Source organism: Cajanus cajan, chromosome 2, assembly GCF_000230855.2.
Source record: "Cajanus cajan strain Asha chromosome 2, NIPB_CcT2T_4, whole genome shotgun sequence".
NCBI classification, from domain to species: domain Eukaryota; kingdom Viridiplantae; phylum Streptophyta; class Magnoliopsida; order Fabales; family Fabaceae; genus Cajanus; species Cajanus cajan.
In genome coordinates this window covers 68,585,164-68,851,981 of record NC_138518.1, presented here as the reverse complement: position 1 = coordinate 68,851,981, position 266,818 = coordinate 68,585,164, and the positions used below count along the sequence as shown (strand labels likewise).

At 31.4% G+C, this 266,818-nt stretch overlaps 22 protein-coding genes and 1 long non-coding RNA gene across 38 annotated transcripts; 12 read left to right on the top strand and 11 right to left on the bottom strand.

Annotated features, from left to right (window-relative positions):
- Positions 1-5,793: 5,793 nt before the first annotated feature.
- On the bottom strand, positions 5,794-6,504 carry LOC109810723 (large ribosomal subunit protein eL38z/eL38y). The gene is made up of 3 exons (XM_020374266.3): positions 6,365-6,504; positions 6,087-6,270; positions 5,794-5,982 (listed from the first exon to the last, which is right to left on the bottom strand). The coding sequence occupies exons 1-3, from the start codon at positions 6,365-6,367 to the stop codon at positions 5,960-5,962; spliced, it is 210 nt and encodes a 69-aa protein (XP_020229855.1). The 5' UTR covers positions 6,368-6,504; the 3' UTR covers positions 5,794-5,959.
- Positions 6,505-14,829: 8,325 nt separating this feature from the next.
- Positions 14,830-22,101, bottom strand: LOC109810671 (auxin response factor 6). 2 transcript variants are annotated; one of them, XM_020374185.3, is made up of 14 exons: positions 21,023-22,101; positions 20,491-20,603; positions 19,957-20,055; positions 19,765-19,821; positions 19,522-19,677; positions 19,349-19,433; positions 19,086-19,176; positions 18,540-18,704; positions 18,334-18,456; positions 17,445-17,520; positions 17,147-17,294; positions 15,824-16,998; positions 15,532-15,722; positions 14,830-15,318 (listed from the first exon to the last, which is right to left on the bottom strand). In XM_020374185.3, exons 1-14 carry the CDS (start codon positions 21,063-21,065, stop codon positions 15,120-15,122), a joined length of 2,721 nt encoding a protein of 906 aa, XP_020229774.1. In that variant the 5' UTR covers positions 21,066-22,101; the 3' UTR covers positions 14,830-15,119. The 2 variants fall into 2 exon arrangements, with proteins under 2 accessions (XP_020229774.1, XP_020229775.1); XM_020374186.3 differs by having other exon boundaries at positions 15,824-16,995.
- A 24,221-nt stretch (positions 22,102-46,322) lies between these two features.
- On the top strand, positions 46,323-47,509 carry LOC109810713 (uncharacterized). Its single transcript, XM_020374255.3, has 2 exons — positions 46,323-46,459; positions 46,789-47,509. The coding sequence occupies exon 2, from the start codon at positions 46,810-46,812 to the stop codon at positions 47,194-47,196; it is 387 nt and encodes a 128-aa protein (XP_020229844.1). The 5' UTR covers positions 46,323-46,459; positions 46,789-46,809; the 3' UTR covers positions 47,197-47,509.
- Positions 47,510-50,220: 2,711 nt separating this feature from the next.
- Positions 50,221-55,926, top strand: LOC109810685 (hydroxyproline O-galactosyltransferase GALT2). The gene is made up of 7 exons (XM_020374219.3): positions 50,221-51,535; positions 51,890-52,122; positions 52,543-52,833; positions 53,880-54,008; positions 54,115-54,288; positions 54,865-54,972; positions 55,062-55,926. The coding sequence occupies exons 1-7, from the start codon at positions 50,629-50,631 to the stop codon at positions 55,269-55,271; spliced, it is 2,052 nt and encodes a 683-aa protein (XP_020229808.1). The 5' UTR covers positions 50,221-50,628; the 3' UTR covers positions 55,272-55,926.
- Positions 55,927-60,907: 4,981 nt separating this feature from the next.
- On the bottom strand, positions 60,908-64,791 carry LOC109810695 (putative mediator of RNA polymerase II transcription subunit 19b). 4 transcript variants are annotated; one of them, XM_020374233.3, is made up of 5 exons: positions 64,711-64,791; positions 64,114-64,221; positions 61,982-62,268; positions 61,669-61,872; positions 60,908-61,287 (listed from the first exon to the last, which is right to left on the bottom strand). In XM_020374233.3, the coding sequence occupies exons 2-5, from the start codon at positions 64,142-64,144 to the stop codon at positions 61,240-61,242; spliced, it is 570 nt and encodes a 189-aa protein (XP_020229822.1). In that variant the 5' UTR covers positions 64,145-64,221; positions 64,711-64,791; the 3' UTR covers positions 60,908-61,239. The 4 variants fall into 4 exon arrangements, with proteins under 4 accessions (XP_020229822.1, XP_020229820.1, XP_082924968.1 ...); XM_020374231.3 differs by having other exon boundaries at positions 64,114-64,229; positions 64,559-64,783; XM_083068842.1 differs by having other exon boundaries at positions 64,114-64,214; positions 64,559-64,783.
- A 6,058-nt stretch (positions 64,792-70,849) lies between these two features.
- Positions 70,850-73,246, bottom strand: LOC109810689 (E3 ubiquitin-protein ligase AIRP2). Its single transcript, XM_020374224.2, has 5 exons — positions 72,996-73,246; positions 72,459-72,621; positions 71,946-72,012; positions 71,565-71,805; positions 70,850-71,259 (listed from the first exon to the last, which is right to left on the bottom strand). Exons 1-5 carry the CDS (start codon positions 73,082-73,084, stop codon positions 71,049-71,051), a joined length of 771 nt encoding a protein of 256 aa, XP_020229813.1. The 5' UTR covers positions 73,085-73,246; the 3' UTR covers positions 70,850-71,048.
- A 9,847-nt stretch (positions 73,247-83,093) lies between these two features.
- On the bottom strand, positions 83,094-89,159 carry LOC109810663 (putative LRR receptor-like serine/threonine-protein kinase At1g67720). 2 transcript variants are annotated; one of them, XM_020374175.3, is made up of 15 exons: positions 89,001-89,159; positions 88,057-88,594; positions 87,399-87,910; positions 87,155-87,284; positions 86,813-86,884; positions 86,662-86,730; positions 86,433-86,504; positions 86,203-86,271; positions 85,856-86,022; positions 85,517-85,770; positions 85,076-85,202; positions 84,921-84,986; positions 84,335-84,521; positions 84,121-84,253; positions 83,094-83,660 (listed from the first exon to the last, which is right to left on the bottom strand). In XM_020374175.3, exons 1-15 carry the CDS (start codon positions 89,044-89,046, stop codon positions 83,319-83,321), a joined length of 2,784 nt encoding a protein of 927 aa, XP_020229764.1. In that variant the 5' UTR covers positions 89,047-89,159; the 3' UTR covers positions 83,094-83,318. The 2 variants fall into 2 exon arrangements, with proteins under 2 accessions (XP_020229764.1, XP_020229763.1); XM_020374174.3 differs by lacking the exon at positions 89,001-89,159 and adding an exon at positions 88,815-88,993.
- A 12,251-nt stretch (positions 89,160-101,410) lies between these two features.
- On the bottom strand, positions 101,411-103,363 carry LOC145955154 (protein FAR1-RELATED SEQUENCE 5-like). The gene has a single exon (XM_083069863.1). The coding sequence runs from the start codon at positions 103,361-103,363 to the stop codon at positions 101,411-101,413; it is 1,953 nt and encodes a 650-aa protein (XP_082925989.1).
- Positions 103,364-109,746: 6,383 nt separating this feature from the next.
- Positions 109,747-114,475, top strand: LOC109810709 (two-component response regulator ARR11). 4 transcript variants are annotated; one of them, XM_083068840.1, is made up of 7 exons: positions 109,827-109,962; positions 110,768-110,852; positions 111,472-111,549; positions 111,755-111,907; positions 112,026-112,409; positions 112,563-112,639; positions 113,196-114,475. In XM_083068840.1, exons 4-7 carry the CDS (start codon positions 111,841-111,843, stop codon positions 114,189-114,191), a joined length of 1,524 nt encoding a protein of 507 aa, XP_082924966.1. In that variant the 5' UTR covers positions 109,827-109,962; positions 110,768-110,852; positions 111,472-111,549; positions 111,755-111,840; the 3' UTR covers positions 114,192-114,475. The 4 variants fall into 4 exon arrangements, with proteins under 4 accessions (XP_020229839.1, XP_082924966.1, XP_082924967.1 ...); XM_083068841.1 differs by lacking the exon at positions 111,472-111,549; XM_029273847.2 differs by lacking the exon at positions 110,768-110,852 and having other exon boundaries at positions 109,834-109,962.
- Positions 114,476-122,288: 7,813 nt separating this feature from the next.
- LOC109810721 (epi-neemfruitin B synthase L1AT) lies at positions 122,289-123,907 on the bottom strand. The gene is made up of 2 exons (XM_020374264.3): positions 123,276-123,907; positions 122,289-123,154 (listed from the first exon to the last, which is right to left on the bottom strand). The coding sequence occupies exons 1-2, from the start codon at positions 123,905-123,907 to the stop codon at positions 122,503-122,505; spliced, it is 1,284 nt and encodes a 427-aa protein (XP_020229853.2). The 3' UTR covers positions 122,289-122,502.
- Positions 123,908-127,328: 3,421 nt separating this feature from the next.
- On the bottom strand, positions 127,329-131,755 carry LOC109810680 (serine/threonine protein phosphatase 2A 59 kDa regulatory subunit B' eta isoform). 4 transcript variants are annotated; one of them, XM_020374206.3, is made up of 3 exons: positions 131,415-131,742; positions 129,694-131,232; positions 127,329-128,075 (listed from the first exon to the last, which is right to left on the bottom strand). In XM_020374206.3, exons 2-3 carry the CDS (start codon positions 130,906-130,908, stop codon positions 127,740-127,742), a joined length of 1,551 nt encoding a protein of 516 aa, XP_020229795.1. In that variant the 5' UTR covers positions 130,909-131,232; positions 131,415-131,742; the 3' UTR covers positions 127,329-127,739. The 4 variants fall into 4 exon arrangements, 3 of the variants coding, with proteins under 3 accessions (XP_020229795.1, XP_020229796.1, XP_029129669.1); XM_020374207.3 differs by having other exon boundaries at positions 129,694-131,080; XR_014431740.1 differs by adding an exon at positions 128,209-129,585 and having other exon boundaries at positions 127,935-128,075; positions 129,694-131,755.
- Positions 131,756-137,069: 5,314 nt separating this feature from the next.
- On the top strand, positions 137,070-144,132 carry LOC109810673 (uncharacterized). Its single transcript, XM_020374188.3, has 6 exons — positions 137,070-137,320; positions 137,413-137,549; positions 138,438-138,790; positions 142,388-142,484; positions 142,582-142,863; positions 142,989-144,132. Exons 1-6 carry the CDS (start codon positions 137,191-137,193, stop codon positions 143,976-143,978), a joined length of 1,989 nt encoding a protein of 662 aa, XP_020229777.1. The 5' UTR covers positions 137,070-137,190; the 3' UTR covers positions 143,979-144,132.
- Positions 144,133-168,447: 24,315 nt separating this feature from the next.
- On the top strand, positions 168,448-172,429 carry LOC109810679 (Ribonuclease inhibitor). The gene is made up of 2 exons (XM_020374205.3): positions 168,448-170,039; positions 171,321-172,429. Exons 1-2 carry the CDS (start codon positions 169,218-169,220, stop codon positions 171,852-171,854), a joined length of 1,356 nt encoding a protein of 451 aa, XP_020229794.1. The 5' UTR covers positions 168,448-169,217; the 3' UTR covers positions 171,855-172,429.
- Positions 172,430-175,556: 3,127 nt separating this feature from the next.
- Positions 175,557-177,998, bottom strand: LOC109810688 (Restriction endonuclease, type II-like superfamily protein). Of its 3 annotated transcripts, XM_020374223.3 has the most exons (3): positions 177,861-177,926; positions 177,140-177,257; positions 175,557-176,759 (listed from the first exon to the last, which is right to left on the bottom strand). In XM_020374223.3, the coding sequence occupies exon 3, from the start codon at positions 176,729-176,731 to the stop codon at positions 175,775-175,777; it is 957 nt and encodes a 318-aa protein (XP_020229812.1). In that variant the 5' UTR covers positions 176,732-176,759; positions 177,140-177,257; positions 177,861-177,926; the 3' UTR covers positions 175,557-175,774. The 3 variants fall into 3 exon arrangements, with proteins under 3 accessions (XP_020229812.1, XP_020229811.1, XP_082924964.1); XM_020374222.3 differs by lacking the exon at positions 177,140-177,257 and having other exon boundaries at positions 177,861-177,998; XM_083068838.1 differs by lacking the exon at positions 177,140-177,257 and having other exon boundaries at positions 177,751-177,889.
- A 14,234-nt stretch (positions 177,999-192,232) lies between these two features.
- On the top strand, positions 192,233-198,309 carry LOC109810708 (putative ABC transporter C family member 15). The gene is made up of 10 exons (XM_020374249.3): positions 192,233-193,375; positions 193,497-194,926; positions 195,030-195,116; positions 195,198-195,791; positions 195,875-196,039; positions 196,240-196,534; positions 196,776-197,296; positions 197,372-197,435; positions 197,524-197,763; positions 197,941-198,309. The coding sequence occupies exons 1-10, from the start codon at positions 192,556-192,558 to the stop codon at positions 198,042-198,044; spliced, it is 4,320 nt and encodes a 1,439-aa protein (XP_020229838.1). The 5' UTR covers positions 192,233-192,555; the 3' UTR covers positions 198,045-198,309.
- Positions 198,310-203,928: 5,619 nt separating this feature from the next.
- LOC109810667 (uncharacterized) lies at positions 203,929-207,503 on the top strand. The gene is made up of 4 exons (XM_020374180.3): positions 203,929-204,105; positions 204,290-204,698; positions 204,902-205,381; positions 206,125-207,503. The coding sequence occupies exons 2-4, from the start codon at positions 204,468-204,470 to the stop codon at positions 207,415-207,417; spliced, it is 2,004 nt and encodes a 667-aa protein (XP_020229769.1). The 5' UTR covers positions 203,929-204,105; positions 204,290-204,467; the 3' UTR covers positions 207,418-207,503.
- Positions 207,504-209,665: 2,162 nt separating this feature from the next.
- Positions 209,666-212,516, top strand: LOC109810666 (zinc transporter-like protein). The gene has a single exon (XM_020374178.3). The coding sequence runs from the start codon at positions 209,781-209,783 to the stop codon at positions 212,193-212,195; it is 2,415 nt and encodes an 804-aa protein (XP_020229767.1). The 5' UTR covers positions 209,666-209,780; the 3' UTR covers positions 212,196-212,516.
- A 2,960-nt stretch (positions 212,517-215,476) lies between these two features.
- LOC109810737 (3-oxoacyl-[acyl-carrier-protein] reductase 4) lies at positions 215,477-218,406 on the bottom strand. Of its 2 annotated transcripts, none has more exons than XM_029273845.2 (10): positions 218,050-218,406; positions 217,864-217,917; positions 217,616-217,696; positions 217,459-217,504; positions 217,274-217,368; positions 217,129-217,161; positions 216,645-216,779; positions 216,465-216,564; positions 216,274-216,356; positions 215,477-215,773 (listed from the first exon to the last, which is right to left on the bottom strand). In XM_029273845.2, the coding sequence occupies exons 1-10, from the start codon at positions 218,272-218,274 to the stop codon at positions 215,741-215,743; spliced, it is 885 nt and encodes a 294-aa protein (XP_029129678.1). In that variant the 5' UTR covers positions 218,275-218,406; the 3' UTR covers positions 215,477-215,740. The 2 variants fall into 2 exon arrangements, with proteins under 2 accessions (XP_029129678.1, XP_020229871.1); XM_020374282.3 differs by having other exon boundaries at positions 216,471-216,564; positions 218,050-218,405.
- A 5,376-nt stretch (positions 218,407-223,782) lies between these two features.
- Positions 223,783-230,699, top strand: LOC109810672 (RUN/FYVE domain protein). Its single transcript, XM_020374187.3, has 7 exons — positions 223,783-224,114; positions 224,199-224,971; positions 225,082-225,190; positions 225,428-225,548; positions 225,680-226,429; positions 227,159-229,091; positions 229,968-230,699. Exons 2-7 carry the CDS (start codon positions 224,776-224,778, stop codon positions 230,399-230,401), a joined length of 3,543 nt encoding a protein of 1,180 aa, XP_020229776.1. The 5' UTR covers positions 223,783-224,114; positions 224,199-224,775; the 3' UTR covers positions 230,402-230,699.
- A 3,837-nt stretch (positions 230,700-234,536) lies between these two features.
- LOC109810738 (DEAD/DEAH box RNA helicase family protein) lies at positions 234,537-244,152 on the top strand. The gene is made up of 19 exons (XM_020374284.3): positions 234,537-235,599; positions 236,309-236,362; positions 236,535-236,647; positions 236,724-236,936; positions 237,036-237,114; positions 237,367-237,420; positions 237,517-237,591; positions 238,676-238,729; positions 239,532-239,576; positions 239,662-239,756; positions 239,828-239,957; positions 240,514-240,612; positions 240,808-240,863; positions 241,132-241,234; positions 241,992-242,120; positions 242,590-242,759; positions 242,969-242,993; positions 243,099-243,214; positions 243,575-244,152. The coding sequence occupies exons 1-19, from the start codon at positions 234,568-234,570 to the stop codon at positions 243,660-243,662; spliced, it is 2,730 nt and encodes a 909-aa protein (XP_020229873.1). The 5' UTR covers positions 234,537-234,567; the 3' UTR covers positions 243,663-244,152.
- Positions 239,006-243,215, bottom strand: LOC109810739 (uncharacterized). Its single transcript, XR_002240788.3, has 3 exons — positions 243,077-243,215; positions 241,460-241,553; positions 239,006-239,347 (listed from the first exon to the last, which is right to left on the bottom strand). It is a non-coding gene; the product is annotated as an uncharacterized LOC109810739 (long non-coding RNA).
- Positions 244,153-245,386: 1,234 nt separating the features above from the next.
- On the top strand, positions 245,387-247,810 carry LOC109810704 (uncharacterized). 2 transcript variants are annotated; one of them, XM_083068836.1, is made up of 5 exons: positions 245,393-245,676; positions 245,998-246,154; positions 246,585-246,635; positions 246,862-246,954; positions 247,482-247,810. In XM_083068836.1, the coding sequence occupies exons 1-5, from the start codon at positions 245,561-245,563 to the stop codon at positions 247,560-247,562; spliced, it is 498 nt and encodes a 165-aa protein (XP_082924962.1). In that variant the 5' UTR covers positions 245,393-245,560; the 3' UTR covers positions 247,563-247,810. The 2 variants fall into 2 exon arrangements, with proteins under 2 accessions (XP_020229830.1, XP_082924962.1); XM_020374241.3 differs by lacking the exon at positions 246,585-246,635 and having other exon boundaries at positions 245,387-245,676.
- Positions 247,811-257,115: 9,305 nt separating this feature from the next.
- LOC109810742 (Remorin family protein) lies at positions 257,116-260,462 on the top strand. Its single transcript, XM_020374287.3, has 4 exons — positions 257,116-257,397; positions 257,863-258,741; positions 259,047-259,128; positions 260,123-260,462. The coding sequence occupies exons 2-4, from the start codon at positions 257,957-257,959 to the stop codon at positions 260,336-260,338; spliced, it is 1,083 nt and encodes a 360-aa protein (XP_020229876.1). The 5' UTR covers positions 257,116-257,397; positions 257,863-257,956; the 3' UTR covers positions 260,339-260,462.
- Positions 260,463-266,818: the final 6,356 nt, after the last annotated feature.

The following is a 266,818-nucleotide window of genomic DNA, read 5'->3' as shown; positions in this document are numbered from 1 at the left end:
TTTTTAACTCAGATATGTTTGATCACTCATCATCATATGTAAGCTTAGGGGGAAAAATAAAAATGACACAATAAAAATAACAATATGAAAAACAAAATGTGAACTTATAAGCCAATAACACAAATTATAGAAACATAACGAACCAAAACAATTTAAGTCATTGATTGGTGAGGAGTGAATCCATTTAACCAAAAAGATAGATATGTCTTAAAGGAAAAAAAAAATTAGAATCTCTTCAAATTCCTTGAATTTGGTCTACTTAATTATGCTTTAGTAATAACTCATCGTCATTCATTATACATGTTTTCTATTTGTACAGTGAACAAATTGTTTGTTGTAAAGACCAATGATATGATTCTAGTATCCTTTAACATGCTATCAAATGTAGAATTTAATCTTCTAATTAATGAAAAAATGTCAATGATATATCTGTAATTTTTTGATAAGGCTTAAAAATAATATAAAGTCAAGGAAGTGTAACACTGCAACAAAAATAGGGGCTTACATATAAGCCAAAAAAGCATGTCTAAAAAGTAACAAACCTTGATAGCCTCTCCACCCACTATTGCTAGCCAAGATGGCCATCTAGTTGTAACCTTCTTCCTAATAGCATTGTGACTCATTTTAAAATACAACTAGATTTTTCTTAAATTTGTAATATAGGGACTAACCTAGGTCATTCTTCTTGGAGACAACAATCAATTGAATTAAAAATAATCACAGTTTTAAAAAGGGATTTAATTAGAATAAAATTGAATCACAAAATAAAATTAAGAACGCAACAATAAAAATCAAGAAATTTCAATCAGAAAAGGCACCAATTCAAGAATGTTTTTCCTTATGGTAAAATTCTCATGGTTCAACATAAAATAATAATTCAAGCATCTTCTTATCAACACCTATCTAAATTGAATGTACATCTAAATCTAGATCTAAGAATTAAAAAAAAATCACATACTAATTTTAAAAAATTCAAAAACAATGAACATATTTATTTATGCAATTAATTAATTACCTAATTTCCATTTATATTGAATTAATCAATTCTAATCTAATTCAAATATAGATCTAAAAATGGAATTCAAAATCACAAATCATGAAATTAGATCTAAGAAAGATGAGAAGAAGATGGAGAATTCGTATGAAAAAATTAAATTGGAAATCAAATTTTACCGTAATTCATGAAATCTTGAATTGATAAGCGGATTAACCAAGTATCTTCATCAAGATGCGGTAGCAAAATTAGCCAAGAAATATAAAAGAGAAATTTGTACAAGATAAAGAGGAAGAGAGAGAAAGAGAGGGAATTTAGAGAAACTTGTCAATAAAATAAGGATTACCTAATTCAAATCTAGATCTAAAAATGGAATTCACAATCACAAATCAAGAAAATAGATCTAAGAAAGATGAGAAAAAGATGGAGAATTCGTATGGAAAAATTAAATTGAAAATCAAATTTTACCGTAATTCATGAAATCTTGAATTGATAAACGGATTAACCAAGTATCTTCATCAAGATGTGATAGCAAAATTAGCCAAGAAATATAAAAAGAGAAATTTGTTCAAGATAAAGAGGAAGAGAGAGAAAGAGAGGGAATTTAGAGAAACTTGTCAAAAAATAAGGATTATCTAATTCAAATCTAGATCTAAAAATGGAATTCACAATCACAAATCATGAAATTAGATCTAAGAAAGATGAGAAGAAGATGGATAATTCGTATGGAAAAATTAAATTGGAAATCAAATTTTACCGTAATTCATGAAATCTTGAATTGATAAGCGGATTAACTAAGTATCTTCATCAAGATGCGATAGCAAAATTAGCCAAGAAATATAAAAGAGAAATTTGTACAAGATAAAGAGGAAGAGAGAGAAAGAGAGGGAATTTAGAGAAACTTGTCAAAAAATAAGGATTATCTAATTCAAATCTAGATCTAAAAATGGAATTCACAATCACAAATCATGAAAATAGATCTAAGAAAGATGAGAAGAAGATGGAGAATTCGTATGGAAAAATTAAATTGGAAATCAAATTTTACCGTAATTCATGAAATCTTGAATTGATAAGCAGATTAACCAAGTATCTTCATCAAGATGCGGTAGCAAAATTAGCCAAGAAATATAAAAGAGAAATTTGTACAAGATAAAGAGGAAGAAAGAGAAAGAGAGAGAATTTAGAGAAACTTGTCAAAAAAATAAGGATTATCCTATACAACACAAAATATTAACACTTATTTATAGATACATAGGATAGTGGGCCTAAATCCAATTAATTACAAGCCTGACCCACTAATTATATGTCTAAACTTTTAAATTTTGCTTTGAGAATTTTTGCTAAAGTGTAGAGGCAGAAACTTCCAATAAATACAACAAACTTTTGTGTATTCAAATGAATACAACAAACTTTAATTTTGTTTAATTGATCTTTGAACTTTATCATTTTTAAACATAAACACCTTAATTTAAAGATAAAATAATTTATGCATTGAAAAAAAAAATATTACTGAATGATTAACATTTATCATCATTATTTTTTAAACTTTAGTATTTTAATTTATTTTTTATTTTTAAACTCATTTTTTATTAATTTTAATGTATAAAAAATTAATTTTAACAAAAGAAGAAAATAGTATTAGTTAACGGTTAACAATTAAGATAATTTAACAATAACTTGATAGAAAAACGATTTGTAAAAAGGATAAATTTTATGAATAAATTAGAATTTAATTAAAGTTCAAGGCGTTTATTCGCAAAAAATAAGATTGAGGATAAATTGGAATAAAAATAAAATTCAAGATGTGTATTTGCAAATGAAAAAAAAAAAGAAAAGAAAAAGAAGGAACAATTAGGAGAAAATTAAATGTTAAGGTGTAAAAAGGGTAAATTTTAAAGGAGTTGAGTATTCTTTTTCCTTTAATTTACATTATTTTATCTTAATTTACTTTTACAATCCAATACTCTCTTTTTCAAGTTAACTTTTTATTGGAAATAAAATATTTTTTTGGTGTCAAATTATCCTTCAAAACACAATTATGAACTTTCTTTTTTAGATGTTAAAATTGAAAAACTGTATCTTGTTTTTCACAACAAAGTATTCTCAATACAAAAGATAGAAAATCAAACTCTTAACAACATGGCTAAAAATACTCATCCGTCCAATGATTGTGTTAAACTTTGTTGATAACAGTAAACAATTATGGATAATGTTTTTAAAATCGAAGGTATTTGTTTAAATAACATTCTAGTATATATTTTTAATTTTACACGCTTCTTTTATACGTTCCGGAAACTAAATATCAAAATCTATTATAGTATGTTTGGATATAAAATCTAAATGAAATATATTATTTATTTAAAAAAATTCAAATTTTTTAAAGTAAAATATTTTATTTAGATAGAGAATGTATAAAGAATATAAAATTTAAGCATTTTATAATTCTTTGAACGTTAAATTTCAAATTCTTTCATAAAAAAATAAGGATTTGAAAATTTTCATATTCTTTTTCTCATTTCACTTATATATTTTGTCTTATCTTTTATCTCTTCATATTTTTAATTATTTAATATTCAAAAATATTTTATAATTATTAAATATCATCAAATATTAATTTTAAAATTATTAAATATTTTAAAATTAGTTAATATTTATTTTTATAAAATCTAATTTAAAAATCTAAACATATAAATATATTTTTAAGATTAATTTTATTATAATGAAATCAAATTATTATATCCAACCTATCAATTTAAAATTTAAAAATTTAAATTAACTTATTTAAATAAAATATTTTAAGAATAATAACATTAAAATTAAAATATTCAAATATCAAGAATTTAAAAAAAAATTAATTTTTAAAAAATTTTCGTTAAAATTTGAACACTGTTGCCCAATATACTTACTTACATTGCGTGCGTCAGGAGCTTCAGACGCATAAAATCAGAATGCGTGGTTTGACGTGAATCTACACAAAAACGTGGATCCCTAAAACTCCAAACCTTCAAAATGCACTTGCCTGGGTTTACAACAATGAATTATCTAATGGATCAAAATTCTTCTACAGCATAGTAAAAGTTGAAACAACTATTGAATAATTAAGTATTCTCTTACGATTTTTGCAGGTTCATCGGCTTTTTATCCTCGTTATCCATTTGTTATTTCAGTTATATATTTTATCTTATATTTTCTCTTCATTATTATAATTAATAAACATTTAAAAATATTTTTAAGATAATAACTTATCTAATATTAATTTTTAAAATTAATAAATATTTTCAAACTAGTTAATATTTATTTTTATAAAATTAATTTAAAAATCTTCACACATAAATATATTTTTAAAATCAAATCTATCATGATAAAATCAAATTACTACAATCAAATTAAAATTTTAAAATTAACTTATCCAAATAAAATATTTTGAATAATAAAAATTAAAATTAAAATAATTTAAATACTAAAAACTTTAAATCCTTGAATTAATAAAATTTCTCATCCAACCACACTATTAGTATCATTGTTTTGTGGCCAATTTAGTGGTTCATCATCAGATAATCAATTTTATATACTTGAACGAACCAACCATGAGTGTAGTTCAAGGTTTGATCCACAACATTGACTATGGTCTCCATATAAAATTTTAGTCCATCAGAAATTATTTTACAGAAATGAATAAAATATATCAAAAGCCAATAAAATTTATTATTTCCTTAAAAAAAAAATAAAGCCAAATATGCACTTTTGTCTCCGATATAACGTAAATCACGAGAATTAACTCCTCTAGGTATACTTTAAAAAGTAAAAGTATAGAGTAAGAATTGTTATTAAAAAAACAATAGTTAAAATTTAGACAATTATATATGTTTATATACATGTGTTTTATCATAATATCAATCATTAATTTTCTATCAAACGTTGTCCCAACACTCCATTGCAGGAAATTTAAAAGTTTACTTTACTCTCTAACAACAGCCAGAAATTTATTTACCATATATTCACCTATTTTTTCAGCGTGACTAGCTTGATGAGAGAAAACGCGGGCTGGTTACAAACTAAGAAAATAAATAACCAAGGTGGGAGAAAATAGAGGTGGAGACAAGTTTCACATAACAAAATCAAGTTAAAATTAAAAAATGAGAGAACAAATTTCACATCCACTACGCAAAGCAATTTCGCGGTATTATTGTGATTCTTTCTCCTTGTGTTAAACTTCTATCGATGGAATATCACTAAGGGCTTAATTAAGACATGTAAAAGGAGATGTTTACAATTTGATCAACCCAAAACTGAGGGACATGATCGACCCAGAAAACCAAAGTGATAATGGGCAAATGAGATATTCCTATCAGTAATTAAACTTTGATTAAATTGAAACAAACATAAGATAGATTAAAATTAACGATGACAATGTTTAATACCATCCATAGAGTAAGCAACTTTTGTAAGACATTAATATGAGTCTACTACATGAGAATTTATGACATAGGGGACTGTTTGGTTCGAATGAAGGGAGGGATAGTATTAGAAATTCGGTTTGGTTAAATGAGAGGAATTTTAACGGAGAGAAAGAAGGTAACAGTGTTGTTTCGTGCACAATTGAGAGCAAATCTTAAGGTGTGTTGTAGACTCAAAATTATGTGCAAGTTAGCACTAAAAACAAAAATATGTGAGTCCAACCTAGTCTAAAAAGTAACTACTTACTTTAGCAAGTGAAATCAAATCGCTGGTATCATGGTTAGAATCATAAAGTTGTATGATTCAGAAGACTCTACAGTAGATAGCACACCATAGTACAATAAACAACAAATCTAGAGGCAATTCAATTAATTTGTGCTCAAAATCAAACTTTCACATTTCAAAGCAAATTAAAAACATGTCCTCATAACAATTATGAAAATATAAAACCAAGCCACAAAATCTAGAGCATAACATAACAAAAAGGGGAACAAATGGTACCACACTCTACAGGTCTTGAACACTCAAACCTGCAAACATAAAACGCCATTACTCAAATTCACATTCACATTCACATTGTAAAACCTATACACAACATTACAAGGCATAATAAATAATAAGATTAAGAAGTAACCTGGTGGAAGAGATTGCTTCAATTTATCGGCTTTCTCAGGGTCAAAGACACAAAGCGTGTACAAATACTTGGAGCATCGAACCTTAAACTTAACGACGTCCCTGCTCCTCTTGATTTTCACGGACCTCGCGTCCTTCCTCCGCGCCGTCAGAAGGAAATCCTTGATCTCGTGGATCTGCTTAGGCTACACACACAATCGCAGAAACAACGTAGAACATTGTTCATCAGATACCAACACGTGTAAACACCCAAGAACGAGAAAAGGGAATGTGAATTACCATTGTGGCTCGCGTGTTGTGAGTGGCGACGGCGAAAGAGTGAAATCGCTTGGGCGCCTCTTCGATATGTAGACGATGGTGTCGCAATTTCGATTACATAAACCCTACTCTTTCAGTTGGGTACCGAGTTTGGACTGGACCCCCAAGCCCAAAACCTGTTGTGGCCCTCTTCCAATGGCCCAAATATGCTAAACCAAACCCATTCGTGTATTTTTTTTTTTTACCTTAGTTTGGTTTCAATTTCAAGTCATCCAAAAATATTTCACTCGTTTGTTTCAAAATTTGAATTAATTTAACTCGGTTGATAATAGGTCAGGTGGGGTTCAAAATTTTTTAATTGTTTTTTATTTTTATAATTATAAATAACAAATAAGTAAAGAGATAAATAATAGTAAAAAAATAAAATATAATGTTAATGGGCCAATCAGTGTTTTAAAACCCGGACCGACCCGGCCGGTCAGACCGGTTGGACCGGGAACCGGTGGTCCAGCCGGTCCGAATCTGAAGTTGGATCGGTTATGCAGTCGACTCGTTTCAAACCGGATTGAACCGGTCAATTTTCCGGTTCAACCGGTGAACCGGTGGGTCAAACCGATTCAACCACTTTTTTTTTTTTTTTTAATTTTAAGGGACCATAAATCACAAAAATAATAATGAAAATTGAATCTCTTAATGAAAAAGCAAGGAGTCTTATTAAATATAACAATGACTACTTGTTCTAATATATTTGTTTGCAATATATACAACTTAAATAACTTTTATAGTATATTATTAATTTTAAATTATATATTTAATAATTCAATATCTATGTAAATATTACATATATTATTTTGTGATATTAATTGCAAGCATATTATATATGTACATATTATTTATATTTTTAATTTGTATTAATATACCGTTTAACATGTAATTTTTTTATGTATTTTTTTACAAAATAAAAATAAAAATAATTTTAAATAAGATAGAAAATTTTAAATTTAAAATAAGATATGAATTTATTAAAATTTATAAGTATAAATATATTTAATATGAATATTTTTTAATATAAATAAATAAAAATCGAGTCATGCGGTTCAACCAGTGACCCACCGGTTCAACCTTTGACTCACTGACCCAATACCTTAACTGGTTCGATGACCGGTCCAGTTTTTAAAACTATGGGGCCAATTATCATATTTGTGAGTTAAAAAACTAAATGTTGCATAAATCAAAGTTATCAGGCTTCAACGGGTCGGAACAAGTCATGAGAAATCTGAACACGTCAAAACCCAACTCCATGTTTTGGGTTTAGGGTTTGAGCGAAATCAAATATTAGTCAACAAATAATTGTTATATAAAAATACAAAAAGTAGTTTAGTAAAAATTAATCGTATACAATGATAATTAATAAAATTAACAATAATTATATATATTAGAGAGGTCGAGACATTTCGTGTTTCTAATAATTACGCATAAACATAAAATTAAAAGATTATAGATAGTTATTTAAATAGAATATATAAAAAAAAAAATATATCTTAAAGGTATAATGGTCCACTAAAAAGTGGAGACAAAAAATAGTTACATACTTCAATATCCTTTATTAATAGGTATAGATAATTACCAACCATATATTTTATTTTATGAAATCAACATAAATGTTGCAAAATTTTATTATTTGATTTTTTTAAAATTTGAATTCAAATATACATTACTATTATCAATTTGAATCAAAATATATATTTTTTAAATTTGAATCAAAATATATATTTTTTATACCAATTTAAATATTCAAATCATAAAACTGTACTAATCATATTTTTTTGAGTTGTAATATTATTAGTGGAAGATATTCATTTATTTTATCAATAATTAACTAGTATTTTAGTATGTGCAATGTACTAATTAAATATTTATTATATGTAATTAAAAATAAAATAAATTATATATATCATATTTAAGATTTGTATAATAGATATTTTAAATATCTAAATTTTAAAATTTTGATAAATAATTTATATTGTAGACAAAATTATTTTTTTATTAATAATTTATTTTTAAAAATTACAAATAATTATGATAAATAAAAATTAAATTAGATAAGAAGTTTAAAAAATCTCTAATAATTTTTTCATTAAAAAAAACTCTAAAAACACTTTCGTGTTTAATATATAAGGGTTGATTTTTGTTAAGATATCTAAATGAAGTCTTTCTTCTCAACTATGGGGTGGATATATAGACTCAAATACATGAATCTTACATTTAATAGACCTATTTTTTTATAAAATAATTGCATAATTATAAGAAAAATTGAGTCCAAGTCACAAAGTTCACGAACTTTGCTAACCCGCTTATTATAAGAGAATTGTTGTTTTTGCTAGCTTTCTACGAAGGCTTTTAAAATATAAGTGACTTTAGTACTATGTTGGTAAATAAGTATATGTAATAAATATTGAATTTTAGCTCGTTTGGAAGGACTTATAAACAACTCATTTTTGTATCTTATTTTATGAATGCTTATAAAAGTGTTTGAATAAACTTATAAAATATCTTATGAATAATTTATAAGATGTTTTAAACTTATTTTGATAAATTGTCTAATATAACTTATTACTTAACTTATGTTGAAACTTATGTGAGTTTGAATCTTGTTAATAACGTAAATAGTTTTATTTTTATTATTTTGCATTCTTTCACTAAAAGTCAGTTTTATAATATTTTTTTCATTATTCTCTCCAAATATTATCGTTTCTCCTTCTAAAAGTTCCTCCAATTTTTTTCCGACACAAATCAACAAAAGCACACCTTGCACTATGGTTAGACCATGCTTGGCGAAATTACTGTAGGGTACCCTTAGAGCTTCCATGCTTAGCATGGACCAACCCACACTCAGTGCGAATGATCCAAAGAGCAAACTTTGCTCTTGGTCATGATGACGCCCAATGAGCCTAGGTGTTGCCCAACATCGTATAAAAAATATGCACTTTGCATAAACACATGAGTTTCATACCACAAGTATCATTCATCAATTTTCAATTACAATTGGTAAAAATGTTCTAAAGGTCGTGTTGTTCTTCTTAGAGACTCAATTTACATATATATTCACATGCTAATACTAACTTCTCATACAATCACCTAATGCATTTGGAGAATCTAAGATTCACAAGATTAGTTTGATACACAAAATTAAACACACATACATGTTAACAATATCAATTAAAGCACTAAAGAATCACATGGAATACTGAAATACAAGGTAACACATAATTTGTGATTTTCCCCTTCATGCAACACATGTAACAAAGAAGAGATTATAGGTCAATCTCACTACCTAACACATACCTCATACTTAGAGTGAGACTACTCACTCTCTCCTTATCTCAGTGGATGCTAGACAAAGAATGTGGATCTTTGAGTGATCTCCCATGAGTTATAGTTCTCTGAATTCTTCAGAGTGTAATTGTACAAGAGTAAGAAAATTATGAGAATGTAAAGTGAAAATTAAAATTATGAGAATGTAAAGTGAAAATTGACTCAACTCCCCATCTTAAAACTTAACCCCTCACTTGATCCAAAAGTTAAGATAATTAACTCATATTACACTTTTCTTTCCTCAAATAATAAAATAAAATAATTAATTATAAAATCACACACACATATACACACAAAATCAGACTCGTTTAATTGTAGAATGAATAATTATCATTAATAGAAAAACTTGAAGTGTTATAGGGATGACCCATGTACTCATGTCAACTCTTAAGTTCCAACTATATTTTTTCATGCATGAGACTCAAATATGAAACATTCTTCAACACATTTGAGCTCAATTCTTCTCATACTAATGACATGTTGTATTTTATTTAATTATAATTATGCATATTTTTGAATTAAAAAATAATTGTTTGAATTTAAAAAAACATTTATATTTTATATTTATAATTAATAATATATATAGTGATATAAAATATTTTAATGAACCAATAATATTATATACATACACACATATATACAATTGAGAAATAAAAGTTGAAAAAAAAATTTAAAATACTTACATTAAAGAAATTATCTGAAAACACTTTTGTTAAAAATAATCTTTTAAAATTACTTTTGTTCAAGATAGTCATATTTCTGTGTGGAGATCAAATTACTTTGTTCGACAATTTAATATATATATATATATATATATATATATATATATATATAACAATCAAATTGTTAAATTTAAAAAAATATTAAATAAATTAAGAATATGCTTTAATAAACTTACTCAAAAGTACTTTTAAGAGAAAAAAATATAAAAATAAAATAAAACAAAACATTTTTTTAATAAGTTAAAATTAGTTTTTGCATAAACTAATATTTGAAAGTTCTCTCCTTGTAATTCTTTTAAAATATTTATGAATAAGACAATTTTAACTCATGAAAAAATTTATTTAGATATTTTCTTCTTATATTTTTTTGTCTTAAAAATATTATTGAAAAAGTTTACAAAAACATAACTTAGGTTTACAAATTTCTACAATATCTAAAACTCATTTAATATTACATTATATAAATGCAAATTAACATGTATACATAATGAAAATATTAATTTGGATTGGCCTGTATAACAAGAAATTTTGGATCCTTAAGCAAGTGAACAAAACTAAAATCAATAAAGAATATTCACTTATTTATCATCGTTAAACTTATGTAAAAGAGATTAACTGTGGTGATTAAAAAAGAAGGTAGTCGTATGGTGGATAATGGAGAAATATATATAGGGAATAGGGTGAAAAGTGAAAACAAGTAACGAGAGATGCATGGCAGTTTGATGCAACCTTTTGGATGATGTGGTGGGTGATAGAGATTAGAGAGATGGCAGAAAGAGAAGAGAAATAGATGAGAGAGAGATGGGAAAGTGAGATTAAGTTGTGTTCAACAATAAAGGCGAGCTAGGGTTGTTGGATTGCCAACCCTACCTTTTCTCATTGCTATTATTACGGGGGATAGTGCCTTACCTTGTCACCATTCCATACCCATAAGAAAAAAAATAATAAAAAGTCATAACAAATTAGGCAACCCCACAACATGCATCGATAAATTGCTGAATTGAACCCACACTCTATCCACCCAATCCCACTGGATCGACAGCTATAAAGGACACCTCCATTGCCCTTGTTCTTATGCAGGACAAAAACCCTAGATTTTTGCTTTTTTCACTGCCTATCTTCTTACTATCTCTATCACTCTTTTAGACTTACACTTTTTTGTTAACTTCAACATAATATAATCTTATAACTTAACTTTCGTTTTTCCTTTCTATTGTCTTTCACAATTTTAGGTTTAAATACTCTTTTAAATATTTATAATTTTATTTTTTAGTTTTTATAATTTAAAATAGATATTTTTATTTTTTACACATTTTTTTGCTAGGCTTTTTATACATATTATTTATAGTCCTTATAATTTAAGGCAATTTTTTTAATCTATACTTATGTTTGTTAAATCATTTTAGTTTTTATTGTTATTTTTTTTTTTTGTAACGTAGTCTATTTTGTGTTGACATCATAAGAGTCTTTAATTTTGTTAAGGTAAAAAATGATGTCTCAACATTGAATATTATAGATAATGGTAAAAAGAGACACGAATAATTAAAAAATTTATTTTAAAGTAATTTCAACAAAATAAATTCAATATCGCATGTATAAAATTGAATTAATATCTTTGTTCTGTCAACAAGAAAAGGATATAACGTTACAAAAAGATTAAATATTAAAAGGATTAAAAAAATTTAAATATAAATTAAAAAATTATCTTAAATTAAAAGAATTAAAAAAAATTGAAAGATAAATATATGAATTAAAAATGTTTATTTTAAACTATAAAGATTAAAAAAATAAAATAAGTGAAACTATAAAATTTTTGAAAATATTTTAATCACAATTTTAATATAATTAAATGAGATAATTATGAAGGATAAATTTTCTTATCCAGATATAAAATGAAACTGCATAGTCAAAATAGGAACTTGTGAAAACTTATTAAACTAAAGTTTGTCTAAAATATTATGATTTGCTTTATATGAATGATTACAGTTAAATACTCTACACTTTAAATTGATTAAATGAATTGTAAGATTTTTTTTTACATAAATGATTTGTAAGATTTACATATGCTTTACAATTTTTTAAACGTCAAATAACTGATAACGTATTTAATATTGTGTGTAGTTGGTGTTATTTTCATTTTTTTTTTCTTCATATACTACAAGTTTTAAAAATACTTCCTTAAAATAAAAAAACATAAATAAAAAAGTTTGAATTTTATTGAACTTTTGATGAAGCTATCATTAAAATCTTACTTTGATAGACATATATAAAAAGATTTCTTGATGTTAAAGGTGAAATTTCTAGTAAGCCTCTACTGACTTTTAGTTTAACAAGTATATTATTGAATTAAAATAAACACTATTAAATTTTAATTAACTACTAAGTGATGGTATTTGGTCAAAGAATTCCAATATGTCATCTCCTGTTTAGCATTTTATTACTTAATTTTTTTTATTTTATTGAACTAATTTTTTTTCCTACATTAAGATAGATCAGATCATATTATTAAAAATATTGGATTCAAGAAAGAAAAAAAAAAGATCATTGTTATAATTTTCTTATATAATTTAATAAATTAGCATTGTATTTACGTAATTATATGTGAATATTTATATTTTACTCCCACGAATTTTTATCCTTAGATGTAACCCCCTAGAAAAATTGCTAGCTCTGGTGATTATTATTGCAATGTGATCCAAGTTAGCAAATTATAATAATTAGTTCCTTCAATTCTAAGAGTGTGTTTGTTTTATAATTTAATAGAAAATTTCGGGGAAAAAAATGTAATCATAAAAATGATTTGTATTCTTCAGAAAGGACATTTTGAAAATGAGTTAAAAAGTTAACTTTGTTTAAATAATAATGTAGAATCACATTTGATTTTGAAGTGTGAATATGGTTATATTTTATTATGGGTCTCGCATCCAAAATCATTTTTTATTAATGAAAAAAATGAAACATTTTCACTTCTCTCTAAATTAATTATACTTGCCACAGAACTGATTTTGAAAATCAAAGAAGTTTTCCAAACAGGAGTGATTCTATGTGCCGCAATTGATATTTTCTTATTATTCAAATAAATAGAAGCATGCTTGCTTTATATGCCTCCTACCACAAACACAATTGGGAGAAAGGATAAAAAATGTGTCTTTTGTTTATTATATATTCTGCATGTATAACGTAATCTCAACCATTTACTTTGTTTGAAACCGTGTGTGCCACAATGAGCTCATTCTTTTTAACTCAAGAGTTCACTTTAAACAAATTAACCTTGCATTACTAGAAGAAACTTTTTGAAATCACCTTGTTATTATTAATTTTTACATAGTCTTGTACACAGTGATAAACCCAATGTGTAATTGGTTCAATTTATTTTAATAAAATAATCTTCTGTTTGTTAACTTCTTGAGAGAGTTCATAAAAAATAAGTAATTATTTCATTGAAAAACCTGTTCCAAAAAGGCTTTATACTATGTTTTACAAACAGTAGAAAGTTTATCTTAAGTTTGTCAAACGGTAATAAATTATAAGAATGACAAAATCTTATTTTATTTTTAAGGTGAATTATATATATTTCTTTTAGAACACATCATGAGTAAAAAATGGCAATGCAACTACTATCTAACACTAGATTCAATGGTAATTATTATGAATAATATTAATAGCATAAAACTATCTGAAAATGGTGTTAACACATGCTAATCTTCTTCCTCATTTGCCTCCTCCACACAGTTAAGCTATTATTTTGTAGAATTTGTACATGTAATATCTAAACCAAAATAAACTTTCTAGATGAAGATTTATTGAGTTCGCCCTAGCTCTTACAATTAGCACTGTTCCTGTCCCTCAACGTTAGGTAAGAGCCACGAGCCAACCACCGTCATTAAGGAACAAACTCTCTACCTTCCAAACAAAGGACACCTTAGTTGTGACACGGAATTCGGATGCTTTTAGGTTTGAGATTTCAAACACTTGGTACGTGAAGGAATAAACAAGATCGACATGGACAAATGCACAGCTTTCAACTTTGCCATTCCTGAAGCAAATCCATCACAACTAAAGTTAAAAGGGTGCATAGCCAAAACCAAGAAGAATACAAAACAGGCCACTTTCACATTAATGGAAGCACAAAGTGATCTGTTCACCGTCCTTTTATGTTAAGAGAGACACATCACATGGCTTTGGTGTCCTCTTCATGTTCTAAGTGTCACGTCAAACTTTCCCAAAATGTTCAGTTACCAAAAAGCTCAAGAAGTCCCAACATCATCTGCATTTTACTCTTCATGCATCAAAGGCTTTACCAAACAGTTACCCACGTTTATCAACAAGTTCAATATTACTACCTTCAATTGTCAAGTATGTTCTTGGTCAAATACATGCCACCAATGATTTAGCCAAGACAAGAGTAATATAAATTATATAAATAGATATGGAGAGAGTTTTCCTAACAGATTAAGTAATCAATATACTTGCAGCAAATTGACAAGATGCCATATAGGTACATTGTTTAGCTTATGAATGGTCCTAAGCAGCAAAAACAGGAAAACAAAAACAAAAGGCTTATAAGTAAAGCTATAAACTACAACTAGGCAGTACTTCCCACGATTGACAAAGGTTGGAGAAGTAGGAGTAATAATACAGGAGAGAGAAGAAATTCATAGTATTGATTGTCATATCATTCAGTAGTTTAAAGACCCCACAGCTGTTATCCCAGTGCTTAAATTTCTTGGGTCGTCACGGCCTGCATAGTCATCGCAGACGCCGTTAGAGAGCCTCTGGATAGGAACTGAGTTCAGAAGCTCAAGGCCATTGTTGCCCATTTGCTGCACTTCCTGAGGGGAAAGTATCTTGATGCACCATACACTATTTACAAATTCCCTGCCATATCAAAGATCATGCATTGATTGAAACATGTAAGAAAAGAAGCTTGTTTTCACAAAAACTTGATGAGAAATGAAATCTAGAATATACAAGCTATATCATCACTATAAGGATAAGGACACATGGCAAAACAATGAAGATTATGTAACCCAGTCATTCCCAAATGAGATGGGATTTCATTCAGAAAGAAAAGGAACCAAGAATACTTACGGCCAGGGGCCATCACCGAGGAGAAGAACGTCATTCTCTTGGTCAACGAATACAAGCTGCCAGCCTGATCTCACAGGGTCCTCCAACTCACCTTCAAGGCCAAACATACGAGCAAGCTCACCGCGTAGCTCGTGGTAGTTGGTGAATTTTGTGATGTCCAATGATCTTCCGAAGGACCCTGACTTATAAACCTGTAAAAAAGAATAAAAAATCACATGAACAAGTGAAATTTAATTGTGAATCAAATTAAGACGTTTAATTTGAAAAGAATATTCCAACGGTATATGCTCACCTTCACAAAGGTTTTGTTCGGTGGGTTTCCTTGCCCCCCATTTTCTGGAGTTTGCAGGAAGCCCGATTCACCGATATTTTGTGTCATTCCAGGATTCAATGAAGAATCAGTGCCTGTGGTGTTGAGGTAGTTAGTTGATTGAAAAGGTATAGTTGGTGAGTCACTGTTGCTGCTGACCCCCTTAAGACTTGACATCCCATTATGCAGTAGAAGTGACGAGGGCTCTATATTGACACCAAACAAAAGATGATTTTGAGGATCAGTGCTTCCTTCTATTGCACACTCCCTACCAGGAAAGGGTGGCAAACTAATGGCATTTTGTGACAAGGTACTCTGTGGCTGCCCTAACTGCTCCACTTGAGGCATAACACATTGAGATGCTCCTGAAGAAAGGAGAGGATCCACTGCAACACGCTTGGCGGGAGGCCACGCAGTTGAAGGTTGAACAGGAACCCAAGACGTAGTTCTAGGAAGGTTGAGAAGGTGAGATGTTTCATCCTGGGGAAATGAACCCAATATACTATGCAGGGGAGAAACAATAGCTGTTGTCACAGGGTTCCCATTTGAATCAGAAAAGTTTTGCTGATGACCCAGTGAAGAGATAGCTTGCATGGGTGGTGATTGAGATTGAGGCGCTGAAATGAACTGAGCTATTGTAGAGACAGCGCTTGAAATCTGCTGATGATCCATCACTTGTTGCTGTTGCTGTTGCACTTGCGGCTGTTGCTGCTGCAGAAGATGATGCTGATTCTGATTATTGAACGAGTGTTGTTGCTGTAGATGCTGCTGAAAATGCGTTTGAGTTTGAGCAGGTGATTGAGATGGATGGGGATTTTCTTGACTATTTGGAAAAGCCTGCTGAGGTTGAGACTGCTGCAACATTTGAGTCTGAATTAAGGGAGAAGTCCTGTTGGGGAAGTTCTGCGGTTGCTGAAATTGAATCAAGGATGGAGGATGCTGTTTGGAAGGATCTGATGTCCACATATCCTGAAGTGCAGCGGCAGCCATAGCTTGGTACATATCTGTTTGATAATTAACCATCGAAGGGTCAAGCCTTGGCTGCATCCAAGGATTAACACCAATTCCCTGAAAGTTAAGAGACTGAAGCCCTCTATCTGCGTCTCGAAGCCACATTAGTGAAGAATTCATACCGAAATCATCATCCTTCAAACCTGCTAGAGTCCATGGGGAGAGTCATTGACAATGAGTTTTCATTGATGTATAAATGAAATTAACTTTAAAATGCAACTGCTTTCTATGTTGAAAATAGATCAGGCTGTAAGAAAGTAACTATTTTCAGCTCAAATATGGTAATAAGCATACCATGGAATGAAGGCAATCCTGGAGGCCATGGTCTCTTAAGCCTAAGGGGGAATGGAGATGGATACATTGGAAATGTTGTCAATGGCTCAATTTCCCATAAAGACACTCGAGGTTGCCTCTCTCCTGCCGTGGATTCATCCCAGCCAACCTGCAACTCAAATCAAGTCCATTTTTAAAATCCTTGATGAGACAAAATGTTTCCCAGGAAATATGTTGTTAATCTAACTTCTGAAGATACAAGTAGCATTCAATATAATTGTATAACATCAATGAGATTTATAAATGTTTCCAAACAGACCTTGACTGAGCGCCAATGTGAATTTGGCCACCGGACAGAATCCAAGTCACTAATGCCAGTTATGGTGCCCATGTATCTGCAGGAGTATATATAAAAATTAGTACAAACATGTATCACCAACTCTACAAACTGGTCAGACATATTTAACCTGTCAACGAAAAAATTTAAACTTTATAGATGATATGCTACAGCAATATTGAGGATCAGAATAATCATTTGAATCCATGATTCTAGTTCATCTCATTGCAACAAAGGGTAGACTATCATTAAAACAAACTAGAGAAAAAAAAAAGAAAAAAAAAAAGCAAAGTTGTGCTCAGGCAATTGATTTTGACATGTATAGATAAATAAATTAAAAATGTATGTGTGTTGTATTGAATGTAAGTACTGATAAATAGTCATATTTTATGACTCCATGCACTGCACCTATATTTGATATGGCACGGGAAACAAGATATGAATATCAATTAATTTTTAGAATAAAATATTTTGTGTTACATCATTTAGTATAAAGTTGCACATTTGTTTAACAAAATACCAAACCATGCACAAAATGAAATTCATTAATCTAATATTTATGACACAACTTCATAATGACCAGATTAATGTTTTCCATAGCTCCTACCCTCCTAGAATACTTGGGTCCCAAATTATACCATGCACAATGGCATGAGAGATTAAAAGCACCTCACGAGAAAATCAAAGCCATCATTTAAAACAAGCTAAGAATTACTCTACAAATATAGGCTGTGGCAGAAAGCAATTTTGAAATTTAAAGCATGTGTGATTTCTAAAATATACTGCACACTGACTTTAATTTACCAAAATGTCAAACATAAAAGAAGGAAAGCATTTCCACCATCATTGTTAACGAGTTTCAAAAACCTACCGACGCACACTAGATTCCTCTGTTTCAAACAGCATTCTGAAGCGCATACCGACTGAAACTCGAGTATGATACACGGCCTTAACATACTTCGCTAAAGGTATGACAAATTCCGATGGGCTAGCACTGAATTGGGGAAAAAATGTTAATTTACATAATATATTATCTTAACTTGAAACAAAAAATGTATGACAATTGTACCGTACTACCGTGGGTTATAAAAGATGGTGAAACGACTATTAGTTGCAGCGGCATGAGCTGCAGCGGCAAGAAGCCCCAAATGCATGCTATCACTTGACAAAACTGATGAAGGCATCACAGGTTGAGGTCGATTAGCACGCCGAATGCCAAGAAGCAATTGATTCTTATCATTCCTGTTGAAGAAAATTCACTTTAATTAGACCAAATATTAGATAATTGATAAATAAGGAAACTAAATATGCTCAGCATAAGATTATTGAAGTCTAGATGAAAAAGAAACTAGCTAGGATAAGTAAGAAGCAACAACTCTCAAAGCCTGAACCTACTGGACAACACAATTAAAAGGAAGACCATACTTCAACAGCAACCCAAATAAGGATTCCTGGTTGAAAATATAAACTGAAAAAAATATTACAATACATGGAACTTGTCAATAAAAATATTTACCCATATTTTTCTGAACGGTCAAATGACATACAAACCACATAACCGCCAAAAGCCAATTTCAATAAACATGAGGAAAAAATTGGAAAGAGGAGCAGAAATTTACTTACCAGATAAACAGCACTGAATCCCCAGCAACAAGTCTTTTAGCACTCACAAAGACACTCCATCCCGTTGTAAGTAGATGCCTTTTGGGCTGGCCTGCAGAAGAAAGTACCAACTTCAAACATTATAAATGGAAAGTGAACTGACTTTCAGCACCCAGCAAGAAACATACAGATGTGAAAAAAAAAAAATATATATATATATATATATATATATATCCTACAATTGCAATTAAAAATAGGTAAAAGATCTCAGCTTTATAACTCACCACGGAAGATATGTCTGAATTTCCACTCATTACCATGCAAATCCCTTGCAACTAACTCTTGAGCAGGAGGCTGTTGTGAAAAGTCCTGTAGATCACAATTGCAAATTAAGAAATTCCGAGATTTAATGAGCAATTTAAAAGATTTAGAGCATGACTCTATAACAATATTTTACCAATGGAGGAAAAACTTTTTCAGCTGCCCTGCGAGGAACAGAGAATCCCCCATGAGTGCTAGTGTCACTGGCTGTCAAGATTTTGCAAAAGTAGTTCGTTGGCTGTTTACTTGGAGTGCCTAAATCTGCTGGAAGGTATGCCTCCTTTTGCTCTTCCTGAAAGCATGGTCATATTCAAAAGTTAATATTAGAGTATAAACATAAAACCCACAACTAGTTATCAGTTAAGAAAGGAAATCATACAGGACTCAGAGGTTGCAAGGTCATCTGAGCATATACTTCATCAGTCTCGGTATCTGCCTGAATCCAAAAGAATGAGCAAGTAGTTAAAGAAAAAGAGAGTGCAGAAGTCAGCATATGGGAGAATTTGAAACAAAAATAAACAAGCTTATTACTGTAAAAAGAATTAATAAAAAAAAAAAAAACACGCCTTACATGCATAGTCACATTATGAAGTTGACAAATAAGCTGAGGCGGTAAGCTTGGATAGTTGGGTATATGGCCATCCACTTCCCTGTTGGTAGACACAGCAACCTAAGCAGAAAAATAACATAAAAAGTTCATGAACTGGTTTAAGGGTGGTAGAAGGAGATATTACATTTCTAAGAGCTAATTCATTAAACTGCAAGTTTAAGAGTAAAGAATCGTGCTTAAAAGTGAGTTATGAATTAGTAACAAGGATCACCAATCACCATACTGAAAGAATAAGGCCAGTTTTGTTACAAAGAGTGTAGAAGTAACCCCACCCTTAGATTAGCAGCCCACAGCATCATGGAACAAAGAAACAAGACAAAAGAACCAATTCGTGTCACAAACACAATACAGAAAGCAAGTAACAAAAACAGCATCTTCATGTCCAGGAGCTGAAGATTCATTTTATTAATTTACACATACATAATTACATAGTAAAAGAAAAATCCAGAAATAGCAACCAGAATATTTGTCTCTGAGTGCAATAATCTACCTCACCTGTTCACTGTGACCTTGTGGAAAGTAGACCACGCGGCTTCCAACAGCTGGTAAAGAAACAAGAGGACCAGCACAAGCATGCCAAAGTTCTGAATCTAAAACTCGCTTTTCTCCTGCAAAATCCCATCCCAATGTCATGAATATGGAAAAGAAAGTTCATAACTGCCCCCCTAAATGCCTCAAAGGACAAAATGATTTTGACAGAGCCAAGATCTCAAAACAAAAAAAAAAAACTCCCAAAAGGAGGGTGCCCAGCAAATTAAACCAAATCCTTTTCCGATCTCTGAGATACAGCATAAAGAAGAGAAACTGTAGCCACAAGAGGTGAAATTCCCACTTCCCCATCAAAAACATGGGAGCACCACCACCATGTTAGACATAAAAATTTATGCCATAAGCGATCAGGAGCATCATAATCCCCTAGGACTGAGGATGAAAATTGAAATAACTAGTTCCAAAAATAGAAATGAAAAACAGAAAGAGAGAGGAAATGGTGGAAGAATATGCAAACAAGAGTATCCATAACACATACCTTCCTGGGGTGGAGGACTAAAACCAGCTGAAGAAAGTTTCATTTCAGTAAAGCTTCAGCAATTTCAAACCTTGAACCCAGCCCCAAAATCAATGATTCAAGCACACTCTTAAGTAGACCAATTTAGCAGCAACAAAATTCCCACAAGCTTCACCCCAAACCAAACAACAATCCCTTTCTTCTCTTCCTCCCTACTCCACAATACCATTCTTCTTTCACCTTCACCCCCCTTCACCAACCAAAAGTAAAACCCATTTGAAATCTAAACAAAACTCAAACACCCCAGACACCGAATTCCCTCAACCATCAATTCTAAAGCTCAGAAAATTCCCACCTTTCCACTCCTCAACCAACACCAGTCTCACTACAAAACACAATTGTTTCACTCCTGCCCTTCATTCGCTTCCAACCCCCACCACCCCAAGTTCCAATCTTCAACCCAACACCTCATCATTCAACGCTCCACGCACCAAGAGCAAGTTAACCCCACTCTAATAAAATCAGCAGCTACGCGAAAAACCAAGCACGACTCAGAAACCAAACACGCGAAGAAACTCCAAAAGTAAACAGATCTCAGCCAGAGCAGCTACGAATCCCAAAGGGTAACGGATCTCAAGCAAAGCCGGGAAAAAAGAGCAAAATGGACTCGGGAATCAGCGCAAGCACTCACTCCACAGCCAGAAAAAAAAAACTGAAGCAGCAAACGTTACAACTGAAAACGACCACGGTTACATACAAACGTAGGTACTTGTTCCTTTTACTCGGAGGGGACAGGAAAACAGTGTGTGCTACACACCTCCTTTAGAGATTTTTAAAAAAAAAAAAATAAACGGGTCGGGTTCACTTTTTCTAAGAACGGAAAATGGGCATCAAAGTTTCGGCGGCGACTTGGTCGTGGCACTATGCTACTACTACTATTGCTTTTACCATTTTTTGTTTCTCTTTCTATGCTGGAGCGAATGAAGACAGAACCGCCATTGTTTTTCGGTGTTTTTTAAGGAGGAGAAAGAGAAGAGCGCGTGTATCTGTGTCAGATTATTTTTCTTTTTTAGAGAGAGAATGAGAAACTGTTACTATTTCTGCCTCTCTTTTTTTCTTTTTTATATTCACTATTCACACAATGAAGAAAGAAAATTAATTAATGTGAAAATACGTCGGCTTCTGCGCTCACTGGAGCTGCCCTCGTGCAATTATTTTTCCTTTTTTTAATATGAAAATGACGGTTACGGATTTCTTGATTAATGTAACAAAAAATTATATTATCACTCTATCAGTAAATTACAACTGTTTCAGACTAATAAATAAAACTTCTATTCTGTTCTTGCTGATTTTTCTAAACGCTCTTTATCATAATATTTTTATTGATATGTAAAATTGAAATAAATGGGTTAAAAATTTTAAAGAAAAAATTAAAAGGTAAAGATTAAAAATGACCTTCGTTTACAATCTTAATCTCAAGAATGAACTAATGAAGGGATGGATTACTGTTACATGTCACGGTTGATAAAACAAAGTTGTCTCAATGAAATTAGTTTATGATGAGACGTCATTCTTAATTTTTTTATATTATCAAAATTTATCCATTTGAGATGGATAATCACGAAATGTGAGTTGGATTGTTAAATGAAATTGAACTCTAATAAATTTTGGTAAGAATGAACTCATGCGGAGATCGACATTTTAAGGATATTTGTTTCTTGAAAATTCTCTAACAAGATCTGAAAGCTGTGAAAAGGGGACATTTCAAGTTTAAATTTTAATTTTTCTTATTTAAAATTATTTTTATTTTTATTTTATAAAAAAATACGTAAAAAATTACATGTTAAACTGTATATTAATATAAATTAAAAATATAAATAATATGCACATAAATAATATGCTTGTAATTGATATTATAAAATAATATATGTAATATCTACATAGATATTATATTATTAAATATATAATTTAAAATTAGTAATATACTATAAAAGTTATTTAAATTGTATATATTATAAAAAAATACATTAGAATAAGTAGTTATCGTTATATTTAATAAGACTATTTACTTTTCCATTAAGAGATTCAATTTTCATTATTATTTTTTTAGCTTATGGTTCCTTAAAAAATTTATAAAAAAAATAAGAAAAAAAAGTGGTTGAACCAGTTTGACCCACTAGTTCACCAGTTGAACCGGAAAATTGACTGGTTCAATCCAATTTAAAACAGGTCGACTGCATAACCGATCAAACTTAAGATTCGAACCGGCTAAATCACTGATTCCGGTCCAACCGGTCCGACCGACCGATTTGATCCAAGTTTTAAATCACAAAGAGAAATAGAGATTTCTCCCTAATAATAATATATAGTAAATATTATGTATTATAAGAATTAGGATTACTCTAGTGAAAAACCGAGAAACATACTACAAACTTAAATTCGATTTAATTAAAGTCATTATAATATTTTTTATTAATAAAATAATTATTTATACACTACAATAACACTAGTTATATGTATAAAATTTAAATTAGACTTAATTTTCTAGCACAAAACCTAAAACTTCTCGAGAGTAATAATGTCCTATTATATTTTGGCAGCAAAATATTTCATCTGGACTCAAATAATAACAAAAAAAAATATTACGGTGAACTTAGAGATATACATAAATTTTAATTAATATTTGTACCTGTATGAAGGGCACACTAAGTCTTCTAGTAGTTCAAAGACCGAACAAAGGCTCCGATCCAATACGCTGGTGAAGGGGTTGGTACCTGCAAAAGGCACTCCAACGCTCAAGTCAGGACAAGCACGAATATCTAGGATAATTAATGAACAGTGAGGTTACCTTTTGTCCTGAGCTATTTATACTGACATTTATGGGTCCTGGACCCCATGGGCCTTGCAACATATTTACCGTATTAGGTAATACACCTTAATCGACTAATTAACTCCTAATCTTTGATTAAGAGTACCAAATGATGGTAGGCCGATCCTGGTGGCCGATTGGCATTCGGCTTCCTGGTTCTGCCATTCGGCGGTCGATGGGGTGGTGGCCAAACCCCCCTACTTGTACAATATTGTTATATCTTTTTTGATACATGAATAAGTTTATGTGAGTTAGATCTTAGATTCATTAAGATTAAAGCAGACCTCAAAGTTCTATAAGCGTTAATATCGATATTTACTAAAATATTTTCATTTACAGTTGGAATTTTATTTTTAATATCAGTTCCGATGAAGTGTAATATAGAGAAAAAAAATATTTTTAGTTGAAATTAAATTTTTTTAATGATGTTAAATAATTTTCTTAATTAATATGTAAGTTAGTTAATTTTGTTCATAATTAAATTTGAAAATATGTTACATGATTCATATATATCTAGTTGTTGAATTCAATCAAGCAATTATATTTTGAGTTTATCAAATATTTAGCACGAGTTGAATCAAATAAGTATCAAGCACACTTTGAAACAAAAAGAATAAGCAATAATATTATAATTTTTATGAGGGCATTAATATTAATTATGAAGGGAGGAGAAAAAGTGGGAAATGGGCACTAGGGGGGTTGATTTAACATGCATGGAAGGATAAGATAGTAGTATAGCATGTTGAAGATCTTGTAGCATCATTGCAAAGCAACTTGTTGGAGAAGCACTCATGCAAAGGTATAATTGGTCAGCTTGCAATGTAATTTTATTTTTGTCAATTCAACTATGTGCTCCAACTTGGGACTCAAACTGAACTCTCCATGCCCAATAGGCAACAGCCAACAAAAAGAGTCAAGCCGTTTGTGCTACATTAAGAATTGATTATGATCATTTCTCACCTATCATACAAATGATGGTAAAAAAGTGAAAAACATAGCACTTCAAATGGGGGAAAACTATGACATACAGAATTTATTATGTTACTATTTATATCTGTTATGTGGATCTAACCAGAAGAGCAATTTGTAGAGATGGGACAAACATGTATTATGTCAGTTTATTACAGATTAAAAATAAATAAATTCTGATGTAAAATAGTTTCATAATCATTTTTCTTAGATATTTTAATATCTTTTTCTCTCTCTTTCTCTCTATATATATATATTAATTTATATTTACTTAAAATTATAAAAATCTTCTTAAAATAGCTAATCTTTTAAGAAATAGTTTTAAATAAATTTTATTCAAATTTATATTTCTCCTGACTTGTGGTTATTTTGAAAAGCTTAAATAAATATATATAAAATTTTGAATAGTGGTTATTTATTTACTAGGTAACATCAATTATTTCATAGACTTGAACGGGTCAAGTCAAGACATGTAACGCTTGGACTCTTACAATTAAATAGAAAGAGTTACACCTTAATTATTGGATATAATTTTTGGTCTAGTAATAAAACTTTATCCAACAATCAATATCAAAGTTAAGGTTGTGTTTTCGATTCCTATGGAGAGATTGTTAACAGTAAATTAAAATTCAAGAGACCAAAAAAATTAGACAATTATGATACTTGAAGAATAAAATGTATATAAATCCAAAAATAATTACAAATAAAAAAATGCAAAACGTTATTTGCGTATTTTTTATTATTAGATAAAATCTCAATAAATAACTAATATTGAACTATTCATAATAGGTTGAAGTAAATGTAGGAGATCCAGACTCTGGTCGATCCAAAGATAAGGCCAATAAAACCTTTTGTTTTAGACTTTCTTAAGAAAATATTTTATATTAATACTTTTATAATTTTTTTTGAAAGTTCTATAATATAAAAGTTATTTTTTTCATTCTTAAAAAATTATTTTAAAAAATATATTTTTAAAAAATATATAAATATAATTATTTTTCAAGATTGACTCTAAAATATTTTAATTTTTTTATCAAAAATATTATTATTAATTTTAAATAAAAATCTCATTCTAAAATTTTATTTTAGATCTAGTAATATATTAGATCGATCCTACTTAAATTCATTCATCATTATTATCATTATAATATTTTATTGATAAATAAATAAATAAATTTTAACTTTTATAAAATGAGTGATTTTATTTTGATCATATAACAAAACGTGTTTTAATTTCCTGGTAGTAAATAATATTATGATCATGTATATAATAACTAATTAATATATGCAAATGTGGTTATTTTGTAGCTAATTTTTAATTCCTTTTGTTCCTTTAATACGTAACAATGACCTGGGTGTAACTATTTCCATACCCAATTCTAGTTACATTTTAAAACTATGTAGTTATTGAGTAGCCACTGTGCATAAGTAGAATAATGCATTCTGTAATTATTCCACAAAGAAATTTGTAGTCTTTCACAGTATCCCCAACTATTATTAACTATTTGGTCCTATTTAACGGCTATATCAACTTATTCAAAGCTATGTAATTCAGGAAAGGTATTTTTTTCCCTTTTTTTTCTATAATAAATCAAATTACGGATTTTGCTTTAAGTTCAATAGATGGAGTTTATATAAAGGTCATCGGTTATAATCTTTGTAAATTCATTTTTTTTATCATTTTGAAATAAATTATATTTTGTTCACGTCACTTTTTATTGTTAGTTTATATTAATATTAATATCATATCATTGTTAATTAACAATTAACTAGTATTCAATTGATAGAAACGACTAAAATTTCATGATTTTGAACATTAGAAAATTAAAATGATAGGTTAAATATTTTGGGAAAGTGCAATTTAATTTACTTATTTCAAAATATGGCTCTTCTAAAGCGGGCGAGTGAGTTTTAAAGGATAAAGTATATAACAATTCAACATGTTTTTATACTTTATAATTTAATAACTAACGGCAAAAAACATAAATATTGTAGTCTAAAATTATAATGTAAATAGTTCATCAATATACATACAAAACAGATATATATATATATATATATATATATATATATATATAATTAATTGTAAATATAACATAATTTGTTGATCAAACAACTGCTAAAGACGAATACTAAGGTAGCTCAAAGCAACAACATCATCCTTCAGCATGACTTCCAAAAACTAGTTTATCCTCTAGCTTAAACCTATTATACTTTCATAACAAATACAATCATCGCAATCCAATGAGAAGGAAACATGCAAGGGCAAACTTAGATTTGAGAGAAAAAAAGCATAATATAGAAGTAAATAAACTATCTATATGAAACAACTACATCAACAAAACTCAACAAATAACCTTAGCTAAATCTCAACAACACCAAACGCATTCATCACAACTCTTCTACCTAATAACTTTGAATATGTCAACTCAACATATATACAACACAACAAATAAACAACTTAGTCTTATAGCAACTTACAACATGACCCAACCTAACAACATACCAACATTTCAATTTACAACACAACAATACAACTTTTCAACATAACCACTTAGCATATGTACAAGACAACATACCAACACCGTAACATATGCACAATACAACAACTATATGGATTGTCATGCATTTCAACAAAGAGATCTCTTACAACATAGGTGACTAATCTAAGTGGTTTGACCCTGCTAAACCAACTTAACAATGCAATCTTTTTTGACTTATTAAATCAATAGCAAATTTAAATAAAACCCACAACATAATATGGTTTCTCGAATTATGTCGCTTAAACTATAAAAGTTTAGTATTTTTCTTAAGGTTGGGATAACTTAGGTGTGAGTCTACCACAGCCTTAATATACATAAGTAAGCTTATTATGGAATTATTGACCATCCTCCAAATATTGGACCCCTTTTAATACTTAGTTAAGGATTTTGGTCATCGACCTTGTACCTTACTTGATTTTGGTTATTTTATATATGTATGACTCAACCTTACCCTCATACAAATTTATATTTGGTTGCTTATAATCAGTATGATTCAACCTAACACTCATACTGTATCAATTAAGATTTTAAAGGAGACTCAACACTTTACTTCAAGAATCAACTTTTTAAGAATAATTTTTTAACAATTGGGCTTATAAAACTCCACAGTACCATATACTCACAAAGAGATATTCATATTTTAAAATAACACCACTCTTTTAGTTCTAAGTCAATCAACACAACTCAACTCCATGCTTTAAGCATTCTCAATATAGTTATTGTTCACACTACACAATATACAACTCTAACATCGTTCAACTCTCCTCAATTTACAACTTCAAGCAACTTAAATATCAACATACATCATTCAATATTAGCATATAATGAACTAAAATCATACAACACGTGAGTAACTCAATCTACAAGTCACCTGTTCAATATTTAGCCGAATAATCAACCATTTTTCATTCATTAACTCACATCCGACACCATTCTCCCAGCGCCTAACATCATTAAGGTAGAGAGTCTCCGACTCGTCCACACCTGGTGCCATTCCACCTGCACCCAACATGAATGAGGCTAAGCCTTGTGCCAACTATGCTTAGCGTGGCTAAACCCACCCCACGCCCAGTCTTGTTTAGGTTGAGAGTTATTATTTTAATCACGCCTAACTCCACTCAATTAGGGCACAACGTCACAAAGTTAGAGAGATCAAAGGGCATCCACACTTGACATGACCATATCAAAGAACTTCCCTCTAATTTATAATCGACATTATCAATCTTCTGCTCGGTGTCAGTAAAGCAAAGATCCTCTAGTCCGCATCACGCCTAATACGATAAGTTGCACTTGGCATGATGGTGAATTCTACACTTGACAGATTAATATTTTTGCTCAATCCACCTAAAATTTAGAATATTTCCAACATGCAACTCATGAGAGCAAACATACTTTTCACAAGCACTTCAATTTCCACAACAAAAAAAACACATGCAACCAATATTTGACTAGAAATCATCAACTTTACCTCGACATGATCAAGAACAACAAAATCCCACACATAGAAGTTCTATCTCACAATCATCGACACAACCATGATTTTTAGTGAATTCAATTAGTACACAGCTCACAAAATTCATCAAGAATTCAAACATAACTTCCATTACTTGAAAATCAATCAGGAAAATAAGAGGATCAAGAGAATACAATCCCTCGAGGTGACTCTGGACTACCATCGCCACAACTTGATTCTCGTCTCTCCAATGCCTTGAATCCCAACTCAACCACGCCATGGAAGGATCTAGATGCTCAAGGAATTATGTAGGAGAAAAGGAATCTCCCAGGCTTTAGAGCTCTTCTATCCAAACTCTCTTTATTTCCTTAATAAATGAACTTATGAAGTTCACTTCTTAAAAAAGACCTTATATGCCTCTTACAAAGTGGTTTATCTTGACTTTAACTCAAAACAATTCCTATGCAAAAAAAATTCATTAGAATTCCTAAATTTTTAGAGTTCCACGACAATTAAACAACAAATCTTAGCATCAATTAATTAACAAAATTAACAAATATTAACAAAATTAATAGTGTTATAAATTATATTTTTAATTATTAATTAGAAAAATTAATGATTGACAATTATGATAAAATTAAATTCGTATAGAATAAGATATAAAATTAATATAATCTCAATCATTGAATTTTTAATCAATAAGTATTATAACATTTATGTTCTAAAGTACAATTCTCCCATATTTAAAGGAAACAAATCCTTTATTTAAAAAATTATATTTATCTTAAAGTTAAATTTAATATTTTTAAATATAAATTATAATGATTATCATAAATATAAATCATAATTTATATATTTAAAAATATTTATTTACATAAAATTTAAAAATAATATAATTTATATACTTAAATATTATCTATTTATTATAAATTTTAATTACATGTAATAAACATACTCAACTACTAGTTAAGAAAATAAAGGGTAATCAGTAATGTAAATAATTTTATTTATTTTTTAACAAAAGCAGTGATGAAATAAATTTTTGAAAGAATTAAAGATAAAATATGTTATAAGGAAAAAAAAGAAATTAGGCGAAGAAGATTTTATTTGAAATGGAAGTTTGGAAGATGTAAAGACGGTGAGCCTAGGGAGAGAAATGAATGAGCAGCGTAGGACAGGTATGGATGAATTCCAGGGAATGGCAATGGGTCCCATCCCATGAGATGAGAGAAAAGAGTTCGATGATGGGACTTGACAGCACTTTTTCTATTGGTCGCAGAGGAAAACGACACACGCATACCAAGCGTTTTAAGTTTTATTGCTCCCACAGTGGCATCCCTGTAAATTCCCCAACGTCGATAGCGACCACTGCTTACATAAACAAACTCCCAGATACGCAAATGCCATGCTATTGCCATTGCTTACCTTTATTAATCTTCTTTTTACCTCTCTTTTCTGCTTTTATAATTCGATAAACATCATCAATTAATTTATTTTTTTAATATATTTGTAGGTTTAGGATTTTTTTTTTTATTTTGTTAATTTAGTTTTAAATTAAAAAATATATAAATAGGTCTATGATTTTCAATAATTTTAATAATTAGATTTAAGTAATTTTATAATTTAGCCATTAATAAAACCATTATAAATCGTTATTTTTCCGAAGATTTAAACTGATATAAACTAATTCCAATTTAAATTAATATATATATATATTAATTTAAAAAATAACCCAATTCTTCCCATAAAATGAAAAATATACTTGACCAATTACATAATAAAAGATAAGATAAACATCCTATCACATATTGATTGCTAACCATTGTGAATTAACACAAATGTCTAGAATTTGGTCTAAGCTTAGTGTTCTTCATGACATAAGTTTTGAGATCTCTTATGATCACTAAAATTTTACTTTAGTGACTTTATATCAAAGTTAAAATTTCTGTTGAACTATGATTCTTAATGCGATAAGTAAAGTTTATAATTAAACTAGATATTATTAAACTTTAGGTGAACATTGATATTTAATTGAAGAATCTTTAGCATACCATTGATTTTATTTATATATATATATATAATGTTAAACCAGTCACCAAACTAACTCTTAATAAATACCTGCAGAAGTACGGGGACAAGGCTGCTATCTTCTTAATGAGCAACCATCTGTGCAAGTATGAAGACATGACGAATATTTGACTAGTGGAAGACTACAAACCCGAACTCGACTAGTTCTATTGACATCTAAAGATATAACTCCCTTTAAAAATAAAGTATGATGTCTCTATTTTCAACTTCATGTTTAAGTGATTCTGATTGAAAACACAAATGTCAAGAAGCAACTTTTAGTTTTTAATTTTTGATGTAGAAGAAAGGCAAATTGATTTATTTATTTTCCACACGTTATTTTAGAAACCTGTCATGAATTATCTAAAAACCATAGGTTTAGATGCCAATATTCACTAAAGATACATAGGAAAAACGAAGTTCACGTGATACTTGTATTATTCAGTTACGAACACCATATTCAATAGCAAATATATGAGAAACCAATCATTATTAGTGGAACATCATCGTCCACTAGCTGTTTGTCAATGGTCACATTTGAAGGGATTTTTACTCACACGAGAGGATAAAGGATGCTAATTTAATCAAGTCTTTTACTTTTAACTGCGCAAAGCAACACAATCCTTATCGTTAAAAGCAAAATTAAGCTTTTGTCTGATGCATTAGTGGAAAATAATAAAAGAGTAGACATTTTGCAAAAACACATTTGCCGAAAAAGTCCTTCGTAATTCCGTTTTGCATTCAAATGGTCATTCTTCGTGGAAAGATCTTTGAGTACACGTAATTTGTTCCACCGTATTTATAAATGATGAAATCAATTAAGTGGTCATCGCTTGCAAGTCTATGTATTTCCCTTCGTTTCGCACGTCTTCCTTAATTGTTAACTTGTTATATGGGGTGGACCAAATCTAGTTAGTGTTAGAAATTTTTAGGTGTGTACTTGAATTGATGTTTTTTTTTATCCGAAACCCTCAACTCGTATTGATTTAAGTTGCGAAAATAATACTCATGCACTTCTTAATTTACGGAATTACACTTTACAAAATAAATTGTAATAATAACCATTTTTTAAATTAATAGTTAATATTATAATTAATCTTAGATTTTATTTTGCATGAATTTGAATTTATCATCGCTAGCTACCACCACTATTACCATCAATCCTATTATCGTTATTGTTGTCACCACAACTGTTGAAATACAAATAAAATCTTACATCATTAGATCAAGAGAAATAAAGGTTTATAAAGCACACAATCTCAATTGGTATGAAGCCTTATGGGAGATGATCAAAAGGAAAATCATGAGGGTTTAGATCAAAAGTGGATAATATTATACTAATGTGGAGACATATGTGTGTGTGTGAACCCTTAGTGTCCAACAATGGTATTAGAGTTGATAGTTTTGATAAAGTGACTGACTTAAAGTCTTGGACGAGTATTTCACAATAGGAGACGATGAATTAAAATGTGAGATCTCTTATGTCAAAAGTATTCCTAACAGTGTGGAGGATAGGTGGCATATAATACTTCATTATATAGATTCAAATCAATGTATAGTAAGTTTGGGTAGTCTACCTAAACTTATTTCATTTGATAATTCATGTTCTACATCAAATTTTAACAATCTAACCATTAAATTAAAACTTTTTAATGCATAAATCAAATCTACAAATTTAAAGAAGTGAAGTATCAAATAATTTTCTAATTTTTTAAAAATTTGTAGACTTGATCTATGTATTAATAACTTTTAATTCAATGATTGGATCGTTAAAATTTTGTATAGAATATGAGTAATTGAGTGAAGTAAGTGTAAATAAACATACTCTTGGAATAAGAGATTCATCCTCTCTACATCTCTCTCTATATATATATATGTGTGTGAGAATTTCACTTACTTCAAGAATAATTATTAATAAAATTACTTCTTTCAATAACTTATAATCTATATTGAATTCCAATGATTAAATCTTTGAATCAAAAGCTTTTAATAAATAGATCAAGTTTATAAACTTTTACAAAATTTTAAAATATTTAATACTTCATTTTATGAATTCAAATTAATATATATTTATCAAAACATATTATATGTTAATGTGTACCTAACAGACTCAATAACTTATCCATTGATATAGATTTAAGTACAATGGATCAGATTGATATGAAAACAAATTGGTTTTGAAAAATCAGATTTTTGCACAGTCCTAGTTTTACATTGTTATCTAATAACAAATTATCAACATTATGATATATGGTAAGTTTGTCATTTTTTTGATTAAAATAATTGCCTTAAAAGCGATATCAATGATAATTTTTTGAAAAATGTATCTTTTGGATTTGAGGTCCGAAACATCTTTCAATTTATTAAAATTTTGAAAAGTAAATATGTTAGTTTAGGGTTTAGGATTTAGAACATTTAAAATAAATTTGACAGATTATTTCGGAGTAGATAGTATTACTGTAATTGTTTTTGGTTATTAATTATACTAACAATATATAACCATTAAACTCTTTAAAAATTGTGATAAATTTTGTTTTTGTTTTTGTTTTATTTAAAATATTACTTTTGAATCAATTTTAGCATCTATAAATTAAAAGTATATTTAAAAGATTAAAATATATTTTTAATTTAAATTATATTAAAAAAAACACATTCTCTTATTCCAAAAATATACCATACAGTTGGATCGGAACAGTAAAGACACTAATAGTATAGTTTTGGTAAAAAATACTTATAATTCTAGTACATTTTGAAGTAATGTTTGTGATTGGGGAAGAGATAATGTAGAGCTAGGTAGGGTTTCATTTTCACATTATAATGTATTAGTCATGTGAGAAAGAAAGAGATGAGTGGAAAATGTGAAAGATAATTGAACGTGATTTGTGTAGTTGAGATTTACGGGTCCTTTTGATTTAAATGATTAATGGTCTCGCCCATTCACTCTATCTTCTCTTGGCTATAAGATTGATACTTGATAGATAGATTGTAAGTCATATGACATACGTTCATATACACGCGTCTGTTTGCTCTGGTCGATATAGAGAAACCATGTCATGCTATTACTAGCAAACTTATTTTTCTAAACATTTTTCTTCATTTTCTATAGCATAATATTTTCACTTTGTCTCGCTTTACAAATAAGACGAGTGCAATATCTAAAAAGATTGGCGCAAGAAGTAATTATATTAAACATCTTAAGTAAAAAATGTGCATGATTGTATATATCTACAAATGGTCCAGTTGCAACTAATAAAGGATGACACAATAGAATCACTTATAACTTTTAAGACAACTCTAATATCATCTTAAGAATGAAAGTGAAGGTTGCACCACACTTATATAATATATTTTAATTACATCACTAATTGATGTGAAATTCCCAACAAATAAGTTTTTTCCAACAAAAGTCAAAGTTAAGCACGCTCGTGTTCACAATACAACACAATTATGCTCACCTTGAACACACCTATGCTTTCACAGCACATCCCTTGTCTTACATAAGGAGCTTGTACCAAGCTTCTCTCACTTATTCTCATTTCAAACTATTCCAACTAAAGTATAAAACTCATTCATATGTAATTTTATCCTAATTAGTTGTGTTATTCTTTTCGATTACCTAATTTATCCATAATTTCTCTTTTATAAGTTCAATCTTTTAATAATATAACTAATATGATTTAAATATTAGAAAGACACGAGAATTTTAAAGGAATCAATATTTTAATAACACAGTAGGATCATAAAGCAAAAACAAATCTCAATATACTTTTCATATTCCAACACCTCAATATTTATAGTAGCACAATGCATAATTTCTCAATTCAATCTAACAAAATATATATTAACAACATTGCTTTAGGTATTTATAATCCTTCCAAAATCATGCAAGGATTACATGAGAGATTGAGGGTCAATCTCACCCACATCTACAACATACCCTAAGTGAGATCAATAGCTCACTTCTTTCTTACGTAGAATATGTTCTTAAAAGGCAAGGGTTTCAGCAGTGCTTCGTTGCTTATCCTTATTATTCCTTTACTTGTGCTTTTGATGGCACACATGTTTCAAAGAAACAAACAAAACAAGAGAGAATTAAATTTAACCTAATAAACTCCTTTTAATTAATAAAAGGTTTCTTGGACTGACGAGACAAAAGATAAAAAAGCATTAAACAAATTTTTTTTTCTTATATTCTTTTTCTTATTATGTCTCAGACTTTTAATTATAAAATTCATTTTTTAGTTCACCAACTCTAAAGTACACTATCATTTAATTAAACTATTTACTATATAACAATTAAATAATTATTACTTTTAAGAAAAGTTAGAGTGTTAGAGAAGCTCTCACTCTCTTCCTTATTTTCTCCCTTGTGTGGGAAAAACATAGTGTGAATCAAATTCAAAACATAGTTTCGATATGGTTCAAATTCACAACATATTACATCGGTTATTATTTGAATAAATGTAAAAATCATCCTTATTCTAATTTGAATTGATGCAATTTTTTTAATATTTTTTAATTACTTTAAAATTAATGCAAAAAAGTAACGTTCAATTGCAAAAATGTCACCACATATTATTTTATACATCAATTATCTATATTATTAATAAAACGATACTACTTTTAACAACCGTATTTCAAGCTCATTTTGTTCTCAGTTCACGTACTTTTTATTTACTCTTTCATTTTTAAAAACCAATAACTATTGCTCCTTCAATTGTTTTCTCTCTTTGTGCGCATAGCCGTTTATCTTTATTTGTTATTTTGTTTCTAAATAGATATATAAAGACACAAAGTATTTATTTATTTTTTGATTAATATAAAAAATATGTAAAATAACATTTTCTTTTAATGATGTATCAAATCAATATGACTTTTGGGTATCTTTACTAACCATACCGCTTAGTCTTACTCATACCCATTTAATACATATTTATTATATTTTACAACTACAATTTGAAAGTTTTCTTAAAAGATATTAATTAAGTCAAAGATTTTCATTTTCAATACTTTATAATTAATAATTAAATTTCATTTTAATATTATTTTTATTTAAGTTTCATAGTATGATTTTAATCAAATATTATTTTTATTTTCTCATCAATATCAATATAACAATAACAATCACATTTTATGAATTTGTTAAATTGGTTAACTTGGACCCATTTATCAGATCATACCAAACTTTTAAATAGACTAAGTAAAAATATGAGAAAAATACTTATGACAAATAAACAACTAATGCTAGACTTTACTTAAGAAATAAGTTACATTATTCAACCTTTTTCACCTCTAATATAGGGATACTAAAAAACAAAATTAATTATGGGTTGAGTACTTCAAATTAAATAAAAGATTTGACTTCTCTCAAAATTAATTATGAGATAACCAAATTCTATCGTTAGTATTATCCTCCATTTTATTCATCAAATTAAAGGTCATTTTGAGAGGGGAAAAAAAGTTGTAAGTACGTGGGAATTGTGATCTATAAAACCTATGGTCCTTGTCATGCTATATGACTTTGCCTTTTGAAATAGATATCAAAATAAATTCTAACAAGTGAGTGCTGTAATAATATATCTAAGCTAAACTGCACATACATGCAAGTCCAAAAGCGTTATAACTCGTAGGATCTTTCAATAATTTATATCTCGTAGGATCTTTGCTTTTGGGCAGAAGAAGTCACATCTCTTGTTGCTAGGTTCATGGTTCTTACTGTACAAGTTCACTTAAATAGGATTCAATAAATAAAGCCAAAAAATACGGGTGCACAAATTTAATGAGTAATGAAACCGATTTTGCGAAAAATAATAATGCAATGCGGGGTAGCTGGTGACAGTGCATGTAAGGAAACTATCCTATAAAACGTCAAATCCTTGATAAGAACATGGTGTCTATAATGTTTTGAAGATACTGATTAATTACCGTATTTGTACACAAATGAAGAAAAATGATCAATATTTTATAATTGAGGAACTTTCTCTGTGCAATAATTTTGAAGATCCTACAGAATCTGTGATTCAAATTTGTCCACCGATCAATTCCTTTCCCTCTCCTCAGATCTGATCACACATAGATGTCTTTTGTCAAGCCACGATGAAAACCAGGTTACCACATAATCGTACAAGTTATCTGTTCACTTTCTCTCATCTTAATTATAAGTAACAAATTATATTTTTCTTACATATTAATTATAAATATTTTTTTTATATCTTTCATATATTGTTAATTATATTTTTTATTCATTAATTTGTAACTGACATTAATTAAAAATAATAATATTAATTATATTTTTAGTTCTGTTGATTTATCTCGTATTATTTATAATTAGGACTAGAAGTAGTATTTAATTTAATATTTCTATATATAATTTAAATATAACAATAAATGAACCACTTTTTAATACAATTTTATTAAAATAATGCATCATTTTAATAAATGTATTGCTTTTGATAGTAATGGTTATAGAATTATGAAGGGACAAATTTGGAAAAAAATAATTAATATTATGTTAAAAGTAATCGAGAAAATTATTCGTTTTAAGTCGTTTTCTAAATATTAAAACTGTATTTATTATGAAATAGAAGGATATGGAGTATTATTTTCAAATATGTTATCTAGAAAAATAATTTCTTATCTTATTTTTTTTACAATTTATTAATACTAGTGAATAATATTTTCTTTTTTGCAAATTACTTTTTTTCTTTCCTTTTCTATTTTCATTTTTCATGTTAATTTCATGTGTTGTATTTGTAATTAGGTAAATATTTTATAATGGGATGTAAATTTTCTAATTGACACTAATTTTTAGCTTTATTTTGAGGTGTGTGATATTATCTATAAGATTTTGTAGGTTACATACATGATCTTGAAAATGAAAATGAATTTTTTATTATTCATCATGCATCCTTCAGGATTTACATATTTGAGAGAATATTTAATACTTTTAAATCAGGTTTCACAATTTTTAAATCAACATATTTATTTCTGTTCAAAACAAAAGTTAAATTTGTGTTACACATGTAATAATACACAATTTTTTTTATAAAAAATATTGTCATTTATGATGAATTTTTAATTACTAGTTAATAAATATCATAATTTTGGACATATTATTCAAATTTAATAACACAAACAAGATGCAAATATGAAGGATTAGTATAAAAAGCTAGAACCAAATATTTGTTAAAAATTTAAAATATTGTATTAATTTTTTTATTCAACCTTTATCAAAAAATATTTTTTTATTAATTTTTGTAACGCTATTTTTTTTTAAATTTATGTTGTCCTTTGAAATCTTGTAAATCCAAAAAAAGTTATTTAACATATGAATTATTGTAAATTCATATGATATAAATCAATTAAAATCTAAATTACAAAATTTTGATTATAAAAATCTTTTAAAATCTATAAATTATTTCAGATTAAAATACTTTTAAAATCTTAATCGAATACGGTTATAAATTAAATAAGCGCTCAAAGCCACTAAAAGCTAGCATAAATTTAAAAGAAAAATTACACACCTTTGACAACTTAATGCGTTTGAAGGGAGAATTAACTTCCTAGAAAAACATACCACTAACTAATGAGTGAACTATATTCTCTTGTAACCTTAAACATTAAACCCTAAATTAGGGTTAACTTAGTGATTGAGTGAAAAATGGTTGAGATAGTTAGAAGCATGAAGACCTAGGTTCAATCCTTAAACCATCTTTGTAATCTTTCTTATCTTTAAAAAAAATAAAAAATTATACTCCCTTGTCCAACAATGCAATTTTAAAAATATTTAAAAAATAATAATATATTTATTTTTTTAATATGGTATTAATTATTATTTTTAATTAATTTATCTCTTATTTATAAATTATTTAACTATCATAATAAAAAATAATGTATTTATTGAGGCACTGAGCTATTTTAGTAAAAAGATGACACATTTATTACAATCTTTAATTAATTTATATGTAAAAATAAGAAATTGTAAATCATTGTGAAACGGAGAAAGTACTATTCCTTCCGATTATGAATATAAGAAAAAAAAATTCACATTCCTTCCGATTATGAATATAAGAAAAGAAATTCATATTCATTAATTTCACCTTGTTATCTCTAAAATATCCTTTCTCTTAATAGAAATTATATTTTTAATATCTCTTTTTTTATTATTGATATCAAATTTAGAAAAATGATAGTTTAAAACATAAATTATTTTTTTAGATGAGATTAACAAAATTAAATTTTTCCCAAAAAAAAACAAAATTAAATAAAGTAAACAACATTTCTTAATTATCATGAATATGTTTTTTCTCTCCTATATATAGAACTGGAGGAAGTACAATTTTAGTACCTCACTTTGTATAAGATGTTATAGTACTCCTTAACATTAAAAAAAAAAAAAGAAGCAAATAAATCCTCCCCTTTAATTATTGTCACCAACTTTTATAAATTATTATCAATTTATAGTTTATTTGAATATAAGTTTAGAAAGTTTTAAAGAATTTATCTATTAATTAAAAAATACTTTCAGTAAAAAAAAAAGCTCTAAAAAAACATTTATAACTTTCATCAAATAGGTCTTAATCCTTCACATATACAAATTTATTCTCATTATAATATCTATCTTTTACAATTTCCTGCAATTTTGATCATCACCGGGACCAAAATGACTAATGGAATGAAAAGCGAAGAATTTATTTGCTATATTTTTAATGTCATGGATTAAATAAGGCGATAACAATTACAAAATGAGGAACCAAATTGGTACAATAATTAATTTGTTTGGGAATCTTTTCATTCAATTGTATGCATACTTTTTTTCTTTTGTATGGATATTTTCTCATATCCATGATTTACTGGGGAACGAAAAAGAAAGTAAAGGGATATATGTACAAAGCATGTTTTTCTATGTTACTACTTAAAATCCATGATATTGTGAAGCAGTCATGTTCGTGATGAAGTTACAACTTAAAATTCAAACAATACATCAATCGTGTAGAAATAATAATGAAATATGATCGACGTATAGACGAATATGTATTATCCTATTTGAATAATTGCACACAGCTAATTGGCTATTTGGCTAACTTGAAGATAATACAGGATTAATTAGCAGCGCCAGCTTAATACTAAATATTATTAATTATTTTTAATTTATATATAAGATCATAAGGTGAGGAGGCAACCCTAACGGAATGTTAGAGTGGAGCCCATGATCTTAATCATGATTGAGTGTTATAAGAATATGACTAATTAGTGACAAAGAAAAGTTGAAGGAGTCACTAATCACAATTATTGCTAAGATAAAAAAGGGTTTATGCATAAGTGTGCATGTCTCTTTTCAAAAACAAACCAAACCAGCCCCAAAGAATTAGAGCACAGCATTGCTAGAGAGAGACGAACACAGAACGAAACATGTTGACCAAATGTTTGTGTTTTCACGCTCTCTTTGTTTGCCATTTTTCAAAGCACGCCAGCAACCCTATAGATTTTTTCTTGGCCATGTTTTGGGTGACATGAGAGATTCCAACGCACCATAAAGGAAAAATCTCACTTGGAATAATTTTGTTTCAATTTACTAATACATGTTTGCTAATCACCAGACTTGCTAATCATTTCCATAATACTATATGGTTTAGTGAAAATGGACCTACAACGTTAATCTACATTCTACACTAAACATTATGTCTTTCACGCGTGTCAAATCTCTAATCCCTGTCATTAACATTAATAATTGAAATCTTAAGCACTAATTATTTATCTGTTTTTCTTTTTGTCTCTTCTATACACTTAGACATGTGGCACAATTGCATTGGATCTACACTTTGTATATATGTACCATACCAGGCAGCAAACAAGTCACCCTGTTGTGATGAAATGTCAAACTTATTGTGTTCCCTTAATACACTCAAAGACGTAGTGGGAAAAAATTTGAGAGCCCTAAACTGAAATGTTTCAGATTTGGGTTGCATATAAAATATCCAGCGTCACATGGAAAAGGAAAAAAAAAAACACTTCTACAGTACTATTACTGTATATCAAAAGTAATAATATATATAAATAGAAAATAATTCTCACATGATAAATCAATTTTATAAAATTGAAATAAATTCATAACTCTTTTTCTTAAGATAGAATTAAAACTTATCTTAGCAATTACTGATTATTCATTACAAAAAATGTTACATATAGTGACATACAAAAAGTGTTACTGTATGTATAATATATGTAAGTATATGTCTATTTGACATATAGTTATACATAATTTTAGTGTTGATTTTGAATGAGATTTAACAACATATTTTGTGTATACCAACATATATTGTAGTTATTGTGAGGGTAAAAGTAATTTTTAGTAACATATATAATGTCACTATAGGACGTGTATCATTATATGACAATTTTCTTGTAGTAATTGTTGGATCTATTAGATTGTTATATGTATATCTTACAAATTTTATACTTGAAATGTTTAATTTTTAAGATGAAAAAATATATTAAAAATCTTATATTGACTTGTGAAATAATTATACTAATATATATAAATGAATAATAACTATATTCCTCGAGAGGAATGTTCAACATTTTTTTCTTATAGATTATTCCTTTGAGAATATTGGAATGCTTCATGGAACTTAATTCCATTTAAAACTATTGGAGCGATACTTTAAGATGTAGTACTACGTTTGAAAGCTTCTATGTTCTCAAATTGAATATGAAAATCCTGTGTAAGAATCCACACGTTATTAATGGGACCACATTCCAAGCATGGCGAGTAGGGTTTTTGAAAGTGTTAGACATTAATGATGATATTAAATCTACAAAAAACTTATGGTTAATAAATTAAAAGTTGACCATAGAAATTCATTAAAGTTACGTTTAACGTTTATTATAAATTAAAATACCTCTTTAGTCCTTATAAGTGCACTCATTTTATTTTTTTATTTTTGTTCCTATTGTTTAAATTAAAATATATTTTTTTTTAATTTCTAGATTTTTTAGTTTATATGCTTACAATTTTAACCATTTTTAATCTTTATTGTTAATTTTTTTATCACATTACTTTCGTATAAGTTATATGCACTTATTAAATTCATGTAACAATAATATAGTATTTGGTTTTTTGGATGACAATGTATCATTTAGTGATTGTTGTGCAATCATCATCAATTTAATTGTTCATTTAGATATATCACATTCAGTCATAGTAAATATTGATTATCCACAACTAAACTTTTTGAACCAGTGGTTGTAAGACATGTTCTTTGACATGGAGTATTGATTTGATATTCTTAGGTTCGATTCCTGTTGTTAAAACAATGTTTAGACAACTAAAATCATGTTTTATGAGTACAAATTAATCCTTAGTTATTAATTTTGAGACATTGCATAGATTATATTTATAAACAAAAAAAATATTGACTATCTATAAAATCATCTTAATTCATCACTTTTCACAAAATCAAATACGTCACCACCACATAAATTTAATAAAATTATATTACTCACGTGAAAATAATGTTATAAAGTAATTAACAATATACACTATAAATAATTAAAAAATATATGTATACAAATTAAAAAAAAAATTTTAATTATAACGACTTAAAGATAAGATAAGTGAAACTATAAAGAAATTTTAATATATTAATGTTTATACCAAAATCTTACGCAATTCTTATTTTTTTTTAAATTTTTAACTATAAAAGTTTAATATAATTTAGTAATATATTTTGGTCCACTGGATATCAAATGTTGATGTTTATAATAATGCTATAAAGTATGGTATTTTAATGTCCAAAGCACTTTAAGATCTAGCTGAGGAATCAATTAGATAGTGTAGGCCATAGGGAATAATTTAAGGTCTATACGAACAAACGAACAGCACCTGCACTTCAATTAGATTTCAGTCAATATAAATTCTTTTAAAATAGGAGTAGTTTATTTGTTTTGGTGAACAAAATTGGAGTTGTTAAACAATAAAAACATGACTTCATGCTTCATTAGTTTAATTTTAAATTTTGTAATTTAACCGACATAATTAGTTATATTTTTAAAATTTATAAAACATAATAGATAACAAAATAAAATATTATCAAATATTATACATTCATATTCATGTAATAAATATAATATCAATAAGCCTTTAACATTAAAATTACACTTAGTAAATTTTGAAACAAGATATATACATAATAAGTCAAACCATATTGTCTAATTGTTTGAAGAACAATAAAATCCACATAAACTTAAAATCTGATAAAAAAGAAAATAAAAAAGAGTAAAAAAAATATCAACATATATAGTGCAGCCTAACAGTAAAAGAGAAGTAAAATTTGTGTGGTAAAAATCACAGAATGATTGATGAAAAATATGTTATGAATGTGACTGTGGAAAAAAGAAAAGCTAGCTAGGTTTAGACTAGAAAGGCTCTGCATAGTGCACATATAGGTAGCTGCAATATAATCTCCTGATGCTGGAATCACTTTTTTCAGGGTCAAAAAATATCAACAAGTGCTCATTTGCCCTATTATTTCCTTCATTCGTGACAATATTGAAATGAATCAAAGTGCTTCAGATAACGACAAAACCCTGCATGATTTTGCTACTCAAACATGAAAATGAAATTATCACTATTAATAGAAGTAGAAAAGCTAACCTATCTATATATAAATTACAAGGCAAACTCTATAAAAGGAAAGACATCGGTTCGCAATCTTCAAGAATGAGAACGATGGAAATATAGGATTAGCAATGAGTATTCTATTCATGTAAATTACTGTGAAATTTAAAATTATTTTTACATTCATCTAACGATGTTATTTAATGAATTTAACAAATTCACAACACACATCAAATAATATTATACAAGTTAATTAATTTATACTCATAATACAATTAATTAAATTATATTACAAATATTTTAATGTGAATATAAATTTATTTATTTTCATATTATAGCCAGATATATCCAAAAACAAGTAATTACATAATTAAAATTTGTTTATTGATACATTATCTTAATTTGCATACAGCTAAATGCATAAACCATCCTCCTTAATTTATAAATTGAATTATTACTTATGTCACCATATTCAGGGATGGATCCAAAATATACTAAAGGAGTGAATTTTTAACAATAAATTTAAATAAATATTAAATTATAATCATTAAATATATTATATAGTTTATTTAAAATATAATTTTTTTTTAAATCATAACATTAATTTAATAATATAAAATATGGTATAAACTTTTAATCAATTTATCTATGTAAAATCAAACAACTAATTAAAAATATATCTTTGATCTCGTTCTTAATTTTATTTTTTATTGTCTACATGTCTGAAAATAATTTATCGATTATAACAACTGAAACAACAAGAGTTAATCTGAAACAAATTAAAACATATCAATGAAAGAATAAATCAAATATTTCATTGATAATTGTATATTTATTTTTATAAACACAATTTTTCATAGTATACTTACAAAGAGTCAAACGAAGTGAGGGAGGGGGCAAGGCTCCCTTGGATTCGTCCTTGACTATATTTATATAAAACTATCATGTTATTAATGTTATAAGAGTCAAACACAAAACACTAATCTATTAAGTATTATATTAAATATTTTATTTTAATAAACATAATATTCATAACACTAACAACTACTTAAAGAACATTCGTGATGACTTTGCTTTATCGACATCGACTTTGCATGTGGTTAGTCTTTTTCTCATTGATTATTTCGTATGTTTACCTTAATTTAGTCCATAAATAACTAATTTTAGGGCTCAACTATTAAAGAAAGCAATTATTTTTTGACTTAAATATTTTTAATAGAATGTTATATTTATTAATATGAAAGTCAATACTAACAAGTTTTGATCTGTGTTTGTGATGTTAAACTCAATTCTTTTAAATGTAATTTGGAGTTTAAATTTTGTGAGTGAAAAAATGTGTTTGACAAGATAAATAAATGATCATTCTCTGTTCATTTATTTCATTACTAAAATTTTGAGAAAATAAATGTAAATCTCAACAAAATATGTATCATTTTTTTTTTAAATTTTCAAAAAAGATTAAGAAACCGAAAAATGAAAAAAAAGAAAAAAAAGAAGAAGAAGGGAGAGTACTCTTTCTCTCATTAATGGCAACTAGCCATATTTTTCCAAATTAGTTATATCAATCAGAAAAAATAGTCAATATTTCACGCTAATAATTTAAAGATGAAAAAAAAAACTTCACACCTATAATATGAAGATTAAAAAAATAAAATTTTGATGAGAATCACAATACTTAAATATTATAAACTCCGTTACAAGCTACTCCAATTCAACTTTTTTTTAAGATTAATTTAGATATAATCACAGCATGAGTTTTATAAAGTACTAGTATTATGGAGTACATTAGTTTCGTAAAATACAGTGAACAAACTCTACGATAACTAGGTGACATATATATATTAAAAAAATGTTTAATTAAAGTAGATGTGATTTTCTATGCAAGTCAAATTGTTAGTTGCCCGAGTTCCATTATGACCCGTAGTCACCAATTTCAATACAGAAAGTTATTATTATATTGTTTTAACATTTCGTAAAAAAATATACTCTTCTACTAGTCTAGGTTCTGAATATAAAACATAAAAAAGTACATATTTATATAAATATTTTTTATTTAATGCTAAGTTTTTTTTTAATATTTATTCATTTAATTGATATTATATTTTTAATGATTATTTTTATTCTTAATATAAAGTTTAGAGAAAAATGATTGTTTAAAAAATTAATTATTATTTTTATAGATAATTGCGCATATTTAATATTTATATAATATATATACGTTCTTGTATTTTCATGGAGTTGCATAGTGTTCTCATTCTCTGATTGTGTTCGGGAAAAATGGTTCCTATTTTGGTCACAAGAATTTTCAGAAGAAGGCCAAAAGGGATGGTGGCATACTGCCATAGTCCCTCTGTTTAAGGTACTTACAGTGGAAGAATACTGCTTCTGGTTCGGTTCTTGACTTAATGCATATGCATACACACCATTTTCTGAAAGATAAAAATAAAAAATGAATAACATCTGTTGGCTTAAAGCCCAACAGAAAGATGGATCATAGATTACTCTCCGGCCCATGTTGTTAAGGCTTTTTCAACTACATTTCCGTCTGGTCTCAAGGTCTTAACTCCAAAGTGTTGCATTCAATGATAAGGAAAAAAAAACTGTAATATTTGTGTGTGTTTTGGTTGAGATATTTTTTTTGCACTTCCTCTCTTTACATTTTTCTACTTTTTTTATATATTCAAAAATTATATTATGGTCTCTAAAAAAAATAAACTGTTATTCACAAATTTTTAGTTGCGTTGGGCTAATCCGTGGGCTGACCTTGTCCAACGGGCTTAACTTGTTTCGGGTCCAAAGCTGGGCCCATTTGCAACACGGCTGAATGCTCAGCGAGCAAGGAGTCATTCATCTATTATATCTCTTAATTTTTCTTCTTATTTACTGATTTTTTTTTTGGTGAATTATTCAAGCGAGTCTCACAATCCCTCTAACTACTGTAAGTGTAACTGAAACCCTATTTTAGTTCCATTATTCAATAATGTTTTTGTCTCCACCAATTTTCTCCGTTGTGAACTGGATCCGTTATGCATTTTGTCTTTGAAATCGTGACCTAAATTGGGTTCTCTTCGCTTTATTTTTTTATCACCATAATTGCTTTTCTGTCGTGTAATGCACAACGATACTGTTACTAGCATGTTATGATTTCATGGAACAAATGTGAGAAATGAAGTTTGCAACATCAATTCATTTGGTCAATAGAAAAAAATATGTAGCATTAGAGGTGTTTGTGAATTTGCCTGATTGGGTAGTTGTTGTGTTTTGTAGAGAAAAAGTGGTTGTTAAGTTATGGCGGGGAAGGGTGTTGGGTGTGTGGCAAAGGCAGTAGCAGAATATCAATATCCTTGGCGTGAGAAGTTGGTGAAATATAAGGATGAACTTGCCAAGGGTGTGTGGGGATACTGGGAGCTAGGGGCCTGGAAGCCACTCAGTATCAGTGCTAGGCGTCGTGCTAGACTCCGCAAGGAAGTCCTCCTTGCTGGGGAAGATTGGCCCTATGATCCTCAAAGGAAGGAGATGAAGACCAAGAGGAAGGGCCACAAATGTGATAGGATTGCCGCCGAGAAGCGTGAAAACACTGTGAAGTTGATGGAGAAGATGCCCCAGATGTTGCTGGATTACAAGAAGAGAAGGTGGCAGAAGAAGATGAAGGAGGAAGACAAGGGAAAACTTTGATTTTCCTCCTCCTCTAGTTTTGCCAAGATTCATCACAAACTTTGCCTATGGTGTATTTACTCATGCAATGTTGCACTTGTTTTTGAGCTTAATGGATGATTAGCTTTTGTTATGTGTTTCAAACTTTAAATTCATAATACAACCCTTTCAAGAGGCCTTGTGATTATCAGGGGGGCAGAAAGCTTATTTCTACAATGGAAATTACTGTTATATGGTTTTTGTTTATGGATATGATTGGTGCTTGTAATAGCATTTATTTGGTGCCCGGTGCTGCACTCTCTTCTGAAGATCAAGTGCTTGCTCTTGTTTGAAATCTCAAACACAGGTATGTTGATAATTGATACCACCTTCTTAATGCATGTGTGATTAAGTTTGTTTTGAAGAAGTAATAGCATTTCGTTTTGCAACACTTTTGGAGGGTTTGTTTTAAATATCGTTCCTCCAGATTTAAGTCGATCTAATTACTTTGTTGCACCTTAGGCTTACTCTTGTGATTTTATTCTTATTTTGATGGGTGAAAACAGAATGAAAATGCAGGGGTTGAAAAGCAGTGAGCACAATATTTAAATATAGAGTGGTTAATATTTCCAATTAAACTTTTGAATTTGATTTATTAGCGTTCAATTCAGTCCAACTTGCATCACAATGTTGTTATGGAAATTTTCTCCTTTGTTCCAAGAGTGTATCGCAAGCAAATTTTTTAGTTGAAATGTACGGGCAATGTTCATGCTAGATATCAACCTTCCTGTACATTAGATAGTGGCCCCTGTCCTAGTTGTTGCTAAAAGCATGTACTCATTGTTTTTAAACAACCCACATGGTAAGATAGGAAAAAATGGTATCAAGTTCGCGCTAGAAATGTTAGATATACGAGTTTCAAATATGAATTCGTACTTAAATTTTATCACCTACTATTCTAACAAAATCGTAATAATTTCCTCTCGAGGTTTAATTTTTATGCATTTTGGTGTGGAGTGAGATTTAAAGAGACGAGCCATTCATTGGCTTGACAAGATACAATTAAACTTTTTTTTTTAATTTTTTTTCAACATGAAGATCTTGTTTAGTGTAAATTTTTTAGTCCAAATAAATGAAGGTTAAAAATTATGTATAAGAAAATAAATAATTGGGTCAAACATTGAAGCTAATGCATCAATCTTGAAGATGAGCTAGGTCGAGAGAAAATAAAATTGGGATTGAATTTTAAAATCCGCTCGTATCATATATTGGACTATTTGTTTCAAACTATCGGACTCAACTCACTTTGATGCTTTCGTACAAGGGGCCACTTGCTTTAATAGCCCTCTAATGTGGTTAAAAGTGCATTTAGAAAATGAAGTTATAAAAAAATTTAAGAAACTAACAAATGTTTAAAATTGATAAAAAAAATGTTTAATGCATCTTTATACGAATTAGATTGTATATAATTTCTTTTTCTTCTCATGCATTAGTGTTATTGTAATTTAAATCAACTCCTGAACTTTTTTTTTTTGTGTGATCTAAGAAAGACGAGGTTGTAATTATTGTTATATTAATTTTATTTTATACTTCACTATTTAAAGAAGAAAAATAAAGTTATAAAGTGAAATGGAATGAAATAAATATCATTCAGTTCAATTATATCTCACTCTTTTCAAAAAAATAAAACAAAAATATCAACTAATACTATTTATCCTTTTCCATTAATTTAAATAAAGTTAAAAAATAGTTATAGTTATGTAGGAATGCAAGTATAATAAACTACCTAAGAAAAGCCTATTACCTTACTTGTTAAATACAAACTTTGTCTTTCTAGAGAAACCTATTTAATTACACAAGCTAAAATTAGGATTTATTGAATGAGACAATTTATTTTGCTAATATTTATGGATAAAAGAAATTAATCTCTAGTAGTCATTTCAACTGCAGTAAAAAAAAAATTATTTAAGTAATAGGCTAACTTGATTTAAACATATAATTTAAAATTTTAACCATTATACTTTATTGATTATAAAATTATTTAAAGAAATTTAAATATATTTAACGTTTATAAACTTTTAAATAATGTTTTGCGACAATCTTCAATTTTAATTTTCCAAATGAAAAAAATATACAAAATGACAGATAAGGTTTAAGTTAGCATCTAACTTTAAACTTATTTAGGTAAAGAATAATGTTATGAATTTGCGAACCAGAAATGGATGGGGAAAATCCAGCTTATCGATATCTTCATTATTATTTCCTTTGTTTGATGCCAACTTCTTAGATGACAAGAAACCATAGGCCGGCAAGGCAAACGATGAGAACGTGGTTCCCTTAACTAATAAAGAAAGTTACACAAACAAAGGTACCAAATACTTGACACAAAGCTAATTAGTGTTCAAGCAAGGCACATATGCCCTAAATGATGCAAACAAAAAGGCTTTTACCCAAAAAACACACAATCAATTTATCAGATAAAGGGAAAATAATTTCAATCATTAATTAATTAAATTTTATTAAAATTAAAATAATAATAAATGGAGGTTCTAACAAATTTTTTAAACATCATACTTCCTCAACCAATAATTTCTTACGAATTTCAAATTAAAAAAATTATATTCTAGAATTGTGTTGTTATTAATATTAATATTTATCTTCCTCGTGCGTGTTTGTTTTTCGTTGCTTCCAGTTGAACGTCAATCTAACTAACATCACTCTTATTTTTACTTTTTGTTTTGAAAATTGAAAAAAATTCGTTAAATGATAAACCGTATTTAAACAAAAAGTGAAACCAAAACATTAAAAGGACAGTTAGTATCGAAAATTCTGCAATAGGAATTAAATTTATACTATTAATAAAGGAGAATATTTTATTTAGGATACATATTTGTTTAGATCATTTTATTTATTTTTTAATGGGCAAATCTATACTATTAATATATTTTTAGACATGGAGATGCAAGTAACTTTTTTCCGGTGGTATTAAAAAAAAAATAAAATAATAACGAACATCCATTTTTATTTATTTATTTATTGTTGTTCTGTGTAATACATATTTTAAAAAATTGAGGGTCCCTTCCTCTTGGTTTTTCAAGTGTCATTTCATTTCAAAGGCATATTTCAGAGCCATTGTTCTGCTGCGTTAATCTCAGGGTTGTGCATTAGGGTTCAGGGTAGGGATCGAGCTTTTCGCGGAGTTCTGTCTAAAGCTCCAAGCTTTAAGGGTTCTCCGGAGTCCAATTGAAACAGGTTTCTTCCCAATTTGTTGATGCCTCGTTACATTGGTCGATTTCCGAAACTCGATCTCTCCCTCCTCATTCAGGTCCGATTCTTCGTATTCTCGTCATACATGCACGCTTCTGTTGCCTAATGCATAGCCCTTTTTGTTTTTGTTGAATGGGGGTTTCGTTTCGAAATTTGGTCGTTTAAGGAGACAAGGTGGTTGTTGTTGTTGTTGTTGTATTTTTGAAGATGAAAAGAACGAAAACTGATCCTCCCAACTCGCGGAGGTTTAGATTGTCTCATTTTTTGTTTGGCATTGGGGTGTTGTACTTGTTGTTTGTGTCGTGTAAATTTCCACAGTTTCTAAGGATTTTATCAACGTTGAGCGGGGATGAGAGTGATGATAGGTTGGAGGGTGCAGCTGTTGGGGACTCTGAAGATTCAGATTTAAGCAAGTCTTTTGTGAGTTCTGTTTATAAGGATGCATTTCACAGGAGATTGGAGGATAATGTGGACCAGGGTGCCCCATTGAGGCCAAATGAGGAGCCAACCAAGGACGGAGAGCGTCTTCCCGAATCGCCGAAACAGATTCGGTCAGGGTATGGTAGGATAACTGAGAAGATAATGCAGGAATATAAGAGGACCAATGCTTTATCTGTGCTTGAGAGGATGGCGGATGAGGCGTGGATATTGGGGTTGAAGGCTTGGAGAGAAGTAGATAAGGTTGATGAGAAGGAGTCGGTGGAAAGCTCTGTCCTCGATGGAAAGCCCGAGTCGTGTCCTTCTTGGGTATCAATGAATGGGGAAGAGTTGATTAAAGGAGACAATTTGATGTTTCTTCCCTGTGGGCTTGCAGCTGGTTCGTCCATCACTGTGGTGGGGACGCCCCATTATGCTCACAAGGAGTATGTTACCCAGCTTTCCAAGGCAAAGAAAGGTGGAGGATTGGTTTCAGTTTCACAGTTCATGGTTGAGTTGCAAGGGCTGAAGTCAGTTGATGGGGAGGATCCTCCAAAGATCCTTCACTTGAATCCTCGAATAAGGGGAGATTGGAGCAAACGGCCAGTAATTGAGCATAATACCTGTTACCGAATGCACTGGGGAACCTCTCAAAGATGTGATGGTCTGCCATCTGGGGATGAAGAAGAAATGCTTGGTATGGTATATCATATTTCATATTCATTTTGAAATATGTATTAGAAGAAAGAAAAACGTGTTGTAGGAATGAGTCTCCACCATTGTCATTATTGTTATTAAGAGCATTTGATATCTTTCTAAAGGTGAAATAAGAAAACACAAAAAAACAAAATCATGAAAATAGGGGCACCTTAATTCTTGCTCACTGCATGGTCAACAGAAATATAAGGTTTACCTTCCTGGTTGGTTCATTTTTTATAAAGCTGTAAAACATAAGATATGTAATGGTTATTGTAGTTATAAGCTATATCGTTAAATTGTTTAACATATGTCTGTTTGTTTCCTTATAATTTATTATTATTATATTTGGCAGTTGATGGATACAGACGGTGTGAGAAATGGATGCGCAATGACATTACAGACTCTAAAGAGTCCAAGACAACATCATGGTTTAAGAGATTTATAGGGCGTGAGCAGAAGCCAGAAATGACCTGGCCATTTCCTTTAATAGAGGGCAGAATGTTTGTTCTAACACTGCGAGCTGGTGTTGATGGATACCATATTAATATTGGGGGTCGCCATGTAACTTCATTCCCATATCGAACTGTAAGTTTCTTGAGATAATATAGGTGTTTTTATCTTTTTGTATTTTGCTGAATGACATAGGTATATTTATCTATCACTTGTACTAAACATCTGGATGATCTGAAATTGCATATCTAGCTTATTAATGACAATAATCTAGTGAATTTAAGCTTTTATTTGCTTTCATTTTACTTTATTGGATTTCAAAATGTTCTGTTGAAATCCTTTTGTATATATAATTATGGTTTATAGATATAGAATTTTGGTTTACCCTCAATAATGTGGTAATGGAAATAGCTCTTGTTCTACATGTTGAAGAGTGACTCAATTATCAAATAGCTTAATCGTTGAGAATAATTGGAATTTATTTCCATTGTTTTATAATCTGCTGCTGTGGTCATTTTTTTCCCGTCTAAAATTTTCTTTCTACCTTATCTTCAGGGATTTACACTAGAGGATGCTACAGGATTGGCAGTTAAAGGGGATGTGGATGTTCATTCAATTTATGCTACATCTCTTCCCACTTCCCATCCAAGTTTCTCACCTCAAAGAGTGCTGGAAATGTCAGAGACCTGGAAAGCCAGACCTTTACCAAAACATCCTGTTAAACTTTTTATTGGAGTTCTTTCAGCTTCAAATCACTTTGCAGAACGTATGGCAGTTAGAAAGACATGGCTGCAATCAGCTGCAATCAAGTCTTCAGATGTAGTAGTACGATTCTTTGTTGCACTGGTAAGGTTTCTGTCTTTATTTTTATCTGGCATAGAAGCATTTAGTTATTCACTCAGGACATGAGTACAAAGAGATGTGTGATACCAAGAATGTCACATGATCCGCAAAAATGTGATCCCCATTGGCAATGGAACCCATTGACTTTGGGTCATGCTATTTGAATGCTAAGATACCTTTAGCAGCAGCTATCAACTTGACTGAACTATTGTGGGTTCCATGAAGCTATCCTCATTGAATAACATGCCTACACATACAACTTCTATTCTTTCAAACCAATATTCTTCACATAATGTTGTCACTATAAATCAATTGCAAATGCATGTGTTTAGAATGACGTTTTAGGTTAAATAATAAATCACTACATCAGTTGTATTAGATATACAAACCATTCATTTGTTTTCATTCTCCTAACAACTTGCTTTTTGGATATTTGGTCCATGGCATGGGATTAGAGCCTTTATGACCATGTGGCCTAGAGTTCAACCCTTATTCTTAATACAAGCTAAATTTTAGCACAAGGTAGGGTAGGTTTATCCATAGTCTATACTTGAAAGTCAAAAGGGCACTTGCATGAGAGGACAGATCAGATATAAAAACCATACGTGCTTTTTTCCAATAGCAGCTTGAGCTTTTGGGGTAGTTGGTTCATGACAAGTTGATACAAGGGAAACTTGGCTGCTTTTGCATAATACTTCCTAAATTTGTAATTCTCCAGGATTGGTTGCCAACACTGATTTTCCACTTTCGGTTTAGTAATAGAATCACAAATATATGTCAAGATGTTGGATTTACATGAAATAATTTCTCTGTTGATATAGAATGCAACTGCTTGCTGAAAAGAAAACCATTAGTTTAATTTACACACAATTAGATATATACACGGAATGTGCAATCAATGCATACATATGAAAGAAACTTTGAGTTTTGGTTTTGTTTAGAATTCTTTGATGGCATTCTGTGTATTTTTGTTTCATGTCCTGTGTCTCTTGTAATGATATGGTATGGCTAAATTCTGTTTTTGTGCCTGTTATAAACAACAATTAAAGAATCCAAGGAAGGAAGTAAATGCAGTGCTGAAAAAGGAGGCTGCTTACTTTGGTGATATTGTCATTTTGCCCTTTATGGACCGCTACGAGCTTGTTGTGCTTAAAACTGTGGCCATTTGTGAGTTTGGGGTGAGTTTGATTCTTTCAACTACTCAAAACTGCTCCCTATCCAATTCCGTTAGCTCTTTTATTGTTGTGTTTTCTCGAGTATAAAAGTTGATTTTCATTTATGCAGATTCAGAATGTGACTGCAGCATATGTTATGAAATGCGATGATGATACATTTGTTAGGGTGGATACTGTCTTGAAGGAAATTGAGAAGGCACCCCAGGGAAAGTCCCTTTACATGGGCAATCTCAATCTCTTGCATCGGCCTCTGAGAAATGGCAAATGGGCAGTCACTTATGAGGTATGATAGTTACAACATACATGAGTTGTGTTTCCTTGCTTTTGTTAGTTAATTTTAACAATCGACTGTCAGCTCCCCTTGGAGCTTAAATATAGTATATAGAGATTTGGGTTTCGATTGTATATCCTATTACACCCCCTAACACAGGTAAGTGAAGTTTGTTTGGCACTACATAGGATCTTAAAAATGTGAAAACGGAAACTATAAACCTTCTGTTCTGATGCCATGATCGCTTTTTTGTTTTACCCAAAGAGGGTCCGAAAGGGTCGGGTAAAAACTCAGATTATGCAATACAATTACTACTTGTTACTAAGCATAGAAGTGTAAATATGATTTTGACTGATGTGTCAGTGCTCCGTTGCTATGCTATGCTACTTCTGAATCTCTGATTGACATGTATTAAGGATGTAGGATGCTGTTTCATAGTTATATTTCTATTTTGTAATTGGATTCTCTTTCCCTTGGTTAGTGACCTACTGTGCTTGTCTAAAATATATTTGGTGGCAGGTACAGATAATGCATGAAATGTTGTACGTTCTTTTCCATTCTCTGAGGTGTTGTTTTTTGTTGTTGCAGGAGTGGCCAGAAGAAGTATATCCTCCTTATGCAAATGGGCCAGCGTATGTAATTTCCAGTGATGTTGTTACTTTCATCTTATCTCAACACAAGGATAGGAGACTAAGGGTTAGTTAACCTTTAAATTTTTATCTGGATTTTATTACCTTTGCTACATCAATAAAATCGTAGTTGACTGAAATGTATTCTGATGGCAGCTGTTTAAAATGGAGGATGTAAGCATGGGAATGTGGGTTGAGCGATATAACAATACTGTGGCGGCCGTCCAGTACTCTCATAGTTGGAAGTTTTGTCAGTATGGATGCATGGAGGGCTACTTCACTGCACATTACCAATCACCAAGGCAGATGATCTGTCTGTGGGACAAATTGTCCAGAGGTCGAGCCGGTTGCTGCAACTTCAGATGATCACACGAACGGCTTTGACTTGTCCCTGTATCTTTGTATTCTTTATACCCTTGTGCTGATCTTAGTCCAACTAGGTTAATATTTGGAAAAAAACTACGATGACAAGAAAAGGTATTACAAATTCAATTTGCAAGAAATGGAATTTTGTACCAATGTTCCCAAGAGAGGGAAAAAAAAAAGAAGAAAGAACTGAGCTGAAGCATAATACATCATACACTAGTTGGGCTGGGGGAGGGGGGAAGGGTGAGATCACAATAGTTTTAGACAACGATTTGGTACTTGTGCATACTTCTTTTGGCCGAGGGTTAAATTTTGTTGGTATTTTCTTGGTTCATGTCTAATGCCCCTCCCAGGAACTCTAAGGTCATTCACTTAGGTGTTGGTGCTATTGAACAGCTTGATTCCTCTTGCTGTCAACTGCATTGTACATTTTTCTTATTAGCAAAGTTTAGGGGAGGGGAGGAGAGAGAACCTCATTTCATGGCCAAGGTATGCTTTATTGAGGCTGATAGCAATGAATGAAAGTATAGTAGTAAAATTTGTACCTAATACCACGTCTTAAAAGCTGAATCTTACTGACTCATTAGCTGGACTGTTATATAACCTGTGTATTAGGGTTTAATTTTAAATAATGCTGATGTATTTCTTTAAGTTATCACTTGTTTGTTCTTGCTGCTCTAACTTAATTACTCCTTTGGTTTCCTTAATTTAGACTATGCAATTATGGTTAAGTTTTTTTTATTTTTTATTTTTAGCCAATCAAGGCCCTTTATTTTTAAAATTAAACAAATTTGGTCATTCGGTAAGTTTTCTTTTATATAAAATTCTTTAATTCTTATTTGCCATTATTGAATTTCTAATATAAAATAATTTTAAAAGTTAAAGGTTGGAATTTGGAATTTTAGTAGAACTTTGATAGAAGTTAAAGGATTTTGTAAGATGTGATTAGGATTTGAAAGGGGAAAATTGGGATTTTTTTTAGTTTAAATTATAGAACAATAGAGACATCTATAATAACAGATTAAGGGGGTACCTTTTCCCTTAACTCTTTTTAGTCTCCATTTTCAATGAGACTATTTTGACCTTCAAAACTTAGGTAAAAGATCTGTCTTCTCATTACTTATTTTTCTTCTCATTTGAAGACTTACATCTGTTTTTACCGTAGTTGGATCACAATTGTGTCCAAAGTTCTAATTTTGTTTTTTTGAAAAAAATATGTAAATGTTTTGACTCTACTAGAAAGAACTTTACAAGTTATTTCTGAACTTTATACTATTCCATCATTTGGAGCACTATATATAATATGTTAATTTCCACCTATTTATTAATAGTGTATTAATATTATAAATTACAATCATATCACATGTAACTAAACATTAGCGGTAGCATCAAATGGTCTGATGCACGTTTTATAATTCTGGATATTACTTTTTTGTATAAAATATGAAATGATATGTGAACATGCTGCACGCTTTCGTATGTAGAGAGCACTATGATTAAAATTGGTATTGTTTTGGCACTCTAGATACTACTTGTACTTCAGTAACTCGACCATTATTTCACCAACACTATATTGACTTGACTATTACACACGCCACCTGGCTACAAAGTAATTTGACCTAAACTCATAATTTGTGGTAAAGTCGAGAGAAGTTAGTGGATGGTACTATAAATTTGTCTATATGTATTAATAAGAAGAAAAAAAATAAAATAAAAGAAAATTAAATTTATTCTCTGAAGTCGTGGTATAATTAAGGGATACACTTTTATATTTTATTTTTTAAAATGACAATGCAAAAATGAAATTGATATCTATAACTTCAATTTTTTTAATTGAAGTTATAATTTATTTAGAAACTTTATAAAGAAGTTGAATAAAGGATAGCAAATTTAGTAACACTAGAAAAAATATCTATCAATTTCATTGAAAACTAGTTTATCTTCGGGACTATGTCTACAATTAGGTTATTCTTCTTAACGTCATTTTTTTTATTAAATACAAGACTCAAACTCGAGACCTTGAGACTTAAAGACTAATTGTAGAATCAATTTGACTAATAAATGTTTATGTTTTGACTAATTTAAGAAAGATAAAAAAGTAATAAAAGAGTTGAAATTCAAATCATTTTTTTAAGTTACTTTTAGTTATGTAAAAAGTAAAAGAAAAAAAAATATAAATATGAAACGACAATTCATGACTATCAACAAAAGCAAAATTTGATTTACATCAATTCATTAGTTTTTTTTTATGAGTCTCAAACTTCATTTATTTTGAGTTAGATAAGTAAATTAAAACAACTGGTTAAACTAATTTGAATACATTTTTATATTATATTATATTATATATATATATATATATATATATATATATATATATATATATATATATTTATAGATAGATAGATAGATAGGTAGATAGATATATTCATTTTTTGAGTTTTACATTTTAAAAAACATATTTTTTAAAACAATCACCAAACTTGATGATTTAACCGGAATGATTTTAATTTAATTGAGTTGATTTATTTTTAATTGATAAAAAAAATTTGATACCAAAACCAAATATATCTTTCATATGAGGTAATCACTTCACAAATTGTGTAGGATTATCATGGACAACAATATTTTTCTTTCAATCACATATTTAGGATTTGAACTAAATCATTAGTTAGACTAGAACAAATGTGTTAGTTATTACACATATTTGAAGTTATAAAAAGTTTGTAATACCTGGTCTTATTCAAAAAGATTTTTTTTTTAATTTATTCTTACCAATAATGTTAATTACATAAAATTAATTTATTACTCTTAAAATATGTAACACTATACATTTTCTTTAATAATTGTATTTTTGTTAATAATTACATATTGTGGTGTCCTGAGGTGGTGATGAAGGACTCTAAGAGTTAGGGAACTCTTGAGGAGCCTTTTAGGTGTTTTAGAGGATTTTTCTAAGTAGAAGTCTAATTTGACTTTGATGAGGAAAATATAAAAGGTTTCATTTAAGAATTGAGCTTTATAAGTTTGTTTTCAAGATTTTTGGAGAGATAAACTAGTGAGAGGATTTTTAAAGTTCAAATTCTTCTTCCTTTTTCTAGACTTCCTAGGAGAGTAAAAGATTTTTCATTAAGTGCTTGAGTGGTGATCAAAGACCTTTAGTTGAAGATCACCATTGTAGGGGTGTGGTGCAGAGCTTCTTGTTGCTCAAAGCTCGACTTTCATTTCTTCTTAGTTATCTACAGATTTGAGGTAATGGAAGTTAGAAATCAATTCTTGATGAGTTATATGAGCTACATGTATTTGAATACCATCAAACGTGATTGGGTTGGTTAATTTTCTTATTGAACAATGGAAGGGTTGAGTTTTGGTGCTTTGAGTTATGAAAGTGAAATGTTGGTGAATAATCTTAATTTTTGTTGCATGTTGTTGTTTTGGTGTAAAATGAAATATGGATGATGTGTATGTGTGTTATATTGCATTGTATGCTTGAGATTTGTTGATTTTCAAGTGGTTTGAGCCAAATTCGTGATCTGCTAAGTGCAAGACTCCTCATTGCGCTAGACATTCGCCTTCATGGCTTTGAGTATGACTCAAATCAAGGGGTTTTGTCTTGCTTATGTCAGATGTAGGGTTGGTAGTGTTGGACATGAAAGAGAATAGCCTTTGACTTGGTCACGTTACACATGGTCTAAATGGTGTTGGATGTGATGTGAGAGAATTGACCCTACTTGGATTATGATGGGTGTTATGTGTGTGCGTGTGTGTGTGTGCAATTATATTGTAAATTGATTGATGTTGTGAGAACTATAGTCATTGACTTCGAGTAATTCATATAGATGAATATTGTTGAGGTGTGTTGCTAAGAATGTTTTAGTCATTTAAGCATGATTTGTTGACCTATTGAGGTTTTGATGCTGAGAGTGTTATAGGCATTTAAGCATATTAACTGACTTAGAATTAGATGAGAGGTTGCTTTTGAAAGTTGAATATCCCATTGTGTGGATATTAGTGTGATGCTCTATAAGTTCATTTTTTAAAAATCTTCATTGAGTAGGCATTATCTCTTGGAGTGAATTGTTGAGTCTCTTCTAGATCCTTAGATAATGTTAGGCCAAGGTATGAAGTTGAAGGCTACAATCCTTAACTAATTTCTAGAGAGGGATGTGGTATCATGAGGATAGTTAAATGAGTTGGAATACATAGAGGACTTGGTTAATGCATGTCAATATCATGATAAACCTTTACCCAAGCTATGTTGCACCTAACAATAATACTAAACTTTCTTACTTTAAGTGACGACATCTATAAAATCATGTGTAAGGATTGGTATCTCAATTAATTGTTGATCTAACAAGCGTGAAAGACATGAAAAATATCGATTGGTGCCATGTGAAAAAGGTTTAAAATATTGAATAAGTTTAGAAGGTGAAGTGACATATATTGTCATAAAGGATTGACAATTTGGTGGTATTATAAAAATTGGATATGAATTGATTTAATTTTATTGGAAATGATAATATGTAAGTAATGTGAATTAGTTGTTTAAACATAAATATTAAAGAATTAGAGTGACGACCGTTGAATTTTTTTATTGAACTGGTGAGTTGATTAATCAAATCAGTTCGTAAATAACCCGATAGATGTCTAACTAAGTTATTTTATGTTTGAATTAATGCATAAAATTGAGAAAAATAATAAATTATGAAAATCTTGTATTTAAAATGTATCAAAAACATTTAATTTATAATTTTATTATTTTAAGAATGGCACACACAAGCATGTCACATATCTTAGTATAAAAGGTTTAAATGTTTCTCTCTCTCTATATATATATATTCAAATGCATGCTTCCAATTCAATAATCTTCAATTTTCAACCACCAAGCTTCTATTCTTTTTTGATATATAATTGAATTGGAAGCATGCACTTATATATATATATATATATATATATATATATATATATATATATATATATTCAATCATGCTTCCAATAATCTTCAATTTTCAACCACCAAGCTTCTATTCTTTTTTGATATATGGCACTGACCAATAACCACTTTCTAGCCAAACAAAACGTGGTTCTCGACCACCCCAAAACCAAGTTCCCCATTAGAGCTACATGTTTGGCCCGATTAGGAGGTGCTTTGGCATTGCTCAATGCCCATGAAGCTTCCAATAAGTGTCATCTCTTTCGGGGCACCAAGAGTTGGAAACATTGCCTTCAAATGAGTTGCACCAAATGGGTGTGAAGTTGCTTCCTGTGGTCGTCAAACATTTTGTTCAATGAGACGTTGAAAGCGTTTCATGAGATTACGGGGTTGGAAATTGGAATGGGTTTTGGGGCTCAATTGGAGCTTGATGTTCGTTCACACCTTATCATCTTAAAGGTGGCATCATGAACTTGAGTGACTTTCATAGCTTGGAGACACCGTTTAGGTTGGAAGCTAGAAAGGATGTTTAGGGGTGGGTCAATTTTTCTAAATGCCTTTTGAGATCAAAATAATATATATTATAAAACTTACATATAATTACTACTATCTAATCATGGATCAATACTTTTCCCAATTTAATGATCATTACAATTTTAAAACATTAACTCTATCGATTGGTTTAATAAAAAAAATACAATTGAAATACTAGGAAAAACTAGTGATAAAAAATAAAATAAAAGTCAAATAGAAAATGATAATGCTTTAATTACAATTTAATGATATGCTCTAAATAAACAAACTGTAGAACATGAAATGCTTTTGTTCCCGCTTAAAATTGATTATCCATGCCTTGACCCCATCTACAATAGAAATTCAGTATCTAGACGAGCCAAATAGAAATCAAAACATGTAATGAGAGATTAAGGGTAGAAGAGAACAGCAAAATGTTAGATATGACAAAAACACTGTCATCTTCTGATTTGATCACATATTTCCAGAGAGAGAAAAATAAAATTCTGCGTCTCATTCTGTATTTCATCGCTTGCAAACAGAAGGACCATTGCTTGTATCTGCCTTCCTTTTCTGAAAGAGTCAAATAGAGATCAAATTAGATTTTACTGCAATTTAAATTGCATATAAATATAATTTACTACTTCAAGACATGAGAGAACAACACACTGTCGCATGTTTTGTAACAACTAAAAATGGTAACCTCAATAATAATATTTTAATCAAATCAAATCATACAATAGCTTAAAATGATAGTGGTAAAAATGGTAATTACTAACAACTATTGTTGATTCCTCATTCAAACAGGACCTATGAAATGCACTAGCTATGGCATGTATTACCTCTAGTATTTGGTATTTTACTATAAAGCATAATTTATGCAAATAATAAAATTAAAATTTAATTTAACGTAACACACACAATGCATAACATTGGGAAGGACAGAGAGCAGACCTTGTCTTGTTGATTTTTCAATTGCAAGATACGAGGATCATGGGGTCTAATTCTGATGTTTTCTATACAACTTCCATCATTTACTCGATGTTGTCTGCGTTTCTGCTTCCTATACTTTTCACACTTGTCTTTGATCTTTTTATTCTTCCTCTCATGATCTCTAGACTGGTTCTCTAACATGGTCACTGCATTTGGAAGCCCCTTCTGGGACAGCATAAAACATATCAGCAACATGTCTTAACGTAACAATAAAATGTGAATTTGAATAATTTTGTTTTCTTTAATGTGGAAAAAAAAGAATCAAAAAACTTACAGAAGAAAGGTGGACTGGATTCATTTCCCTCATATGGAAGGCTTCAGTTAGTACATCCAAGTCAAAAGGACATAAGGCAGCTTTTTTCTCGCTTGTGTCAGTGTTCTTACAGAGCTGATCCAGCTCCATTCCTTCTCCCTTCCTGATTTTTGTGTTACCCACCACATTGTGAAGATAATGTGTCTCTTGAATTGACTTCGGAAGTGACCTCTTGCAGAAGAACTCATAGTATGGCAAAAGCCTATATTGATTTATGATATCACGAGTACCTCCAAGTTCTTTGTCGCCTGATTCCACGAAATAACATTAAAAAAAACAAAATATACTAAAAGAAATATTAATTTTATGTAATGATTACTAGTTTTCAAAACAAAAGAAGCTGAGGAACCATCTAAAATGTTCAGGAAGAAATTAATCAGTACCACCTAATAACAGGGAATATAACATGTAACAAGTTAAAAAAAAGTAAACCTGGTCAAAATACTCAAACAGAATATCCCCAGAGGGCCAATGCTCTCAAAGGGATTTAGAGGAAAACGGTTGCAATTACATACCGGCTTTTCACCTTGGTAAATAGGTAAATCATTGTGCAGAAAGTGGGAGTCATGCAAAAAGGGATTCAGTTACAATTATATTTTGGCTTTTAATACTGTAAAATTTTGTAGGAAATACTTTTTTGGGCATTATTAAATTATTTTGGTCAAATGCTGCATACGTGTAAGATCTGATCCTCCCTAGCTCCCACAATGGTCAGAGCCTCATACACCAGCAGACCCCTATTAAATTATATAGGAAATGTTAGGCCACTTGTGATAGAATTAGAGTTCTACTACAATATTACTAGGGTCAAGATTTGTTATTTTTTATGACATTTAAATATTATTTGGAGAGGCACTATATTATATTATAATTTATATAATTTAAGTTATTTAAAAAGTGATATGAATATAATTAGAACTTCATGGATGTGATTTAAAAAGTGATATGACTTGAGATTTACTTTTCTAATAAACAAAGAATTTATTAAGAAAGTAAAAGGTACAAATGTGAGAGGATAAAAAATCCTCAATAACAAGGGTATCTTTTCTAACACACGAAGAACAGAGTATCTTGTTATGCCATCTAGTTTGATGAATGCACCTGCTATACTTTCCAGTCTACCATGAACCCAACTTTCAAACCACTGCTGCGGAAGTATGCACTACAGTTCTTAGATGATATACTGCCCTAAACTCCTTGTTAGAAAGCACGTTTATTTTATTTGAAGAAGGTTCTGCAATTACTCCAGGATCACATTTTATACTCTAACAATAAAAAGTGATTGTTTGGTCAGCAATCTATTGAATATCCTGGACGCATAATTCTGCTTCTTAGATTGCCTACTTACAGAAGATAAGTATAATAGAAAGGGGAGGGCTGGGAAATAATTTTCAAACTCTAATCATACAATCAACTGAACATTTCTGAATTTTCCACAAGAAATCAAAGAACAATCGGTCACGCTAGTTTTTGCCCATATTGAATATCTAGTTTATCAAATAACCCACTGCGGGTAAATAGTAAATAATAAATTAACATAAATGATAGATCCTGAACACTACTTTATCTAGTCATCAGTGACCTAATATCAAAAGAAAGGTGGAGAAATTGCAATTTTGAATGTTAGAGCAAACCCTCAACAGGAATTTTATAAATGACCATCTCATGATCATAATGTCAATTAAGCTCCAATTGCTATATCACTGACTTTAAACCTCACGACATTCTCTGATCGTGAGACTCCAATAAACAGTGAATCAAGAAATCAAGAAAGTTCAGCTGTAAACATTTTCAGCGGCACAGAAAGCTCCACTAACTATCAATCTTTTGTTTTTAACAATGTATTTGATTATATTGCGTATTTATAACGAGAATTATCAAAAAATATAGTTTGCATTCAGTGAATGACTATATTATGTATGCTCCATGGTAATCCATAGGCTTTCACAGTATTCCTGCACAACTATTCAAACAAAGTAATAACGAAAAAATCAACATGAAAGTTCACTCAGAGAACATCTAGTTATCTAATACATTCACATCAACAAAAATAGAATAACAAACAATCAATAAGTTACATGACGAGCTTTTACCCCTTCCAAAATTTTTGTTCTCAAGATCCATCTTTCAGATGACCTCACAAGATGCATCTACCAATTAACAAATACATCCACCACCCGCCGGAAGTTACTGCCTGAAAACTGAACAACTGAGGAAGTTACTAAGCAATGAAGTTGTACACTCTCAACTAAATCTGAAACCACAGAATCTTATCTAACACATACATGATATATCTTGGAATATGTAAAAGCAGGCATCAGATTCAAACTATCTCACAAATCCATTTGAGAAAATGGCTTTACCATTAAAAAAAACACCCCCAATACCTAAATGCACGATTATTTATTAAAGTTAAAAACTTTACACGTTTAGAGTAAATTAAAATCAAGGGGTAACAGGTATAAATCCGATCAAATACCCCTGACCCAACAAAAACAAAAACAAAAACAAAGCCCTGAAATGAACAAGAAAAAATACCTAAGAACAAAGCAGAGGTGGGGAATGAGATTGTGCAAGGTTATTGATTGCAAAATTTGAGCAAAAATGGGATTTTGATCTGGAAATGCACATAAATTTCCCAATATTTCATTTTGTATCTCTTTTTGGAGTGTTAAAAAGGTAAAGACAACCTTCGATTGAGAAATCAGAAACCGCCGAATAAGATGAAATGAATTGTACCGGTTCTCATAAATGGGCGAACCTCGGGATGTTTTTTCTTGTTTAAAAATGTTCAGGAAAAATAATATTTCAATTTAAAGTAGAAAAAAAATACTCAATATTTAAAGAGAACAGTTATTAGGGGTGTTTGACATGGGATTTTTTTTTTTCAACTTAAATTCTAAGTTTGAAAATGTTAAATTTTTATATTTGCTATAGAAAATGTAAAAGTAATATAATTTTTTTCAAAAGTATATTTTGTTATTACCATAATCCGAAAGTGCTTTGCTAGATTGGGGATACATGCAAAAAAAAAATTCCAATGTTACTGTGAAATAGTCTCCCAAATATAGTATCAACTAATCGCGTTAAGGATGATACATGTTCTCTTTTATATAGGTGATAGAGTTATTTGGAGAATATTTTTTAGATATTTATATTTAGATATATTTTTTTAGCAATTAAATAATCAACATAATAAAATAAATGGTTACTTGATAATTATCTTTAATGAGTAGATAAGACACTTATGATAATTAAAATTCAACATAATAGAAAAGAGATAACTTTTTATTTTTGATAATATTTAGGTTGTATATAATTGTCTAGTGAATCTAACTACCTTAGTTCATTAAAATTGTTCAAATAATTTACTGACTAGTTAAGTCTAATCGAGATAGATAACATATTTTTTAACCAAATTAATTTTTTTACTATGACTTTTTAATGAATGAGTTGCGAAAGAAAACATTTTTTTATAATTATTTCTTTCATTTTCAAAATTATTTTAAATATATTAAACATATTTATAATATTTTCAACATGTTTCCTAGAAATATAGGAATTCAAAGGAATTATGTTTTTTTTTTATAAATATTTTTGCATACCAGACATTTTCTTAGTTAATTTTTATTATTGTAATAACTCATGAAATATTTATAATTTATAATCTATAATAATATATAAAGAGATATATTTCTTTGATCTTCATGTTTTTTTTAGATATTTATATGTATAAAGTGACTAACTAAGTAAGATATAAGGCTGGGAGCTTAGTTTCTCAACTGAGTATTGAAAGGACGTAGTATTTGAAGGATAGTTGGTGAACCAATCCTATAGAAGACTTAGTGTTGTAAGCTAATGTTGTGATAAATTTATACCCAAATTATTCTACCCTAACATCAGGATTAGACTTCCTAGTTTAAATGATGAAACCTGAGAAATCAAATTTTAATTGTATACCTGACACTCTTCGATGCCTAAGGTTGTTTACACTTGACCTGGTTGTGATACATTATATATTATGGTTTGGAAGGGTCTAACTACTTAAACTGCTCACTTTTGTTGTAGGAGATCCTTGTAAGATGACATGTGTGATGGCGCATTAGTTGTATGTTGTTGTTGGGTTAAATATGTTGTTAAGTTATCCTATGTGCAAGTTGTATGTGTTGTATTATTGATAAGTTGGAAGCTGTATTGTTAAACTGCATGGGGTATTTATTAAGTTGACTATGTTGCACTATTGTAAGTTGTCAATTGTGGCTATTTTGTTGATTTTCTTTCACAAGCTTATCCTTATTTTCCTTGTGGTTGGAACTATAAAGATCATACTTGATATAAGAATAGGGCAAGAATAACAAGTTATGCTTGGATGGTTGGTGACGAGTCATGCTGGTGATGACTCTTTTGGGTTGTTGCTACTCTAATGTAGTGTATTCTGTTTAGACGCTTGACTTACAAGTATGGTTTATTTTGTATACAATTATATATATGATGTAGAACTGGTGGCATCAAGCATCAAGAGAGAGACTTGTCTCAGATTTGAATGACACTAGGCATGGTTTGAATGACGTTAAATGTGAAAGCATTGGGAGGTCTCTAACTTGGTGATGTCGGACCTTGGTGGAGTAGTGCATAACGTGGTCAAGCTAGAACTCTGTGCTTAGACAACACCAAACGAAAGTATGGTGATGCAGGATATGAGTCAACTAGAGACTCTTTACCTAAAATAAGGCAGAGCATGCTGAACCTGAGGTCCCATAAGCTTTTACATAATCCACACTAGGTGCAGATTGTGTGGCACTAGGCATGAAATGCAGAGGGTTCCTTGCCTTGATGACATCGAACACTAGGAATATGACATTGGGCACTAATTGCTTATATATTAAATACTTGTTTGAATCCTGAGTTAACACATTCCATGTATATGTTGATATATGATATATATATATATATATATATATATATATATATATATATAGAGAGAGAGAGAGAGAGAGAGAGAGAGAGAAAGAGAGAGAAAGAAAGAAATGATTAATGATTGAGAGTTGAAGTTGAGTCGAGTCGTATGTCGTAAGTTGTATATTGAGTGTTGGTGTTGTAGTTGTATTTAAAATGCTCTAAGCATGATGTTGTGTGTTGTTGAGATGATGAATGTTGAAAATGTTTTAGGCATCTAGATATGATGTTGTTGAGTTGTGTTGATCAACCTAAGATTCAAGGAGAGATTTTTTTTTAAAGTTGTATATCCAATTGTATGGATATTATGTTGTGGTGTTTCGAGAACTAAATTTTGTTGAAAATCTTTCTTGGAAAGTGAACCTTGAAGAGGATAGTTGAGTTTCCTTAAGGACCTTAGTTGGTGCCATGTGAGAGCAAAATTGAAACACACGTGTATAAAATGACCATTTGAGTAATAATATAAAATAAAAAAACTTAGTTCCTAATTGAGTATTGGAATGACGTAATATTAAGAGGATAGCCAATGGACTAATCCTATAGGAGGCTTAGTCAAGCTAGCTAATGTTGTGATATGCCCATATTCAGTTGTTTTACCTTGACAATAGTATTAGACTTTGTTGTTTAATTGATGACATCCAAGAAAGCAAGTTATTATGTTGTGGATTGATATCCAATTTATTGTTGATTTAACAAACCCAAAAAGATCACCCTAGTTATTGATTTAATAAGATTAAGTCACTTAAGTTGCTCACCCTATGTTGTAGGAGATTCCCTATTTGAAATGTGTGAGGATGCATGTAATTTCTATGTTGTATATACTGTGTTGTTGTGATGAGAAATCTAAGTTATTGATGTAGTGATATTCAAGTGATACTATGCTTTAATAGATTGAGTTGTTCATGTTGATATATGTCGATTGTATTGTGATGTTATATGTTGATAGTGTTGAAGATGTAGTGAAGAATGAAGATGTGATGATATTTTAATGTTGTGGATATTTTATGTTGTATATATGTTATTTCTTTAAACTTTAGCTTGCCCTTATATGTTTTTATGTGGATGGATTGCGATACTTATACGAAAGCAAAACAAAGAAGAGATAGGTTTTTGTGAAAGTTGTTTTGGAAACCACGTTGGGATTAGCGATGCTGATGCTTTGTGCTACCTTAAGGTAACTAGTTGGTAGTAGAAGTTGCTTGATCAATAACTTATGTTATATAATTTACTTTTATTGGACTCTTGTATTTATATCACACATTTTGATATAGTTGTTTCACCTTCATATAAATGATATAAAATACATGTTCAAATATTAGTGAACATATAACTCTATGTTATTCATAGTCTTCTACTATGAGTCGATAAACCGTTAAGTGTAAAAATTATGATTAATCATTACAATAACTATTGAGATTAAATATTTTTTAACTCTTAAATTTTTTTTGGTTTTTATTTTTAGTATTTAAATAAATTTTATTTAGTTTTTAATTTTTGAAAATTTTTTCTATGAACAAAAAATTTTAGTGTCAAAGACCAAAATGTTATTGAAAAAAAAAATGTTCAAAGATTGAAATGAAAATCAGTAAAATTCAAGGACTAAAATTAATAAAAAAATTATATTCAAAAACTAAAAATATAAATATATATATATATATATATATATAATTTAGAGATTAAAAATATTACTCAGTGAAGAGTAACAAACAGTTTTCGGTGAAGCCGTAAAATTAGGGAGCAAGTTCCTATAGAAATCAACATCATTGATTAAAATAGATGTAACTTTTTATCGTTACGTGAAAATAAATAATAATGGTTAAGTGGAAGGGATAAAAATGAAAGATGATTATGTATCTTAAAAAAAAAAAGGGTAGTTGAAAGATGTTGCAAAAAATAACTGTGTTTGAACAAATACGAGTCTAGATTCGTTGTCAAAGTTTAATAATTACTATCCAAAGAAGCCAAAGTAGGACACAACTTGTGACATCGTACACATATTTTGCATTTTAAAAACACTTATGAATCAGTTTACATAAATCAAATTAAAGTTGTCCTTGAACTTGTGCAGCAACATTTACGTGGGAATATATCATAAATAAATCACACATAGTTCAACGATTATGCAAATTCCTCATCATTTGTCTTTCTTTCAAAATGCATATTTTTACCATTTTCAAAAATGTTACTTGCAGACCGAATGTTGCATGTAATTTTAAATCCATGAATAATGACTCAATTATTAATTAACACGATATAAAAATGAATTAACGAACTAGTAACCCGTTATTAATATGAGATGAAAACAAATTATTAATATGTCAATAAATTCATAAACCTAGTTATTAATTCCTCGATTCAACTCAATAATTCATATTATATATCAAATTTTAATGATTATATTATTAAATTAAAATTTTTAATCAATAAATAAAGTGTAAATTTTTTAAAAATTAAAAATTATGTAATATTTTATTCATTAATTCAAATTGATAAATAATCATAAATTTTTTTTACATTTTAATTTAAATTTATATAACAAAATATTATATAATTTTCATTTTTTTTAAATTTGTAAACTTGATTATATATAATTTTTTTAACCTAACAATTAGATCATTAAAATTTGAAATAGAACATACATTATTAAGTTTAGTAAATCTAACATTACTTATTTTTAAAGTAAGTGAATCTTTTATATATATATATATTTTTTTTCTTCAATATTTTATAATATCACAAATTTTGCTCAATATTTTTCTTTTTTTGCAATCTTTGTCTCCATTTTAGAAAATATTGTGAAATTTCCTCCATGAAGAAAAACCGTGCAATTAATTTTTCTTTAAATTATCAGAATTAACATAATTTTGTGACAAATTTTTCTTCAGATCGCCACAATTTGTTACGTGAAGCAAAATTCATGATATTTTAAAAATATTCAGAAAGGGAGGCCGCCGGTGCAAAACTCAAAAATAAAAATAAAAATCTTGAAGGTAAGACATTGCAAAACTTTGAAGAGAGGGGAAGATTAAAAAGTACAACTCATATTATATACCTCATTATCTAATAATTTTTTTTTTAATTGCGGAAGATAAAAAGTACAATTAAACTTATACACACCTCATTATCTAATATTTTTTTCTTTCTAAATTTAACTTTTATACACGTATAATTTTTTTCCTTCATTGTGAATGTATCAAAAATAATTATTCATATTTTTAAAATTATTATTATAAAAATTAGCAATTTTTTTATACACATTAGTTTTTTTTTTAAAACTACATATTAGCTTGTCATTAGATTTATACCATCACTACATAAATTATTTACTGTAATTTGATTATCATTAACAAGCATACACCGATATTCATATACACCTTTTGGTTGTAAGCTTCTTAATACCAAAATTTGATTCTCATGAATAAGAAAAATATATGCATCTTTTAAACTAAAAATTATATAATCGCTTCTCATTAATTCACATAACTGACATAATTTTTTTTAACTTAAAAGTATTTGAATACAAACTTAAAAGAACTTCTTTACTAAAAAGAAAACACATTTTGGCTGTAAACTTCTTAATACCAAAGTTATATGCACCTTTTAGTCTAAAAATGACATAACAATTCTTATTAATTCACATAAACATATTGTTTTTTCCTTAGAGTATATTTGAATACAAACTTAAAAGAACTTCTTTATTAAAAAAAAAAAACTTTTATTTTTAGTCAAAAAACTTTTAAAAAATTCTTCTAAATTTGTATCGAAAAAGCTCTTAGTAACATACATGTAGACTTAACAGGATAGTGGATCACAACATCCAAATTAACTTGCTAGAAAACCTTAATTACTGGATCTCAAACAACTGGTCCAAAGTAAATTGTAATAGTAATCTATATTACGTCTACAATGGAGATACATCACAAGGTAAGGTTAAATTCCATAACATTATCTCAGCAGAGCTGTGCCTTACATGATCAGAAATATTTCTTACCAGACTCTATTCACATTTGCAGTCCGGATTTCCCTATCTGTACATTTTTTCTCTCTCCTTATTTAGTAAAAAAATAATATATCAAATGAGGTATTCATAATACATTATGAAAAGTGCATCCGGGTTATCTTTAGGTAAGCTGCTGATATAAAGGTAAAACTGCAACAAGTCTTCCTTGGAAACTGTTTCAGCATCTACAACATCTTCATTACAAGTGAGTACCCATAAATCCTTAGAATTAACTCTCCTTAAGCTACCACGGCAAAAAGGGCAAGACTCTGATCGTGTGTTCCTGCAGGTTGGAAACATCAGCATAAAGGTGTTACAATTATAATTACAAATGATGATAAACCAAATTCTTTTGATCCATTATAATCGAATTATCAGAAAGTATTTTGATGATTAAATTCGGTAGATAAGAAATGACACCCTATAGTTACCGGTCTACCGAATAGAAAGTCAATGATATATTGGGGACATCATAGAGTTTATAACAACTCATACAATCTGTTTAACCAACTAAACTAGACTCTTTGATGAACCAAATTGAAAATACAATAAAGTGACTACATGAGCATATTTAGTGTGAGTAAATACCACTTTCGGTAGCATTTGATGCACATGGCATGACAGCAATTAGGCAAAACCATTTTGGTGCAAGGCTCTAAGCATATTCCACATTCATCTTCCCTTTCCAAATCGACATTGATTAGTTTCCCATCTCCTTCAATCATTTTCTTGCCATAACATGAACCATCTATGCTAGAATGCCCTTTCTTGCAAATGTCCAACTTCTCCACGCTATCATGAAGCCGCTGGAGAGATGGCAGTATGACGGCTAAAATTCAATTTTTGACCCCAAAAAACAGCGACAAATAGTTAGTAAAGGCAGCCAGAAAATGAGCACCTTTATATTTTTTTATAAGGGTGAAATGACTAAAATAAAAGGTGCTTTCTGAAAGTCAAAGATTCACGCACCATAAAAGTCCCTGATGGTTGCTTTCCTTCCATGAGAAGTCATATTCGATCTACCATCATTGTGTACCTTTAGTAAATAAGACAGCAGCAACAGCAACAACAATAAAAGATAAACAAGGGTCAGTTACAAGCATTGGAAAACCTATACCAAAGCAGAAAAAGAACTGCACAACACCAATTTTGTTAAATCAACAGCTTAATTATTCAATAACCAGAAAGGCTAAAACTATTCATTTGGTCACTTATTTTCATTCGAAGTTTTAGTCTTTATACAAAAAAATAACTGTAAGTTAGTCCCTCCCTACACATACATAAAAGTGGAATTTTGATTGTTAATATCAGACAAAACTTTCTGGTGGAACAAAACTGCAACAAAAACTTCTGCCACTTGACAAATTGTTTAGGGACTAAAACTTACATTTTTTTTTGTACAGGGCCTAAAACTTAAATTGGGACAATGTAGGAGCAAAGATAATAGTTTAATCAATTAGAAACATACATCTAGGAACTCACCTTGTATACAACTATGTGAAAGAGGTCAAGATATCTGTGTAGCAAGCATGTACAAGAACATTCCATCCACTGCAGCAACAACAGAAAGACAGGAGCCAAGTGATTGCAAACCAATTTCATTTGGAGAAGAGTCCCACCCTTTGCTCTAGGAATTGCAGCAGCTCTAGAGAGCACACACCCAGTATTGAAATTCAGAGAATGCTCCAGACAAAAAAAAATAGTATTTGATAGTCCCAAAGAAAGAACTTCTCATTCAAATTAATCACCAAATTCCAGTTAGAGACACAAATCCAATGAAAAAGCACAAAATTTCGTATTTTATCAACCACTATAAAGCAATTAAAGATGATCAATCTCAATCAGTAACAGGTGATGATAACCGCCCATTTCAAGTCATAAAGCCTTTAATCAAGTCAAAACTGGTCTCTACCAAGAACCCCCCTTTTTTCATTATCCTTAATTTTCATTAAAAAAAACCACCAACATAAGAAGAAGAACAAAAGATGTTAAGATGAAGAGAAGAGAAATGAAACCAACAAAGCATTTGCATGCTGTATATCAGCCTCGAGCAGTTTGAGTGAATCCAGGTAAGGTAACCGAGAAAACTGGTATGCCATCATTTCCATGTTTCTCCTAATGTCTCCTTCTTCAGACCAAAAAAGGGTCTAACTCTAACTCCTTACTTCCCTATATCTTTGGATTGGTTTTGTGGTGGGTGAGGAAGATGGGTTGAGTTGAGAGAAGGAAGAATGATAAGAAACGGAATGGTGTATGGCAATGTGTTGCGTTTCGATGCTTTCTACTATTATGTGGAATGCTGAGTCACCATGTGATGAGACCCAGATGACTCATCAGAGTACACAACTGTCACAAATAAATTTACTGTAAATTAATTCAGTTACCAAATCCATGTAACAGATCATATATATATATATATACATGAACTTTATCTGTATATTTTCTTACATGATGCAAACTCTTATTATGTGTTGCTTCAGAAAAATAACTAATCGTGTAAAATTTTAATTAATGTGAGATGATTAATTTATCCTCTTCTTTGTTGCGATTAGGCAAATGCTGTAAGCAGTTGGTCAGGAGAATGAAAGTTAAAATATTTATCCATAAATACTTTATGGATAAAATTTGTTTAACGTTTTACTGTTTTGAGACGATTAAGAATATTTAAAAGATACTACATATTTAATATCTGTTAAAATATTACCCATAATTATTTCTTTTTATCAAAAAAAATTATAAAGACAACAAAAAAATTTAAATTTAAAATCTTGTATATAAGATTCTAACTCTATAGTTAAATAGTAAAACTCTTTATATAGAATTATGTAATTGATATAGTGCTCTCCAAGTGAGGATAAATCATGGATTGAAGTTATGCATTTGATCTTATCTCAAAATAGAAAAACATAGTTATAAGACCAAAATATTAAAATCATGAAAAACAAGAATAATTTTATATGACTTAATCCTTATACACGGTTAATATAAAATTTTTTATACTAACAATTAATCATATATTTTAATAGTATCTTTTTTATTTTAATTTGATTAAATAAATAAATGACATGACACTATTAAAATATATGATTGATTGACAATATAAAAAAACTTTCAAAAGTAAAATCAAAATTATAAAAAATAAATATTTAACCTGTGTTTGGATTGACGTTTAGTGAACTCAACGTGCGTACAAAACGTGAAAATAAGAATCTATCATATCTTACTTCTGCGTCAAATTCGTCAAGACGTGAATTATTGACGCGAATTCAAACACGCGGTTAATTATTCCAAATATATGGATGAAGAGAAAAATATTAAACTTAACAAATATGTTGGTGAGTATTTAAAAATTATAAAAATAGAATATTTAACTTTGTAAAGATCATATAATAACGCAATTTTCCTTATAAGTTATAAAACAAATGAAACAAACGGAGAGCTAAAAAAAAAACATGAAGCAAAACATTGGAGAACAAATGATAATGCATTAGGGTGAAATAACAGTAAAGTAATACAATGTTATCATTATTAGCGAAACGAATGATGGCACGTGAGAAGATAGAAAGAGTTAACACTATCAACACAATTTTTCTTAAGTTATGTAGTGTATTATTATTTATTTCTTATTTTATTATTATTATTATTATTATTTTTTTTTTTTTTTGGTTCGTCCCTGGAGTATCCACCGCCGACTGCAGTGACTAATCTCCTCGCTACGTTGGAGGCACCTCAAAGGGTGAGATAGCTGGCCCCAAGATTTAACGCGGCTGCATACACAAGGCAGGATTCGAACCCCTGACCTTGCTTAAGACTTATTATTATTATTATTATTTGTGCATTTTTCTTATATTTTTATTTTTATTTTATGCTCATATGCATTCATTAGTTTTTGTTCTCTTTGTCTTATTTTATGTTTTACTTTTTGTACTCTCTATTTATTATATATATATATATATTTATATATATTTATAATTTATAAGGGTAATTATATTATTAAATAACCTTTGTAAAATTGTGTTATTTTAGTGGTTATTTGTTGTTGTCCTAATCGCTTTCTCTCTCCTAATCGTATCTGATCGTATGGTGGGTATTGATGAGGTAAAGTTAGTAAGGTATTATTTCCTTACTTAAAAGGAAGGGACTTAGTATGTTTCCTTCTTTCAACTTGCCTAACAAAGACGATTTACCTTTTATAGACTTTGTTTTAAATTATTGTCTTATCATAGATTCCTTGCATTAAATTTAATGATTTTTTAAATCTATAAAGAGTGTCATTGACTTTATCAATAATGCATAAGAATCTTTTTTTTTTTTTTACTGAATTTAAATGATAATATAGTATGTAAACTGTAATATCCACCTAAAAATAAACTTATTATTATTATATATTTATCATCCATCCAATTTCAGTATATTATTAATATATATTTTTTAATTTACCAAAAATAACAGATGAGAAAAGGTGAAATATAAAAGTAATGTATTAGGAAATTATAAATAACTTTACTATAAATAAAAATATTAATTATTTGTGATAATATATTTGTTATAACATTGAATGACACTTGAAAGAAAAACATTGAATGACAGATAAAAACAATTAAAAAAAGTGTGTATTAAAAATATAATAAATATTAAATTAAAAAATAATAAAACTAGGGTCACCAAACTAATGAATTAGGGAAAATAAAATATATAATTAAAATATATTTTTATTCATAAATATTATAATTAAACTAATAAAGTTTGAATTAGTATCATATGCATGTTATTCTAACTCTCACTATTAGATTAATCAACTAAAACATTTTTTAACCTAACTATTTTACACAAAAACCTAACAAAACAAGGAATTAAATAAGTAATATTCATGTTAATGTGAGTTGACACAAATGATTAAAAATTTGTATTGAACTTTCTCTTTATTTATGGTGTGAGTTCGAATCTCCTTAATATTACTTGTCTTTTTTGATTGAATTGCTTTTAATTTAATTATTGCATATCTGCAATAATCTTCTATAAGAATTAATATTAATGTAAAAATAAGAATAAGTAATATTTTTATGCATAATAATTTTTTATTTTGAATTTATAATCTTAGGTTGACTTAAATTACCTGAATTTTAAAAGATAAATAATATTAAATAGTCTTTAAAAAATAATTAAGGAATGATACTTTTTAATCATACAAAAATAACATTGATTTAGTCTTTTGACAATAAAACAATAATATCCATTTGATTCTTTAATCATAAAAAGTTATATTAATTTAATCACTTAATCTAATATTCTGAAAGTATATCAATTTCAAGTATTATGTGGCTGATGTTAAACCTATCATATTATATGATCGATGGCCTAAATTGATATTAATTTTCTTTTAAGAATTAAAATGATGTCAACTAAACTTTTAAGGATTAAATTAAATATTTATTTAAATTGAAGTTAATCACATATAATTATTCTATTAAACCAAACACTTACCAAATAAAAAATTTTGCATCCAAAGATAAAGTAATTTAGATGAATACACTTGTCACTTGTACATCACTATAGATTTAGAATTTGCAAAAATGATTCTTAACATACAAAGCTTACATTTCCTATTTTTTTTTATAATAAGAAATATCTTCATAGAAAAATGCATCCTCCTCCTAAAACTTGTTCCGAAACTTGATCCGAATGAATAAAAAATTGATTTAAATAATAAAATATTAAATTAAATAATTATTTTATAATAAATTTATTTAAAAATATTAATATTTTATTTATTCGGACGTTGATTCGGCATTTTGTTCGGAATATATAACAATGCTCCTCTTCATAAGAATTAGCTGTTCTCTCTACTCCCCCTCGCCCAATTGAATTTATTTATTATTATTATTATTATTATTATTATTTATAAATGGCAAGGTGAAGAAGGAATATTAATGGTAAGATATTGCACATGTAACACATTAGGTGAAGATTTAGAGTACTATAAAAATTCGTTATATCTTTTAGCTTTTGTAAATGAGTTGAAGGTGAACAAATATTAGATATATATTTTTCCTAGCCTTTTTAAAAATTATGTATGTTATCCTATCAATTTATCATCTTTGGCATTTACACATGAGTGGATTCTCAATCAAAAATAATATGTCATCACTTGTTTGATGTATAAAAGGAATATTTTAGACAAATTGACAATTATTAACACATTATTATTATTTGCCTTGTATATTTTTATTATGATTAGGTGATGGAATGCAAATGGGTCAAATTGGATTGAATTTGGTTGATTTGTTATCTAATTTGATTAATTAATTGGCTAAGTTAGGTCAGATTTATATATTTTTATTGTGAAATTCAACATAATCCAACCTAATCATAAATGAGTTAGATTGGAATGAATATATCGAATCAACATAATTAAATTTATTTATTTATTATCAAAATTTAAATATTTTAAAATAAATTTGAATAATTTAATATCTTGTTACAAGTGCAATTATATCAACTCATAAAATATATAATGATACAAATTAAATTTGAAAATAATTTTGTTAATTTATTACTTTGTTATCAACCCAAACAACTAACATTAACTATTATTATTATTATTATTATTATTATTATTATTATTATTATTATTATTATTGGATCAAGGTGAGTCATAGGTCAAAAACATAAAACTTGTTATCCAATCTTTATAATGTCATTATAATTAAGTTGAATAAGATATATATATATTTATATAAGTTAAAAAATATCAATAAATAATTTTTTAATACCTACTATTGTACACAAAATATATTTTATAATAACCAAATTAAAAGTTAAAAAAAGTCAATGAAAATATTAATGTAATATCTAATTCTTTTAATTTAGTATTTGTAAAAAAATGAAGTGGTTTCTTCCATATGTAGTATCAGTTATTGAATTTATTAAATATAATAAGATTTTGATAAAATTATTAAATATAATAGTTTTAATTAAAGAAAGTATTGGGCTTGGCCCGATTTGTCTTCTATGAGCTATTAGAGCAATTCCAATGGGAGTTGCTTGTCCTATAAAGCAACTCAAATCTCGATTTCTTGTCATTAGAGGATTCTGACGTGGCAACATGAGTTGCTTGAAGAAGAGAGAGAGTTGCTTCCTCAAGCAACCGTTCCTTACCAGATTTTAAACAGATCTTATTGAACATATTTGGAAACGTTTCAAAAATAATAATGATGAAAATTAATTCCGTATAATATTTATGTATTTATTATTGCTTTATTTTATTTTTAATATCTACTTATTGTGTATTTTTTCTCATAATTTATTTTCTTTCATTGTAGCGTAATTATCCTTTTTAATAAAAATTTAAATTTGGTTCATAAATGATTAGAAAAAAAATTCTAAAAGTTGAATTTCTTAAAGTTTCTTATCATTGAAGTAAATTTGTGTTTGAGTTGCTTAATGCTGATATGGCACACTAGGGACCACTTTTTTCATTTTTCAATGCATGAAGCAACTCAAATGAGTTGCTTCCATTGGAGATGCCCTTAGGTTTAGCTTGATTCCATTCCCTAATACTTTGTCTTCTTGTTTGTCTCACAGAATCCTCCTGTTGTAAAACCTTGGTCTAAGGAACAAGGAGTTTGAAGAAGTGTTCTTCTGCATGTCTGCTTTGTGTTTTTGGAGTGCTTGAGATTGAATTAGAATTTTTGTCATGATTTCATGTGATTTTAGGGTTCATTTGATTTGAGTTTACGACTTGATTATTGATGAATTATGTTAATTCTGGTTTGATGAGCAAATTAGGATAATTATTTGACTTGATGTATGTAAATATTGGATTGAGCATGCAATCATATTTGCATGATAAAACTAAGAAAAATTGGGCTTATTAAAGTGAGTTTGAGAGGGGTTTTTAAAAATTTCAATTATGAGATTTTTGCTAGTTCATACTAAGTGTGAGTCTCTATACCAAACGTGAAACTTCTAGAGAAATAAGACTTGTCTCTATTCTTTTGGTGCTAAATGAGACAATGGTATTGTTAAGTGCAAAAGTCATATAGATCATTATGTATTTTGACACTAAGCATAAACATACTCATGTTAAGTGTCAAAGCCACAAAGACTAGCTTCATTTTGGACACTAAGCATGTCTGATCATGTTAAGCATCATTTGACGTTAAAGTTTTACAAATTTGGATATCAAGAGAAAGTAAGTAACCAAATGTCATGACCACAATGAGAAACAATAGTCTTGACCCTAAGAGCGAGTTGATTCACATTAAGTATGAGAGTCATAGAGAGAAAGGCTTGTTCTTTATGTCTATGGCACTAAGTGTGAATGGTTCCACACTAAGTGCAATTCTCTAGGTCAATAAAGGGTGATATTGAAACTTAATCATAAGAATGAACCTTATTTTATATAATCAATTGATACATGGGGATAAATAAATTCTTGAGAACCTTGAGACACTTGAAGTGCACCTTTATAGGAACTATTCTTGAAAATAGGATTCACCATGAGATGTTGAGCTTAGTGGACCTATTTTAGCGTAATAAGATTTGCATGAAGATACTTAATGTGTCATGAGAATACTTAATGATTCATGAGAACTTTGAAAACCTTTTTGTAAGACTAAGATTAAATGAGATTACTTGAACATTGTCTAATGCAATATGCATCATAGTGCATTGAAATTGAGATTTTTTCGACTACATCTTATGAATCCTATGCTAGAGAGGTCCATTAATGATCATAGGATTTGGACATTGAGGGTGGGCTTAGTTTGGGATCCATGTGTGACTCATGATGACATGCAATAGGACTACCCTTGTAAAACTTTGAATCCTTGATGAGCCAATGTTGAATATCATCCTAGCGTAAAGTGGTAGTGTCAAACACCTATGGTGAATTGTATCGTCTATCATATACTTCTAGACTACTATATGAACTAATGAGATTTCAAACTTGGCACCACATACATAAGAGTATGAGTGAGATGTATCTCACTCTCTTTTCTTGTTTTGTTTTGTCTTTTCTTGTTTTGTTTTGTTTGTGTTTGAGTTTGAGTTGAATGTCTCTTTCATGTTATGATTAGATTGAAGATGATGCTAAGAAGAAACTTAGACCTCAATTTACTTTGAAGTTTTAAGTACTATATTTTGATAAGATGTGATATCAGGACAATGTAGTTTTAGCTATATGTTTCATTTGAGATACTTATGTTAGGTTTTGAAACCTTTTTGTATAACTTTTAAAGTGTCAAATGTTTATTGAGTGTTTATGTTTCTTTTCTTTAATCAATTTTGGAATTTCAATTTAGTTTGATATGTGAATCCGTTATCCATTTTGCCCATGACAATTGTAACGTAGTAAGTTATTTCAGAAGGCCCAAAAGCCCAACATGAGTGATTTAGTAGCCCAGAACGGGCCGTTCCCAAACTAGAACGGACCATTCTAAACTACTAAATTGACCTGTAAATCGTAGTTGAGAACAGACCGTTCTGGATGGAGTACGGGCCGTTCTGGATGGAGTACGAGCCGTTCTGGATGGAGTACGGGGCGTTCTGGAGGGAGTACGGGCCGTTCTGGATGGAGAACGAGCCGTTCTGGATGAATCCTAGAACGGGTCGTTCTGGTTTCAAAACGGGCCGTTCTGCATGTGATTTTTGTACGTGATGAAGGGGTGCAGAATGGACCGTTCCGGAACAGGTCGTTCTGGCCACTCTTGAACTTCTATAAATAGGTTTGTGTGGTTGAGGAGAAAGTGAAGTTTTTAGAGAGAAGTTTTAAAGAGAAGGACTCTAGGTCTCTCAGCTCCTTTCTATCTCAAATTTCTCTGTATGATTCCTTTTCTCCTCTAGATCACTAATGCCTTCTGTCTTTTCTTGAAATTCAGATTAGGAAGCTTGCTTTGGGAGGATTGAAGTTCCGGGTTGAGTTTCGGAAGGAAATTCTACTTCTTCTCAGTTATTGGCTATTTTGAGCCAATCTTCAGGTGAGGGAAGTTAGAATGTTTGTTGTTTAAGTTGCATGTGAGTTTAGAAACTCAATTGATGCATGAAAGTTGAGGATCCATGGCTGGATCGGAGAATTTGCTCATTTTTCAGGGTTTTGGGAAAAATGGGGTTTTTGGTGAATTTGATGCATCAGATGGGTGCATGTTGATTTTGAGTTTGTTTTGTGTTGTATGGAGCCTATGCATTGTGTTTTTGTGTTTGCATATGGTTGGATTTGTTAGTTTGGATGAGAGTTTTGAACTCTCTGACTGGGATTAGGCTACGCGCAGGTTGAGCGCGCCAGCCGTGGAAGAGCTTAGGGCTCTCGGGTTGGATGTTAGGCCATGCGTGATTTGGTTGCGTCAGGCGTGGAGACTCTTAGGAGTCTCTGTCTCAAGGACATCGAGCGTGAGTTGAACGCGCCGGGTGTAGATGAGTTTTAGGACTCTCGGGTTGGGATTAGGCTAGGCGAGCTCAGGTTGCGCCGGGCGTGAACATATTTATGAATGAAATGATGCTAATGCATGTTAAGTTGAAGTTTTGGATGATGTATGTATGATATATGATGTATGGTGAGGTGTGATTCATATGTATGCATAGTGATGATATATGAATGTTTAAATATGATATGACATGTGTATATGTTCATACGAGTATGTTTATTGATCATGATAGTGAGTAGACCATGTATGATGTATGATGCATTATTGCATGTGATGTCTTATGACATGTGTATGATTGTTGATCATGATGGTGGGCAGACCATGTTTGATGTATGATGCATAATTGCATGTGATGTCTTATGGCATGAGTCTAGCCTAGGACTTGAGGAGAAGAAAAATATTTTTGAACTGGAAGAACTCACATAGAGTCTCTTGAGAGTGGTGCTTGGATAGGCCACTGATATATGAGAGTGGTGCTCAGGTAAGCCATTGGATTTGGGAGTGGTGCTCAGGTAGGCCACTAGGTCGGGTGAGTCTCCTCTAAGTTCTTAGCTAGTGTTGGAGCGGGGTATGAGGTCGAGGGTTATTCCCTTAACCAAGTACTCGGGAAGGTGCGTGGATCCTTGCGGATAGTCGGTGAACGAACTCCACAATTGACTTGGTTATGCATGCCAAGGTCGTGGTAAGCCCGTACCCAGCTGTGCTATACCTGGCGGTGGATCTGGACTTCCAATTGTGTAAGTGACATCATCCGAGTAAACCCGAGTGAGGATTATATCCTGTTTAGCTGTGACCGAGCGGGCGCATTGGGCGTGAAAACGGTTGGGGTGGTTTCGGTAGGATTGGATGTCACTTATACAGTTCTGTTGTTAGGGAGATCTCCTAGGCGTATGCATGACAACGCATTAGATGATTGATATGCATTGATATCTGTCATGAGATGCATTTATTGCATGATTATTAATATGATGAAGTGTGGTGTTTGACTTCATGGTTGGTGGATTGTATTTTATGCATGAGTAGTATTGGATAGAGTGTGTGGTGTGAGTCTATCAATATGATTGATAGTTGGATGATTGTGTAGTATAAATTATTGTTCTATACTTGTATGATTGATTTTTGAACTCTAGCTTACCCTTCTGTTTTCATGTGGATGGACTGCGATGATCATACCTTGTATGAGAGCAGGTTAGGGCTAGCTTGAAGTTGAGGTGACCGCTACGAGATGGAGAGTTTGATCCTTGTGTTAGAGATACCATTTTGGGTAACGGTTTGTCTGTGCTTGACCGACACTAGAGTCATATTATTTTTGGGATGAATGTATATATATGGTGTTCTATTTTATAACCAGAAACTTAGTTATTTTCATTCTTATTTATACCTGTATGTATGAGTTATCCAGCTTAATATTTCTCTTAGTTCACTAGCACTAATACTAGTGCGATTCTATTAAGTGTAGAGACCATGGCGGGTCGTTACAACAATCCTTTGTCCGTTTGAAAATAACACAGTTTTTCTTTTATTTCCACAAAAATTTTATTTTACATTGTATTAAATGCATGAGGGGTAAATGGTGTTACAACTTTCATGGCTCTAGGTAAAAGAGGACTATTGCTTTATTTTATTTTATTTTATTTTATCATAAACCCCACCAAAGACAAAAAAATATGTTTGTTTGTACAATAATATATATTTAAAAGAAGAAAAAAAACCTGTTGTTTTCCATTCCAAATTACAATAAGCAGGCTAAAAAAAACTGTGGAAGAAGATTACAATTTCATTGCTTCCAAAATTTGGAATGTTACCACTAGTCAGTATCACAGTGTCATCGGTGTAAACATATCAGTAGAATAATAATGGTTAATAAAAAGTAAATATACAAACAAAATTCACACATGGAATGTAAGGTAGGTCCAGTTTATCTTACTGATGGGAGGCAACCATTTGACACGTCAGGGCTCTCAATTTCAAGAAAGCTTGTGAGTAAAGTTTTTCGTGTAGAATGTGGCTTTGAACTACTACTAGCTGAAAATGATGATGATGATGGTGATTTTAGCTTATTTTCTGTTCCTTTTTCAATCTTTATAGCATCTTGTATAGCCAAAATGATTTCTTGCATCCTTGGCCTAGAGGCACCATGTTGTTCTACACATTGCATGGCAATTTCAACCACCCTCCAAATGGACTCACTTTTGGCATTCCCAGCTAGAGAAGGCTCAATGATGCTCATTGCATCTCCCTTTCGGGTTAAGGATCTTGCCTGCAAAAGCAAAACAGTGCTTTCTAAACTAGTAAAATTTGAATGCTAATTTACCATTAACATTTATCTGACTATTCAATTTGTATTGGTACAAAATTTAAATAATAAAAGTAAAAAAATACAAGTGTAGTCTAGGTAATAAAGGTATCTTAAATGTGTATGTAGTGTCTCGTGTGAACAGTGAATATATACTTCACATAATTATTTTTTTCTAGATGACAAGTATCTTTTGCCGTTTGAGCTGGAAAAAAGTACTGAGTGACAAAGTTTCATACCCTGGAATCAAACTCGAACCTACTAGCTAAGCTAAAATAACTTCACATAATAATATATATATTATTATTACCATACGGTTATGAATTCCCATTGTTTTTTTTTTTATCTATTACTCTTTTGGAGTATACTCTTGGGCTTGGCAGAGCAGAATTAATTGTTTGTGGTTAATGAAAGAGAAGCATACCCAATGAACAATGTTCATTTCGGAACTGTAATCTTCAGATGACACAGGCTTTCTTCCAGATATCAGTTCCAGCAGAACAACTCCAAAACTGTACACGTCACTTTTTTCTGTTAATTGTTGACTTGCATAGTACCTGTTATTGTAAAGAAAAAAAGCACAAATGAACTTAACACATTCAAGGGAAAAGACAAACACACATAAGACCATGACTTACTCAGGATCCAAATAGCCTACAGTTCCTCGTGCAATGCTTGATATGTGAGTTAAATCTTCTTCGGCTAATCTAGAGAGTCCAAAGTCTGATACTTTGGCTCTCATATTGATGTCTAGGAGAATATTTCCTGTCTTTATATCACGGTGAATTATACTAGGATTGCATCCTGTGTGTAAGTATTCAATACCTGTACAAATCAAAATTTGTTCTCAAACTCTTCTTTTAACTTGGAGCTAAATGTAAAATACTAAACGGTTTATATATGCTTTCAATCCATGCAAGTATGCTGAATTTTGGTTGCATGACATGCATTTATTATGTCATGTTAAAAACAGATGACATATTTGACCTGACATGTATGGATATATGTCAGGCTATCATACGAACGTGACATGTCTAAATGTGTGTTATAATATCAGACCAAAGAAATCATTTTAAAAACTTTTAAAATTTATAATAATCAAAACTAACAAAAATGAAAATTTTGAAGGACTAAAACTAAAACTTGTTATATCTCCAAGAACTAACTAACGTGTTAAACTATACTAAAATTACTTATGGACCATGAAGGTAGTCGATGATCAACCTTTAGCTGCATCTTCTGCAATACGAAGACGTGCTAACCAGTCCAAGTTCTTCTTCTTGGAACTCTCTGTCATAACATTGGAAATATTTGTCATGACACAAACTTTGCTGTTAATTAAATAAATGCGTACGAGGTTGTGAGGTTAGCCATTAGACCATGAATGTGATCCCGTAAAGTGCCATTGTGCATATACTCATACACCAGAATATGCTGAGATTCTTCTTCACAATATCCAATCAAGGGAACCAAATTTCTGTGATGAATTCTGGATAGGAGGGCCACCTGCATTTTTGGTTCTATAATCAAATAGCTGAAAATTAAGACTTTCATTTATTATTGTAGTTATGTTTAGCTATATAAGAAATTCATGTTTTAAAGCAGGTTTTCTGCAGTTAAGTATGATCTGGAATCAAGAAGGTTGTGACAGTGAGGTATTTACATTTTTATTTTTGAATAATGCCCTACAAATGAAATTCATGGAATACAATTATTTTTGCTTGATAGGCACGTCTTGAGGAAAAAATTATTCATAACTGATCTTATTGTCTGTTAGAATTCAAATTTGAAGATGCTGAAGGGCCAAATTTGAAATCTACCTCATTAACAAATTGCTGGTTCCCATTGCAGGATGATTCGCTCATACTCTTAACTGCTATTTCTTTTCCATCTCTCATTTTCCCATAGTAGACAGTTCCAAAGCTTCCTTTGCCAATTTTCTCTGAAAAATTGTCAGTAGCTTCTTTCAACTCTGAGAGAGTAATATGGCAAGTAGTACTTTCATCCATTAAACTTCCACCCCGAAGAAATGAGTATCCAGTTAAAGGTTTACTGTTAGTGCGTCCAGAAATGCCTGTTGAGGACAAGAATGCTTGGTTGAAGGAGTTTGATTGTAGTCAAGTTAGAACAAAACAAAAGCATTGGATTTAATGGCTAACCTTTTTCCTCACGTTTCTTTTGAGATGCATTTCTCCTTGTATTAAGCAATAGTATCAAGCTTACTAAGAACAATATTAACAGAATCACTAGTACTCCAATTGAAATTCCCACAACCAACTTAAAATGCTTCTTGTTTCCTCTATATAGTCCAGGATTACCCTCAAAGCTGGAACAGAAAGTAAATATGGTTGTTACTTCAATCTTGGTGCAAGATTAGTTGAAAAGATCCTTGTTCTATTATGTTCATACTGATTTCATTGTCAAGTCAAATCAATAAGTATTTAAATCACCTTCTCTTACATTAACAATCTGTATGAAAAATTGGGCTGTTGCTGAGCAAACTTACTTGAAAATGATTTTATCAGACACTAATCTGGCTGGTATTTCCCCACTAAATGAGTTGTTCTGTATGAACCTGTCACAAATTCACAGATGCTGTGTGATTAATACATACATATATGAGGATAGCATAGCAATGGTGATTATGTTCAATAGGAAAAAGTCAGGCTAACTGGGAAAAGTACTTCAAGTTCTAAAATTTGAGATGAGAAACATTAGTGGACAAGTGCTACATACAGTGCTTGTAAGCTTGGCAAACTACCCAGGTAAGATGGAAGTCGACCACTCAACTTGTTGTTCTCTAAATGTCTGCATGTTATCAATTAAAAAATGACAATAAGAAAAAAGAGAACATAGAAAGAAGAATGTTTTTGGGTTAAAAACTACTAAATTTTGAAATATGAACTGAAGTTTTGATTGAACTCCAATCCTCAAAGGAAGGGCACGTGTCAAACTAAGAACTTACACAATCTTTAGATTTATAAGTTTGCTCATGTCAGGTAATGATCCAGTAAGCAAGTTTCCATCTAACCACCTAAGCAAAACAGAATGAATTACACAAAAAATCTCATTAAAGAAGAAAACAGCATTTTTATTCTGAAGATCAATGTACTTACAGTTCTGTCAACGATTCCATGTTGCTAAGCTCGGGTGGGATTTCACCCTTCACATTCCTTCTCGAAAGAATTCTAATACAAACAATTGCAACTAGTAAAAAATTATTCATCTTTAACTTCCAGTAAATGTTAGCATAGCAAAATGCTCTGTGAACTTTTGAAATGTTTGATCATGATTTTCGTCTCTGAAGCCTACTTTATTCCAAACATAAACATTAAACAATAATACAGAAATATTTCCCATTTTATAATTCCAAGTTTCCAAACATTTTAATGATTCAAAGAATGGCAATTCACTAGCCAAGAAACTAAATTGCCAACAAAAGTGATTGGAGATGTTACATTTTAGTAATTCTTGGTGGAGTGGTGGCACTACAATTCACCCATTCCCAAGGAGTTGGAACACAAGGATCACCTTCATTTGTCTGTGAACTTTCACTAGAGAAGAATCGAAATGCCTTTACAACCATTGCTGCAAAATGAAGGGTATGGTTAGAAATCAGTTCATTTGACTCAGCATCAGCCATGTAATGCTTATGCATGATGCAAAGGATCAATTTCAAAAAAATTAACATTAAGAACTTACTGTCTTGTTTGTCTGTCTTTGAAGCAATTTGTACATATTTGCTTATTTCCAATGCATTTAGAAGAGGTCCTCGAGTAGAATCCGGGGTCATAACAAAGGAGAATGATAAAACAAATTCCAGAGTCACATTCATGTAACTTGGTTCATATAAAGTGTAGCTCCCATTGGAATTCTCAGCAATGTTAACCACTGCATTGCTATAGTCAGCTATATAAGGTTGCTTTAATTTGAATTTTCGACTCTCATTCTTACCTAAATCTTCAATTTCTGCAAAATATGCATAGGCTCTAGCATTGGCAGGGAAGTCTTCCAGGTTTAATCTGTAGCTCAATACACCTCTTGTGCCAACAACTGCAGTTTTCATAACTTTAACAGGTGGATATTCTCTTGTATCTACATCTATGTCCCTTGTAGTGCTAATTCTTTCTGTTCCTGGGGCCACCCCAACAAGATAATTTTGCCTTCTAATAAGATCAGAATCCCAAATTCTATCATATGGATCATCCGGGTACCTGAGAAATACATTTGAAAGATTGAGTTGGGTTCAAAATCCACTTCCTAAGACTTATCCTATATGGTAAAATTTAGGAAAGTGTTCATTCATTTATTTGCCAAAAGCATCAAATTGAAAAAAATAAAAATGAGGGAGCCTCCAAACCTGACAGCATCCTCAGTTGGAGCACCAAAGTTTATTCTTGCAGCAACTTCCAAGAAGAAATTGTCCTCAAAATCTGTGGCATACATTGAAAGATTCAAGGGCCTGAGCTCAAGAGTAGATATGAAAGGAGAACCAGTTGTGGCACAGCACATGCAGACATCAATAGAATTTGAGGGTGCCCTGATGATCATTTCCTTGACATATATTCTTGATGCATCATATATTGACACAGTAGCCCATTTGGTTGCATCCAAGAAGAGCTGAAACTGAGGGTATGTGTCCCCACTGTCCAAACTTCCATACTGAAACGTTGCTCTCACCAAATATCTTCTTCTCTCCTCTGTGCTTAGTGTGTAACAGTACTTCTTGCTGTCTATGGAAAAATCTCTTCGCCTTTGATACTGCACCATGCTTCCATTTGGACTTTCTACTTCCACCGAAATGCCATGTTGCATGATCCCAGAATCTGAGATCCATGCCAACCCCGTTTTGCTATCAGTGTAGTTACTCGTTCCTCCACAATCAATGCTAACAAATTCTGCATGTGAAGTTGGATTTTAATCATTTCATGCCTTTTTTTTTTATCTAACAGAAATGACTACAACAGGACTTAATAGTCGAACCTAAGACCCTTGCATACTTCCCCGACCCCATTTCATTTCATGCTTTGTATCATTACATTTACATAACAAGATGATTGAAAAAATGAAGTTTCAGCAAGTATGGTTTATGGTTTCTCAATTGAAAATTTAACTCACCTTCAAGTTGGCTAACAGCGAATGATGTCAAGAATGGAATTAAAACAAGAAAGAGAGAAGATAAAGCCATTGATGTAAGGAAGAGAAAATAATAATTTTGCTACAAAGATTTTAAGTGATTGATTAATTTAACTGTTTGAGTCAGTTCAGCATCTCAAGTAGAACCAGCTTTCTCCCACTAATCACCTTTAACTTTTTCGATTGATGACTTTGCTGATAATTCATTATTCATTCACTTTCGTGTCTTTATCTGATCTGCGGTTGGAATCTTCCTTTTCCAACAAAATAAGATTTTAGGTTCACCTTTTCTTTTTCTCTCACTCTTATTTTCCTCCTAAAAAGAAGTGACAGGAAAGGCACAGGCACAAGCTACAACAAGTGACCGATGCACTTGTTTTTATTGTAAGAAGCTCCTAAAAACAATTAAAAAGGGACCACACCAAGACATACGATGTCGTGTTGGAAATAGGTTGTATCTTTGATGCGCCATATCAATGTTAATGGTATGAATTATGATCCACAGATTTGGCCTCTTTATCTTTAGCAATATTTTATACGGGAATTGAATTTTGAAACCACTCTCAAAAGTTGATGTTATAAGAAAATGTTAGCGAGATTACGAGTTAATATATATAATATTATGGATAAGGGCTTAAACTACGTTAAAGGATGGCCAAATTCCTTATGATTGAAAAAAGGAGGTACGTGATTATATTGGAGGGCCATAAATTATGTACTTCAATTTGTGCTTTTGCAGACCACAAAATCTTGTTAACTGTGTAACTTTGGACCATGTTGTCTTTTTCTTTTTTTTAATGTGTGGACAAATTTAGATGGATAGAAAAAGGGGGTTACTAATAGAGTAGAATTTAGGAATTTGTAATGGTGCATTCATCTTTCATTTTGGATCATCATTTACAAGGGTCATCATTTACGATATTAACCTTAAACATGATCCAATACAAATAAATCTCACATCAATCAAATAATAATAAAAATTTATAAAACATAAATATATTTTAATAATTAGAGAATTTTTTTAGATAATAATCAAAAATAAAATTATGAATGCTTAGACTCAAAACGAACAATAATATATTATTATTATAAAATTACGTATGAAATAATTTTATAAAAATAATTTTTATAAAATAGTCTCTCACATAAATATTATAAATAATCCCATCAAAATATTCAAAAAAAATTTCTCTGTTTCGTTCTCTCAAGTCTCAAACCTTCCCAACAAAAGCTTTGCCTCTTCTCATTTAAGAGAGTATGCCATGAACTGGGATAGATTAAGACACGAATTCTCTGGTTGAAGTTAAGATGCAGTTAAAAAAAATAGTCACTAAAATTTTGGTGACACCAATTAATGAGAAAAAACTGTTTTTGTCTCTAAATTTGATCACCGATACATTCATCTTTTGTAGTGCATGATTTTGAAAATCAGATAATATGTGGTGGCTCATCTATTACATTTAATATAAATTGAATAATTTTACTCTTGTATAGTTGTTTACAACAAAAGGTAGGGAAAAGTCAAACAGTGATTGGTTAAGTCGGTGAGGATCCGACTTACACAAACATTTTACATAATTTATAGAATCTAATATACCTTAACATTTCAGAGAAAAAAATAGGATGAATTCAAAAAGATAAGAGATAAAACATATATATATATATATATATATATATATATATATATATATATATATATATCTTTAATCATTAAACTTTTTGTCAATTTTATTTTTAGTCTTTGAAGAAATCTTTTTACTAATTTTAGTCTTATTAACCTTTACCCATTTTCACTTTTAGCTTTTTTTTTTTTTTTTTGGTTAATATTTTGGTGTTTTGACGTTAAATTTTTTATTCATATAAAAATGTTTCAAGGGTTAAAATTAAATAAAATTTGTTCAAAGACTAAAAATAATAATTTATTAAAAATTTAAAGATTGAAAATATATTTAATTTAATAATATAAAAATATATTAAATAGAGTTGTAAAAAGTGTTATAGGAAATTGTTTAAAGTATATATTGGCTTACATAAATTATCATGGAATAATATAATATATTTAGAGTAAAAGTATAGTAATATATAAATTAAATTTAAACTGCTTCCATTTACATGAGACTCCAAAGAATGAAAAATGTGTTTTGATCCAAAACTTCCAAATAATAGTGGAATGTTATTTTACTTTTGGAGTCTGGTTTAAACCACTCTCCTTTATCCTCTTCAAAGTTACCCAACATAGCCTTTAACATTGGAAAAAGTATGCAGATGATGTATGAACAGCATCAAGACAAAGTCTAGAAGAGTGTGCAGTCAATCTCAAAACACTTCATGTATAAATTCAGTGTTCAAGATACAATTTCACAGTAATATTTTTACACAACTAACAAATATTGTACGACATCATTTTTATATTTATTTTTATTATCATTAATAGTTTTTTTATATAATAAATAAAGTGATAAAGAAAAATAAGACACAAAAAATTATATTATTGTTGTACAATTTGAACATATAATATTACTCATTTCATGATGACATGTTCTGGTTCAAGTTTTTCAATTACAACCTTGCCATCAGAAAAAGGAAAAGCCGTGTAACCTTCTCTTCTGCTTGTTCTTTATTATTTCCCATGACAGTATCCCTCTGACTCCTAGGTTTCCAAGTTTCGGCATGCAATGCGAGACATTGAAAATTGGAAAATTAGAACTTAAGAGATGATATCTACGAGATCGAGGGTGCTTGTATAAAATTATCTCTAGATATTGATGAATAGATTGCGTGGTATTTTTCCATCAATCATCTTAGAGAATCAGTTTGTTTTTATTCCTGGTAGACATATGTTGGATAGTGTTCTAGTTGCTTCTTAGGCTATTGATTACGCTCAGAAATATAAGAAGCTAATTTTTGTTATGAAGATTGATTATGAGAAGACATATGACTCTGTGGAATGGGACTACCTGTTGTTCATGCTCTGAGGGTGTGGTTTTCATGAGAGATGGGTCCGATGGATGGAAGCTTGTGTATGTGGGGGAAGCCTATCAACCATTGTGAATGGGAGTCCTACGGCAGAAGTATCTATAGGTAGGGGATTAAAGCAGGGTGATCCGTTGGTACCATCTATGTTCTTAATTGCTGCGGAAGGCCTTAAACTGTTGATGAGTAGGGCTTTAGAAATGAATCTGTCTAAGGGATTACACTTCGGCGGTGAAGGTCCGCCGATTTCTCTTTTACAATTCACAGATGATACTCTGATTATTGGAGAAACTACTATGCAGAATCTGTGGTGCTTAAAGGCCATCTTGCGCTGTTTCGAGTTAATTTCAGGCATGAAAATTAATTTCCACAAGAGTTGCATAGTCGGTATTCATTCTGGGGCAGATTTCACTAACTTGGCGGCTGCTTTTTTACATTGCAAGGTGGGTCAACTACCGTTTAAGCATTTGGGCTTACCTCTTGGTGCTAATCCTAGGAAGTTGTCTACTTGGAAACCAATGCTTGATGGCTTACGAAAGCGTCTATCCTCTTGGAAGTATAAGCATTTATCCATTGGGGGGAGAGTGACCTTAATTAATTCGGTTTTGAATGTTATGTCCATCCATTTCCTTTCATTTTTTAAAGCTCCAAACTCGGTGATTAAGGAAATTGTGGCCATCCAACGTGATTTTTTGTGGAGAGGTGTCAAGGATGGCTCAAAGATTCCTTGGGTAAAATGAGAGACGGTGTGTAAGTCAAAGATTGAGGGTGGACTAGGAATCAAAGATGTCAGATTGTTCAATTGGGCACTACTAGGGAAATGGGTGTGGAGGTGCATGCTCTCTCCGGGTATGTTGTGGGCTAAAGTTCTTCATGATAGGTATGGTCGTATTGAGTCCTTTTCTAATTGCTCAAATGTGGATAGGAGAGCCTCTTGGTGGTGGAAGGATATAGTGTGGGTGCTACAACAAGGGAATTTTTGGTTGGACGAAAAGACTGAACGTTGTATTGCTAATGGCACTATGACCCGATTTTGAGAGGATAAGTGGATAGGTGGTTTGCGCTTGTTGGATGTCTTTCCTCGTTTGTACTCCTTTGCCTTGGACTCGTTGTTAGTGGTGGCAGATAATGGAACTTGGCATGGGTGTGGCAGGTTAATTGGAGAAGAGAACCTTTTGTCCATGAAGTTAGGAGTGTGAATACCTTGTTGGATATGCTTCAGGGCTTGCAGGTTATCTCTTCAAGGCAAGACTATTGGAGATGGATTTATGATAAGGACGATGTATTCTTGGTGAAAAGTGTGTACCTTTAGCTACAACTCTCGGTAGGTGGAGAACTCAGATACTCTTCGGATTTTCAACTAGTTATAAAAAGTCTTTGGAAATGTAAGGCTCCGATCAAGTGCTTGGTATTTTGTTGGCAGGTGTTATTGAATGCGTTCCCGTGCAAATCATTGTTACAAGTACGTGGTGTGGAGTTAGATAACAATTTCTGTTCTTTTTGCTCTCTGTTTGTTGAAGACCCTCTTCATCTCTTTCTAATGTGCCCGATGGCTTTTAATACTTGGTTAGTTGTTGCTAATTGGTTGGAGGTTGCGGTGGTCTTTCCTAATTATTTAATTTCTCTTTATTTATATTGGACGAATCTTGGTATATATAAAAAACATTTTCACTTTTTGCGGGTGGTCTGGGTTTCTGTTATCTAGTCACTATGGTTTCATCGAAATGTTATTATCTTTCAGCAAGGTACTACAGATTGCAAAAAAGTGTTGGACAATATCAAATTACGTTCATGGAAGTGGATTAATAGTTCTGTCCCTGGTTGTTCTTTTAGTTACACAAGTTGGTATTATAACTCGGGTTTATATTTCTCATAGTTTCTATTCTATCTTTGATTCTAATTATGTCTCTATATCTCTTGTAACGAGTTGAAGTACCTCTTATACTCTCTTTAATTTAAATCTCTTTTGCTTATAAAAAAAAAATCTACGAGATCGAGGTGATAGTATCCAAGACAATGTTGATAAATGCAGTAATAAAAAATTGATTCATATATATGTCCTTGTACTTTTAAGTTTGTAGTATTTTTCATACGTGTAACTCTATTTAAAAGTCGAGAAATGTTACGACTTAGGAGTACATTTTCTGATACATTTTTTAATATATTTTATTTTGTTGGTTAAATTTTAGTAAGCCTCACATCATATATAATAAATCTTTGATGATTTTTATAATTTTTAATAAATTTTAATTAATAAAAAAATAAATGTAAATATGAGTATTTTTTTAAAGTGTATCCTGTGTACTTATTATAATTATAGATATATATCATGTCGTTGAATTTCTAATGTATTTATAAATATCAGTAAGATTGAAATATTCAGTATCTCTATATTTATTTAAAAGATGTTTAAGAATTATTAATGATCATTAAATCAATTAATGTTGTATCTAGATTTTAAACTTCAAGATCTTATATTTAAATTATTGGTTTATAAGAATAATTAATTTTTAATGTTATTTTTTATTATTTAAAAATTTAAGAGCAAAACAGTTTAAAAATTATGTATACGAAAACGGAAAACAGTTTTTATATATAAGTATAGATGATATACTTGTATATTTATGGGTAAATCCGAAAAAATCAAATTAAGTGAATTTTTAAGAAAGTTTGATTATTTTACCCCTATATCTCTTTATTTTATTCAAAGTGGTAATAAGAACCTAATTCAAATATAGTGAAGATGTCTATTTCCTTCATTCTAATTCTTAAGCTCACAGATAAAAACAATTGCAAGTTGTGTTCATATAATAACACTTATTGACTTCCATTAAATATGCATGGGATCGAGACGTTGGAGTAAGGATTTGATTCGAAGTGTCAAATGAAGGAACTTTGAATCAAGTCAAAAGGAACACTTTACAAAGGAATTACAAAATGGATTGACATGCACAGCATTATTCATTTAGCATAAGATAATAATTAAAATATTTGATAAAGTTTCTACTGCAATAAAGGTAAAGCAAGTTTAAGAGATTTTTCAAGACAAAAGAATTTGAGAAGCTGAAGATATGTCTTCCATCCTTGAGATGTGAATTCGAATCTATTAATAATGATTTTATAAGAGTCTTGGTGATTGTTAACTAAAATGGAGTGATATTATAATGCACGTGTGGCGGAAATATATTTAACATTGATTCAAAATTTGATATCTTCTTGTTTTGACTATTAAACAATCTCTAGATTTGAAGATCAAGACCACTGATGAATTATAAGAATCTTGCTAGTTTATGGAGAAAGAATAAAAAATGAGGAGACATCACTTCAAGCATGTCAAGTATTTAACAGTGCTAAATCACATATTTTTAAAAAATATATATGTTACAGAATCGATGCATGTAATGAGTATTTATATATATATATATATATATATATATATATATATATATATATATGAGTTAATCAATCATACATGACCAGTGTAAAGTATTTTTATACTGGTAACCAATCATATCTTTTAAATTATTTTATTTTATTATTATTTTATTAAATAAATAACTAACATGATACTATTAAAAAATATGATTGGTTATCAGTGTAAAAAAATTTATACTTATTAACTCTATATATAATAGAATAAAAAGAAACTTTCAGGGGTATGAATAGCACTGCACGGCCCTTATTTTTCTTAACGATGTTATGGGCTTTTGACTTCATGAAGGAATGGACCTAATGAACTTGACAGAAGCTATGTATATTTATTGGACCCATTTAAGTGAAAAAAGCCCAATGTGTGGCGAGACATCCTACAAAATTCATGTCCTAAATTATTAAACAATTTCATAACATAACAATTTGTATTTATTAATTAAATTATCCAAGATTTAAATTATAATCTTAGATATAAAATAAATTATATTAAGAGAGAAATACTTATTTTGCATGTATTTATAATTCTCGACAAAAATTAATCATTATTTTTTATGTTATACACTTTATACATATAGAATGGTTATCAAAAAAAAGAAAATAAAGATTAATTTCATGTAAAGCTAATTATGCCTAGGGATGGCAATGAGGTTTCATGGGGGCGGGTAATAGTAAACTCGCTCCCGTCTCGCCGGATGAAAATTGGCCTCATACCCACCCCATATCCACGCGGTATCCATTAAGCGGGGTATTCATGAATTTCTTAAATATCCACGGATATCCATGGATATTTATAAATATTTTAAGAAATTAAAAAGATTATATTATAAATAATTTTAAGTTTATATTTAATATCATTAAAATATTAAAAATAAAAATTCAGTGTTAATTTTGAACTTGTAGTTAACGTTAATTTTGTTAAAATAATAATAAAAATGCAAGATAATTAATAACTTAAAATACATCAATCTCACAAGTTAAAGTCTCATCATAAAACTACAATAATTCAATCTCATAATTCCAAACGAAAGTAAATAACTTAAAATACATAAATCTTATTGGTTCAATCAAAGCTAGAAAATTAATCAAATTACATCCAACATAATTCTATAACATGCTTAACATATGTTAGTAACCTCACCAACCTCACTTTTGTAAGAAAATAAGATGAGAGAGTATAGTTTTAGGGTTATGTGGTACAAGGATAATTAAGATATTTAAAAAATATTATTAAACGAGTATCCGCGGGTATAGATATCATCATACCCGCCCCCGCCCCATTTATAAATGGGTAAAAAATTATTCGTCCCCATTAAGTACTCAATTAGTCTATCCATTTATTATCTGTAACGAATTTTACTCACAAATACCTGCGGGTACGAGTATTTTTGCCATCCCTAACTATGCCCATGTCTTCAACCTTACACGTGTATTGTTGGTGTGTATAATTTTACTCAATTGTCAAATTTATCTTCAAGTGTTAAAAGATAACTTTCATTGAGATTTTATTGTTATGCCAACATAACTTTTTTTAATTATTTTTTTTTAAGTATTGATGCAGTGAACTGAACATATGTAACATCTAAAATGTACTAATTAACACAGTTGAGGTTATTTTCCTCCAATGAATATGTAACTTGTCACTAGTTTGGAAATTACTTTTTTAAGGAAATAACCTCTTTTAAGTTTTTTTTTTTTGAGTCAGTAAACGTAAACAATTAATAAACTGAATCAAATATATAAAAATCTGTTTGATGTTCACATTTTGTTCTCTCAAAAAATCTATCAAAGATGCCTTTCCCACCGGAGGTTCAGAAATATTTTATTTGATATTTTTTGGTCATTTATGTCTTTTATTTTCTTATCAGTAAAAGAGAAAAAGAAAACAAAAAGGACAAAACAAGAAAGTAAGCTAGAGAAATATCTAAAAAAACAAAAACAAAAATAAAATTTTATTAAACTTCTGTATTAACACTTTTAGAAGAAAAAAATCAGAAAGAAAAAAATAAAATAATTTTTGAAGTAAATTAACTTATAAAATGATTATTATTATTTTTTTTTGTTGAAAAAACCAATATAAGAGAATTTTTATAAAATAATTTATGTATAAGTTAATTTATCTTTTAAAAAAATTATTTTATTTTTTTCTATTAAAAACACTTATGAAAAATTTAATTAAAACATATTTATAATCTTTCGCTTAATATCTTCCGTCCACCGCGAGGAAAATTGATTTCTTGCGTTCATACATTCACACATTCATGAATTGGAATTGTTGAATGTAAATTGAATGATTTATATCTGGGATACATATTTCAAGTTGAGTTTATCAAGATAAAATATTAGTCATTTGATTTTCATTAAACATTTCTAATTAGTTAATTGTTTGAATTGCTGCTAGCCAATAGAGCTAGCCCAAAGGAAAATTCTGTTTAACAGGCCTACACTTGTCAACAAAGGCCCAATATTAGTGATGTACATCTTGGGCTTTGACATCCGTTGTCCACTTATACACGATTAGTGTAAAAATTTTTACACTGACAATTAATCATATCTTTTAAATTATTTTATTTTATTCTTATTTAATTAAATAAGAAAATAGCATGATACTATTAAAAGATATGATTTTAATATGATTAGTTATCAGTATAAAAAAAATTTAATCTGTCAGTGTATACATATAAGCAGTTAAACACACATGACACAACCACACCACACTGTATTTAACTATATGCTATGCTATGGCATAACACAAAAATGAGAAAGCAAGTGGCTCAAATGATTAGGAGTAAGCATATTCTCCCAATTCAACTCGCTCATTGCATTATTCAGCATATTCTCTCAGTTAGAGGAAGAACAGTGTAAATTTTCAAAATGAAAAGAAGTAAATAAAATAAATTGCAAATTGAAGAAAAAGAATATACAGGTAAAGAGCAACTGAAGAAGCATCATATATAGGAGGAGAATAAGGCAAAACCATTTTCTAAACTTTTGCATTAAACTAATAAAAAGCTATCCCACTTAGCAGAAGTTGCATGGAGTTGATCCACTTTCTGTTTTGTGAGTTGCCAATCATTCGCAGCCTCACCACCCTCTCTTTATGTAAAATAATTCTCTCCTTATCATAAAGAATTTCTTAGTGGGAATTTCCTTTTTAGGGTCATTCAATTTTTGCTTACTACACTTCTTTTCCTTTTCCCTTTTTTACTCAAACCCCTTCCGTACTCCATCCCACTCAACAAAAGTATGCCTTTAACCCCAAACCTCAAAGTGAAACCTCCAAAACTAACTTTTTTTTTCAGGACTAAAAGAAAAGAATGAGTGAATGGGAGTTAGCTAATATGATAAGATTGAAAATTTTACTAGATTTTTATTGCTAAACTTTTTGTATAAACTTTACGGTTTAATTTCTATGCACGATGGACGATCAACCAAAAATTATATATCTTTAATTTTAATTTTTGCATTATTATTTCTATCAAAGATAATCTCATAAATCACAATACCATTGATTTTATCTCATCTTCTTTAGCTTAATATGGTTGGTCCCAACCGAGCCGACCAAACACATGTACACCTAAACTTCACAACTCACAATTTATCAAAGAGAACAACTTCTTAACCTCAGACGTTAAGATACAAAGAGACTTGAGCAAAAGTGACTTGGTTGACCAAAGACTTGGAAGGTACACATTTTAAGTGTTAGAGTACAAAGACTTGACAAAGTGACTCGATCGACTCGATCAACCGAAAACTAAGATGATACCCTTATCAAACACTCTAATCTCTTCTAAATTAAACTGTAAAGCATATATAGTATACCTTGGTCTCAAAATGTGACAAGTCTTCATCTCTTTAAACTTTTTAAATTTATTATACTGAGAAAATGAAAGGGAATAAATGGGAAAAGAAGTGCGCATTGCTCTTGCTTCTGTTGGTCACGGAACTTAAGTGGTATTTGGTTAAATTAAACCATTGTTTAAAAGAGGTTTAAAGAAGATGCCACCTTTTAAGCCTCTTATGCGATGCAAATGGAGCTATCACAACCTTCAAATGTTATATTGGTAGAGGGATTGTGGCTTTCATCAATGAACGTGATTAGCATCCCTAAATTGCTACGCAACAGTTGTAAGTTGTAACACTGCTTCTTTCGTTTTTTTCCTTTTCAATTTTTTTAGTAGCTATATAATATATGTAATGTGGGTTATATAATTTACGTTGATTGGATCATCATATGTCATGATGGAGCACATAATGGGTCCATTGATTATGACGCAATGATGGGATTATTGGATACCTATTGATTTTCATTTTGGTTTGTTTTAGTGCAACCTCCATTATAACGTTTAGTAATTATCCTTGGTGACTTCTTCCTATTTCAACCCTTTATTTTTTATTTACCAAACTTTGTCTATCATTTGCAATCAAAGTGGTCACCTTTATTTTTCATTCTGGTGATTAAGTTTCCACCATAACACTTACTTGAATCAAAATCTTCTGTCTCCAATTCCTGTTCCTCCAATTACAATCTGTCATCTCAACCACATCATTGCTTTTAATTTTAATTTTAATTTTTAAAAAATAGAACCATCATTCCGTTACCACTACAACAACAATACATCACCCGTTTGCACACTTTCTCTCTCTCCACCTTCGTACTATTCATTTTTTTAATATTATTTGTTTTAATCTCTTTCCTTTGGGGGTAAAAAATAAGAAATAAGAAATAAAAATATATATTATTGAGCAGGGTGAACGCATTTACATAGTTAATAATAATAGAGAAGAGAAAGTGTGTTTTTGTTTTAATCTCCTATCTTACGTTTTTTTTTTCTTTTTCCGTAACCGATTCGCTTATGTTTGTCTGTGTTTTTTTTTTTTTTATATTTTGATTCTCTTAACTTTTTACTTAATTTTTTGCATCTACCGGTTCAAAACTATTATTTTGTTAAATAGTTATATAATTTTTTTCAGATATATTTTATTTCTATGAAAATATTTATTTTTATTTTGTAATTTCTGGAATATGATTCACATAAATATTATAAATAGAAAAATTATTTTTAGATATATTTTCTTTAAAAAATATTATATTTAAATATTTTGTTAAATACTTATATATTTTTTTTTCAAATATAACATTTTTTTGTTTATTCCTTTTTCACATAACGTTCCTTTCTATTATTGATTATCAGTGAATGCATTAGATTCTGAATTTCAACTATATGTGATTGTTGAAGACTAAAATACATTTTGACTTTTGATATGTAAAGATTGCAAACTATTCAATTGTAAACGTCAAATATGAGCTAGTAAAATTGTATTGATGTATTATAAATTCATTAATAATAAAAAGATCAAAGGTTATTTTTTTGCTATAATTTTTATTTTGCAACAATAACATCAAATGAATTTCTTGTTTGATCATAATAAGATTATCTAATAAAGTGAGAAATTTTATTTTTACAATACAAGGCTAAGAAAAATATCTAAATTGCAATAGTGTATTTGCAAAGTTTGAAAAATACATAAATCCAAAATTTTAAAGTAAAATCATTGAAACATCTTGATGTTTATAAAAACTCTATATGACCAAATTGCTTCACATATCATTTTGTCCTTTGCTTTGAGAATTTGTAACATCATCTGATCCATGTTCAATGCTAGATAGTTGTGCCTGTACATACACATATACCCCATTTTACAAACGTAATTTAAAAGAAATATTAAACTAACAAAAATAGAAGGCACTATAATTTATCACCTGTAACAACTCTGTCATGCTCATGTTACTACTTGACTCCATGAATGTATTGTTGGCAACATATGTGGGAAACTAAATAATACAATTTTAATAACAATTACAAATTATCATATAGATTATAAATTAGCATGAAAAACAAAAAGTAAAATAAATTAGATAATACCTGACTAAATTGAGATGAAGGCAATTCATTATCTAAGTTATTCATGGAAGGTTCATCTTGTTGCATAGTTTTCTTTTTTTTTTCTTCTTTCAAGAATACCTTTTGGCCTAGTAGATGATCCTCGAAATCTTTTTTTGGTCTTTATTCCTTTCACATTATCCTTATTCCCACTACACCAACCTTTTTCAATATTTATAAGTGAACCATCACTAGTACTAGCTTCCTTGTCTCTACCTTCAAGACAAACATCTATATCATCATGGCCTTGGTCAAATAACTAATAGCTATATTATATGTTTCTTCAGTTATCGCTCCTTTAGTTGCTAACTGAACTTGCATCCTACATATGTCTTTATAACGCATACCTATTTTTGCTTTAGGGTCCACATGGATTATAGAATGGTTAGCTGGTATGCCATTTCCCATTTTTGCATGTTTTGTCCATCTCTTTAATACATACATAGCAAGAATTTTCATAACATTTCTTGAAGAGAGAACTTTGAGAGCATGTGAGCATAAAATCCCTGCAAACTCATACCTTTTACAACTACACTTCACTGAACCAATAGAGGAGTCATAATGGACAATATGTTGAAATAACTTCTTATATGAGGTAACTTTATATTCAGTAACTTCCCCATTTTGAGAGGAAATATACATACTACAGTCATAACCACTTGATACCTCGTGTTGGATCATCTTAAATATTGCAGGAGTATAAATTGTTGCCGCATGCCGTAGAATTTCCACATCAAATGACAGAATTAAACTTCTTTGGGTTGCTTTAAAATTTGCCTTTGATTCCTCATATCGACGATCCTCTACCATTCTCTGAAAATGATGAAAAAATCTTAGTAAATCGTGTTGATAACTCACATATTTTTTAATTACATTATTCATACTCTCATTTCGTTGTGTGGTAGTCATGTCTGCACAAAAGTTCTCTCGACCATAAACTAATGCCCATTTCTCCTTTAAAGCAAAAGTCTGTTTCAACCAACTATTGTCTTTAAGATCATATTTCTCAAGCATATTGTTCCAAGCTATTATAAACTCTTCTTCATCTTCATATTCATACATGCATTTATTAAAATCTTTACTGAAGTCTTGAAACTTCCCAAACACTATACTCAGTTTCTTTAATGCATTTTGATACAAATGCCAAATACAGAGGCGGTGGCATGTTTCTGGCCATACCAAAGCTAATGCCTTTGCCATTGCTGCATCTTGGTCAGTAAGAATAGTCTTTGGTTTCTTTTCTGACATAGCTTTAGCAAAAGTAATGAACAACCAAATAAAACTTTCCGTCGTTTCATCATATAATAATGCTGCTCCAAAAATAATGATAAGTTTATGATGATTGACTCCAACAAACATTGCAAATGGACGACCTTCTTTATTTTTTCTATAAGTAGTATCAAAACAAACAACGTCACCAAAATATGAATAATCAATCATCATCTTCACATCAGCCCAAAAGATATTAGTAATTAAGTCATCCTCATCGACTTGTATTGCATAAAAGAAATTAGAATCTTCTAATTGCATTTTTTGCAAGTACTCTAACACACCACCTGTATCTCCTGACTTCATTTTCATTGTTCTCTTGGAACGTAAATGATTTCTATAGTCTTCAGGAATGAATCCAAGATTTTCATGACCACCAGCTCGCCTAGCCATTAACTCACAACTTGCTTTTGGAGTAATTCCAGAATCATCAGCTAAATGAACCTCGACTACTTGAGGAATAATCATTTTCCTTTGAGATCTATGCAAATGACTTTTACTAGGAGTTGTAGTCTCATGTGCATGCTCGACAATAAATTCAGTTACACGATACTTTCCTGTTATACGACTATTAACTTTCATCTTTGCCAAACAACCAAATCTTGATTGTGGTCGAGGATTTTTGACATTATCTTCTTGCTTATCTTTCCCACGATATCCTTCGCATGAACAAAAAAATACTCTATTGACTATCTTCCCATATTTATCTTTATGCCCTTTGCTAATCCTCACACTGAAACCCACTCTATAAGCATAATCATTGTAAAAATTATATGCTGCATCTTCAGTCTCAAACTCCATCCCAACTTTTGGTATAAATTGACTAGGAATTGTATCATGTATCATATCAATTTTTTTTCCTTCAATTTCATCCACATTATCAATGTCCATTTCTTGATGTTCTTCTTCAGCCATAACACAATGCTCTAAACAAGTGACAAAGAATCAGATACGTGTGAAATAAAGAATGAACTTGTGTAACAATCTAACAAAATTAGAGTCAAACAAAACGAAACAAACAAAATATTTAAAGAGATCAAATAAGTCTTAAATCAAGAAGAAAACCACAAATTATGTAATGTGAAACGAGAAAAAGAATAGGAGTAGGAGAAACCAAAAGGTAATGATAAACATGAGAATGACTTACGTGAGACCCTGTCAATAAAGTCTTTAACGTATTTTTATATCTGTTCGTCAAAAGAGAGACAAAACAACAAGAGTGATGAGTGGAGGCACAAGTGTTGTCAAAGAGCTTGAAAATGAGGGTTGAAAGTTAGCACCAGGCTACTAATGATGGAGGGCACGCACAAGCAAAATAATCAATAATAGAAAGGAACGTTATGTGAAAAAGGAATAAACAAAAAAATGTTATATTTGAAAAAAAAAATATAAGTATTTAACAAAATATTTAAATATAATAATTTTTTAAAAAAATATATCTAAAAATAAATTTTCTATTTATAATATTTATGTGAATCATATTCCAGAAATTACAAAATAAAAATAAATATTTTCTTAGAAATAAAATATATCTGAAAAAAATTATATAACTATTTAACAAAATAATAGTTTTGAACCGGTAGATGCAAAAAATTAAGTAAAAAGTTAGGAGAATCAAAATATAAAAAACAAACAAACAAACAAACATAAGCAAATCGGTTACGGAAAAAGAAAAAGAAAAAGAAAACGTAAGATAGGAGATTAAAACAAAAACACACTTTCTCTTCTCTACTATTATTAACTATTAACTACGTAAATGCGTTCACCCTGCTCAATAATATATATTTTTTTATTTCTTATTTTTTACTCCCAAAAGAAAGAGATTAAAACAAATAATATTAAAAAATGAATAATACGAAGGTGGAGAGAGAAAGTGTGCAAACCGTTGATGTATTGTTGTTGTAGTGGTTGCTGAGGTAACGGAATGATGATTCTACTTTTTAAAAATTAAAATTAAAATTAAAAGCAATGATGTGGTTGAGATAACAGATTGTGATTGAAGGGACAGGAATTGGAGACAGAGATTGGAGACAGAAGATTTTGATCCCACTTACTTTTCATTTTACAAATGAAGGTGGTTGTAAAAGATAATTTAGCTCTTCTCGTTAGTTAATTTGGAACCCACACTTGAGTCCTTCCTTCTCCTGTGGTATAATCCTCATTTTTCTTATCCATATATAATCCTCAAATTTTTTCACTCATTGGTGATGAGATACGATGTAAATACTTATCCATATATAATCCAATAAAATAAAAGAGTTGCTTCTACATAAAATGTATAGTAAAAGAATGGATGTTAATTCTTTTGGAATGATAAACCAAACACACGTAGTAAACTATTTGTATGCTATAATCCTCATTTCGTCACATTTACGTGGTTCCATTAAAAAGGTTATTATTTATGAAGAAAACGGAGAAAACACGCACCAATGGTGCGGAGACAACAACTCACTTAGGGTATTAGTGTGTCCTGACATGACACTGATGTTTTGTCCCTCTGCATTTTCATGTGTTTTGTCTTGGTTAGAATTAGAATGCATTCTTTTTGAGGCCCATCATTTACGTGTTGACAACATCATGGGTTTCTAAACCTGAAAATGTAGGATGCTAAGGCATATATATGTCGTATAAAATTGCACCATTAAACCATAAAATAAAGTTCTAAGTACGTAAAGTTGCTTTGAATTATGAGGGTTACTGAGCATCAGACACTAAAAAAAAGGTTTTCATGCACCCACTGATATATTTTAAGGTTTTTGGACCGAAATCATTGAGTTACTGAAATTAATTAGGGGTCTCAATTATTCTATTCTCTTTCTATCTCCTATTAATTATGTTTCTTCAATGCTATTAAAATAAATGGGTAACTTTATTTGATTAGTTTTTTCGAACATATATCAGAAGAAAAAAAAAGTCTCAAGGAGAATTTGGAAGCATGTCGTAAGCACATTGGCTAAGAAGGGCATTAATATTTGTTCAATTAAATGGGTTGCGGATGCTTCATTAATTTGCTCGTTTGTGTAATTACATCTGTTTAAATATACAATTTCGTTTGTGTTATATAACATACTATTCGTTGTACATCTTCATGGCATAAAGCTAAATTAATTATCTGCAATCCTAGTTCTTTTAACTTTTGCTCAATCACCTTTTCTCATTATTTAATAGTGCCACTCATAATTATTTATTTCTTTATAATTTATAAATTTTTGAATATATATATATATATATATATATATATATATATATATTCTTGAATTATAAGAATTAAATTATTTTTCTATTAATATTTTCTTATTTCTAGTCTAATGGATTGACATAATAATTAAATATTATGCACTTACATATTGTAGAGCAATCTATTTAATAGAAAATTTTGTGTTTAATTTTTGTTGTGTACAAAAATCTTGGCTAAAATAGTTTTTTTAGTATCTTATAATAATTGTTTGTTTCAATTTAGTCCCACTTTTATTTTTTGTCTCAATTTGGTCCCTAATAAATTAATTGGTTGCAATGTCGGACTTCTGTCCAAATTATTTAAACGGAGTTAACTGTTGGCCACGTGGATGCCACGTAAATGCATAGGTGGATACCACGTGGATGCCTAATTTTTTGAAAACACCTGGAACCAGAACGACTCGTTCTGAAACCAGAACAGGTCGTTTTGGGTGCACTCGTGTGTTAATTTTGCATCCGGAACGACTCGTTCCAGGTACAAAATTAACACACTAAGAGTGAAACGTTCTGATTTCAGAACGGGTCGTTCTGGTTCCAAACTGCTACACACAAACGGTCAATGATTATAGTTCACAGTTGTGAATCGTGGAAGGAAAAAGACCTTGAGTACAAAACATTTCAAACATTGAATTTGGTAATATTGTCAATGGAAATTGATAACTTCAATTGCTAAACAGTTGGACTATACAGTGTATCATTAAGGACAATGCAGTGTATCACTAAAGACAATGGTAGCAGATTTTATTTCATTGTTAGTCAAACTGGACTGAACCACTTACTACCAAATTGATATTATACAGTAAAGGATGAACTGACATGGTATTTTTCCTTGAAGTCATTAACGATGTACCCCAACAACAACAACCTCTTCTTGAAGAGGTAGAACCTGAAGTAAAGGAAGAGGATACACAAGACTAACATTTCACCACACAATCATATGCAGGGACGGATCTAAGTTAATCATAGTGGGAGCACTTGCCCCTACTAAAAAATTTTTCATTATTTTTTTATATATAAAATATTAATAATTTTATAAAATATATATTATTAATTATATTTTAGTTATGTTGTTATATCTAATATAATAAATACATTAATATTTTTTTTTATATTTTTTTTATTGTTTAATTATTTTTTATTTTGTGGTAAAATTATCTTCATTTTTAATGAAGAAAAAATTTACTTACTTCAAGAGTAAGTCTTGATAGATTTATTCTACTTAATAATTAATGTTCTATATCAAAATTTTAAAAATTTAATTGTTAAATTAAAAAGCTTTTCATGTATAGATCAAATTTATAAAATTTTTTAAAAATTTAAAAATCATATGATACTTCGTTAAATTAATTCAAATTAATATATAAAATATTTTTGTTTTAAATGAGTGTAAAAATTTAGAGGACACTAAAAGAAAATAAATTAATAATTTTATTATGTTTATCCTATTAATTATTATTATTTTATTCCTCTAATTTTAAATAAGTTGTAAAAAATTATAAAGTGACACTTAAATATTTCTTTAAACAGAAAGAGAAAAAAGAAAAATTATCACTCTATTTATAAGAATTATATTTTATAAAAATAAGTAATTTTAAAATTTTTACCATAAAAAAATATTTTTCAAAATTATTATATTTTTTAATAAAATTAATATAGAATATTCTATTGTTCTCATTTAACAAGTTGGCGTTCTGGAACGGGCCGTTCTGAAACTAGAACGGCCCGTTCTGGTTTCAAAACGACCCGTTCTACTGTACTGGTAGTGTGTTAATTTTGCATCTGGAGTGACCCGTTTCAGATGCAAAATTAACACACCAAGAGTGTACCCAGAACGACTTGTTCTGGTTTCAGAACGGGTCGTTCTGGTTCAAGGTGTTTTCAAGAAATTTGGCATTCACGTGGCATCCACCTATGCATCTACGTGGCATCGTGACCAACAGTTAACTCCGTTTAAATAATTTGGACGGAAGTCCGACATTAAAATCAATTAATTTATTAAGGACCAAATTGAGACAAAAAAATAAAAGTGGGACTAAATTGAAACAAATAATTATTATAAAGGACCAAAATAGATTTTTAGCCAAAAATCTTTCATGCAGTCATAGTACTGCAAAAAAAAAAAAAAAACTTATAATATCTTAATTTCTTATTAAATACTTTAACAAATTAAATGACACCTTGTCTTGCACCTTATGTTAGTTATTTTAATTTTTTTTTCAATGATGAGTTATTTTCATCGACTTCAATTTGTAGTTTATGAGGGGGGAAACAACTAACTTGTACGTATATTTTGAAAGTTATTTTGAAAACCTTTCCTAAATAACTATAAGAAGTGTTGATAAAAACAAATAAAAGAAAGTTAAATGAAGTGATTAGGTTAATTTGTGTTCGAATTGTCTTGGCTTGTCTTACCATATTCTCTTGTCTCTGCAATGCATTCCACGTGCCTTTCCACAAACGGTTTATCTTCTTAATTATCCTTTTCAGTTTTCACAAAGATACTACTTAGCAGACAACATAGAGGTGATGTCCTCTTTATGTATATTTCTTGTCTTGTCCCCTTTCCTCATAAATTCCCATCTTTTTTCAAAAAGAATAGTTTGATACTTGCACTACCAATATAAACCGTAGATCTTCCACTTCAAACTCATCAACCCTAAACTTATACTTACTAAAATTAAATTAAAATAGACCTTATATATACAGTTTGCAGAACATCAAATTCGCTAATGCAAACACACTTTATTTCCACACCAATTTGCAAAAATGAACTTCTTTTGTTGCATTTTAAAAAGCACTACTCTGTCTTTTTTCCCCCCTCGGATAACTTTTTCATTTGAAGAATCTTCTCATATCACTTTGGTTTATTTTCAATCTGAACATTACAAGGCAAAACCACCAGAGTATTATTAAGTGTGTGGTTGTTTCAACTTAATAAGTCCTCTCCAGTTTTAACTAAATATTGGTCTATTCATTTCTCTTCTGTTATTTTTCTTCTAATTTCATTATTTTTTAATCAATCTTAGAGATTTAGTGTAGAAGAAAAATTAGCAGCAATACTTCTAGAAATGAGATCACAATGTTAACTTATAAGAACCAACGTGGCCAAAGGATAAATATATATTTAGAGAAAGGGTTTAAAGAAATATGGGTTGAAACACCTAAAGTGCTATCCTTTTCCTCTCTCAAAATGCATTAGTTTGCTATGTTAGTCTTGTACAATGAAAGACTCCTAAATCAATAAATATCGATGTTCCAAAAATACTATAAAAAAAGTACTTTGTATTTATTTTTTAGTAAAACAGAATTTAAGTAGGAGGAGATATTAATATATTTAGAAGCAAAACTATTTGTTCTCTTTCAAGTGTTTTGTATTATAGATATCAAACAATAAGGGTTCACCTAACTATTGCTTGACTCATGCCTATAAAAGGGGACAACTTGTCATATAGTTGTCAACAACAAAACTCATGGTTCTTAAAAAAAAAAGACTATAAACCACTTTAAAATAACATAAAAACAAATTGGAAATTTTTTTTCTGTTCATAACTATTCTATTTGACTCAAGTAAGAATTTTTATGGTAAAAGATACATGTGGTCATTAAAAACATATACACCAAGGGTTGTTTTTCCTCTTCAATTTTTAATATCTTTGTACTTTAAAATTGTCATATTTTATAAAAAATTGTTATTACAAGTGATTTAGCATTTAGATTCTTTATCAATAAATAGAAATTCGATTCTTAATTTAAACATATCCTGTGATAAGTGGACTTAATAAAATTAAATTATACCCTCTAATAATTAAAAAAAAAATGCCATCTTTTCATGAAATTTTATCTCATTCTCACCATGCATTTATTTGTGTTTACTCCTTGTTATGCTCAATAACATCCTTGTTCCCAGCTAGTATAGTATTATCTTCGACACAGAAATGGGAGGACCATAACCAAAAGGTGACACGTACTAACGTGCGCCACTGGGACCGTTAATATTCGTTAGTGCTTTCTGTCACAGAGCATGAAAATTTATATATATAAATATATCTATATTCCCTAGACCATAAATTTTAATTAAAAGCCAAAGAAGCCAACCCCATTTTTTTGTTGAACTCATAAGCATAGTCTCTTCTCTCACTCAAACAACATGGACAATGGTTGCTTCTCTTCTCCACGCCACGATGCCTTTCCAGCTGGTCTGCGAGTTCTCGTTGTTGATGATGATCCAACATGGTTGAGGATCCTTGAAAAGATGCTCAAGAAGTGCTTGTATGAAGGTTGGTTCCTTTATTTGTTTTACTTATCATCTCTGTTACTCTTTTTGTTTCTCCATCTACTCTGCTACTCCTGTTATGGTAATGTTTTGTTGAACAAAAGGACTTTGAAATCTATACAATCACTGTTGCTGTATTCTATATATATATTCTATAATGGGTTTCTGATTTTTTCTTTTTATCTATTTTTAAATTTTTAGCTATGTTCTGAATTCTGATGGTTTCATGTATTTGACGAATGTGACAGTTTTTTTCTTCTTATGGAATATAAGGTGTTTGATTGCATGCGTTTTAACAACTTATTTATTTTTGGTCAGTTTAAGTATGTGTTTCTCAAAGTACTAAGTTTTTTTTATATTTTTATTTAATTTTTGATAAAGAATAAAACGGGAAGTTCTGATCATAAAGCTTGTTAGTTGAAGGGGGTTATAATCAAAAGTATTAAAACTTGGGGGGGGGGGGGGGGGGGTGTTCTCTGTTACCATGAGGCTTCCAACATATGGTTCATAGTAAAGTTTTAAGTAACAAATTGCCTTACCAAGAGGCAGAGAGGGGCAAAATGAAATGCCCTTGTTGAACTTGATTCCTGTGGTTTCAAATTTACTGCCTCCTCACTCACATAGTTACATCCATCGGTAATTATGCCTTAGCATGTGTCAGCATTAATGTTAGTGAGAGGGTAGTTGTGCATAAATAGTGGCATCTGAACAAGCAAAACGGTGTGTAAACTTTTTGTGGTGTTTTGAAATGCCAGATACTTATGTGTCTATACTTGGTTTTTGAGAAATTTCTTGTCTTTAAATGGCAGGTTGAGAAATTAAGCCTTATGTTTACTTTTGTTTATTACGCATCGTTGCACTTTAGGTTCAATTATTTGCACGTGGTAAGTTGAGGTGAGCTTCAACTCTTAGCCTTCTTAGGTAGAGAAGGGAAATCATGAACAAGGTTTCTTCTCAATTAATGCCTTTATGTGTATCTTGTGAGATGATATATTAATGAACCCAAGTTACCAATATGTAGCCATTTTACTAGCCACAATTAAGCAATAGAAACTGATTATAACATTTACATATTGAGATCTCCAGTACACCTTCTCACGCTAAATAATAAACATCTTAAGCATGAAGTTTACATGACCGAATAATTTGTATGTAGTTTGATAACAGATCAATAGAAGGTGGCCTGATAAGTCCAACAACTCTCATTAGAATAAGCTATAATATTATCTTAAAATAACGGATTATGGATTTAATTCAATTTTATAAAATTTTCTTATAAAGTGAGAGTTTTTATAAATTTATATAAAGTATTATAGCTATTTTACTAGTAGTCGTGAAATGGCCAACATGACTCACATGTAAACCCCATGCTACTTGAAATATAATCCAACCAGTGATGTGAAACCACAAAGAGCAAGTGATTTAGAAATTAGAAGCATCTGAGGGTATGTCTAAATGGCACTGGTATCAGTGAGAGCTTTAATAACAGACAGTGGTCTTTGCATTATGTCAGTCAAGCACTCAAGTTGTTCATGAAGTTAGATCGGATTGGACTGTGCAAAAGCTTGAGCTCAACAAATTGAGGTTACATGTATGTAACAATAAGGTCTTTCATGTTTTTCATTCAGTCGACATATTTAGTAACTTCCAAAATGAAATCCTCTTTCTCCTTCTCTTTAATTTCTTGTTATTCTATTCATTTAAGCAAATTTTGCAAGCAAGCATATTTTACATATCCTCATGTTATGATGACAAATACTTATATTCTTCTGACTCATTTTTATCATATGCTTCAGTGACAACATGTTGTTTAGCAATAGAGGCTCTAAAGAAACTTCGTGAAAGGAAAGATGCATATGACATAGTGATCAGCGATGTGAACATGCCTGACATGGATGGTTTCAAACTTCTTGAGCAAGTTGGACTCGAGATGGATCTTCCTGTCATTAGTCAGTTCTCTTTTAATGAAATATATTCAACTTTTTCTTTAAATGATATCACTGTAATCTTTTGAGCACATTGACTCGAAGTCCATTCTGACAAGCCACACTTGGCAATGTTGTACAGTGATGTCTGTTGATGGAGAAACAAGCAGGGTGATGAAAGGAGTCCAACATGGAGCATGTGATTATCTCCTTAAGCCTATAAGGATGAAAGAATTGCGAAACATTTGGCAACACGTCTTCAGAAAAAGGATGCACGAGGCAAGAGATTTTGAAAGTCTTGAGGGTTTTGAGGGCATTCACTTAATGAGAAATGGACCAGATCATGATGAGGGTAACCTGTTTGCTGTAGAAGAAATTACCTCAATGAAGAAAAGGAAAGATGCAGATAACAAGCATGATGACAAAGAATTTGGAGATCATTCCCCCACAAAGAAGGCTAGAGTAGTTTGGTCTGTGGATCTTCATCAGAAGTTTGTCAAAGCAGTCAATCAAATTGGATTTGATAGTAAGTTTCCGATCAACCTTCCCTATTAAGTATAATTTTGAATTGTGACTTCAATGAACAAAATTTTAATTGCTGAGTATATTCTTTTGTTAATATTACATGAATCTTCTTGTCATTTATGTAAAATAATATAACATAGTTTTTGTTTGGCAGAAGTTGGTCCCAAGAAAATTCTAGATTTGATGAATGTTCCATGGCTGACTAGAGAAAATGTTGCCAGCCACTTGCAGGTATATCACTTGCTCATATGCAATGCTTAGGTGATACTTTGTTAACTATAGAGAGACTGTCTAGTAAGACACTTCTGTCATATTTTTTTATTTCAATAAACAACTAGATATCTTACTTCTCCATATTGTATTTGTATTAGTGATCATGTCTGATATGTTGTTTCTGTTAGACCTAGAATCATAACCAAGGTTCACCATAAGATACTGTTTGGTCAGAGGAGAATAAAGGGAAGGACTAGTAATGGATTTTTGATAAATTTTTCATGTTTGGTTTACAAGTTTGGAGGGGAGGGGGGCAAAATTTCTCCCCTCCAACCTTTGTAGGCCCTATAAAGATTGGGAGATTTTATTTTCCTTGTTTTCCCTTCCCCTCCATTAGAACAAACAGAATACACTTGTTGGATTCAGAAATATCATAACGTAGATGTTGATCCTCTTATAAAATTAAATCAGAAGAAAGAGAATTATGAGAGAAAGAACTGTTTAATGGTCTTTAAGTTTTAATTAAATTTGAAATTCATGGGGTTCCTTGATGAGAAAAAAAATTGTCTTGCAGAAATACAGGCTCTACTTAAGTAGGTTGCAAAAGGAAAATGATCAGAAATCTTCCTCAAGCGGAATAAAGCATTCAGATTCACCTTTAAAAGATCCAGGGAGTTTTAGTTTTCTAAACATTGCAAACAAGCAAGAAAATGATGTTGCCATTGACAACTTAAGTTATTCAGATGGAAGTTTACTACTTCAGATGGATACTACAAGTCATGAAGGTGATCTCAAGGGAATTGTGTCAGAGCCTACAACAGAAAAAAGAAGAGCTTCCACTAGTGACATTCCTGACCCAAAGATACAAAAAGCTTCACAGATGAGCCTTAATCAACCTTTTGCACCTGTAGAATCATCAGAAGCAAACCATGCAGTCTTTGATTGCACCCTACCAACACAGTACTCTTGGAGTGAGTTTCCAAAAGGGGCACTCAAAGAAGAACAGAAGACACTTGTTCAAATAGAAGATAGCTTCAGCCAGTTACCATTACATGGCACACAACATCACATTCAGGTTGATCAATCACAATCAATTGCCTCAATTAATTCCAATCCCCCTATAACAGATGAAGAGGTTGTTGCCAGCTTAGAAACCAAACCTTTGTATATCGGTTACAAGAATGATTATGTTAGTCCTGTGAGTTCAAAAGGATCTGCAGTTGAAGCCTTTCCTAGTCAGTCCAAAAACCTTGTGGTGAATGATCATTCTTCAGAGCCCATTTTCACCTCAAATATGGGCTTGAAGACTCGGGGGTTCAATCTAGATTGCATTTCTGATCTAGATTTTTACCGAAGGAACCTATTATTGAGTGGTGAGGCAGCTTTTGCACCTTTGGAGGAGGACTTGAATTTCTTTTTGCTACATGGTGAATGCTACAATATGAATTTTGGCCTGCAGAATATAGATATGTCGGAGTATTATGATCCAAGGCTTATTGCTGAAGTCCCTAGCCACTTTTATGATTCAGCAGATTATTCATCGCTAGATCAAAGTCTATTCATAGCATGATTGATCCTGCCCCGCCCTTTTCTACATCTTCAACAAAAATCCAACAAAATGCACTAAAGCACGATTTATTGTTACTACTTGACTTTTTTCTTTTTTCTTTTTCCTTTCCAAGAATATCAACTTTAAAGGGGCTGTGGTATTCTTTTCTTCAATCAGAAATGATTTTGATATTGAAGCACAGATAAAAGTGGGTGATGTGTGATGACAAACATTAAGCTTATTAATAAGCTTGCTTCCTTTTCTGATATTAATAACTGAATATTTAGGTAAGCATTTTCATGTGATTGTAAGCCCACAATGCAAAGATAATCTATACACGTTCCTATGACAATGCTTGTTGAATCCTAGACGTAATTTTCTTAAAAGAAAATAGGACGACAAAAGCTCCATTTGAATTTACATTTTAAGTGGACATGCATAATGCATTGCTAAACTGGTATAGGTATGTTAATGAACGTGGTATTGCATGAATCTCGTTTATCAACTGAGTTTTCTTTTACTAACTTTAAAATGTTTAGGACATATAGGAATTTACTATTTTTCTTCAATATAGCTTAACTGATGGTTTTTCTCTTATACTCTAATGAATAATTCGTAGTTCAATGCCTAATTTCCTAATTCCTAATAGGAAATTGGATCATGCAATTGAAAGCCCTGGTGATAGCAATCAAATGACTTTCCCACGATCAGAGGAGCTCCTTCCTTTTTCTGGGATTCGTGAGAGAAATTATTATACGGTCTTAGACCATGCGTGTGATCAATTTTTATGCAATAAGTTATTAAATTTTTCTTATAAATTAAAAATAAGATTACATGTGATAAAAAAATGTGGTTATATGCTACGTGGAAGTTGATCCAAATTATGTGATTTGGACCATGAAATAATTTGTCCTGGTTATGAGATCTACCTGGCCGAGAAACATTGAGGCCCACATTGGGGTTGACTAAATAAGCTTCGATTTTAATAAAGTTGGTCCTCGCTCCCTGAGTTTATAAGATTCATACGTTTATTATTCTCTCTTTTTTTTTAAAATACAATTTTAACTCATTATTGATAATATATTGTCCAATTCTATATGGGATGTAACTAAAATCAAAAAGACCAGTTTGAAATTCTACAGTGTGACTAATTTATAAGTCACTAAATTTGTTTGTTCATTACATCTAGTCCACCATTAGTACACAATAACCACACATCCTATAAATAGTGAAGAAAATAATTAATATGGTCACTTTAAATTTGTTATACCATAAATTCAATTTTTATTTTAAATATATCATTTACTTTAAATTATTATATTTAATATTAGTTATAAATGTATAGGAAATAATTTTTTTATCCATTCAAAAAATTAATGGGTAAGGATTCAATTTAAGTTATTTTGCTTCTATCCAACCCTTTTCCCTTATCACTAGGTTAACTCTAACGGTTCTATAGAAAATAGAACTAACAATAAATAAATAATATAAAAAATAACCTGAAGTAATTTTAAAAATTAATTATTATTGTTTATAATTAACACCAAAGAAAAAATTAATTTGTTATATATATATATATATATATATATATATATATATATATATATATATATATATATTATACTTGTTAAAATTACTTATTTCACCGGTTTAACAAATATATACAATGGTGTAATGATAATTCATCTAAATTAAGAGTATATGCGTTCAAATCCTCTCTATAACTATAATTATGATATACGATATGATAATATATCATAATTACGAATCAAAATCATTTATGTCACTTCTTGTCTCACCAATAAAATGTTGCCATGTCAATTAAAAATAAACCTGACACATATATGATTGTTTTCCCCCATAATTCTAATTTTTTATCTTTCTTTTGGTCCTCCTCCTTTCTCCACTGGCCTCTCTCTCTCTCCAAATCTCCTCCACTAGGTACCAGTGCATTGTCCCAGCTAAATGGTGTAATCTGTTTGAAATTATTGATTCAAACCAAGAACTATTAAACAATTTTTTTATTTATCAAGAGACATGGTCCATCATGGATTTCCATTTCCAATGGTAGAGCAATGCCCAATTCCTGATTCTTCCAATTCTACATCTCTCTCTTAGTAGCGTTCGTTATGAGATATCAACATACTCACACCAACAAATGGTTCTCACACTATCGCAACCCACTTACCTTATTGTTTTCTTCACCTTCTAGTCCTTTCAGGTGCATCTGTTGCATCACTAACGGTTCCTGGTCCAGAAAGAGAGTTGAAGAAAAGAGAAAAGGGCAAAACAAAAATACGACATTGGAATTATGAGTGGAAAGAACCACGTACAAGTGAGACTTATTTTTTAATTGACATGACGACATTTTATTGATTGGATAGAAAGTGACACACATAGTGTGAGATAGATGATTTTGATCCCATAATTACATTGGAAGGCACATAAAAGTGGAATGGACTTCAAATTTCAAAATTTTAAAAATCAAAAAGAACTTGACCTGTGCCATTCCATTTAGGAGGTTTGACTTGCAACTAATCAAGTCAGCACGAGCAAATGATTTTTTAATTAAAGTATATATATAAAGTTTGATTTATTTCGTTTTCTTATCCTATAACAGGTGTCTTACAGTAGTTACTTAGAAATAGTTGTCCCAAAAATGATACTATTTAAATAAAGTATCCCTATGCCTAACTAAAACCGTGAAGGCCAAAATATGGGTCCACTAGATGTGAATTAGCCCATTTACACATTATTTTTGCAAAAATAGCTGAGATGTAGAGTAAAAACACATTTGCATTGTTCTTGATTAATTCAACCCTTTAGATACTCAAATTGACTTTTGGATTTCCATAAAATTTTTGACATTGGTCTTATGTTAATTCAACCTCTCTCATTGAAGATATGCTCAAAATAATATAAGGACAAAACAATGATTCCAACTTCAAGTTCAAATTTTCTTGAAGTTCAAGTCAAATCAAGGATCACTTCAATTGCATGAGAAAAATTGACTTTTCTTAATCTTTCTATAAATACAAAGATCACCTATCAGATATTTGGAAACCAAGTTTTATCTTGAACAAAGAGAAAAGATTAAAATATATTAAAATTTGAAAATTAACCAAAATTTACATTAAATCGATCCTAATGAAATTAAGATATACAAACTCAGTTAGAATGCAAATACAAAGCACAATAAACATGGAATAAAACCAAATTTAAAGCCATAATAATTGCTTAAGATTGATTAATCAAAAGTTTAATTTTTTGTATTAGTTGGGGAATATAAGTTGGTTGCCGAAGCTAATATATTAACTAGGAACAACACTAGATATTCAAGTACATGCAAACATATTTGCTAGCCGAATCGTCTTAAACAACACTAGATTTAAGGGTGGATACTTAGTAGTGAATGCCCAATCGTCTTATAGTATATTGATAGGACAACCCATGTTGAATAAGCTAGGAGCAGTAGTGTCGACTTCACACTTGAAGGTGAAGTACCCATTGCCAAATGGCGACATTGGGATTCTTAGGATAGATCAGGAGGTTGTGCAAAAATGTTATGAAGATAGTTTAAAAGCAAGGAGACACCTATATGCAACATCTATGGAGAGAGAAGTTCAATCCATAGAGTTGGATCCGAGGGTGAATCATTTTGATAGTCAACCATCCCCTGCTAAAGAGGTTAAGGAGGTAAGCATATGGTTGAGGGAAAGAACGTCAAGATTGGAGTATCTTTGACTTTAGTAGCTGACGAGAAGTTAGTTAACTTGTTAAATAAAAATGTGTCAACCTTCGCATGGAGTGCTAATGACATGTCGGGCATAGATCCTGATTTTTTGTGTCACAAGCTTGCTTTAGACCCAAAAGCAAAAGCGATAATCCAAAAAAGAAGAAAGTTTGGAGAGGAAAAGAGGAAATCCATATCAGAAGAAACAACAAAACTAATGGTAGTCAGTCATATTTGTGAGATCCATTAACTAACATGGTTGAGGAATGTGGAGATGGTAAATAAAAGTAGCGGGAAGTGGAGGATGTGCACAGATTTCACAGATTTGAATAAGGTCTGCCTGAAAGATTTGTAGCCCAAAAGATTCGTAGCCCTTACCCAATATAGATTACTTGGTAGACGATGTGTTAAGGTATGAACTGCTAAGCTTTATGGATGCGTATTTGAGATATAACCAAATCCGAATGCATTTGACTAATGAGGACAAAATGGCGTTCATTACAAACCAAGCTAACTATTGTTACAAGGTCATGCCTTTTGGGCTAAAGAATGTCGAGGCCACCTACCAAAGACTGATAGATAAAGTTTTGGTGAACCAGTTGGGTAGAAATGTAGAAGCCTGTGTAGATGATATGGTTGTGAAGTTAGTGAGTGTAGCTCAACATTTTTTTGATCTCCAAGAATTATTTGACACTGTTGACAAATACTAGCTCAAGTTGAAAGCCGATAAGTAGGCATGGGTATATAGACCGATCTGACCCATTTAAGGCCCAATTTGTAAAATTCATGTTTTATACGGACTAGATAAGTCTGGTCTGTAAAATAAATGGACTTATTTTTTAAGTCTGTATCCGGTCTGCCAAAATTCGAGAATAACGAACCAGTCCCCAGATCTAAATAATAGTTCAAAAAAATAAATTTTTAAAAAATAAAAAAATATATATAAAATTAGAAGAATTTTTTTTATTTATAAACTAAATATCATAACACTAAAATTAATCAATAGTTAAAATATTAAATATTAAAATGTTAAAATAAAAATAATTACAAATACTTATATAATAATACCAAACTTTCAATAATAAAAGCATCAAAATATCATAAAAAATAATTCAAATGACAAATACATACCAAATAAATATAGTTTTAATGTCATAATAATTTAAAAGATTAAAAACACAACTTAATATTAAATTCTTAATATCTAAAAATATTAATTAGTGAAGTCCATGGACTAGTCCGTGAGCTCACAGATTAAATCTGCCAAGTCCATGTACTTCACAGTCTGAGCTAAAAAATTAAATATAATCAAACAGATTTGAAAAAAATGAGTCTGTTATCCACAAAGTCCGCGGGCTTACGGACCAGTTCGCGAATCCGGGTCCATCTACCCACCCCTATCGATAAGTGCCCGTTTGGGGTTCAAGTGGGAAAATTTTTCTTGGTTTTCTATCATGACTTATTGTGGTATTGAGGCAAACCCAAATAAATGCTCAACAATAATCAACATGAAGGAAGTTCAACAACTTGCTAGGAAAATGGCATCTCTATCACGATTTTTTCTAAGTTGTTCGATAAAACATTATCTCTTTTTCAATGCCTGAGAAAGAATGATCATTTCATTTGGACAAATGACTTTGAGAAATCATTTGAAGAACTTAAAAGGTCTCTTGCATCACCACCAATCTTGACTAAACCTTGTATAAGTTTGCCTTTGTTGGTTTATCTATTGGTATTCGATAGTGAAGTCAGTGTGGTTTTAGTGCAAGAACAAGATAACACCCAGACCCCGATCTACTTTATTAGTAGAGTGTTATAAAGAGATGAAGTTCACTATCAAAAAAATGAAAAGTTGGCTTTGACAATATTAATCATTGTAAAAAACTTATACACTACTTCTAGAGCTACAAGGTGGTGATTCGAACTGATTATCCAATTCGATAGGTTTTGTAGAAACTTGACCTAGCTAGAAGAATGATGAAGTGGTTCATAGAATTATCTGAATTTACAATTTAGTACAAATCAAAGGGGGCGATCAAGACTTATGCATTAGCAAATTTTGTGGTAGAGCTAACTTCACCTACTAAGAAAAGTAACAACACAAAGGATCCATGGATTTTGTCAATGGATGGGGCCTCGAATGTTGGAGGAAGTGGGGCTAGCATTTTGTTGGAAGGACCAGGAGGCATACTGTTAAAATAGTCATTACGGTTCGATTTCAAAGCCAATAACAACCAGACAGAATATGAGACGTTGTTAGTAGAGAAGATGTTGGCAAAAGAGATCGGGGCAAAAAGTTTGACAATTTGGAGTAATTTGTAGTTAGTAACAGGACAAGTGTTAGGGACATTTCAAGCAAAGGATCCTCAATTGGTGAAATACTTAGAAAAAGTAAAGCTTTGTTCCACCGACTTCCACCAATTCTCAATTAGTCATATGCCTAGGGAACAAAACTCCAGAGCCGATCTACTCTCCAAATTAGTAAGTACCAAAAAACCAGGGGTTACAAGGTTGGTCATTTAGAAAATTTTGCTTCAACCGAGTATCAATGAGCCTCAAGCAAGCATTTTTTTCGTTCAAGAAGAGATGGATTCATGGATGAGACCTTTTATCACATATTTGACAAAGGGAGAACTACTAGAGGATAAGAAGGAAACATTGTTGATAGTAAGAGAAACAGCACAGTTCGTAGTTATTTTCGATAGGCTATACCGAAGGGGTTTTAACAGTCCTCTCTTAAGATCTTTAACGACATCTCAGGCAAAAAGAGTCATGGAGGCGATTCATTGTGGCATATGTGAGAGCCACATTGGGGGCCGATCATTGGTGTACAAAGTGAATTGTGTTGGATATTTTTGACCGACTCTAAAAAATGATTGCATCAATTGGGTTAGAAAATGTGATGGATGCCAAAATCATGCAACCTTGCACCATTCTCTTGTTGAACGACTTCACTCAATTCTATCTCCATGGCCTTTCAATAAATGAGGGATAGACATTCTTGGTCCATTTCTGATTATTGTACGACAATTGAAATTTTTAATAGTAGTGGTAGATTACTTCAATAAATGGATTGAAACAAAACCAATGGCAACCATCTTTGTGAAGAAGGTTAGAACGTTCTTATGGAAAAATGTGGTATGCCGATATAGAGTTCAACAAATTTTGGTGTCGAACAATGGGACTTAATTAACCAGCAAAAGGGTTCAAAGTTTTTGCCATGAGATCGGAATCCGAATGATGTTCACATTAGTGGAACATCCTCAATCAAATGGACAAGTTGAATCGACAAACAAGGTGATATTATTAAGGTTAAAGAGGAGAGTTGAAGATGCAAGTTTGACATGGGTGGAAGAACTCCCTAAGGTATTATAGTCTTACCATATGACTGTCCATTCTTCCACTTAGGAGACCCCATTCAATATATTATATGGAACATATGACATGATATCGATTGAAATTAGTGAACCTTCTATGTGCACGATATGCTTTTCGGGGGAGGAGTTTAAACACGGGAGATGAGATCTTTGACCGAACACGCTAAAAGCCGAGTCGAGAGGGGATACCCAAGGATTAAGGGTAGACCGACTTCCTAATGCAAACTACCTCCTTAAAAAGGTATCGAATTAAATCTGATATATAGGGTCATATCTAAAATAAGATCTTATCTTTAATAACTAAAGATTATAGTACTAAAATCACCTTAGAAAATTTTGATGTTTTTGGAACTCATAAGACTCATAGACAAGTAACTATAAAATCTTGAACCCTATATCTAAGATCACACATTACACTTTTGAATGTTTTAACTTTGGAGACTTACCTAGAATAAAGCCTAGACACCTTCTAGAGATTGGAACAATATTAAAAAGTTATGTATTTATTATTTATTATGTATAAAAGTTTTAAATTAAAATAATTATAAAATGAAGAGAGTAGATGACAAGAGTCTTTAAATTTATACCTACTTGTTTACTTAAACTACATTAAAAGTTAATATAGGATTTGCCTTGTTCAAGTAGTTCAAGGTGAGACTAAGTCAACTATGATGATCATAACTTCGCCGTAGTCCTTTTTTCCGCAACACCCCACATGTTCTATGGAGTAAGGAGAAAAAGTGGCGTAAGCCCTCCTTTTTGGGCCAGTAATCTGACTTTAAATCTGTTGAAATTGTTATATGTTTTAGCACTCATTAAACATGTCAAGATTTACTTGATAAATTAAAAACGAAGTGTTTATATTAAACTATTCTTGACCCTGATTCTCGATGAAGCGAGGCAATTGGGAGACTTTTGATCACCTTTGATCCTACCAGAACACCACCAAAAGTCCAAATGGGATCGTGGAAAATTGGATATATAATCTATATATATTTCCTGATTGGCTGATTCTATCAATGCATTCCCTTTGCCTTGTATATCTGAGACCCGGGGCAAACTCGCTAGAACAAGCAAAAGCAACAGCATCAACAGTATTTCTACAACTTGAAAAACCAAATTGAAATTCCCCTTAACTATATTCTTATACATTGCATAGCTGATAGCACAGTTCGTATAACTTAAAGCATGCACGCACCTAAGTTAATTAAATCATCATTCATCACCATTCTCCAAGTGTTGGATTAATAGAAGCATATCTGAGAAGCTCATCGTCACGTTCAAACCTAGCCATGTCTTTCTCTTCCATGTTGACAAGCGCTTCAACCCCACCCCCATCTCTCGCATCCATCAAAACCACGCTATTCCTCACGGGGCACCCACTAGTGGTGAACCACACCGGTTTCCCCCACCCGAAATCCGCTTCATACATCGGAAACCCGCACCAACTCGCACAACAAACCAAGCCTCCACTCTCCTCAGCCTCGGGAACCGAAGTAGCTTGCTTCAGGCACTCCGATATGAACCTCGAGTCCCTACCCTCCCCTCCGAACTTCCTCGCAAACGTGCCACAAAACTCGCGCAACCCTTCCTTCATTCTCACCACCAACTCATGAACCTTTATCTCGCGCGGCTGAAACACGAACAGGAACCAAACCAAGTTCCCTACGCTGTTCTCGGGAAGAGGCGGAACCGTCCTCCTCCGGAGGTTCACGGCGGTGCGGAACGACGTCGTTGAGGGACTCAGCCCTAGAGCGGCAACCACGCGCGCGTAAATCAACGCGCTGACGACTTCCACGCGCGTGGGGTTATCCACTTTGTAAGAGGACACTAGGGCTTTCAGTGAGTCGATTTTGCAGGCCTCAAACACCAACCTATGGGATACCCAAAAAAAAAAAAAACATTATAAAATAAAATTATAAGTTATGCATGGAAGAAATTTTTCCTATTAATTTTTTCAAAATCTTATTTGAACTATATCACAAGTGATGAAACCTTCTGCAAACGGTGTCGTTTTCGACGAACGCGGCTTCTGGGAAAAGAGGGAGATTCTCTTGCGGGAAAAAGGAAGCAGCGGGAACTGGGAAGGGTGGTGGCGGTTGTTGTTGACGGTTGAGTGTGGCCCAGTCGTTGATGAAATTCGAAAGAGTGGCGGCGTCGGCAACTTTGTGAGACATGCAGACGCTGATTGCGATTCCTCCGCAGGCGAATGAGTTTATTTGAATAACCAATATGGTTGAAGAAGCGTTCATGGGCTTCCACTGTAGTCCATCGGGGAAAAGAGGGTTCAGCGATGCTTCGGTGGGGTTGCGGAGGATGGAGGAGAGGTTGCATGTTGAGTTTGTGACCAGTAACGAAGCACCTTGGTCGTTGCAATCAATGGAAATTTGATCTTTGAAGGTGCCTGCTAAGGGGTAGTAGCGGGATAGGACTTGGGATAGGGATTTTTTGAGGGTTGGTATTATGGAGGCTTGGTCATGGTTAGGGTTTGGAGAGTAGAAGAAGAGTAATGGAACGTAGTTGCGGAAAACGATGTTGTCTATGAAGGAGAGGGGATAGGTTCTGAGGTGAGGAAGGGTGGGTGTGGAGGGTTTCATGGTTTCTCTGGATACTAATTTCATTTCCATATTGGTACACTTTCTAATGTAAATAATAATGACTATGCTATATACTATATATATATATAGTTTATATATATCACTTGGATATGGTTTCGAAATTGGAATTTTGGTTGCCTAGCCAGTTAGCCTGTAGAAAGAGTCATGGATACTCGATATACATACACACTACTATGAGTACAAAATGAGAAATGTCTTTTGCTTTTTGACTTTTGTCTAGGGTGTATATGTATACCAACAAATTATCAAGTTTATTTTTTATTATTTACAAGAATAATGATAATAACATTAAAATTAGTTAGGGAACGTGTACATGGTTGAGGATGACTGGTAATTTCTTGTATTTACTCATCATGAAAAGAGAGAAATAAAATCGTGAGACAATTAATTGACATTGTATGAGATAAAGAAAAATAGAATGTAAAATGAAAGTAGAAAATTTATAATTAATTTTCTTATATTTTCTCAAAATATTCTATGATTTGATAAAAATTAATAATTTTTTTGATCTAGTTTTTTATTCTGTTTTTATGATTAAATAACGATAACTCATCAATACAAAAAAATTGGCTTTTAATAGGGAAAATACTGATATTTGAAATGCAAAGTTTCTTGTTTTCCTGGTAGGAAATTGTCGTATCATTATTCGCTTAAAATGACAATATATAAGGCGTGAAAAACAATGTATAAAAATATAAATAAGATAAATAGTTCTGTAGAGTTCTCCTGATGATGACACAAAAACCTCACGCAAAACAAAAGAAGCAGAACTGAAGGTGTTGGTGCGTATATGATATGACAAAATTCTGATGAGAGATAAGCTTTTATACAATATATGTAAAATAATGATAGAAAATTATCTGCTCATAGTTTCATCAAATCGTTGTATACTTCTCGAAACCAATTTTAGAACAAAATATAAAAAATGATATTATACATATTATTAATATTATTATTTAATTAAATTTGAAATTACTTATATTAATAACTACTATCTTCATACCTGTAGTTAAAATTCACGACGATAAATAATAAGATAAAAAAAACAATTTAATTAAAACAATCAATAATATTCATATACAATATCTAGGTTAAGCTAAAAATTAATTAATTATTAATGTATGAGTGACATGTACAAATTACAAAGAGAATTTCAAATCGTCACTAATTATATCCACTTGCATATTTATTAATATAAATGATTAATTATTAATAATTACTTGGGTATTAATTAATTGGGTCAACTAGTCTATTATTGATCCATTCCTCCGCAAGTGGACCGGAGCACAAGGGAGGAATATGAGGTGTTTTTTTATATAGTAATTTTAAGTTCCTCTTCAATATTTTTTACTACATTTTATTAGATAAATTTGAAATTTTATTCAATTTTTATAAAGCATTGATAATATATATATATATATTAGAGAATATAATATTATTCAATATTTTTACGAAAACATGTCAAAGAGTGCGAGTCTTTTATTTAAAGACTAGGTATAAAGACAAATATTTTTTAGTAAAAAAAGCCAAACAAAAATAATAAAAGGTAACAAAACTGAAAAGAAAAATAAGGATACTACAAATAAAATATATTATGTTAAAGTAAAAAAATTATAATTTAAAATTTATAAAATATATAATATAGTAACTTATGTTAAAGTCAACGCTATTGTTTTAAAACGAGCCGGCCTTGTGTTTATCACTTTAATATATACAAGTAATAAAAATTTAAAACAATAATTATATTTTAAAATTACACATGAATTGCATAAGAAAGCATTTTTTTTTTTTTTGTCTTTACATCGATCGAATTGAAAAGAATAAGCGAATTAGGATTTGGAGCCTACCAACTTGTACCGGTACCGGCACGGCACCGTGCAAAGCAAGGAGAATCAGGAGATGTAGATTGTTTACATTATATGAGAGTTTATCTTAAAAAAATTGTATTTAAAATTGGTCTGACATAGAATTTATACATAAACTAGTTTTAACTTATTTTTAAAAAATTTCATCTTTTTTCCTCTTAAAAGTACTTATGAAAAATTTATTTAAAGATGTATGTAATGCAGTTATAACTTTTCTTTTTTTGGTAATGGTAGAAAAGAAACAAAACAACAAAAAGGGGCTACAATCCTATAAGCATAACATCTGACACAACTAACTCAACTCCATAACTTAGACCAAACTGAACATAAAATTAACACATTGATTTTCTTACGAATAGCGAATATCAACTCGTGTCACCTGTACCTTTTTTTAATATATAATTATGTTAAAAAATATTAATAATTAATCTTTGTTGAAAATTCTAAATAATTATTTTTAGTGAAATCTTCTCTTTCAACTATTTTTTATTATATACAATTCAAACTGAAACCTTGTTTAAGAGAACTAAATCTAATATCAGTCAAATCAATAATATAGTGGTGCCACCTGTAGCATTTAATAACACCTTTTAACATTTTCTTTTATAGGGACCATTCCCCCTCTCTGGACATGAAATGAACCAACACAAAACGCATGATCAATCCATCTTCTGAGGCTTAAGCAAAAGAAAATAGTAAAATGATGTCCATTAATAATTTTGACTATTCCTAATAAAATTAATATAAAATACAAACAGCAATAACAAGATGGGGGGAGAAGCTGGAGAAGAAAATTAATTAACGCAAAGCATAATGGGCTTGATCTGCAAAGCTTCGTCTTCTGAATTATATGGGAAATTAGAAATAACTATGTCCCTAAGTTTTTCTTCTGTTTTTTTTTGGTCCAAGGAAATCGAACACGATGTCAAGGAAGTTCGCAGCACCTCACGCAACACGTTCAACAAACTAATGTGACTAAGCTTATGAGCACTAAATAATATAGCCTATTATTGTGGCTACTTCCTCTCAAGTCAATATATTCATTCCTCTCAATAGTCAAAATGAATATCTAATTAGGCATAGAAAAATGTTTCAACTTAAGTGCATCCTAACTTGACATTCCTTTTCAAGAATTTCCTTTTGTTTCCCTTGCTTTCAATTCCCAAAATAAAGTTTAAATTCCTTTTATTACCCTACAATGTTAGTTAAATCCCACTGACCAACCTATTATTATTTAGGGAAGCTCTCATCTCTCACTTTTCACAAGGCACAATAACAAGTAATAATTGAAATTAGTCTCTTTCATCCCTTTTATCCTAATTATCAATAAGCATAATGTACATAACAAGCAGAAAACTTGTTTAGATAAATTTCTCTAGGAAGAAAATAGGAAAGAAAATAAAATAAGTTTTTTTCAAAATTTTAGCTTATGAAAAAAATTATTTCATTTTTCCTTTCTATTTTCTTCTTCTAAAAGTGTTTTTGAAAAAATTTCTCCAAACAGATTCAGAAATAATATATTTTGGCCTTGCTGACATGCATTCTTTTCTCAACATATCCATATGTTTAGTAAATCACATAAAACAAACAAATTCTATAATGATAAATGAATCATGTGTTGTTATAATACATACATATAATCAGACCGAATAATACAAATATTTTTTAGAAAAGATGTCTCAGCATTTACAAACACGCCAGAACTATAGCTCTGCTTCTTAATGCATCAACATCAAGAATGAGACAACAAAACCACAAGGAACCCTCCATTCTATAATTGGTCAGAGCTTCACCTCCTGTCAGCATTTTACCCAGTTGCAGCCTTCCACGACTTGATAGAAGTTCAAGGAACCTTTACCAAAGCATGAACAGCAACAAATGGCTCCACCAAAGAATTTAACCTCCTGAAGCACATGAACCATAAATGCTACCAAGCCAATCAAAAATGAAATCCCAAAACAAGAAACTGTGTAAAATTAACTAGAGGATGTTTGGACAAGCCCATTGCTTGCAGCTTTTGAAGCAGCAACCTCTTCTAACATCTTCCATGTGGCTTCGTGCTTTGTTTTCTGCTCTTCTAGTTTTGCTTCATCCTCCTCAAACTTACGCAAGCACTCCTCAAATATCTCGGGGTCAAGATCAGAGAAGATTCGACGAACATTACGTGCCAAATTCTGGACTACCTGGTTCCAGTGGCCCCGGCAATTTTTCTCCAATGCAGGGAAGATTATAGGAAGTATTACTCTACGGTTTTGTCTGATCAAGCTCTCAATATGATCATTGTTCCACAAGTAAAGTGCCCTCTCTGCCACCTGCAAAAGAAAGTGAAGTTCAATAGGGCCCTGACCAGAAAGGCAACAGCCTCCATCATATGCAGGATACTATTTCTGAACAAGATCATAATGTCTAAGATAACAGAAATGTCAATTGTTAACTGTTACTTACTTCTGACCAAGAATCAATAAGAAAAAAACTTCATCAATGCTATTTGGCTGCAAATTACATTTTGACCACGACTGTTAATATGACAACACCATCATAACACTCACAAATGTATTATGATATTTCTATGCTGCCCTTACATCAACCACCCAGCACAAAAATTTGCAGCACAAACCAATCAAACCATACACATAAACTATTTAATCAATGGAAAAAAAAATGCCTATCTAACCAAAATCTTTTCAGAAAAAAGAGATAAATATTATTGGTGCATAAGTTTTCATATAAATTGGGAAGCAGAATCTTATTCTGTAACATAAGTTTTCATAACCAAAGATTTTGGCAAAGTAAAGGATCATCATAAAACAAGATTTTGTATGCTATTATCTTTACCTAATAGAATTATTGTTTGCCTTTTCAAAAAAAAAAAAAAAGAAAAAGATAATCATAAAGCATGATTTTTATAAATTGATTTAATAGAAACTCCTTGTCCAGGAAGCTACAATGCCAGCAGTGTAGCACAGTTGGCAAATTGAAAATTCAGGAATGCCAACTTTAAGTTACGGAAGAGTCGAGGATCTGCAGCAGGCGTTATCATTTAAAGCCTAATTCTTATCTTCCACCCAGGCACCCATCATTTGCATTTGCATTGAACATTATGAAAATTGAAAATACATAAAAACACAGAAGATTCAAAGGACAGATAAAAGAATATTTAAAATAAGAGCAAGACAGAGATATAATATGATATTATCAAGTGCCTGGACCTCACGAATTAAGAATATTACCAATAACAGTGACAATACTATCTGGTTAAGATTATCTTCATAGCAAGAATAATTTTTATCTCAACAAATTCATAAGAATATTTTTATCAATTTTTGTTTTGCATGCCTACTCAGACCTAACTGCAGTCAATATCTTGAACTAAATTCTTATCATATCAAAAACTTTTAATGTGTTACTATATATGAAAACTGTTCCAAATCTAAAGCCAATGACATATTTCCAGCTTGATTTATAGTGCCATAAATCAAAACATGAAATAGGTTTTGATTTGTAAAAATATTAATGAATTACGATCCTAAAAAGATCAATTTTGCAGGATTTTGATAAAGTTTGAAAAGGTGGTTTATACACAATCATTAAAGATGAGGGTGAACTCAGCATTATTAAAAACAAAGATAACTGAAAAACTTGAATTGGCCCTGTCAAAGATTGGCCCTCTTTAATGTCCAAAAATAAAGTTTGAAAAGGTGGTTTATACACAATCATTAAAGATGAGGGTGAACTCAGCATTATTAAAAACAAAGATAACTGAAAAACTTGAATTGGCCCTGTCAAAGATTGGCCCTCTTTAACCAGAAAATGTGCACATCCCTGGAAAAACATTAGTAACAAATGAGATTACATTTAATTTCCAGAAACATTCTGAACAATAGGAGAATGAAAAAATCTCTAATTGGTTATGTTATAAGTGATCAGTACCTGAAAGTGTAAGCTGTTCAAGCAATGAGCAATTCGACTGAATAAGGGCACCATACATCTTTGGAAATCTGCTGGCTGAGTGGCTTCAAGAATTTCCTCTAGCTCAGTGAGGAACATGACTTCCTTTGAACTATTAGTGATGGGCCAGTACTTCAACAAACCCCTTATTACAGTATCTGCAAGCTTGCCATCTTTTTCCACGAACTGTGTAATGCAGTATGACAACTGCTGATGGTACATTGCTAAGCATTTTGATTTATGAAGAGGGATTAAAGCATGAAAGAGAAACAATTTATGCTCTTCTTTTAGTGGCAAAGCAAACCCATTAATGATACTTCCAAGTACCTCAAGAAGCTCAGCAATCCCATTAAACTTTTCCGTTTCAAAAATAAAGCTGGAGAAGATATTATAAATATATTTCCTAATAAATGGGCGATGGACCATAAACTTTCCATATATCCTATGTAGGATAGTTTTAAGATATTCCCTCTCCCTTGGATACTCTGAATCAAAAAGATCTAACAATCTGAGAATAAAAGAGTGGTCAATATATCTCTTTGCTGACTTTGTATCAGTTTCCGGGGATGCAACAAACCTAAGAAGAAACTCATACACAATTTGCAAGTGAGACCATGCAGGGTCTATCAGTGGTTCCTCATCATCCAGATCAAAGACTTCTAGAACTTTGTTTTCACGTGGCTGTGGATGAAGCGGCCTGAATAAGTTTGCAGATACCATCTTAATAGCTTCTTGCATAACAATTTCAGTAAACTTCCCATTAGCAGAAGTAACATATTCCACCAGCTCAAGCAATGTCTGTTTTTTGATTTCCTTTTCTTTTATATTCTTGGTTGAGTCAGTGAAGTCAAACACTAGACAACACAAATTCAGCTTTCTGATAAATAAGATTTGCTTCTCAGAGTTGGGAACGTCCCTAAAACTTGCCAATGCTTCATAAGGGGCAATTATCCCATTACCATTCACTTTTGGGTTTACAGACACAGGAACCTTACTCCTATCTCCATAAGCTGAGATGGAAGCAACATCAGAGCCAGGAATAGAGGCGTTGTTCGAGATCACTGGATCACCAATGACTACATCAGATGCTCCTGTACCAGTTGCATTAGGGGATGGGGTTGATGAAGCCCCGAATTCACGATTTTCAGCTGACTTAGCAGGTTTCCGAGGAAGCCTACCAAGTATTTGTTTGATCATAATTTCAAATCTAAGTTAATAGGAGAAGATCCTACAACCAATTTCAGCTTCTTTTGCAGCCTTGAGTGCAGTACTCAATGCAGCAACAACATAATATCCAAGCTTTCACAATGAAAGAAGCTAAATCCACAAGCACAACTAAAATCCATTTCCAGTTAGCACATAAACAGACCTGTAGGAGCAGTACAATTGAAATTTAAAACACCAAGAACAGGTAATATCCACGGTTGCTCCCAGATAATAATTTAAACAACACCCAGAAGCATAATCAAGCACCAAGGCAGAACCACTTATTCTGAAACATCTTAGGAAAGACCCTTTGGCCTGTAGAGAAATCAAGCATTTTAATTGCACCAACTCAGAGAGAAGAAACTAAAAGAACACTAAGCTGTAACTTTACAAGGGAAAAACATGTCTTTTTAATTTCTTGTTTATGATCTTGAGGATTGGATATTGCCGTATTGGTCCAGTATCAACTTAGTAAGAGTTTTCAAAAGCATGCTCACCTCTTTGCAAATGTGCACTTGAATCCTCTGGTTGGTGGCAGTTAAGTGATCTGATTGTGATCCACAACACCAAAGTAGTACTTGTACTAGCTCATTAACACGGGACCAGTAAAAGTGAGGGACGCAACACAACAAAGTGAGAAAAGTGAAATTATTTTAGCAAGTTGTGTTGTAGTGGGATCCTAGTAGGAGTTAGAAGAATGAATCACAGGCTAAAAAATGAAAAAAGAGGAATCTATTGATTATTGCTGTTTGAAGCAAAGACTTCGACAAAGTGAAGAAGAAGGAGGGGACAACAACCCAGAAAATATCATCCAAAATAAATACCCAGAAAACATCATCCAAAATAAATATTAAAATAAAATCAAACTCAGACAGATAGACCCAAATTTGAATTTTGTTTCGATATTATACATAATATATATATATATATATTAATAAGTTCTATATCAAATATAATTACATGTTATTAAGATAAAAACACTAATTTTGATTCACAAAAATACAAATCAAACCTAAAAAATTATAGATAAGTTTTTTTTTAATCTTTTAGATAGGTAAGTTAAAAGTAGAGATATAGTATTTAACAAAAGTTTTTTAAGATAATATAATTATTATTTCTTTGTTATGTTTTTAACACTATTTAATTATTAATTATTTTATGTAGTTATCAACCATTTAATAATAACTATTTGACATTTTAATTGAGCGTATCAAATTCTATAAAAATTAAATAATAACGAAATATACCTTGGTAATTTTGTTTTAAAAACATACGGTATTCTAATATAAAATTATAAACAAAATATTAAATTATATTTTTAAGCTCATATAGATTTATTTTTAATTTTTTAAATTTAAAATTATTTTATTAGTTCTTGTAAATTAGAAAAAAAAACTTATTTCAATCTATTTGCATAAAAATCGTTATATATCTATCAAACAAAATTTGTCTATTACTGAATTGTCACACAAAATTCACTATATTAAGTCTCTTTTTTTTAGTGAGAATATCATATTTATTCAACTGATTTACACATTGACTAATTTATATATCATTATTAATAATGTTATTGATAATTATGATAGAATAAAATAAACTTTTATAAAATTATATAACTACACAAATTAATTTCAAATTTGAGAGGGAAAGCAACTTTATTCCAAATTAAACTAAAAATGTATTTAAATTATTTTTATTATCACACACTAATCATTATTTACCTTGGTCGGGTACCCTACAAATCAAGGGTCAGCATTTTTTATAATGCAACTTGGGTGAGGTATCCCATATCCGTGCACAGACATCTGTCTAGTTGCCCAATTTTAAGGGAAAGAACCATTGGATACCAAAAATATCGCGAGTAATAAATTATACATTATTTTCAAATAAATTACATTTTTCTTTTATGAATGAAAGGGACTAAGGGAGGTTCAAATAAAATTGTGCCAAAAAAGAAAAGCTTCAATTAAATTACTATTAGTTAGTTGATTTACTGTTGTTTGGTTAGACCTTTTTTTCCTAGTAATAGCCGTTCAACTCGTGTAACGTTTATGAAATATCTAATTTCCTCGCTAGGAGGGAGGCACTTCAAAGAGTGGGATAGCTGGTCCCAAGATTTAACGTAGCTGCATATACAAGGTAGGATTCGAACCCCTGACCTTGCTTAAGCGTGGATCAATCCCTACCGTTGAACTACACGCTTGGGGTTTGTAACGTGTGATATTTTAAAAGAATTAGAATATTAGAATTAAAAATTATAATTACTAATTGTTTTAATCTTTAAAAATATAACATGGAGATTTTAATTCCTTTTATAACCATCAGGTGTTTCAATCTCTTTCATTAAGATCAATATTTTTTTGATACCCGTCAGCTATTTTAATCACTTTCATTAAAATTTAAGATCCGTCAAAAGTAATGAACACATGTTAAAATTATATACTGAATTTGAAATTTGTTTTTTCACTAATAATATATACCACCTGTCAAAAAAATAATAATATAGTTACCAAATCGATTAATTGTTACGATGGAGTAAGGATTTTTTTCATTGAGAAAACGAAACAAAATATTAATTAAAAGTTCCAATGATATGCATGGGATATATTTTAATTTAAAAAGAAATTTCATTACAATAAAACCCTGCATTATTTTTAATAATATAGAGTCTCAGTATATTGACAAACACGTTGATCAAAAAGTTGTTACAGTTTAATTGTGTTAGAAAATTAATTAATAGCTAAACATTTTTCCAATAGTTCATTTTTAAGGATACTAAAAAGTATTTCTCGAATAAGCTATGACCTTAAAAGGGTATTTAGCTTTTTTTATTTATTAAAAAATATAATTTTATCTCTTCTTTATTGTTTTCTCCAATAGTAGACTAAGCATACTTTTCAATCCCATTGTGGGAGAGTGTTTTCTGTGCATTAGATAGGGTGGATTTAAAATCAACGGTGTAGATTATTTTTTTTCTCCACATTTTCTCAATTTATCCATTTATCTCTCACAACCCCACCCATACTTAGGCAACCAGAGTCACATAAAGTGTTGCTTACACTTGCTCATGCAAAACTGCACATCCCTCTATAATCCAAAATAGCCCTGCATGCAAAATGCAAACTCAAATGCTGCAAGCTCTACCTCCCATCACATATTAAAACAGCATCGATGGTCAGCTGATAGACTTACAACGCTTACCCATGCCTCAACCTTTTAAATTATATTGTTGTTAGTAATAAAACAATATAGATAACCATTGTTCATATGATTAAAATACGTACTTAGGGATACCAATCAAGATCCAATACAAATCTCTTTTTTTTTTAACATCTCTCTTTCTGTGGAAGATTCATTCTACTAAAATCGGTATTATCTTTTATTTCCCTCTTTTATCTTTTCTTTTTTAAGATTTTCAAAGTTGTTTCTATGTCTATGACCAAATTCAAAGACCCTTTCTTTGGGGTGTAGGGGTTGAACAGAAAAAAATCCATTGGGTGAGATGATCTATTGTGTGTAAGCCAAAAGAGAGTGGAGGATTAGGAGTGACGGGCTTCGAAATTTTTAACATTCTCCTTCTTGGTAAATGGAAGAGAATGGTTAATAAACCTAATGCTTTATAGGCAAAAGTCCTTAAAGCAAGGTACGGGGAGTTGAGTTTGGTGAGTGAAACAATTGTGAGTTGGGATTCGAGCTAATGGAACAACATCATAAAAGAAAACAAATTGGGTAAAAGAGAAAAGAGAAAATGGTTTCAGAACAAAAAAATGAGGTTATAGGTTATATGGGAAATTGGGTGGGTGAGTATTGGACTTGGAACTTTCGGTGGATAAGGAATTTATTTGAGTGGGAAGAAGACTCTTTGCGAATTATGGTGTCCTCCATCAATAATATTATTATGCAGCAATAATAATAAGATAAATGGAAATGGATCTTACACCCTTCAAGCAGTTGCACAGTGAATTCAACTTACTTTCACCTCTCCCAAGAGGGGTAGGTTGAAGACACAACAATTCTTTCAGATATTCTAGGCATCCTTAGCTCCACTAAAAATGTCATGCTTGGGTTGGAGAATTCTAAATAATGGAATTGCAATAAAAACTAATTTGGAAAAAAGAGGCATCATTCATTCAGACCAACAAAAGAGGTGTGTTCTTTGCAACAAAGAAATAGAATCCACTAACTATTTATTTTTTAAATGTAGCGCCTCTCACCTCCTTTTGCAACTTTGTTATAGATGGTTTGGGATACAAACAGTACTCCCATAATAAGGCAAACAACACTTTAGCAATCATTCAGGGATTTAGAAAAAGAAAAAAAAAAACAACCAAAATATGGAATACAACTGGTTTATCATGATTTGGAGTATTTAGAAAGTGGAGAAATGATTGAATTTTCAACAATAAAAAGAAAGATATAAATCACATTATAGAAATGGTACAAATTAGAGTCTGACACTGCCTCAAAGCAAAATGTAAAGGATTAATTTTCTTTATTCACGATTGATGTTCAAACCCTATTCCATGTTTTGACTCTCTATAAGGTTGTTGATAGAATTGAATAGGTTAAATGTCTCTTTTGGTCCCTCACAATATTTTTTGTTTCAATTTAGTCTCACTTTAATTTTTTGTCTCAATTTGGTCCCCAATAATTTAAATCGTTCCAATTTGGGACTTCCGTCTAAATGATTTAAACGGAGTTAATTGGTGGTCACGTGGATGCCAGGTGGATGCCACGTAGGTGGATCAAAAAATAATTGAATACACCTGGAACCAGAACGGCCCGTTTTGGTTACATTATTGGTGTGTAAAATTTTCACCTGGAATGGGCCGTTCCAGGTCCAAAATTAACACATCAACAGTATAACTAGAACGGGCCGTTCTGATTTCAGAACGGGCCGTTCTGGTCCAGAATTTCGTGCACAAAAAATCAAAATACAAAGCAATTTTTTTTATAGGAAAAATACAAAGCATTTCAAACACTAGATTTAGTAATATTGTTAATGAAGATTAATAACATCAATCGCTAAACATTTGGGCTATACAATATATCATTAAGGATGATGCAGTGTATCATTAAGGACAATGGTAACAAGTTTTATTTCATTGTTAGTCAAACTGGAGTGAACCACTTACTACCAAATTGACACTATACAGTCAAGGATAAAACGAAACAGTGTTTTTCCTTAAAGTCATTGACGATGTACCCCAACAATAACAACCTGTTCTTGAGGAGGTACCCCTAAATCCTAAATTTTATTTTCAATTTTTGAAATACATTACGACATTTTAGTCAAGATTTTGAACTCGATAAATTTAAATCAAAGAAATATTTTGAAAAGTCTTATCTTATTTAATTTTTTTTATAGTTTTATTCATAAATGAATATTAATTTATATTTATTATATATTTATTAATATAGATATTATTAAAGAAATATAATAAAAAACATGGCATTCTGGAACGGGCCGTTCTGAATTCAGAACGGCCCGTTTTGGTGTTAGGTTTTTTTCAGGAATTTTGACGTTCACGTGCGCATCCACGTGGCATCCACGTAGATGTCACGTGGCCAATAGTTAACTCCGTCTAAATCATTTGGACGGAAGTCCCAAATTACACTAATTTAAGTTATTGGGGACCAAATTGAGATCAAAAATTAAAGTGAGACTAAATTGAAACAAAAAAATATTATAAAGGACCAAAAGAGGTATTTAACTAATTGAATACTAATTAGTTATATGACTAGATTACTTTACTTTTGTTAATGTTAAAGTACATCCCTAATTATAACCATAGAAGTATAAGTTAAACAATCTAAAGTAGAGTATTATTTAATCTTGTTTTGTAACTTTGTATATGTAATTCAATACTTTTAATGCTTTTACGTTATATATAATACTTGTTGTTTTACAGATAAAAAAAATGATTAAAATAAATATTATAATTTAAAATAAGTAAATAATAAAGTATAATGTTATTTAAATTAATTATTATAATATTTATTTAACGAGTTTATAATCTACATTATAATTTTAATAAACGGATAAATATACAATGATAAAATAAAATTATGGATTTGATAAACAAGTGATTCAAAATATAATTTAAAAAAAAAAAAAAAGAGAGAGAGATAAGTCAGCGAAGACAAAGGAAAAGAAAAAAAAATCGCAGCGAAGCCAACCCGACCCGTCTTCTTTGCCGAAGTGAACCATACAACAGGAACGCAAGGGAATATCAATTGGCGTTGGCACAGATTTGGTTGGCCTGAAACCTAATGGCTCCGAAGCCCAAACCGGCGTTGTCGCAGCCTCCTCCTCCTCCTCCCCTCGAAGATCTCTTCACCACGCTCAACAGGCACATCAACGCTTCCGCATACGACAATGCCGTCAAGCTCACAGATCAGAGTTTGTCAATTTCACTTCTCTTCTCCTTTCATCCTATCCCAAACCTTCCTTTTTGCTTTTGCTTTTCCATCGCTAACTCCTTCGCATCGCAGTTCTCGCTGTTGCTCCCGACGACGAGGACGCTCTCCGATGCAAGGTCGTCGCGCTGATCAGAGCCGACCGCGTCGAGGACGCGCTCTCCACCATTAAATCTTCTCGGAAGCAGCTCGATGGTTTTCATTTCCTCAAGGCACGCCAATTTTTACTCTCGTTTATGCGTTCGATCGGTTAATTGCTGAAATTGAGAATTGGATCTGAGGATGTGAATTGATATAAGTTTTGTGGATTTCGAATTTGTATGTGTGTGTTTGAGGCTAGGGGTTTAATTAGGGGTTAGAAAAGCTGGTTGCAGTTTAAGAAACATGGAATGGCCGGATACTGGATGGAAATGGTAAAATGCATGTTGATAAGAACCGAGGGTTTTAGGTTAGTACTTAGTAGAGAAGAGAGGGTTTTTCTGTTGGAAAGGAAAGAGAAAAGGGAGTAATGGTGCAGCTTATCCTCTAGTGTGATTGTTAGTGTGAACTTCTGACCTCAAGAGAAACTATGGAAATCAAACCCAAACATGCATTTTGTTATTAACTTACTGTCGAACCTGTGAAGTCTGACCTTTTAATTCTTTAGTTGTTTATGAACTTGAAGTTTTCTGCTGCTGTATGTGGGATTCTAACCGCATTCCAACTAGTGTTTGTTATTTGGATTCTCTGGAAATTAAAAATAAGTGAACTTGATAGTCAAGAAAAGTAGGTTGAATTTTAGGTAATTTTTATTTTTTGCAAGTTATTGTTTTGTGCATTTGTTTTCTGTTTATCTTGTTGACTTGAATCGGTTGTATTAATTGTTTCAATATGCCATTGTGACTGTATAGTTTGTTTATAATATAAATTCAAGACCATATGCATGCTCCACTGGTTTTAAAAGAAAACCATGCTGGCTCATTTGTTTTGAAAGGTTGACACACTCAAGCATGTATATATTTCACAGTAAATTTTGTTAGGGTTCATCGTGCAATGAGCTAATGCAACTAATGCTTACCATTGATTGCTGTTTTTTTTTTTTTTTTGTATTTTCTAAATAGGCATACTGCTTATACAGACAAAACAAGTTGGATGAAGCTTTGGAGTCTTTGAAGAGACAAGAGAGAAATGATGAAACTATGCTTTTGGAATCTCAGATATTGTATCGTCTTGGGAAAATGGATGCTTGCTTGGACATCTACCAGAAGCTCCAAAATTCCAAGATTGATAACATGGAAATAAATTCTGTTGCTGCCCTAGTCATGGCTGGCAGGTCATCTGATGTTCAAGGAATGCTGGATTCAGTTCGGGTTAAAGCAACAAGCAGCTTTGAATTGGCATACAATACTGCTTGTTCTCTAATTGCAAGGAAGAAGTACACAGATGCAGAACAACTCTTGTTGTCAGGCCGAAGGTTATATGCTATTTTGATTAGTGAAACCTTGATATTGAACAGAATTACCGGCATTTTCATGGTTAATTTATATTTCTTAAGTATAACTAACAACCTTCATTTCTCTTGTGATGTGTGTGCAGTATGTCTGACTTATCAGTTGCTACTTGCTAGATACTATATGATATCTACTGCACTCTTTGAGCTTGTACTTATGAATTCTAGAGCTTTGTTTAGAAATTTTATGTACTTGAAAGTTATGGTACAAACCTACATTTTTACATTTTTATCTTCACCAATAGTAATAGGTCCTTTATATTGAGAAATTAAGTATGAGTGGAATGTGGTTGAGTAAAGAAATCCCATGTTGGAAAAATATGGACAAATTGAGGCCCATATAAAGTGAAAAGATCCATGAACCTAATGCTTCATAGTTTTGGGTTGATATATGGCGTGAGGCCCATTGCTGTGATCATGGTACGTACACTGAATTCAGATCTCCCTGGTGTTTCTCGAATCTGGATGCCCTTGCCCTAACAAGTGGTATTTGAGATGATGGTTTGACTTGGACAAGGATTGGAGAAGCAATAGTTGATCAATGGTGTTACAAGTCATGTGGCTTGGTGTGTGGTAACACGTTGATCAAGATGTGGCTCTTGTTGAAAGTGGACTTGGTGCTCGATGAAAGTTGAATATTGGAGGAAAGGCTTATACTTGAGGGGGTGTGTGAAGGACATACTTGTTCAACATGTCTTGTCTAAAGAATTAAAGGTAAATAATGGGAAATCAATAAAGGTGACAAATAGTGAGTGGAATGAATAGAACATGTAGACCTACATGTGTTAATTGGCAGAAATTTTCATGTTAGTTGGACCAATGGTTATGGCTTCTTTGAAAGTGGATTTGGACTTAACTCAACCTTACAAAATCAACTTGTAAGGTGAGAATTGCCTTCCGCCTATATATACTCTTTATCTTTAATCAATGTAGAACTTGAATTTTTTTCCAATACATACTTTCAAGTCTAGTACTATTGAGCTTGGTATGTGAATAAATAAATAATAAATGACCTTTTTAAATGATCTAGGATAAGCAACATTTGGGTTCTCTCCTATACTCTCTTATATGTAGCACTATTGGACTTACTACGTGAATTAATGGCGGGTGACCCTTTAGAGTGGATCTAGATAACTCAGATACAATCTTAGATAGTAGTTATGAGTTTAATTCAACTCTACAAAATTGGCTTGTAAGGTGAGAGTTATCCCCCACTTATATACCCTTTGATTGTCTTATCTCTAATCGATATGAGACTTGAGTTTTTTCCAATATGGTTGATTCAAGTTATTTGTATCTAAGAAGTATGTGGAGACCATTAGTAATTTATTCATTCTGTCATTCAAGGAGGTTGGTTCTTGAATAGGTCTGGATTGAGGTGGAACTATTATAAATTTTCAAGGTGACAAGACATCCACCAAATTTAAGATTTGTTGAGATATTGGTTCATATATATTTTCTTTTATGATTAGTTTTGTTTATGATTGGGTTATCCTTATTAAGTATTGTTGTTGATTTAGAAAATCGTATTTGAGAGAATCTAAAAGATTTTTGAATCCTTGGTGATTTTTTTTGCAAGTTATAGTTTGATTATCAAAATCGATTAAGGTGGTTTAAACATGTACAAAGAAGTCTACGAGAAACATCAGCAAAAGAGTAGTTTATATGATTTTTAGTCTTGTGAAAAGGAGTGGGGAGACCAAAAATGGCTTTGGAGGAGGTTGTCAAAGGAGATCTCATGGTAAATAATATTCCTAAAGCTTTAGTTTTTAACCGTGCCTAATGGTGTGTGGTGATCCATGTAGCCAGCCGCACCCAGTGGGATAAGACTTTGTTGTTATTTCGTTGTTTGATTATGTGTTTTCCATTTCCCTAATGAACTTAAATTTGTTGTGTTAGTTGTGATGGACTTATGCAAATGAGATGCATGTAAAGGGGCTAAAAACACTAGCATTGATTTGGGCCAAGGGTGCAAGAAGGGCAGGATGGAAAATATTTAATCTAATGACCTGTAGCATAATAGTCAGTCGACATGACAGTGGGAAATGGGTGAGAACGAGAATTCAGTTGGGTGGGTGGGGATAAATGTGAGGAGGGCTGGGAGTAAGAGGATTGAGATATTAAGTAAGGAATTGGGGCCTAAGGACTGGAAGCCAGACCCTTGAAGTTGTACGGTGTTTATATCTTAATTTTCTTTTTTGATGATTGTGAGAGTGAGGAGCCTTTGATCCTCTTCTCTGTTACTCTGTATTTGGAGGGTATATTCCTCCCAACAAAATTGTAGCCGAGCTCTAATCTGGGAGCTGTGGTACTGTATCCAAGGATGAGAAAAATGGAGAAGCATTGGAGTTGAAATTCTTGAAAATTATTAGACGACTTTTAGGTTCTGGATTAAGGATTTGAGAGAATTTGAAGGATCTTTGATAATCTACTAGTTTTGGTATATCCATTAGGAGACCTAGAGGCTGAGGAGCCTTGGTTATAATTAAAATCAATAGCCTAATTTTTGGGTGACAGAGGTTCTCAGGTTATGACTTGTGAGTTATGAGTTATGACTATAAGATGGTTGTACAAGAGGCTTTGGGTTTGGTTTTAAACCTAGTGATTATTCTTATACTGTTTTATCTCATAGTGATTTTTTTTTATTCACAAAGCTGGTGCACATAGGCATGTGACTAGCTAAATTGAATTCTTGTTTTTTGGTGTTCATATTGTCATCCGTTAATTTCCTCTAGTTTGAACTCCTTTTAATGGCCTAAATACATTTTATCCCATATTCTATGTATTGTGGTTTTGGATTTTCTGACATAATTATAGATTGGTTGCTCATCCCATTTTGGGTACGCTGTGTGTCTGCTTAAGTGAGTATAAGTTCTTTTACAAGAAAGAAAAATGTGTTATGTGGTATTGTGTTGTGTCCCCCATCAAGTTTTAAACCTGTTTAGGTCTTTGGAATACAGGCAGGTAAAGTATAGGAGTACAGATATGGTGCTAGAGTTTCACTTTTAAGACAATCTCAATCATGTCCGCATCACAGCCAGCAGTGGTTCATTGAGTATGGCTCAATATCTTTCTGTTGATCTTTATGAGATTGCCTAAGAGTTATTACTTGTTAGGATCCTAAAATGGTAAGTGCTTGGTGCTGGAATTGGGTAGCTACAGTGAATGTTGTGCTATTGTTATATCTTTATAGAGAAGATAACATAATAAACATCTGATAGTTTAGCCAATTTTCTAGACAAGAACTGATTTCACTGTTGATTTTCAGCTAGACGTGCACAAACCACATTGATAATATGTTTATTGAATCCCTTATGAAGGGCCTTGTCTAACAGTAATGCACGAAGCTATCTGCTATAGTTGTACACCAAATTCAGTTGCTTTTTTTATTAAGCTCTAGAAAATAGAAATGAGGCACAATCTGAATATCTTGGTTGATTGTTTTAACTAAATTTTGCTTTGATGTTATTGTTTGTTTTACTTATCTATTAGTGGTACTTACTTCAATAATTGATAACCTATTAAGCCATGTACTTATTATGTTCATATGTTTTGGATCAGAATTGGTCAAGAGATCCTGATGGAAGATAACTTGCCTGATGATGAGATAGAAATTGAATTGTCTCCTATAGCTGTACAATTAGCCTATGTCCAGCAGGTAAAATTTTGATCTAAAAAGTTTATTACTCCTTCAAAGCTCAAACAAGTATTATTTTTTCAAGAGCCAGAAATATTAATCTATCATAGATGAGCAGATTCTTGGACGTAAGCAAGATGCCATGGAAGCTTATACAGACATGATTAAACGAGATATGGCTGATGAATCATCAATTGCAGTGGCAGTGAACAATCTTGTTTCACTGAAAGGTCCAAAAGATGTTTCTGATAGCCTTAGGAAACTGGATCGTCTAAAAGATAAAGAGACTCAAGGCTTTCGCCTGGCTCATGGACTGGACTTGAAACTTTCAGCAAAAGAAAAGGAAGCAATATATGCCAATAGGATTCTTTTGCTTCTTCATGCTAATAAGATTGAGCAGGTCTTTCATCTTTCTTGTCTTATTGTCCTTGAATCATCAATTGTGTCATTTGTTCTTTCTTTTGAAACTTGGCTAGAGGGCATACTGTTAAGTGTTGATGATTAATGTACTATTAAAATTTGTAGGCACGAGAACTTGTTTCTGCATTACCAGACATGTTTCCAGAAAGTGTGATACCGGCTTTGCTGCAAGCTGCTCTCTTGGTTAGGGAGAACAAAGCTGGAAGGGCCGAGGAAATACTAGCTCAGTTTGCTAGTAAATTCCCTGAGAACTCCAAGGTTGTTCACCTAGCCCGGGCTCAGGTGGCTGCTGCTGCTGGCCACCCACATATTGCAGCCGATTCTCTGGCCAAGATATCTGATATTCAACACATGCCTGCTACTGTTGCCACCCTTGTGTCTTTAAAAGAGCGAGCTGGCGACATTGACGGTGCAGCTGCTGTGCTTGATGCTGCAACTAAATGGTGGTCTAATGCTATGACCGAGGACAATAAGCTTAATATTATAATGCAAGAGGCTGCTTCATTCAAGCTCAGGCATGGGAGAGAAGAGGATGCTGCTCAACTCTTTGAGGAGCTTGTCAAAAGCCAGGGAAGCATAGAAGCACTAGTTGGGTTGATAACAACAGTTGCCCGCATGGATGTTCTTAAGGCAGAGCTTTATGAAAAGCAGCTGAAGACCCTACCTGGTTTAAAGGGAATTGATGTGGACAGCTTGGAGCGTACTTCTGGAGTGAAACAAGTTGAGGGTCCTCCTGTTGGTGTTCCTGAAACATACGAGGAAGGAAAGAATAAGACCAAAACTAAGAAAAAGAGAAAGAGAAAGCCAAGGTATCCTAAAGGGTTTGATCCTGCAAATCCAGGTCCTCCCCCAGATCCAGAAAGGTGGCTTCCCAAGAGGGAGAGATCAACATATAGGCCAAAGAGGAAGGACAAAAGAGCTGCTCAAGTGAGAGGGTCTCAGGGTGCTGTTGTTAGAGAAAAGCACGATACTGGTGCCTCATCTAACAATTCAAATCCTAAATCAAACCAAGGAGCCTCCAAAGGTGCTGCGCAGAATGCAGCTTCCGAGCAAACCAAGCCTTCATCCAAATCAAGAAAGAAGTCTAGGAATTAAATAGGACTCATGCTTTTTGATAAACTTTTTTATTTGACAATTTGTTAATGCCCATTTTCAATGACTAAGATGAGGGTCCATACATACATTATGTGGGTTCAATTTCAAAACCGTCAGTTTTGGTTCAAGCAATGAGTATATCTGTTAGATGCAAGCATCAATGTGCAAGTTTGTCGTGCGTAGTTTGTTTTGAGTTTTGGGGAATGATGATGCATCATTTCCTTTGATTTGGCTCTGCTCTTTTCCAATCGATGTAGACCTCTAGTAAGATAAATACTTAAGAAATTAAATACATGAGAGCGATAATAACTCCTAAAACATTATCCGTTTAAGAAAAATCTCAAAATGTCCTTGCTGATAATAATTTCCTAAAGATAAGGGTAAAACTATAATTTACATTTCTCTCCTTGCATTTTCTTTGATTCGTAATGTCTTTATCTGCGCCCTGAGGAAAACATGCAACTGCCTATCAACTATACTTGTGTATCGTTTCTCCCCCTACAGAGGCAATATGAATCTTAGATAATGATTATCTTAGGAACTCATCTTTTTAGTCCTTGCTCAATACGTTTCAAAGATTCAATTGACTCTCTGGGGATAATTGTGGTGACATAACAGCTTTTAGTGAATCATCTCGTCACCAGATCTTTAAAACTCCAAACTGAATTGGTAGCATTATCAGGATCCCTTGCTTTTAGCAATTATTTTTACTGAATTGGGTAGTATAGCCTCAATTTTGGTACTGTAGATTCAGTTGAGCTGTATTGCTTCATTGCTTCAATTAGGGAGACTTTGGTTTTATAACAGACATTTGCACTAGAACATGCGATTTTTATGCTATTTCCACCTTAACTTGTTCTGCTTTAATTTGTTCCAACTTGCTTACCTAAAAAAAGGCATCAAAGTGTATTGTATATAATATATACCACTCCCTCTTTCATCATTCTCTGCTATCACAAAAAGTAAAAGAAATCCTTAGCAGTTAGCCATTGGAGACGTCGAGGCCATCATCATTGGTTTGTATCAAAATCTCCACTCATATCACTAATGATTGAACAATATATATCTATAAATAAGTTGGTTTTCTTTTTAAATGTCCCACTATCTCTAACAAGCAAATAGAAAGTGTACCCTCCTAGTCATAAACCGATCTCGTTCATAAAAGAATGGTCTATTTTAACTTTATTCGTCTCTTAAATTCAAGCTAGAAGAGTTATTTAAAGTGATTCCATCTACAGTTGACTCTACTCTCATAAGAACTTGGGTTTTTGGCTAATTAAGGTTCAGAAATCGGTGACAGTGCTCAATTGAAACATAACTTTTGATTAAAATGGTAGTTAATCTTCATATTGTTTTCTAGTAATCTTCCATGAGCGGAATAAAAAGTAATATTGAATCATTAAATTCGTATATTTACCCACACTTTACATTTTAGTTTTTAATTTTTATACCTAGAAATTTTATATTTTAGTTTTATATAAAAAATTTGTATTTTAGTCATTATATATCGATTTAATACTATTTTACAGGACTATAAAACTAATGATAAGAACCAAAATATAAAATAATTATTTATATAAAAACTAAAATTTTTATATAAGTACTAAAATACAAAGTATGAACAAAGTACGGGGAAAGGACAATTAATTAAAAAAAAAACTTCTTAATAAGAAAAGGACGTTCTATACCAATAAAAGGTATAAAAACCAAAATTGAATTCTATTATGTTTGCCCTTCGGTATCCACATACCATGTCCTACGCATGCATTTGATTATCATTTTTCATGGGGGAGTTTCACAGATTCTTACATAGATTTTGGTATCTCAACTTCAAACGTATTGCTTACCTTTGCTTCTGCAAGCAACCCAAAAAGTGGAAGTAGTAATATATTTTCTATTCATTTGATTTTAACGATTATAGTGAAAATAGGAACCAACGTTTTGCATATCATAAAAAAGCTGTTTTCTTTATATCTAAAAATTATTTTATTTATTTATTTATTTATTTAATATATATATATATTAATTTTGGGCAAGCCAAACCGCCCAGAAAAATCATCATCCTCTGCAGAGGATATCCAATCAATCAAGGTCTCCTCCGAGACCTCTAAGAAAGGGTCATCTACCCAAGCTGAGTCATCTACTCAGCAGGCTATTGTAAAATCTGGGTCATCTACCCAGCAGACCAAGCCATCTGACTATGTCATGGCTTTACCAGCCCTTCAAGCCCTTCAAGATTGTGGGCTTACCAATCTCCCTTCCAAATCATGGAAACAAATATTTTCAGAAGAATCTAATGAACTCTTATGGGACCAAAACCTGAAATCAATTATTTCAGAAATAGCCAAATCCAAAATCACCTTGCAACCAAAAGAGTTGGTTGAGCAGCCTCGGCCAATTACCCAAAAACAACCGTCTTCCTATCAACTGAAAGAAGGAAGATTTTATCCAACAATCCAAATGGAGCCCGAATTCTGGGATCCAAATCCAAATAAAATTTGTGAAATCATCTTTCCGCCAAGTTTTCTATTTAAACCCCTGAGTCTTAATAAGACCAGGACATTTTATGAATTTATTTTGGTGGATACTAAATCTGTTTCTGTAAAACACCATTTTCAAAAGGGGGATAACCAGTTTATCACCCATTCAACATTTCAAATTCTTAAAGTTCTAACTTTCAAAGATTTTGAAAACAAACCAAATCAAGTCAGGAAGTTTTCCCAGCCTTTTGATCCGATAGGATATAACTACTGGGATTACATTAATGCTTGGACTTATGTTTTCTGGTTACAGAACAAAAATCATAAGCATTCTTGGCTTATCTATTTTAAACAAAAAATCCGATATTTCTTCCCTCAGTGGTTTTCTGAATGGTGGAAATATTTTGGACCGATTCAAAGCATCCTTCCCCAGGACATCAAAGAAGGATACAATCAATTTAAATCAAGGTTTGAAGAAGGAAATAGTGCAATTCATCCTTCTCTTCACTTCTTTTCAAAAATTTTCCTGTCCTGGATTTTTGCCTGGCAACATCAATATAAGAAGAATTCAAAGCTTCTTCCTATCCTGGGGAAACAAGCCTCAGTCAAATGGTGGGATCAATTTGACGCATCCCGGGCAAATACTCAAGGAGTGGCTCTATGGTTTCAAAAGAACCCAAAGAGTCTTAAAGCTGCCGATCCAGAAACCTGCCAGTTTCTCAACCGGAAAGCTAAAATCGCTGCCGCACTTGCAACCGCAACCAGTGATGAAGCTTTAACCACAAATCTTCATCAAATTCTTGATCTCCTACAGACAGACTCAGAAACCAGTTCGTCAAAATGAAAAACTAAAAAGGAAGTCTCTTCCTCATCCGGATCATATTTCCAGAATGAAGATGACTGCTTTGGTATCAATCTTAATGAAGCATCTGAAGAAGACTAGATTACTTCAATCTTCAAGATTATCCAGAATTATTATGATAATTTTGTTAAGAGGAGGACATGTCCATGTTACAACTTGGGAGTTCCCTGCTCCACATATCATCATCGTCACTTATCGATATTACTCCCAGACTATGACCATGGTCATCCACCCAATCTGAAGAAGTCAATCAAAAGTCAACAATCACTGCTCCTTTTGCGGAAAGGAACTGTTCACTGTAGCGGAAGCGGAAGTGCACTGTTCACTGTAGCGGAAGACTTCATTTTACTGTTGTAACTTTAGTTTTCCTATAAATTTGTATCCTGCCCACATTAGAAGACAGAACTTGTAATCGAGAGATATCTTCGTCTAAGAGAGCCTAGAGTGAGAAATTCCTCCTTCTCTCTTGCCTTTGTAATTTCTCTTCAATCAATACAACAATTTTGTATTAAACTTATCTTGCATTTCATCTTCATAAAATTTGTTGTGAAAACCTGGGATTTGTAAGCCTAATTCGTCAGGTGTGCCCTTGATATCCAGTATTGTGCGGACTACCGCCGAGTAAATCTGGTTCATTGTTGCATGATCTGCATATTCCTTCTTTTCCCCTTTTTCTCCTAGATCCACATATATATATATATATATGTATATATATATATATATATATATATATATATATATTGTCCAAAATTGTATGGATTAAAATAAATTAAAAATACTAAAAACAAGTTAAAATACATGGTAAGAATTAAAATGAGTAGTTTATGAGTGTATGAACTAAAGCGTAAATATTATATAAGTATAGGGTCAAATAAGAAATTAGATTTATAAAATATTTAAAATAACTTTGATATATTTAAATATTTTAGAGGATATTCAAATATTTTTTAAGTATGTAAAAACATTTTATTTATGTATCGTAAGGGAAAAAATAATATTTAGTGGATAGTTAATACACTTTTAAAGAGAATAATAAACTTCTAAAGAGCATTTAAAATTTATTAATTGTTTAATAAAATGTGTACATCAAATGTAAGTATGGCCTTCAATTAATGTACATTATAATTTTAAAATAGTTATTAAACATGCAATAGCAAACGACTTTTTCTTTCATAAATCACATTGTAATTTAAAGAATGTACCAATATATATATAATATAATATTATATAATATAATATAATATAATATAATATAATATAATATAATATAATATAATATAATATGATTTAAAACACAATTTAAATGTGTACTGCCCACATCGGCACCAGGGCCCACTTCAGTGTCCATGAGATCAGACTATGCTAACTTATCAAAATGGGCCTAATTGCCGCCTGATTAGATAAACCGATAAGATTGAGATCTTATCAAATCGTAACAAAACCCAAAATGACTCACGGGAAAAACCCTAATCCACACTAAGGTACGTGCACTATATATATGAGACCTATTTACCCATAGAGACTAACTTAAGCATTGGAGTCTCTTTTGCAAGTACCAACCCCATCTCGGAGCTGCAGAAGTATCAAGCAAAAGAGGCTCACCGATCTTGCCTAGAGATCACCTCCACGCCGATCTCAGGTAAGAACAGTTTGGCGCCCACCGTGGGGTCGAAGAAAAAATTCCCTTCGGCCGCAGCAATGGTTTCCACTCGCAGCAACAACAGGCCGTCCACCAACGCTCTGAACAACGGGCCCAACATGGACTGAGCCACCGCCACTGAGACCCTAGCCGAGCAGATCGAAATCCTGCGACGGCAAAACGTCGCCGCCATAGCCACCATGCGCACGCAATATGAATCCGACATTGCGGCGTTGCGAGCCAAGAACGAGCGGATCCGAGCTCAGATCCCACAACATCCCCCATCATTGGATAATCCCCTTGAGGATGAACACCAGTCACCCTCCCCACTTCGGACGAATCAGTCACATGCCCCAACGCCACGCAAAACGGCGAACATCGGACAAGGACTGCTCCAGACCCCGGGCCCACTAGGTGGCACCCCTTCATCGATGGCATCATGGAGACGCCTCTCTCGCTCGGATGGAAGCCACTAAACATCGACCGATATGAAGGCATCTCAGACCCAGACAAACACCTGGACGTGTACGTCACCCAGATGAATTTGTACACTGATGACGATGCCATCATGTGTTGTGTCTTCCCCACCTCGTTGAAGGGCCCCCCCTAAACTGGTACACCTAGCTACCACCGATATCAATCAACAGCTTCGACGAGCTTTCAATACGTTTCATCGCCCAGTACACCACCAGCCGTCCACATCACATAACCTCGGCCGCACTGGCCAACCTTCGGAAAGGGGACACCGAGTCTCTCAGGAAATTCATGGAACGCTTTGTCGACGTATCTGTTAAAATCTGGAACCTCAACCCCGAGGTTACTTTGCACTCAATGCTAATGGCACTCAAACCAGGTCCTTTCATCGACAGTCTCTGCAGAAAACCACCCAACGACATGGATGACCTACGGGCATAGGCCGCCGGGTACATACAAATGGAGGAGCATGTCGAGTTTCGCGACAAAATGCACGTAAAACCAGGTGTAGTAACCCAATTTCGTCCGGGAAATATTAATTTTGTTCTTAAAAAATAGAAAAATAGGTATATGCAAAAAAGAATAAAAAAGGACAAAATTTCAAGCCCGGAACGGGCCGTTCCAAAACCAGAACGGGCCATTCCAACTTTCCAAAAGGTACTAAGATTGCAGGCCTGGAACGGGCCGTTCCCAATCTGGAACGGGCCGTTCCAGCTTTCCTAAAAGCCCTAAAATTTCTAGCCCGGAACGGGCCGTTCTGGATTCAGAACGGGTCGTTCCAACCTTCCAAAAAAGGCTAAAATTCTAGCCCGGAACGGCCATTCCAAAACTGGAACGGGCCGTTCCAACCTTCCAAAATACCTCTAATTTTTGCCCCAGAACGGGCCGTTCCCACAACTGGAACGGGCCGTTCCCACAACTGGAACGGGCCGTTCCCACAACTGGAACGGGCCGTTCCCACAACTGGAACGGGCCGTTCCCAAACTGGAACGGGCCGTTCCAATTTTTAAAAAAGACCTATAATTTTTAGGCCAGAACGGTCGTTCCTGAACTATCAAAATACCTAAAAAATTTAGCCCGGAACGGGCCGTTCCCAAACTGGAACGGGCAGTTCCGAAAATGGCCGTTGTGAGTAAAATTGCCACCCCGGAACGGGCCTTTCCGGATTCAGAACGGGTCGTTCTGGTCCCTCCAGAAAGTCTATAAATAGCGCCCTTCCCCTTCCCACACACACATCTCTCCCCCTTTGGCTTTCCCAAAGGACACCCACACACATCTCCACCTTGGACCAGAGGGAACCCAGAGAAGGAGACCCACTTCTGTAGCGAAGAATTGTGAGTATATTAAACTCATTTCTTTTATTTATTTTTATATCTGTCAGTAGTTCTTATTTAAATTCAAAATGTGATTAAATACCAAAATATAGTGTTACAATATTTAATGTAAATATCTGGAATTATTGTATCAAAATTTTATTGGAGGAATGATTAACTAGATGTGACATCTTTTTAACCTTTGAATTTAAAGTACAAGTTGTGACAACTTATCTTTAAATTTTTCCTCCAAAAAACGAAAATGTCCAACCAAGAAATTTTTTAATCACAACATCTATAACAATAATTATAATTACAATTTTATTGAATTGACTTTGGTGTACACCTTGGTCAATTTTATATTTTTAGGGTGAATGAGCTTAGACAGTTCAAGAATCCTATATTTAACAAAAGTAAATCTAATTAAAAAATATCAACACACAAATATTTTCTACAAAGAACTACGTGACTCTGATTCTTCATTACACATGAAGATACGTAGGAGCAAGAACTAAATCTTGTCGAGCTAAAAAATAAAAAAAATATTATCCTCCTTTTTATATAACAATAATAATTTTAACCTTTTTTTCAATGCATAATTTAAATTATTTAAATAAAATATATTTGATAATTTTTGTGAGATAAATATTTTATAAATTATAAATAATTAGTTTAATTAATTAAAGGTAATCGTCTTAGGACGAACGTTGTGAGGTGTTAATACCTTCCTCACACGTAATCGACTCCCGAACTCAAAAATTTGGTTTTCGTAGACTATTTTCTATTTTATGGTTTTTCCAATGTTTTTCCGTAAAAAAAATAACATTGGTGGCGACTCCTCTTTTTCAATTTATTTTTCGCCGTCCCGTCGCGACCGAGGTTGCTACAGATGGCGACTCCACTGGGGACATTTTTGAGAGTCAAGCCTATAATAATTAGTTAAACTAATTAATAACTTTTAAAAAATGTTTGTCTCAGTTTTATTTTATTTTATTATTATTATTATTGTTTATGTCTCTTATTTGTTGTTTGTCTTATTTGCATGAATTATATAAATATGTGTTTTTAGAATTTTGTTTTTTTATCATATGTGCTATGTTTTGTAGATTTGATAGTATAAGGTTGCTCCCTTTACACACTTCACTTACACAATTTTACACACGTTTATGAGTGGGGTCCTATGCCCGGACTTGAGTGCAACTTAGGGTAGTAAGAGGTTGAGTAGTAGTAACCTTCTTGATGAACATCTTGTTTGGTTATTACGAAGGCCTCACTTAGAGTTTGATCCTTTCAAGGGTATTATCACCTCTAATAGTTTACTTATTATTGTGACTAATATCCTAAGAAGGGTTATTGGCTCTAGGAACCTATTTTAGAACTATAGTCCCACCCTTTTGAGAGGAACACGTGTTAGTAGTCCATAGAGTTTTCAACTTAAGGATGTCCTTATTAAGTATCACAGGAGCAATATTCTACCTTTACGTTCGAATGACGCAAAAAAAAAAGAGAATTTTATTCCATTTCATAATACACATCATACATTTTTTTGACTTTTATCATATCTCACGCATCTTCAATATAACATTCATCACCACAAAACTATTCATGCATGCATGCATTCATCTACATTTCATAATTCATTCATGATATACATTTTACATCTTTGCATAATTTTTTTTTTTATGAAATCATGCATACAACTTTAAAAGATTGCAATTGTGATCATCATTGACACTTGTTTCTAAAAAATGAATACAGTTCTCTCTTGCATAATTCAAAGTAAGATCATTATTCCATTTGAGCATTTAGTCTAAAATGTATCTCATAACATTCAATATTTTCATAATCTCCCATGACATTCACGCATAAGCATTATTTATATTAAGTAATCATGTTAGGTATATTCATCAACATATCCATCGTCTTTTCTTATCATTCTCCATAATTGCATTCATTCTCATTTCATCATCCCGAATCAAATGCATTTGTTTCTCTAAAAAACAAAAAAACAAAAACAAAAAGAAAAACAAAAAAACATTTTTTTCATTTCAAATTCTGCACTCCAACATTTTTCTTTTATACATGCATTTCATAGTAAAATAAAGGTCTAATTGATTGCTCATTCATGTTATGTTAAAAAAAAAATAACAACTATCTAATTTGATTATTTTCTTTTAAAGAGGATGTTAAGCAAAAATTTATGCAATGTCTCAAAAAAAAAGGAAACAAAGAAAAATGGGGAATAACATGAAATTATTGTTCTCACTTACATTTAATTCTCAATCAAGAAGATGAGCTCTTTGACAAATTAACTTGTCAATTGACGTGGTTTTAAATCCATTTTTAACCTTTTGAAGTACTTATTTCATTAACTTGCATAACAAGTTGTGTTGTTATCTTCATTGTCATAAATTGTCTTTGTCCCATTACATCTCATAGTTTTCTCATTATTCTTTCAAAAATGAAGAGTTTGTCCTCATAAAAAGTCAAATCTGTTGGATGATTCTCAATTAGAAAGTTTGGCAATAGAAATTTGAAAATTTCTTATCGGGGCAAATTTATCATTTTATGAGTATTTGTCCAACCATCTACCACATTTAATGGTGATAAGTCTTATGAGCAAAAAAAAAAGTGAAAAAATGTAAAGTCCGTTAGACTGAAAACCCGAAAGGGCGATCTAAGCAAAAGTTAGGACAATAAAAAAGAAAAAAAAGATAAAAAGAAAAGGAGCAACATGGAGTTCATTAAGTTTTGTCTTAGGATTAACCTTTAAAAATAAGCAATTGAGATTTGAAATGATGTATGACTATGTTTCTCTATCTCCAAAAATATATCACTTGCTACCCAAATTTGAGCCTAAAAGTGAAAATTTTCTTCAATTACCTCAAAAATTACCTCAAACAAGGCTCACCCTCAAAACAGGGACAACACAATGGTCCCATTTAATTTAGCTTGTTTATGATACCATCAAAACAATGAAAAGGAAAAGAAGAGAAATGAACCAAAGGCATAAAGAAGGAATTGTTTTATCCTTGATGTTATTGGTTAAGATAGCTTCTTATGCTAGTGTGACAAGTAATGTGGTGGTTAAGTTCATCAAAATTCAACATCACAATCCTTCACCATATTGTCCTAAGATGAATGGGGCAGTAGAAGCGGCAAATAAGAATATAAAGAAGATTATTCAGAAGATGGTGGTCGCCTACAGGATTTAGCATGAAATGCTCTTTTTTGCTCTGCATGGATATCACACTTTTGTTCGCACCTCTACTGGGGCAACTCCGTATTCTCTGGTTTATGGTATGGAAGCAGTCCTTTCTATTGAGGTCGAGATACCTTCTCTGAGAGTATTGGCCGAAAGCAAACTTGAGGAAGCATAATGGGTTCAGGCTCGCTATGATCAGTTGAACCTAATTGAAGAGAAGAGATTAAATGCCTTGTGTCATGGTCAATCATATCAAAAAAGGATCAAGAGAGCTTTTGTCAAAAAGGTCCGCCCGTAAGAGCTTCAAGAAAGTGATTTGGTATTGAAGAAATTCTTACCACCTCAAAAAGATCATAGAGGGAAGTGGACGGGAAGATCTATTGAACCCAATAAACTCTAATGCAGCCAAGAAATTCTATGCAAAATAATAACAAAAATAAAAAGCTCGCTATGCTGAAAACCTGAAAAGGCAGCTTAGGCAAAATTTAGAGCGACCTGCTAGGCTAAAAACTCGAAAAGAGCAGTCTAGGCAAAAGTTAAGGTCTAAAAAAAATGAAAACAAATAAAAGAAACAAGAACTCGCTAGGCTGAAAATCTCAAAAAGGTGGCCTAGGCAAAAGTTAGAGCAATCTGGTAGGCTGCAAAGTCCAAAAGAAAAACCTAGACAAAAGTCGGGGTGAAAAAAAGAGGGGCGAGGAAAAGAAATCGAATAAAACATTGAAGCCAACACTATAGAAAAAATCCTTGTTTCAAATAACCTTCAAACACACATTTGGGCCTTTGTATCCATCTCACCGACCAATATTACAAACCAGTAAAGGCCATACAGATCAAAAATTGGTTGTTTTTTTTAAAAGTTTAGTCTTAAGACAAAACAATTGAACTCATCTATCATTGTTAACACGATTGCTCAAAAAAAAAAATACAAATGCTCATAAGACTTGCACATCCATTATACCATGAAGAGAATCAAACATGTAGTGCAAAATCTTCTATTCATCAATGTTCATTGATTACTATGCTCAATAATTATGAGAATCATTCAAAAGATTAGATTGGGAACAAATCACAATTCATGCCTTCCTTTGATTCCCCCTACCCAATTAAATGAGACATTTGTTTCATGTCTGATTCCTCCATCAATTCATATATCAATGTCGTTTCCCTGAGTCAAAAAACAAAGCAATCACATTCATCATTGTCTCTTATTCTACCCCTTCCTTTCAAGACTAAATTGGGACAACCACTTCACACTGGGGCAAAGCATCTCATTGCCATCTCATCACCTTAACTTTCAATTGGAATAATTGTCTAATCCAACTTTGTTCCCTATTTCTTCATAAACTAGGGCAACTCAAAGTACTCCTTTTATACCGGGACAAGTTCTCAACTATCATCACATTTTCATTTCAACCATATAAATCATGTGTCTCAAGTTTAATCAAGTCAATGCCTGTATCATCCATATTCCGCCATTCTAAATACAGTTTATCCTTCCCATATGTGTCACTGTTTGATTCTATCCACTCGAGTCTAAAGTGATGTAAATCATTTGCCTCACTTGTTCAAGTCCAAGTTAGTCTACATTCTTCCACCTTTCACTCCATTAATTTGACATCAAACTGGGGCAATTGCTCAATCTCTTATTCCCACCAGGTTCTCAATTTTTGTCATATCTTGGGGTAGTTTGCTCTATTTTCTCTATATCAAAATAAAGTCACGTTCAAATATCCTTTTTGAATAGTCTTCCAAAAAAATCATGTGTCATTGTTATGCATGTTGATTAAATGATGTTTCAAAGGGAATAACAAGATGGTGATAATCACTTAATTGATAAGTTAGGCCAAATGAGTCTCACTTGATTCTAGGTGAGATAAGTTTGAAAAGATAAATTGTGAGATCATTTTTCGACGATTGACAAAAAAGGAAATAACAGAATTTCATGAATTTGAAAAGGATAAAAAAAAGGGTGAAAGGGCTTTGCATAGATTTGCTTTTTCTAAAGAAAATAATCATTTTATGATTTTCTTTGAAAAGAAAAAAAGAAACAAAATGAAATTTGTCAATGACACCTCATAAACATCCTAACACCGAATCAAGCATTACATCATTTGTATTAATATGTTTGAAGTGTTCGTTCATGTCCAATTCTCACTTGGCATCCACTTTGTTTGCATCAAAGTTTGGTACTTTCCTAATACATGCATTCAAATTCATCACTTGCATATAAAGTCTCGCACTTGTCCGACATCTATATCATCTACGTTTGAGTTTGGCACATGTTTGACATTCATTACATCATCCATTCAAATCCAATACTTGTCCAACACCCACATTGTTCACATTAATGTCTAATACTTTGTTTAACACATTCATTCAAGCCCAATGCATACTTGTCATTTGCATCACCAAAAGTTTGGATCATCCCTAACTCATGCATTCAAGTACAATACATGCTTAGCATCCACAATAGTTGTACCAAAGTTTGGTACTTATCATGCACATGTAATCAAGTAATGTACTTGCATAACACATTCAATGAAGTTTAATATCTACTTGGCATCAACATTGTTTCTATCAAAATTCTCACTCTGTCAATCTTTCGGGTCCTCGCGCCCATGTTTTTAATTTTCAAGCCTCTGTCAATCTTTCGGGTCCCCGCGCCCACGTTTTTAATTTTCAAGCCTCTATCAATCTTTCGGGTCCCCGCGCCCATGTTTTTAATTTTCAAGCATCTATCAATCTTTCGGGTCCCCGCGCCCATGTTTTTAATTTTCAAGCCTCTATCAATCTTTCGGGTCCTCGCGCCCACGTTTTTAATTTTCAAGCCTCTATCAATCTTTCGGGTCCCGCGCCCATGTTTTTAATTTTCAAGCCTCTATCAATCTTTCGGGTCCCCGCGCCCATGTTTTTAATTTTCAAGCCTCTGTCAATCTTTCGGGTCCCCGCGCCCACGTTTTTAATTTTCAAGTCTCTATCAATCTTTCGGGTCCCCACGCTCATGTTTTTAATTTTCAAGCCTCTATCAATCTTTCGGGTCCCCGCGCCCATGTTTTTAATCAATCTTTCGGGTCCCCGCACCCATGTTTTTAATTTTCAAGCCTCTATCAATCTTTCGGGTGCCCGCGCCCCTGTTTTTAATTTTCAAGCCTCTATCAATCTTTCGGGTCCCCGCGCCCACGTTTTTAATTTTCAAGTCTCTATCAATCTTTCGGGTCCCCGTGCCCATGTTTTTAATTTTCAAGCCTCTGTCAATCTTTCGGGTCCCCGCGCCCACGTTTTTAATTTTCAAGCCTCTATCAATCTTTCGGGTCCCCGCGCCCATGTTTTTAATTTTCAAGCCTCTATCAATCTTTCGGGTCCCCGCGCCCATGTTTTTAATTTTCAAGCCTCTATCAATCTTTCGGGTCCTCGCGCCCACGTTTTTAATTTTCAAGCCTCTATCAATCTTTCGGGTCCCCGCGCCCATGTTTTTAATTTTCAAGCCTCTATCAATCTTTCGGGTCCCCGCGCCCATGTTTTTAATTTTCAAGCCTCTGTCAATCTTTCGGGTCCCCGCGCCCACGTTTTTAATTTTCAAGCCTCTATCAATCTTTCGGGTCCCCGCGCCCATGTTTTTAATTTTCAAGCCTCTATCAATCTTTCGGGTCCCCGCGCCCATGTTTTTTAATTTTCAAGCCTCTATCAATCTTTCGGGTCCCCGCGCCCATGTTTTTAATTTTCAAGCCTCTATCAATCTTTCGGGTCCCCGCGCCCATGCTTTTAATTTTCAAGCCTCTATCAATCTTTCGGGTCCCCGCGCCCATGTTCTTAATTTTCAAGCCTCTATCAATCTTTCGGGTCCCCGCGCCCACGTTTTAATTTTCAAGCCTCTAACAATCTTTCGGGTCCCCGCGCCCATGTTTTTAATTTTCAAGCCTCTATCAATCTTTCAGGTCCCCGCGCCCACGTTTTAATTTTCAAGCCTCTATCAATCTTTCGGGTCCCCGCGCCCATGTTTTTAATTTTCAAGCCTCTATCAATCTTTCGGGTCCCCACGCCCACGTTTTTAATTTTCAAGCCTCTATCAATCTTTCGGGTCTTCGCGCCCACGTTTTTAATTTTCAAGCCTCTATCAATCTTACGGGTCCCCGCGCCCATATTTTTAATTTTCAAGCCTCTATCAATCTTTCGAGCCCTCGTGCTCACTCTTTTAATTTTCAAGCCTCTATCCATCTTTCGAGCCCCGTGCTCATTCTTTTAATTTTCAAGCCTCTATGCTCACTCTATCAATCTTTCGAGCTCTCGTCTCACTCTTTTATGCTTCAAACCTCTATGCTCACTGTATCAATCTTTCGAGCCCCCGTGCTCACTCTCTTATGTTTCGAGCCCCCGCACTCATCCTTTTATGTTTCAAGTCTCTATGTTCACTCTATCAATCTTTTGAGCCCCCGTGCTCACTCTTTTAATGTTTCGAGCCCCCGTGCTCACTCTTTTAACTTTTAAACCTCTATCAATCTTTCGAGCTCTCGTGCTCACTATTTTATGCTTCAAACCTCTATGCTCACTGTATCAATCTTTCGAACCCCCGTGTTCACTCTCTTATGTTTCGAGCCCCGCACTCATTCTTTTATGTTTCAAGCCTCTATGTTCACTCTATCAATCTTTTGAGCCTCCGTGCTCACTCTTTTAATGTTTCGAGCCCCCGTGCTCACTCTATCAATGCTTCGAGCCCCCGCGCTCACTCTTTTAATGTTTCGAGCCCCACGCTCATGTTTTTTAATGTTTCGAGCCCCTGTGCTCATATATCTCTAAACTTTAGACGAAATTGGTATTTTCTTTACTTATATTTTACTACGATAATATGCAACAAGAGTTGTTTATATTATCTAGTAAAATTAAGTAAAGAGGGGCAACTGTAGTAACCCAATTTCGTCCGGGAAATATTAATTTTGTTCTTAAAAAATAGAAAAATAGGTATATGCAAAAAAGAATAAAAAAGGACAAAATTTCAAGCCCGGAACGGGCCGTTCCAAAACCAGAACGGGCCATTCCAACTTTCCAAAAGGTACTAAGATTGCAGGCCTGGAACGGGCCGTTCCCAATCTGGAACGGGTCGTTCCAACCTTCCAAAAAAGGCTAAAATTCTAGCCCGGGTCCAAACCCAACACCGGGCACGCCAACTAGCCAGAGCCCAGCTCGGAACCCAACCAGGCCACCCTACGAGGAGTAATGAACACCATCGCCAGAGGATTTGCAGGGGGAAGCGCCAGCAACTCGGCCCGCAAGCGACATCTTCACAGCGTCAACCATGTCCAAGGTCGGTCGACAAACCATACGCCACAGAACCCTCCCATCACCTTCACCGACGAGGACTATGCTGACATCAACCCAAACCAGGACGACCCAGTTGTCATCTCCGTCGAGGTCGCAAACTGGGCCGTTCAAAAAACTTTAATTGACCAGGGCAGCTCGGCCGACGTCCTCTACTGGCCCACCTTTCTCTGACTAGACATACCACATCATTAATCCAACCTCACAACGAGCTCCTAGTCGGCTTCAACGGAGAACGCATCCACACTAGAGGATACGTCGAACTACTGACCACCTTCGGAGCCCCGCCCTCAACCAGGAGGGTCATGGTTAAGTACCTCTTCGTTGAGGCTTACACCTCCTATAACATCATTATTTATTTATTTATTTAATATATATATATATATATATATATATATATATATATATATATATTTTGTCCAAAGTTGTATGGATTAAAACAAATTAAAAATACTAAAAACAAGTTAAAATATATGGTAGGAATTAAAATCACTAGTTTATGAGTGTATGAACTAAAGCGTAAATATTATATAAGTATAGGGTTAAATAAGAAATTAGATTTATAAAATATTTAAAATAACTTTAATATATTTAAATATTTTTTGAGAGGATATTCAAATATTTTTTAAATATGTAAAAACATTTTATTTATGTATCGTTAGGGAAAAAATAATATTTAGTGAATAATTAATACACTTTTAAAGAGAATAATAAACGATTTAAAGAGCATTTAAAATTTATTAATTGTTTAATAAAATGTGTACATAAAATGTAAGTATGGTCTTCAATTCAATTAATGTACATTATAATTTTAAAATAATTACTAAACATGCAATAACAAACAACGACTTTTTCTTTCATAAATCACGTTGTAATTTAAAGAATGTACCAAAAAAAATATATATATATATATATATATATATATATATTAATTTAAAACACAATTTAAACGTATTCGTGCACGCATTTGATTATCCTTTTTCTAAGAGCAAAAGGAAGTGTAAATGTGTCAAGTTTTGGTCTAAAGTAAAAGTAAAGTCATTAATTGGATATAATTCACACCAAAAGTTGGACTTTTATCTAAACTGTTTTTCTTGAGGGAAAGGTTTATCATAAAATAAAGAGGATCAAAGGATATATATGAACGGTGTGATCAAGAATTAAATGGGAAGCTCCAGTAGGAGACTCATCCACACTAACAAATTCACCTAATCAAAGTCTAATTTCGCAACATGATTTTCTCATCTATTAACACCAAAAACATCACAAAATAACAAGTTTTCTGTTTTCTGTTTTCTTGCAAAATATGAAGAGTGTAATAGTAATAGCAGCTTTCTTTGTGGAGAATCTGTTTTTGAAAAACGAAGGTGCAGCTTCCCTTATTCTCCAAATATTAGTAACATCTTTTATCCTTATTCTAAAGGATATTTACCGTAAGAGAATATTAACGATTCTCTCTCTCACTCTTTTGTTTAATATTCTTTACTATAAGAGAAATATTAGCGTCTCTCTCACTCTTTTATTTAGTATTTTCTTTGTTTATTAGTTGAAGTTTAGTCCTAGATATTTTTAATAGTTTTCAACTATTAGTATGTATAAATTTTTTTAATAAATACTTAACTTTTACATAAATTATATCATATTTTATTTTTAAAAAAAATTGAAGTGCATTAGTTAATTTTAACATGAGCTCAATTCATCTTCCAAGTTCTTAGTTGACTTCTAACTCTGATACTTTAATCTCATTCATCCTCATGTTTAAGATTAATGGATTGTGTGTCCTCTAAGATTCAATCTAATTATTGGAAAATCAATCTAAAATTAGGTACCAATAACATACATATGACATTAGGCATCATCGAAGAGAAGAGTTAAATTAGGAATGAAGAGTTATGCATAGAGTCTCTTAATCAAAAAGTCATGCACAAAGAGTCATGAACAAAGGATCGTGAATGAAGGGTCATATCATTCCCTATAAATTAAAAGAGAGACTTGTGATGAGAGTAGTTACCACCTAAAGAGAAAGTCACCATTGATAGAGAGAAGGGGTCACCACCCATTGTGGGAGAGGGTCATCACCCTATGTAAAATGAGGGGTTTAAGTAATGGGAAGGCTTCTTAAGTTTGTCTAGAAAAACTTCTAATGTGTTTGATTGAATGAATATCTATTGAGATGTTTTCAAAGATGTAGGTAAGAAGTGTCAAATGACGTTAAACTTATGTCTTCCTTATTATATATTTGTGTTGTATTTACCTGAGTTTGTATACTTTGATCTTCAGTGTGACTGAAGGAGACTTCTCCCCAACACTAACCTCTCTTATACAAGTAGGATGTGGTCAAAGAGTAAAGTCGAATACTCCTCAAATTGCTACCGAGGACTAGATAATCAAGGATTCCAAAAGTGTCATGGAAGCATCATTTGAAGGTAATTTGATGGTTACTAGGTCTTCCATTAAGGCTCAAACTCAATAAGATTAATATAAATAGTGATATATATTAAGGAGAAAAGGTACTTTTAGATTGCATTTATTACAACATTTACTATGTTGACTTGATTAAGATCAAAGACTCACTTGAATGTTGAAGTGTCTTTTGCAAGTATACTTATTTTGCCTTCTCAAATAGGTTCGATCGAGGACTATTGTTATCACTCATACAAGTAAGTATGCACATGTCAAACCCTTCGAGTAAGTAAAGTTAAGGACTAGGAGGATTTAAAACATGAAGACTTAGAGGACAAAGACTCATCGAATAAGGACTTAGAGTGATAAAATTACATATGTATCCTTATATAGGTATATTTTGGTGTCCACTATATATGGGATCTGATTTTTTTTTCTTTTGCAAGAAAGAAAAGTTTGAAAGAATGGTGACTATCTACAATATTATAGATCATAATAAAAATGTCTATACTTTTATTATTTTTTTCAATTCCTCCTTTTAATTTTTCTTTTTAAGTAAGCTTATTATTATTTATAATATAGTACTATTTTTATTCACCTGTTTTATTGATAACTAATTATATAATTTTTTTAAATGTTATATAACTGATGTTTTAATACATGGAATGATGAAGAAGAAATACTCATTTTATATAGCTAAAGCTTATGAATAAATAATTTTAAATATAATTAAGATTTATAATAAATATTTTTAATATATAAATTATAAATTAAAATTATATTATGATCTATAATATTATTTTAGTTATTGATAATTTATTTTAAAATTATTATACTTTAATTTTCAAATAAAATTTAAAAATAAATTAAAAAAGAGATTAAAAAAAAAATCTTCTTAAACTATTCTCATTAAGGAAAAACTTAAAAAAAAATGCAATGCAACATAGGGGTATAAGTGGGTCGGGTTGGAGCGTGTTTAGATGGATCTGTTACTCGACCCAATCAAAATTTAACGGGTTGAGTTGAGTTGGGTTTGTACAATTTTTTTTTTTAACTCAATCCAACCCAACTCGATTACAAACAGGTTGGGTTGGGTTGGGTTGGGTTGGGTTAATCGATTCAACATAATTAAATTTATTTATCTTTTGGGAAAATTTAAATGTTTCAAAATATATGTAAATCATTTGATACATTATTGTAAATACAACGTTATCAACCTATAAAACAAACAATGATACAAATTAAATTTTAAAATAAAGTTATTAATTTTTTACATTATTATCAACTCAAAAAATAAACATTAATTAATACAAAATAAAATTTAAAATAAATATATTATATTGTTACAATGCTATTAACCTAAAACACAAAACTCGTTATTAAACAAGAGTGAAAATGAGTATTGTCCGGAGCAAATGATCATTCAAACACTATTATTATTACAATTATTATTATTATTATTATTATTATAATATATGACCAGGTCGAGTTGGGTAACGGGTTAAAAATACAAAACTCATTATTTGACCCATATAATACTGAATTTTAATCGAGTTGGGTTGGATCTGACCTAAATACTAAAAAAATTTAATCTGAATCCATTAGATAGATTCATATCGGTTTGGGTCAGATCGGATTCTCAAGTTATCTATACCCACTTACACTCCTAATACAATGTTCTCTTGATGACAAAAGTACTCCCATGCACAATAGTTATTCTAATTTATATATTAAAAAAATATTTAAAACAAAAAGTCAAATATATAATTGTTCATTTTTAATCTCCAATATTTTATTTAAAATAAATTAATCACACAATTTGTTTATAAAACTTCAAGAATAGAGGTCATTTTTTTATAAACATATTATATTAAATATTTATTGGTGAATAAATATTTTATCAACTTTGTTGATAATTTATCTTTATCAAGAAATTTAATTGACAATTTTTAGAGAAATCTCTTTCTAACCACACTTTTTTCATTTACAATACTCAAACCTAATACCTTAATTAAGAAATTGAGTTTAATATTACTTATCTCAATAACTTATTGATAAAATAGATGTCATTTTTTGATAATTTAAAAAAACTGTTTTTTATGCTTAAAAAAATGACTTATTGATAAAATGGATCTCAATTTTTATTAGACCATTGATGATTTAAAAAACATGTTTTTTATGCTAAGAAAATTGACAATTGAATTGGTTGACCGCTATGTTTGTATTCTTTTTATAATAAAAAAAGTTGTGGATGAGAATATATACAATTATTGGAATTTTTTCTTCTTTTTTGTAACCGCCAAATCTATGATAATTGCTAGTGTATTGGACTATGAACAAGATTCTAAAAGAGACATTAAGAACTGAGTTTGATACACGATCATAAGTCCGTTTTTTATCCATGCATGAGAATCAAATTCAATAGTTTACAGTAACTCATTCCTTAATCAATTGAGTTAGACTTTTTAAATAATAATAAGTTTTTTTTTTAATCTACTTCATTAAGTTTTACTTAAAACAAAATAATCATGAAATTCGTTTATATCACAAAGAACCTTGAGAGTTGAGAGTAGATGTATTTTTTTTTTTTATAATTATGTTATTGATATAGATAAAAAAAATATTTCATTTTATTGATGATTAATTTTTGTCAAAAAAATTAATTGACTTTTTTTAGTGAGATTTCTCTTCCTAACATCTTTTTCATCCACAACACTCAAATTTAAGGTTTTATTTAAAAAAATCGAGTATAGTATCACTTAGATCAACGACTTGTTGATAAGATGAAGGTTGTTTATGTTTAGAGATGATTTAAAAGCATGTATTTTTATATGCTAAGAAAATTCAAATTTGAATTAATTAACATTTACCTTTGTACCTAAAAAAATTCACAGTTATCTAAATAAAAGAATATCTTTTATTATTGTTATTTATTTTTTAATAATCAGATATCGTAACACTATAAGTTTTTAATTATTTATCTATCCAGTACTTAAGGTGTGTTGTGGGATTCTAAGAGTTGAGAAACTCTCAGGAGTCTAGTGAGTTTTGAGGGTTTCTAGCTAAAGATTTAATTGACCTTGAGAAAAAAAAGTATATAAGGTTTATTTTGAAAACTGGGCCTCAAACTCAACTTTTCATAGACCTTAGAGAGAGAGTAGAGTGAGAAGTTATAGTTGTTGAGTCTTGTTCTTTTCTCTTAAATTCCTAGGAGCACTAGAGCAGTGATTCTTGTTGTTGGTAGTGATTTAGAGTACTTGAAGGTAAGAATCGAAGTGTGTTGGTGTAGAATTCTTGTACTCGAAGCTCAAAGCAATGTTTTTTCCTTTTTTCCTTCTTTTCAAATTTTCAAGTTCTAGAAGCAAAGGAAGCTAGGATGAATTCGTGTTGGGTTTGTTGTGTTACTCAGCTATATGTTGTTTAATTAGAATTAAAATGTGTATAGTTTGATTATATTTCAGATAGTATGGGGAAAGTTTGAGTTTCGGGGTTTTGGTTCATTGGTATGAATTTTGGACAATTTGGTGTCTTTTGTAGTTGCATGTTGTTACTTTGATGTGAAATGAGTTGTTGAGAATGCGTATGTATGAATGAATACAATGCTTGGATTTTCTAGATTTCAAGTGGATTGAAGCAATTTTTGAAGTCTACATTTGCAAATTTTTGATGTCGTGTCGGGCATACCTTCGTGGCGTTGGGCGTAGTTTCAACTAAGGGCCTTTGTCTCATTCACATTAAGTGTAGGACCGGTGGCATCGAGCGTAAAGAGAGAGACTTGTCTTAGGTTGGGATGACGTCAGGCATGGTTTGAATAATATTGGGTGTGAGAGCATTGGAAAGTCTCTGACTTGGTAATGCTGAACCCCAATTGGGTGGTGTCAAGCGTGATCAAGGCAAAGGCTTTATGCCTAAGTGACGTCATGCATAAACGAGGTGACACCGGGCATGAGTCAGGTAGAGTCTCTCTACCTGATATGAGATCGAGTGTGAATTTTGTAATGCTAGATGTGAGGTCCCAAGTGGTTCCCTACCTTAGCCACACTAGGCAAGGGTTGAGTGGCATCGTACGTGGGCAAGGCAAAAAGCTCCCTATCTGAGTGGCATCAAACACGAGGCAGGTTGCGTTGAGCGTGAGTTATGTTATTGATACATGTTGTTTGATGGTTTAGTGACCAGAAATAGAGTAGGTGAGTCTATTGTGTGTTGTAGGATGTATGAGGATGATGAGCATTGATATGTTGTGTATGATTGATATGCTATATTTGAAATGGTTGGGGTGTTGAATAAACATTAACATGGTATACTTATGCAATTGGAATGGTGACAAACATTGATATGCTATGTATGATTGACATGTTATAATTGCATTGTTGGAGTGTGAATAAGCATTAGTATGCTATTATTCAATCAGTCATTGAGCATCTGTATGCTTGTCTTGGATGAGTTGTATAGCATTAGTATGTTAATTGTGATTGGTGTGATTTGATCTCTATATACATTGACATGGGGTAATGTATATAGATGATGTATGTTGAGACGTTAATGCTAAGAATGCCTAAACATTAAAACATGTTGATTGACTTAGGACTAAAGGAGAGAGTGTTGTTTGAAAGTTGAAGATCTCATATAGGGAATATTGTTTTGGCACTCTGGGAGGCAAATTGTTGAAAACCCTCCTTGAGTTGGTGTGAAACTCTTAGAGTGGATTTTGTTGAGTCTCCTCTAGACCCTTAATCAATGTAGAGTAAAATATGAAGTTGAGGGCTACCATCCTAAACTTATTACTAAAAAGTTGTATGGTTCCTTGCGGATAATTAGTAGGCTAATTTCACATGTAACTTGGTAATGCATGCTAAGATCATGGTACGCCTATACCCAATTATACTAATCCTAATGATGAAGCCAGACTTTCCTAGTGTAAGTGGTGATACCCGAGAAATCGAAGGTAGGGATTGATATCCAATTTTATTTGTTGATCTAGTGGGTGCATTGGCATGCGAAAGTAATCAGGTTGATTTAGTAGGGTCAAGCAACTTAGATTGCTCAAGTGTATTAAGAGATCTTCATAGGTAACTGTGTGACAACATATTAGATGTGGTTTTTGCATATGACGTAGTGTGAGTTTGATTATATTCATATGCATGATGAGAATATTTTGTTGTATGGTTTAATACCGGTGAATGTTTGACTTGCATTGGTGTTTACCTCTCAAACGTGGTGATTGTTATATGTTGTAAACCATGTGACATATTTTGATTGGTTTACATGTTGGAGAGTAGTATAGATGTTCTTTCCTATACTTGTATGTTTTTTAAATCTAGTTTATCCTTGTGTGTTTTTCGTGTAATTTAAACTACGATGATCATGATTTTCATGGGAACATGACAAGGTTAGTCGAAGCGGGCTCTTGGAGCAGCTGTGAACCACACTATTAGTGATGTAGTTGATGACTACTATTTTGGATGGTTTGTATAATTGTGCTTGATTGATACTTAGAATTTATAATTTACTTTTATATTACATATTACATGTCCAATTGTTAGTAAATGTATAACTTTAAGTAATAGTAATTTTACTTCTAATTGATGATTTCATGAAGTATAGCAACTAGCAACTATAACGAATTGTTACAAATTTTATGAAAATTTTTTATTGTACATAGTTATAAATAAGATTCCAAAAGAGACATTAAAAGTTTGATACATGATGATAAGCCAGATTTTTGAAATTTAATTTAGTAATTTTCAATAACTCACCATTCAACCAATTGAGCTAAACTTTTTAATAATAATAATAAGTTCGTTTTTTTAATTTACTTTATTGGAATTTTATTTAAAACAAATTATTTATACAATTATACAATAGAAAACCTCGAGAATGGTGGTCGTTTATTATTAGACCGTTGATAATTTAAAAACATTTTTTCTTTTTAGATGTTAAGATTTAAATTTGACCTAGTTGATCGTTATCTATGTAAAAAGAAAAGGTGATAATTATCTAAATTGGAGAATATATCTTATTATTGTGGATTTTTTTTTTCTTTTTTAACTGACAAATCATATGATAATTGTTAGTGCACTGAGTTATGAATCAAGATTATAAGAGAGACATTATAAAATGAATTTGATAAATGATAATAAATGAATTTTTTTTATCTACTAAAATCTATTTAAATAGTTGACAACAACTCATTTTTTAACTTAACGATAAATTATTTTTTAATAATTATCTTATTAATATGATATGTGTTTTATAAATGACTAATTTCTCATAAGACTAATAATTATAAGTTATTTTTTTTATTAATAATGATAAGTTAGTTTAAGACTATATATCTACAAAATATTCATCCAATATATTAAAGTAGAATAATTATAACTTTAATGAGAGCATTTTTAGTTCTTTCTTTCTTTCTTATGAGAGAATTTTCGAAAGGTTTTCATAACATCTTATATTTAACAATACACTATTTTCATCCACTGATGAATAAAATATAGGCCATTTTCATTTTGATTTTAAATTGAAAATAACATTATTTAAAAAAAAGCATCAATAATAATTTTCTCATCTCTATACATAAATTAAAATAAAGTGAATTTTTTATATTTATTTAAAAAAAAAAAAGAAGATGAAAATTGGTTTGGTTAGAAGGAGATAGCGAGAATGGTGAAAATAAGCGAAAAAGGAGAAGCGTGAAGGTAGCAGAGAAGAGAAGGAAGAAGTCAGGCGGCACATAGAATGAAATGTTGCGGCACGTGTCCCCTTCCCCACACCCTTCTCAATCTCCCAGCCCCAGGACATTTCACCGTTACCCTCTCTCCCTATTTTATTTTTATTTTTATTTATTCCTCCTTATTTATTATTATTTATCTATATATATAAATATTATATTCTCTATTCTCTCTCTTTCTCTCTCGCTCGCTACCGCCAACTCGATCGGCATCGGCACCCACTCGAGGGGAAACGCGATTCCCTTTTCCCTTCGCAACAACAAACAAACTCCTTCAGGATTCCAATTCCATCCTAATTACCTATCTTTTATTTTCCCCCAATTTACCCTTCTGCTTCTCCCTTTTAGTCTCTCTTTTTCCCCTTCCCCTTTCAATCCTCACGCTTATCGCTTTACCAGATTATAACAAAACACAAAAAAACTACAACAAGAGAGAGTAGGGATTTCGTTTTCTCATTTTTTTATTCTGTGGATAAATTCCATTCTATTTTACGTCCTCTGATTATATTCTACCTCTTCTATTAGGGAGATTATTGTTAATTGGGTTTTTCGCAAGAAACTCTGTGAGCTTTTTGGAGCGTTGTTTTAGTTTGCCATCCGAAATCGAGGGTTTTCTTGTTAGATCTCTGCTAGTGCCACACTTTTTTTTTTTCTTTTTTTTAGTTTTCGTGTTTTTTTTTTCTTTTCTTCTTGTTCCGGTGTTGGTCTGTTTCTAAGAAGGAAAAGAAGAAAAAAAATCTCCAGCCTTGAAAATAAAAAAAACTAGGGTTTGTCGATTTGTCTAGGGTTGTGTACATAGATAGGTAGATAGATACATGCGATGGCGTTGAATTTCTCGCATCGACCGATTTTTTCTGAGGATAATTTGGTTTCGCCGATGAGGATGGGAATTCCGGAGAAGAGTGGCGTTGAGAATTGCTTTGATTACGGAAGAGATAGGGGGGGTGGGGGTGGTGCGAGTCATGATGACATTCTCGATCTTTTGCCTTCGGATCCCTTCGGCATGGACATCAGCACCACCTTCACGGCCATCACTGGGTGGCTCGAGGATTTGGAGGTTGACTATGGTGGGTACCGAAGGGATGAGCTTGGGGCGAGTGATGACAATTACCAGCTTTTTGCTGGGTTGAATTTCATTTGGAACAATGCTATGAGGTTCCATGCTTGTGTTGAGGAGAATAGGGGGTTTGGGGAGTGTTGTTCTGTTAGGGGTGATGGGGCTGCTGCATCTAGCAATTTTGGGTTTCGATCTGCTGGTGATGGTGACCTGTCGGGTTTGCCTGCTGCTGCTAATGTGTCGGGTGATGTTGAGACTGAGAGCGGGGATGATGGTGGGGAAGGGTGTGAGGAGCAAGCTCCTCACCTGGCCTTGAGTTTTTCTCTTGGCTATCTGGGTTTGTCTGATCTTCTTGCTGTTGAAAGAGCGTGCAAATCGCTGCATTCCACGGTTCGCGGTGACCCGCTCTTGTGGAGGACTATCCATGTGGATCAGCCTTTGAATGAGAGGATCACTGATGATGTTCTTTTGCAATTGACCAATAGGGCTGAAGGTAATCTTCAGTGCCTGAGCCTTGTCGAGTGTACCAGGATCACTGATGATGGTTTGAAGCGGGTTCTTGAAGGCAATCCCAAGTTAATCAAGGTACGCTTGCATTAGGTTATTGTGATTGTGGATTTCAAATTGGAATTTAGCTGCTTCTGAAGCGTGTGCATGTGGTTTTTTGTGTAATTGATTTGGATCATGCTGGTGCTGTTGTTTTATTTTTCATTAAACGGTGAATTGGTGATGCAGTTTATTTTCAACATCTTGAGTTGACGCTTTATTTTTATTTAGGTCATGCTCAAAAGTGTCTTTTGGGCATTAGTTAAGGAATCAAAAGGAAATTTTTTTTACGAGTATTATTAATGTACCTCCAATGTCTTTTCCAATGCACTTTTAATGTGGTTCCCAATAATAATTTTATATTTGTTGAAATTTTAACCCTTAGGGCACTTGTTAGCATGTCTGTATATTTGCATGGAACATTTGGCCCTTTGCACCATCGCAAGTATTTACTTTATGGGTTACTTTATTTGCCTTCCGTTACAGAAATCAATTCAGGCTGCTTTTTTATATAGCTCTAGTGCACATACATCAGTTGTTGGTGGTGGCATATATGGATGTTGGTGTACGAAATACTTATATTCTGTCCAAAATAATTAAGCAGTGTATCCTTGACTACAACTTTATATTTGTGGTTGTAATTTGCCGACCCAACTGTCCTACTATCCTATTGCTTTGCTATTTATGATCCATTCTTGCATTGGTAGAAAATGTGCTATTCTCCATTGTGTTTTGTTGGAAGAAAACCTCACAATTGAAGGTAAGACATGAAAGAAAAATGGATCATAGATCTAGGTGAGGCAATTAATTGTTCAATTGTCAGCTTTGATGCATTGCAAACTTCTTTTACTTTTTAGATGCATTCGAGTTAAATAATTCTTGTAAATGTTACAGATCTTGGTTCCTTAAACTAAAAATTTGTTGATCCTTTTTATTGTTTCATATATCATGTGAGTTGGTGTTGGTATACTTGATAATCCCTGATTTTTGTCAACTGTTATTGCATTAACTTTTCTGAGCATTGAATACTTGGAAGCTCAGCCAAGGTTCAAAGTTCTTTCCCTTCCATTTTTAAAAAGTTTGTTCATAAAATTATGCTGTTAAACTGTTCCTGACTTTGTTGATGTCTTTTATTGTTTCATGTATCATGTTTTTTTAGTGTTTCCATGCTTTTGATAATCCCTGGCTTTGTTGCCTGTTATTGCATTAACGTATATGAGGATTGAATACTTGAGAGCTCAGCCAACGTTCGAAGTTTTTTCACTTCCATATTTTTACAAGTAACTAAGAAATTTTTTTTTTCTTCATAAAACTGTACAGTTGAGTGTTCCTGGATGTACAAGACTCAGTATTGACGGCATTGTGGGTATTTTAAAAGCTTTCAACTCTGTGGATACCCAAGGGGTGAAGCATTTACACATAGGCGGTCTTTATGGTGTTACTCAGAAGCATTTTGAAGAGCTGAAACACTTGTTGGGTGCTGATAGCCAGCTGCGGCAGCACTCTCACAAACCACACTATTATCGCAGGGGAAACTTTTATCTACCTTGTAATGATAATCGAACCATAGATATCGAAGTTTGCCCACGATGTCAGAATTTGAGGCTTGTTTATGATTGTCCAGCAGAGAGTTGTCAGAGGGTGGAACACACTACTCAGGTGTGTAGGGCATGCACTCTATGCATACCCCGATGTAGTCAATGTGGCCGTTGCATCAATGACAGTGAGTATGAGGAAACATTTTGTTTGGAGTTGCTTTGCTCTTCTTGTTCTAAGCAGCTTGTCAAGTGTTCAGAAAGTACTGATAGAAAGGTTGGGCCAGCTAAGTCAGTTGTTATTCATGAACAAAACTAGGCTTTTGTCAAATATCTTTTGGATGTCTTTATGATGAAAAATTCCCCTATGAAGTGATATGAATCGGTGGGTGCTGTTGGAGTTGTGTGGCATTCTGTGTATTTGGTCTCAGAGGTGTGATGCATGCGGTGGGGATTTTCCTGCTGTAGGGAAGGTGGAAAATGATTTCATTGTAACATGCAGGAACCAAATCGATTACCATGGTTATTGATCATCTACTTGCATGGTTGCAATGGATTTTTCATTATGTGGAACACGATGGCTGCAGTTGGAGTGTTGATTTGCAACGTTGAATTCAGATATCATTTGTGACGACTCTTGCATAACCAGTTTGAACTCTGATCTTTTAGACTTATGGTTATTTCATTATCTGCATTGATAAATTCACTCTTGCCAGGTTGTGGTGTATGCACCCTGTTTATTTTTTGCCATTCTTGGAGGAGAAAAAAAATAAAAGTGGTATTACGATGTCTTTAAATTTTTGCTTATGTCTCTGTCAGCTTTAGCTTGTATCAAGTGAAATTCATTTATGGTGGACTTGGACCTTAAAATGAATACTATTTATTTTTTATGTACTCGAGCATTTTCGGATTATTTTCCGTTTTCCCCCCTTGCCTATTGAGGAGGTTTCTTGTTATGTTGGCCTCTTTTGTGTCTCGGAAAAGTCGTTGAATGATTTGATTATAGAAGTCTAACCTGATGGGTAATAGTGTTGGACACGTATTCTTATGCAGAATGTGTCGACACGTATAATGTGACTCTAGAATTTCTCTTAAAAGTACAGACTTCATCTTGAAATTGAAAATTATCCTGATTTATTCTTCTGAGTAAGGAGGGGATTCAAAAGTATACAGTGCATAATAATGGCGTATAAAATATGCAACATTTCGTGATACATTAAAGTAATCTTGTCCACCCCCAGTAAACAAAAATCACATCTCTAAATTTTTTTTATTTTTTGGCTTGAAGTGAACTTCATTAAAATTAACGGAACAGAAAACAAAAGTATCTTGTTGCACCAGAACAAAGGTGTCTTGATAGCCACCTATGTTGGCCATTTAGCGTATACTGGCCTGTGGCCTCCTAAGAAAGTTATTATTAGCTGCTCGTTTAAATTTAGGAAGATGTTACTATTGTTCAAGCATATGAAAACTTGGAGAGCACGAGATTACACTCTTACAAAGCTAGTAATGGAGAAACTAAGGCATAGCATAAATGAAAAGGTGTGATCAAAGTCATTCAAAAACCAGAAGTTACGTTTTTGTTGTCTTGTCTTGGTTGCAAGATTTTGGGAGGATTACTATGAGTGTGTGTTTGCTTTCACGTTCAAACCACCTAAAACTCCACTTGGGTTCAAAAATGAACTCAAATTTCGGTCGCAAACTAAGTTTTGATTCCTTACGCGTAGAAGCAACAATTTATTATTTATGCATTGACAAAAAGGTTGCCTATATTAACAAACATACACCTATAATTTAGTATTGTATCATCACATTCATTTTATTATAAAACTTATACCCTTTTCAATAATTACATATTTTAAAGTGATTTTTTATTTATATGATCTAAATATAAAGTTCATTTTACTAAAATCACGTTTGAGATAAAAGCATTTAAATGCAAATCATGTTATTCCAAATTCAGTTCTTACCAAAAACAAGTCTGTAAAATTTAGTTGGTTCACTCCCGAGTTTTAAAATTTTAATCCAAACAAGTAGTATATTAAGTGACACCAACAAACGGTCAAAAGAAATAATGACAGATAGAAATACAAGACCTTGTTTATTTATCCACTTACCCCAACTTGCTGTGAAATTTAACGCATGGGCTGTAGTAAATTTTGGCAACAAACTAAAGAAAGTGAGGGTAGGACTTATGTCAAGGTCATTTTAGCATGGGGTAGTTTAAACACTTCCCTAAATTATTGGCTTCTTCCAACTTTCAAGAATTATACATTGATCCCAAAAACTCTAAATTGCATCTGGGTAATCTCTATAAGAATGGAATGTAAGCTCAGGAACGTTCTCCAACAGATACAAAAGTAATTGTTCCAATTGCTGTAGTAGTTATTTTTGCCTCCACACAAGCGATAACCAAGGCTGATCCATGATATGATGTCTATTTTTATCTATGGGAATAGAACTTGAACCCAGAGTGGTTACAACAACTCACATTCTGTTTAACTTAGGCTAGACTCATATCGATGATATGATTAGTGTGAGATATCTAACTTTTTTTTTTTTGGTTGCTGAGAGGCCTATGGCCAAAATTATAAGAAATGATACATAAGGGGATTGTTGACCCCCAAATAAGAAAAACAAAAAACTAGTTTTAGATAATTGTATTTACATCTTTTATACTCTTTTCTAAATAGTTACTATCGAATTATTTATATCTTGTTTCAGAAAGTACAGTAGGACTTGTGTAGTAAATATTGTCTTTATCTGATTCTTGAAGAGGATCTGAGCTGTTATGCCCTTGACCAGCCCAGGATAGCCCTCCAGAATCCAAATTTTATTTTAGTAAAAAATTGGATAAAGGACACTAGGATTATTTTTAACTGTCAATGACCTTTTCTTATTTAACTTTCGTAGGATGTGTATGAATATGAAAATTATAATTAATGCTAAATCACAGCTCCCACATAGGACTAGCCTCAGTTCTTTTTTTATCAGGAAAAAATATAATGTTCTCATAAATATTTAAATATTACTCATGATTTTAATTTTTAAATTTAAAAGTATAAATATACAAATAGTTAAACACAATTACATAAAAAATGACTAAATATATTATATATTCATACAAGACTATGAGTTATCATTAGAAATTATTATATAATGAAAAAATGAATCAATTATGGTGACATATTACAAAGATATTTGCGATAAAGAGGTGAAGATTTATAATTTAATTTTAAAATTTTAATAGAATAAGATAGGCCATGATTTAAAAAAATAGAAAGAAAATCAAATAATTAAAGATAAAGAAAAAACATTATAAAAAAAAAACAACTCTTATTTATTATTTAATGCTAACACATATAGAAGTTCACACAACAAAAGAAATAAATCAATAACATATCACAATTTTTTTTACACCTAATATTATCAATTTATTTTCTTAAAATTATTGATAAATTTTCTTTTACTTGTGAAAAAATTGAGTATTGATTACTTCTCTATAATTATTTTATTTCCTCTAATAATTTTTTAATTATTTAATTATATCTTTAATATTATATAAACTAAATAATATTTTTTAATGTTCCAATGACAATAGAACCCTGAATGATCATCCCATCAACTCATGCTCAGAATCTTTCACATTATAATTATATATTATAAATTGATTTTGCTTTAAATAGATTGGTCCTTATTTTTAGTCATATGGCTGTGGTTGTGGATGGAGGATTTGTGTTTCCTTGCTCTAGTGGACATGCATGGCAAATTAATCTTTTCACCCGCATGTCTTGTGTGGCTCATAATACCAACCTGAACAAGTTTCTTTGTCAAAATTGGTTTAACAAATGATGGGTTTCTGCTTCTTTCCTCGATGTACCAAGGCACGTCTGTGTTTTTCTCAAAGAATTTTTTTTTTAAATTTTAATATTTTTAAAGACTTTGTAATAATTACATCATTTTTCAAAAAGGAACAAATTTTCCCAAAAGCTAAAAAACAGACCCTCTAAAAAAACAAGTATATCATGAAAGCTTCATCCTAGCACATTTTAAAAGCACTGTGGTGTTATACAAATGTTAGATTTGAAGACAATAAGGCGCCAAAGGCAGTACTTATAATTTCTCCATACGGCTTCTGCGCCAAATCCGTCTTAAACAGCAACTAACACATGAATGGACACAATAATGTTACGGATACAAAATGAATCAGTTGCTTAACCAACTACTTGTAAACTCCAATCAGTTATAAAATTCAACATGCCCTGCAAGTTCTCTGCATAACAGCTTTGTTTCACTAGCTAACTTTATGCTTTTAGCAATTGCTAATCCTGTCTTGTTGTGTGTAGATGTAGGCTTATACGATTTCACCTGTTCTTCGCATCCCAATATCAGAGCTTCCCTAGCTGGAACCACATTTTCCCACCAAAACTCACGTAGAATTTCATGTATCAAGTTCCAATACTCACGTTCCCTAAGCACACGAAATATAGTGCTTCCATTTGGCGTCCAACAATACAAATCAACCCATTCACAATCCATTATCTCCATTTGGCCCTGCACTTGAGGCATGTAATAGAAAGGCATGGTTGACCAAGGCAAGCCAGCCTCAGGTTTGCCCTTGTTATAAGGACACTTGACTTCCAATACCCCACCTTGTGGGAAGCACCCAAGAACACCGTCAGGGGAGGCACCAAGCCAGTCATAAGACTGCTTCGAATGAACTGCAAACCCCATCGTGCTCACCTCATGGCCGGTGATCTTTTTATATTGTTCTATAGCTACCGCTTCATTGAGTGTTCCCCATGCCATGGCAGTATTTTTAGAAGCTTCCACAATTTGTGCCTCCGATGCAAATACCTTCTCGTTCCACAACTCAAGACGACGGCTCCCTTTCCAAAAACCCAATGCAGTACTGAACGTGCTGGTAGTAAGCTTGTCCTTGCGAAGGGCAAACCATTCCTCTGACCGTTGGGGGACATCAGCCAGTGAAACGTTGGAAGCAAATACTTGAAATGAAGGGGACTGAAGAATGACAGGGTCATTTAAAGAAATCAATGGTGAGGCACATATGGAAAGATTTCTCAAAAGCCCTTTTGCATACTTTCTTCTGATAGACGGTGATACAAATGCTGTATGGAGAATGCCACTGAATCTAATCATGCCAGAAAAGGTTGTTGTTGAGATTGTCATCTCCATTCAACCCAAATCTCTCAAGATGAAGTACCTAAGAAATTACGCAACAATAGCCAACGAGTAAGCAAAGCATGTCAAAAGATAATATATAAAAGCTTAATCAAAGAAAATTGAATTATACTTCTTCCACAAGGTAAAAATTAAAATCAACTTATTTATCTCAATTTTTGAATAAGTTAGATGAGAGAAATTCTAAAAAAGTTGAAGTGCATAATTTGATTTTAACTCACTAGGGGTATGTTTGAATAAACTCTTTCAAAAACACTTGTAGGAGAAAAAAAATAAGAAAAAAAGTGAAAACAAGTTTCTCTATAAGGTAAAACTAGCTTATATATGAATTAAGAATAAGATTTTAAAGAAGTTAATAGAAGAGAACCTTTACAAATTGGTTTATGCACGAGTAAATTTTACCTCAAGAAGAAACTTATTTCATTTTGTCTTCCTAATATTCTCTCCTGGTAGTGCTTTTGGTGAAGTTAACCAAACCAAGCCCCAAAAAAGTTTGGTTGATTTTATCTTATTTCTTCTCCTATACATCAAAACAAGGCCTGAACTAAAAGAGGAACTTGAATTTGGAGGAACAGCAACATGGCACTGCATAAACTACGGGAACATTTAAACACTAGCTGCTGTTCTCATATCCTTACTCACAACACAAAAATAAAAATACCAAAGTTTACCGCATAAAATATGCATTTGCCTCTGCTCAACTAAATGCACTATGTTTTTCCAACCATTAACAACAACGTGCTCGCAAAGGTTCTCCTCGTAATCGAAGTATAGAACAAAAATATTGTTCCGATTCACAATACAGCAAGTAAAGTATAATTACATCCTCTAACCTGACCTACCTAAACCGACCCACCCAAATCTCCTAATTCACTTGATATCCTCAAACATCGAAAGCAGAAACATGATAAAATTCGACTTCACAACTGAATCTAGAAAGAAGAATCAGATAATTGAAAACATATAAATAATAATAATAAATAAATAAATAAATAATCAGAGATGGAACGAACCATAACGATAATAATAAAAACCATATTTTTCGTTTGTAAACAGACGCAGGAACAAAATGAAAGCATATTTTGGTGGATGGTAACGTGAATGGAATGTAAAAGAAGAGAACCTGCGATTAATCCAAGTTTAGTTGAGTTGAGTTCATTTCAGCTGACAGGGATAACAATAGCTATTTGCGAAAAACTTAAAAGAATCAAGTCCCAAGCCAAGAGTTAAACGATACGGTACAAATAGGAATACGTGTTCTCTTTCTTAGCTTGGGCCCTAATAAAAGCCTGTTTTCCGTTGGTCTGGGCCCATTTGGGTCATGCCCACAGGCCACCGCTACAAGCTTTAGTTCCATACCAAAAAGTAAAATCACATTTAATTAAAGTTTAAATTTAGAATTTTTTTTAAGTTTTATGCCTATAATTAACTGTTTTTAGACAAGTGCTAATAATACAGTTTTCTATCGATTAGAATTTTTGAAAACTATAAAATCAAGACAAAAAAACTCGTTAAATAATAAATAAAACTATAAAAAAAAGTTAAAGGATTTTTAAATTAGTTGATAATGTAATAAATTTTAGATTTTAAGATATTATATAATTTTTTTATATTTTCAACTAATAAAAAATATTACTAATGTAATTTTTAATACAATTATTATAAAAATTAATAAAGTTATCGTATAAAACTGTTCAATCAAATTTTATAGTGATAGTTCATGTCTATTAACTCATAATAATAATCAATAAATAAATAAATAAGACTTTCTTAAAGTTATTTATGGTGATCTATGTTATCCTGTAGGCAGAACTTTGACATAATATTACACGAGAAAAAATACCTGCTATATAGCAGGTTGCAACCGGTTATAATATTACACGAGTAGTTTTTCTTAAGTCAAATAAATTAGACGTTAACAATATTAATAATTTAAATACTAGTTAATATATATATATAATTATTATAAATTTTTTAAACAACTAGTAAATAAATGTTATATATAAATTACACTTTTTTATTTTTTTAATTTGATTTGATCATTTATTTCTAAAATATTTAATTTAGTCTTTTATATTGATAAAGTGGTTTAAAATAGTTCTTTACATTAAGAACTTAACGGCAAATGCATTAAAAATTTTGAATCGACCATATTGGTATACTTTTTATATTAAAAGTGACCAAATTGAATCTTATTGAAAATATAAAGAACCAAACTAAATTACTTAAAAATATAAAAGGTCAAATTAAATTTCCACAAAACTAGTTGTATCAACTCAAATCCCAGCCCACCTTACTCAAGCCAAATACAATAGGTAACCATCAAAGAGAATCAAACCGACAAGATAATGAAGCTTCCGATATGAGCTTTTGTAGACTAATTTTAGTTAGCTACTGGAAAGTAAATTTGTCTAACTTTTGTGTAAAACTAATTTTAATTACCTATTAGAACTTGTAGTTTGTTATGCAAGTAGATTTAAGGTAGCTATTTATTTTTTGTTGTAGTAGCTTTAATAAATTAAACTTCATATCTGTTACATAGTTGTTATCATGTACAATTAACTTTATAAAGTTATTATGTGAATGCACTTATTTCTTTATTTATAATTGATTTCAAGTTTCTTTAAAGTTATTTGGTTGTATTGGAATATAATCTATGTTATCTTTAAGATGTTTCAATTTCAATATCACTTTATGAAATTGTGCAAATATATAGTTCTATCTTTGATATTTATCTTTACAAAATACAATTGATTTGGTCCTTTATGTTTTAAGCAAGTTCAACTAGATTCATCATTGTATCAAATATTATGTAAACATGTACAATTAATGGGTGAATTGAATTTTTTTTTTATGTTAACTATAACATTGTAAGTTTTTTCTATTTATGATTGATTTTATTAAATTATGTGTTTGTACTAACTTGGTGTTTATTGTTAAGAAACTTTGAGAATTTAAAGATTTTTGTGAGTTTTAGACGTTTAGGAAGTTTCTTTGAACAGAGGTCCAATTTGACCCTAGGAAGAGGTACATAAGATTTCTTTTAAAAATTGAGCTTCATAAGTTCATCCTTAAGAATCCTAGGATAAACTAGAGAGAAGAGCATTGCAATTTTGATGCTCTTCTTTTTCTTTCTAACCTCCCAAGAGTTGTAGAAGATTTTTGTTGAACATACAGTGGGTGATTCAAAGTTGTTGGTGCTAAGAATCAATGTTGGTGAGGAACTTTAGAGTTATTTAGAGCTCATTCCTCTTCTTCTTCCTTTTTTCTCGGTTCTCTTTGATTTTCAAAATAAGAAAAGCTAGAATTGAGTTCTTGTTGAATTGTTGAGTTGTGTGCATGATATGGTTGATAAATGGTTGTAGTTGTGTGGTGAATTGCATGATTTTGATGGTGATTATTGAACTTGAGTGTCTTTGGTTTTTCAAGAGAAAAACTTGGTGATTTTGAGAAAATTGTTATTACATGTGTTGTTTATCGCTTGGAACGAGTTGTTGATGATGAATATATGTAAATGATTGTGTTGCATGTTGGGAATTTCTAGATTTCAAGTGATTTTGAGCCAATTTGTGAATTTGCAAAGTGTAAAATTCACTATTGTGTCGAGTGCGCCTCCATGGCGTTGGACAAGACTCAAATCAAAAGTCTTTTGTCTCATTACGTTGGACGCAAAATTGGTGGCTTCAGGCATGAGGAGAGAGAAAAACACCTGACCTGATCATATCGAACATATATAACTTGAATGACATTAGATGTAAGATGAGAGAATTGTCTTTCAATCGATGACATCAAGACCTAGATTATGTGGAGCCCAACCTGACCAAGACAAAACTCTCTGCTTGAGTGACGTTAAGTATCAATGAAGTGACACTGGATGTGAAAAGAGAGAATCATCTATGCCTAAAATGATGTCGAGCTACGCTAAACATGATAGACCCAAGGATTCCTTGACCTCATCTACGTCGAGCGCGAGTTGAATGATATCAGATGTGAACAAGATAGATAATTCATTATCTCAATAACTAAAAAGTCTAACTTTTATATATATATATATATATATATATATATATATATATATCATATTTTTAGTAAGTCTAACTTTTATTAAAATGACCATTTTGAGTTATTTATCTTGATAACATGTATGTACATTTAATACAAATCTTATTAATATATATTATTACATTATCAAAATGAAACTGTGATTCTATTAAGATAACAACACATGTACTTAAGTTTTGTTTTTAAATTAATTTTATATTTTAAGTCATGTAAATTTAATCAATTTAAGCAATAAAAAGTTTTGCACTATTTTTAAAATAAATAAAAAAATCTGACATACAGACATTTTTCAATAATTATAAATAATAGTATATTGATAATAATGCTTGCCTAATAACTTATTTAAAATAATTAATAACTTTACTTAATATAAAAAAAAAAAAAAAAAAAAAAAAAAAAAAAAAAGACAAAGTCGAACTGTAGCAAGTCAATTTCTGTTTTTAATTTTTTGGAATTTAGCTGGTCAAGTTTAGAATTTATAAAGAATAGACTGAGGGACTATTAAAATCGATCCAATCCTCTCATTCTGTCGACATTATGACTTCATTGCATATACTAGTCACCTCGAATGGACCATTTTACTGCTTCTCATTTTTCCTAGGAGTTCACAAACCCAAACCGAATAAGACACGATTAGTTATGGCTTTGGATTCTACTACTATTGTCTACTCTAATTAACAATTATGCGTCGCCTTGACGTCTTTCTCTTCCATCACATACCTGAATTACCCATCCAACTCCATGACACAAGAAAAAAACATTCATACCCACATATATTGAATTGAAAATAATAAATAATTAAATCAATCAAATTCACACCCACGTAAGAACTGGAATAGGGATCTTAATAATAAATCAAATAATTCAAATCCTTAATAAGCCATATACAATGTATTTGATAATTTTTCATCAACAATAATAAAATAAAAATATTATATAATCACTAATAAATGAATTATAAATAAAATATTATAAATCAATATTAATAAGTAATTATTTTTACTGCATTTAATTTCCATCTGGTAATTACTTTTGTTACTTCATACACGTCTTTGACTAAATCTGTATTTAATGTATTATTTAGTTCTTTAATTTGTACTTTAATTATGAAGTGCTTATCTTTGAATCAATTTATTTCTTCTATATTCTACCCTAATGACGCTTCTGCTAATGCGTCCTTTATACCTCTTAATTCCTAAAGATGAATATTCTTGAAAATCGAAAATTATTCTTACTAATCATAGAGCTCAAACTTCCAACAAAATGAAAAACTTGTTTGAGGCAAAACTAATTGGTTTTTCCATTTTCTTCTTTCATTTTAAAATTAAAAAGATACATGCTTGGTAAATTTCAGTCAAAAAACATGAAACCATTATTTCCAAAACTGGGCCACTCAATGCATAAGGACAATATTGTTGAAATATTGAACACATTGGTTTATATTTTCTTGTCATTATTTTAGACACCTATATATCTTTTGCATCTCTATCTTTCCAACTTCCATAACAAAGATTTTTCACGATCTTGGAAAGCAAAGTCGATAGGTAGCACTTGAGTCTTAAGTCCCCATTAATTTTATATTGTTTCTTATATATTAATTAGTCCTTTACAAGTTGTTTTGACACGACAATACGAACCATGGTCGTGACAACTATAGTTGGCAATGGACACTTCTCCCCCCAATAACCAATGACAATAAGAATAAGATGGAATCCTGTTCTCTAAGGTCCATCCTTCCACATTGATGGGGCTGTGTATAACCAATTCCAAATGCATCTGCATCGACTTTTCTTATTTGATTCTATTTGTACCACTTTTATTAAAATTATGATTATGTACTTATCCCCCTTGGATAATATTATGAGACTTTTTGCCAATCTCATGTAAATAATTTGATATTATGTAAATAATTTTTTTAGTAAATGTCAACACATTAATGAAATAAAACTTTAATTTTCATCAGAGAACAAAATCAATAATAAGTGTATCTAAGATTTTTTTTTCTTTGTTAAACTATATTTGAAGTGTAGTGCATCTAAGATTTCTTTTTCTAAACTATATTTGAAGGTAGATGATTAATAACAATGCAAGCATGTTTTCAATAGATTTATTTTTGAAATCGTAGTTCTATTTTTTTTTACTAAAATAATATTGTTCGTGTGTAATGCAAAAATAGTATATGTGACAGATTTTTTTAGCCAAATATCTTATTTAATTGCATATTCTTAAATTTATAATGATTGTTAAGTTAAAATAATTTTATGTCATCATATGAAGACCATATTTTTGTAAAAACTAAGTATCACCCCAATCCTTTTTAATAAACACAATAAAAATGCTAACAAAAAAATATTTTTAATGTATTACTATTATTAACTAAACTTTATTAAAAAAAATACAATTTTTACAGGTCTCACTTTTTATTTAATAATTCTCTCCTAATTTTGTAATTTTTATTTTTTTTTAACAAACTATAAAATGCGTTTTAAAAATGCATTTCTAACAATCTTTTAAAGATAATAAACATTAATACAATCTCTATTTGATTTAGATTTTGATAGACCTGATTTAAAAAAAAAAAACTGATTTGTATATGAAGATGATATTTTGAAAATAAGTTTAGAAAACTAATTTTATTTAAAGACAAAAGTAAAATCACATTTTAAGATTACTTCATTTAAAAGATACTTTAGTCTCATACTAAAAAATAAAATAAAATTACAATTAATTAAATTTTAAATTTAAATATATTTTAAATTTTTTTTACAAATTTTATGCTTGTTTAGAGAGTGCTAGTAATACATTTTTTAATAGTAGTAATAAATATCAATAAATAGAAAATACTTTCTTAAAACTTTCAAAACTTATTTATGTGATGATATTTTTTCTTTTTCATGGATATGATCCAATGATTAATATGCTATTACCAAACCTGATTTTTATTGATCAAATGTTATTTTACCTCATCCCATATTTCTAAACAAATCTTATAACTATTGAATAAAAAACGTAATTATATGATGATGAATAATGAATTTAAAATCCTAGATCAGTGAGAATAATTTTTTTAAGAAAATAAAAATTAATAATCATCATTACATATAAAAAAATATAATATAAATATTAAAAATAATTATCAATAAATTAAATATATAAAATTAAAAATACAAAATATAATATTTTAAATATACAGGATGAAAAAATTGTATTTGACCGCCCTCAAAGTCGTGATGGTAATGTATGCAATAGATGGAGGGTTTTGGGTTGGAATTGGAAGTGTAAGGATGGCGCCATGATGAGGTGTTTGATTGAAAGGAGATTCCAAGGGGATCGGAATTGAAAGATTCTGATCTGATTCGTGAACTGAGTCAGCAATTTTCCTTTAATCGATCATTAGTCACGTGTTAGTGTGGTAGTGACGGGTTTGGCCCCACGAGACTGGCACACAACAACCGTGCACGACACACGTCAATGTCCAACAAACACATGTTCGTTCATCTTTAAGATAAGTTACTAACGACACTGTGAAATCCACCCTACCAATGCCACATTATCTCTCCGCTACGTACCTACTCACCTCCAATCCTACCTAGATATAAAGCAAATCCACTCTTCTTCTTCATCTTCATCATTTTCTCTATTTCTTTTTCCTTTTCTCTATTTCCAACGTACATTTGCATTTCCTACTTCCTACGCCCATGCCACAATCTGCAAAGGACATTTGTCCCATTTTTTTAAAAAATATATTTAAATTTCGATACTATGCATCATCACTTTTTTTGGCCTATGCCCACTTCCGTTGTTTAGAATAATATATTTATGTACGGGTAAGGCCTTGGGCTCGACCATTCCTTTTGACATGATATAACGGGTAGTTTCAAGGGTGTGTCGGCATAGTCGAATATCGACACAACCCACCAAGTCAGTATTGTCAAGGCCAGACCAAGTCACACTAGTTTGGTTTAGTTGAGAGTCCAAGAGAATTATATTGTTAAGTATTCGGGATTTGAAAGGACTGTTTCTAGTTGCTGACACCTAATCGGCACTCCTGATAGCCGAAAGGACTTAGGGAATGATTTACAGGATAAGTAACCTCTATACAGTGATTAGAGGTTAATCACGCATGCAATAAGATTAAGAACGTATTACCTAATTTGGTAAACCTAACACAGAATTCATTAATGTCATTATAAATAGTTCACATCTCAAGGTAACGTCACTGTTTATTAATTGCTATCGATATCTGTTTGTCCTGACTTGAGTGTCGGAGCCTTTTGCAGGTATCGTCCCTTCGCTTAAATATTCGATTGAAACTCTCATTCGACCTTCAGAATACGTAAAGATTACTAGTGTACCCCTCAGACATCCTCAGACATGTACAATTTAAATATAACTTGGAAATAAAAGAATATTTCAACTATTTCATTTTATTTGCCAGAATAAGATTCCATATAATCCAACTATTTGATAGCTACGTACGTGCTCAGGTCTTCAAAAATTAAGTATAATATTGACGTCCTCACTCTTCCCTCAACAAGTATTAAGTCATATATATTGTTTGGATAGAAGAGAATAGACAAAAAATATATTCTTATTATTTGGTTAAAAAAAGTGTAATATTATACATATAATAAAAATTATACAATAATTTATATAACATTATTTTTGTGTCTATTCTTTTTTCATCATTAATAATATTTCTTGGATGGAAATAAAAAAAATATGATACTATATAAGTTGTTATGCATATAATATTTTTCTAAAAAAAGTCAATGGAATAGATAGAGGAAACTACAATTATATCAGACTCAATTTTAACTCCTTAAAATTAAGGGATCTAGAAAGGAGATTTTTTTATATTAATTATAGACTAAATTATTCTTAATTTTTAACTCTTTAAAATCTTTTTTTTTTTGTTTCATTTTCATGCATTAAAACTCTTGTTACTTCCTTTTACCAAACAAGACAGAGAGAAGGCATATGAAATCAGGGATATAGAAGGATGTCTCTTTGGAAAGGGGATTAGAGTGATATGTATTGGGGCAATAGCGGTGCTATTGCATATATGAGCTGGATTTGGATTGGTACAACCTACGCTACACATATGGGTTACATGTGATGTGCCATGTGACATACCAATTCAATTCGATTACTTTGTTTAATTTAGAAAATAATAATGCGACAACAGCAGAATGTTTCTAAAATGAACAAGCAAACATTTTGATACAGCAGGATGGAATTAATAAACATATGGTTCGTCTCACTGTCGCAATTAAAGCCATTTATTATAAAGTGGACAGTTTATCCTTGTAGTATCAAGTTATAGTACCTATTCTCTTACCTAACACATTTTCCTATGTATAATTCTAAAACACTCAATGGTCATGGATGATATATGAGACATTCTTCAAACGTGTGAATTCCATATAAAGAATAAAAGGTAACCGGTAGGCATGCATGGACTCATATCAAACCATGTGGCAGGTTTAATCAGTGATTTAAATTATTGTTGCATAAAGAAAAAAGTTTGTCCTTTTTGTCATGTTAAAGTTTTTGTTCTCAACTTTGTCCTCCACTCACCATACATGCATATGCATCATGATATGGATATACATACATTAGATAAGATCCCCTCACAGAACAATTTTGCGAACTTCGGTCCAAAATACTGACAGAATACAGGCTATAGGGCACGTACCACTTCTTGCTCGTGAGTTTTTTTTTTTTTTTTTTTTTTGGGAAAGAATCCTTAAAACTAAAATAGGTAATATTTAAAAGAAAAACTAAAAACTTCCCCCCATTTTGGGTGGAAAGAATTACCGAAAAAATTATTTATTTCTTGTTTTTAAAACTAAAATTAAAATTGGAGTAGAAAAAAACTAAAATTAAAATTTGAAAAGTAAAATCAAATAAGCCAAAGACACCGAATCACCGATATAAATAGGTGCTTTCCTCGGTGCATATATAAGTGGAGGGTGTGTTTGGCTTAGTTTAAAATAAGAAGAAGCCATGTTCAAAGAATTAATTGTAAAAGCTTGAATGAGAAATAATTTTAAGCCATTTAATTTAATTATGTAGTTTCAGAATCAATAAATCCTACGGTGTTAGAATTATTTTATATGTTAATTATAATGTCTTTTAAAAGTATTAGACTCTACCTTGTAGTTATCTTTATGCAAAAGTTAATAATTGTCATATTAAGAAAATAAAGGTAAAAAAGTTTATTAACAATATTATTAGTATTATCCTAATCCTGATTTTCAATACATCTTGTTTTTAAGACAGTGATAAATATAGAACACTCTTGTTTTTAATAAAAAAAACAACATTGACAAGCTCAGATTGCTTGATTCTATTTTCAATCCAAATTCAAATAAAGTTCAAATTTAATTTCACCTCTTCAGTTCCCAGTTTCTCACAACCTTCCAATGGTCGACGAAATTGACCAAAGATTTGGGACGAGGCAACTTCTGTGAATCTCTGGTGTCCCTTTTAAGCCATATGCTATAAATCCATTCCTTCCCCTTTCACTTTACTCAGAATTAATAAAACCCACACGCCATTATATGTAAATATCTTCTTTTCCGACTTTTCTATACTTATCCTGTTTTCTACTTTTCTTTTATTGGTACAATACTAATTCCATGTATGGATGTAAATCCAAATATCTGTGAAGATCATGTCCTTTTTAATATTAAATTAATATTTTCCGATATATTAGAAAATAACATTATACTAAAAGATACAAATTTAAAAATTATAAAACATGATTTAAAAATACTAAATATTATTTCGATCAGATTTCTTAAAGACACATACCGTAAATTGAATACTCCATTTTTATTTTAAGGTTCATTACCATGATATATAAAATCTTAGGGACAATATCACACACCTCGAAATGGAGCTAAAAATTGGTGTTTATTAGGACATCAATACTCTGTTAGAAAATACTTACCTAATTGTATATACAACACATATAAAATTATAATAAAAAATTATTATTAACAAAACATTTACCTTGGGACACTTTAAGTTCATTTCTCCTTGTCAAAACATTACTTAATAACTTGGAATCATGAGTTGAACTCTCTCACCGTTGAGAACATACACGAATTTCAAATCAAAGTTACAAGCTACTAATACATTTTGTGATATATTTACATGACGATTACGATAATTGTTTATATATATCTTGTCCCCTCACCATTACCAAAATATGAGTAGTATCAATAGCTTCGATGCAATCTAAATTTCGTTTGTATATTATTAAAGTTCAATCATTATAGTTTCACTAAAATATAAATCAAATACTTCAACCAAAATACAATCAGGATGTTGACACTTAAAAAAATATAGTTCAACAGAGTATTAATTATCCCAACTTGAAGTTTATCTAAAATGAACATTCTTCTAATGACATCTTAAAGAAAGTGTCCTTTCTTAATTTGCTTTAGTATCATTCTCTTTTGCCTTTTTCTCTTTTCTTCATGCTTTTTTTCCCCTCTTTTCTCCAATATGTTAGATATTTTTTCAAAATTGACAACAATAGTCTCGATGCTAATAGAAAGAGTATATAGAACTTTGACATGATTATTGGTATCAACTGAATTAGAACTCCCTCCACACTTAGATCTAATTCTCTTTTGACAAATTAATTTTTCAATGGAACCTCCAAACTTAAAATGGGATTAAACAGTGGACTACCTTCTTCTGATGGTAAAGGTAGGATGGTTCTTAGTTATCTAATTGATAAATTACACATCAATATTGATAGATAAAAATGTAACAAAAAATATTGATGATTAAAAAAGACAAGAGAAAAAATAGATAGAGAAAGAATAACAAATAAATAAAAGAGATGAACAAAAAGAGAAAAATAATATGAGATAAATAATACATGAGAAGAGGGAGAGAGAAAGAGAGGGGAGCAAGAGAGAGGGAAAAAATTAGATAGGGAAGAGAGAGAGAGGAGAAATAGGAGAAAAGAGAAGATGAGAGAGAGTGAGAGAGGAAAAAGAGAAGAAAAAAGGTGAGGGTCTGAGTGAGCAAAATATGAGGAGAAATAAACGAGGAAAAAAGGTTATGCGAAATCTCAAGGTTTTTGGTGAGATTGTTAGATGAGTGGATTATATGTAAATTTTACTAAAAAAAATCTCATAAAATTGATCTTTCAAAATAATTTATTGAAAACTCTATGTTTTTAAGTGAATTTTTTTTAATTGAATATACCACAAGATTTTAACGTATATCTAAAAAATCTTGATTGCTTTAATTGAATATCACTAGATTTTGATATACTCTTAAAAAATCCACTTTTTATAATAAAAAAAAGTCTTTTAAAATCTCAATCCAAGTTTTACTATTTCCATTCTTGTCCATATTTTCATATCCTGTACACATCCCTTCCTAGTACTCGACGAGTATGGGATTTGTGTTCCCATATCCATTTTCATTTGGTAATTGATATATCTGTATTATCCAAAAATTAATTAAATAATTTTTAAAAAATATTAAAAACACAAAAAAAATTAACATAGAATAACAATTACAAAATTATATTAGTTAAGTTTTATTTGATATAAATTTTAAATAGAGAAAGAATTACATATATGTCAAACAATTTTTTTTAAATTAATTAAATTTTTAAAAAATTAAATCGAGTACAAGTACAAATACGAATATGAGACCGATATGTGTATACGTATCCCCACTTCTAGATGTAATTTATTAAATCAAATATTATTCATACTCAATCAAACCATATATTTTATGTCAAAGTTTAGACGAGTTCAAATATTACTCATAAATTTAAATTTACTTCTTATCTTTATCACTAATCATGAATGATATGCCCTTTATACTCTTGAAAACCCACCCTACCAATGTTATAAAAAGAACCGAAGCATGTAAGGAAATACCTTTAAAAAAGAAAATTATATACAAATTAAATTCTGAAGCCCTTATTTTTGGAGTATATATTATTATTTTTACTTTTGTGAAACATTGAGACCCTTTCCTTTTTTTTTTTTGTCATCTTAATAGTTAACAAAAATAAATTTCAAATATCAATTATTATAAAATTTTAAAAAGTAATTTAAGAAGAATGAAAAAACGTTAAAAGATTAATTTAGAGAAAGAAGATTAAAAATAGAAAAAAAAACAAATGAATTAAATATCACAAAAGGTGATATACAACAAAAAAGATGAACCTGGTAAAAGGAAAGAAAATAAAGAGGTATTGAAATTTGTAATTTTCACTCCTTATATTTATTTTGAACATTGATGGCTGCAATGTAGTTAAAATTAAAAGATATTGTATAGCACATAAAGAAACTTTTTATATGATTCGTTGAATAAAATATTTATAACAATATTATTTTTTAAAAAGAAAAATAATTACCATTTTAAAATTAGTATGTATACTTATTTTTTATTATTATTTTAATTACATAAAATAATATAATAATTACTTAAAATATATATGTTAAAATAATTGGATTTTCATACATTAAATTATCAATAGTGCGTTATTATCATTCATATATATATATATATATATAATATAATACTGTGAGTTTTTATTGTTTATTATCTTTTAATAATAATTATGTGTTGAATTGTTTTCAAGATGTTGAGAGGTTTTGAGAATTAAAAAACTTTGAGAGTTAAAAAAATTATGAAAAGTCTTTAAACATTTTATTCATATAAACATTAATTTATAATTATAATTAAATAAAAATAATATAATTTTGTGAATTAAATTAAAAAAACGATGAAATTTATAGAAAAAAAATAAATATGGTAATATCATGTCATATTTACTTACTTAATAAAACAAATTTTAATTATTTTAATAATAACATTAAATAATAGCATGCGTAATTCACATACACGTACACAAAAATCTTTCCGCGAAAGTTGATGGACAGAGATTCCAGTAATAGATAGAGACAGTGTTTGTTTTCAAATTTTTATACTTATTTATTAAAGATCGCCGTTTTTTAAAGCTTATGGATTTTTTTATTTTATTTTATTTTTATATAAAACCTAATGTGGTACTAAAGGAACACAAATTAAGTAGATATTTATATATTCAATGATAGAAATAAAATAAAGATAATTTTTTATGTAAAAAATAAAAAATAAAAGTACAAAGATTTTAAACTTATATTGTTTAACTATGGCAACCCATAACTTGATTAAGTGTAAAAATACTTATAGTCTCATAAATTCCTGCAAGCCGATATGTTCTTGGTACAAAGACAGTAAAAAAAGGAAAGAATAAGAATTAGAAGTGCAAATCACATTGATCATGTACATAATTTCAATAATCTATAAAGACTCTTTCATTAATTAAAGCAATTAAACCGAGTAACATATCCTCCCAATATACATCTTTTGTGTAGTAGCAAAAATATACCCATACATGTGGTAATACTCGAACCCGTCCCGACTTTAAAATAACTAATTTGACCGGGTACAAATACAGGTACAGATAAAATCCGATACTTTAAATTGGGTACGGGTACAGATATGTACTTACCCGTCCCGTACCCGTCCCCGTCCCCATTCCCATTTTTAATTTAATACCCACTTTTAATTTAATTATACTAAAAAAGTTTAATATTTTTTTATGTGTGATTATTTATTATAATATGAGATAGAGAAATAACTTAATTATAATTATAATATAATAAAAAAAATAATTTAAAAATATCTTATTTTTTTATAAAAAATAAAAAATTAACGAGTACGAGTATAAGTACGGTACAGGTATACCCGATACTTAACAGAAACGAGGATGAGGATGAAAATCACATATTCAATGGGTACGAGTACAGGAAAAGGAATGTGTTTAACTCGCGAGAACAAAACATGTATCATGAAACTCGTACTCGACCCGCCCCGTTTTCATCCCTACTTTTGTTAACAATATATAAAAAAAGAAGGTAAACAACGCTGGTCTTCCAATAACAAAGCTTTTCCTTTTAACTTTAGCCTGAGAGTTCAGAGTAGTTTTCATAATCTAATTTCAACGTTCATTAGCAGTCGAGAGAGAGAAGCACAAGAAATTGCTGTGATTTGTACAGAGGTCAAAATTGAGGTACTTTTTATGTTGCAAATATACATATACATGTGTATACATTTCAGAACTAATTAAGTTCAATTTAATTTGTTAAAAAAAATTACACTTACAATTTTTTTTACATTCTTTTAATAAGTAATTATCTGTTAATATAAAATTTTTTACACCGACAATTAATCATATTTTTTAATAATGCATGTCATTTGCTCATTTAGTCAAATAAAAAAAATAAAATAATTTAAAAAATATGATTGGTTATCAGTTATACTAGTAGTATATAAATGATTAATTCTTCTTTTAAACACATGGCATATACTTTAATATATGAATATGAAATGTAAGCAGGAGTATGGTTCCATGTGTATGGTTCGTGTGATGGTTTATCATCTGGTTCCAGTATCGAGTACCTACTAACAGTAGAAGCCGCCAACACTTGTAAATTCTCCCGTGGCTTCCTGCTATTTTTCCACACCCAATACTTTTCAAAGCATTATACTCTCACACTGTCACACATGCTATGCGTTGCTTTATCCGTTTTCTTTTATCAGTTTCTACTGTTTTCCTTTTCTTCTAGTAATTGAATACGTCGGTTCCAACATTTTAAAGATTCTGCCTTTGTTTCTTCTTCATCCTTACACTAAGTGCCCAAGTAGGACCTTCGCCAAGCATGGACGCCTTGGATTCTGTGCTGGGAATGGCCAATGTGGCATTCTTCTACGCGATTTTGATATGGCTTTTGCTCCACAGCCTCAGACAAACCACGCGTGCTCATGTTCGTGCTGTGCATTTCAAACCAGGACCAATGGTTTTCGCTGTGGTCACTGTTCTCGCCAGTGTTATTGTTTCGGTTATGAACATTGCTCTTGCTTATTACCAGTTTAGTTCTAAGAGAATCTTAGGATATGGCTCTGTTTCCTTGCCTCTAACATGGGTTCTGGCTACTATGGTTTCGTTTTATTCAATGAGGACTAGAGTGAGGGAGAACAAAAGGTTCCCCCTTGTTCTCATCCTATGGTGGGTTTTTGCTTGTGTCATAGATGCACTCTCGCTGTGTATGAAGATGGTGAAGGATTTTGAATCGATGAGCTTCTGGGTTTTTTTGTCGGAGGATAACGTAGTTGATGCGGTTTCTTTGCCCTTGTTGATACTTCTCTGTTTCAATGTGTGTACAAGGGAGCACAGTCATACGGAACAAGAACAACTGTTACTGCAGAAAGAAGTGGAGAGAGAAGAGGAAGAGGTCTACACAAACGCGAGCACGTGGAGCAAACTCACATTCCGATGGTTGAACCCGGTTTTCGATACGGGTCGGGTTAAAAAACTTGAACTTGCTGATATTCCTCCTGTTCCTCATTCTGAAACGGCGGAAAGTGCTTCTTCGGTGTTGGAAGAATCACTTCGGAGACAGAAACTTGAAGGGGGTTACTTGACATGGGCTATTGCTCATTCTATACGGAAGTCCATGGCCTTAAATGCAGTTTTAGCAGGTATATTTTATATTTTATTCAGTATCACTCTACTGTTCCTCTTTAGTTTTTGTGTACTTTTATTCAACTTTAGTCATTCATTTATTGATTACTAATTTATGTATTTTGTATGCATTTGTAGGTGTTAACACAGGTGCCTCCTATATAGGTCCCGTGTTGATCACACAATTTGTCAATTTTTTAATGGGGCATGATGGTGATTCAAGCATCCAATATGGAATGCTTCTTGCATTCATTTTCTTCCTCTCAAAGACTCTGGAGTCTCTGAGTCAAAGACAATGGTATTTTGGTGCTCAACGAATAGGAATCCGGGTGCGTGCAGCTCTTATGTCTCTGGTTTATAGCAAGTCCCTATCTATGAAGTGTGCTGGATCAACACAAGGTAAAATCATCAATTTGATCAATGTGGATATTGAGAGAATTGGGGACTTCTGCTGGTTCATTCATGGAGTTTGGTTGCTTCCAGTTCAGGTCATTTTGGCCTTGTTAATCTTATACATAAATCTGGGTTATATCCCTTCTATTGCTGCACTTGTTGTCACCATGTTGGTCATGGTGTGCAACACACCTTTGGCCAATAAGCAAGGAGATTTGCACTCTAAGATCATGGAGTCTAAGGATGCAAGAATCAAAGTGACATCAGAGACCATGAAGAATATCAGAATTTTGAAATTGCATTCATGGGAAAACACGTTCTTTCATAAGCTCCTCCAACTTAGGGAATCTGAGAGGAAGTGGTTGCAGAAATACCTCTATACATGCTCAGCCATAGCCACACTATTCTGGACATCTCCAACTTTAGTTTCTGTTGTCACATTTGGTGCTTGTATCCTGGTGAAAACAGAACTAACAGCAGCTACGGTCCTCTCAGCTTTAGCAACTTTTCGTATTTTGCAAGAACCAATATACAACTTACCAGAGCTTATCTCCCAGATCATTCAAACAAAAGTATCTCTTGATCGAATCCAGGAATTCATTAAGGAAGAGGATCCAAACCAATTCATAAAAAGGCATACTCCAAAAATTTCAGCAGTTGCTATTGAAATTAAGCCAGGCGAATATGCATGGGAATTAAATGATCAAACCCACGAGAAACCAACTATTCAAATTACAGGAAAGTTGGTTATAAAGAAGGGTCAGAAGGTAGCAGTTTGTGGGTCAGTGGGGTCTGGCAAATCAAGTTTGCTCTGCTGTATGCTTGGGGAGATTTCATTAGTTTCTGGGGCAGTAACCAAAGTCTATGGGACTAGAAGTTATGTACCCCAAAGTCCATGGATTCAGTCTGGAACTGTAAGAGACAATATATTGTTTGGCAAGCAAATGAACAAGGACTTTTATGAAGCTGTTTTGGATGGTTGTGCTTTGAACCAGGACATCAGCATATGGGGTGATGGGGATTTGACCCTGGTAGAGGAGAGGGGCATAAACTTAAGCGGCGGCCAGAAACAGCGTATTCAGTTGGCAAGGGCTGTTTACAATGATTCAGATGTTTATTTCCTCGATGATCCTTTTAGTGCAGTTGATGCTCATACTGGAACCCATTTGTTTAAGGTTAGCGGTGCTAATGATTAGTGTTTGCGTTTTATTAATGCATTTTCTGATATAAAGTTTATTTCGATCAACAACTTCACCAAGAATTGAAAATGCTGTGCAGAAATGTCTCATGAAACTTCTGTATGATAAAACGGTTGTCTATGCTACACATCAACTGGAATTTTTGGAAGCTGCAGACCTCGTTTTGGTAAGCTACTTAACACTTATATTTTAGCTGACGAAATCGCCAAAAGTGTTTGACCCCTCATCACTAATATACTGTTGGCAGGTTATGAAAGATGGAAGAATAGTAGAGTCTGGAAGGTATAAAGATCTCATAGCATGTCCAAACTGTGAACTTGTTCAACAAATGGCTGCTCACCAAGATGCAGTAAACCAAATAAATCCATGCCAGGAAGATGAATCTGCCAGCTGCAGACCCTGCCAAAAAAATCAAATTGAAGTTGCTGAAGAAACTATTCAAGAGATCAACGATGATTGGAGCAGAAATAAAGAAGAGGAAGCAGAGATGGGTCGAGTGAAATGGAGTGTTTACTCAACCTTTGTCACATCAGCTTATAAAGGAGCACTTGTTCCGGTTATTCTTCTCTGCCAAGTTTTCTTTCAAGCTTTACAGATGGGAAGCAATTATTGGATGTCTTGGGCCACAGAGCAGAGGGGCAGGGTCAACAACAAGCAGCTTATGGGAATATTTGTTCTTCTATCCTGTGGTGGCACCATCTTCATACTGGGAAGGACTATTTTAATGTCAGTTGTTGCCGTGGAAACTGCTCAACGCCTTTTTCATGGGATGATCACATCAATTTTCAGGGCACCTATTTCATTTTTTGACACCACACCTTCAAGCCGAATTATGAGTAGGGTAAGTTTCACTATTATTTCTCTATTTGGAAGATTATTGCTATCTTTAATCAGATTTCAATCATTCTCTTGTGACGTTTACAGTCTTCAACGGATCAAAGTACTGTAGACACAGACATACCATACAGATTAGCTGGACTCGTATTTGCACTTATCCAGTTATTGAGTATCATTGTGCTAATGTCCCAAGTTGCCTGGCAAATCATGCTCGTCTTTCTTGTGGTGCTTGCTATTTCCATTTGGTATCAGGTAAGAACTATATCCATCTTTGATAATGTACACAAATTAAATCATATCAATTTCCTGTCAAACTCTTATTAGCATGAGCTGAAAATTATAGGGTCAGCTCATGTCATGGTGAAGCATCATATTGTCATAAATCTTTTGCATGAGCTAAATTTTGTATGACTAAACCAGTATTCTAGTGATGAAGTTATTGATTTTTGCAGGCTTATTACATCACAACAGCCAGGGAATTAGCCCGGATGGTAGGGATTCGAAAGGCACCAATCTTGCATCACTTTTCAGAATCAATTGCTGGCGCTGCCACAATCCGCTGTTTCAATCAGGAGCAACTATTCTTGACCAAAGTTGAGGCTCTAATTGATGATTATTCTCGGGTAGCCTTTCACAATTTTGGCACCATGGAATGGTTGTCTGTCCGAATCAATTTCCTCTTCAATTTGATCTTCTATTTTGTTCTCGTCATCTTGGTTACTCTACCAAAGTCTACAATTGATGCAAGTAAGTTCCTTCTTCCCCTATTCATCTTATCAGCAGCGATAACAGTTACATGCATGTTTGTATTAGATCCACATACAAGACGAATGCTATTTATCTCTCTCTCTCTGTCTCTCACTCTCTCTCTCTCATCAGTCTCTTAATTCCTACTCAATTGTACATGTTAAAGAGCAAGAGAAATAATTAAGATTAGATCCATTTACAAGTGGATACGAATGCTAAAGTCCCTTCTTCTGATTTTCAGGCTTGGCAGGACTGGTAGCTACTTATGGTTTGAACTTGAATGTCCTTCAGGCTTGGGTGATATGGAATCTTTGCAATGTTGAGAACAAAATGATATCAGTAGAGAGGATATTGCAGTTCTGTAGATTACCAAGTGAAGCGCCATTAATTATCCAAGATTGCAGGCCTGAACCATTATGGCCAAAGGAGGGAAAAATTGAACTTCATAACCTTCATATACGGTATGATCCAGCTGCTCCTATGGTCCTAAAAGGTGTCACTTGTGTCTTCCCAGGACAAAAGAAAATTGGTATAGTAGGCAGAACAGGGAGTGGAAAATCTACACTGGTGCAAGCCCTTTTCCGAGTGGTGGAATCTTCAGAAGGATGTATAGTTATTGATGGTGTAGATATTTCCAAGATTGGTCTGCAAGATTTAAGATCCAAGCTTGGTATAATTCCTCAGGATCCAACCTTGTTTCTAGGTACTGTAAGGACTAACTTGGATCCTCTTGAAGAACATGCAGATCAAGAACTTTGGGAGGTTAGCATTATCAGTTAGAACACTTTCTTTAAAATGCCAATGTTATCTTATTACTGAAAGAATTACTATTTTCAGGTTCTCAGAAAGTGCAATCTTGCTGAAATAGTAAGGCGGGATCCAAGACTTCTTGATGCACCAGGTATAACTTATTTTGTTAAATAATTGCACCATTCGGGATTATAGCTTTAATACTGTTATTGATATGAAACATTTTTTCACTTATGTAGTGGCTGAGAATGGAGAGAATTGGAGTGTTGGACAAAGGCAGCTTGTTTGCCTTGCTAGGCTACTACTGAAGAAAAGAAGAATTTTGGTACTAGATGAGGCAACTGCATCCATTGACACTGCCACTGACAATTTAATTCAGAAGACAATTAGAGAAGAAACCAGTGGATGCACAGTCATTACAGTAGCACATAGAATTCCTACAGTTATTGACAACGATTTGGTTTTGGTCCTTGATGAAGGTACTTTCACCTGCAGACTCATTAAGTACTTCAATATATGTGATCATAAAAACGTTATCTCATAACACAACTTATATCATGCAAAAGAATTTAACTTGAAGTTCCAAAGTATTGTAGCATATTATTGCACCCCTTTGTATAAGTTGCTGACGAGCTCTACTATTTTGACATGTACAGGAACAATTGTGGAGTATGACCAACCGGCTCAATTGCTACAGAACAACTCTTCTTCGTTCTCAAAGTTAGTCTCAGAATTTTTGAGGAGATCAACCAAAACTTAGTCTGTGTAACTTCCAAAAATGATAGAGAATGAGGACAGGTAGAAGATATTTACAGGATAGTATAGCAGTGACAGACCCCATCAAACTGTACATAGAGAAAAGTTAGGCCCAATGCTGAGCAGAATTAGTTAAGGATAAAGGTTTATGTAGATTTGGGGCTCCTGATCACAGTATAATAGTTGTTAGTTGCTGTTCTCATGCCACGAACACGACTGATTCTTTTACCAATTTTTCCTCTTAACAAATTTATACGTCTTGCAATTAATGATTGTTTCTACAGTTTCGGTGATGGTTTTGTGCAAAATTGTTGATAATGTTTATGTTGGTGTTTGTTTGACTTTCAATTCTTCCAAAGTCAATTATAAAACTATAGTTACTTCAACTTTTTTAAATTTTCATCGTGATTCTAAGAATTAGAATTGATTCGAGAAGGTATTCAGATACACTAAAAAGATCCAAAACTGGAATTTAAGAGCCGTGGAGGAGCATAACAGATCTTTTGTTTCATATTCATTTATTTTAAGGCATCAACAGTCTTCAATGGATCATCATTATCATCAAATTTTTGAAAGTTAGTATTTAAAAAAAGTGACTACTTATATATTTTAATGTCAATTATTCATGTAAGGTTTGATGTGATATTTAATGGTTCACATTTATTTTATTTTATGAGAAGAAAAACCTTTCACAAGAATGAATTTTCATGGTAACAAGAACATCTCTAGAAACTTTATTATTGATCAAAATATATGAAAAATTATAAATTCTGGTAGTCTTGTGTCTTGTTACCAATTTCTTTAATTTAGTCATAAGAAACTTAATAAAATTTATAATTTCTAATAAGTTTCTATTAATAGTGTCAAAAATATTGCTAATAATAAGATTTAAAAAAAAGTATGATTTTTTTTTTGTCTCTGTGTAGTATTTTAAAATTGATAATTAAAAAAAATTTGTACTCGCGATAGTGATTTTTGTTAATTAAGAAAAAGTATTGGTTGTATAAATATGAATTAAAATATATTTTTATTCTCGGTACAGAATTTTTTTTTTTTAATGATTTGTTCCCTTAAAAAAAAGTCTAAAGTGACTAACATGAATTAAGAAGTGAATAACAATTATATATGGGAAAAAAACTGTGCAAGTGTTCACGGATTCCCAGAACAAGGCGAAACATTCAAGAAGGTTAGGAGATTTGAGATATGCCAAATCCAAACTTTACATACATGAGACATTTCAGATATGCAAAATCATGTGAATTGTCAACAATTAACTTCATTAATCCACCGAACAAATGTTCAACTAAATCAAACCTAAAGCACCCACTGAGCATTTACAGCACTTTAAGTGCAATATCATCAACAAAAATACAATCTACTAAAATGTGCATGTGCATTTAAAAAAACTGAACCAAAATCATCTACATTTCATTTACATATTGAAAACAGACCATTTAATAAAACCAAGTTCTCCAATCACATGCAAAAAGAAATGGTAAACTCCTACTCAACCAAGCCTGAAGGATACTCATGTTCAAACCATAAGTAGCTGATCTTAATTATTACTTGTTTCTTGATAGTGTATCTAATCTTAATTATTTCTTCTGCTCTTGATTGAAACAGAGGATTATGCAGCCCCAGAAATAGATTCTGAGAAATGATGCAAGATTGGCATGTGCATATATAATTATACGTACACTAGCATGTGCATAACTTTTATCACATGAAGTTTTATCAGTTAATCTCACTCATAATTTCAAACATTATACAATTAATACCTTAAAACTTAAAATGCCTTTTTAACGAATTTCTAAAGAAGGCCCTCATATTTCTTCTTGGCAGCACTAGCATTGAAAGTTGCCATTGACTTTGAGCTGCTTGTTCATGTGCTTCTCTCGAAGCAAACCTGATGCGAACAGAGAAGTAGCAACAAAGGCCCCAACAACAGAGAGCGTGGATCAGCATTTCAAACTTTTTTCCAAACATGCACTAGATTTAAATTGAGTATTTTTTTTTTTGGGTTAAGACTAATCTCCTCGCTACGTTGGAGGCACCTCAAAGGGTGGGATAGCTGGCCCCAAGATTTAACGCGGCTGCATATACAAGGCAGGATTCGAATCCCTGACCTTGCTTAAGCGTGGATTAACCCCTACCGCTGAACCACAAGATTTAAATTGAGTATACCATCAAATTGTGATTTTTCAAAAAAAAAAAAATACACGGAGGAAACAGTATTATAAATATAATATTTAGCCATGTATTTTGTATTGATTCTTACAATAATATTTTTTTGCAACATTTAACATTTTTTATACATTATATGGATACATTTTAATAATGTTTTCTCTTTGTTATTGTCTCATTATCGATTAACTCCTCCAACTATGGTTACCTTCTATTTTCGAAATACTAATTCTTAATGTGTACACGCAATTTTTCATTTTTCAAATTTATATAATTTAAACCTTCAAATATAATAAATGTATTAATATGAAGTAAAAACTTGAATTTTTAATGAATAGATAAATAAATTATAAAGATTCAACCTTAAGCTTAAAATTTCATAATAGTTATGGAATAACACAATCAACTTCAAGTTATGAAGGAAATATAATAAATAGGACAAAACAAAATCAAAACATAAAATAGAAATATCAAAATGAATGATAGCACATGAGTGTGAAATAATAAGGTTTTAATCTTGTTTTTGTTTAATGTAATGTATAAGAGGTACCACTTTAATGCATAAAAGGTGTTAGCCTAATGTTTTACTTTCTTCCTTTGATTTCTTTATTTTTTTGTGGTGATGCATTATTCATTTTGCTAGATATATCTTATTTTATATTTTTTCTACTCATTTGTTATATTTACTTTTTGCAAATTATAAGAATGATTGTATTATTGTATGACTTTTACGAAGTTTTACATTTAAATTTTCTAATTTTTTTTGTTAGTCACTAATGCATTTGTTGCATTTAAATATGTTTTATAATTTTGATATGCTTAAAATGAAAGAATAAAAAACAAAAAATTGTGTAGTTTAACTATCATTCAACTAATAAAATATCTTAGTTGAGATAGTATAGTATGTAAATTCAAAAAAATTACTTAAATTTTACTACTTAAAATAATACAATTAAATAATATTGAAGTAAATATAATTCTTGACTTGTAGCATGTCTTTTCCATTCACAAGCTAGCTAACAATAAGGTATATTTCGTCCACTACTTGAATAGGATTTTCAAACCTCAACATAGCAATCTCATAAAAAAAACTCGAAAAGCATGTGTTGTTAAATGTATACAATAAGAAAAAAAAATCAATGATATGTGGAATTTAACATATATTTAATAAAATTTATAAGTCAAATGAAAAGATAATAATGAATATAAGGAATCAAAATTTAAACTTTTTTTAATAGACAAATTTCATAAAACAAAGATAATTTATGAATTTACCGGTAACACAATATATTTTTCAAATAATTTCGATCATCTGAAGAAAAAAAAAGTTAGTTCTACTCATATAAGCAAGAATAATCTCCCAATGAAACATCATTCCTTTCAAATCATTTATTATCTTCCAAAGTATATTCATGATTATGACTTAGATTTTTTATTTGCAAAACATAATATGCATTTTCAAATTAAACACGAAATAAAAAATGGACAGATAAAAATAATCCAACATGCATTAGAAGTAGTTTTTAAATGAAACAACAAATAACTACCAAATGGACAATATGCAAAATATATCATGTATGACCTTCCAATATTAACATAAATAAAATGGAAGGCCAACACACACACAATGAAAAAAGAAAAGAAAATATCAAAAATACATTAAAAATGAAATGTGATGATTGAAGGTTGTTTATTAAATTATTCACTTTTGGAGAATAAAATATGTATAGTCTTGTTTCGTAGCATTTAGTGCTATAAATGATAATCATTGAAGAATATTTTTTATTAGTACAATTGACTTTCATTACATTCATTACATGTGTTCAGAGAAATTTCTCACTTTATATATATATATTAATATATAATAGAAAAACCAGGAGAAGTACTAGAAAATTGGAAGAATTAATGCACCATAAGAGAATTTTATAGAGGAAAAAATAGCAAAATCTATTAAGATAAGTGAAGTTTAAATATACCAATTAAATTATTTATAAAAAAAATCGACAATTAAAGAAGTATGACTCTACGGTATATAACATATATATTACATTAAATTATTAAAATGTGAAGTGTCTCACAAATTATAATTACTTTTAATTCATTCAAAAATTTGAGTTTTCAATAATGATAAATAATAAATTAAATAGACTTGTTTAAAATTCTCTCAACAAATAAAGGAGTATGACTCTTCAATATCCGACATATATTATATTTAATTATTAACATGTATAATTATTTTTAAATCATAAATTATAAAATAAAAAATCATTAAACTTCAAATAGTAAAAAAAAATCTGAGCATTAATTAATTAATGCAACACTTCTTCTTTCATATATATAAAGATAAGGATTAGTTATTATTATTAATGAAAAGGTATAAACCATATCTTAATTATTATTCTTAAAAGATTAGACGTCTTCTTCATGTTTTCCTCTAGTAGAAAAAGTAGGCTGCCTAGTATGATTCAATGATTTCAATACCAAGGGGAATGTCCATTATGCAGGCCACCACCATATATAGTCATTGGTTTAGTCAAGAGAATAAAGACGCACTAAAAACACAACATGGTAGTTAACTAATACAATAATTTAAAAAAAAAACAACCATATATAACAACGCTAGTTGATTCCAGTAATAATGTAGTTGGTTTCCTATTCTAGTTTCGTGGAGAAAATATAATGAAAACTTGAGTCAATTCTTATGACATTAGTTTTACCTTATATTTAAGAAATTAAAAAATATTTAAATTTAATTTAATTATGTTGGATGATAGAACACAAATACGAATTAAAAAAAATGGTAATCGTATTTAAAAATTCATCATCAATTGTAATAAATTTCTTTTAATTTGTACAAGATCACATAAAGATTTTCTTCCGCTAAATTAAGTAATTCAACAACTTTAGCTACCATCAAATTTGCATTACTCCTCTAATATTTACACAACTCTCTAATGTAGTAAGTGTATTAAATATATAGTCAATATTTTTCATCAAACAAAGATATATTTCAGAGGAGGTATTCATGCAATCTTTTGCATATATAGGTCAATGGTCATGCCATTTGAGTTTAAAATATGTACCAAGAATGGGCAACCATATTCATTACAGAACCGTAAGTTATGCATAATTGTAAATGTTATAATTAGCAATCATTATTATTGTTATTTTTCTTTAATACGACATGCATGCATTCCATTTAGCATCTACAAAGACAAAATGGTTAAAGTCCCTTTCTTTGTTCCCTCCCCTCTTTTCCAAATCATAGGCCTCAAGGCGTAAAATCAACGTCTTGAAGGGTTGCCCCTATTATATGTCCCGAGTGGCATTAATTTCTATTTCTGGTGTGCAAAACTCACGCTCCAAATGGTGAACACCACCATAAAACTTTATGGCTGCCAAATTTCAGCCTGCTGATAATTAATTTGTGATGCGCAAGTCTTGCAAATCAATCATGTATGAAAGGAAATTTGTGCCATAAACTAAGAACAAAATGCGTGCTCCATGTCCTGCTATAAATGACAGGATCCTTGAAATTTCCCAAGTGAATGAAAACGACCTCCAACATAGTGGGGTCTACGGAATTACAATAATTTAATAAAAATATCATTTGGCTGTGAGCTCACGGACCAGAGAATCTCAATCTTTCTAAGCCATCTTTTTAACTTTTCCTTCACCATAGATAAGTGCCGTGCGTGGCCACCCTCATAAATCCTATCTAGTGGTCCTTTTCCTTTTGTCATCTAACATCCTGCAACAACAGTTTATAGTTAGCTATATCTTTCCTCTTCTTCCCTTCACCATTTTGTTTTGCTACCAACTTCAGCCAGCAACACTGTTTACCTCCAACTTTTGTTTCCTTGTACTTCACTGTTTACAAGGTTAATGAATCACACCCTCACTCACTTCCTAGAATTTTCATTTTTCAACAACTTTTAGTCCTAGAGAATATAATAAGCACATATTCTGTTAGTGGTGTGCTTTCACTTTTTGCTTTTATGAGGGGTCTCAAAGGCCACTTTATTCTGCTGCTTGATCAGAGGTTTAACTCTGTTGATTGAACAGGAGTGTGATTCTCGTAAATTCTCTTGGTACAGAGTTTGATTCCCATGCTGCTGCTTGAAAATAGAATTGAACAAAGTGGTTGTGACTAGTGACTAGTGACTAGTGACTAGTGACTGGTGAGTGTCCTTTGTTGTAAAGGCTCATCTCCTCTCTAATTTGGGGTACTAGTCCTACTACCATGCCATCCTCTCACTTCCCTCTTCGCTGGGAGAGCACTGGAGACAAATGGTGGTATGCATCTCCAATTGATTATGCTGCTGCAAATGGCCTCTATGATCTGGTCACTGAGCTTCTCCACCTTGACACCAACCTCCTCATCAAGCTCACTTCCCTTCGCCGAATTCGCCGCCTTGAAACCGTGTGGGACGATGAGTCTAAGTTTGAGGATGTTGCCAAGTGCCGCGCCAAGGTTGTGACGAGTTTTTTGTTTGATTGTATTTTGTAGAGATATATTTTTATCATAGTAGCTTGTTATTTTGTTTCACGAGCTAGCTCTAAGTGTATAGAGTAAAATTGTAATACAAAAATTCAAATAGTAATATTATCCTAATCTTGAAATCAAACTGAATTATCGTTTTTCAAAGTAAAAATATTTAGTCATATTTTCGACAGGTTGCAAGGAATCTTATGCTCGAGTGTGAGACAGGAAGAGGGCACAACTCTCTCATCCGTGCAGGCTATGGTGGATGGCTTCTCTACACGGCTGCTTCAGCCGGTGATGTGGACTTTGTTCTTGAGTTGTTGGGGAGAGACCCTTTGTTGGTGTTTGGTGAAGGAGAGTATGGTGTCACTGACATGCTGTATGCTGCAGCCAGGGGCAAGAATTGTGAGGTCTTTAAGCTCTTGCTTCATTCTGCCCTCTCCAGAAAGGAGTGCCTTGGTGGCTGTGAAGAAGAATTGGAAGAGAAGTTGGATGAAGGTGATCGAGTTTTCAAGAAGGATGTGGTGAATAGGGCCATTCATGCTGCTGCCAGAGGAGGGAATTGGGAAATACTGAAGCAGCTTCTTTCTGGTGTTTCTCAGATTTTGTCCTATAGAGATGCACAAGGATGTACAGTCTTGCATGCAGCAGCTGCAAAAGGCCAGGTTGAGGTGAGGCAGATAACTTAGAATGTGTTTATTTTATGTCAATTCCACTTTCCAAGTCACGTTAAAGGTTGAACGCCAATTGTGACCATTGGCGTTCAACGTGGATAAATTGAAATTCAAACACAGCCTTAGTAGTTAGTGCATTTTGGTTTTGCTGAAGTTCCAAATTATGGTTTTGTTGAAAGTAACTTTTGCCTAAATCATAGTTTGAAGATTGTCAATGGAATACTTAACACATTCTGAATGTGGTTGTAGAAAATTCAGGAGCCCTACTTATTTAATGGTATTGTTATACCGAATAAATTATGGAAAAACCTGGTTTATCTTATGGATCACTGGCATAAATCTTTTCATGTTTCTAGATACTAGTGAACAACTACTTCGTTGCATTATCAAGCTTCACAATAGATCAGGCTTCTTAAAGATGATTGTGAAATGTGTGTAGTATACTGTTCAAATAGTACTACGCACATTTTGGTGAATTCCTCTTTCAATGTCTCAATGCTTTATTCCAATTGGCTCCTGATTCGTAGTACAAACCCTGGAATTTGGTTTACATAGACTCAAATCAGAGTTAATGTAAAATATTTTGCTTTAAAACAAAGGACTTATTTTATGAGTGTCACTTTTTACATTTGATATTTTGGGGGGCAGTTGATGCTAAAAATGTTATGTTCAAACCTTTTGCATCTTCTTCGTGGTTCATAAATTAATTGTCACTTATATTCTTTATCATAATGATACAGGTGGTGAAAAATCTAGTTGTATCTTATGATATCATCAACTCAACTGATGCTCAAGGCAATACAGCATTACATGTGGCTTCTTACAGAGGTTACCTACCCGTGGTAGAGATTCTGATTGGAGCATCTCCCTCATTAACAACGTTAACCAATCACTATGGAGATACTTTTCTTCACATGGCAGTGGTTGGTTTCAGAAGCCCTGGTTTCTGTAGACTGGACAAACACACTGAGCTCATGAAGCAATTGACAAGTGAAAAGATTGTGAACATGAAGGACATCATCAATGTCAGGAACCATGATGGAAGAACAGCTCTTCATGTTGCTTTGATTCATAATGTCCAATGTGATGTAGTGGAATTATTGATGTCTGTTCCATCAATTGATTTGAACATTCGTGATGCCGGTGGAATGACCCCTTTGGATCATCTTAGGCAAAGATCAAGATCAGCATCTTCAGAAATTTTAATCAAGCAGTTAATTTCAGCCGGAGGGATATCTAATTTTCAGGACTATGTAACAAGAAATGCCCTTGTTAATCATCTCAAGACTAATGGTATTAGAGGCAGTCCTGGAACATCATTTAGAATACCGGATGCAGAGATTTTGTTGTACACAGGCATTGAGAATTCATGTGATGCCAATTATGATAAGGCCAGTGTAGAATCAAATTCTTGGTCAAGTGAAATAAACAATTATGACTCAGCCAATTCTCCATGTAACAGCAAGTCTAGTTCTGTCAATTATGGTGCAAGACGTTTAATGTTTCTGCTCCGGAAAAGAGACACAAAAGAAGCAGCCTCAGATAATGATTCTGTGAATTCTTTCAGTTCAAGGAACAACAACTTGGAAGACTTTCCCATTCCATTGAGGCAAAGATACTCAAAAATGTGTTCTCTTCCAAACAACAAAAGAACACTATCTATAAGGACTTATCTTCCAAGTCCATCAGCCAAAAAATATTTCACTCAAGGCCTAATGCAAGGTGTGATTAAGGTAAAGCCACAAGTGCCTCTTCCTGTTCATTCAACTTCTAGTTTTTTTCAAGAACTATCTATCTCTTCTCATTCTTCGAATGATAAGCAAAAACGTGTTGATACAATGAGACCCTCTTGCTCCAATCGACCTATGGATGATGGTGGTACCCTACAGTTGAACTATAAGCAGGGCTCCTTCGACAAGAAATTGATGAACCGATATTTTTCTTTTGGAGCACATGAGCAGGTTTTGGAAGATGCAAATAGCTGCACAATGTCAAATCGCAGTCCAAAGCATTTTAGTTCTTTAGTTGCATAAATGTTAAATAGGCTTTGGAAACTTCATGAGGAATATGCAACAATAATAATTAATAATACTAATAGTAATATATGTTCGGTGTTCAACTGTACTTTGAAAGTCAACCGCCAAGTCCAAGTTAGAATTTTCTGCCTAGCATGTAGTTGGCAACTGCTTTTTAAAATTTTCTGATTTCTCTCAACAAGTTGTAAATGTAAAAATTTATTTGTTTACAATAAACTCAACTAAGTTAAATGCCTAACACCTATCATTTTCAAGCAAGATTTCGTATTATATACACAAAATTTGGTAACATACATCCACTTGATTTTTAGTTAGCAAACTACATGGGTATATTTTAAGGATATTGTTATAACTTGTTAACATACTATAATTAAAAAAATAACTTATATTTGGACTCTAATCTTAAAAAATTCTATAATAGTGTCATTAAAATGAGCCAAAACCTGTAAGCTAACCCAATCTACCATGGGTTTAAGTTGAGTTAAGCCAAAAAAATTTAGTTTGTTTCAATTATAAGAAAAATTTATTTTGGCCCACCGTAGAGCAATATGTGATGAGTTGGGTTAACTCTTGAGTTGGTCCACCTAATATACTTTTTTATTTTAGGTTCTCAAATATTAATTTATATGATTATATATTTATATTATTGACTAAATTTTATACATACTAATTATGAATTATGATATCAATTTGATATTGTTTGTATGTATTTTATTTAACAACTTTAATATTATTTGATATTATTTTATGCAATTTAACTTACAACTTTTAATAGTTTAATCATCAATATATATCATCCTAGAACAATGTATAAATAATTAACACTGTATATCAACCTCCAACATGTGAGGGATTCAACTATTACATACATGTTCAACACTTAGTCAAAGAATCAACATATTTTCATTTAAAAACTCACGTCTAGCATTATTTTTCCTACGTTCAACGTGATTGAGGCAAAGAGCCTCTAACTCGCCCATGCCCGATGTCATTTTACCTATGCTTGACGTTGATGAGGTAGAGAGCTCATGTGCCAATCATGTCTAGCTTGGCTAAATCTATACTCGACCTCATTTCAAGTAGAGAGCCTTTGTCACTTATGTCCAACGACACTCCGTTAGCGTCAAACGTCATTCAAATAGAGAGCTTCTATCTTGATTATACTTAGCACCACTCAATTGGGATCGACATCACTAAATCAAAGAGCTCTCCTTTAACTCACTCTTGGTATTATCAATCTCATGCTCAACATTAGTGAGGTAGAGAACCTCTAGAGTTATGGTTTTAGAGTGTCTCTCTCTAGGTTATCTTTCTAAGTTTTCTTAAGAATGAACTTATGAAGTTAAGTCTTAAAGAAAATCTGATATACCCACTCCTTCTTAATAAGTCAACTAGACCTCTGATAAAAAAAATTTCTAAATAACTAAAACTCATGAGAATTTCTAAATTTTTAGAGTTCTTAACAATTAAATAACAAATCACCACAACATATATCTTAATAAAACCAACAGTAATTAAAATAGATCTTGTTACATCTTATTTATCAAATTGTGTTTAGAAATATCCATTTCATCTATTTTTATTATAAAAAAGTAATCATATAAATAAATTAGATGATTATTTTGTAAGAGACTAAAAGAGAATATTAGTATTGTATATTATTTTATTGCAAACTTTTTATTATTACCTTATTATTAGGATACAAATATTTTTTTGTTGATTTATCTATATTATTTTCCTTCACTTTTGCATTAATTTAAAAAAAAGAAGGAAACAAATTATGTACTTCTTTTTCTTCTTATTCCACTAATTCAAACAATACAATTTTCTACTTAAAATGCATCGTAATTTTTATTTTTTTTCTTCTCCATTTTCTTCCCCATTAAAAGTAAGAATTGAAATTTCATTTCCAAAGTCAATTCTTTATAAAAGATGAATTTCACATCTAACACATATTTATAAACAACATATAAAATATAATTTAATTTTGAAAAATTTGCGTATTCCAGATGAAGTTCTAAACACAGTCAACAAGTTGTATTTTAAGTAGTATTAGACTTTATCCACTTAATCAAGATTTTAGATTCAAATCTTGTATGTAAAAAAAAAAAGTAGTTGAGAGGAAGAAGTCGAAGTTCAAGCAATATTAGTTAATAAATAATTTGTACCATTAAATAGTTTTTAAAAAAAACAAACACATACAATTTTTTCTATAAAAAAAACAAAAATGAAAAAGAAAAACACAAAGTTGTCCAAACCTGTTGTAGAAAAAAAGATTGTGATGTATGGAAAGGAGTAGTTAGTTGTGAAGTGAATGCATGCATATTGCATAGTCAGCAGCATAGACATATAGACCTACCATGCACCCTCACCACCACCAACACCGGCCGCACCGCCTCTCGGTGCCGCCGCGCACGACCACATTCAGCGGCGCGTCTCCGGCGTTCCGATTGTCGTCCTCAACGCCGAGCCCAACCCCGTCGAAATCCCGGCGGCTGTCGTTGAAGAAGCCTGAATCGAAATCTGGATCGTCCATCTTCCTCCTGGTGTTCTTCTCCCTCCGGTCCCTCTACTCCCTCCTCCCCTTCCTCCGCTCCTCCCCCTCCTTCTCCCTCTTCCCCTTCTCCTTCCTCCTCTCCCTCCTCTCCTTCGCCCTCACCCTCTCCTTCTACCTCCTCTCCCCCTCCAAGCCCAAACACCCCCTCACCCTCTCCCACCTCCTTTCCCCAACCCTAGCCGCCAAATCCACCCTCCTCGCCCTCCTCTTCCTCCTCCGCTTCCAGGCCCTCCGCTACTGCGGCACCGCCTCCATGATCCTCGCCGAATTGACCGGCTCCATCGCGGCCCACCCCAGAGGCCCACACCGGCCCAACGCCCGCGCCTTCCTCTTCCTCTCCCTCGGCCTGCTCATTCTCTCCTTCGGCTGGGACCGAATCCAATGCTTCCCTTTCTCCCCTAACTGCCTCAAATTCTGGCCCCTTCTCCTTCCTTTCCTCTCCGGCTTCCTCTCGCGTTACCAACTCTCCTTCGGCTCCGCTAACCTCAAACACCTCGGCCACAAACGCCTTCGCCTCCTCACTCTCCTTTTCGCCACTCTTATCCTCTTCCCCCCTTCTCTCCTCACCTTCTTCATCTTCCCTCCCCAGGACCACGCCCTCGCATTTGGGGACCTCGCCTGGCCTCTCCTCAACACCGTCGTCTTCGGCGTGCTTCTCACCGAGACTTGCAACACCGCCAACGACGACCCCGATCATGCTTTCTCCACTTTCAAAGACTCTCACCGCGAGTTTCTCCTCACCTTCGTTTGCACCCTCGTTTTGGAGCTCTTCTATTTCCCCGAACTCTCCCTCTGGGGCTTGCTCCTCTCTGGCTTCTTGCTCTACCTTGGTGTTAGAGATTTGGATCCCCATGATGAGGGGTTTCTTGGTGACGTCGTTATGAAGCCTGTTAGGCATGTTTTGAGTGAGAGGAAGTCTCGAAAAATTGCGCTTTTTCTTCTCATCAATGCTGGCTATATGGTTGTGGAGTTTGCTGCTGGGTTCATGAGTAATAGTCTTGGCTTGATTTCGGATGCTTGTCATATGTTGTTTGATTGTGCTGCTTTGGCTATTGGGTTGTATGCTTCGTATATTTCTCGTTTGCCTGCTAATAATCATTATAACTTTGGAAGAGGGAGGTTTGAGGTTCTCTCGGGCTATGCCAATGCTGTGTTTTTGGTTCTCGTGGGAGCACTCATTGTGGTGGAGTCTTTTGAGAGGATATTGGATCCTCAAGAGATATCTACTAATAGCTTGTTGGTTGTTTCTGTGGGAGGGCTTCTAGTCAATGTTGTTGGTTTGATATTCTTTCATGAGGAGCATCATCATGCCCATGGTCATGGATGGTCTGGAGGGTCATGCTCCCATTCGCACTCGCACTCGCACTCGCACTCACACTCAGAGTTGCATAGTCACCACCACACCCACCATCATCATGATCACGATCATGATCTGCATTGCCATCAACATGGAAGCAAACAAGAATTTATTTCCATTCCCAGTGATTGCCGGGACGACTCATGCCCTAGTGAACATGGCCATCATCATCATCATCATCATCATGACCACTCTGGTCATGAGACCAAACATCTTGAAGACAGTCACAGCATTCAGAGCTTTAAGCATCATGACCATGATCATGGCCATCACCATGACCACCGTAGTCATGAGAGGAAGCATCATGGTGGATGTCATGAAGATAACCACGGCATTCAGAGCATTGAGCATCATGACACTGCCCACAGCCATGAAGCTTCACATGTTCACCAAGAGCATGGTCATCACGGCCATCACCATATCGATCACAATATGGAAGGGATATTCTTGCATGTTCTTGCTGACACCATGGGGAGTGTTGGTGTTGTTATATCTACCCTGTTAATTAAGTACAAGGGATGGCTTGTTGCTGATCCTGCCTGCTCAATTTTTATTTCAATTTTGATTGTATCCTCTGTGATACCTTTACTAAAAAATTCAGCTGAAGTTTTGCTGCAAAGAGTGCCAAGGATGCATGAGCATAACTTGAAGGACGCCTTAACTAGCGTTTTGAAGATAAGGGGTGTTTATGGCATTCAGAAGTTTCATTCCTGGAGCTTCACTAACACAGATGTAGTTGGTACAATGCATCTTCACGTGTCAATGGACACAGACAAGATATCCGCCAAGTCTCAGGTTTTGCATCTCTTACATGATGCTGGAATCAAGGATGTAACCTTGCAGGTGGAATCTGTTGGATAATTTCTTTCAAAATAGTTGTTTATTTGACTGTTGTTGCCCGTGAAGGTTGTCCACGGATTACTGACATACAATGTTTGGAACAGAGAGCAAAATTTCCTGATTATTGTCATATCGAATGCTTCATAATATCACCACATCAATATCTGTCTATTTTAATTCTGAAGGATGATGAATTTAGTTTTGGATCTGTTTGTCCGGATCCCACAAATACCAAAGTTGTAATTTGTTTAGGAATTAGGATACAGTAATGTAAAGACACGAGCATAGATTGTAGAAAAGCATTTGATGAAAGGAGAAGCATCTATTATCTATATGACTATATATTATCTATATACTTTAACGAACTTTATCTTTTACTTCTTTCAATTAAAACATTCTTTTTCTATACAATTATCGATATGTGGTTAACAGGGTAATGGGTTATTCAAATGTTTAATAGTTAATTTTATCTTACAAGTAATTAATAATGTTGAGTTTATTGAAATGTCTAATAATGATTCATGTTGTTTCATAAGTATGGTTGTCAATATCGATTATTAACTTGAAAAATTATCGAGTTTACGAGTTTGGGTAGTACAACCTATTCAACTCGTATATAAACTCGATTTTTATTAAATTTGAACAAATTTACTCAAATTTGTGAGTTTCTTGCGATTTTGTGAGTCTAAGAGACTCACTAATAAAACCTCCAAAATTACATTGAGAGCAACATTTCACTTAAGGGATTGTTTTCTTCTTACATTTTGAACAGATCTTTGAACCTCAAAACTTGTTTCTCTCAACAACAAACTGAGATTTTGTTGGTGTCGCTTGCTTGCTCGTTCCCTAGTCAAGGTCATCATGTTGCTTGCTCGTTTGTTCTCTGGTCATGATTGTATTCTTCGTGTCATGGTGTTTTTGTGGTGGCTCATCGCTGTGCTCTCTAGTCAGTGTTTTTATGGCTAGCTTGCCACGTTCTCTTGTCGTGCCATGGTGTTTTTGGGGTTTTCTTGGTAAAAGTTCTTTCCCATTTTCCTTTAGTATATTTTTCTCATGGTGATGGTGACAATGGAAATGGTGATAGTGGCAATGGAAATAGTGATGGAGACCTTGAACTTGGAAATGATATCATTAGAGGATTAGAAATAGAGATTTGAAGATATTAGTCTTTTCTTAACTTTTTACTTGCTATCATTTTAAGAATTTGTGTCTCGTGTAAAATTATGCATGATTTGTTACTAAACTTTGTTACTTTATTATTGTAATTTGCTATAAGTTAAAATGTTGAGTTATTATGTTATTTATTATTTTAACATATTTTTTTTTAAATTAAGTAAACTTTTATGAGTTCACGAGACTTCAACAAATTTACGTAAATTCTCAATTTTGACAACCGTGCTCATAAGTAATTAATATTAACCACATATCAATAATTATATATAATTACATTATTTACTTTTAATCATTTATGCACTAGATAGCTTTTACATTAATATCACAACTTTATAGTTTTAAAGTCAATTTTACTTCTATTAAGTAACATCAATTTGGGAGTAACTATTTTGGAGACTACCTTAACCTAGTTTGGACTCTTAGCTCTTTAAGTTGGTTTTATTTTTGCTAAATATATAACACTAATTTGGGGACAATTGTTCTCCGGACTACCTTAACCTAACCCTATTTTTATGTTTTAGTAACATGTTTGTTCAATAGCAACAACTAATATATCAAAAGACACAAAATATAATGATTATAACTAATTCCATCATATCAACAAAGTTTGAATCTATTGAGACAACAAAAATCAAATGACTATAATACTTGCACTTATTGTATTTTGTCCACTTAGATATTTCACGTTACATGATTGAATGTAACACAATATGTGAATATCTATCATTCTTTCAAATACTTATGTAAACATTGATTTTGCCATTATGGTCTAAGTGGTTGGGAAGGAGAGACTTATGGTTGGAGTGATAAGGAGAGTATGGATCCGAATCCTCCACTAACATAACAACTAACAATTTATATTTGTTAATAAAAAAGTGTTGCCATTGAAAGTTCTTTGAGATTATCATCATTGTCGTTAAAAGCTACTAAAGACACCATCCTAAAAATTCTCGAAGACATCAAGTTTCACTTAACATAACAACAATTTTTAAGACAAAATTAATGATATACGTATAATTGAGCATGTTTTTGGGTGTAAGCTGGTGGATTGTAGTTTATAAGGTAGTATAAGGTGGTCTAAATGGTTTGGAAAGACATAGGGTTTGAAGTGATAAGGAGAGTGTGGATTCGGATACTCCAATAACATAATAACTAGGGGTGGATATACGGACCGGTTCGGCCCGTTTAAGGCCCGGTCCGTAAAACCCGCGTTTTATACGGACCGGATAAGTCCGGTTCGTAAAATAAATGGACTTATTTTTTAAGTCCGTATCCGGCCCGCCAAAATCCGCGAATAACGGACCGGTCCGCGGGCCTAATTTATGGTTCAAAAAAATAAATTTTTTAAAAATAAAAATACATAAAAATGGAAGAAAAAAATATTTTTTATTTATAAGCTAAATTTTATCATACTAAAATTTATCAATAGTTAAAATGGTTTAAAATACTAAATATTAAAATATTAAAATAAAAATAATTACAAATACTTAAATAATAGTACTAAACTTTCAATAATAAAGGCATAAAAATGTCATAAAAATAATTCAAATGACAAATATATACCAACTAAACATAATTTTAATATCATAATAATTTTAAAAAATTAAATACACAACTTAATATTAAAATCATAATATTTAAAAATATTAAATGTGAAGTCCGCGGACTAGCCCGCGAGCCCGCGGATTAAATCTGCCAAGTCCGCAGACTTAACGGGTCGGGCTCAAAAATTAGACATAATCATACGGATTTGAAAAAAACGGGTCCGTTATCCACAAAATCTACGAGCTTACGGACCGGTCTACGGACCTGGGTCCATCTACCCACCCCTAATAATAACTAACAATTTATATTTGTTGATAAATAAAAAAGTGCTACCATTGAAAGTCCTTTAATATTATCATCGTTGTTGCACACACCATTGCAAAGGTATTACTAGAGACACCTCCATAAAGGCTGATGGAAACATCAAGTCTCACTTAACATGACAACAATTTTTTAAGACAATTAATGATATACCGACGCTGGGTGGATGGTAGGCATTCATCCTTATTCCTTTAAGACAACCAAATATCAAATTAGTATCCCGAAAGAACCGCAAACATCTAAAGGAAAGGTAATGCCCAATATTGGTAAATTGCACGAAATGTAAAATGTAATTTGAGCCGTTAAGAGTCACTGAAAGGCAACAAGATGTTGAATGCATCACAAAGAAGCATCTTGTTTAAAAGCTCAACTAAACTTATACCATATAAGTCACCTGGTATTAGTAGCCTGAGCATAAGTCAGCATAGAACAAACTATCACCATATGACAGAAGTTGACATTTTGTGGCCTTTGAGATGAGTGTCAAGTATAGAAGTTTGAGTTGCGATATAGAAACAGATTCCCACTTACATCGCCATTCCTCCATCAATGGTGAGTACCTGTTACATAAAATCGTGATTTATTCAAACACACAAAAGAAGAGTTGGAAAAAAAAAAGGTAAATAAAATAAGTTACAAAAACCTAAGATGATGATAGGATAGTAATCAAAATAAACTTTTTCTCATTTCAACATGATTTTTTCAATTGCATTGAAAAGATGACTAGTATAATGATAGACAAAGAATCCATTTTGATAAAATTTTCTGTAAGCATTTATAACAGGAAAAAAAAATAAGAAAAAAAATTAAAATAAATTTCTCTATAAATTAAAACTAGTTTATCTATAAGTTAAAAATAATATTTTAGAAAAATTAGTAAGATAAAATATTTACAAATTAACTTATGCACAAGTTAATTTTAATTTATATAAAAAATTATTTTATTTTTTCTTCGTAATTTTCTCTCGAGAAGTATATATAAAAACATTTATTTAAACAGATCCTAATCTCATAAGGGAGTTCTATATTTAGAAAACCAATAAGGAAATAAATAAATGACCTGGCCAGTGATGTATTTAGCAGCAGGATTAAGAGCCAAGAATTCCACAAGTCCAGCAACTTCTTCAGGTTGGCCAAATCTCCCTGAATCCAAGTTTGAAAAATAGTAAGCTATTAGCAAAGTGTACATCTTCAATCATTTAAAAATATCCTTAAATGTGCTTCAGAGTTTAAAATATTTTGGTCACTCACACTCACCCAAGGGAATTAACTCTAATCTTTTTTTCTCAATGTCTGGTCGTAGCTTGGCAGTCATATCAGATGCAATAAAGCCAGGGGCAACTGCATTAACCTGTAATGAAATGGAGTTTTAATCAACTCGTAATTAACTTGCCTCCTGGATATCTATCACTATCAGGTCCAAAAAATTACAGTGATGTTTCTGCTAGCATATTCTCTGGCAGCACTTTTTGTGAGGCCAATTACTCCTGCCTTTGCAGCACTATAATTGGCTTGTCCAACATTGCCAACCTGACCAATAATTGATGCAATATTCACTATCCTTCCCTGCAAAAGTATCGGTAAACTGAGATATGAAAGTACAGAATAGAGTGCTAAATTCAGAAATCACTAGATGTCATTTTGCAATCCCACATTGGGCTAGCTGAATTCAAAACTTCTTAAGAAATATAAGTATATAACCTGTAGCTAATCCATAATTATAACAACAATAATAACATCTAGTAATTTACATAGACATTGTTGTTAGCATAACAAAGAAAAAACACTGATGAATTGACCAAAAGAAGTCCACTTAATTAATAGCCAAAGGGTTCTTATAAATAAAAAAAAAAAACCCTTCCACTATATACAAATTATAAGAAAGTGAGGATTATATTAAGTGTGATGTTTTCACCTTCTTTTTCATCGCCATAATCTTTGCTGCTGCCTGTAAAAGCAAACCATCTCAGCCTCTTTATTTTAATTTTGAAAAGGAAAAAAAAGCTATACTTAGTTTAACAATATATGAACTCAAGATTCTGTAACATATATATATCAACCTGTGTGCAAAGAAAAACACCAGTGAGATTCAGATCAATAACGTCCTGCCATTGTGATTTCTTCATTCTCATTAACAAACCATCCCGAGTAACTCCTGAACCCATGATAATTTATTAGAGTGTGAAATCTGAAATTGAAGCAAATAAGTTACAGCACAGTTGCTTAATTTAACCAAGCTACGTACCTGCATTATTTACCAACACATCAACAGTTCCCCAAGCATCAACTGCCTGCATGTGTAGAAGTGCACATAATAATCAATCAATCACATTCACTTAACCAAGGTAGAATAATCTCACCGATTAATATCTAATAAATCAAAATTAAAAATATTTGCTCACAGTTTTAATCATAGACTCCACATCAGCCTCATTTGAAACATCTCCCGCAAAGGTAAGAGCTTTTCCACCAAAAGCCTCAATCTGAAAGTAATAATCAAATAAATTATAATGCAGTTCTGAGTTCAGTCAATCAGTATAACTGAGCTACTAGCATGTAAGTGTATGAGTGTATCAATATGACACTAAGTACATTGGTGAGATTTAATTTAAAGCATTAGAATAAAAAGAAGTTTAGATATTGTACATACCAAGTTGGAAACCTCTTCAGCTTGTGTGGATGACCTGGCATAGTTGACCAAGACCTGTAATAGAGTAGAAACAATCATATAAGTGAATGACACAAGGACATGAGAGTGCGAGGCATTACATGAGCATGTAACCATGATGCCTGCATGCATGCATGCACGTAGGAATTGATTAATTAACGAACGAACCTTGCAAGCTGCTTTGCCGAAGGAAAGTGCAATTGCACGGCCAATGCCTCTGGAGGCTCCAGTGACTACAACAACAGGTGCTTCCATGTTCTGGCTTGCTTCAAGCTTCACAGAGGGAAATGAACTATTCCAAGTGAAGCGTTGAAAGGCCAAAACCTCAATACCTACTTTCCGGCTAGGTCCAGTTTTGAAAAAGAGTGAGTTTGGTTGGGGTAGAGAACCCATCACATTTACTTTACTTTATCAGACTCAAAAGAGTTAAATGAGATTGCAATTTGCAAAAAATGAGGCTCGTTTGTGTCTGCCACCTTAACCATGCAAGCTGGTGAGGCTACGATTTAGACAACACCAAGAGGCAATTGAAGAGGTGCTGTGCTGTTATAACTTATAATGGAGTAACTTGCTCATCGCCTAATTAAGGGGGCAAAAGTTTGGATTGAATATTTTTACATCTAATTAATATGAGTTTTTAGATAATTTAATAATATTGACTATATAATATTATCCAAATAATCCAACACGTACGTGTTCTATTAAAAAAAATATATACACCCAAACTGACCAAAGAAAGACTGCTGGGCCTACACAATTTAACAGGCTAGCCCAAGTTACATTTGAAATCAACAATTAATGTGACATATTAATAGATAATTAATTACGTCAAATAATTAATTAATTAAGTGATAAAATTTATAAAAATTTTAAAATTATATAATAAAATATACAATTTAAAAAGTTAAATAATGAAATTCATAAAAATTACAAATAAATATGTGACAAAAATATAATTAAACAAAATTTTCTAACCCTTCCTTTTAAAGTGACTTATTTGTGATATGATTAAATTTGATAATAAATATAAAAAATGATAATAAATATTCATAGACATTGATAAAGGAATAAAACTAAAAAGTTATATGAAAATATTGTCAGTAGACTTATCATAATTTTCAATTCATACTCACCATGTTTTTTAATAAAAAAATTATTGACTTCTCAATTATTTTTCTTTTAATAAAATTTATTCACACATGATGATAATTATAATAAAGATAATAATAATATTAATAACAATAACAATAATAGAAATTATCACAATTGCAATAACTTTGGTAGTTGTGGTGAAAATATTCTTTAAAATTTTAATATGTAAATATTTTGTTTATTTTTTCTCTAAAAATTATTAGCTGATCGATGTTTTTGTTCAGTTTTTTTTTGAAGTTTTCAAAATTTTAATTATAATTAAATTTGAGTGATTAAACATTTAAATAATAAAGATGTAATCACCTTATTTTCTAAAGTGATAAGACCACTTTAAAGAAGTGAAATCCAAAATTATGAGTCTCATTGATGAATATTTTAATATTTGGTTAAAATGCAAATAATAAACATTGTAATTAAAAATAATAGTAAACCATACTAAAATTTATGACAGAAATATAGCACTAAATAATTTAAGAACATTTGATAGTATTTTCCTAAAATTATTAATTATGCGATATATCTTGGTCTTGACGGATCATCAATCATGCTATAACTGCTGAGCTAACAGTGTGGGGTTATTTAAAGTGACTGGTTGTGATAAATGATACCAAAAGTTAATCATGAATGTAGTAATGACTCGCGATAAATAAATAAAAAATAATAATAAAAAGGTGTATTTAAGTCACGGAATTGCTTTGTATTTTGATGGGCTTGAATTGAAGTTACACTTTCTTCCTATTCATTTTTTCATAAGGCCAAGTGCCAACTCATTTATAGTTCACTCCTACTATAAATAATAGAACAATTCAAATTTACTTTCTTTTTCATAATATAACAAAAATTAGAATTAAATATGTTATTACTTTCTAACAAGCAGTAAGTTTTTTTTTGTATTTCTTAAGTTTAAAAAAAATTAGAGCATGTAATTTTAAAATATAGAAAAAACACTTGTATTAAACCTTAAATCCATCAAAAAACAAAATTTACTTATTGATATTTTTGTTAATAAAAAACATTACTATATTCAATAGTTATTACACAGTTAATTTAATATATTTATGTCAATGCAAGGAGTTTAAGAGACTAAAACAATTTTTTTTAATTATAGAAAATAATATTTTTAAATTTAAGAAAAAAATTACTTCAAAATTTGAGCCATTAAAACATGTTTAGGTCTAAAAATTATTATAATACTAGTAACATATTTATTAATACATTACATTTTTTGTTATCGATTAAAATTTATTAAAAAATTATACATTTTAATAGTTTTATTACTTATTTAATGAATCTCTCCTTATTTTGTAATAGTTCTTAATAAATTTTACTTCATCTATTGAAAAAAGACTATGGTTGCAATTATAACACTTAAAAAAATTTCTATGATTGTTGTTACTTTTCAGTGTAATATCAAAAAAAATTTAATTTGTCTATTCATAATTTTTTCAATTATCATAATTAAAATAATATATTTATTGAAAGACGGAAACTATTTAACAAAATTGAATTAAAAATGATATATTTATTATTTTTTATCATTTTGAGCCAGAGAGAATAACAAATAATATAGTATTACTAAAAAGTGTATTAAATAATAAATTGTTAGCCGTCCACTAAAAATTACAATCAAACAATGACACAATTCAATTCAAATTCGAGTTAGATAGAATATTTTTCAATTCAATTTAGTTTTTTGTGCTCAATCAAACTACGGAAAAACATAGTTGGAAGTAACAAACTTTTTATCTGAGTTTTTCCTATTCCTAGTTCGATTTAGTTCAAAGTTCAAGAACAATTTGGTTGAATATAGTGCACTGAACTAAAGAATTAGGTCAATTTAGTTTGAATGAATATTTTTCAATCTGGTTCAATTAAAATAAATATGTTTTTCATTTTCATTTGCATGTTATATTAAATACTCTTTTATTTTATGGCCATTAAATATGATAATCGCTGGTAATTTGTTAGAAAATTAGAACAATTGGCAGTGACAACTGACAAGGAACTGAAGGAAGAGTTCAAAATTGTGTGACTTGTGAATAACATCATACAAATAGGTTAATATGGTAAGGAATTAATGCTTCCAAGTATAGCTTAATTGGTATATATATCCGTCTTTTTATCATAGAACCAAAGCCGCCCTAAAAATAGAATTTAGATTTCTCGTCTTAAGCCATAGATCTCTTCTTTTAAAATAAAAAATAAAAAATAAAAGATAAATACTAGCAAGTGTACTTTAATTTTTTTTAAAAAAATTTAAATAGTGTCGAAAAAAATATTATACTAAAATATTTAACATTCTTTTAAATAAGAATAATTAGTCTATACCAAAAAAAAAACCATATTCATCAATCATGACTCGTAAAAAATTTTCATAGGTGTTTTTGAAAATAAATTTTTTTATAGCAATCAAATTTTCTTTTATCTCAAGAATGTTCGAAATGTTTGATTCTAATCTCTCCATACAAATAATTTTGTGAACAAATGTACAAATCATTCTTAGGAAACAATGTTTTCCACAAATGCTATTTTTAAAATTATAAATTGTACCCTTTTAGTATTTCAACCAAGATAAGTCACTTTTAGACCTTTTATTGAGACATCCACCAGATGATTTCAATCACTACTCTTCGTCCTGATTCAACCTACCAAGTCAGTCTAAACCAACTTAGTAGATGCAGGACTTAGATAACAAATCCAAAGTGCCAATATCTCACTCATAAATACCATTTAATATTGGGGGCCATTAGGGTGAAGACCTTGAGATTTAGGTATGGATTTTTTGGACATGAATAGCCACTAGAGTTCTTTAGAGGTTGTCTTCCATACCAAAATATTAATCAAATATGAGAAATTGATATTTTTAACGCTAAGTTTTTAGAAAAATAATAAATTTTTGTGTATCATAGTATATGGAATTTTTGGGTCAACCCTTAAATCAACTTGAATTATTTATTGTGTCTCTTTCACAAAATCAACTTAAAAAGTAAGCACATTTATAAAATATTTTTGAAAGGATCTTGTGAGCAAATTTAGAGGTGATATCCAACATAATGAGGATATATGTCACAAAATAATTCTCACTTAAACTAGTACAAAAGATAATTCTTCATATTTTTCCTCTAACATAAAAAGGCAAGGATAGTTTTAAAAACGGAAGATATTTTCTTAAAATATTTGCATTTTTATTTCTCCTGTCAACATCAAATATTTTATATTTTATCTTAACAAGATCAACTTAAAATATAGTACTCTATAAGAGATGTAAACCATCTTCTATTCATCAAACATTACTACTAATTCATAGTCATAAATGAATGACACTGAACATGTGAATGCAGGGAATATCCATTTCCTTAGAAATGGTGAATACTGAATACTGTGCATTGGCCTTTTGTTTTCTCTATCCTGTTAAACAAATGGCCACGACTGTTGGCAGAGAGTTAAACGAGGTTTTGGAAGGTGCGTTGCGTTTAGGTCCAAACTCCAAATACGAGATAGAGGCATAAAGCAATTGATCGATATCATTAGCATAGTAGCCTTTTAAGTTTCCTTCATCACCTACCAATTAAAGTGACATGATTCGATAATCTTTGCATTAGTGTACACAGCTAGCTATTGGTTAATGATAACTCAGTAGTTAAGTTGACTTTATCCCACCATGCCCCACACAACTCTTTTCTGTCTTCATTCCTTTCCTCTCAAGTTTTTTCTTTCTTGGCTTTTTTGTTTGTCACCAATTCCCGCACTATTTTATAAAATACTATTATTCTCCTACAGAGGAACCTTAGGCCACAAATAAACTAATTAGGACATATCAACTTGTTTAAAATGCCAACCTCACCAAAATTATGCCCCTGACCGTGATGCTTCAGTCCTCATGAAATGGACTTCAATATACACATATTGGTAAACAAATAAACAATGCCCTTTTTGTTCATCCACTCTACATTGTGTTTTCTCTAGTTGGGGTTTCTTATACAATGCCCCAAATATGGTTAAAATAAATTAATTATGTTGCCCAGAGAAAACTTCATAAAACATTGTTTGATAAATATTATAGAATACTATCTACAATAAATGTAATTAAAGATACTTTAGTAAAGATAATATATATTTTATATACAATTGTAAAAATTAAATATATTTAACTACTTTCTTTAATTTATGGAAAATTGTTTTTTTCTTACTAATCTTTCTAAACTCCATTATTTTGTCCATTAGTTGGAAGTTGAAATGTGGAAGAATTTATGGTCAAAATATTACTACTATATCTATCTTCTATTTTCCCTTTTAGGATGTTAAAAGAGTCAAAACTTAATGGTTGCTCTACGGATCTAAGTAACGTACATTTACTGAATGTGATAAGAAATTTAATAGCTTAGTCCCAAAAATTGACCCCAATCAATTCCAAAGCCATTAATATTACTTTGTGGTCCGTTCATGCGATGAAAGGGTCCAAAAGTCCAAACTTGGAATAAATGTAGTCACACCGTATGCATTAACGGAACATCCTACACATAACCTTCGACCAGCACAATTATAATATCTCATTCAATTCAATTTATGTTACCAATTGAAAAGGTTGAAACAGTTCGTAAGCTAAAGTAACAAGTGGAACTAAAATTCTAAAACATCAAAATCGTCCAATTAATATTTCGATTCTCGTACGCAAACATACTTTATTTGGATAAAAATTGAAGTAATATTGCGGTGAAATGTGAAAGAAAAAAAATATGGAAAACCAAAGGGAATCTACGTAACGGCAGAAAAAAACTGAAAAGGAGGCTGAAAAAAAAGGTTGAGAAAAGAAAGAATGCTTGCTGTTTAGGAAAAAACAGCAAATCAAAGGACAACAATGGTTTTGGTTGAGTATTAATATTATTATTCTCAAATTGCAGTCCAATATTCTTATTTTTTCAGAACAGATAAAATAAAAAAAGGAGAGAGAGAATAATGGAATTTTTTTGAGAGTTTGTTGGAACCGTTGGATCACACTGGTTCTGATCTGTACTTTTGGTTGCTCAGAAGAAGCCATGAATGCTGTAGATCCGGGTGTCTGAGACAACATTCGTCGCATTGTAATTGGCATTTAAGCTCTATTTTTTTTGTTTTTGTTTTTATTATTTTTGTTTTTTAATCTTCGAACATGGTTGGGATCCTAGGAGTGCACTGTATTTGAAGCTATTTGACTTGGGAATTTGGTGAGCCAAGTTCAGCTTCTTTCGCGGTGTGCTTTGAACTTCAATGCTCAAGCTTGAATTTTTCCGGTTGAATTGGCTACCCTTTTGGCGGTGGATGGCAGCGGCGTAATTGGGATCTGCTACTGGCCCATGTTCTAGGGTTTCAGGTTGAGGTTGAGGGGTATCTTCAATATTGGTTTTGAATGCTTATTGCATATGAATGTTGAGGAATTAGGCATTGCGTTTTGAATGGTACAGTTGTATCTGTTACTGTTTTAATATGCCAAATTAAGTTTTGTTTGTTTGGGATATGTGGGTTGTGTTGGTTGACTCAGTCACATTGGGTATGGACAATGAGTAATGAAGCCTCAGGAGAGCTCGTGGTGAAGAAAAATGGGGTTTTGCTGATATTGTTGTTTGGAGATTGAATTTGGTCGAGTTTGAGGTGTGTGTTCATAATCATTGGTTGTTGGTGAGGGTGTTGTTGAAGGTTTTTTTGACTTTGGATTGTATGGAGAACTTGAGGTGACACTTGTTGGACACTGCATTGGTTTGTGAAATGCCACCTTCCCCAGCATTTAGATGCTCTCCTGGTAGGGAGCCAAGACCAGACAGTCACAAGCGTGGACGTAGTCTTGAAAGCGGATTGCTCTTAAGAGAGAAAGATGATGATCTTGCATTGTTCAGTGAAATGCAGTCCAGAGAGAAAGAGAGTTTTTTGCTTCAGCCGTCGGATGAATTGGAAGACTCATTTTGTAATTTTCTTTACTAACATCTTAAGAAGAGAATGTATCTGTTTTTTGGTTGCTATAATTAGGTTACACTCATGCATTTCTCCCCTTTTGTTTTGGATGTTAATTTACAGCGTCAAAGTTGAGGCATTTTTCTGATATCAAGCTTGGGATATCCATTCCCAGTCGAGGAGAATCCAGTGAATTGCTTAATGCAGATGGTGACAAGAATGACTATGATTGGTGTGTAGTCTTTTCTGTCTTTTGAATTTTGCCTTGTTAAATCATGTTTGTGTTACATGATCAAATTTTATGATTTCAATTCTAACTGTTGGCAATTGTGTTTCTTTCTTTCTTTCACATTAATAGTGCACTATTTTGTTGGACAATAATTCTCAAGTTTCTCGTTCACAAAGGTTGAGAATTAGATGTGCATATATTACTTTGCTGATGCTGCATGTCTGTTTTATTCACTTAAAGGTTATTGACACCACCGGACACACCACTGTTTCCTTCATTAGATGATGAACCACCAGAAATAAATGTTGTAAGCAGAGGAAGGCCTCGGAGTAAACCTATTTCCATATCAAGATCATCCACGGTGTGCTTTCAAATCTGTTTTATGCACAATTACATCTTAAATAGAATTTCTTTATTTTTTTTATCCTCCTTATGAAGAATTTAGCTTTTGTTTTACTCATTATCCATATTTTGGTGGATGCGCTCTTTCAGATGGAGAGAAGTTACAAAAGCAGTAGGGGTAGTGCAAGTCCAAATCGTTTAAGTTCATCCCCTCGTTCTGGGAATAATACATTGCAATCGAGGGGAAGGTCTTCATCAACACCAAATTCTAGTCCCACACAAGTTATACGACAAGCTACTCCATCAAGAAGACCATCTCCACCTCCAACTAAGCCCATATCACCTGCTCCTAGGTCTTCCACTCCTACTCCTCGGCGGATCAGCACTGGCTCCAGTAGTCCTGCAGTTTCATCAGGGATTAGGGGAACTTCCCCTGTTAAAACAAGCCGTGGAAACTCTGCTTCACCGAAGATAAGAGCATGGCAAACTAATATTCCTGGTTTATCTTCTGATGCTCCTCCCAATCTTCGCACCTCTTTGGCTGATCGACCGGCATCATATGTGAGGGGTTCATCTCCAGCATCCAGAAATAGTAGGGATTCTACTTCTAAATTTGGTAGGCAATCAATGTCTCCCACTCCTTCCAGGAGCAGCAGTTATATTCAGAGTCATGATCGAGACCAATTTAGTTCACGCAGCAAAGGTTCTGTCATATCTTCTGGTGATGATGATCTAGACTCACTTCAGTCCATCCCAGTGGGTAGTCTAGACCGATTGGGTGCAAGAAGGGGTGGATCATTTTCTAACAGCAAATCTCCTTCAATTTCCAAGAAATCAGCCAAGATGCTGTCCCCAAGTTCTGCTCCAAAAAGATCTTTTGATTCTGCTATCCGGCAAATGGTATTTTGTTTCCTAATCTTTTAACATCGTTTCTCAATCATTTTATAATTTGCTACCAATGTGCTGGCTAGAGACCACGCTATTTAAATCCTGATTATTCCTACTAGTAGGTAGTTGCCCCTGCTCTTCTAGTGACTCTTTTTTACTCATCCTCCATGCACCATGCACACAATTTGTCAATTTCCCTCCTTTATGCATTTTAATTTTTATTTGTGCAATAAATTAGACATTGTTTTTCTGTTCAAATCAAAGCAATTTAAAATGGAAAGTGGAGTCAGCCAACCACCCTTGAGCATTCTAGGCTACCAATGATCAAAACTTTGATATAATATTTGCTTTATTTATCTCTATATAATCTTAGGTACAATGCTATGTTTGATTCTTCTGGTGCATGTTTTCTTTCCTCCGAGTATATTTTTAAACTTTTGATTCGACAACTATTCAAGTAAATGACTTCAAGTTAAGTCATCAATGAGTTTGTTAAGTTGCATAAAAATCGACATGCATGCACCTACTTATTATAACAACGTTTTCTTTTTATTGGTTTACACATTTTCTGTTCTCAGTGGTAGAAAGACTGATGAGTAGTCAAGAGTTTTTCTTGTAAAATCTAGACTTGTTCAGTCATCCCTATTCCCCTCCGCTTCTGCCATGATCTTTTCTCTTATATCTTTAAATGGTTGGGATCAAACTGCTTACTTTTGTTCATTAACTTACAATGCTGTGCAGGATAGGAAAAGTCCTCAGAACATGTTCAGGCCTCTTTTATCAAGTGTGCCAAGTACAACCTTTTATGCCGGAAAAGCAAATTCTGCACAACGTTCCCTGGTATCTAGAAACTCCTCTGTCACAACAAGCAGCAATGCAAGCTCTGATCATGGTACAAGTTTTGCACCAGATACTGAAGGGAGTGACCACAATCAAGATGATGCGGCTAGTGAAAGTGAGAAGATATTGTACACTGATATTCATGAAGAAATATTTTCCTTTGATAAAGTTGATGTATTAAATGCAAGCACTGGGCACGAGATCAATGATGAATCAGTTGATGTCCTGCACAATAAAACTGGAGGCCCTATGATTGCTTTAGGTCCCACTGAATCTGAAGCTTCTATTTATCATGGTATTGACGAAGAATTCAATGAAAGTTTAGAAACTTCCCATGTCATAGGTGACATTTCTGAAACTAGTGGTTTTGAGAATACAGCAATCTGTTCTAATTGTGGTTGCCCTCTTGAGGCCACAGATCAAACTGAAAGGAATCTTAGACTATGTTCAGAATGCAGGAGGAAAACCACATTGTTGAGACATACCATTCCAAAGGCAACTTTGGCAGTTTCCAATGACATTTTAGCGATTTCCACAAACGTTCCTTCTGGAGAAAAACCATCTGATGTAACAGACCAACTAACAGTTGTGTCTCAACTGCCTCAAGAGGCTGATGTGGGTAACATGAGGTACCCCTTTGGTGAACCAGATGCTGAGGAAACTCAGGAAAGTCAAACTTTTCCCGGTGAATTTATTGAGGACCACTCACAACAAAATCCTCTCTCAAGTTCACCAGTGGATAGAAGTGTGCAAATACCTACCAATCAGCTAGAGGTGGACCAGTCTGGGGCTGATTACAAGCCTGATAATCAATCTGGGGATCAGCAGTCGTATCTTTCCAAAGATCGCTCAAATTTGAAAGTGGACCTCTTGGAAGGCACTGGCATTTCTGTACTACTGAAAAGGTCAAGCAGTAGCAAAGGACCTGTAATTCAGGGCAGGACTTTTACTGCCTCAACACTATCTTATGATGATCTGTCTTTCGCAAGAAACAGCATTAACAGTATCAGAAGTTCAACTGGGCGTAGCAGTTATTCCACCTCATCATCCGTTGATTTCAGCTCAGCAAGACATTCCGATTTTCGTGTCCAAAGGCAGTCGAGTGGCAGGAAATTGGATGTAGACTATGGATATGATGTAAGGATCAAACCTCCAAGCCCTGGTTCATCTTTTTCTGGAATGTCAAACCATTCTTACCATGGATTAAGTTTTGCTACACAAGAAACTTCTTCTGGCAATACAGAATGTGGCAACTTGGAGGATATACCCCAAGATCTCCGAGACATGCAAGCTTCAGAAAATGCAGTTGCAGATGTGGTTGATTCTTCTTCTATGGGTTCGATTGTTGTCAAGGAAGTTAAACTCGAATATTCTGATCATGGTAGAACAACTGATGCTTGTAGCTCAGAATTAGTAAGCCAGGTTACTGGTGTTCAGCCTGACAACATTTCAGTGGCATCATTTCCAAATCATGGGAGTAGTATTTCAAATGATAGTATCGAAGACCATCCAAATAATGTAAGCTGTGTCTCAAATACAGAAACATCAGTTAAGGATCCAGAGTCATCCTTTGATGAGAAACATGATATGGAGAACTCTAATGTTGATGGACTGAATGCTTTGATAACTACCAACACTTCTACAATTCAAGAATCAGAAATAGAAGGGGAACACAGTTGTCAAAATGATACTCGTGTGGTGGATGATGATCCGTCGCTGGTATCAAAGAGCCCCATCAATGAATTTCAGGAACATTCTATTCCAAATTCTTCCAGTGATTGTCTTGCATCTTCTGTTTCAGAGCTCAATGCCTCCGAGTTCTCCCATGGCATAGGTATGATGCTTGTTGCATGAAATTTCAAACAAGATATTGCCAATGATGATTGAGATGAAAATTTTCTATAACAATCTTTTATTATTCTCGTGTCTCTTTAATGCATTCATGTATTCACATAGCACAGAGTTTTTCATATGTTAATTTTGGGCAAGTTAAAGTGATGCACATTTATAGAAGAATGACCGTCTATTCTAGGTTCACCTACTTTATCTGATATAAATAGTTTGAGCTACTCGAATTTCATGGTCTTGATTTCTAAGCGATAGAGTTAGGATGCTTGAAAGGTTGTTTCTTGACATGTATTTTGCAATAGTGATATTAAGTGATGCGCTGATATGTTAGGTCCAGTTAGAATGCCTTTATGTTGGCTTCAGATAGTCAGCAGCAATTTGGTAGTGTAGTTTCTAACTTTGCAGTTAAGAATTGTGTATGGATTAACTCGTGTTTGGCAAACGCTAACCACTGCCCTTAGGGAATCAAAAGTGGAAACTGTTTTATTACAAAGTTTGTCAATGCACTCTCCTGTGATTAACAATGCGACACCGAGGTAATTTTCAATAAGAACTTTTTATCTGCTGATTCCATTACCAGCGAAATTTCTATTTGTTGATTCCATCACCAACGTCCTTAGGGCCCATGTTAACGGAAACCTTATTTTGCTATCATTTTTATGAGCTTTCTGAAATCTGAACCAATATTTTACTATTAGTGGGGGAGGATAGGTTAAATTCAGTTTTCTATTGAAAAGAGATTCTGTTTCTCTATGTACATGGTTTCTTTAGTGCTTGTAATCTATTTTATCTGCTGAAGCTTTATTTGGAGAAAATATTAGTACTTGGAAAATTTCTGACATATTTCTTTGTTTTATGCCAGAGGGATCCACAGTTACAGTGGAGTGTCAAGATGGAGGGAACACTAGAAGCCTAACACTTGATGAGGCAACAGATACTATACTATTTTGCAGCTCTATCATCCATGATCTTGCATATCAGGCTGCAACGCTAGCAATGGAAAAGGAACCCTCAGAACCATTGGAAGGTTCTGAGCCGACAGTGACTATATTGGCGAAACCCAATTCCGATAGAAAGGATTCTCGGAGCCGAACTTCTGGCAAGCATGGTATGAAACCCCAAAAGGCCAGGCCAAAGGTGGTGGAAACTGATGTAAAATCAAAATCCCCTTCCAAGACTGAGAATGATGAAAACGTTGATGAGTCTTTGACACGCAATGTTGGCCTTCCTAACAAGGTAGACAGCATGAAGCCCCCTAATAAGCTTGAATCAAAGTGTAATTGCATAATAATGTGAGAGTGCAAAGTTCAGATTGCCTTTATAATTTGTGCCAACATTTCTTCTCTTCTTGTTGGCATATATATACACCAGAGCAGAGCTTAGCCAAATGCTTGCGCGTTTGTGGCTTTAGGTTTATGGCTGTTTGGGATAATAGCCAATTGCAATATGTTGGTTCCAATATATATTGTAAGATATGGCACTTTGTGTTTGACATAATTGTAAAGTTATTTTTTTCCCTTCCTTTTTTGTTGGTAGGCCATTAATTTGATGCATTTGGAGGATTTGTGCTTCTCCAGTTGCCCCATTCTTGTTATTTGATTTCCATGTCAATCAAGTGATCCATCAATGGAAGTGTGAAGTAGAACTCATTCATATTCGTTAAGATTGTGAAAAGCATACTGATTTCTTAGGTAGAAGTTTATCCATGTGCATCATAACCCCCCCCCCCCCCGGGGCAACCAAAAAACAGCAGAAAGAAAAAGAAAAGCAGAAATAAAAGAACATACCAATGGGCTTGAGTTGTAACTTTAGTTTGTCGGTTTCGAACGCAATGCCTACATGTTTGGCAATTTTTTTTCCTATTCAATTAAATGTGAATTACAAGTAAACTTCAATAAAAAAAAATTAGAAGGTTGTTTTTTTTTTTTAAGTTTGTTTAACTTTCTAACTATAATCTAAACACATTGAATTCTGGTAACTTCTGTTTTTACACTAGGGAAATTAGAAATTGAATTGCGTTAAAATGCATTAAGTTTTTCAAATAAAATGTTATGATTGTAAATTTTTAAAAATATTATTATTTAAAGGTTTTAAATCACTTTTGGTCCTTATAATTTTGCGAATGTGAAATTTTAATCTCCAATTTTTTTTTTGTATATTTGATCTCATAGTTTCAAAATTAAGTAATATTAGTTCATTGTTAACATATCATTCAAATTTAAGCAAAAAAATGCAATGTTGACATGTCTGAGTGCGATTATTTGACAATTACTTATCTGTGTGACTTTCACATAAGGAACAAATAAGATGATACATTGGAACAATTACTTATTAATGGTGACTACCTCATTCACATTTTTTATGTTATATTTATTTTGTAACGATAAATTTGAACAACATTTTGGTTGGACAAAAGAAAATTCAAGCACAAATTCTTTGGGTGTGAGAGTTTTGAGGTATTTCATTAAGTTAGGTTTAGGGTTTTAAAATAATCTTTCGAGAAATTTCACATCAATTTGTTGTTTTGTGCAAGGGAAAGATAAGAAGGGATGCAACTTCTTTAGATGGTATGATGTTGAAATGAATGAACAAGAGAAAAAGATAATGAGGATTCTTTTTATGAGATATGTTGAAATGTATATGAAGTCAAAAGACGACCTTTTTTTTAGAGATAAAAGACGATTTTAAAACTCCTCTAACTTTAAATTTTAATGATAACAAACATAGATGTTTTTCTAAAAGAAAATTTTTTCATATCAAACATTAAGAAGAATAGATATAAGACGATTGGTTATCTTGATATTAAGTTTGACAAATGAAGCACTTCATATGTAAGACAAATATTTTGTATGAATATCCTTTATGATGTCTGATAACAAAAACATCTTTGTCTACATGATACCTTAACAGATTGAATGGAAAAAGTTTCTTCAATACTCATAACTCACTAAGGAACAAAAGACATGCTTTCTGTAAAAAAAAAATAAAAAAAAAAAAAAAAGACTAGCATATCCCTTGAAGCACGAAAATTTCCAAAACAAAAATTGCTTCGAATTGACACACGCATGGTTCCTCTCTTTTGGTACCTATAAGGTGATAAATAGATTCATCAATTAGATAAAACGTGACAATTTAGTGAAATACATTTAATATAGACATTTAATGATCCAATAAACACTTCTTTCTAAATTGAACGAAAATGAGACACACAAAACAAGTTTGTGAGAGACGTTTCAAAATTTGCAATGATCATCTTCATTAAACACCTATATAAAGAAGCTTGAAGATTAAGAAAGAATAAATACAAACTTACGAACATCATTGTACATTTATTTCTTTCTATAAAAAGTCTTGCACTTAATTTGTTGTATCACATCTTGATAATAAGACGAAACAACATTGTTAGTTTACCCAGCTTTAACTGTGTTATTACTTTAAACCTATAAAAATTTGTTTGTAAAAGAATACTTGGTTGTTGAAGTCTTGAGAGACTGTGTTAAAAAAAATAATTGGGTAGTTGCTTTGAAAGGCAAGTCAAGGAACACTTAGGTTGAGTCATAAATGACTTGTAAAAGAATACTTGTATCTTTGTGAAAGATAGTGGAACTTGATTGGGTTGATCAAGAACTGAACGTAATCTCAATGGTTAAGACGAACAAGTACAACAACATTGTGTATTCTTTTTACTTTACTCTTCGTCTACAGTCCTAAAATCTTATTACTACTTCATTGTTTCAAAAAAGTGGAGTTTATTATTTATACTATTCAACCCCTCTTATAGTGTCTCTCTTTTCTTCGCAACTTAGTATCAAAGTTCAACCCTTGACAGGATTAAGCATCTAACCATGCTAAAGGAAAATATCCTAAAATGGGAAGTAGTGAAGGACATTACCTGTCAAAAGGAGCTTCTCTTACGAGGCCTCCAACCTTTAATAAAGATATTGCCCATATTTGAAGGATATAATGAAAATGTTCATCAAGTCCACTCAATATCACCTTTGGTAGATCATCATAAGAGGTGATGTTGCAATTATTAAGGTACAGAGTGAGTACACGCAAGAGGATTACAACTCCCCACAACTCAATACAAAAGCAAGATACATCTTGATTTGCTCTTTGTTTATAACAAAATACAAGAAATTTTGTAGCTGCAAAATCGCCAAAGAATTGTGGTAAATCATCAAGGTAACTCAAGAGGGTATTGAAAACGTTAGGATCACATTAGACTAACTAATACTACAAAATTATTTTCATCTGTCACTGCCACCTATGCTATTAGTGGCCACAAGGGACTAAAATAATTTTTTTTTGAAATTACATCAATTCAAATAACAAATTTTGAATTTGAAGGACTAAAATAAAAATATATATTTTGAGGACTAAAAACACATGTTTTAAGTTTGAGAGACCAGAATAATATATATAAGAACTAAAACAATATTTATTCTTTGAAATTATATGAACTAAAAATATTTTAAATTTGGAAGACAAAAAAAATAATTATCCTAAATTTAGATGACTAAAAATATAATTAAATCTTAAAAAAATTAATCCTCGAATTATGTTGTCAGCCTAATAGGCCCAAAAATCAAACTAAAGTTATAAAAAAAATACAATTATAAATTTTAATTCAATTAATTAAAAAATAGATTTCTATAATTTAAGTTAAAAAAGATAACAATAGAATTCCAAAATTTAATTTTTTGAAAGTACGAAACGCTCATGAAAATTCCCACCATGACCTTTTTTGTTGGTAGAGTTAATGCAACCTTGCAAAAAGAGTTTTCTTTTATTGTTGTCAAATGAGTCAATCCAAACAATGAAGAGTGGGAGGAAAGAAAAAAGGTGAATATGTGTTAATAATACTTTCAAGAAATAGATGTTAGAATTTTTTATTATTCTCAAAAAAGAAAATTCAAGAAATGTATATTTAACTTAACTTATCCAAAAGAGAAAATTCAAGAGTAAGTGTCAATAATAAAAGGTAAAATCTATCTATACTTATTCTGTTCAATAACTCATGTTTTACATCAAATTTTAACGATTTAACGGTTGAATTTAAAGTTTTTAATGCATAGATCAAGTTTGTATTTTTTAAAAAATTTAAAAATTATTTGATACTTCATTTCATTAATTCAAATTGATAAATAATTATAAAATCATTTTATACTTTAATTTGAATTAATGAAACGAAGTATCAAATAACTTTCAAATTTTTAAAAATTTGTAAATTTGATCTATGTATTAAGAACTTTAAATTTAACGATTAAATCATTAAAATTTGATGTAAAATATAAGTTATCGAATAAAATAAATTTAGGTAAACCTCCTCTATATATATATAAAAAAATAAATAAAAATTTGGCGGGAAAGCTCGTTCAAGCTATATTTTATTCGCTTCTTTTTCTTCATTCCTTGGTTCTTCTTCTTCTCCGTCTTCTCTCGGGCCCAACAAAATTCAAATGGAGTCCGATTCAGATTCCGACGGATCTCACGTCTCCGCAACTCCACCAAGACATTCAACTCCATCTCCACCACCACCACCGCCACGACAACCACCTCTCGTCGTTTCAAACAAATCCAGAGTCAGAATCAAACCCTCAAAATCAAAAGCAGTCCCTTCCGAACCCTCCAAATCCTCATCAAAACCCGAACCGGCCCAACAACCCCCACTCTCCATCCTCACCGATCTCCCCTTCCAAATTCGGCGTCGTTCCGATTGCGTTCCCGCAATTTCCCCCTCCATCGAAACCATCCCCGCCGGTTACTTCGCCTCTCACTCCGCTTCCTTCACGAAGATTCGAAGGCCCCTCGTTCTAGAATCTTCCGCAACCTCTCCTCTCCCCACTCCCCCCGCGTCCGATTCACGCGCTGCGGTTGAGATTGCTGAAACCAGGAAGCGGGGAAAGATGCAGCATCCCAACCTCATCGGCGCCAGCGCGCCAATGCCGTGTCCGAAGTTTCGCACATGCGGCGGTAGCGGCGGCGGAGGGGAAGGGAACTTCGTGAAGCTGAACTTGAGCGGCAGGAGGAGGAAGTTCGTGAACAAGAGAGGGAAATTTGGCGGGAAAAAGTACTACAAGAGAGGGAAATTCAAATCGGAGCGTGTGAAAGAGGAACAAGAGGAGGGGGTTGGGGATTTGAAGCAGAGAGGGGGTTGCAAGAGGAGGGAGATTGATTGCGATGCGGTGGAAGCGGTGGCGGCCGCTGCCCGTGAAGAGGCTTCGGAGGAGAACTTGGTGAAGTTGTTGAAATTGGTTTATGGTTTTGATTGTTTCAGAGAAGGGCAGGTTGAGGCGATTAAGATGGTTCTGGATGGAAAGTCGAGTGTGGTTGTTTTGCCGACTGGTGCAGGGAAGTCGCTGTGTTATCAGTTGCCTGCTGTGATTTTGCCTGGGGTTACATTGGTTGTTAGTCCATTGGTGGCTTTGATGATTGATCAGCTAAGGCAATTGCCTCATGTGATTAGGGGTGGTCTTCTATCCAGCACTCAGGTGTTGTATACTCTTGTACCCTCTCCCTTGTTATATGTTATTATATAATGTATAATTTGGATAATAAATTTTGTTTAGATAAACTTCTCGATTTATACATTGGTAGAATGAATAATAAATGCTTTGGTAGAATGAATTAAGCTTTTACCATAAGTTGAAACAAAAAACACACTCATGACATCATGGTCTTCAACTTTTATAGAGACTCTTCTATTTAACTTTTCAAAAGTTTCTATTTAACTTTTTCAAAAGTTGTTTTTAATTTATGAGTAAGGCTGTATTTGGATAAACTTATCTAGAAGTATTTATAGGAAAAGAAAATAGGAAGAAATAAATTTTTTAATAAGCTAAAATTAACTTATGTACAAGTTAAAAATAAAAGTTTTGTAGGAGTTAATATAAAGGAGTTTCTATGAATCAGTTTATGTAGATGACTACGTAAGCTAAATTTAATGTATGAAAAAATTTATTTCATTTTTTGTTTCTTATTTTTTCTCTACTATTATAAGCAAATTATAAAGAAGTTTATCTCATTTTTTGTTTCTTATTTTTTTCTCTCCTATTATTTTAAGTGATTATAAAGAAGTTTATCCAAACGTATCCAAGTTAAAAATTAACTTTTGAGAAAGCTTAATTTTTTTTCTTTCACCTCCTATGATGCTTACTATTTGATGTCATGATTTCACCTGTTTTTGTTTAATTATATTAGACACCTGAAGAAGCCTCTGAAACATTCAAGCAACTTCGACAAGGGGAGATAAAGGTAGGGCTTTCAACAACTGGATGTTTGAATGCAACTTTGGTTTAGATTACTCTTGCAGATTGTTTGCATACATTGGTGTTGATTGTTTACAACCCATTCTTGTATGACATGTTTGCATATCGAGGTTTATTTATGGACATAAAGCTAATGTTTGGAATTTTAATTTATACAGGTGCTTTTTGTTTCACCGGAGCGGTTTCTGAATGAAGAGTTTTTGTCTACTATTTCTTCTTTGCCAGCCATCTCACTTGTTGTTATTGATGAAGCACATTGTATATCTGAATGGTGAGGGAATTCCTATTTCTTTTGGTGATATTAATCTGTTTCCCAGTTGATATTGAGATTTTGAACATTGTTACAGGTCTCACAATTTCCGACCTTCGTTTATGAGGCTTAGAGCATCGCTACTTCAGAAGACACTTAATGTTCGTTCTGTTCTTGCAATGACAGCAACTGCTACAACCACAACTTTAGATGCCATCATGTCTGCTCTAGATATTCCTTGCACAAATCTCATTCAGAAGGCGCAGTTAAGGGACAATTTTCATTTATCAGTGTCTTTGGTCAGAAATAGGCAAGTTAGATGCTTCTATTTACTGCTTCGCCATCAGCTTGTATGCTTTTGTTATATGAACTTAGTTAAACTTATATATCAATACTTTGAACATAATAGAACGAAAGACCTGCTGATTTTGATAAAGTCTCCTCCTTTTGTGGAAGTTCAAAGCATCATCATATACTGCAAATTTCAGGTGTGTATATGGTCTTTTTTTGTCAACTTTCAAGTGCAGGATGTTCTATGGTTTCTTAACTCAACTGTCATTGTATTGCAATAAATTATCGCTTCCATCTCAGAGCATTTTATATGTATAATATTGTTGGCAGAATTTTTTTTTAGCGATATACTTATGGCTTAGATTTAAAATATTTTATTCTATAGTGGATAATTGAATATATTGGAACGTTTTCTATATTGGTGAGAATTAACGATGCTTTTTTTTCAGTATGAAACTGATCAAATTAGCAGATATTTGAATGATAACAATATCTTGGCAAAGGTTAGCTCCGAAATTTTCTTTTAACATTGCATGTCTTTCTGTATAATCCTTGACATTGAGGGTTAAATCTGATGATTGTTGTGACTTATCGTGTAGAGTTACCATAGTGGTATCACTGCGAAGGAACGTAGCTATGTACAGGATTTGTTTAATTCCAACAAGATCAGAGTGGTGAGACAAATTTTATGCTTCAATCACTAATATTGTGAATTTATGACATGTGCATTTTTTTATATTATATATTATCTATTATATAATAAGGGAAATGTTTAACATTTTTTCCATTTGGTGTCTCTTGTCAATTGTCATCATATTTAATATTAATATTTTCTCTTGGTCACCTCCTATCTTTTTCTTCTCTTTCAAAATATGTGCACTTCAAAATTGTGAATTCTAAAATTTATTTATTACATTTCACTTCAACAGTCATTGCTAATTAAATTTATTTATTCATATGATAATAGTAAATCCAAATTTAAATGATAAAATAGGACAATTTAAGAATTAGATAAGATATTTGTCTTAGATTAAACTAAATATTGATTACAAGAAAAATACTAATATTTTTTCATTTTGATTAAATATATAAATTAGATATTTTTTCCCAATATTTTTAGCAATATTTTTTTGAAGAAGCTCTGAAGTTAAATATATAAAACGTATATGCATACATGATACATGTTTAAACTTTAAATAAGTAGCATAACATTCTATATATAATTGATATATTTTTATTACAATATAATATTCATAAGTTTTATTATCTTTGATTCTATTCTTACAAATTGTAAGAAAACTTTTGAATGGCATTTATTTAATGTAACTTGTCAATGTTAGATTAATAACATTTTTTATTTTATATGTCAGTTTTTATAAATATATACAAGATACTACATTGAATAGAAATTATGCTGGGATATTTTTTAAAAATTTTAGATATTTAGTAGAGTTTGAATTAGTTTATGATTTGTTTTAGTTAGACAACTAAAAAAATGTTAAAATATGAATATTAAAATTTAATTAAACTATCTATTCATAAATATTATAACTATCAATGTTTAAAACAAAAACAATTATTTGTAATATATTATTTAAAAGTATAAACTAGTCAAATGGATTGTGAAATAAGTTCACACTTGCTTTGTTCAAATTGAAAGCCATGCATGGACATAAGTTCGCACGGGTAATATGCTTGCTGTTCTTTGTGTTCTCATTTTATTTTTTTGTCAATTGATACCTTGTATTTTTTATGAAGGTCGTCGCAACTGTGGCATTTGGCATGGGACTAGATAAAAGGGATGTTGGAGCTGTAAGATTTATCAACATGTTATGGTTTTCTGCATTAATTTTCATGAACTGTTTTTTTTTTATCCATTAAAAGTACAATGACGGCACCATGGTTCCTAACTCCCTGTCAGTAAGCCGCATGAACTGGTTTATGACAATAGAAGTTCACTATTAGTGTGTTTGGATGAGCGATAACCAAATTGATTTTGAATGAAATTGATTTTGAAGTGATGTGATTTATATTTAAATGCATTTACTATAAAATCATATTAGTAGCAAAACTTGTGGGTGAAATTTTTTATCCAACGGCAAAAGCTATCTAAAGATACTTGAACTCAATCAATTTTGGACTTGAAATATTTCTCAACGTAAAACCAAACATAAGAAAAATTACCTAAAATTACGTTAGTGTTTCAACGTGATTACAACATGAAACCTAAACACACGCATAATGGTTCACTAAATCTCAATGTGCTGTTGTTGCATGGTAACTTGCTTTTCCGTTGTGTCTTATGCTTCAAGCCTTTGAAGTCTGGCTGCATCAGAACCAATCGATTTTTCCTCCAAAGATTATTATTTAGGTTAAAATCCCAAAAATGGGGACAAATGGTCTTGGATATCTGAGCTCTTTCCCTGGTCTCTGTTCATGCAAATATGCTGGTAGTTACATTTGTTTATAGTTTCAATTTACAAAATTATGTTTTCAAGCATCACTCGTATACTTTTCTCATGTATTTTACACACTACATATTTGCATTGCAATATAAATGATCTTGCATGTCAACTAATTCATACTGGTACTCCATTGTCTTATCTGTGTTTAGGTAATTCATTACAGTTTGCCTGAAAGTCTGGAAGAGTATGTGCAGGTACAGGATTTCTTCTAAACTTTAGTAGTAGCATAGCAAGATATTCTATCATATACTTTGCTTAATATAGGGAATTGGTATTTAGGAGATAGGACGTGCTGGAAGGGATGGGAGGTTGTCCTACTGTCACCTATTTTATGATGATGAGACTTATTTCAAACTTCGTAGTTTAATGTACAGGTACACAATGATTTTTACTTTTTATTTTTCTCACTGTCGAATTGTTCTTTAATGCAATTTTTTATCCTCAGTGAAGGAGTAGATGAATATGCAGTGAACAAATTTCTGCGTGAAGTGTTTCCTACTGACAAAAACTCCTGTGGGAAAATCTGTTCATTAATCAAAGAATCTGCTTCACGCAGGTTTGATATGAAAGAAGAGGTCCTCTACTCTATACTACTATTCATGTAAATTTATTAAGTTTGATAACTCGGGCAAATGATTCTCAATTAAAAATTCAGACAGGTTTCATAACATCTAGTAGGGGGGAATTTTCAAACTTTGGTAGCTACAAAGTTTTTGTATGTGATTAGGGAAATATCGTTAGGGTGATATCTGTAGGGTCACTGGGGTATGCATGCTATGCCAAAACGCCTTTTTTAGTAATATTATGATTGTAAGTGATCTCTGTATTTGTACAAAAATGTGGTTTTGTTTTGTCTCTTTGCTAAGTACTTGAAAGTGAAACCAAAGAGATCAAGTTTATAATCAAATAAAACTAGGGTGGGTTTCTGTGCAGTGATTAGGATTTTTTCTTTTTTGGACAATCATCTAGTTATAGGTATCAGTCATCTATCCATTTATGTGAGAAGTGAGATTTACATTCTAGTAATGAAACCTATTCCTGTAAGGAATCTCTAGAGTCTAGATGATTATACATTGCCTATTTTAGTCTGTCTACAGTTTTAAACATTTCTCTTATATTTTCCTTTACCAGGTGATGCTTACACTTTTGACACGCTTGGAGTTGGGTGATGTGCAGTACTTGCAGTTACTTCCACAGATAAATGTAACTTGCACTTTGGCTTTTCACAAGGTGCGTGCCAGACACACCTTTGCATGTAGAATTTGTCACACTAGATAATTCAATCTTATGAGTGCTATCTCTGTAAATCTATTCAGATAGGATAATTCAATCTTATGTTAGTTTTTAACTGAAAATCTAGAAAACTAAATATGGTTTGAATAATTACTTAGTTGCTTATACTTTTAAATTTTGGCACTATTGCAGACACCTCCGCTGTTACTTGCCCAGAAGGTTTCTGCTATGGCTGTAATTCTGAAAAGGTATTGGTAATAACAGTAAGCGTGTTACATTTCTTGGCCTTTCACTTTTCCAAACTTCTTCTCCTGTTTCCCTGGGATAATACTGTTTTCCGAGTTATGTTAACGTAAACTTCAACATGGAGTCTGACTCCAAAATTTCAATTTCTATAAAGGGAAGGTATATTTGCCGAGGACACTTGGTACCTGACTATGATCACTATAAAAGCAGTTTAATTCTACTTGCACCCGTAGTTTTGTCTATTTGAATCATTGTTGTGTGATTTTTCAGATCTGAAAAAAGGCAGGGGCAATATATTTTTGACATTCCAACTGTGGCAAATGACATGGGGGTTACAGCAGTTGAATTAACGAATCAGTTGTACGACCTGAAGGTTAGAATTATTGGATTTAAATTTTTCTTGAGTTCGCATGTGGGCTTAACAAATATGTTTAAAAAGTGCATAAGAGGTCTTCTTTCTTCTGCTTAACTACACCTTAAGCATAAATGTCAAATGCTATGATTGAAGGTAGATATGGGAAATATCTTCATATCACTGCCATTCTTAAATTTTTCAAACGAAACTGGGAATAAATACAGTAATGTTAATGTTAGTTACCAAGTTTAGATTCTGGATAGTAGTCCGAAGGACAAATCACAGATGTTTCCGATACTTGCCCCTGCCTTAAACCTCCAATTAGCCAACAGTACTCCTGACAAATATGATTGAAAGAAAAACGAAGTTATTATATTGTAGATTTATAATATTTTAGCCATAAATAATTACGGAGTTACAGCATGATTCATGTCTTGATTATAGTAATCATCATCTTACAAACCCTGCTGGTTTTTCTTGTTTTGAAAATCTTTCGCATGATACATGTATTAATCAATACACTGAAGCTGTATATTTTGTTAGGATCTGGAAATAGTCTTTGTGTATGTGCATGCATGAAGATGTAGCCTATAATGCATTTTTTTTCTTCTCAAGAGTTTATTTTTGCCTATAATTTTTTTGAAAGTAAAATGTTTCTAATTGAATTCTGATTTGAGACACGTAACCAATTTGTCTCTAGCCTCCTTGTGTGTGATATTGGAAGCAATATAAATACAATCTGACCTCATTATTTTTATTTGTGAAATATTCTCAGTTGATGGGAGAAATAACTTATGAAATGAAGGACTTGGCCTACTGTTATAGGATCATTGAAGTCCCAGCAGACTTGTTATCTCTATCAGCAGACATAACCCGATGGTTATCGGATGTTGAAAATTGTAAGGTAAGTAAAATCTAAGAAACTTGTTTCATATTTATTCTGAGTTAATCACTTATACACTGCCAGTATAAAGTTTTTTTACACTGGTAACCAATTATATCCTTTAATTGTGTCATGTCACTGTAAACACATTTACTTTTAACAGTGATATGACACAATTAAAGGATATAATTGGTTGCCAGTGTAAAAAAATTTTACACTGGCAGTGTATAGGTGATTAACTCTTTTCTGAAATATGTTCATCTAGGATGGTGTATCCTTTGCTCAATTGTTTTCCTTTTTGGGATTCAAAAATTGAATTGTAATGTTATTATGATATTGTCCCATATTCCTCTCAATAGTCAGAAGTTCTGAACCTTGACTTAATACTGATCGGATAATTCATTTTGGCATTCTGTGTTTGTATAGTCTAATTTCATGTAAAAGTTATTAATGATATATTTATTGTCTCATAGTTCTATTTTTTTAATAGGTAGGAAAAATGGATGCAATGTTTAATGCTGCATATTTTGCATTAAATCTATGTGATAAGATGCAAGGTTGCAGTGGTGCCGATCACACACCATGCTTGCAACGGAAAATATTGGATTACTTTTCTGGAGTTGATAATGCTGATATCTGCAAGAAAATTGGTCAAAGCAGGTGCTTTCTAATTTCTGTACTGAAGAACAAAATTTAACCTGACTTCTAAAATGGCTTTAAGCTTAACGAGCTTAAATTCCATCGATTATTTAAACGTCAAAAATAAAATTCTCTGGCAAATAGCGACCTACTATGTTGATGATAAGTAAATTCTTAAACTATATGCTACAATGATCATGTACTAAAATTAGTGGTATTTACATGTGCAGCCCTTTCCTGCGGGCAGATATAAAGGTAACTTGTCAGCTGAGCACTCTGATAATCTTAAATAAATTCAATTGATACATATCATAAATGGAAAAGTTTTGAAAAATGACCTTTTCCTTTGGGTATCACCAGGTGTTTCTGCAAAGCAATTCACAGGCTCGATTTACACCAAGAGCAGTTGCGAGAATAATGCATGGAATTGCAAGCCCAGCCTATCCGTCAACAGCATGGAGTAAAACTCATTTCTGGTACATTGAAATTAATTTTTTAAAATTTGATAACCTTACTACATAATAGCAAATAAATTGGGTGACTTTGAACTGTTGCGCGTTTAGTTTAGTTAGAATTCGATACTCATGGGTCAATATGAATAGACAAACATTAGTGATGATTTGCTGTTCCAAACTTTTACCTTTTATTTGGAAAAGCAATAATAGAGGAGGAAAATCTAGTGAGCACTTAGCAGTAACGGTTACTTTCATCTCCCCCTTTTTTGTTATCCAAACAAAGCCTTATTGTTTGTTTGACTTTGTTTATTAGTGTGCAGGTTTTGTATCATTCAGTAGAGCAAAGTGTTTTAAAACTGAACTTCTGATTATGGATTACAGGGGAAGGTATACGAAAATAGACTTTAAGGTAGTGATGGAAGCAGCGAAGGCGGAACTTCAGAATTTTGTTGGAAAAGATACGCTCTAATCATTTAGAATTGATCGATTTTATCATCTGACAAATTTGGATTGCGGTTCCCTAATCTTAAACAGAATCCTTCCTAGAGCTGAATTGATCCAAGGCCAAGTAAAAAAGATCAATTTTTGGGACCTATCTAGAGGTTGGACTTGAATTAGGGAGTTCGTGACACGTTATTGTTGTCGTAATTGTGGCACCAGGCCAGCACATGTCTGTCATCAGAAGCTGAGACAGAAGCGAAAGGAAATTGAAACTCTGCCTCATCTGTCTATTCATTTGCATTTTCCAATCCCTTTTCTATATCATATTTTGTTGTTATCACCTTATCCTAGTCCTAGAGATGCCTCTGGTCTGAAGGAAAAAGCTTATGAGCTCAATTTTTAGTTTCTACTTCTCCGTTCTTCAGTAGCACTCAATGCCAATAGCAAAACATGTCCTTTTCACTGTATTTTTATTAACGTACATGTGATATTCAAATTGTTTATTCTATTCTATTTAAGTATATATGAATGGAATTTACATGTTATTTTCATTCTTAAGTAAGTTTTAACTTGTAATACCATAAGGGAAAGATGAGTTTTAACTTGTAATGCAGAAAGCTAACAGTGTCTCTTTTCCACTTAGTACACAATAATTGTTCATAAATATGCACATGCATTAAAAAAAAAAAGGAATAATATAAAAGCAGTGGAAATTAATAATAAATATGAGCCGGACATTTGACATTATCAAATGTTATTTGATAGTCCCTTAGTTAAGGCCGGTCCAAATATGAGACAAATAAAGTTTTTGTTTTAGACTTCTTTCAAATTTTTTATATATTAATATTTATATAGTTTTTTCAAAGTTCATTATTTAAAAATTACATTTTGTATTCTTAAAAAATCATTTTAAAAAGTCTATTATAAAATATATACAAATATAATCATTTTTTAATTTTAATTTTTAAATTTTTTTTTTCTTTTTATCAAAAGATATTATTATTAAACTTTAAAAAAAAAATTAAGATTTATTTTAGACTTAACAATGTGTTTGACCAGCTCTACCATAGTGTATTGCTTCTTGTGTACCACCATGTTTTCCATTTGGATATTTTGTTTTATTTTTTTGGGTAACTATTTTAAATACATCAGTCAAATTTACAAAAAAGATGTAATTTTTTTTATCTATTTAACTATTAAATAAAAATTATGTTACCGTGATTATTTGTATTAAATTTTATTAAAAATAATATTATTAGAGAATTCCTATTTTCATATACTAGCAATGAAAAAGGTACGAATTTGTGAAGAAAATAAAATAAAATAAGTGAATAGTTACTATTTTCAAAAAAATAGTTATAATATTGTATATGCATTCTTTTACTATTTTATCCTTAGATATATATTGATATAAAAAAAATTAGAATACAAATATAAAAGTATAATTTAGACCCCAAAATGAAATATTATATATATATATTATTATAAATTTAAAGATATTAGATTTTTAATTATTTTAAAACTTTGAATTTAATATTGTGTTTTGAAGTAAAATAATTCAATATTGAGTACTTTCTAAGATGATTTTTTTTTTTGCAAAATAAAATTATCAAATTACTAAACAACTTTAACTTCAAGTTTAAAATTCTTATTTTCTAAATTTAAAATAATTTTGAAGTTAAAAGAAAATGAAGTGGGGCATATAAGCATATTCTACTTGAACATTCTAAACAAGAGAAGTATATTCAGGTGTGAAAGCTAAAGTATGACCGTTAGTTAGCATTTGGAAGAAAAAAGAAGCAACCCAACTAACGTGAGATTATCATTTATTTCATCTTTCTTCTCAAATGACTCTCTTTTGTTCCTTCCAAGACTAAGCCTTCTTAGATCCCTTGGCTATACAGATTCCAATATTCTCAACTTTCTATGGTTGAGGCTGCAGTCATGCATTCTTCAACCTCATCAATCTTTTCCAATTACCCTCTCATTTCTGCTTTTGTTGCGTTTGCTCTTGCCCAATCCATCAAGTTCTTCACCACCTGGTTGGTATTCCCTTTTAATTTCTTCCTTTATTTTTCCTCAACACTTAAATCTTGTGTAGTTCAAGACCTCAAGTTCTCAGCACATCTCTCATATTCATAGACATGTGAAGTTTTTTTAATAAACTAAACTAAAAAAAACAAAAACAATATACATATGTATCATAAAAGTTTTAATTAAGGTGTAAGGGTATGTTTGGAAGTAATGGTTCAAAGAGAAAGGGTTAATTTTTCATTTAAAGTATGGATATTTATAAAATATCTTTAAAAATAAGTGGAGATGTTAAGATGGTTTAAAAGTCTTGATGTTTCTTAGATATGCAGGTTTAGGGAAGGAAGATGGGATCTAAAGCAATTAGTTGGGTCCGGTGGTATGCCATCTTCTCATTCAGCAACAGTGACAGCCCTTGCAGGTGCCATTGGCTTGCAGGAAGGCTTTGGAGGCCCTATTTTTGCTATTGCCTTGGTTTTCGCTTGTATAGTATGGCTTCTCTCTTTAGTTCTTCAAATAAATCAATAGTGATGACTTCTTAAAAGGCTTGATATTTTATTTGCTAATATTATAATCTGTGATGAATCAACAGTAATGTTCAATCTATTCTTGCTCCATGTGGACCTGCTGTTACTGTTTAAAAAGCATTTGATGTCCCAAAAACAATTAAACAGGCACCTAGGTTAGACAATGAGAAACTCAAGTAATGTTGGTTGTGTTAACTTCTGAAAAGATAGAGTAAATGTGGTGTCAGTGTAATTTTACAAAGCCTCAGAATATGTAGTGTAATAATATCTAAAGGATGTTAATATAATATATTTAAAATAATTAAAAAGTTATTATAGAGATAGAAAAAGTACAGTGTTTATGCAATTTCACGAGTGTCGGTGTAATTTATTCAAAAGGATATTGGTGGCAGGTGATGTATGATGCTACTGGTGTAAGGTTACAAGCAGGACGCCAAGCAGAGGTTTGATGCTTGCCCGTCTACATTTTCCTGCTATGACATTGTTTGTCATTTCCTTTTCTTCTATGCAATATTTTTCTGATTTATTTCTCTCACCATATATCTGAGAGATCGAATGCCATGGAAGCCTTTTCTGTTTGCCTATGATTGTTGTGCATCACAGCTTTGCTCCTTTGTTTTAGTTGGTTTCAGTGGATTTTATTGAATTTGAATGAATGGATTTTTTCAGGTTTTAAACCAAATTGTGTATGAACTTCCTGCTGAGCATCCTCTGGCTGAAAGCAGACCACTTCGCGAACTTCTGGGGCACACACCCCCTCAGGTTGTATTTTTCATTTGATTGTGTTCCTATAATTATGTGATGCACTTTAGTTTAACCAATGAAATTCAGTGAACCATAAAATGACACTGCTTTGGAATGTTAAGGGCTGAGGTCTTCGCAGGGTTATGTACTTTTATTTCAGTTTTCATACAGTATTCTATCAAACTCATACTATCTTATTTTGTAATGCCAAGTGAATTATGAACCTTTCAATTGCAACAATAATGTGCCAAAACAAAAGATATGTTCTTGTTTGGGCAGATATAAGTCCTGAAATGTTAAGTGCCGCATGTTGAGCAGCTTAAAAAATTTGATGTAATACTTGAGTCATGAAATGTTAAGTATTACATCAAGCTTCTTATGTTACTCATTATGGGAACTTCTGACATCAAATGTCTTGTAACATCTTGGTGAAAGGAGCAAATGGGAGACCCTTATAATATCTAATATCAAGACTTGAGAATGATCTTCATTGCAATGGCCAATTATTTTACCACTGATGGTTTTCTTATGGCTTAACTCTGCAGGTCATTGTCGGTGGAATACTTGGACTCTTAACAGCAATTGGCCTTGTAAGACCCTTGACAAAGAATTATGGCCATTCTTGACAGTAGTAATCAATTAAACTTCTGATGTCAGCAACAGACATTAATTATATAGTTTCTATAGATAAAAGTTAAAAAGGGTTTTTAATTTTTTTTTTTAATCTAAAATAAAGAATATTTTTCGATAGAAAAACTTTCAAAATTACATTTAAATTTGTATCTCATAGACACCGTGCATTAAAATTCAATACTGTTTGCGGGCATCTTATTAGGTATCTAAAAAGGATCAAAGCATATTATTTTCACTGCCTCACGATATTCATATATCAAACACTTCTTACTTGACATGCCTTTATACGCGGATGTAATGTATTTAGTGAGTCTTTTTTTTTTTAATGTGAAAATGAGATATCTTAAAAGTAATGTGGCTTTTTAAGTGATTATTGTGACATTAAATATTGACTTTTTTGTTTTTGTATAATTGAATTTACTCTTTTGACTTGTATTTTTTATACAATCACAAAGTTAAAACTTAGCATATTGTGCACGCAGACTATTCAAATCCCTATTAATTTTGGAGTGTTCTCTTTTCACTTCATATGAAAATAGATATCTTAAAAATAATTTTTTTCATCATAAAGAGATCATTATGTATATGTTAAAAATTTCAAAAAAAAAAATTTTCAAGCTATAGAGTAAATCGAAACTGACTCAAAATATATTATTTGTATTTTTTCTTTAAAGTAACATAATGGCCATGATTTTTTTGTGACCATAAAATTTTTCTTTGGGTCTCTATTAAAAGAAATTATAATGACAATTGATACCTTGTATTATTAATGGGATAAAAATATCCACATGCACACATCGAAAACGAGAGAGAGAGAAAGAAAGGAGGAAGAGATTTTGAAATTCACACAATTGGTTCAATAGGATTTCACTCAAAATATTCATTCACTTTGTGGTGGTACATATGCATGTGCTGTCTTTTATAGGCAGTACAAAGTATTAAAATAATAAAATTTAATTGTTAAGTAGTATCTATTATTCTTAACTTTGAAGCAAATCAAAGACGGCGCAATACATTTTTTTCTTTGGTAAAAATTTCAATTCGGTGTTGTCTCACTTAAATCAAGTTGGCATCATTTTAAGTATTTTCTTTAATTTGTAAAATAATTTGATTTTCAATAGTTTCATTAAAATATATGTAATTTGTTCTTTAGTTAGATAATAATTAATTTTTATTTTTTTTTATTGTTATCAATTCTCGTATTTTGTAAAATCGAATATCAATGTGTGTTGGAATGACTATGAAATATTGAATATTTATTTAATATAATTGCAGACTTGTCACAAAATATTTCAATAGTATTATGTTTTTAGTGCATCACTTCTAAAGATCTTCTTAGCCACATTGCTTATGTAACAAAATTGGTTGATACAACATATTCCACTATAGTAGTAGATAGTAAGCGGTAAATAGTACAACAATTAGTTGCTTCTTTAAAGACTATGATATTACATCAGTATTTAGATAAATGTGTATCTTGACATGCTTTTTTTTGTTTCTACGTTTTTTGCCCAATTACTATCTGTGTATCTAATAAGTTTTACATCATTATTATTAATGTAAAAAATCCCATCAATCAAAGTACCTTTAATATAATGAAGAATTCTCTTTGCACCTTGCAAATGACAAACATGTGACTCTTCCATGAATCTACTATGCAACCCAACTCTAAAAACTATATATAGTCTAATTGCAGTCAAATATCTCAAACTTCCAATCAAATTTTTGTATTAAGTTGCATCCTTCTTTTTGCTTTCACTTTCTCTTGTCAACTATAACTTTCTTCAATTAGCATGAAAATTGGGTTTGAATTCTTCATCTTGAATTTCTTCAAAATATCACTTGAATATTTCTTTTAGGAGATAAAAATTTCATCATCTTGTTGAACGACCTCAATGCCAAGGAAATAAGATATTAGACCTAAATATGTCATCTCAAAGCAACTGATCATAACCTCCTTCAATTTTGCAATCATCTTTAGGTTGTTGCTAGTAAAGATTAGATCATTAACATATAGGCACACAATAAAAATATTTCTAGGATTAATAAATTTAACATATAGAGTGTGCTCAAAAAGACATATCTTAAAATCATGCACAATGTAAGAATCAATTTTCTTCTACCATACTTTTGGTGTATGCTTCAATCCATACAATGTTTTCTTCAATCTATAGATTTTTATATTATTCTTCTTTTATTACATATTTTGTAGGCTACTCAACATATACTTCTTCCAAAATACCGTTCAAAAATGTATATTTACATCCATTTGATATATCTTTCAATTATTTTAAGCCGAAAAAGAAACAATCATATGTATTGTACCCAACCTTACAACCAAGGACGGAGCCAAGGGGGGACCTACGGGTGCCACGGCCCCCCCAACAATTTTAATTTTTTTTTATATACATATATATTACTATATGGCACCCCCTATTTTTAATATAAACTCATATGTATAATTAAATGAATAACCCAAATTTATTTTTTTATTCAACTTTTGGACTTCTGGTACGGTCTGCTATGTGGTATCACTTTGGAATTTTTTTTTTTTTTTTTTAAAATGTAGCGCCTCATTTGATCATTCCAATTCTCGGCCCCCCAGTATTGAAATCCTGGCTCCGTCCCTACTTACAACATGTGCAAATACTTCAAAGTAATCAATACCTAGTTTTTTCTTGTACCCTTTAGCCACCAACTTTATTTTAAAGTGATCAACTTCTCAATTGGAATTGAACTTGATCTTGTACACCCACTTTACTCCAATAGGTCTTTTATCTGTTGACAAATATGCTAAATCTCACGTCTCATTCTTCTCAATGTCATGAATTTCATCATCCATTACTTTTCTCCATCTCTCATCACTTGAGGTTTCTTCAAAGGTCACTTAATCTTCCAATCTAGCTAGTGGTTGATAATGCCTCCTTGATCTATTAGAAAATTCTAGTTCATCAGCAACTGGATTTGGTTGTCCCTCTGATTCTTCATAGTTGTTAGAGATCACCATTTTCTCCTTTTAAGATTTAGGAGACCAATCTCACATGCCTTTCTCATCAAACGTCACATCTCTATTAATAATCACCTTCTTTGTCTTTAGATTGTAAAGTTTATAGGCCTTTGAATTTGAGTTGTAGCCAATGAAAACACATTTTTCTCCTTTGTCATTCTAAGCTAATTTGGGACATGTGCATATGTTATGCATCCAAAAACTCTAAGATGTCTGATTAATGGTCTCCTTCTACTCCAAGCTTCTTTCAGTGTTTTGTCATAAACACTCTTTGTTGGACACTTATTCAAGATATAAATAACAATAATAATTGCTTCTACCCAAAATGCTCTAGGCATATGTTTGCCCTTTAACATGCATCTCACCATATCCATGATTGTTCTATTCTTCCTTTTAACAACTCCATTTTTTTAAGAGTGTATCTAGTAGTTTGTTGGTGTTGAATTCCATGTTGCTTAAAGAAATTTGTATAAGCAAGATATTTAAGATATTTAAGGCATCACATGCTTTTGATTTCTTCTTTAAGAAATGTACCAACGTCTTTCTACTAAAGTCATCAATGATAGTAATAAAATACTTGCTACCATCATGAATTCAGATCTCAACAATGCATAGATATGAATGAACTATCTCCAATAGCTTCTTTGCCCTTCAAGATACTCTAAGTATGAATGATTGTTTGAGTTTCTTTCTAATCTCACACATCTCACACACACCATTAGGAATATTCATAACATGTAAGCTAGAAACATATTCTTTTCTTGACAAATAATTCAATCCAGAAAAGTAAAAGTGTCCAAAGCACATATGTCACAACCAATTATCACAGGAAATAATAAAACTCAAGCAAGAAAACTTTTCATCACAAATTTTCAAAGGGAATAGGCAGTTGGGGGTTATTTTTACCTTAGCTATAAATCTTCCATTTATATCTATCAATGTGCAGTATCCATGATGAATCTGCATGTTGTAACCTTTTTTTAACAGTTGTCCCATACTCAACAAATTGTGATGAAGACCAAGAGCATAAAAAACATCAAAGATAAAATTTTGTGAATCATCGTTCAATCTAATAGTAGTTTGGCCTTTCACCAAAATAGGAATGTTTGTGTTTTTTCTAAATTTCATGATAGATTCTACTATTGTGTCATCTAGAGATGAAAATAACTCATTTTTTCCACAAATAAGATTACTACATCCAGTATCCAAATAGCAGATATTTTCATCCTTGAAAAATGTATTGGTTGCTAAAAATAAACACTATGGGTTATAAAAATTCTCACCAATATTGTGTTAACTTTTTGCCACATGCACTTGTTGTTTAAATTTACAATTTGTAGCTCTATGTCCAAATTTTCCACAATAGAAACAATTAAAATTTGCTCTTTGTTGGTAATTATAATCACGTCCCTTTCCATGGTTGACAACACCAAAAGTATTTCCTCTTCTTCCTTAATTGAATGATATAAAATTATTATCTCATCCTTGATTGAAATTTGCACGTCCTCTATCTCTAAAGTTTCCTCGATCTCTTTTTTTGCAACTTCCTCTTCCTCCATTGTTGTAATTATCACAACCTTTACTTTTTGTGTTTTGACTAGTTTTAGCTACATGGTTGAGATTCACTTGACATTTTAACGCTTATTCATTTATTTTTTATCTTCTCCAAGATTTTGCTCATGTAACTTTCAATCCTTCCTTGCAACTTTACTACAGTTATGGTGTCTATGTCTTGAGACTTAATTATTGTAGTCACCACATGATCAAACTTCATCAGCATCATCTGAAGGATTTTATCCACCACTTTACTATCAAGAATACCTTCTCCATACACTCTCATCTTATTGACGAGATCTATAACACATGAAAATTATTGTTCCACGAATTCATAATTGGACATTTCATATCTTTCACATTCCCTTTGCAAAGATTACAATTTGAATTTTTGAGTCTTCTCTACTCCTTTATGTGACAACTTTAAAATATTTCACGCTTCTTTGACAGCTTTAGCACTAACAATTTTGCAAAAATAGAATAATCTACTCTTTGGTGAATATATGACAGTGCCAACTATCTCTCCTCTTAGCAACATCATCAGCTCCTTCTACTAGTCTGAGTTCTTTAAAGCTTCAAATATTGTGAGCTCTCAAATGTGTAACAATCAAAGTTTCTCAATAGTTAAAATTTAATTTTTTATCTAACTTGAGGCCTGGCCAAATAATATTATAATTGACTCTATCTTAAAAATATAACAACTCTATTTTTTTTTTACAAAGTAAGAACCCTCTTATTCATGACACATTTAAATATGTTTTTATTTTACTCACACTACTACTAAGCTCTCAATCTTTAATGCCAATTAGTAACAGTAGAATAAAATTATCTACACACACATCGAAAACGAGAGAAAGTGAGGAGGAGATTTTGAAATTCACACAATTGATTTAATAGGATTTCAATCAAAATGATTTACTCTGTTGCAATGCATATGCATATGTTTCCTTTTATAGACTTCACAAAGTATTAAAATAATAAAACTTAATTAATAAGTAGTATTTATCATTCTTAACTTTGAAGCAAATTAAAGACAGTGCAATATATTGTTTTCTTATCCTTTGTAAGCGGTGCAACCATTGTGGACAATAATAGTAAAAATTTGAAGTCAATGGTGGAGCTATTCAATAATCAATATATTGTTAGCTTGATCTAATTATTTGACACCTTATATATATTGTTAAAATTTATATATATATATATATATATATATATATATGTGTGTAAAAGGAAAATCCATATATATATATATATATAATAATTAATATATAAAATAATTTTATAAGTATCCATTAATTTAAATTAATGAAATGAAAAATTAAATAATTTTTAAATTTTTTAAAAATTTACAAATTTAATCTATGAATTAAAAATTTTAAATTCAATGATTAGATCGTTGAAATTTGATATAGATTAAATTATTAAATAGAGTAAATCTAAGTAAATTAACCCTTATATATATATATTATTTTAAAGAAAAACAATAAGTATTCTTATTCGAAAATTAAGAGTTGATATTGTGAGTGTTTCTACTTTCTATAACATTGTAAATATACTAAAAAGTGATTCTTTGATTTGAATTATCAATAAGAAGTTCCATAATTTATTAATCAAGAATTAATGAATATATTAATATAAAATATAAATGAATGAGATAAGATTTAAGTTTATGTTTAATTTCATATTCATATTTACTTTAATCACATTAAAATTGATACAAAAGTAATTAATTGTTGCTTTCATGTATTTATCTTTAACTAAAATTAATTATTGCTTTTACATGTATTTATATTTAACTAAAATTGACGTGAATTAAACATACTTTAAATGTTACTTTAACAATATTTTTTTTTTTGTTAACATTTTATATTTTAGTTTCAATGAAAAGTAACATTTACTTGTAGTTGCAATTATGTTTAAACTTGCACCTTTTCATTTTCATCTTCATCATTTTCAGAAAGAAATAGAAGGGCAAGCCTATAGGCAACTCGTGTTTTAGTTTATGCGAAAATTTAATGATAAAGGTCTAACATTTTGCATAAACTATATTAGAAAGATCAATCATTGTCTTCTTCATAAACTATTTTTGTCCTATTTTAGAAAAATCAATTTATTGTTTTAAAATGTCACTCTAACAAAATATTTATGAACTTTATATATGATTTATCTGTTAAAATTTAATTGATCACTTTTAATATAATTTCTCTTTTCAACAAATTTTTTTCATAAAATTTAAATTTAAGATTTTATTTAAAAAAATCAAGTCTAATGCACTAGAAATAACAACTTGTTGGTGAATCAATTTATTTTATATTACTTTTAAATTTTTAATTTCAAAATTCCATTAATATAAAATTGCAAAAAGAAATTCTCTGTGCATATGATCCGAGTCTAAGTTTCTTATTGCAGGCACTCACCTCTTATTCACGGACCATTAAATGAGTAATAAAGTTGTCATAGTCACTACCTGTTGTAATCACTGCAACTTCCAGCAGACAAGGAACTCTCATCTTCAAAGTCAAAATTTGCTAATTCATCTCAAACAGACTACAGCATCAGAGTACCCTTGCCATTCAATTATTTTCTTTTGCTATAATTCGATTTCATAAAATTCACAACAACCGTACTTGATTCATAACTTGGATCTCTTCATCAATCATAAAGAGACTATCCACGTTAGACAAATAAATGTGAAGTGAAGAACTCTTAATAACATCTCATACTTCCAATTTTGTCATGCTCAAAGGAATACAAATATCTCATCTAATGTATCCAATCATTTTAGATGCTTATCTGTTTCCTAATATTTTTTTTCTACCAACATTTTAGCCCTTCTATATGCCTATCACACCATCATATTTTGTTATTGAGGACTCTCAAATTGGTATATGTATAAGTTTTGTTCTGCCAAAGACAATCATCCCAAAAAAATGATTATGAAGAAAAGTCTGAAAAGATGAATTTAAAAAAATTAAAGTTTTCTTGTTTAGATAAACTTGTTACAGCATCATGTCATAATTTTTTTTTCTACATTTGTTTTTGTTGCATGACGCCATTGTATTTTGTCGGATTGAACTTTTTTTTCTTTTGAAACTTAAATTAGAGAAAAAAATATGTATTATTAATCTAAAATAATTTTACATTGTTATTTAATTAAAAATTATATATGATAAATTTATTGATTTTTATAATATCTTAAAAATCATATCAAAGATGATTTTTGATTTATTAACGGCGTAAAAATTTTTATACTAAAAATGTATGATCATTAATTTCATTAAATTAATGTCTATTTTCATAATTCTTTAAAGTTTTTTTGGATATCTTATTTGACATTTTTTTTTACATATTTTTATGTTTAGAATGAATGAAAGAAAATGGGAAAAGCGAACAAAAAATTGAAATTTGAATTAAAGGAATAGTAAAAGAAAAAAAAAAGAAATAACTTTGTCTCTGAAAAGTCAAGTTCATTTTCTCTTCATTTTCTTTCTATTATTTTTCTAATCAAACATAATTGTTGTTGTAACTTTCAGTTGAATGTTGGTTTATGACTTTAAAAAATGACCTTCATTTCATGAGGTTTAAACTATATTTTTTTTTTAAAGGAGAAAAATATTTTCTTGAGTTAATTATAACAATATATTATCCACGCGCTTGCACGTACGTATATATATATATATATATATATATATATATATATATATATATATATATATATATATATATATATATATATATATATATGTGGTGTGTGTGATCATAACAAGATTAATTATCTAAAAATAAAACTTAAACAAGAGTCCTTACTTTAATCATCTGCACTTCAATATATGTGATCTTATGATGTTTCTGATCCTTAGTCAAACAAATTTCACTTGATCCTTCCACTATAGAAGGAAGTTATACTAGACTTTAATATATATATATTTTTTTATAATCTTTTAAAAGATTTCACACTTATTTATAAACTCATTTTTTTCTTTTTTTTAACTATGTGAAATTTTAATTATATCTAACAACAAACAATTTAAATTTTAATTGAAAAGTATAAGACCATAAATTACACAATAAAAATAAACGTACATTTAAGCAAACACATACATAAAAAAAAAATATATATATATATATAGAGAGAGAATAGCAGATATAAAAGAAATCCACCACTAAGTTGTTGTTGGGGAATGGAGCAAGCATGGGTAAATAAACTTCTGGCAGAGGAAATTTCCTTGTTCTGTCAGTTGGTACTTGGCAGATGCCAGATATGGTCCCATTCAATTCCAAATCTTCACATTGCACCATGTGAATTAAACACTCACACTCACTCACCAACTTTTTATATTTATTTTGACATCTACCTATTCTTGTGTTTAGGTCATTTTAGTTGCCACTTTCTAGTTAAAAAATTAATGCAGGTTAAGAATAATTTATTTACATATTACTCAGATATAAAGAATTTATGAAAATAAGTTATGATAAGTAAGTTATTTTTTTATTTATTTTAACAAACAAATTATCTTGATATTTTCAATTGTGAATTGAATTAACTTGTTGCGAAGCTGGACCCGAGAAAGCAATGAAATTTATGGAACTGTCCGTCTCTCGTAGGGCACGTGAAAAGGTCAGAAACCTTTCTTCCTTAAGGAGTATCGCAGACCGTCTATGTTCTTGCAAACATCCCACCGTCCATGTGTCACATTTTCTTACTATTTTTTCTCAGTCTAATCTAATAGCCGTTAAAAGGACAGCCAAAGTTTTTAACCAGCTTTCTCTTGGGAACTCCACTATATTATTTTCCTACCTAGTGCTCGTGTCATTCCACTTAAATCCAAAACAATAGTGTTAATTCACCTTTTATTTAACATAAAGTATGCTTATAAAATAAAATATTGTAATTTTAATGAAAAAATCATTTTTAATTTTAACATTAATATGATAGTTAGAAAAATTCGATAATGGTATATTGCTTAGTCATTCTAAGCCAAAATACTACTTCCATGATTCCTCTGCCACCTTACATTGAAGATGAAATGTGGATTCCACCCCACATGGCACCTGCGTTGTTCAGTAATAAAAGTCCACCAATTCCCAAGAAAAATGGCTATTCTATGCATCAATGTTTCTTCCCTCTAACCTTTTTTATTAATTGTTGCCGTAACGATACCCCTTTTCTGAACCATGCATAGTATTTTGGTAGTATTATAATGTTCAATGGATCTGAAATTCATCTCTGCCTCTGCAACTCTCAGAATTTCATGATCTGAAATGAGGTATTGCTCTCTTAAATACTAAGCTTTACTCTGTGAATTCCATTTTGAGCTTCCTTTACTCTGTTTTAATAGTTCTTACTACTTCTCCAAACACTTTAACAATCTTATATTCAAAGGTTAATGAATGAGTTTGTTTTGCTTCCAGACATTGTACATTAAGCTTTGTTTAGTTCTTTGTTCAGCTTAGTTAAAAGTATATATTTGTGCGAGTTCAACGGGATCTCCTTGTTGAAGCAACAAGAGTTACATAGCTATTTTGGCAGTTCTGTGTTTCATGTTTGTAAAGACAAACTAAATGTACATGCAAGGCTCTAGATTAAGCCAGCATAGTATAATTTTTGTGTCAGATATATGAAACGGTATTAACAAGGATTTCAAGACAAAACATAGATCATACTGATTTTCTATGTAAAGGATCTGGAGCGAAAATTATAGATCCTGATTCATGAAATTTTCACTTTGTAGAGTTTGGACAGGTTTCAGGACACATTCATAATCCAATTCATCATTGTTCTTTCTCTCCTCCCAAAGTTTGAGCTAGTGAGAGACATCTTTGAGAATGAGATACGTGGAGGATAAAGGATGCTATAACAACCATGTAGCAACAACACAAGACACTCCAAATAGCAGTGCCGTGTACTCAGAGTTTCACAAAGGAAAGGATGCTACTCGTGTCTCTCACCACCACAGAACAACCATGGGGAAACCAACCCCTTCTAAGTGGGACGATGCACAAAAGTGGCTTGTGGGGTTGTCAAAAGGTGGAGAGAAAAGCCACTCCAAAAGCAAGCCAAGAAACTCAAATGCAGATGATTTGAGACTCATAGCTCCTGTGCCACAGAAGGAGAATGATTACTCAAGTAGCGAGAAGGAAGAGGAAGAAATTGATGCTTGCCATGATTTCATGACTAGTACTACTAGTGCTAATGTTAGTGCCATTGCTGCTCAATATGAAGCTGAAACCAAAAGGGTAGAATGTGATGAGTCAATTTGGAGAACTAACAATAAGGCTTCAGAGAACACTATCCAAGTCCAACCAATATGTTTTAGAGACATGGGGACTGAGATGACACCAATTGCTAGCCAAGAACCTTCAAGAACTGGTACCCCAATTAGAGCCACAACTCCTGCTACCAGAAGCCCCATTCATTCTGGGACATCAACTCCAATGAGGGGTCAAAATGGGTTGCAAGTTGTTGAGAGTGGCCATGGCTCTACTAGGCAGTGTGGAGAAGGATCAACAAGCCCTTGCAAGGGGGTTGAAGATCAAGCTACAAAGTTGAGTCCTCTAGAAAGCAGAGCAATGGCTTGGGATGAGGCAGAACGTGCCAAATATATGGCCAGGTACCTTAATTAGTGACCAAATTTAGTAATAGAAAAGTGTTTTTCCTTCACTAATCATGGGGTGTTAAATTTTGGTGACATGATTTTTAAAAGTTACAAATAGATTGTTTTGTCAGAATCGTAATTTTTCTAGTAATACTATATAGTATATTATTATTATTAAACACTTGGCGTAAATTGTACTCATGTTTACAAAAGTGTTCCTGGACAGGTGATTTTTAATTATTGGATGGTTCATGGACCTAAGGAGTCAATGTGAATTGTTGAGTGTTAACAAAGTTTGCTTCTTTTAAAACTTTATTTAGGTTCAAGCGTGAAGAGGTGAAGATTCAAGCCTGGGAGAATCATCAGATAAGAAAAGCTGAAATGGAAATGAAGAAAATGGAGGTATCATCGTCTTTACAGGGTTGTTCAGTGTTGTTCTTAATTACAATGTAGCATGTTATTATTATTAAGATATTCCGAAATTGACACTCCCAAAAGTAGATCTTCCCACAGCTAGTAAATGGTGTTTGTTGTAGCTTGCCATTGTAAGTACAATCGTATTCCCTCGATTGGCTGTCAATGATTTTAACCTTTCCAGTTTCCAAGGCTTAAGATGATGGCTCATCTTTTCTTGTCCTGTTAGCAAGGAGAAAGCTCATCTCATGTAGAGTTGAAAGGCCTGTGAAAATAGACTGACAAAGAGAATTATTCCTGAAAAGAAACATGGCATGGCAGAGAGGGATCTATGATCTTTCTTTTATATTTTCTTTGTGGATTCTTTCCCAATGCAGGGAATAGAAAAAAAAATTATTTATATTGAGATGTCATTAATCCAATGAAATAGCACAAGGGTTAAGTACCCTCTGTAATTGGTAAGTTCAAAAACAGTACACCACTGATGCGTAGTGTGATATATCATGTGATTGAACCTACTCTAGGTAGCAGCATTGCTTTCACTAGTGGGCTCAAGTTTTTGAGTAAAGTTGCTTTTCACTGTGTACAATCGTACAATTTACATTTGTACAGCTGCAGATTTTGTTGTGTGTGGGAATATCATTATCATGATCATCTGACAGAAAATTAATATTGGTATCATGTTTGGCCAAAACAAAATTATTAAACGTGTTATAATTAATAGATATTTGATGTCCCCACGTGATTAGAGATTTCAGTTTAGTTTTGTTCTACAAAATCAATCATTTACTATATTTTTTTTTATGAACAAGGTAATATTCCAAATTATATGATTAAAGAAGGTAACTTTTATGGATTAAATATTATTTTAATACGGACCAAAATTAATTCCTTATCTAGTTAAATTAGTTTTGACCCTGTATTTAACATATTGATGATATTGATTAGGGCTTCTAAGTGATGGGTTTACTTGAATTGCTAGGTGAAAGCTGAAAGAATGAAAGCATTGGCACAAGAAAGGTTTACAAATAAACTGGCTGCGACTAAGAGGATAGCTGAAGAGAAAAGGGCTAATGCACAAATCAAGCTGAATGACAAGGCTTTAAGGACTACCGAAAGGGTAGAGTACATAAGAAGGACAGGGCATGTGCCCTCTTCTTTCTCTTTCAACTTTAAGTTGCCCTCCATTTGCTGGTAGCAGTTTTGCAAAGTATGTGTAATACCTTGTGTGAAATGTAAAACCTTTTCGGTCTAGCCCAACATAGTTGTGCCAGCTACTTCTAAAATAATATTCATTGCAAGTTACATGATGCTTTTCTTGATCTTTTGGTGTGTGCCGTAAGAAAATCTTTAGTGGTTTTCATAGAAATCTAGCTGGGAAATTAAATGTGCGTTTTGTTTTTGGCCTTCAAATTTCTTTTGAAATATCGCTCACTGGTTTTATGCTAAGAGAGCCCATCACTGCAAAATGATGAAAGAATGAAATAACTAGTGCAATTGTTTAAATACCCATTGCTCTAAGCTTAGTATTAGGTAAAAATTAAAATCCCTACATGTAAAATTACAAGTGCATTTTTTTATCAGTAACTACAAGCGCATGATGATAAGGCGCCGAACTATTAAATAGTTTGGATATTGTAAAAATTATATTATTTTTGTTAAATAATTGAACTGAATTATATATATATAAAAAATAACTAAACTAGAATAAAAAAGTAAAAATTTCCGTCTTTAACTTTTCTGATATTCATTATTAAAGAAATAGTTTGGTTTAATTTAAAATTTGGTTCAAATTTGATGAAAATTTTCGTCGAATTAATAAAAGTTTAGTTTGCCTCAATTGTTTTTCACAATTCGGATAAACTATTAGTTCAGTTATGTAAAGTCCTATTTTCATTAATTTAAAATAATATAATTATAATGTATAGTTTATTTTATTGGATTAAATTAATTTAAATAACTGGACTTTTAAAATAAATTAAGGTTGATTTTAGAATAATAAAATAAAAGTGGACTAAGTGTGTATATGGTCTCGAATTAAGTGAAAACGTGTGTTTTTGCACTTCACAAGTCCAATCCATACATTTATCCTATCAAAGCTTAGAGTGAGGGTCAGAAGTTAGTATGTGAGTTTGGCTTGTTTTTTGACTTGTGAGAAACGCATGGAGGAAACAGAGTATGAGAATCAGGGAGTGGAGTGCGAATCATTGAGTAACATCCCTAGCTAAGGAGTTTGCATCACCAAGGTAAAAAAGGTGAGAATTATCTGTATGGGTACATATAGGAATTGTAGAATTGTAGGTAGTGAGTTGTCCATAAATTCGTTAGAGTATTGTTGTATGTGATTACAGGGTTATAAACACTCCGCAAGAGCGTTGATAACATGTTTTTGTTTGTGATATTTATGCATATTGATTTGATTAATTTGATAAATTGATGAATTTGTATTTATGCTCATTTTGGTGTTTTAGGATTTTTGTGTGTTGAATGAGTACTCATATCTAATTGAAATTACGTGAATGAGTTTGGATTATATAATGTTTTAGTAATGAATTTGAATGTGTTAAGTGATAAATCATAGTGTATTTCGTAGAGAATAAGGAGAATGAACTTCCTTGACAAAATATGTGTTTGCACATTTGAAATTATGTTTTTAATAACATTGACATGTTTTGAGAAAACACGTTTGTACTGGGAGTGAACACAACCATCCTTAATTAAGCATGATCGTGTTGTGCAAACATAGTCATGCTTAATTGTGTTGGGTGATGAAGTTGTGAAACTCTAATGAAGCATAGTTGTGTTGAGAGTTAATATGGTCGTATTATGACTGTGTTAAGTGTGCATGACCATGTTGAGCTCATGCTAAGATAGAGCACAATGGTGCTTATAACTAGCATGTTGTAATTATGTGAGTAATGTATTATTTTCCTTACACCGGTAATCTTACCTTGGGAATCGGAAGTATACCATGTCAAACTATAAATGAAAAAAAAAGATAGTTTAGAATGGACTAAAGAGAAAAATCAAGAGTAATAGTTTGAGAACAAAAGCTATGTGAAAAGATATTTATGATGTTAGCGATATGTGTATATGAGCAATATATGTGTTAAGTTTAAGCTCTTCTTAATCATCTTTTAAGTTTAGGCATTGCTTAGCCATGTGTTAAGTTTAAGCTATGTTTAGCCATTCATTAAGTCTAGATGTTGCCTAACTATTTGTTAAGTTTAAGCCTTAAGCTTAGCCATGTGCCATGTGTGTGTTATAAGTTTTGAGTTTGTATGAATCCCTGCATGACATGGATGTTTCATTTGGAGGTATTGATTTGTGAATTTAGTTAGGAGAGTCTTCATGATCTTCTATCTCGACCTTTGGGATTTTCATAGTTAGGATCTACTTGTTAGCATGTTGATAAAGGAGTGTTATGCTCAACTAGAAAATCTCAACTGGCCCTTGATGAATATTCTTGTTAGTGAGAATGGATTTACTAGTTATCCATTGTGTGGTAATCTTTAACTACCATGTACTCATAGGTTGCCTTAAATAAAATCATTTTGTACATTGATTCGAATTAATGAAACGAAGTATCAAATGATTTTTAAATTTTCTAAAAATTTGCATATTTGATCTATGCATCAAGAACTTTAAATTGAACGGTTAGATCATTGAAATTTGATGTTGAACATGAATTATTGAACAGAGTAAGTCTAGGTAGACTTACTCCTAGAATAAAAGAATCTCTCCTCATATATACATATATATATATATATATATATATATATATATGTTTTGAACTATGAGTTATTGGTACTACATGAATATCAAATTAGGAGCATAAGGGTCCTCATGTCAAGTATCTTTGAGTTTGTGCATGTATATTGTTATGAAGTGTTTTAGTTGTACTGCATGGCCTTTGTATATGTGATATTAACACGTGCAAGACATATTGTCAATCCTTTGCTATTTTTGTTGTTTGGACTACAAATTAAGTTAATATTGTTGAGCATGTGACAAATGATGTCTAGGCTTTATTGTTTAGTTTATTTAAGGGTTTTCTATAAAACTAGTACTAAGATTATAACTTGTGTTTATTTATGTTAGATATCTAATTTGGACTTCATCATTCTTTGAAGAGTTGTTCATTTTTTTATATGTAACTTTTTTGTAAATATTGTTTACAGTGCCTAATATACTTCATTTATATTTTTTATGTTAAAAGCTTTTATTTAGTAAAGTTTAAAATTGTGAACCTTTTATCCTTTTTGAAAAAAAAAATATATATATTTACGAATCAATGTCAATATTTTAGTTAAATAATAAAAAAATTATTTTAGGATAAAAGAGTGTCTTATATAGTTCAATTTAGTTTACCATTTTTAACACTTTTAATCCCCATCAATATTTAGATTACATGTATTTTTAGTTTTTAAATTTATGAAAAAAATTTAACAATATTTAATTATGTGTCAAATATAAACTATTTTTTTTACAACTCATATAGCAACTAGTTAAGATTGTGTGGTTTAGAACCACCTAATAATCTATGATGTTTAGGATGATTAAATAGATTAGAACAAACTATTAAATAATTTGTGGTATCTAGAAATACTATTAATTATAGTACAAGTAGCCTCAAAAGAAACTTTGAGGAAAATTATTCATTAATGTTTTGTTTAAGTAATGAAAAATTTTGAGAGAAAAAAGTATAATAGAAAGAAGTAGAAGAGAAAAAGGAGGAAAAGAGTTGATTTTTAAGTTGCTTGAATTGAAGGAGATAAAAAAAAAGTAAGAGAGAAAGAAAAATGTATATATGTTCAAAAGACATATTTTTAATTTTGACTATTTTAAAACTTGAAATTTGTCTCATAAGATTTACTTATATGGAAATTATAAATATGATTAAAAAAAATCTAATTTCATATTATTTACTATTTGTTCAAGAGATATATTTTTTTACACGATTTTTATTTTGTTTATAATTTTTTTAGATTCAAATGTCAATCTTATTTTATAATTTTTATACGGGTGAATCTAATATTAGAAGTTTTGCATTTTGAATCATTCAAAAATTATTCAAAATTATGTCATAAAATTGGAAATAATCATTGTTTAAAATGACTAAATTAATTCAAATATTAAAGATAAATGATCATAATGAACATTTTAATAGATAAAGGATCAAAATAAATTTTAAAAATAAAATAAAAGACCAAAAGTATAATTAAGTTTATAAATGATTTATTTGTGATTTTTATCCTCAGTTATTAATTAAAATTAAATATCATGAATTATTTGTAAAGTATATTTTAAAGTAATTGTTTTTAATAAATTGTACATAAGAAATAATATTTAATTATAACAAAATTATATAATAAAAAAACGTTAATGTTCGCAATTAATTCATTATTAATTTCTGATAATAAAAAATTCATTATTAAATGTAATTTGGTTAGTTAATTTTTTTTTTTGGCAGGATAGTCACAGTAAAATTCAAGTTTTGATCAACGCTTTTTTTCTTTATTCTTCTTTAGTCACTGCTATCGGCGGTGGATACTCAAGGCACGAAGAAAAAAGTTTATTTACGTTAATTTTATTTATGATGTAAATTTAATAAATTTAGGTCAAGAATAATAATATTATTTCAAAACTAAAAAAATGATTAAAAAATATAATTATATTTTATTTATAATCGTAGAGCATATATACTAGCATGAAAGCTTAACATTTTTTTATTAATAAAAAAAGTTTAAATGCTAGCATATAATGATCAGTAAATGAATAATAATAATGATAAATGATAACGTATTCTATATTCATAACAGCCGACTAAACTTTGTCCTAAAATGAAATCCGAGTAAATTATAGTTATTATTACTATTAAATTATTATTTAATGTATTAAAACATGGATGTAATTAAAAGAATAGTTTTTTTTTATAAGCAACATGTATTTTTGTAAAATAAATTTTGGAGGACTCTTCCATTAACTAAGAGTCTAACACCAAACTAAATTTGACTTCACGTTCGACTAATTCGTGAGCAATAACATTGCTTTCTCTAAAAATAATTTTATAATACACTTGTCAATCATGAGCAAGGAATTCTCTAATATTGACAATAATATTTGCATGTTTATGTTGTGATATTGTGGGTACTCATAGATGGTAGAAATAACAATTACACAATCTAACTTAAAAAAGAAATTTAAACTCCTTTTCTCAACATAAATGCAACTCCACTTCCAAAGCAAGAAGTTCTACACGTGAAGGGTCCCTTCCTTCGAATGAGTTCACAAGCCCCCCTTTCCATCTACTAATAATATCCCTCATCACTCTATCAATTCTCATAATTCAAAAATTCTCTAGTCAACTTCCATTAACATTCAACTTGACAAAAGGATAATCTGTTGGACCCCATTTGTCACATTGTTTTGGACCTCAAATAGAGTGTACTATGTGATATATATGTGTGTATATATATATATATATATATATATATATATATATATATATATAATGTTATCTATCTCACAACATAGTTCATAGTCCATAATTGATCTATCTCAAAGACCATATGATTTTGAAAACGCCAAATCCACCATGCCCCAACTACCAACTTCATTGCATCAGATGATTAACAAGTTCATGAGCCATAATAGACAATTCATAATTGTCGTAACCGAAATCACGACGGGATGACACAAACATTATTTTTGCCGCCACCAATATTTTATTTTAAGGGAAAAACATTGAAAAATCCTTTAAAAATAATCTTTAAAATCAAAATTGGGTTCAGAAGTCAATTACGTGTAGGGAAGGTATTAACACCCTATGACGCCTGAAAAATACAGTACCTTTAATTAATTACGCAAAATTATATAAATTTATAAATATTTAATTTACCCTAAAAATATATTTTGTCATGTTTTATATATAACCTTTATAGATAAAGAAAAAAAACCTTTTTTGCATTTTTATTTGAAACTTGCATAATAATTTAAGTTAACAAATAAATAAACGTTGAACGATCATAATAACGCTAAAGATAGAATTAACATTACTATTTTTTTTAAAATAATCTTTACACAAAAATTCAAGCTAACAAGTGGCTAGTCATTAAATTCTCGTAATCAAATAACGTTAAAGATAGAAATTTTTTCAATTAACGATATTATTTGTTGTATATTGAATACTTTCTAAACAATAAACTTGAAGACAACAAATCACATTCACTCTGTACATACAATTATTTTCAACAAATCAAAAAAAAGAAAAAAAAAGGTTAAGAAAAGAATATGATACCAAATGTGAGGCGAACAAATTGTTAAACTTGTTATCATGTTGAATCTTCAGATATGAGGGTCTATTAGGTGCTTTTTGGTTACCTTTCACACTACACAGATGCCTCACAGATCTCAAGAAATACAAAAAGAGAGAAAGAGAGAGGATTTTCAAGCTATAAGGAATCTTAGACCAATTTTTTCTCTGCCCCGAGAATAGTGCCCGAGTCTACTATTTATATATGTTAGACCTGACCAGAATGGCCCGTTCCGGATCGAAACGGCCCGTTCTAAATTATTCAGTTATGAGCTAAATTTGAACCTAGAATGGCCCGTTCTAAAGGCAGAATGGCCCGTTCTAGATTTGAACGTGTCCCATAACGAACTACACTAGAATGGC

Bases quoted from the DNA above. Each gene is read 5' to 3' on its own strand.
- LOC109810723 (XM_020374266.3), bottom strand. The intron at 5,983-6,086 runs GTTACTTCTTAA...TTATGTTTGCAG, and splicing joins GAAGCAATCTCTTCCACCAG to GTTTGAGTGTTCAAGACCTG.
- LOC109810671 (XM_020374185.3), bottom strand. From the start codon at position 21,065: ATGAAACTTTCTTCAGCTGGTTTTAGTCCTCCACCCCAGGAAG. The intron at 17,295-17,444 runs GTCTGTTTGGAA...TTTGAGTTGCAG, and splicing joins CACATTGGCGCTCAGTCAAG to GTTGGCTGGGATGAATCCAC. The intron at 15,723-15,823 runs GTGAGCATATAC...TCTTTTTTACAG, and splicing joins CGAACAAAACCTTTGTGAAG to GTTTATAAGTCAGGGTCCTT.
- LOC109810713 (XM_020374255.3), top strand. From the start codon at position 46,810: ATGGCGGGGAAGGGTGTTGGGTGTGTGGCAAAGGCAGTAGCAGAATAT.
- LOC109810685 (XM_020374219.3), top strand. From the start codon at position 50,629: ATGAAAAGAACGAAAACTGATCCTCCCAACTCGCGGAGGTTTAGATTG. The intron at 52,834-53,879 runs GTAAGGTTTCTG...CAACAATTAAAG, and splicing joins TACGATTCTTTGTTGCACTG to AATCCAAGGAAGGAAGTAAA. The intron at 54,009-54,114 runs GTGAGTTTGATT...TCATTTATGCAG, and splicing joins TGGCCATTTGTGAGTTTGGG to ATTCAGAATGTGACTGCAGC.
- LOC109810695 (XM_020374233.3), bottom strand. From the start codon at position 64,144: ATGGATCTTGAGAACAAAAATTTTGGAAGGG. The intron at 62,269-64,113 runs GTAAAAGCTCGT...TCGTGGAATCAG, and splicing joins GAACAAAAATTTTGGAAGGG to GCGACAAAGAACTTGGAGGT. The intron at 61,288-61,668 runs GTCTGCTCTCTG...TGACTCTTTCAG, and splicing joins TGAAAAATCAACAAGACAAG to AAAAGGAAGGCAGATACAAG.
- LOC109810689 (XM_020374224.2), bottom strand. From the start codon at position 73,084: ATGGAAATGATGGCATACCAGTTTTCTCGGTTACCTTACCTGGATTCA. The intron at 72,622-72,995 runs GTTGGTTTCATT...TGTGCTCTCTAG, and splicing joins ATACAGCATGCAAATGCTTT to AGCTGCTGCAATTCCTAGAG. The intron at 72,013-72,458 runs GTGAGTTCCTAG...TATTTACTAAAG, and splicing joins TTCACATAGTTGTATACAAG to GTACACAATGATGGTAGATC.
- LOC109810663 (XM_020374174.3), bottom strand. From the start codon at position 88,884: ATGGCTTTATCTTCTCTCTTTCTTGTTTTAATTCCATTCTTGACATCA. The intron at 86,272-86,432 runs GTATGTAGCACT...AATTTGTGACAG, and splicing joins TTGCCAAGCTTACAAGCACT to GTTCATACAGAACAACTCAT. The intron at 83,661-84,120 runs GTATGCTTCTCT...TTGCTTTTGCAG, and splicing joins AAATGAACATTGTTCATTGG to GCAAGATCCTTAACCCGAAA.
- LOC145955154 (XM_083069863.1), bottom strand. From the start codon at position 103,363: ATGGCTGAAGAAGAACATCAAGAAATGGACATTGATAATGTGGATGAA.
- LOC109810709 (XM_020374250.3), top strand. From the start codon at position 109,833: ATGGACAATGGTTGCTTCTCTTCTCCACGCCACGATGCCTTTCCAGCT. The intron at 111,908-112,025 runs GTCAGTTCTCTT...AATGTTGTACAG, and splicing joins GATGGATCTTCCTGTCATTA to TGATGTCTGTTGATGGAGAA. The intron at 112,640-113,195 runs GTATATCACTTG...ATTGTCTTGCAG, and splicing joins ATGTTGCCAGCCACTTGCAG to AAATACAGGCTCTACTTAAG.
- LOC109810721 (XM_020374264.3), bottom strand. From the start codon at position 123,907: ATGGAAATGAAATTAGTATCCAGAGAAACCATGAAACCCTCCACACCC. The intron at 123,155-123,275 runs GTTTCATCACTT...GGTATCCCATAG, and splicing joins AACGACACCGTTTGCAGAAG to GTTGGTGTTTGAGGCCTGCA.
- LOC109810680 (XM_020374206.3), bottom strand. From the start codon at position 130,908: ATGATCAAACAAATACTTGGTAGGCTTCCTCGGAAACCTGCTAAGTCA. The intron at 128,076-129,693 runs GTACTGATCACT...TTTCTTTTGCAG, and splicing joins TGAACAGCTTACACTTTCAG to GTGGCAGAGAGGGCACTTTA.
- LOC109810673 (XM_020374188.3), top strand. From the start codon at position 137,191: ATGGCTCCGAAGCCCAAACCGGCGTTGTCGCAGCCTCCTCCTCCTCCT. The intron at 137,550-138,437 runs GCACGCCAATTT...TTTTCTAAATAG, and splicing joins ATGGTTTTCATTTCCTCAAG to GCATACTGCTTATACAGACA. The intron at 142,864-142,988 runs GTCTTTCATCTT...TAAAATTTGTAG, and splicing joins ATGCTAATAAGATTGAGCAG to GCACGAGAACTTGTTTCTGC.
- LOC109810679 (XM_020374205.3), top strand. From the start codon at position 169,218: ATGGCGTTGAATTTCTCGCATCGACCGATTTTTTCTGAGGATAATTTG. The intron at 170,040-171,320 runs GTACGCTTGCAT...AAAACTGTACAG, and splicing joins GCAATCCCAAGTTAATCAAG to TTGAGTGTTCCTGGATGTAC.
- LOC109810688 (XM_020374222.3), bottom strand. From the start codon at position 176,731: ATGGAGATGACAATCTCAACAACAACCTTTTCTGGCATGATTAGATTC.
- LOC109810708 (XM_020374249.3), top strand. From the start codon at position 192,556: ATGGACGCCTTGGATTCTGTGCTGGGAATGGCCAATGTGGCATTCTTC. The intron at 196,535-196,775 runs GTAAGTTCCTTC...TCTGATTTTCAG, and splicing joins AAAGTCTACAATTGATGCAA to GCTTGGCAGGACTGGTAGCT. The intron at 197,764-197,940 runs GTACTTTCACCT...TGACATGTACAG, and splicing joins GGTTTTGGTCCTTGATGAAG to GAACAATTGTGGAGTATGAC.
- LOC109810667 (XM_020374180.3), top strand. From the start codon at position 204,468: ATGCCATCCTCTCACTTCCCTCTTCGCTGGGAGAGCACTGGAGACAAA. The intron at 204,699-204,901 runs GTTGTGACGAGT...TATTTTCGACAG, and splicing joins TTGCCAAGTGCCGCGCCAAG to GTTGCAAGGAATCTTATGCT. The intron at 205,382-206,124 runs GTGAGGCAGATA...ATAATGATACAG, and splicing joins CTGCAAAAGGCCAGGTTGAG to GTGGTGAAAAATCTAGTTGT.
- LOC109810666 (XM_020374178.3), top strand. From the start codon at position 209,781: ATGCACCCTCACCACCACCAACACCGGCCGCACCGCCTCTCGGTGCCG.
- LOC109810737 (XM_029273845.2), bottom strand. From the start codon at position 218,274: ATGGGTTCTCTACCCCAACCAAACTCACTCTTTTTCAAAACTGGACCT. The intron at 217,369-217,458 runs GTACGTAGCTTG...TCATGGGTTCAG, and splicing joins TGTGTTGGTAAATAATGCAG to GAGTTACTCGGGATGGTTTG. The intron at 217,162-217,273 runs GTTGATATATAT...TTGCTTTTACAG, and splicing joins GTGTTTTTCTTTGCACACAG to GCAGCAGCAAAGATTATGGC.
- LOC109810672 (XM_020374187.3), top strand. From the start codon at position 224,776: ATGCCACCTTCCCCAGCATTTAGATGCTCTCCTGGTAGGGAGCCAAGA. The intron at 225,549-225,679 runs GTGTGCTTTCAA...GCGCTCTTTCAG, and splicing joins CCATATCAAGATCATCCACG to ATGGAGAGAAGTTACAAAAG. The intron at 226,430-227,158 runs GTATTTTGTTTC...AATGCTGTGCAG, and splicing joins ATTCTGCTATCCGGCAAATG to GATAGGAAAAGTCCTCAGAA.
- LOC109810738 (XM_020374284.3), top strand. From the start codon at position 234,568: ATGGAGTCCGATTCAGATTCCGACGGATCTCACGTCTCCGCAACTCCA. The intron at 237,592-238,675 runs GTGAGACAAATT...TTTTTTATGAAG, and splicing joins ATTCCAACAAGATCAGAGTG to GTCGTCGCAACTGTGGCATT. The intron at 242,121-242,589 runs GTAAGTAAAATC...TTTTTTTAATAG, and splicing joins CGGATGTTGAAAATTGTAAG to GTAGGAAAAATGGATGCAAT.
- LOC109810704 (XM_083068836.1), top strand. From the start codon at position 245,561: ATGGTTGAGGCTGCAGTCATGCATTCTTCAACCTCATCAATCTTTTCC. The intron at 245,677-245,997 runs GTTGGTATTCCC...TTAGATATGCAG, and splicing joins ATCAAGTTCTTCACCACCTG to GTTTAGGGAAGGAAGATGGG. The intron at 246,636-246,861 runs GTTTGATGCTTG...GGATTTTTTCAG, and splicing joins AAGCAGGACGCCAAGCAGAG to GTTTTAAACCAAATTGTGTA.
- LOC109810742 (XM_020374287.3), top strand. From the start codon at position 257,957: ATGAGATACGTGGAGGATAAAGGATGCTATAACAACCATGTAGCAACA. The intron at 258,742-259,046 runs GTACCTTAATTA...AACTTTATTTAG, and splicing joins CGTGCCAAATATATGGCCAG to GTTCAAGCGTGAAGAGGTGA. The intron at 259,129-260,122 runs GTATCATCGTCT...TTGAATTGCTAG, and splicing joins TGGAAATGAAGAAAATGGAG to GTGAAAGCTGAAAGAATGAA.